At 43.5% G+C, this 288,358-nt stretch overlaps 2 protein-coding genes across 5 annotated transcripts; both read left to right on the top strand.

Annotated features, from left to right (window-relative positions):
* Positions 1 to 10,832: 10,832 nt before the first annotated feature.
* On the top strand, positions 10,833 to 92,366 carry LOC142200573 (uncharacterized). 3 transcript variants are annotated; one of them, XM_075271017.1, is made up of 16 exons: positions 10,833 to 10,919; positions 16,632 to 16,701; positions 17,574 to 17,586; positions 17,713 to 17,769; positions 24,543 to 24,679; positions 42,622 to 42,747; positions 44,562 to 44,601; positions 66,323 to 66,356; positions 72,999 to 73,020; positions 76,544 to 76,585; positions 76,679 to 76,786; positions 82,760 to 82,816; positions 83,732 to 83,786; positions 84,268 to 84,456; positions 89,902 to 90,441; positions 91,602 to 92,366. In XM_075271017.1, exons 2-16 carry the CDS (start codon positions 16,648 to 16,650, stop codon positions 91,655 to 91,657), a joined length of 1,530 nt encoding a protein of 509 aa, XP_075127118.1. In that variant the 5' UTR covers positions 10,833 to 10,919; positions 16,632 to 16,647; the 3' UTR covers positions 91,658 to 92,366. The 3 variants fall into 3 exon arrangements, with proteins under 3 accessions (XP_075127118.1, XP_075127119.1, XP_075127120.1); XM_075271018.1 differs by lacking the exon at positions 82,760 to 82,816; XM_075271019.1 differs by lacking the exon at positions 17,574 to 17,586 and having other exon boundaries at positions 10,913 to 10,978; positions 16,632 to 16,714.
* Positions 92,367 to 130,870: 38,504 nt separating this feature from the next.
* Positions 130,871 to 254,409, top strand: LOC142200567 (uncharacterized). Of its 2 annotated transcripts, XM_075271010.1 has the most exons (17): positions 130,871 to 130,957; positions 132,664 to 132,729; positions 142,139 to 142,207; positions 145,132 to 145,150; positions 146,631 to 146,708; positions 157,492 to 157,628; positions 159,705 to 159,827; positions 169,584 to 169,623; positions 184,455 to 184,488; positions 189,797 to 189,818; positions 193,806 to 193,850; positions 195,111 to 195,218; positions 204,053 to 204,113; positions 212,664 to 212,849; positions 218,373 to 218,570; positions 236,057 to 236,821; positions 253,086 to 254,409. In XM_075271010.1, exons 2-17 carry the CDS (start codon positions 132,679 to 132,681, stop codon positions 253,142 to 253,144), a joined length of 1,995 nt encoding a protein of 664 aa, XP_075127111.1. In that variant the 5' UTR covers positions 130,871 to 130,957; positions 132,664 to 132,678; the 3' UTR covers positions 253,145 to 254,409. The 2 variants fall into 2 exon arrangements, with proteins under 2 accessions (XP_075127111.1, XP_075127112.1); XM_075271011.1 differs by lacking the exons at positions 130,871 to 130,957; positions 132,664 to 132,729 and adding an exon at positions 134,304 to 134,366.
* The last annotated feature ends 33,949 nt before the right edge of the window (positions 254,410 to 288,358 follow it).

Genomic DNA, 288,358 nt, shown 5'->3' with positions numbered 1-288,358 from the left:
GTGCACTCTGTTCTCCTAATTCCATCCAGGAGAGTAGATTTGCATATTTTTTACCCATAATCCCTAGCGGAGCAGGAATGACTTGTAAGTCTCCGTACTGCCTATGTAGGCACACGCTCTCCCTAATATGGACGAGTGTCCCCATACCCTATATACAGTCTACAGAGCCTTCTAGGTTCCAGTACTGGAGACTGGCTGGAAGTGCTGAGTGCTGGGCCCTACTGATCGAATATTGGTGACCTTTTCCTAAAGGGGGGGGGGGGGGGGGGAGAACCATCAAAATGAAAACAGGACAATGAATATATTTAGTTAAAAATTTGATTTTAATTTCATATTTAGTATCAAAAAAGTATTCATTAAAATACAAAGAAAACATTATATATGTACAAAATATAGAAAACCCCGTGCAGGGGTCATACAAATAAAGATCACATATAAAAACCCATAATGTATAGCATAATTTAAGGTAAAAAACCTACAAAAGAAAGACCGAGGAGGAGGGGAAGACCCAAATAAACAAGGAATGGGAATAGGAAGGGGAGAGGCGGGGGAAGGGAATTCTAGACCACATCACGTTAAAAGATTATATAGTATATACTTACAGTGTTGGCCAAAAGTATTGGCACCCCTGCAATTCTGTCAGATAATACTCAGTTTCTTCCAGAAAATGATTGCAATCACAAATTCTTTGGAATTATTATCTTCATTTAATTTGTCTTCAATGGAAAACCACAAAAAGAATTGTTAAAAAGCCAAATTGGATATAATTCCACACCAAACATAAAAAAGGGGGTGGACAGAAATATTGGGACTGTTTGAAAAATCATGTGATGCTTCTCTAATTTGTGTAATTAACAGCACCTGTTACTGACCTGAGGCACCTAACAGGTGATGGCAATAACTAAATCACACTTGCAGCCAGTTGAAATGGATTAAAGTTGACTCCACCTCTGTCCTGTGTCCTTGTGTGTACCACATTGAGCATGGAGAAAAGAAAGAAGACCAAAGAACTGTCTGAGGACTTGAGAAGCAAAATTGTGAGGAAGCATGAGCAATCTCAAGGCTACAAGTCCATCTCCAAAGACCTGAATGTTCCTGTGTCTACCGTGCGCAGTGTCATCAAGAAGTGTAAAGCCCATGGCACTGTGGCTAACCTCCCTAGATGTGGACGCAAAAGAAAAATTGACGAGAGATTTCAACGCAAGATTGTGCGGATGGTGGATAAAGAACCTCGACTAACATCCAAACAAGTTCAAGCTGCCCTGCAGTCCGAGGGTACAACAGTGTCACCCCGTACTATCCGTCAGCGTCTGAATGAGAAGGGACTGTATGGTAGGAGACCCAGGAAGACCCCACTTCTTACCCAGAGACATAAAAAAGCCAGGCTGGAGTTTGCCAAAACTTACCTGAGGAAGCCAAAAACGTTCTGGAAGAATGTTCTCTGGTCAGATGAGACAAAAGTAGGAAAAGGCATCAACATAGAGTTTACAGGAAAAAAAAGAGGCCTTCAAAGAAAAGAACATGGTCCCTACAGTCAAACATGGCAGAGGTTCCCTGATGTTTTGGGGCTGCTTTGTTGCCTCTGGCACTGGACTGCTTGACTGTGTGCATGGCATTATGAAGTCTGAAGACTACCAACACATTGTGCAGCATAATGTAGGGCCCAGTGTGAGAAAGCTGGGTCTCCCTCAGAGGACATGGGTCTTCCAGCAGGACAATGACCCAAAACACACTTCAGGTCAGCACTAGAAAATGGTTTGCGAGAAAGCGCTGGAGACTTGTAAAGTGGCCAGCAATGAGTCCAGCCCTGAATCCCATAGAACACCTGTGGGGGAGAGATCTCTTGATGGCAGTTTGGAGAAGGCCCCCTTCACATCTCAGGGGGGACCTGGAGTAGTTTGCCAAAGAAGAATGGTCTAAGATTCCAGCAGAGCCTTGTAAGAAACTCATTGCTGGTTACCGGAAGCGGTTGTGCTACCAAGTATTAGGCTGAGGGTGCCAATACTTTTGACCGGCCCATTTTTGGAGATCTGTGTAAAATGATGAATGATTTGACTTTTTTTTTCATTCTCTTTTGTGTTTTTTTCATTGCAAGCAAAATAAATGAAGATATTACCAAAGAGTTTGTGCTTGTAATCATTTTCTGGAAGAACACGAGTATTATCTGACAGAATTGCAGGGGTGCCAATACTTTTGGCCAACACTGTAATAATAATGGACATCTCATGTGGCCGGGGTAACAGCTAGTGTCAGATCCTGGCACCTACACTGCAATCGGATTGGTTGTTACTAGCAATAGGTGGATTCACACCTGCAATATTTCCTTTGGGGGTCTCTGTCCCCTATTCCGCTTGAAAAATGTGGAGAGAAAAATCCTACAAGCAGCACTTTTCTCTCCACATGATTCGTGTGGAAAATACACAGACCCCATTATAGCCCATGGGGTCCACGTGGTTTCATTGCTTATTGCTTTTTAATGCGTTCAATATTACGTTCAGAGGGCATCCCCAAGCGGACTCCCTGAATGGAATACCGAACACAGATGTGAACCAGGCCTTAGCAAATGCATCATGGTACGTGTAGGCTGACGTGTAGGTACCTCAACCTTCGTTTCTCTAGCTATCCCGCCCACTACTAGACCTTCCCAACTAACTTAGCCCCCGCCCCATCATACTTGCCGCTCTCTTACTTCCAGACTTCCTCCGGCGAGACAGCTCCTCCCTCTTTTCTGACTCTGCTGGAGAACGCAATAGTCCCGCCGCTGCTCTTTGCTCTGCAGTCGGCAATCCACCTCTACAAAGCAGGCATGAGAGGCCATTGCTCCCACACCTGCATAGTAGAGGTGGATTGACAGCAAAGAGGGAGGAGACATCCCACAGGAGGAAGTCTAGAAGGAAGAGAGGTAAGTATGATGGGGTGGAGGGAGTAGTACTAACGTTCTGCTTCCGGAAACGGAACGTCACCAGTTAATGTCCCTGCGGCGGTCACATGATCGCCACAGGGATATGGGTGAATATATATTTTTGATAAATTATGTAATTTAGAAAGTACTCGGGGGAAGGGGGGTTTATATTAGAATAGGAATTACATTTTATCCTGGACCACTCCTTTAAAGAGGACCTTTCATCAGTACGGGCACAGGCAGTATTATATACTGCTGGAAAGCTGACAGTGCGCTGAATTCAGCGCACTGTCGGCTTTCCCGATCTGTGCCCGGTGTAAAGCGCTATCGGTCCCGGTACGTAGCGCTTTAGTGTCAGAAGGGCGTTTCTGACAGTTAGCCAGGGACGCCCTTCTGCCCAGCAGCGCCTATCGCACTGTACTGTGTGAGCCGGGAGGAACGCCCCCTCCCTCTGCTCACACAGCTCGTCCATAGACGAGTATTATCAGGAGAGGGAGGGGGTGTTCCTCCACAGTCTTAGAGCACAGCCCGATAGGCGCTGCTGGGCAGAAGGGCTTCCCTGGCTAAGTGTCAGAAACGCCCTTCTGACTGTAAAGCGCTACTTTACTGGGACCGTTAGCGCTTTACACCGGGCACAGATCGGGAAAGCCGATAGCGCGCTGAATTCAGCGCACTGTCAGCTATCCAGCAGTATATAGAACTGCATGTGCCCGATCTGATGAAAGGTCCTCTTTAATTTTTGCCTGAACCCCTTTATCATGCTCGCATAGAGCCTGAACTGAACCCTTCTATGATGCTCACACACAGCCTGAACCCCTCTATCATGCTCACACACAGCCTGAACCCCACAATCACGCTCACACACAGCCTGAACCCCACTATTATGCTCACACACAGCCTGAACCCCACTATTATGCTCACGCACAGCCTGAACCCCTTTATCATGCTCACGCACAGCCTGAACCCCACTATCATGCTCACACACAGCCTGAACCCCACTATCATGCTCACACACAGCCTGAACCTCACTATCACGCTCACACACAGCCTGGACCCCACTATCACGCTCACACACAGCCTGGACCCCACTATCACGCTCACACACAGCCTGAACCCCACTATCACGCTCACACACAGCCTGAACCCCACAATTACGCTCACACACAGCCTGAACCCCACAATTACGCTCACACACAGCCTGAACCCCACAATCACGCTCACACACAGCCTGAACCCCACAATCACGCTCACACACAGCCTGAACCCCACAATCACGCTCACACACAGCCTGAACCCCACAATCACGCTCACACACAGCCTGAACCCCACTATCATGCTCACACACAGCCTGAACCCCACTATCATGCTCACACACAGCCTGGACCCCACTATCATGCTCACACACAGCCTGAACCCCCACTATCATGCTCACACACAGCCTGAACCCCACTATCATGCTCACACACAGCCTGAACCTCACTATCATGCTCACACACAGCCTGGACCCCACTATCACGCTCACACACAGCCTGAACCCCACAATCACGCTCACACACAGCCTAAACCCCACTATTATGCTCACACACAGCCTGAACCCCACTATCATGCTCACACACAGCCTGAACCCCACTATCATGCTCACACACGGCCTGGACCCCACTATCATGCTCACACACGGCCTGGACCCCACTATCATGCTCACACACAGCCTGAACCCCCACTATCATGCTCACACACAGCCTGAACCCCCACTATCATGCTCACACACAGCCTGCTTACGGTCAAGACTAGAGTGGAGTTGCTCCTGGTAGGTATGATGTCACATGAAGGGACATGGCCTCTCCGAGGAGGGTGGAGTCTCGGCCATCACTGCTCTGTGCTGTATAGAGGAAGTCGGAGCCGAGCACATGGAGCTGGAGAACAGAAAGCAGAGGGGATTGTCTTGTGGTAATGGAGGATGGAAGGGGAGAGACAAAAGACAGGTTTGTTTTACATGAGACGGCATGTTGTATGAGGCTGAGGGGAACGAGTGATGTTATTACATGGGACTGCATGTTGGCTGAGGGGAGAGAGAGTGATGTAGTTACATGGGACTACATGTTGGATGAGGCTGAGGAGAGCAAATGATGTTGTTACATGGGACTGCATGTTGGATGAGGCTGAGAGGAGCGAGTGATGTTGTTACATGGGACTGCAGGTTGGGTGAGGTTGAGGGGAGAGAGTGATGAAGTTACATGGGACTGCATGTTGGATGATGCTGAGAGGAGCGAGTGATGGAGTTACATGGGACTGCATGTTGGATGAGGCTGAGGGGAGAGAGAGCGTGATGTAGTTACATGGGACTGCATGTTGGATAAGGCTGAGGAGAGAGAGTGATGTAGTTACATGGGACTGCATGTTGGGTAAGGCATAGGGGAGCGAGCGGTGTTGTTACATGGGACTGCACGTTGGGTGAGGTTGAGGGGAGAGAGTGATGTAGTTACATGGGACTGCATGTTCAATGAGGCTGAAGGGAGCGAGTGCTGTTATTACATGGGACTGCTGGTTGGGTGAGGTTGAGGGGAGAGAGTGGGAGTTACATGGGACTGCATGTTGGATGAGGCTGAGGAGAGAGAGTGATGTAGTTACATGGGACTGCATGTTGGGTAAGGCATAGGGGAGCGAGCGGTGTTGTTACATGGGACTGCACGTTGGGTGAGGTTGAGGGGAGAGAGTGATGTAGTTACATGGGACTGCATGTTCAATGAGACTGAAGGGAGCGAGTGATGTTATTACATGGGACTGTATGTTGGATGAGGCTGAGGGTAGAGAGTGATGTAGTTACATGGGACTGCATGTTGGGTGAGGTTGAGGGGAGAGTGTGATGTTGTTACATGGGACTGCATGTTGGATGAGGCTGAGGGGAGCGAGTGATGTAGTTACATGGGACTGCATGTTGGATGAGGCTGAAAAGAGTGATGTTTTACATGTGACTGTATCCCAGAGGGTCTAGATTGGACTGATGCTTAGGGTGGTATAGGAGTCATTGTCATGAAGGGAGACTGGGTCCTTTGTGTGTTTCTGGCATTTAAGGGGGTGCAGGAGAACATTGGGGGTGCTGCTGCATCTATGGGGGGGGGGGGAGGCAGTGGCGTGCACAGTATTTCATGCCCAGCCGTGCCCCCCCCCCCCCCCCACACACACACAGTATTACAAGCCCAGCAGTGTAACCCCACAGTATTATATGCCAAGCAGTTCCTCTCCCCCTACACAGTATTACATGCTCAGGTATTCCCCCATATACAGTATTACATGCCCAGCAGTGTCCCATCCCACCCCCCTGTATTATATGCTCCCAACAGCCCCCCTCCGGTGATATTATTCTACACTGTGAGGGATGCTGCTGGCATCTGAAGATAGGTAGGGGTCCTCGAGGTGCTACTGGCATAAAGGGGGAGGTCCTTGGGGTGCTATTGGCATCTAAGGGGGATGCTGTTGGCATGGATAGGGGGAAGATGTCCCTGGCGTGCTTCTGGCAACTAAAAGGGGCGGAGACCCTGGGGTGCCATCGACATCTAATTATGTAGGCATGCATCCTTGGTGTGCTTGGGCATCTATGGGGGGTGGGGTGGGCAGAGTCCTTGGGGTGCTGCTGGCATCTAATGGAGGAGCAAATGTCCCTGGGGTGCTGCTTGCATGTAATGGTGGGCAGGGTCCCGGGGGGGATGCTACCACCTGTGTGTGTTTGGGGATGCCGCCTGTGTGTTGGAGGGGTCCGGCACCTGGGGTGTTGCCACCTATGTGTTAGGGTGCTCCTGCTGTATACTGGGGAGGGGGGGGGGGCTGCCATCTGTAGCCTCAGAGGGGCATGGGGGCTGCCGTCTGTATGCTAGGGGAGATCCAGGACCTGGGGGCTGCCTCCTGTGTGAACTGTATGCATAAATATTCTGCACTGCTCACTCTCCAACCCTGCAGTGATCACTAGTAGAGATGAGAAAACACTGTTCGGATCAGCCGATCCAAACAGCACGCACCCATTCATTTCTATGGCTGCGTGCTGTTCGGATCGGCTGATCCGAACAGTATTCGCTCATCTCTAATCACCAGCACCAAACTGATGCTCATTGCTGTATAAAGAGGTTACCCACAATGCAGGGACTCATTCAGAGCAGGAGGAGTCCCTGCACTAGATAGAGGCGAATCTTAAGACATTACTTTTCTGTGTGTCATAACCGAGAGTAAAGCCTTGACTGTGACTCTTGCCATTGGGTTTAGTTGTGGTCAGGTTATGACAGCAATTAACTCTTTCTAGTGCATGAGTTAGCTATTCTAACAAATGTCAGGGTCACTTTACTCTCCTCGTATAGCAGGTGCAACCCTAAGGAAGATTAGGGCAGCTATACTTTATTTCAGGGGTCAGCAACCTTCAGCACTCCAGCTGCTGTTAAACTACAACTCCCAACATGCTCCATTCACTTCGATGGGAGTTCCAAGAACAACAGAGCAAGTATGCATGCTGGGAGTTGTAGTTTTACAACAGCTGGTGTACTGAAGCTTGCCTACCCCTGCTTTATTTGTATAGCAGGCGGTCTGTGTCCCCCCCCCCATATATTCATTAATACAACGTGCCCCCCGAAGACCACCAAGTGTGCCTGGTGAGCTGTATTCACCACTGACTCCCCCAACCTCCTGCAGTCAGTGATTCCATCTAAGTGATTGAATTGCTGATTACCCAAGAAGGGGTTAATCACAAGCTTGACATGACTGTGGTTAAGGCCCCACGTAGCACAAGTAGCAAAAAAAAAAAACACTTGTTGGAAAAACAGCAACACATCGGGGTTCTTCCTGTAGCGCTTTGTACAGGTTTCCTCTGTGGACTTTCTGCTTTAATTATGCCAATAGGGAAGCCGCCGCCGGTGTGTCCTGGGGTATAACTGGCATGCTCAGATTTCCAAAACCATGACAGTGCAGCGTATCTGCTGTATGTATTTTACCGTAAAATGGGGATGGGATTGGGTTTTTTTTTTCTGCCACATTTCTTCCTCGATGTTTAAGTGATGTGGGGAGCCAGCCTCAAGGAGTTATCCACTTTCTCAGGATAGGCCATCAATATTAGACCTCCAGGGGAAACCCCAACACAAGAAACCCCTGTATATCTCCAATACAGAGATTGTAATGGTGCATCGCTGTGGTACCTACACTCACCACTACAGTTTGTACAGCACCAGAGATCTGTTGGGGCCCCTGCAAATCTAATACTGATGGCCTATCCTGAGGTACTATCCTTTCAGTAGGAGAAGTCCTCACATTCTGGTTCTCCATTAAATAAAAAAGAAGGTCACTGGACTAAATTTGTGGTTAAGATTCACACTGGCCGTAGAAATCGACAGGGAGAAAAGTCCTGGACGGAGGATTGTTCTCTCTGCCTGTTTCAGTATGGAAACCACTGACCCCATTAAGCCAATGGGGTCCATGAGTAACTGATGTTTTAGCGATCTGGGTTTTTATCATTCAGGTCACATGACAGATTTAAAGAGGACCTTTCACCTCCTGGGGCACATGCAGTGTAATACACCGCTAGAAAGCCAGTGCTCTGAATTCACGTTCTGTGCCCCAGTGAAAAGCCATCGGTGCCGGTACCGTAGCTCTTAACTGTCAGAAGGGTGTTTCTGACAGTCAGGGACGCCCTTCCTCAAAGTAGCGCCTATAGCGCTGTACTGTGAGAGCGGTGAGGAACGCCCCCTCCCCACCCCCCCCCTCCTGATAGTACTCGTCCATAGACATCATCGCTAGGCGGTAAGCAATGCCCCCCAGTCTCACAGTACAGTGCAATAGATGCTACTGTGAAGAAAGGTGATCCTGATGTTAGAAACGCCCCTCTGACAGTGAAGAGCTACGGTACCGGCACAGCAAGGGAAAGCCGATAGTGCACTTAATTCAGCACAATGTTGGTTTTCTAGTGGTATATTACACTGCATGTGCCCCAGGAGGTGAAAGGTCCTCTTTAAACAACGTAGAACCTGGCACACACGTGATCATGTCTTTCCTCTAGTAACCCCATCACATGGGACGACAGTGGCTGGTTTATTCCATGAAAGCAGGTAATACTAGTCCAGGACAGGTAAGTTGGTAGAAGGGAAGGGGTTGATACGTTGGCTACGTTGGTAACTAGTGGAGGTGGTTTTTTTGTTTTGTTAAATATGGATAATGAGGATTGTGCGGATGGTTTTATTTCAATAAAATACATATTTTTTTAAATGTATGTTTATTTTATTAATATTAATGTAGGTGGAGCTTATCATAAGATATAGGTCCTATACTGAATAACCTATAGAGAATATACCGAGACCATGAGCCTACCAGCAGCAACTCCATTCTATTCAGTTCTGTAGTGAGACAGCTAGAATGGAGTTCCTGTAAGGAGGACCTACCTAGAGCAACTACAGAATATACTGATACCATGAACCTACCTGCAGCAACTCCATTCTATTCAGTTCTGTAGTGAGACAGCTAGAATGGAGTTGCTGTAAGAAGGACCTAACTATAGCAACTATGGAATACACGGAGACCATGAACCTACCTGCAGAAACTCCATTCTAGTCAGTTCTGTAGTGAGACAGCTAGAATGGAGTTGCTGTAGGGAGGACCTACCTATAGCAACTACGGAATACACTGAGACCATGAACCTACCTGCAGCAACTCCATTCTAGTCAGTTCTGTAGTGAGACAGCTAGAATGGAGTTGCTGTAAGAAGGACCTACCTATAGCAACTACAGAATATACTGATACCATGAACCTACCTGCAGCAACTCCATTCTAGCCAGTTCTGTAGTGAGACAGCTAGAATGGAGTTGCTGTAAGGAGGACCTACCTATAGCAACTACAGAATATACCCAGACCATGAACCTACCAGCAGCAACTCCATTCTAGTCAGTTCTGTAATGAGACAGCTAGAATGGAGTTGCTATAAGGAGGACCTACCTATAGCAACTACAGAATATACCCAGACCATGAACCTACCTGCAGCAACTCCATTCTAGTCAGTTCTGTAGTGAGACAGCTAGAATGGAGTTGCTGTAAGGAGGACCTACCTATAGCAACTACAGAATATACCCTGAGACCATGAACCTACCTGCAGCAACTCCATTCTAGTCAGTTCTGTAGTGAGACAGCTAGAATGGAGTTGCTGTAAGGAGGACCTACCTATAGCAACTACAGAATATACCTAGACCATCATGAGCCTACCTGCAGTAACTATATACTGATAAATCAGGCGCACAGCGATACGTCAGAATTTAGCTCTATATGAGTTATTAATTACCATATATTTCCATTATCACTTACAACAAGAAAGTGGCGCAAGTTCTAATAAACACGTAAGGCTGCGGCGTCACCACCCTGTTCAGACCATAAGGCAAATATATATTTATAAACTATACATATGTAATATATATAGGTATATCTATCTATCTATCTATAATGCAATGTAATTTTATATATATATATTTTTTTTTTTTTTTTTTTCCTATAATCTTATTGATAACTATACATATACAATGTCTCTCTTGGCCAGTTATGGCTCCTTCCTATAGACACTCCACTCTAGCTGCTCCTGTAGTGAGGTGACTAGATTGGAGTTTCTGGCGGTAGCTCCTCTAAGCAACTCCATTCTAGTCACTTCAGCACTGAACAGTCTACATTGCAGCTGATTCTAGCAGATCCTCCCTCCAGCAACTCCAATCTAGACGGTTCACTAGTGAGGTGACTAGATTGGAGTTGTTGGAGGGAGGACCTACCAGGAGCAACTCCATTCTAGACGCAACCGCCTGCTTACACATGCTGTCTTTCTCTCCATCTTACCTTCCAGCCTCCATTCACTGCAGCCTTCTCTTCCTGTGTAACCCGGCACTGTCTTGAATAGCTCCGCCCACACCAGAGGCTGATCACATGGTCACGACATCACCGGAAGTCCTTTAGCTCACTAGGATTTAGCAGCTACCCTAAATTTTACGCTTCAGCAAGCTCCACAGAGAAGGAGGTGAGTGGTCCTCGGTGACAATACGGAGAAGGGCAGCGCCCGAAGCTGGTTCTGTATAGGTAAAGTCGGTAGTCTGTATCGGTAATATACTCTGTATTATAGAGTGTAATACCCTCTGGGGTTTGTGCACCTGGGTCGGTATGAATGCTGTCTGGCATTCAGACTATTCACGTTTGCTCTGAATCTCTTTCCCGCTTTCCGGTAGTTACATGGTTAACGACACACTTCTCAAGTGCAGGAAGGACACCAACATGATACAGTACAGTCCCATAGATTCAAAGGCACAGTACTGTAGAGTCAACATGGCGCAGTACGGAGTCTGCCAAGTCCTCAGAGGTGCATACTCTGTATGTATAAGTGTACTGTATATGGAAAAACAAGAAAGCTCTCCATGTTAGCCATTTTGTGGGGCTTTGTGCTCGTGAACGTCACTCTGTGTATAATGAAAAGTTATACTATTACTTAGTTTTCAAGAGCTCTTACTGTCAGGGGCGGATCCAGAGCCGGGCAACCGCGCGGGGCACCGCGGCCCGGACCTAACAAAACGGTCCCGGTCAGTGGGAGGTATTCAACTTTCAACTCATCGGCGCCCATTTACATAGGCGTTTAAAGCTGGAGCTGTCACAGCTCAGCTCCTGCTTTATTGCTGCGCTCCGGCATTTGTAGCCGTGATGTGATGACGTCACATCGCGCCTACAACATGTGTATGAGTGAGACTCCGGAGAGAGCGGCGGGGGAGCAAGGGAAGGTGAGTGTGTTTTTTTTTTTTTTTTTTTTTTTTTTTTTTTTTTTTGTGTGTGTGTGTTAAACATTAAGATGGAACATAATGTAGGGGGCCCATGAAACTGGGGGCAGATGGAGGGGGAGAACGGCATGACATGGGGCAGATGAAGGGAGGGGGGAGAACGGCATGACACCGGGGCAGATGATGGGGGGGGGGGGGGAGAACGGCATGACACTGGGGCAGATGAAGGGGGGGGGGAAGAACGGCATGACACTGGGGCAGATGAAGGGGGGGGGAAGAACGGCATGACACTGGGGCAGATGAAGGGGGGGGGGAAGAACGGCATGACACTGGGGCAGATGAAGGGGGGGGGGGAAGAAACGGCATGACACTGGGGCAGATGAAGGGGGGGAAGAACGGCATGACACTGGGGCAGATGAAGGGGGGGGGGAAGAACGGCATGACACTGGGGCAGATGAAGGGGGGGAAGAACGGCATGACACTGGGGCAGATGAAGGGGGGGAAGAACGGCATGACACTGGGGCAGATGAAGGGGGGGGGGAAGAACGGCATGACACTGGGGCAGATGAAGGGGGGGGGGGAGAACGGCATGACACTGGGGCAGATGAAGGGGGGGGGGGAAGAACGGCATGACACTGGGGCAGATGAAGGGGGGGGGGAAGAACGGCATGACACTGGGGCAGATGAAGGGGGGGGGAAGAACGGCATGACACTGGGGCAGATGAAGGGGGGGGGGGAAGAACGGCATGACACTGGGGCAGATGAAGGGGGGGAAGAACGGCATGACACTGGGGCAGATGAAGGGGGGGAAGAACGGCATGACACTGGGGCAGATGAAGGGGGGGAAGAACGGCATGACACTGGGGCAGATGAAGGGGGGGAAGAACGGCATGACACTGGGGCAGATGAGGGGGGGGAAGAACGGCATGACACTGGGGCAGATGAAGGGGGGGAAGAACGGCATGACACTGGGGCAGATGAAGGGGGGGAAGAACGGCATGACACTGGGGCAGATGAAGGGGGGGAAGAACGGCATGACACTGGGGCAGATGAAGGGGGGGAAGAACGGCATGACACTGGGGCAGATGAAGGGGGGGAAGAACGGCATGACACTGGGGCAGATGAAGGGGGGGAAGAACGGCATGACACTGGGGCAGATGAAGGGGGGGAAGAACGGCATGACACTGGGGCAGATGAAGGGGGGGAAGAACGGCATGACACTGGGGCAGATGAAGGGGGGGAAGAACGGCATGACACTGGGGCAGATGAAGGGGGGGAAGAACGGCATGACACTGGGGCAGATGAAGGGGGGGAAGAACGGCATGACACTGGGGCAGATGAAGGGGGGGAAGAACGGCATGACACTGGGGCAGATGAAGGGGGGGAAGAACGGCATGACACTGGGGCAGATGAAGGGGGGGAAGAACGGCATGACACTGGGGCAGATGAAGGGGGGGAAGAACGGCATGACACTGGGGCAGATGAAGGGGGGGAAGAACGGCATGACACTGGGGCAGATGAAGGGGGGGAAGAACGGCATGACACTGGGGCAGATGAAGGGGGGGAAGAACGGCATGACACTGGGGCAGATGAAGGGGGGGAAGAACGGCATGACACTGGGGCAGATGAAGGGGGGGAAGAACGGCATGACACTGGGGCAGATGAAGGGGGGGAAGAACGGCATGACACTGGGGCAGATGAAGGGGGGGAAGAACGGCATGACACTGGGGCAGATGAAGGGGGGGAAGAACGGCATGACACTGGGGCAGATGAAGGGGGGGAAGAACGGCATGACACTGGGGCAGATGAAGGGGGGGAAGAACGGCATGACACTGGGGCAGATGAAGGGGGGGAAGAACGGCATGACACTGGGGCAGATGAAGGGGGGGAAGAACGGCATGACACTGGGGCAGATGAAGGGGGGGAAGAACGGCATGACACTGGGGCAGATGAAGGGGGGGAAGAACGGCATGACACTGGGGCAGATGAAGGGGGGGAAGAACGGCATGACACTGGGGCAGATGAAGGGGGGGAAGAACGGCATGACACTGGGGCAGATGAAGGGGGGGAAGAACGGCATGACACTGGGGCAGATGAAGGGGGGGAAGAACGGCATGACACTGGGGCAGATGAAGGGGGGGAAGAACGGCATGACACTGGGGCAGATGAAGGGGGGGAAGAACGGCATGACACTGGGGCAGATGAAGGGGGGGAAGAACGGCATGACACTGGGGCAGATGAAGGGGGGGAAGAACGGCATGACACTGGGGCAGATGAAGGGGGGGAAGAACGGCATGACACTGGGGCAGATGAAGGGGGGGAAGAACGGCATGACACTGGGGCAGATGAAGGGGGGGAAGAACGGCATGACACTGGGGCAGATGAAGGGGGGGAAGAACGGCATGACACTGGGGCAGATGAAGGGGGGGAAGAACGGCATGACACTGGGGCAGATGAAGGGGGGGAAGAACGGCATGACACTGGGGCAGATGAAGGGGGGGAAGAACGGCATGACACTGGGGCAGATGAAGGGGGGGAAGAACGGCATGACACTGGGGCAGATGAAGGGGGGGAAGAACGGCATGACACTGGGGCAGATGAAGGGGGGGAAGAACGGCATGACACTGGGGCAGATGAAGGGGGGGAAGAACGGCATGACACTGGGGCAGATGAAGGGGGGGAAGAACGGCATGACACTGGGGCAGATGAAGGGGGGGAAGAACGGCATGACACTGGGGCAGATGAAGGGGGGGAAGAACGGCATGACACTGGGGCAGATGAAGGGGGGGAAGAACGGCATGACACTGGGGCAGATGAAGGGGGGGAAGAACGGCATGACACTGGGGCAGATGAAGGGGGGGAAGAACGGCATGACACTGGGGCAGATGAAGGGGGGGAAGAACGGCATGACACTGGGGCAGATGAAGGGGGGGAAGAACGGCATGACACTGGGGCAGATGAAGGGGGGGAAGAACGGCATGACACTGGGGCAGATGAAGGGGGGGAAGAACGGCATGACACTGGGGCAGATGAAGGGGGGGAAGAACGGCATGACACTGGGGCAGATGAAGGGGGGGAAGAACGGCATGACACTGGGGCAGATGAAGGGGGGGAAGAACGGCATGACACTGGGGCAGATGAAGGGGGGGAGAACGGCATGACAGTGGGGCAGATGAAGGGGGAGGACGGCATGACAGTGGGGCAGATGAAGGGGGAGGACGGCATGACAGTGGGGCAGATGAAGGGGGAGGACGGCATGACAGTGGGGCAGATGAAGGGGGAGGACGGCATGACACTGGGGCAGATGAAGGGGGAGGACGGCATGACACTGGGGCAGATGAAGGGGGGAATGGCATGAAACTGGGCAGAAACGGGGGGGGGGACATGAAACTGGGGACAGAGATGGAGGGGGGGGGACATTAAACTGGGGGAGAGATGCAGGGGGGACATATAAATTACGGGTGACTGTAGGAGGATTATACTGTGTGGGAGCACATGAAAAATGAATGAGAATGGGCGGAGTCAATATTAAAGTGGGCGGAGCCAAGTTTGCCGTGGCGCACGTTGCACATTTTGTCCCTCTTTATAATCTTCAAAAGTTGGGAGGTATGGGTTAGAAGCGCGAGGCCCTTAAAGGGGTATTTCCATGTCCCTTACTCACCAGTCTTCACTGCTGTAAACTCTTCTTTCTTCTTGGTTTTCTTGCGTCAATTGCTGGGCTTGGTTTCATATGCAACGCCAGCAGGGAGATGACGTTGCTTCTATGCCGCTGGTCTTGCGTGCGTGCTCCCAATGCAGCTAATAGTACACAAATAAGGTCAGTTTTATAAGTTGGTAAAACAAAGTTAACTAGTTAAAAAAAACTCCTCAAAACGCATTTCTTTTGGGCTAATTTTTTTCTAAAAATCCTGGGGGGTATTCAATACCTCCCAGACTGCCTGGTAAGTAGGGCCCCGCCAAAGTTAATTGCCCAGGGCCCCGCAAAGCCTGGATGCTACACAAGGAGTTCAGCTATAACCAAATATTCCTGCCAGCTAGCGGCTTCTTTACAGATGTAAGCAATTGGAATTGTATTGCAACCAAGAATCCAGTCAGTGCTTGATAGGACCCAGGACAATTATTTGCCACATCTAAAGTACAACTGCAGTGCTGTTCACTTGCAGAAATAAGGGAGATCTGGGGTAAACATGCATGAAACAAATAGGTGTGGCATTACCCTTACCATGCAAGATGAAACGATATAAGCCATGTGATCCAGTCATTCCAAGGCATCTCAGATAATCTATTGTAGATGTGTAAAGAAGAGTACATCACTAAACTCAGCCCTTTGCTTTCCATAGGAAGCCCCTTCCCCTGTCCTCCATCTATAGCTTGAATTAATGGATTTTCTTTGCACACATCCACCAGGTTGTTGCTGGATGGAACAGCCACAGACGATCCTGTACCACTAATATGCGTATTTCCATGACATTGGCGTAGTTTGATTGGCTTCTCCCTATGGCTCTATCTTCCATTTTATTGTAACTGAACTATATTATGTGAATGTTTTCTGTGTTTCATGGGCGGGATTTGAGGCATAATTAGACTTACTAAATCAGAGTTGTAATAAAGGCGCCATGGACCTCTAAGAAAAATCTATTACAGCCACGAATAAAATAGAGCCACAATACGATATGTATGACTTTCATGAGTCCTACCTCCTGTATGTAATCTTATGCTTCCAAAGCTACAGTAGGGGCCTGTATAGTTGTCATACTTTTTGTGCATAATATGTTGCATTTTCTATGTTTATTACATAACTTTATTTATTTTTATAGTCCAAGACTTCTCATACTTTTTTGTGGATTCCAAATTATATGACTTTAGTCTTTCTTTCTGGAAATAGGAATTAGGGCAATAACATTAGAATACAATGACTTGATTAAAGGTGCTAAGACTTATCAATTTATATTTGTTTTTTTTTGTAGGCCTGCAATTTTTAAAATGAGTCACTTGGAAGACCAGCAATTCGATCCGCAAGTAAAAAACCTGTCCAAGGTATTTAACACTTGTTTCTGGAAATGTACATTCACATGGTATTTCTTTTTATTGCTGCTTCTATGTCAAATGAATTTCAGAAACTAATGGCACCAATATCTCCAGCTCTGGGGCACATAACATGAAATTAGACAGCGTGCTGAATTCAGCGCACTATCAGCTTTCTAGAGGTATATAAAACCCGCATGTGCCTGAGGACATGAAAGGTCCTCTTTAAAGTATTAGCGCAACTAAATTAATAATGCCCTCTAATGCATACTGCCCTCGTGCCACCTTAAATTAGTACTGTCCAATTCCTCAGTGGTCATTTGATCTCTTATATTATGTTCCAGATGCCTTTGTGAATACATACTACCATACTGGCTTTCTGGTGCCGCATTGGTCATTATAAAGCCTGCAAGTTAAAGAGGACCTTTCACCTCCTGGGGCACATGTGTTGTCAGCTTTCTATATAAAACCGCATGTGCCCCAGGAGGTGAAAGGTCCTCTCTAAGTGTTGTGGAGAAGGAAGCCATAGGCTTCCTCCTCTACCTCGTATTTCAACTGCATTGGCGTGTTACTCTCTCTTCCCTCCACCCTTGATAGCTACTCCTCTGTGTGGTATGTATAAATTCCTCAGCTTGACGTTTTTTAGAAAGTACATTTTATTTGCAGAAAGTGGTTGCTTGACCATGCACTTTAGTAGTAAAATATTGCTTGTCTTCTGTATCAATGTTTTTGAGAGTATGAGCTCTTGTAGTTGATGTTTGTGGTATATATACATTGTGTACACCTTGATCTATAACGGTATTTTAGATTTTGGGTTTTTATTAAACTGTTTGTTTTTTTTTCTCTTCCCCATGCTAATCATTTTCTTGGAATGTATCATACAGAAAAAAAATCAAAGTAAGTATATCTGTATAACACACTTTACATAAAGAATAAGTGAGTATTCCACTATATATTATAATTCAGTATAGGATCTATGGAGTATATCACTTAAGGTAATTGACACCTTTGTTTGTTTTTCAGAGACAATGTCATTGCTCGATTACGTGTCTGATCCTAAGCGGGAGGAATCACTTATTGGTATACTAAGTCAATATTAAGTTTTTGCCATTTTATGGTTTGTTTTTTGTTTTTTAATCTGTTTCATAATAAAATGTTAGCGTTATTTCCATAAGATATTTCTAGAAAATGGAGAAAATATCAAGCCAAACAATTGTTTGTGTAGCTACTGTCATATAGTTGACAGTCATTTTGTGTATCTACTGTATGTAGTTGACATTAATCCTAAAACTATATGCACACACTGTATTGGAATCTTCTGTCCACAAAAATGGAAAAATTCGCAAGGTTCTCTTTTGTTAGCTTTGGGGTTAGACCCTCTAGATCTTTCCTAATGGAGTTCCCTCATGGACTCTCCTATTCAACTGTGACCTGGAGTTGATTGTAGTCAGACACCTGAAAAACATCTTGATGCCTTGAAAAGACTTATGCAGCGAAATTGCAGGAGCTGTCTGTTGTGTTTGAAAGTCCCAAGACTTGTGAAGGCTCCCATGCCTGTCATCGGAATATAATTATTGAGGCTTGCTTGTGGCAGACCTCAATAGTTATTCCAGAAAAAAATGTAGTACTACCTCTGTAGCCTTGTTAGATAGATCTACATTTGTATCTAAAAAGGAGTGACCTACCGTTGGTGTACAATGCTTTGTTTGCTCTTCATATTATTCATCTGTCTTCATTTCGTTCCAGCTGCAATTCACATGTTTGATTATATCTTTGCTTGGAAACCAATAAAATAGAGTTTAAGAAAGAACTGCAGTAGCTGAATATGACACCCAGTTCTATACCATTTAGAAACACTTTTTTTGCCATTTAAAATACAATGAACTAGATAGTTACTTAGCAAATACTGTGTATAATCAAATACTGACCTCTTAATTGCATTACAAAATTGTTATTGATGTAGGGGGGTTTGCAGTTCACGACCTTATGCAACTATGACTGTTGTTTTTTTTTTTGCAAGTTGCATGCAACAGATTTATGATTTGATTGGTACTTGATAGCCAAATTGCACCCCAAAACAGTTGTGCTAGACGCAGACAAGCTGCACATATGTCTAACCCTGCTTGCACAGGTAATGAACCCATTTGCTGTAGAAACTGGAAGTCAACTATTTACCCAACCAATTGTTTTTCAATAGGTATTTACCTGTGGAGCATTAACACTTTCACTACCAGGGATTTTCAGACATTTTACACCACTGGTAGCCAGAACAATTTGAGAAAATTATATTAACTCCCTACCCCACCCCATACCTATATATTTTCTGAAAGTAGTCTCCTGCTAAATTGATAACATGCCACCAAACTGCACACTTCAACAGAATTTTAGGTGTGGTGTACAGAGTTGATGTATATCACTTAGGTGTTAACCTGCATGCAAGTCATCGTAAAATCACCAGAACTGGAAGAAACAAAAATCTGCTCCTATGCTGGAAATGTTAAAGGGAGTCTATCACTGGCAATAGTGATTTTTAACTAGGCATTTGCATAGCCTTTGCAAAGGCTGTTCTAGACACACCTTTTATTCATTAATAGAGATGAGCGAACAGCATTCGATCGAATTGGTATTCGATTGAATATCAGGCTGTTCAAGGTATTCGATTCCAATTGAATACCACACGGCAAACGCAGTAAAAATTTGTATTTCCTCCCACCTTCCCTGTCACTTTTTTTTTGCACCAATAACTGTGCAGGGGGGTGGGACAGGAATTACGACAACGTAGGCATTGAAATAAATCTGAAAAAGCCATTGGATGCCGAAATCAGGTGACCTCGGATTTATAAAAATTGTCAGCGCCATCTTCGTCTCATTTTGCAGCTTGGAGACATAGGGACAGAGATCTTCAGAGGGCTAGATAGGGATTAGCTTCTGCTAGGCAGGAAAAAACTGAAGAACAACAACAGCTCTTTTCAGAGCTATACTGCAGGGCGAGGAATCGATGTATGCTCAATCCAGATATCCACGGTGTGCCCCCAAACCCCAAAGTGGGATACACAGCAATTGTCAGGTTATATAGGTTCAACCCAGCTTTCCATGGTGCGTACCCCCTAAACCTAACTGGGATACACAATTGTCAGGCTGTATATGCTCAATCCAGTTTTTAAAGGTGTGTACCCCCCCAAACCTAAGGGGGATACACAGCAATTGTCAGGCTATATGTGTACAAAAAGAGAAAAACATAGCCCGCACGTCGCAACCTTATACATTAATCTAGTGCTTCTCAGTAAATTTTACAATACCGAACATGAGGTTCTTAGTATACATATTGATCAATGTACATAAGCCCACTAGCCACTTCATGGGGACCTCTTTATAGTGGTTCCCTACTCTACTGGGTGCGGTGCGGCACAGCGACCGCAACATAGTGCCTGCAGGGCGAGTGACCCAGTGGTCTGGCAACACCCCTGCCACCAGACCAAGCCCCCAGGCTCTGGGCCGCGCCGCCCCATGGGCACAGTACTACAGGAGCAGCAGACACCACGCAGCACCGCAGTGTGTGAACAGATCTCAAAAATTCACCTTACCATATTGCCCCAGTCAGAGGACTGAGAGCTAGTAGGTGGGTCCCTTCTTGCAGACTCCTGCTAATTAAAAACACCTGGGCAAAATGAGGAGTGCTGGTACCAAGGCAAAAAAAAAAAAATGGTGAAGGAAGAAACTTACCATGTATGTACAAAAAGAGAAAAACATGGCCCGCACATCCCAACCTTATACATTGATCTAGTGCTTCTTAGCAAATTTTAAAATACCGAACGTGAGGTTCTTAGTATACATATTGATCAATGTGCATAAGCTCACTAGCCACTACACTACACAATTGTCAGGCTATATACGCTCAATCCAGCTTTCCTTGGTGTACCCCCCAAAAAACTAAATGCTGCTGTGGCAAGTCAGAAGTAGAAAAAAGGGGTTAAAGAATGCCTACTGGGGCGTGGCTAGCACGCGAAGCTGGACGGTCGCATGTAGCGAGAGCTCCGTCCTGAGCCGACCAGTTTATCCTGATTGCATCCTGGATTCCCAGTACCCTGGGTCCTCTAGCCTGTGGGACTTACCTCCTGCTCCGGTCTGTCTGTTGCGGGTCTCCGAGGCAGCGCTCCTGCCGCACGGTGCACCGGTGAAGTCCGCGGCCTTACATTAGATACATTACAAAGAAAATCATTTCACACAATGGGACTGAGGGCCCTGCTCGCAAGAGCTTACAATCTATGATGTAGAGGGGGTGACACAAGAGGTAGCAGGGGCGGTATTGCTTATGCAGAGGTCAGACCCATTTGTAATAGAGGTGACTGTCATTGCATAAACATAAGACTTTATGAGCCGTCGACAGTCGTGTCCTTTAACATGTGGATGGAGCTTGGACCTATGAAGTTAGCCAGAGATGACATCATATCATGTGGGGAAATGTGGGAGCGGGGACAGAGGAGGGTTAAGGGTTTACGTTAGACATTGTGATAGGCTTGTCTGAAAAGATGCATCTTTAGTTTGCGTTTGAAACTGTAGAAATTGGGAGTTAATCTCATTGTCTGGGGTAGAGCATTCCAGAGAAGTGGTGCAACTTGGGAGAAGTCTTGTATATGAGTGTGGGAGGTTCTGATAATAGAGGATGTAAGTGTTAGGTCATTGAGTGAGTGGAGAGCACGGGTTGGGCGGTAGACAGAGATGAGGGAGGAAATGTAGGGAGGTGCGGCATTATGGAGAGCCTTGTGGATAAATGTGATAACTTTATACACTCACCGGCCACTTTATTAGGTACACCTGTCCAACTGCTCGTTAACACTTAATTTCTAATCAGCCAATCACATGGCGGCAACTCAGTGCATTTAGGCATGTAGACATGGTCAAGACAATCTCCTGCAGTTCAAACCGAGCATCAGTATGGGGAAGAAAGGTGATTTGTGTGCCTTTGAACGTGGCATGGTTGTTGGTGCCAGAAGGGCTGGTCTGAGTATTTCAGAAACTGCTGATCTACTGGGATTTTCACGCACAACCATCTCTAGGGTTTACAGAGAATGGTCCCAAAAAGAAAAAACATCCAGTGAGCGGCAGTTCTGTGGGCGGAAATGCGTTGTTGATGCCAGAGGTCAGAGGAGAATGGCCAGACTGGTTCAAGCTGATAGAAAGGCAACAGTGACTCAAATAGCCACCCGTTACAACCAAGATAGCCAGAAGAGCATCTCTGAACGCACAGTACGTCGAACAGTTTCATGTCTCCCCCAGTTTCATGTCCTCCCCCCTCCATCTGCCATCTCTGCCCTAGTATAACATTCCCCTTCCATGTAACATTTACTTCATAATAATTAAAATCAACAAAATCTCCTTAGAGCATGGATCCAGAATAAAATCAACAGCCTGGCTGTTGATTTTATTCTGGATCCATGCTCTAAGGAGCTTTTGTTGTTTTTAATTATTATGAAGTAAAAGTTACATTTTATTTTCAATCATTGGGCGTGCTGGATATTTTACATCATTTTTCACAATTGGTTTCCATCCTAACGGTCGGATGTTCTGTGCACCCCGCATCATATGATACCATCTGAACAACGTTCAAGGTAGAGCGATTTCCGGTTTTTGTATAATTCCCCTTCCATCTCTGCCCCTAGGTTACTTACACACACACACACACATAGACAGACTCATATAGACACACACACTCTCCACCCTGCATCTCACCTTACATCTCTCAGTACCTTATGACACACACCACATGTCTCCATCTTCTGCCGGCACTAAGACACGCCCCCTAGACACGCCTCCCTAGTCAAGCTGTGCGGGCCGGTCTGAATCAGTCAGAGGGCTGGATATGGCCCGCGGGTCGGGCTTTGCCCAGGTCTGAGCTAAGATCTGCTCCAATTACGTCAGCACTGACAGGGAATCCTTCCCTGACTGCCCGATGTAATTTTACTATAGGGCAGTCAGGAAGGACCTGTCAGTGCCAACGTAATTTTACTATGGGCCAGTCGTTAAGAGGTTAAACATGCTGGGAAAACGAAAATTTGTCGAAATTCTCAAAAAACGAGAGCTATGAAGGTAGCCAGAAGTCAACAGACTTCTCCTCAAGCGTAGCTGAGGAGGATTGCGCAAGCTAGGCATTAAGCTCTTAAAGCAGCCGAAACACCGGAGCAGGCAAATCATCAACGCCAAGAACATGCTCATTATATGGCATCCCAGTGAGCTGTTGAGATTCCGGAACAATCACAGACATGGCGCATGGAACAAGTTAAGTGGCAGGCCAGCATTAGAGCTGCCAGAGCAGGTGGATCATCGACGCCAACAACATGCAGGCGAAGTTGCAGGCAGAAGCTAGTATTATATAAACTTATTTGGGTATGTTTTTGCAAGCTGATTTTGATGCAGAATCCACCTCAATAAATGGTTCTCATTCATTTCAATGGGAGTCAGTAGCAGTTTTTTCCCACTAGATAATTTTTTTTTCAGCCGGAGGTGGTGGGGGGGGGGAACATTCCCTATCTTAAGGCTGATTACGCCTTGAAAAACACATTGAAGTCAAGAGGCAGAAAAAAACACAACTTTTTTTTTTTTTAACGCAGTAGGGCTAGTTCACACGGGGACATGGACGCTGATTTTGACAGCTGATTTCGCGGCCAAATCAGCCTCCATAAAATGGAGCCCTATGTGAATTGCTAGCTTTTTTTTTTTTCTGCTAGCTTTTTTTATTGCTAGCTTTTTTTGCTAGCAGAAAAAGAAGCGACATGACCTTTCTTCAGGCGTTTTCCGCCTGAAAAAATGAATTGGAGTCTATTGGGCGCTGAAAAAACAGCTAGCGGTTTTTGGTCGCTTTTTTTTGCAGCTGTTTTGGCAAAAACAGCGACTGAAACAGCTAGCTGTTTTTTATCAAACTTTTGGAAGTGACATCCCAGAGGAGTGGCCATGGGTGTTGGCTGCTTCCTGCAGCCATTTTGTGACAGTACTCATCACAGCACAGCACATCTGGATACAGCAGCATTCATTGGGCTCCCTTCTCTCCAGGAAATTTTATTTTTTGATATCAAAGATAGCAGCTTGCTATGAAGTAGCAGTGAGCTCTGCTCAGTTGGAGATGTGTGCTAAAATGGCGCCTACAGACAAAAAGGGGTTGGTTTTGGCCATGCCCAGTGGGCTGGCTAGTTAAAAAATGGTCTGGGGAAAAAAAAAGCTTAAAAAAAACAGCGACCGAAAAAGCGTCAAAAACAGCGTCCAATGCAAAAAACAGCGTCCAAAAAAAGCGAGGCTTAAAAATCAGTGACAAAATCAGCTAGCTTTTTTCACGTGTGAACTTAGTTTGAATGCTTTTATCCTTGAGGAAGTTCGCAAGCCCATGCAGTGTGCTGGATTAAAAACGTGCATCGAAAAAACACAACAAAAACCGCCTTGTGAAAAAAAGTGTGTAAAGCAGATTTTTCAGCCTGTGTGAACATACCCTAATTGTAACAACGCATAGAATACATTCTTAAATTAAAAAAAAAAAAAAAAAATCATTCTACCTGTCTCTTAACTTCCCCAAATCTAAATATTTAACTTTTTTGCAGTTTCCCAGAGTATGGAATATTAATTGGTACCACCAATGTGCGATCTGTCCCTCAAAAAATTAGCACTCATTCAACTTTGTGGATGCAAAAATTAAAAAGTAAAGGCCTTTGGAAGGTGGGGTTAAAAAAATGGCTGTGATCAGAAAGGGTTAAATGTTCACATGTTTTTTTTTCATGTTACATTCACTGAAAATTGTGGGCACAGGATTAAAAAAGTGTTATGGGTTTGTTTTTTTTTAAATTTAATAGTTTTCTTATTTATTTCAGGTCTGCAGTATGTAGTGGAAATTAAAATGCTGGAATCTGAGAAGAGTGTTGTAAAGTGTAACTTGTGCAATGTGAAGGGTCAAATGGCAACTATGAGGGAACACCTTGTTGGAACAAATCACGTTAAAGTCTATATGGTTAGTGTTCTTTACATTTATTTGTAAATTTATTATTTTGCATCATTTAATACTCTGCATGCTTAGGTTTATGTAGCCCAAATGCTAGATTTTCTTCAAATAGTAAAAGGATTGCATTATACAAGAGGGGACCACTGCCTAGCTCTACAGCCTATGATATTTAATCATGATCCGCCATCCCACTGAAATCTTTAGGGTCAGCTCACACAGTGGAAAGTGAAGAGGAAATCCGCCGCCGTCTTTTTTTTTTGCCTGGTAAGCCATCTCTGGATGCCTCGGGACACCTCAGCATTTCATTTTGTCATCGCATTCCTGATTAGGCCCTGCTTCCCTTTCTGTGATTTATATGTTCTTTCTCTATTGAGAAGATGTTACTTTTAAACGTGTATCTTTGGGCAACTATATATACGTTGTTCAAATGTTTTTGTTGTGCTTTAACACCTTTCCGACGTCCACCGTAATAGGATGGCAGAAGTGGGGTATTTAAATATGGCGGCTATTCAGAAGCTGGGTGACTGCCATAGCCGTTGGGTCTTTCTGGTATTATACGGCAGAGGTCCGGTCCTAATGCCTGAAATCGATGGCATTAACCCCTCCACCACCTTGGTCAATACTGACCAAGGCGCTATTTTGTGGAGGATTGTTGGCACCTGAAGCGAGTCCTGTGGCGGCATCCCGTGGCTCCCAGGCTTCTTTGCCATTAACTTCTATTACGCAGGCTGCTATATGCAGCTTGCAATAGAAATACCAATATTTTACAATGCATTAGCATTTTCATTGTATCAGTGACCAGACCTATTGGAGTTCAAGATAAAATAAAAAATAGATATATATCTCTATCTCAATACAGGTAGCGTGTCATTTTGACTGCAGAGTGAACGCTGTTAAAAGAAATCTGGGTCAGGGGATAATCATACACTTTAGGGAGTGTGTGTGTCTACATAGGTAGTACAGAGACTTACAAATCATAACTGCTCCGCTAGGGATTCTGGGTAAAAAATATGCAAATCTATTCTCCAGGATGTAATTAGGAGAACAGTGCCTCTGTATGCTGTCCTCTAGAGGGCAGCCTCCTTAACCTCATGCATGACTCAGTTAATAAGCCTATCATCATGATGCAGATTTAATTGCCAAATTAGTATTTCTAGGAGTTCCTTTTGAAATAGAAATACTAGTTTGGCAATTAAATCCGCATCATGATAGTAGGCTCATTAACTGAGTCATGCATGATGTTAAGGAGACTGCCCTCTAGAGGACAGCATACAGAGGCACTGTTCTCCTAATTACACCCTGGAGAATAGATTTGCATATTTTAAAAAGAAATCTGTGCAAAGTCACACGCATGCTTTTTTTTTTTTCTCCAATTCCACCCAATTCAGAATTTTTTTCCAGCTTACCAGTACATTGTACAGAATAATAAATTGTTCCATTACGAAGAACAATTTTTTTTCTGCAAAGATTAAGCCCTAATATGACTCTGTAAATGGAAACATAAAAAAGTTAAGGGGTATGAGAAGCGGGGAGTCAAAAACGAAAATTTTAGGTGGGTAGAGGTGAGTATTTTTCTCGCATTTTTCCCTAGGGGACACAGCACCTTGGGTATAGACCTGGTCACTAAGGAAGTGGACACTAGGAAAAAGAAGGCCGTTTGCTCTGCCCACACAGGCTGTACCCTCACTGACAGTGCACTCAGGTAGTTTTTAACCTAGTGTCGTTGGAGGCAGTTACGACCTGAGTCAGTTTCTGTCTTACACAGTTTTTATTTTTTCTTTTCTTTCAGGACCAGGGGGTTGTACGTGTGTATGCCACACTAGTCGTTCCCCCTGTGGGTGCAAGCGCTTGCAGTCACCCAGTCCCCCTCTTTACTTGCTGCATCGGCGCCTGGATATTCTGGAGATACCACTATTACGTGCGAGGTATCACCGAAGGGGTGAGTCTGTGGCGCCTGAAGACATCGGACTGGTAAGTATGAGCAGGTGGACATAGACTGGGTATGTTGGGTTCCCCTTATCCCCCCTCTTACCCTCTCTTTTCCCCTACTTTCTTCCCCTCTCTCCTTTCTTACCCTGGATCCAGCATTGGGGGTTTTTGCTTTTTGTTTTGCCTTCTTCCTTGGCGCTTTGGGTGCCATCGTCGGGGGGGAAGGTGTTTTTAGTGGAGGGGGGGGGGGGCTTTTGGCCTTCCCTCCCTTTCTGGGCAGGCAGCGTGCTCCACGCGGCCGGCGGCAGGCTCCACTTTCCGAGTCATGCGGCCAGCCGCGCGGCGGCCGTAGCTTCTACTTGAGGAGGCGACTTCGCCTGCGTGTAGGCCACACTAGGCTCCGCCTCATCCTCGGGCTTTCCTGAGTTCTGGATCTTCTTGTGCAGCTATCCGCAGAGGTCGGGGATGGTCTCCTTCCAGTGATCTGGTAGGCTACCCCTTGGGGGTTGTTGTTTTTTTTTCTTTTTTGCCGCCATGCTTTTTCTTCAGTCTCCCTGGGTCCATGCGCTCCCCGCTGTTATCACGTTTATGCGTGCTCCAGCTGCAAGCTAAAATGTCCTTGTGGACAGGCTGTATCTATATGTTCATTATGTAGCTCCACTCTGGAGTCCCTGACCCTTCTCCCCCTCACCAGTTTTGGGCAGTTTTTTCCCCAGGTTTGGGTAACTTAACCAGACTTAGTCAGTCTATGGCGGTATCTTGTAGCGGCTACTCTCCCAGATTTGGGGATGCCACTGTCTGCATAATCAGCAGCTGTGGTTAAAGGCCCTAAAAGGGTTTTCCAGTTTAAGTCCTAGGGGCTGCTCTTGCAAGAGGGCTTGGAAATCCTCCTTTAGGTCAACACAGAGGATCTGCACACAGCTCTTTCAGGACAGGTGGGTCTAGGTCTTCTCTTGCTTACTCTGTTTATTCTGGGGACGCCTCAGACTCTGAATCAGAGTTCCTGTCAGGCACATTGGTAGCAGCTGCTACGCAGGAGCATGTCTGTGCAGTGTGTGGTACTCTTCAAGTAATGGAGGACTCTAGGGTTGTTGCTCTTTTTCTGGGGCTGCCCCTGACTCCGAACCGGAGTTCCAGCAGGCACATTGGTAGCATCTGTTACGCAGGAGCTTGTTCATGCAGTTTCTGATACTTTTCAGATAACAGGGAGTTCTAGGGCTGTTGCTCAGAAGGATATCTCCTTCAGCAGAGCCGCCATATGCCTAGCCCTGGGGCGTTTTGACCATATTCGGCAGGATCAGTGGCTTCATCCGGTCCCGCCCCCGTTTGTTTCCAGGATGTCAGATGTCCTGTTTCCTTTCCTGGAGTTATGCATTTGTAGGTGGACCGAGTCCTTTGCGGTGGTCCAGCCATTGCCAGGTTTTCTAGGGCTACCATTTCGCCTCTAAGTAACTCTGCCTCTCTCAGTGATTTTTCTGTTAGAAGGCTGGACTCTTTGGCTGGTCGGCCTTTTGTTTGCAGCTGGTTCTGTGTGTCTCTCTTTTTGCTGCATCCTGAGTTAATAGGGTCAGCTGGGGCAAACAGGTGAAGACTGGACTTGCTGATGAGTCAGCTCGGCAGGACTACCAGCTTCTGGTGCAGAAGTTTCTATACGCTTCTAAATGCCTATGTGATGTTTCCCTTGAAGCAGCTCGTCGGTCTGCCAAGACCGCTACTGATGTGGCTATGTGTCACGTTTGTTCCGTTCCTGGAACATTGAACCTGCTTTTAAGATGATTGTGGTTGCTCCTCCCCTTTTTTCTCATGGTGAGCAGAGCCGTCCCTTTGGGAAGGGCTTGGAGTAGCGACTGGAGTTTGAAGTTCCCTGCTTTCTCAGAGATGTTCAGAGTGTTAGCTCTTCTTCCCTCTTCAGGGAGCAATCTCCTCGGGATTCGCGCTCCAAGAAGCCCTCCATCAAGCCTAGACCTGCTGGACATCCCCGCTCTAGCCTGGTTTGGTGCTGACAAACCCCAATTTGCATTAAGGTCTTCCCCTGCCCAGGAGTCCTCGGGTGGGGGATCATCGACTCGCCTTCAGGGAGATTTGGCTTGCCTGGGTTCGGGAGGTGATCTCGATCGGCTATTCCATAGAATTTTCCAGGAGGAAGGCCTTTTTAATCACCCCCTGCTGCTGAAGCATGGAGACTGCCTCGAGAAAAAAGGCCGCTCGAGCGGTTCTTCTCGAGATCACCTCCCGAACCCAGGCAAGCCAAATCTCCCTGAAGGCGAGTCGATGAGCGGGAGAAGAACCACTCGAGCGGCCTTTTTTTCTCGAGGCAGTCTCCATGCTTCAGCAGCAGGAGGTGATTGTGCCCATGCCTGCTTCACATAGTTTCCATGGATTCTGTTCCAGCCTGTTTACTATTCCAAAGAAGGGACGGTTCTCTGTTCCATTCTGGACCTGAAGTCTCTCAACAGGTTTGTTCAAGTTCAAATCTTTTGCATGGAGCCTCTGCTATTCGTGGTTGCTTTTATGGAACTGGGTGTATTCCATTTGTCTATCGTTATCCTGGACGCTTACTCCACATTCCTATTGTGCTGGCCCTTCAGCGGGTTTCTGTTTTTTACGGTAGGGTCGCGGATTCCAATTTGTCGCGCTCCCCTTGGGTTAGTCTTCACCCACCGGGTTTTCTTTAGGGTGCTGGCCTCTCTCATGGCTATTCTCCTCCCCAGAGGTGTGGCTGTTGTCCCGTACCTGGAAGATCTACTGGTCAAGGGTCACTCCAGGACAGACCACCTCTCCAAGTTACAGATCACTCTGGATCTTCTTTGGTGGTTCACCTGGCTCTTCTATGAGGGGAAGTTCTGTCTTGTCCTTTGGAGGATTTGCGCATGGAGGTTTCTGGATATGATTTTGAATACCCGTCTGGGCAAGATTATCCCTCCAAAATTCAAGGTTCAAACTCTTCAGTCCAGTTCCAATTGCTGTTTTTCAACTGGCAATCTTGGTACGTTGAGGCCAGTGCCAGTCCAGCCTGGATCGCCTAACTTCTTCTTTTCCTCGAGTTTGTCTCAAACTTCCTGGATGGCGTCTTCCCTGGGTTTTTTCCTGGGGAAGTCTTGTCTTCCATTCACTGGCAGGTGTCATTGCCGACTCCAGCCTTTTGGGGGGATGCAGGGTTCCGAGTCCAGGATGTTCTGGAACGGTGGTCTGGAAGAAATCCTGCCTCCAATTCAATCTGTTGAAATTGAGGGTCTTCTTATGCGCTCTGGACCCCCTTTCTCCGGGGTTGGCCGGCTTTCTTTCAGTCCAACAGTTCCACCACTGTCACCTTCTTGTCTCTCCAGGGCTGAATCAAGAGCCAGGCAGTTTTTCTGAGGCCTCCTGTTTTATCCACATAGTATTTCTGTAGATGGCCAGGTGCAGGGATCCTCAGGCGTTTGTGTCCGACACTCTTTTAATTCCCTGGTCGGGGTTTTCAGTTCTGTATCTGTTTCTCCCTCTTCCCTTTCTTCCTCAGGTTTTCAAGGAACTTAGGGTCAAGGGGGTTCCTGCCATCCTGATAGCTCCAGACTGGCCTCGTCTGGCTATTACGCAGACCTCATGGTTCTGTTGGCAGACACCCTGGCTTGCTCCTCTGCGTGAGGTTTTGCTCTCTCAAGGACCTATTCCACCCCACCTTATGTTAGCTACATTTATCGACGAGGTGGCTGAGGCAGAGTTTTTTTCTGAGCCTGTTTTTTTTAGTCTATGATCAAGGCCAGGGAGCCTCAATCAGCTAGAATTTTCCATCGCACTTGGTAGTCTTATGTCCGCTGGTGCAGGACTGTAGATTGTCGTCTTTTTCCTTTTCTTTGCCCAGGTTCCTGGCGTTCTTCAGTCTGGGTTGGATCAGGGTCTTGGCTTCTCCCTGAAAGGTCAGATATGTGCGCTTCCTTTCTTTTCCAGTAGGCCCAGTTTTCCTTGCTTAAGTGGAGACCTGTTTTCCAGGGTAGGGCTTATTGTGTCCCTCCATCCGGCTTCCAGATGATCCTTGATAGCTTTACCTCGTTCTTAAGGTACTTCAGGCTCCTCCTTTGAGCCTCTAAAGCAAAGCTCGCTCCGTTTTCTTCTTGGAAGATGGTTTTTTACTTGTTGCAATCACTATTTGTAGGGCTCTGAGCTGGCAGCTTGCTGCGCCAGTCTCCCTTCTTGGTTCTTCACAGATAATGGACCGGACAAATAGAGGATCACCGCGCTCAATCCATCGTCTTTAAAAATTTCTCTTTATTTTGGGAATGTAAACACAACGCGTTTCGGGCTTATCGCCCTTTTTCAAGTGTATAAACTAAATGAAAATAAGAACAACAACCCCAAAGGGGGAAATGGCAACAATGAGCAAAAAAAAATTATAAAATTAAAAATATATATAAATACCTAAAAAAGCATCCAAAAATTTCTTGACAATTTAAAAAGTGTATTTCACAATATATTACTGCTACATGGAACCAACATCCTATTTCTATGAAAAGAATTTCCTCCACATGTCCTACATCAATCAGCATATTAACAAACCCAGTTTGTCTGTGTATAGAATTAATATTAAAGATGGTGATTGTGATAAAACTAAAATAACAGGTCCACTGAATTACCCAGGCTAGATCCAACCATGGGCTAAGTCCAATTATGGGGAAATAAAGCCCATGCATATTAAAAATATATTAAAAAAGGTCTTACCTTAGAACTCACGTCGAGCTGGATGCTTCGTCCAGCCGACGAGGACTAGACCTTTAAATAACATTGGTGGCAGTGAATGTTTGTGCGCCTTTTTCGCACAAACATTCACGGTCCGCCGCGCGCATGTGCACTAGGGTTGCAAATGACCGCGCGCCCTTTCAATAGCGCGTGTATGAGCCGCCGACAACAACAGTTGCCAGTGCGCATGCGCCGGCTGTCATCGCACCGCGCACGTGCACTCCCACCGATATAGAGAGGGGATTAACATCGTGTTACGGACTTCAAGTCAGCGCATGTATGTGAATACAGGCTGTGGGATGTTGGCCTCAATACATGCTCTATCCAAGTAACTGCTGCACAATAAGTAAGCAGCATTCATAATCCACCTGTAGATGGTACATATATAGGATATAAACAGTTGGCAAAGTGAAATAGTGTAATAAAATAAACAATATATAAATAGATATGCAATATCCATTGAAGTTAAATAAACATACCCATAAAAAAAAAAACTATTAAGAAGCTTAAAATATCCGTGATACATATGCATATATTTGAAACAGAAGCATTTTTTTGTATATAAAATCTGAAAACACAAGTCCCTAAAAAATGGAAGTGAGACCATGACCTAAAGGACAATAATCCGCAAGGGATTGGAGGAAGACTAACCAATCACCAAGGGACCATCATCTCACCCAAGCCGGCAACATGTAGAATCTTTGGGTCTCCTATCCTGAGATGTCTTCTAGGGCTTCATTTAAACCTGCCGGTACTAGGGAGTTCATTTTATATATCCAATACATCTCTTTCCTGCGCAATGTGCTGAATCTATTGGCGGAGGAGATTGGAATGTGATCTATCGGTACCACTGAAAAGTTCGAAAAAGAGCCATCATGTGCTGCTGCTGCGTGTCTAGACACGCTATGTTTAAGAAACCGGTTATTCACATTAAACCGGTGTTTTGTAAGCCTTTCCCTTACACAGGGAACTTGTACAGTTCCGTCTAACCTTAATTAACTTAATTGATGGGGCATGGCTTGGCCATGGAGGAGTGAGGACGTGTGTTGACTCTGCTCCGTCTCTGGCCCTCGGTGAAAAGCCGTTTTGCAGCTGACCAGCACGACTTTCACTCACCTAGAGATGGGGAAGAACCGTAGGCCTTCCCAGCGGTCCTCTTCTACCCCTCCTGGACCTTCTGGACCGTCGTCTATTACCCGCTTCCTCCGGGTACCGCGCTGTGAAGAGGTCTCCTCCCCGGCCGGATCCAAGATGGCGCCCGTCACTGCAGCTGCTCCACGCGGCCGGCCTGCCGCATCGCCGACTCGCTATCCGGCTGCCTCCGATGACGCTGGCTGCTGTTCTCCTGCCTCCCATGATGGTCCGGTCGTCTCGCCTTCGGATGAATCCCGTCCACCGGCGCATCTCTCCTGCGGCTCTGCTCTCCTCTCCCCTGGAGTGACTGATGTAGGTCAGGTAGGCCGCGACTCTCCCCTGCCCTCCCTCCTGCCTGCACATGGTGCGGATAGCTCCTGGCCGTCTCTGCCGCCCTCTCCTGCAGCCCCACTGCTGTCCCCCACTCTGGAGCCTATGCAGGTCGCCCCTGGGGCCCCTGCTTGGGGTGAGAACAGGCCTGCCTGGCTCTCTACTATGTCCCCCCCTCACAGCTGGACCCTGCATCCCCTCCAGGCTCTACTGGTCTGTCCCTGGATCCTGGGACTGTACCCCTGTGTCACTCGGCCCTGGACTGTGCCCCTCCTGAGGACTATGGCCTATCCCCCTCGCCTGCTGATCCCAGGGGTTCTGGCTCCCCTCCTGTTGCTCCTTCCCGGCCTCCCCAAAGTCATCTTGCTTCTACTGCTTCCTTGCCGGTCCCTCCTGGATTATCTTCTGTTGTTGTGGATTGTGGGCCGCGTTCTTGTATTGCTAATGGGCCTGCTAGTGCTTCCCCTGCCTCCATTGCTGATACTCTTGTAGAGTTACGCCGCCTTAGTGCCCACTTGGCGGCTGTCCCCACTAAGTCAGATATGGAGGACTATGTGGTACGACTCGAGCAGTCTTACAAATCGGAACTCTCCGCTGTCCGTTCTTCTGTACAACAACTGGAGACCAAAGTGGATTCCCTTGAGGCGGCCTCTGCTTCCCACGATTCTCGACTCTCCACCCATGAAGCGACCATTGCTTCTCACACTCAACAGCTGCGGTTTCTGTCCGATATGTTGGATGACCTGGAGAATCGCAACCGGCGTAATAACATTAGAGTGCGGGGTCTTCCTGAATCCGTTGAGTCGCAACATCTGGATACTACCCTGCGCACCATCTTCAATTCCATTCTGGGGGCCCCCCTTGATTCGCCCATTGAACTTGACCGCACGCACCGCTCTCTTGGTGCACGCCCTCCTGATGACAATAGGCCTCGAGATGTTATTTGCAGGGTTCACCGCTACCAGCTGAAGGAGGCAATTATGCGCAAAGTCCGGGAAGCCCCGAAGGTTCTGTTCCAGGACGCGGAGATACAGTTACTTCCGGACTTGTCTCGCCTTACCCTTGCTAAGCGGAGGGCACTGAAGCCTCTCTTGGAAGTTCTCAACCAGCACCAAGTACCGTATACCTGGGGCTTCCCCTTCCGTCTGCAGGTCCGTCATGGTGGTCGTGTTGTCTCCATGTCCCATCCGGATGAACTTTACAATTTTGCCTCTACCTTGGGCCTCCCATCGGTCCCTGCCCTTTCTTGGCCTCCGTTCCCTGGTGATCTCCTGTCGGCTCCACCTGCTCGCCCCCAGAGGCGCTCTAGGAGGCATCGTAAGACCCGCTCCCCGGAGGGGGCGGATCTGTCCCTGGCTGCTTCTGGTGCTCCCACCTGATTGCTATTGTTGCTGGAGCCGTTCCTGTTTGTTTGCAGTGGACTCTCTTTCTGTTTTTGGGACATTTATGGGAGGGTACTGGGATGTGTCTTGTTTGTGATTTTTCTTTTGCAGGGTTCCCACCCTCTCCACGGAACAGTTCTTTTGTATGGTCTGCTCTCTCCATTTTCTCTGTTTTTGTTTTTGCAGAGACGCCTTGGGGAGCGTCATGCGGACCTCTGAGGTTCTAATTTGTTGGTCAGCATTTTATACTGTGTTAGTTTATCCATGGTTTTGGTGTTTTCGCCTGGGGGCCTGGGATGGGGTGCCGGCTCCTTTATTTGGAAAAGCCCGTTTCCCACCGGGGTCTCCACGCTTTCTGTTTGCGTGGTCTTTGGCAACTTCTCTCTTTGCCGTCTCCCCACCTATTTCTGTGGAGTTCTTCCCTCCACCCCACTTAGTTGGTCTTGTTTTTGTTTGTGTCTCCTCTCTGTTTGTTCGTCTCCCCCTTTTTCTCCTCCCCTTTGTCCTCTTTGATTGTTTTTTGTTTGTCTTCTAGTTGCTTCGTCCTTCTCTTCTTTTCCCTTTTTTTCTTTCTTTTTCCTTGGCCATGTCCTCTGTCAATTTTTGCACCCTCAATGCTAGGGGCCTCAACGTTCCTCAAAAGCGTAATCAGATTTTGTATCAGTTGCATAAACAGCGCTCACATATCCTTATTTTGCAGGAAACCCATTTCAAGAAGGACCGCGTTCCGGATATTCGCAGTCGTCACTTCCCTAAGTGGTTCCACAGCGTCAATCCAGTTGCTAAGTCCAAGGGAGTCTCGATTGCTATCCACCGTTCCTTACAGCATGAGGTTCTGGACACCTGTATAGACCCCGAGGGTAGGTTTCTCTTCTTGAAATTGCGCACGGGCGGTACGGTCCTTACCGTGGCCGGTTGTTACCTCCCGAATCAGGGTCAATTGGTGTACTGTAGGTCCCTTATCCGCAGACTGGCAGACTTCAGTGAGGGGGTTGTAGTTTTGGGTGGTGATTTTAATTTCGTTCTGGACCCTCACGTTGACTCCTCCCCCCCACGCCCCTCCCACGCTCCCTCGCAATTGCGCCGTTTGTTGTCGGCCCTTCATAATTCCCAATTGGTTGATGTTTGGCGTATTCTGCATCCTCAGGGTCGAGATTATACTTATTTCTCCCCGGCTCATAACTCGCATAGTCGCATTGACTTTTTTTTTGACTAGCCACCACGCTCTGTCTTGGTCCCCGGTAGTTCGTATCGACTCGGTTCTTTGGTCAGACCACGCTCCTGTCCATTTGTCCCTGGATATTCCTGGCTTATCGCGTCGTCCCTTTAACTGGCGCTTGAATGAGAGCCTCCTGAAGGACATCCCTTGTAGGGAGGCTGTCGGGGAGACCATTCGGAATTTTTGGCTTGATCATTCTCTTGATCCTACTTCCCTCCCTATGCAATGGGAAGCCATGAAATGCGTGGTAAGGGGGGTTCTTATCCAACATGGCGCTCGTCTTAAGAGGGAGCGGGCCGTTGGGGTTACTGCCCTTTTGGATCGGATCCATGTCCTGGAGCTGTCTCATAAACGGACCGGCTCCCGTTCAACCTTCACGGAGCTTATTAATGCTAGGGAGGAACTTCGTACCCTTTTGGACGGGAAATATCTGCGCTTCCGGGACCGCGTTAAAAAGCATTACTATGAGTTTGCTGATAAATGTGGTCGTTCGCTGGCTCGTCGTCTCCATCCGCGAGATTCCCCGGCGTATGTTCCGCGTCTGCGTACTGGGTCGGGTGGTCTTGTTCATAATCCCACTGACATTGCCGCTGAGTTCCGCTCGTTTTATTCGAACTTGTACGATATCCGCGGTCATTACGCGGATTTGGATCCGTCGGTGCTCAGAGACAAGATCCGTCATTATGTCTCGGATACTGCTCTTCCCTCCCTTTCGTGTTCTGATGCGGAAGCCCTTGAGATGCCATTTTCGTTAGAGGAAGTCGCCGCGGTGATTCAGTCTACACCTGCGGGTAAGGCGCCGGGACCGGACGGGTTCTCTGCTCGTTTTTATAAATGCTTCAGCGCTCTCCTTTCCCCGGATCTGGCGTGGGTGTTTAATAGTGTGGGGGATTCGTCTCCGTTCTCTGCGCAATCCTTGTCTGCTCTGATCACTGTGATTCCTAAGCCGGGTAAGGATCCTGTGTGCCCGGGAAGTTACCGACCTATTTCCTTAATTAATATAGATGTGAAATTATATGCGAAATTATTGGCGAATCGCCTTTCTCCCTTCATGCCCGCTTTGGTTCATAGTGATCAGGTCGGCTTTATCCCAGGTCGGGAAGCGCGGGATAATATTTGTAAAACTGTTCTTGCCATCTCCGTAGCCCGTTCTACTAGGGTTCCTCTTTGCTTGCTTTCAATTGATGCCGAAAAGGCGTTCGATCGCATCCATTGGGGATTTCTTCGGGAGACTCTGGCACAGATTGGTGTTGGCTCAGGTTTTCTGGGCAAGATCCTAGCTCTCTATGGGAATGCGTCGGCGCGTGTTCGGGCGAACGGCGTGTTCGGGCGAACGGAGTGATCTCGGATTCCTTTCCGGTCCATAATGGTACCCGCCAAGGTTGCCCCCTCTCGCCGTTGCTCTTTGCTTTGGTGATGGAGCATCTGGCGGTGGCGTTACGCCGTTGTCCAGATATCCACGGTATTCAGTTAGGGTCCCGGGTGGTTAAAGCGGCGATATATGCGGACGACCTTCTACTATATGTCTCCGAACCGCGGGTTTCGTTTCCGGCTGTTTTACGCGAGTTTTCCCGTTTTGGTGCCCTTAGTAATTTTAAAGTCAATCTATCTAAGAGTGAGGCTCTTAATGTCTCGCTCCCCCCTTCTGAAGCCGCATTCTTGGCGCAATCTTTTCCTTTTAGGTGGCAACCTTCCTCCTTTAAATACTTAGGGATCCACATTTCCCCTGATCCTGCTTCCCTTTTCCAACTTAATTACCTCCCACTTCTGGAAACCATTACTACTGACCTACGTTCTTATGGTGCTCGTCTCCCCTCCTGGTTTGGCCGAATTCATGCCCATGATAAGCAGTGGGTCTCCATTGAATTCGATCTGATATCATCTTCGCTATCCGCTTGGCCGTGGATTCCGCCGCACTTTCGTCCCAAATCCCCTGGCCTTTACGTTCTCCCTTCGCACTTCCTGAAGGTGTGGGATCTGGTCTGCTCTTCTGGCCGCTTGGCCCGTGTCCCGGGCCCTTTGACCCCCCTTTTTGACAACCCTATGTTCCCCCCTGGACACTCTGTTGACCGGTTCCTCTGTTGGGACAGAGGGAGTGGTACTCGTCTTCAGGAGGTGGCGGGTGATTCTCCGCTTCTTCCTTTTGCCCAGCTCTGTAGCTCTCACCCTGATCTGCGCCTGTCGTGGTTGGAGTATGCCCAACTCCAGTCCTTTTTGAAGCGGTTCTCGCTCGCCTCTCATCTCTCTTCTCCATCCTTAGCCTTAGAATCTTATATTGGGCGACAGACTCCCCCCCCCTCGTGCTCTTTCCCTACTGTATGATGTTCTCCTTTCGGATGTCGCTACGGAATTCCCTCCCTACGTTGCTGCCTGGAATGCCGATCTTCCTGTGGGTCTGTCATCTGCGGATTGGGATCGGTCTTTCCTGCTTTCCCACAAGTTGGCCCTCCCGTGTAGTGCTCAGGAGAGAAATTATAAGATTCTGTCCCGGTGGTATAGGTGTCCAGTGCTTCTTCATAGGATTTTTCCAGCAGTTTCAGACTTATGTTGGCGCTGTGGCTCCGCTAGGGGCACTATGCTGCACATTTGGTGGGATTGTGACGTTCTGCGCCCCTTCTGGGACGCGGTGTTTTCCTTGTATTCCAGGGTCAGCGGGCGCTCGGTGGCTATTTCTTCCCAGCTGGCACTTCTGTCGGTCATCCCTGGCAGGTTGTCGGAGATTAAGAAGGACCTCCTGGGGCACTTTCTCATGGCCGCCAGGGCTGTTATTCCAAGACATTGGCGCAGCCCCACCCCTCCCTCTCTGCTCGAGTTCCTTCAGGAGTTCCTTCTTATTCAGCGGATGGAGACCTTGGTGGCGGAAGACTCTCCCGCTTATTCCAAATTTGAACTTCGGTGGCGTCCCTGGGTCCTGTTCCAGGAATCGTCTGCCTTCTCTACTGCTTTTGCATGAGTGTAACATGGCCGTCTGTTTTCTTCTCCTTTCTCTTTCTTGCTTCTTTCTTCTTGCTTGTGGTTTCTTTGTCTTCGTCTTGTGTTTGTTGGTCTGTTTCTTGTCTACTCCTTATTCCCTTTCCTCTTTTTGTTGGGCTGTATTTGATTCGTGCGGAGGGGGGTCTTTTTGGCTTCCCAGCTCGCTGATTTCTGTAGTGTTTCATTGTTGCTCGACTTTTCCTTTTTGATTGTTTTGTATTTTATTGAAAAATCTTTAAGCATAACTTAATTGATGATGGAGTAATGAGACAAAGGCGACCGTGCCGGACGCCGCTCACACGTGCGGCAGTCTGCGCGTGCGCCCGAAAAAGGCGCACAAACATTCACTGCCACCAATGTTATTTAAAGGTCTAGTCCTCGTCGGCTGGACGAAGCATCCAGCTCGACGTGAGTTCTAAGGTAAGACCTTTTTTAATATATTTTTAATATATTTTTAATATGCATGGGCTTTATTTCCCCATAATTGGACTTAGCCCATGGTTGGATCTAGACTGGGTAATTCGGTGGACCTGTTATTTTAGTTTTATCACAATCACCATCTTTAATATTAATTCTATACACAGACAAACTGGGTTTGTTAATATGCTGATTGATGTAGGACATATGTGGAGGAAATTCTTTTCATAGAAGTAGGATGTTGGTTCCATGTAGCAGTAATATATTGTGAAATACACTTTTTAAATTGTCAAGAAATTTTTGGATGCTTTTTTAGGTATTTATATATATTTTTTATTTTATAAATTTTTTTTGCTCATTGTTGCCATTTCCCCCTTTGGGGTTGTTGTTCTTATTTTCATTTAGTTTATACACTTGAAAAAGGGCGATAAGCCCGAAACGCGTTGTGTTTACATTCCCAAAATAAAGAGAAATTTTTAAAGACGATGGATTGAGCGCGGTGATCACCCGATGCCCATTCAAGTGAATGACAGGTGTCACGGACACATCTAGTGTCCGCTCCTAGTGTCCGTGACAGATTTTGAGCGGACACTACATGTCGGACACCGACGGTAGTGTGAACGCTCCCTAAGTTAACACATTCCAATGAGTGTACAGCCTCTGCAGCAGTTGTTATCTGTAACTTAAAACCAACACAAAACACCTAAATTAATTTAAAAAAAAATAGATTGAAAAAATACCCACACATTTCACCTCCGTGTTGTTTTAATTCCAGTGAAATGCTTAAATGGTTAACAGACTTCCCAAATGTGGTTTTGAATTATTTCAGGGGTGCAGTTTTGAAAATGGGATGACTTGTAGCGAGTTTCTAATGTATAGGCTTTTAAAATCCCCGTCAGAACTGAAATGGTCCCTAACATATCGATTTAAGAAATATTTTTGTAATTCTGAGATTCGCTGTAAATCTTTGAAGATCCAAAATAAATTAAAGAGTGATTGAAAGGTGATGCCAATGTATAGCAGAGATATGGTAGATAATATTTATTTATTGTATTTTTGTAGTATGACTGTCTGAAAAGCGGAGCGTTTCACATTTTAAAAATTGCTAAATTTTTTTAAAATTTTCATCAGATTTCCTATTCCTTTTATTTCACTTATTTTTTAAATGCAATACTAAATTAAGTAAATGCCATACAACTATATAAACTTGGTATCTTTGAAATTGTACCGACCCAGAATAGAGGCGACGTGTCATTTAGGCTGTACAATTAACGCTGTAAAACTGAAGCCTGAAGAAATTTGCACAAATGCACTTTTTCTACCACATACTGAATTTTTTTCCAGCTTCCCAGTACATTGTACGAAGTAATAAATGGTACCATAACAAAGTACAATTTGTTCCGGAACATTAAGCCCCCACATAAAAATTAAGTTATGGAGTTTGTAAGACGAGAAATCAAATAGAAAATTGAGAAATGCCAGTGGCAAGATGGGGTTAAAAACCAATTATGTGCAGACTGGCCAAAAGATAGGAGTAGTCCAAACCCTATATACAGATCTGATAAGTATCAAAGTTAAATAAATACATTCAAACAATAATAAATACATGGATGAGGAAATTGTTCTATCATCACATTACATAGAAACAATGCATCACCTATAAATAGCACAACATATTAAAAAAATTCACCTATAAATAGCACAACATATTAAAAAATTTCACCTATAAATTGCACAATAAATACCCACACTTATAATTAATAGCACGAATATGTCATAAACATATAAAAATTTAGCAGTGAATATTTTAGTAATGTGGAGTATGGCATGTCAATGAAGATACTTGGGCTGAACAGGTAACATGAAACCCCATTTACTACAGCACATATTACTTTTTGTCCCTGAGATTTGGGGGTGTTTATAGTGCAGTCTGACCCCCTCCTCAGTCCATTGCTACTACTGCTGCTGGTTTCTTTACATGTAATTCTGACAGGAGTAACTAAAATAATAAACAGTTGAAAAAGCCCAAGTGAAGATAATATAGGATATCCTAGAAATATGGACAGCAAATACAAGGCGTGATGCAGCCAAAAAAAATTAATCTGAGTACAGTGAGGAAAGGCTGTTATTACTGATGGGATGTTGTCAGACAGTATTCACAAGTACATAGTAAACTGTAAACTCTGAAAAGTCCTCTTGGTGCCTACAGTGTACAGGCATGGAAAGCTGTGTGCGAACGTGCGAACATGTAATGGCTGTGAGGATAACCAGCCTCTCCCATTTCCATTTACTGTGTGAGAGCTCTGCCCCTTATGCCTCCTCTCACCGTCTTGAACCCTTCTTGATTTTGAAGTTAACAAAAGGATGGAACTTCACTAGTAACATGGAGTGAATAGCAAATTAGCTTGAAGGAAGACTCCTAGAGGCAGGAACTTTTTCCCCAGTCATTTTTCATGACAGCACCACAGGAGGATGATCTAATATGGACAGGGAACAATTAGGTTTTAAAAGGAATGCCTCCCCCTCAATACTCAATGATTTTTATTTATTTTTATACCTAAATCTGTAGTATTCTGTAAGGGGATCCCTAAGCACCTTAGGAATTTTCCCTTTGATAAAGAATTCAACAAACTATGGAAGGATCCTCTCAAGGTAGATGTTCTGGTGACAAGAGTTATGGAAAAAGCTATTTTTCAAGACTCTTCCCAGTTGAAGGATCTGGTAGAGAATCGAGTCCACTCAGTTTCTTCATGGCTTCCTCCTTATTTCCTGGACCAAGAAACTTGCTAAACAAAACTGTTAGTGTGCCTCCTAAAAGTAAAGGATTCTCTGAACTGGTGGATGGTTGGGTGAAACCTGCAAAGAGGTATGCAGTTGAGACCACAACCTTATCTAGTCATTTCCACAGTAGAAGAGAAGGATAGTGAGCTTGTTCTCCTTGCTCCATGGTTCAGGGAGTTTTGAAATTACTTAATGATGTCATCCTCCTCAAATCTGAAGGAACTTTCTGTAGTTTCAGAGCCACGAGCCCAGCAGTAGAAAAGAGACATGTAAATATTCTATTAGACGATACCATCACTATGGTATACCTAAACAAAAGGAGGAATCAGAAGTCAGTCTAGTGCAGGTGGCATAAAAGTTATTTTACTGGGCTTAAAATCTAGCACCCTTAAAGTCTTCTGTCAGTGTATTTTGAGACCTCAAATTGGCCAATCTTTCTTTGATTAAAAGATTCATCATGGAGCCTCAAGACTTCACACTTCTTTCCACTCTATGGTTCATCCTTGGGATTTAAAACCTGTTAATTCAGTACAGTCATGCTCTACCTTTTGAACGTCTCCTGAATATTCACTTTAAAACTTCTTACTTTTAAAACAACTTTTTTTTCTTAGCTATCAGTACCGCAAGACTGTTTGGAGGGATCCAGGCTTTCTCAAACAGAGCTCTAAACCTGACTATTTCAAAATTTCACTGACAAAAAGAGATTTGTCCTCATTAATCCAGAAACCTGCCAACAAGAGGAATTCAACATGCTGGATGTTTGGAGCTGGATCCTGACACTTCATCTGAGATCAAAGTTAAAATTTGTATGCAAAATCCTTTCCGCAGTTGCCCCCCCCCCCATAATGGTTTCTCTGCTATTCCTCCTACTGATGCTGCCATGAAAGTGTGAGGGACAGATGATAATAACTGGAGCTACACTTTTAATTGTATATAAGTGTTTTGTGTTTGCTTTTTTTTTTTTTTTTTAGATTTGATGTTACAGTTTATGCTCATATCTTTGTTGCTCTTCATTCTTCGTACCGTGTTGGCGTTAATTTTTTTTTTTCTTTTGCTTGTCACTTTACTTTCAGGAAAAGCATTATTTTTCTGTGCTTCAAAGTTTAAAACGTTCAAGTCATCACAAGGCCCAGCTAGCCAAGCTACTTAAGGATTATGCAAAGGAGATTGAACGTGCAGAAGGAACACAGAGTATTAAAGTAAGACTTATTTTGCAGCATTACCTTTTAAAATAGTTTCATATACTAGTTAATTTTAATATTTCCTATTATTTCAGTACAAAGTTGGAACTTATAACTTTTTGATCAGTGGGGATCCATCATCTTATTTTATTTTCTATATTAAATTTTATGGAAATAAATAAAACTCCTTTGAAATGTTATTAATGTCTTACAGCAGTTGTCCAGGAAATGTGTGTGTGTGTGTGTGTGTGTTTTTCCCTATAGGCCGCGAAAGGTTAGAAAAAAAAGAAAAAAAGAAAATAAACCCAAACCTACTCTGCTGTCCCCGGCACTCTTTTGACATCCTGGAAAGGTCCAAGGATTTTACTCACATGTGACATTCGGGGGTCCTTTCCTTAGGACTTTTGCCGGAGCAAGCGTCAGGGACAAGGAGTATTGGTTTTTGTTTTGTTTGTTTTTTTTCTTTCCCTGGCTTTTTTTTTTTTTTTTTTTAATAAAAATAAATAAATAATTGCATTTCCTGGACAAACCATTTTAAGGTTTGTAAATGCGGAACCTTCCGAGTGGGCTTGTTACCATGTTATTCAAGCACATGGAGACGTAGTTAGCAGTTCACATGTGACGCCAACAGTTCATTCATACAAATCCGACTCAAAGACTGCTTACTTCAGCATATATGAACAAATCAAGAAAAACATAAAACGTCCTTATTCTCAGGTACAAAATAGTTCAACAGAGTTCACCAATGCAATAGTTTATGCTATTCAAAGCTGCACCCAGCAAGACCTGGACTGGAGTATAGGCTCGGGTCTGTAACTACTTCCAAAACCTGGACCCAGACTCCTGCCAGTAATCTCACAGATACCAGCCACCTCAGTGGTAGGTACCTGCCATCTACTATCTTACTTGCTTGCAGCGCTTTCTAGACTGATCATAAAATAATCAAACTTCTTACCTTTTTGTATTGTTGATTTTTGTACTAGTTCCCGTCCTACGATGTAGTGTTACATCAACTGTGGAACCATTTCCTGTGAACTGACATAGTAGTTTATCATGATGATGACTCAGGAGCTCTCATGTTTCCTTCAGGTGGATTCTGCCCTGTAATGCCCGTTGAGAGGAATGGGAGGCATTAAAAAATGTACACATCTGTCTGTTGCTGTCTTCCTTTGAAATTAAGTTAGGAGACTTTGGTTTTCTTTTAGACTGCCTACAAAAATTTGTCTGTGAACATACTCCAAATTTACTATTGATTTAACATGCTTCACCCTGGTGACATACTCCCTTTAATAACACAGTGTTTTGCCCCTCTTCTCAACAGAGTCTGGGTACAATTCAGAATACCATTCTTTTTAGTATTTCTAAATTACACAATGCTTCAATATGATTGATGCTGAATCGAGAGTATTTGAATTGTTTCATTATACCTAGTCATGTATTCTTAATGTAGAGGTGTAACATCAAACAGGGTTATCAGGGGGCAACACGGTGGCTCAGGGATGGAGTCCTGGGTTCAAAATCCCACCAGGAACAACATCTGCAAGGCGTTTGTATGTTATCCCCGTGTTTGTGTGGATTTCCTCCCATTCTACAAAGACATAATGATAGGAAAAAAAAAATTGTACATTGTGATCCCTATATGGAACTCACAATCTACATAAAACGAAAAAAAAAACAAAAAAACACCAAGGTTATCATGCATGTTTTGATCCAGCTTGAACTACGGTATACAGATAAAATGGTTTTACAACCTATTAAGCCTGATATTTCTTAAGGGAGTGGGTCCCTACTAATCAATATTATTTTAACACATTGATTTTTAATGTTTTTAGATTGAATATGTGTCAGCAGCAGATATGAAGAAAGAACAAGGTTAGTTAAAATCATAAACATATAGTTCATAGACATATAATTGTATATATAAAAAATGGGGTTTGGAAGTTGGGAGTCAAAAACGAAAATCGGAAAATGTCACCAGCAGACAGTTGACTATAAAAGGGCATTACTTAACCCCCTAACAGACATATTAAAATTGCAAAATCCCTCCCGAAATTGTCACTTTTTTTTTTTTTATTGTAGATTTGTGTCTGAAATAAATATTATTGGTATTATTGGTACATAATTTCAGTTCCTTATGTGCATTTAAACCATTTAGCAATCTAACATATTTAGCCTAAAAACACTAACCATTTATCCCAATTTGCATTCCCATGTTCATAACTTTTTACATTTTATTTCAATGTAGCTTTAAGAGACCTTGTATTTTGGGGGTACATAAGATTTTTGATTTTTACTACTTTTTTTTTACTTTGTGTGGTGAGATAAGAAAATATTTCTAGCATCTGAATTTTAATGTTTATGGTGTTTATCACACAGAATAAATAACAGACTTATTTTATTTTAGGGGTTGTTACCGATGTTGTAGTGCTCTGTTTTTGGAGGGTTTTTTCGAACGACTTCGGTCAATTACGGTACTTCTGCTAGCAGGCCCGGAATACAGACCCCCCCCTCCCACGGGTAACGCAGCCACGTAAGCTCAGGCCCACACCTGGCGTGTATCTACGTTCCGGGCCTGCTAGCAGAAGTACTTCTGCAGCTTGAAATTGACAGCATTGCGACACTCCTTCTATGAGCATGGTAATGCTGCGGCCCGGCACCTGCCCCGGTGTTTGTATGCCGGGTCCGGATGTCGGGTCTGTAACTATAATGGCGCCGCTCTGATTCAGAGCGGTCACCATACCAACCTACACCTCTGCTGTAACTTTTACAGCGGTAATGTCGGAGCTCCCTGCAATCATGCCTGCAATCGGAGATTGCAGGCATGGGGAGCTAGGACATCTCCGCTGTAAGTGTTACAGTGGAGATGCTCTACGATGTCCCGGTATGAGGGGTCCGGGCAGGTGCCGCCATGCTGCTGGAGGGAGCGGGCGCGACCGCTCTCTCAAGTGCGATCCTTTAGATAGGAACTGCGGCCAGCCGCCGGCAGAAGCGCTTCTGCCGGAAATTCCCCTCAACGCTCCTGCCGGGGATTCCCCTCAGAGCTCCTGCCGGGGATTCCCCTCAGAGCTCCTGCCGGGGATTCCCCTCAGAGCTCCTGTAAAGGCTCCCCGGCCGGCAGTGCTTCTCTTTTGCAGGCTGCTCTATGCAGCCTGCAAAAGAAATTACAATTTTTGCAATGTATTGCAATGCATTGCATTAATGTTCAAGACCCCTAGGGGGTCTAATAAATGCAAAAAAAAGTAAAAAAATAAATAAATAAAAATAAAGTATTAGTAAATAAAAAGTATCAAAAATTCAAATCCTCCCCCTTTCCCTAGAACACATATAAAACTAAGGGAGCCTTCACACGGAGTTACGGTGCGCTCATTCTGATTTCAATGGGGAGCGCACGTATGCCGACTCCCATTCAAGTCAATGGGAGCTGCTTTTTACGCGCTCATTCTGAATGTGTTTTTACGATCAGAATGAGCGCACAGTAACTCCGTGTGAAGGCTCCCTTATACTGATAATACTGTGAAACACATACACGTTAGTTATCCCTGTGTCCAAAAATGCCCACTCTACAAATCTATAAATATATTTTTCCTGTACGGTAAATGCCGTAGCAGGAAAAAAACATTGTCTAACTGCCCCTTCCCCGAGGCTGAGCCCCCCCATCCCCACTTGGAATTCAGCCTTACTACATCCAGGCTAAGTATAGGGTATCTGCACTGCTCATATTCCGTCGGGAAGGGGTTAATAGGAGCACTGCAGATATGCTATATTCAGCCAGGCTGAATTCCAATTGGGGGAAAAAAAAAACAGTCCTCAAGCTGAGGGAAGGGGCAGACAGACAACCAAAACACCCCATCCCCTTCCTCAGCGTCTACTGCACCCCCAAAGCAGCCGGCCATTTTAATTTTTGAAATTTTCCCGTAGCTGCTGCATTTCCCCCCTAGGCTTAATAAGTTTTCCCAGTTTTTTGTGGTAAAATTTGGGGGGTCGGCTTATACTCGAGTATATACGGTATCTTGGTCTCTTCTGTCCACAAAACATTTTCCCAGAAGGATTTTGGCTCACTTGTGTACATTACATCTAGCTTTTTTGTCAGCAGTGGGGTCCTCCTAGGTCTTCTGCCACAGTGTGTAATTTTGTTTTAAGGCTGATAGTTCGCACTAACTCCAGGGAGATTAGTTGGCATGGGTTGTAAAATTCTTGATTATGCTGCACACTGTGGTCAAAAGAACATCAAGATCTCTGGAGATGAACTTGTAGCCTTGAGATTGTTGGTTTTTCCACAATTTTGGTTCACAACTCCTCAGACACTTCTCTTCTCTACATGCTCCATCTCCAGGTTATACCCTCCTCACAAACATTGATAGTCAGTTTGTACAGCAGCAATAGGAGAGAGTCACAAATAACCAAGAAAAAGTACTGAACCAACAACCGCCAACATTTCCTGAACCTGAAATGAACCAATAAAGCCCCAGGGTAGGAACGACCAGTAAACAAGGGTGGACCTGTGTCCCATCTAATCACACAAGGGTACTCCATTTTAGACACAAAAATAATAAAACCTAACTTTTATTGGCTATAGTTAAAAATCTACACCCAGTGATCATTCCAAAATAAATAAAGTGAATAAGGTGGCTAAAAACAAATGACTGATACTGTTTTATAGTTGGTACAATCACCATGTATTGCTAGGTGGTACCGTCCGTATCTTTCTGTGTCACTCCCTTCCAATATATTGTTTGTTAGGAAGCCAACTATCATGTTAATTTATCGCTGCAGTAATAGGCAGGGCACCAGAGTATAGAAATTACTATACAGCTGAGTACATAGTGTGGTTACTTGGGGGAGTCATAAGATTAGCTATAGGTTGACCTGACTTATTATCTAACCCTAGTTTCCACTACTCACTATACACAATTGTATATACATATATACCTGCCTATTTACAATAAGAATCATTATTTAGTTGCTAGATAAGAGTTTTGCTGGGAAGCTATCTGTTTTTATGCCGTTCATTAAAACTCCCCTAACAAACAATATATTGGAAGGGAGTGACACAGAAAGATACGGACGGTACCACCTAGCAATACATGGTGATTGTACCAACTATAAAACAGTATCAGTCATTTGTTTTTAGCCACCTTATTCACTTTATTTATTTTGGAATGATCACTGGGTGTAGATTTTTAACTATAGCCAATAAAAGTTAGGTTTTATTATTTTTGTGTCTAAAATGGAGTACCCTTGTGTGATTAGATGTTGAAATAGGACTCTAAACCCTGTGTATGGACCTGTGTCCCCCAATGAATACAACAAGAAAAGGATTTTACTGGGAGTACAAAAATCCAGTTTTCCATTACGTCCACCATGACGGCTACACAAGAAGGTTGACCTCTGACTCTGTAGGGACAGGAACTGAGAGATTCGTTAAATACACCACACCCACCACCATTCATCTGTGTTTCCTGTCCCTACACAGGGTCGGGATGAGAGGCTCTCCTCCGTCTGGGGGATAAGTAAAGAATTACCACCGTCCGGTGTAATTTGGGCTTCCTTTCTCCAATTTTAAGTGGAGACGGAAGATTCCCATAGGAGCAAGGGTGTATCAAAAAGTCCCAGGAAATGTCCACTTTGTAGGAAAGAGTTGGCGGATTTCCATTCTAAAAAGCCCTATGCTCAGGAAGTACGGTGAAGGCCCTTAAGGAGGGAACGCCAACTTTGGAGTACTTTTGCTTTTTCATTAAAAAAGAAGTCCAGTCCTCCAGTTCTAGCCTCATGCCCTGTCGGGTGTAGCAGAGCTCAGCGCACACTCAGCTCTGCTACATCTCTGGATGTAGTAGAGCTCAGCGCACACTCAGCTCTGTTACATTTCGGGTGTAGCAGAGCTGTGCGCTCAACACTGCTACATCTGAGATCAAACTGTGGACCGATCTTAGACTCCGCCTCCTCTGGCACTCAGCTCTGCTACATCTCTGGTGTAGCAGAGCTCAGCGCACACTCATGCCTGCTACATCCAAAGATCGGATCAGAATGCAGACTGCTGTGGACTGATCTTAGACTCCGCCTCCTCCAGCAGAACCAGCGTTGATTGGCCGAATGCTGTACTCTGCATGGCATTCGGCCAATCAACGCTGGTCAATGCATTCCTATGGGAAAAAGTCAGCTCCCACATATCACAAGCTGACAGGGATCCCGACGAGAGAGATCCCCAAAGAGCTATTTGAGTAACATTTCCACTAAATAAAGGTAATCCCTAGCTAACCCTGCCAGTACGTCTATCCCTGTCTCACAGTCACATAGTTCACAGTCTCATATGACCCGGATAATAAATCCACTATTCGTATAAATTGGAGGTCACCTGATTTAGCCAGCCAATTACTTTTTCCGATTTTTTTTTTTTCCGATGCCTCCGTTCCTGTCCCACCTACCTTGCGCAGTTATTGGTGCAAAAAAAGCACCAGGGAAGGTGGGAGGGGATACGAATTTTTAGTGTGTTTGCCTTGTGGTATTCAATTGTAATCAAATACCTTGATCGGGCTGATATTCGATCGAATATCAATTCGATCGAACGCTGTTTACTCATCTCTATTACTAATATGTGAGGCACATGAGGGTACTAATGAAGGACCTTAATTATGAAGATACCTAATTATTACCTCCATATGTCCCACATATCAGTAACTCTTATGTGAGGCACACAGGGGGTTAATGTGAGGGACATGATGGGGTTAACTGCTATTCCTATGATCCCCATGGAGTTACTAAGCTGCAATGCACATGACCAGACTTTTTATCTGTAATGGTGGATGATCCTTGTAGAGAAAAATGTGCTCTTTCCAATGATATCAGAATTAATAGATTTTAGGGGTACCCTTTTTGAGAAATTTGACCTAAAAATAGGTCAAATTTGAATTTTATACATTTTTCATCATATGTGGGTGTGAATATCTCCACAAATACATATGCTTTGATCATGATATTGCAGCACTGCAAAGTCATGTAGATGTTTGGTGTACAGGGCAAAGCACCAGTTACTATTGGTTTTTGGTCTTGAGTTATATTTGGGCAAAGTTTGGCATAAATGTCATGCGGCGTGATTTTCAAACTACTTTGAAACAAAATTGTGGCCGATATATTGTTTTGTGATAGCCGGTAATAATTTTATCGTGTTTAGCAGCAAAAGTTGAGCTAGTATGTCAAATTTCAGCATCATAGCCAGTATAGAACTCTAATGGCTATGTGCCAAAGTTTGCAAAATCCTCTTAGCTGAAGCCGCGGTCCTGGTGGAACCTCCAGTGAAAGGTCAACAGTGCCCCAGGTATTTGATATCCGGCCCTAAAAATTTACAGAACCTCGTTTTAAACATACATGTACATCCTTATAAATTTTCAGCAAAATCGGAGACGGTTGAGTGGGGATGATTTTAAAAACTGGTCCACTTGATGTGGAATGACCCAGATATAGCATGCTTAACACCATCATTAGATCGCATAGAATGATGGGTATGTGTGTGTATGTGTGTATATATATATATATATATATATATATATATATATATATATATATATATATATATGTGTACATGGCATGCATAGCGCCATTGTGGAATGGTTGATATTGATCAATGCGTGTGAATATATATAATTGGCATAACACCATTGTTGAATGGTATATGGGGGATGCATTGTGCCAATACTGAATGGTATATACGTATAGGTATAGCATGCATAATGCCTTTATTGAATGGTATATAGTGATGGATATAGATATACAGTGTTGGCCAAAAGTATTGGCGCCCCTGCAATTCTGTCAGATAATACTCATTTTCTTCCAGAAAATGATTGCAATCACAAATTGTTTGGTATTATTATCTTCATTTAATTCGTCTTCAATGGAAAACCACAAAAAGAATTGTCAAAAAGCCAAATTGGATATAATTCAACACCAAACATAAAAAAGGGGGTGGACAAAAGTATTGCCACTGTTTGAATAATCATGTGATGCTTCTCTAATTTGTATAATTAACAGCACCTGTTACTTACCTGAGGCACCTAACAGGTGGTGGCAATAACTAAATCACACTTGCAGCCAGTTGAAATGGATTAAAGTTGACTCAACCTCTGTCCTGTGTCCTTGTGTGTACCACATTGAGCATGGAGAAAAGAAAGAAGACCAAAGAACTGTCTGAGGACTTGAGAAGCAAAATTGTGAGGAAGCATGAGCAACTTCAAAGCTACAAGTCCATCTCCAAAGACCTGAATGTTCCTGTGTCTACTGTGCATGGTGAGCATGGTCATCCTATGCAGAACGTGCTCGGCGCTTGCGTGTAACGTCTCTGGTGAGATGCTGCGCACTTCCAACGTGATGCGGTCTTTGAGGTCAAGCAGGGTTTCGACATGCCCCCGATAAACACCCTCCTTCAAGTGTCCCCACAACTAGAAGTCACAAGGAGTGAGATCTGGAGAGCGCGGTGGCCATGCTGTAGGGAATGAGCGGCTCAAAATCCTGTCATCGGGAAAATGTGCACGAAGAGCGTTCTTCACAGGATTTGCAATGTGAGGAGGGGCTCCATCCTGCATGAAGGTGATCATCTGCAGACACTGCCGCTGTTGGAGTTGGGAAACGACCACTGTTTCCAGCATTGTCTGGTACCTCGCTGCTGTGACGGATTTTTTTATATTTTTTTTCATGACGCCTGTTTCCCCATGCCTTGATTAGCACACATACAAATTTTCAGGTAATGCCGTCCATTGGGTCAGCCTGCATACGACTCCAAACACCTGAGGTTATATTATGGCCACCCTGTATATGTGTGTATGTGTGTGTGTATATATATATATATATATATATATATATATATAACGCTTTTGCTGTGCGGGTTAACCCCTTTGTGGGGTTATATATACTGTGTTCCAAATTATTCTGCAAATAATATTTTCTCATATTTTCAAAAATTACATATATGTCATTGTAATTTTCCAGTCATCAACTATTAGAGTACAATTGAAAGGTTTTTGAACGAACTGCCTATGATAACAATTATATCATAAGTTATATAAGCATTAGCAGGTTATTACAAACTGAAATCAAACAGTTTTCAAGTCAAAACTTTATTCTAGATTATGTTACATTTGCACATAGGACCCCTTGTTCAAAAGGAGCTTCTGAACTCTCTTGTCCATTGAATTTGTCAGGTTTGGGATGGTTTCTGCTTCAATTGTTTTGCATGAGGACTGAATTCCCTCCCAGAGCTGTTGCTTAGATGTGAACTGCCTCCGCCATTATAGACACTCCTTTTGATGATGCTCCAGAGGTTCTCAATGGGGTTGAGGTCAGGGGAGCATGGGGGCCACACCGTAAGTTTGTGTCCTTTTATGCCCATAGCAGCCAGAGATGCAGATGTGTGCGTTATCATGCATGAAAATGATCTTGCTGCGGAATGCACGGTTCTTCTTGAATCATGACAGGAAGTGCTGTTTGCTCCACATACATTATGGAGCTCATCTTTACCCCTTCAGGGATCCTAAAGGGGCCGACAATCTCTCTCCCCATGATTCCAGCCCAAAACATTACTCTACCTCCTCTTTGGTGGCGCCGTAGCCGTTTTTGCATGGGGTGTCCATCAACCAGCCATCCTCCACTCCATCCATCTGGACCATCGAGTGTTGTACAGCGCTCATCGGTGAACAAAACAGTTTTGAAGTCCGTCTTCATGTATTGTTTGGCCCACTGGAGCCGTGTCTGCTTGTGTGCAGTGGATAGAGGAGGTCGACAGGATGGCTTACGCACAGCTGCAAACCTCTGAAGGACCCTGCATCTTGTTGTTTGGGTCACGTTGGAGGCACCAGCAGCTTCAAAAACGTGTCTGCTGCTATGACGAGGCATTTTTGCAGTTGCTCTTTTAACCTGACGTAATTGTCTGTTGGAAAGAGTCCTCAATTTTCCCTTATCAGCACACACACGTGTGTGCTGTGAATCAGCTACATATTTCTTGATTGTGCGATGATCACGAAGTGTCTTGGCAATGTTGATTGTAGTCATTCCTTGACCTAAATACTCCACAATTTGTTGCTTCTCAGCAGCCGATACATCCTTTTTCTTTCCCATTTTGGCAGAAAATGTAGGCTGCTTAATAATGTGGGACAGCCTTCTTAAGCCTTCTTCTTGCCTTTAATTGGACACACCTGCCAAACTAATTAGCACAGGGGTCTGCAATTGCTTTCAGTGATATAAAGAGCCCTGGCACACATCACCATCAATGAGTTTAACTGACCAAAAAAAAAAAATTCTTTTTGCATAATAATGTGGAACACAGTGTATATCAGGTCAGATATCTAGTGGTTGAAAAATAAAACCCTTTTCTGACAATAGTGCAACGGCCACAGTCTTCTGTGGTTTATAATAGATCCTCCTGTTCTGATAACAGTGTAGGTTATTACACAGGCGGCCCGTTCTGATAAGGGTGTATGTTATTACACATTCCACCTTTTCTGATAAAGGTGTAAGTTATTATACAGGCAGCCTGTTCTGACATTAGTGTATGTTATTACACTTTATGCCTTTTCTGTTAAAGGGGTATGTTATTATACAGTCTACCTGTTCTGATAATGGTCTGTTATTATTCAGTTTACCTGTTCTGATAATAGAGTGGTATTACACATTTTGCCTGTTCTGATAAAGGTATATATATATATATATATATATATATATATATATATATATATATATATACATTCTGCCTATTCTGCAGTTGGGACAGTGTCCAGATCTTTTCTCGAGAGAAGAAGGTTCTCATTCTATCCTTCCTGGATTCTGAGCAAAGGGTTATCAGTTCAAAAAGAACATTGAAGAGGTAGCTTTTTTGGATCGCTTTCTCCACTGCTAGGCACTTAGGGGAGATTCAGGCCCCTCTATTAGGGAACCTTATCTTAGAATCAAGAGTGACAGGATTCTTTAAGGCTAGATCCAAATTTTATGCCGAAAGCAGTGTCAGAGTTCCTCAGAGAGCAGGTGATAGTCCTCCCTCCTTTCGCTCAAATCCCTCTTCTCCAAAAGAGAGGGAGTGGCAGGCTATGGACGTCAGAAGGGCAGTGGTCGCCTACTTAAAAACTACCTCCTCCTGGAGGAAGGACGTCCATTTACTAATTAAAATTTATGGGCAGAAAATAAGGGTCATAATGCTTCCAAAACTACCATCGCAAAGTGGATTAAGGTGACAATCCCACAGGATTTCCTTTTAAGGAATCTACCAGAGCCGGGGAACATCAAAGCTTACTCAACTAGGGCAGCTTCCTCTTCTTGGACTGAGAGAGGGAAGCTTCCCAGAGGCTGCCACATGGGCTACTTCGTGGACCTTTGCTAAACGCTCCAGGTTAGATTTGGGTTCGGTAAGTGTTTTATCCTTTGGACGTAAGGTCCTTTCGGTGGTAATCCCGCCCTAGAGTTTGTAATCTGGTATATCTCCTTGTGTAGCCGTCATGGTGGATGTAATGGAAAACCAGAGTTAAACTTACCAGTAACTTTGTTTCCAAGTAGTCCATCATGACGGCGTCTAATTACCCTCCCTAGTTAAATATGTTTATGTAAAACGGCATACTGTAGTTTATATTTCGTACCTTTCCTTTGTAATTTGGTAAACACTGGTGAATAGTGGTGGGAGTGGTGTATTTAACAAGTCTCTCAGTTCCTGTCCCTACAGTTACCAGTAAGTCTAACTTCTTTCATTGGGGCAAACAGTCCTACAGGGTAGGAATTATACAGCCATGAGAGCATCCTAGCGCGTAGCTGCTACAGAACCTACAACCTAAGGTGGCATTGGCAAAGGCCACAGAGTAGATCTAGTAGAAGCTAGAGAAGGTGTGAACAGAGGCCCAGGTTGTAGCTTAGTGGACTTCGGTGGTAGAAGCCTGATGCTGAAATGCTCAGGAGTTGCCTACAAGTCTCAACGTAGAGCCATCACACGGAGAAGCAGCCGCCGATACCTAATAACAGACTGAAACCATAAACAGGTGAAAATCTAGGAAACAGCCAAGCCCAATCAAGTGCCCTCTAGGAGAATGGCAAGGCATCTGACCGACCGGAAGGAGTCAGAGAGAGATAAATGGACAATCAAAGAAATCAGTTATACACCCAGATGAATTTAGGCTCTAAATGACACTATCCTCTAAATCTCATATATAAATTTTACTTGTTAGATAGGTCTCAAATGGATGAAAGTAAAATAACTTTTATTTACCAAAATATAAAAACACATAATGGACGAAAACAAAAATGCACATGTGAGATGCCTGCCTAGACCATGTTATTCTACTCACTAATTTTGTATTTACAGCCAACCCCTATGGGTAATAATTAAAGGGGAATGATAGAGAAAAAGAAAATGAATTCATCTATCCGTCTCAGCATTTAGTGAGGCACACTCGGTCCCTGACAGCTAATATCCTCATTCTGTGCTATTAGCCTACACAGTTTACCTAGAAACTACTAATCTGTCATATCATACTGCTATTCTCCTCCCTATATGTTTTCCCAGAATATCATCACTGGTTCTTCAGGGGAAATGGAGTAAACCAAAAAACGAAGCAGACTCATGTGCTGAAAATCATATGATGAACCTGCTGCTTTTTTGTTTTACTCCATTTCCCCTTAAGAATCAGCTATATCATGCTGGGGAAACATGTAGGGAGGAAAATCTCCTGGATGATCTGGCCTCTGAGGGGCAAAAAAAGGTGTTGGACGAAAGACAACCCTGTCCTCATGGAGAGCCAGAAAGGGAGGCTTCCCAGAAAGGGAAGCCAGATAGGAGATCTTATGGGGGCTAGTGGTTCAGACGGGAGGTGAAGAGGTCTATGTCAGGATCGCCCAAACTGGGGCACAACTGTAGACCGATCTTCTAGAGAAGCTACTACGCACCTTGGACAAACTTTCCTTGGCTCAGCCTGCCATCTGGAATGAAGACCTCCAACAGCACCATCCAAAGAAGAGAGCGGGAGGCTAGTAACAAGAATGCACAGCTTCTGGTGCCCCCCTGAAGGTTCAAGCAGGTGACGGCGGTGGAGTTGGCTTTTTGGACACTGACCACACACCCTAGGAGTGGAGAGCTCTAATGAGAAAATGGTCCCCAGTTCTAGTAGGTAGATCTGTAGAAGGTCTCTGCATTGACCACAGGTCAAAACAGTCAAGGTGCTAAAGACTGCTCCCCAGCCGGAAGACTAGCATCTGAGAAATCGCCTACCAAAGGAAGAGTTCTCTTGAGAGATTCCTGGGGAAGAGAGAAAGAAAAAGACTCTGTGATCTCAGGGAGGCAGAATGAGCTGGACTTCTGTGGGAGCTTCTGTGGGTTGTAGACTACCTCATGCTACCTCTAGGGGTTAGGGCAATGACGAAATGCAAAAGTGACCAAAACAAGAGCCAAAAAGAATGAGAATATGAAAAGGTTACCACCTGCAGAACCACTCCTTTATAGGGGGTAGTCTTGCTATTGCCTATCATTTTTATCTGTTGTCTGTTCCTTTTGCTCAACAGCAGGAGAAATTGAGTCACTTGAAAACTGGACAGGTTGATTTCACATTGTCATTGACTTGAAGTTACATTGTGTTGTTTAAGTGTCCTCTTTATATTTTTAAACACGTCGGAATAGCCGTAAGGCTATTCTTCCCCTAGCTTTAGATGTCTTCCTCCCCCCGCCGTTTGGTTAAAAATCAGTTTTCTGTCGGTATGCAAATGAGTTCTCTCGCAGCACTAGGGGCAGGCTCCAGCGCTCAAACAACACTGGGGGCGGTCCCAATGCTGCCAGAGAACTCTCCAGCGCCGCCTCCATCATCGTCAGCAACAGCCTCTTCATCATCATCTTCCGGCGCTATGGGTCAAATTGTGCGCCTGCGCAGTCGGCTCATGACCACCGGCATGTGCACTCGGCTCTGCCTGCGACCTGATGGCAGAGCCTACTGCGCAGGCGCACAAGTGTGAGCCCTAGCGCTGGAAGAAGAATTTGAAGATGGAGGTGGCGCTGGAGAGAGTTCTCCTGCAGCATTGGGGACGCCCCCAGTGGTGCGAGAGTACTCTTTGCATACCGGTGAAAACCGGGATTTCTATGGAACGGCGGCGCTGAGAACACATCTAAAGGTAGGAGACGAATAGCCTTTGTTAAGGCTATTCCTACGTGTTGGGGACAAAAAAAATTGATCTGAATGATAGGATCCCTTTAAGCTATGTGTGTGTGTATGTATGTGTGTGTGTTTGTATATATTGTAACTGCGGGACCTTGGGGCTGGTTATCAGGCAAGTAAAAACACGTGGAGAGTGCTCTTCAAATTCACACTGATGCTTTTTATTGAGTGCAGTTCTCAAAGTTCAACACAAATAGCTTTCGTCAGCAAAAGGCAACATAAAACAAACGGCTTACTTCAGCCACAGGGCAGTAAAGTCCATAAGCTCAGCAGGCTGGCACTTGTAGTTCTCCACACAAAACAGAGTGGTTGGGTCCTCACAGGGTCGGACTGGGGTGTTTAGGGCCCACCAGTGGAATTGTTTCTAGGGGCCTACTGCCAAGACCCAGCAGATCAGCGGTACCGAGACAGGGCGGTTAAAGGTAATAACATGTTGGGAGACATGCTGCTCACGCACTATACCATATGCACTACATATACCTACTGCTACAGCCTGTATGGCAAGTGAACAGCATGGCTCCTAGAAATGTTACCATAACCCATAGTTGAAGTGTCCTGGAAAAGCTGATCTGCAGAGGTCCTGGCTGTTGTATCATCGCAGATGTAATATTGATGGCCTATCCTAAAGACAGGCCATCAATATTAGAAAGATGGATAAATCCTTTAAAGTGGTTGTCCAGGAATTGGAGCAACGCATGTGGTGGGCGGGAGGTAAAATAAAAAAACAAATAAATAAAAAAGAATACTCATCTGTCCTTGGCGCTCCATTGTCCCCCTGGTAGTGTCCATTCGGTCTCGTGCTGGCACTCCTTGATGGGAGTCCTGCACCTCATGTGACTGCTGAGACCAATTGGGTACAGGATTTCCAGAAGTGAAGCCATGAGACCGAACAGACACAGGTAGGGGACTGGAGTGCTGGAGACAGGTAAGAAGGCTTTTTTAAAAAAAAAAAAAATATATATATATATATATATATATATATATATATATATATATATATATATATATATAATTTTTTTTTTTTTTTTTTTTTTTTTTTTTTTACACCTCCCTGGTGGCCACCACAGTGATCACTCCAGTTTATAGACAACCTGTTTTAATGGGTTGTCTGGGCCAAATATTTTATGGCCACTTCACTGGTCCCCCATAATGTATGGGGAATAGTGATGGGTCCATTATATTGTGTGGAGCAGTAATGGGGTAACCTCCTGTTCAGGGGGGACGTTAAAATGTGTGGGGCATATTAAAGAGGTTGTCCAGGGTTAAACTTTTTTATGGCCTATACTCAGGATAGGCCATAAATACCTGAAACCTCACATTGCAGAAACAGGTCTTTGGCTACTACAGAAAAAAAAAATTGTGTTTTACAGAACCAGCAAAGTGAATGAAATTAATCAAATTTAACTCATCCACACATTGCAGGAAAAAAAGATGTGGAACAGCCACAAACTCTAAAATGCATGCGCGTCTAAAAACATGGCCGTTTACTTTCAGCTGCGCAATTGGGAGAAAGTGCGGGGAAAATGCATCAAAAGCTCAATGAAAAAAACACTGTGGAAAAAATACATTGAGATTCGCTACTATTTTTTTTTAGCTGCGTCTCGCTGTTGGGCCTCAGCCTTATTATCTCAATATACTGGGAATCACACTATAAGGCTGAGTTTTTGGTCAGGAATTTGGTTCTATTGGGAGGGTTAGAGTTCTATCGGGTTAGAGTTCTATTGGGAGGCTGATTTTGAGGTGGATTCCTGACCAAATAACTCCATGGGAACTCAGCCTTAGGCTTAGTTCACACGTAAATAACGTGTGGCTTATTTTGGCACCGGAAAAAAACGCTTCCTAATTAGGAGGCGCTTTTTTTTTTTTTTTTTACCTTGGCATGCTTTTTGTGGAGCATTTTTTTTTTTTTTTTTTTAAACTGCTTCCAGGCGGTTTTCCCATCCTTTAAGAGAACAGGCCACAAAAAACGCATTGCCTTTCTTACCACATGTTTGTTTTTTTTTGTAAAGAGGGAGGAAGTGTGGGCAGCAGGGATGAGACCTCATAGGAAAGCAGCATAGCAACTGCAGGTAAGTGAAGGAAGAGGCCATTAGCTGACGCTGAAGCTGCACATGCTGTCCTCCGATATGTATAGCTTCAACATCAACTAATGGGGGCCCCTGTGTGTTGAGGCAAATGCATTGGTCAAGTGCCGATCGGGCCCCGACCAATGCATCTGCATTGGTAAAATGAAACCTTTCAGTCAGGGCTCGGGGCCCACCGGGGGATTCACTGGTTCCTCGGTGGGCCAGTCCGACCCTGGGTCCTCAGTTCTCAACAGCAGCAGCAGGAAGGAGAGTGAGCCACACCCAACTGTCTGGACAAGGTTTAAGGCTACCACTGCTGCTGTTACAAAACCCCGGAATAGGACTTTGGGCCAGGTCTACAATTAAACCCCAAAACCTGGATATGGAGTGGATAATGGGATATATCTTCCCTCCACAACCTTTCCCACTGCCTGCCTATATATCCTCCCCATCTGCCCAAAGCCGTAGGGCTGAGCACCTTTGGAAAAAAGACAGAGTCCTAGACAAGGCATCCGCATTTGTGTGAGCCCTCCCAGGTCTATGCTCAACTATAAAGTCGAAGTCTTGCAACAACAAAAACCAATGTGTCACACACGCATTATTCTCCTTAGTTTTACTCATCCACTTTAGTGGGGCATGATCAGAGATAAGCCCAAATCTTCTGCCTAAGAGATAATATCTCAGAGAGTCCAGGGCCCATTTACTGCTAGGCACTCTTTTTCCACAATGGAATAATTCCTCTCTGCAGAACTTAATTTCCAGCTTAAATACATCACTGGATATTCCTCTCCATTGACCTCTTGTGACAATACAGCTCCTAAGCCGACCTCTGAGACATCAGTTTACCTTAAAAAATTCTTTTGAAAAGTCTGGCGCTGTTAATACTGGTTGTCTACGAAGGGCTGTTTTAACACTTTGGAAAGCCCTCTCTGCCTCAGGTGACCACTGTACCATCACCAATTTTCTTCCCTTAGTGAGGTCGGATAAGGGTGCTGTCATACTAGCAAAATTGGGCACAAATTGCCGGTAATACCCCATAGTTCCAAGAAAAAAATAAAAAATTCTCATCTGTTTTTTTGTGAGTGGGCGAGGCCAGCTTTGTATGGTGTTCACTTTATTGTTTTGGGGCTTAATCAAGCCCCTCCCAAATACCTAGCCTGTTCCATGCCAATGGCACATTTTTCTGGGTTGGCTTTAAACCCTGCCTTCTTAAGTGAATCCAAAACTGCCTGAACCTTGTTCAAATGTCTGCTGCAGTCTAGACTGAAAATAACAATTTCGTCCAGATAGACTGCCGCATATTCTTTGTGTGGGGCAAGGATGGTGTCCATTGCCATTTGGCAGGTGGCAGGAGCTCCCTTCAGACCAAACTGCATCCTAACATACTGGAAACAACCGTCAGGGGTGGAAAACGCAGTATTCTCCCTGGCATCTTTAGTCAGTGATATCTGCCAATACTCCTTTGTCAGATCTAGGGTAGTTGGACCCAACCTTTCAATGAGCTCGTCTACCCGTGGCATAGGGTAGGCATCTATTTTTGAAATCTCATTAAGCTTTCTGAAATCGTTACAAAAACGCCAAGTCCCATTAGGTTTGGGAACTAGTACAATCGGACTACACCAGTCACTCTTGGACACTACAATTACTCCCAGGAACAACATCCTCTGCACCTCTTCTGAAACAATCTTCCTATGGGCCTCAGGTATTCTATAGGGTTTAATTTTCACTTTTACGTGTGGTTCTGTAATGATCTCACGTTCATTAACAGTGGTACACCGTGGTAAACCAGAAAATATCTCAGTTGTGTTGCAAGAATTCTTTTGTTTCTGGTTTTTGGAAGATGCACAGAGTCCCTGCTATTCTTACTTTATGGTGTTCTGACTCTACAGTACATGGGCAGGTTAGAGCGGTCAAAGACTCCCTTTCTCTCCAGGGTTTGATCATATTTACATGGTAAATCTGTATGTGTTTCCTGGTTGGTGTACATTATTTGCCTCTCCAACCCTTTCCAGGATCTCAAAAGAGCCTTGCCACTTGCCAGGAATTTGCTTTCTACAGTGGGTACAAGTTTTAAGACCTGGTCCCTAGAACTCAACTCTCTAACTCTGGCAGAGCAATTGTACACACTCGTTTGCATTTCCTGCGCCTTCTGTAAATGCTCTTTTACTATTGGCATTATTTCGGAGATTCTCTCCTGTATGTGTGCCACATGTTCAATAACACTGAGGTATGGTGTGGACTCAGATTCCCATGTTTCCTTAGCAAGGTCTAAGAGACCACGGGGATGTCTACCGTATAATAACTCAAATGGGGAGAACTCTGTAGTGGCCTGAGGAACTTCCCTAATAGAAAATAGCAAATACTTTAACAGCCCAATCCCAATCTTTCCCATCTTTTTTTCAACAGCCTTTTTTAGCATTGCCTTTAGGGTTTTATTGAATCTCTCTACCAGTCCGTCAGTTTGGGGATGATACATAGAGGTTCTCACCTTTCTGATGTTTAAAGACCTTACGCAGTTCCTTCATCACCTTAGACATAAAAGGTGTACCTTGGTCTGTCAAGATTTCCTTGGGAATTCCCACCTTTGTGCACATATGAAACAGCTGCTTGGCTATGCACTTGGTTGTGGGTTTTCTCAAAGGGACCGCCTCTGGATACCTGAGCATAGTCCAGTATCTCCAAAATGTATTGATGCCCTCTGCCTGACTTCACCAAGGGCCCTACAATATCCAAAGCAATCCGTTCAAATGGAACCTCAATGACAGGCAAGGGTATCAAGGGACTCATGAAATGTGCAACAGGAGCATTTACCTGGCGGGTTGGGCAAGACCTACAATAGTTTTCTATTTCTTTATAATAGCCTGGCCAGTAAAACCTTTGAAAAATTTGTTCCCTGGTCTTGTCTGACGCGAAGTGACCTCCTAATACATGTGAGTGGGCCATATCCAACACCATTTTCCTGTATGGTTTATGAATGAGTAGCTGTTCCAGAGTTTCATCATTAACCCTTGTCACACGGTATAACAAGTTGTTTTGCACCTCAAAATAAGGATATCGTAGTTCAGCCCCTGGCTACTGTGGTACACCTTTTAGGACTGTCACATTTTCAAAGGCGGGTTTTAGGGTGGGATCTTGTAGTTGTGCAGTCCCAAAGTTAACTCTTGATACTTCAAGGTCTAGGAGTACTGACACGGTATCTGTGGACTCCTCCTCATCCCCTAACAACACCGCCAGAGGAAAATTATCTGTCCCTTGAGCATTTTCTTCACATCCTGAAGACACCCTGTTATCTGCAACAGACATTTTTACATCAGAAGTTGACAGCTTATCCCATAATTCCCAAAATAAAGGAAAATCCAGCCCTAATAACATACAGCAGGTTTTTAACCACACCCATTTTATGGGTGACACTCCCACACACAGTCTCTATATGTACTTGGGCCACCGGATAGTTTTTTGTGTCCCCATGTATGCACACGACTCCCATGGTTTGCCCTGGGTCACACAAAACAGGGAACAGTTCATCTCTGACCAGAGTTACCAGACTCCCTGAGTCAAGTAGTGCAATGACTTTGGTGCCATTAATTGTAAGCTGACACCTTTGGGGTCTGTCCAGGTCAGTGGTTATTGTGCTGCATACTGGGTGGGCAAACATAGAGCAGTGTCGCCCCAGGTTAGTCTATAGGTTCCTGCTCTGCAGGACAGTGTGCAGTAATATGTCCAGGAGCGTGACACCTCCAGCATACTAAGGGGGCAAGGCTGTGCTTTGGAACTGGCTCCCAGCTTCTCGTACACAGGGGGTTGCCTCTGTTCCTTGGTCGGCTGACACCACCTTTTACCAGCCCGGGGGACAGCCCTGGGTGTCATCAGGGGAGTTTTCTCCCTAGTTAGATGTAAGGCAAAATTTTAAGCGGTAATGTACCTCTCCACCAACTCAGCAAGGCTGTCTGCGTTGTCTGGACTTTCCCGAATAACCCAGCGCTGTAAAGGAGCAAGGAGAGCACTTACATAGCGATCCATTGCAACTCTTTCCACCATCTGTTCTGAGGTAAGCATCTCAGGACGTAACCATTTTCGGACCAGATAGAACAGGTCGTACATCTGGGACCGTGGCGGTTTTTCCAGAGAAAAGGACCACTGCTGCACCTGGACTGCCACACTGACTCCTAAACAAGCAAGTATCTCCGCTTTCAACTTGCTGTAGTCCTTAGAATCTTGTATAGTTAAATCAAAATATGCCTTTTGCAGGTTGCCAGTCAGGTACCAGTACCTCCGCCCACTGCTCCCTAGGCAGCATTTTTTCTGTCTGCAATGTGTTCAAATATAGTCAAGTACGCCTCCACATTGTCTTCAGCACTCATTTTCTGTAGTGAGGCATGTACCTTTTCCCGGACATCACTGACAGGATGTTAAATATCTCTGATGTTACAGGTGAGACTTACTATTACATAATTTCTTCTCTGTTACCACATTATTAAAAATCTTTACCAAAGAAGCAATATTCCTAAATATTTGCTTCTCTTTTTTAGCACAAATTCTATTTCCAATTTTAGAATTTGCCTGTTCACATCGTGTATACAAATCTTGTCAAATACTCACTAAATTGTCACTAGACACAACCTTAAATTCAAAGTTAATTTCTTATACATTGACTCTAATTTCTCCATACATTAAAAGTAAAAACTTTACTCACCACTGTAGAAAGCTTTAGCTTTTCCTTGGAACAGTTGGTCCCTGTCATCAGAACGGTTCAGTACGTCTGGCACTTGTGGTCCTTCTGTATTTCCTCACAGGCTTCCATATCATAACACATGTGCAACAGTCATCTGTATAAGTTCTTTTTTGAAGTTTTCCTGAAGCTTGCAATTCATACAACTTGCAAAATACTCTGCTATTCCCCCTTAATTGCAAGTGAACGGAACAAGAAAAACAGGAAAAAAAACGACCGTCCTGGCTGGCTCGCCACTGTTAAATATCTCTGATATTACGGGTGAGACTTGTGTCACGTGTTGTAGGCCTCATACACGATCGGAAGAAGTCAGCTTGTTATAAATCCGTGTAGGGGTTTATTAATATCTTGAAGGAAAACACAGGAACAGGGAAAATGTCCAATAGAACACAAATATCAGTCAATGTCAATATAGCTTACATCTTCAGAGAAGTTAAAGTTCTTCATCTGGATATCATAAGAAAACAGAAGAGAGAGCACCGCGCGGCACCTTGTGCATTACCCTTTTAAAGTGATTCCACAAAGTATTATTCAACATATAATCACCTTTAAGCGCTGTGAAGTGATCACAGCACTCAAATATCACTTCATAGACAAAATGGCTAGTAGCTGGCAGATCTTAACCGTGAAAACACGTATGCATGGTACTATACAGAAAAGGACCTATCCAACCAACTTCTACAGAAGTATCAAATGGATAAAAGGATCCGCGCTTACCAACCGTAGTTCTTGTTGCATTCGTTTATTAAAGCCTCACACACAACGCGTTTCGAAACCGGAAGCTGGTTTCTTCTTCAGGTGAACAAAGGACATAGATACTGAGAGCATAGAACATGCGCCCCCATAGTGACCTCATCATTTTACAATTGTAGCAAAAAAAACATCAAATGGACAAATGACAACCAATAAATAGTTAAGAAACAGAATAAGACTAACATTATGTCAGCAATACAATAAAAAACTACAAACATTTATGCAGTATATTGAAAATCTCTCCAGCATCCAGGCATATCTACCTGCGCATGTATTCATAAAAAGCCCGCCCTAAAGTATAATTATGCGTCATAGCCCATTGCTTGGGACGCATATGTGTCTCACATGCCGGAACTACTCTTGGAGCGCACATGCGTTCCATATACCGGATGAAGTTAGAAATAGTAAACCGCATAGACTACATGTTAAAAACCCAATTCGGGGTCACGTGTGCATGTGTGTCGACGGACTCTCAGCGATTCATAAAGGCGGTGTCAAAGCAGCCGAGACCCAGAACACGCATGTGCACGGAACATACCGGCTCCTATAAATCTGAACCCATAACAAGCAAAAAAACAGATGTTATGGAGCACTACAAATATAGACACATCTAGTCCTCTATTAAACAATAATACATAAAATAATGATACATGAAATTTACCACTCATTAAAATGATTGTATATGTATAAAAACACTTTATGTTAATAACCAATAAAAATATATTCAACTCAATATTTTTATTGGTTATTAACATGACGCATAATTATACTTTAGGGCGGGCTTTTTATGAATACATGCGCAGGTAGATATGCCTGGATGCTGGAGAGATTTTCAATATACTGCATAAATGTTTGTAGTTTTTTATTGTATTGCTGACATAATGTTAGTCTTATTCTGTTTCTTAACTATTTATTGGTTGTCATTTGTCCATTTGATGTTTTTTTTGCTACAATTGTAAAATGATGAGGTCACTATGGGGGCGCATGTTCTATGCTCTCAGTATCTATGTCCTTTGTGCACCTGAAGAAGAAACCAGCTTCCGGTTTCGAAACGCGTTGTGTGTGAGGCTTTAATAAACGAATGCAACAAGAACTACGGTTGGTAAGCGCGGATCCTTTTATCCATTTGATACTTCTGTAGAAGTTGGTTGGATAGGTCCTTTTCTGTATAGTATCATCTGGATATCATGTCGTTACAGCTTGATTCATGCTTGTCATCTGGTTGGTGGACTTGGGCTGGTTATGGTGTCCATGGATGTTCATCTGCCTGGACCACCCACCCTGGTCTTACCAAAGACAGACCTCCTGGTCTTCCCCAAAGACAGACCTAGACATGTGTATTTCTTACTCATTTATATTCATGAGAGGGGGTGTTACCTTCCATCTTGCTGCTATGTAAGGAAGTTTCTACAATGGTGTACTTTAACCGCACCCATGTTCCCAAAATATAGCAGTATATGATGTCAGTAGGGTATTAACCCTTATTGTGCTAGAGAATATTGTAACTTTCATACTATTTAACACAGGAGCAGCTACAGGTACACTTGTCTGTGCTGCCACCATTTTCAGGAGAGCTGCATTTGCTCCTTCAGCAAGCGATTGGTCTTTTGCTGTTGCACAGTAGAGCACACCAACTGCTGGACCAACTCCTGGTATTGTCCTTTGGCGCTGTGGATATAAAGGGATATATCTTCCCTCTACAACCATTTACACTGTCTGCCTACAAAATATATATATATATATATATATATATATATATATATATATATATATATATATATATATATATATATGAAACCACACATGGTGCCATGTGGATTGAATACTTCTTACTTTTGACTGCAACAATCTTGCTGAATATATATCTTTTTTTTTTTTTGTAGAGAACTGGATGGCGGAACAAGAAGAAAGATTAGAGTAAGTGTGTTTAATCAGTTTTCTGTATGATATGGTATATTGCGCATACTAAATAATTTTATTTAACTTGTGTGTGTTTGTGGGGTGTGTGTTTTTGTTTTGGATTTTTTTGCTAACAGAATTACCAGATTTTTGCCAGATATTTCAGCATTTTTTCCACAAAATTACTTTTATAGGCCATAGTTTGCTTTGTTTGACCTCAGTTTATACTGACCTGTATGAGTTGACCTGTGTGCTCTGGTCAAGCATTCTTGGTAAATTACTCTTCTGTGCAACAAGCCCGGCAAACACCAGGATGTCAGAGTTGCTGGGGATGTCAGTGAATGGAGGATTATATACTGTAGATAATCTGTTTTCCCTTAGTCTGAAACTGCAGCACAACACGTGGGGTATTCCTGCCCCTGTGTGCTGTCAGGACAGGTGGAACTTTTAATCACTCAAGCTTCCCCTATTAGAGGTTAGGGAGACCCCTCCCCCCTTGTGTTAATTATTTTAAACAAAATATGTCCATTCAGAGGAAGATATAACGGGAGGGTAGCTTGTGCTGCTGTTTCAGACTAAGGGAAAACAGTTTATTTATATAATCTTCCATTCCCCTTACGTCCAAACATCAGCAGAACACATGGGGATGTAGCAAGAAAACCCCCTTATAGAGTGGGACCTCTTGGCATGCAGATGACAAAATTGATTGCCCAAAGGCGACAGCCTCTGAAGTACGCCAATCTATTCTGTAATGTCTAATTACATAATTACTTAATAAATGTCAACAATTACATAATAAAATACATAATGTATGGTAATACATACAAAATGTAAGGTGAGAACTCTAGGTAGTAGCAGCACACATGTGCTCCAGCGACAAAGAATGCCTCTCGGCATAGGAAGTAGCGACTGCTCTGGTTGAATGAGCACGCAGAACATCAGGAGCAGCTAAACCCTGCAAATGAAAAGAGCAAAGAATTGCTTTCTTTAACCACCTGGATTCGGTGGTCTTGGAGACTTTAGACCCTTTTTTATGTCCAGAGAAATTAACTAGTAAGCTCTCAGACTTCCTGAAGGTTTTGGTATGCTTCAGATAAACACGTAGGCCTCTTAGAAAGTCTAAGGTATACGATCTCACCTCTTCCTTGGAAGAGGGAGAGGGAAAAAAAAATGATGGTAAAGAAATCACCTGGTTTTATGTTATGCCGGGAGGCACCTTCACCAGAAATCCTGGCAAAAATCTGAGCTCAGAGGTTGCTAAGGCCTGGAGCTCCCCAACCCTCTTAGCAGAGGTTATGGCTGGGAGTAAAGATACCTTATAGGTTAGGTACTTCAGGGACTACCTCCTGAAGGGGTTCAAATGGGGCACCACAAAGCCCCTGAAGAACTTTAGCTAACTCCCATTGCGGAACAGAAATCTGAATAAAAGGTCGAAGCCTAGAAGCTCGTTCCAACAATTGTGAGATTAGATGATTCTGGGATAACCAAATACCCAATGAAGTAGACAGAGCGGCAACATGTACCTTTAACCCTTTCACTGCCAAGGGTCTCTGGAAATTTTGCAGCTCCAGTAGCCAGAGCAATTTTTACAGTTTTAAGATGGACAAATCAAACCTAAATTGCAACATACCTATATATTTTCTTAACCACTTCCGGACCACCCATAGACTATATACGTCCGGGAAGTGGTTGCCTAGTTCTGACAGGACGTACCTGTAAGTCCAGTCAGAACACACTTTCACTAGTAGCCGGCTGTAACTTCAGCCGGAGCTCCCAGAGAGAAGACAGGGAAGATTTATTACCTCCCCTGCCTTCTCAATCGCTGTGTATACAGCGCTCAATGAGTCAATCCTCAATATCCGCATAGGGAGTGGTCAACCTGCAGGCTGTCAGGTTGAACCGTTTCAGGTCCTGGCAGAGCTGGTCTCTTTGGGTTACCAGGCTCTGAATTAGTGGAGGCCACCAGTATGTCCCTCGACTCATCAGAATGAGGTGGGAAACCATGTCCTTTTTGGCCAAAATGGTATGATGGCCATTGAATTTGGTGGCCATCAGATCCACCTTGGGGAGATCCCATATCCGGGTAAGTTGAAAGAACACCTCCTGGTTGAGGGACCATTCACCTGACACCGTAAGGCCTCTGCTGAGCTGATCCGCCAGTTCATTAGATGACCTTTGATGTGGACCGTCTGAGGCGAGTCAGATTGTCTTCTGCCCACGCAAAGATGAGGTTTGTTGCTCTGAGCAGGGAAAGAGATCTGGTTCCTCTCTGCTTGTTCAAATAAAGGAAAGTTGTTGTTATTGTCTGATCGGACCTTCGCCGCTTTGCCGCAGAGTAGAGGGGCAAAATGTTGTAGCGCTTCATGAACTGCAGTGAGCTTGCGCAAATTTGAAGGCTGGGTTCTCTCCAGTTGATTCCAGGTCCCTCTCATAGGGGTCTCCCCCAGATGCACTCCCCATCCTTGGAGGGAGGCATCTGTTGTCAACAGGGAGCAAACTGGCTGGACTGCAGACATCCCGTCTTTGAGATGAGACCACCACTCGAGTGATTGAGTTCTGATGGATAGCCGGATCGGCTCGTCTAGCGCTCCCCATTCATGGAGGGAGGCATCTGTTGTCAACAGGGATCAGACCAGCTGGACCGTGGACATCCCGTCTTTGAGATGAGACCAGCAATCGAGTGATCGATTGGTTCTGATGGATAACTGGATCTGCTTATCTAGCCCCTGAGGTGTGTGGTTCCAAACTCTCAGGATTTCGTTCTGTAAAGGGCGCATGTGCCACAAGGCCCAGGGAAATGTCTCTACGGCCGCAGACATCAGTCCAGCTCTTGCATCGCGGTCCCGAAGGTTACCCACTGAACCGCAGACTGCCCGACTGAACTTCTCCTTGCAAGGAGGGGGCAGGGAGACTTCCATCCTGAGAGAGTTCAGAATAAGCCCCTGAAATTGAATGCAGGTAGATGGAACCACCACTGACTTTGCCAGTTTATCAGCCAGCCCAACTCCTGAAGAAAGGCCACCGATAACCGTAGATGGGTGGAGATAACTTCGTCTGACTGGGCTTTTAGAAGCCAGTGATTCAGATAAGGGACGATAAACAGTCCTTGGAGTTGAAGGGCTGCGATGACCGGGCTACTCCCTCAGTGAAGGTATGGGGGTGCCGAAGAAATGCCTAACGGGAGTGCCGAAAACCGGAAGTGGCACAGAGTTCCGTTCCTAAATACGGCTAATCTTAAAAATTTCCCGTGGAGAGGAAATATTGGGGCGTGACGATAGGGGTCTCTTAGATGTAAGGTGACAAACCTGTCGCCAACCTGCAGAAAGGAAAGTACTTACCTGATTGTCTCCATCCGGAACCAGACCCTGTGGATAAAACAACTTAGGAACCTGAGGTCGATGACCATCCTTCAGCCCCCCCCCCCCCCCCCCCGATGCATTTGGCACCAGGAAGACTGGAGAATACACACCGAGCCTCTGCTCTGCCATGGAAACTGGCTCCAGGGCCGCATTGTCCAGGTACTCCTGAAAGGACCTTCACAAACATGTCTGGAGGAAGGGAAACAAATTTATTTTGTAACCTGTCTAAATGAAATGAAGGACCCAAGGATCCTGAATAGCATGACACCAAGCGGGAAGAAAATAGGAAAGGCAACCTCCAACCGCTGGAGAAACCGCGGGAGGTGAAGGTATCGGTGTCGCGTGCAAATGGCGACTGGAGCCTCTACCTTGACCCCCAGGATACCTCTGATAGATTCCCTTAGAAGGAAACTGCCTTGGAAACCCTCTCCCACGAAAGGAGAGACCAACCCTGCCTCTCAGGGACTGTTGGCAAACCTCTCTATCTATACATAAAAATCTGTTTCCCAACAGACTGAGCCAGAAAAAAACTTGCCTTTTTAAGGAAACTTGCTCACTATCAAGAGCAGACTTGGTGCACATTCAGCTTACCTCACCTGGATATATGAGAGTTGTTGGGAATCCAGTGATCCTCAGACTCACTGCATAAGACAGGCTGCTGCTCACATTAGCTGTAATTTAAGGCAGCGAGAGAAGCCCAGCCCGTCAGCTGAGTGAGATCATGGAGTCTGATAAGGGAAGAGAAGACTCCCAAACAGCAGGCAGGAAGATGGGCACCATTAAGGGCTTGTTCACATCTGCGCCCAGGTGTCCGTTCTGCAGGTTTCCGTTTCCTGCATAAAACAGAGCAGGAGACGGAAACCTGCAGGAGTCTTTCTCACCCATTCATTTCAATGGGTGAGAAAGCTGTCCGGCCGTGAGCGGCGGTGAGCGTTTTATAATCCGGACACAGAGTCGGACATGCAGTACTCTGTGTCCGGATTTAAAAAATCCGGTTTCGCAGCGAAGAGCATAAAACACTCACCGCCGCTCATGGCCGGACCCGGTCTGTGCTTTCCGTCTTCTGGCATGCAGAAGATGGAAAGCACAGAACGGAGACCAGAACGCAGGTGTGAACCTAGCGTAACTATAACTTAGATCATACACCATGATGTGAGCAATAAACAAATATGCACCTATTAAGCAATGATAATACACAGGTATATGTGAACCCCTATTTTTAGGTCCACAGCATATGGTCTCCACTTAGGAACTAAATGCACCTTGAAAAACCACAAAACATGTTTTAAAAAGTTTGCTTGGATCTTACCATAATGGTGATGAATCGACCTCCATGGCTGTGATGCAGCACAGATAAGTGCACACGGGCGCTGACAAAAAAAATAACAGGAAGTTGACAGAGTGCTCATAGCAAAAGAAAATAGTGCTTTTAGTTCTGCACTGAACACAGAGGGAAAGCTGAAAGAGGACTCCGCTTAACGTACTGCTGGCAGTGAAAGAGCTGCAACACAGCTGAAGAAATGGGAAAGCAGGAAAGACAAAAGACTGCAATATAAACCCAGATCGTTCTGTTCGAAAGAAAGAAAAGGAAAAGAAGAAGGTTTTAAAACACCTTCTTTCAAAACCATACAGGAGGCCACAGAGCCTCCACCACCTGTCCAACACACAGGACAAAAAAGAACGAAGGGGGAGGTGTCTCTCTGAACTCTTATAGGGGAAGCTTGATTGATTGATTGATTAAAAGTTCCACCTGTCCTGACAGCACACGGGTAGGAATACCCCATGTGTTGTGCTGCTGTTTGGACGTAAGGGGAATTGTTTGGCCTCTCTACTCCCAGCTAGTGAGTAAGCAGAGAATGCACAGATTGACTGAGCTGTAGGGCATGAAATCATGAGGAATATAGATGAAAGCATTCAGAGGAGCTCATAAGATTTCAGCAGTGACGCTGTAATAAGTGCCTTTCAATAGAATTGCTATGGGAAACAAAAAGAAGGTACCCAGAACTCCAGGAATTCTTGCATGGGACTACATAGCTCATAGACCAAGAAGCAGATTGATGTGCTTTCTGGAAAAAAAGAAAATTATCTGGTAGCTAAAATACCCCTATAAAGAGGACCTTTTACATCCTCAGGGCACATGTGGTGTAATACACCGCTAGAAAGCCAACAGTGAGCTGAATTCAGTTCACGATCAGCTTTCCCGTTCTGAGCCCACACTGAAGATCTATCGGTGCCGATACCGTAACTCTTCAGTGTCAGAAGGGCTTTTCTGACAGTCTTTCAGAAATACCCTTCCTCACAGTAGTGTCTATGTTGTTGTACTGTGAGAGGGGATGTTCCTTACCGCCTAGCCATGACACTGAGCGAAGAACGCCTCCCCTACTCCTGACAGTACACATCCATAGACCAGTACTGGGAGGGCGTTCTTCACCATCAGCGTCATGGCTGGGCGGTAAGAAACACCCCCTCTTACAGTCCAGTGCAATAGACGCTATTGTGAGGAAGGGCGTTTCTGAAAGACTGTCAGAAATGCCCTTCTGACACTGAAGAGCTATGGTAGCTGCACCGATAGCTCTTCAGCGGGGGCTCAGAATGGGAAACCTGCTGAATTCAGTGCACTGTCAGATTTCTAGCGGTGTATTATACCACATGTGCCCTGAGGTTCTTTAAAGAGGACCGTTCATGGTTTGGGGCACAGGCAGTTCTATATACTGCTGGAAAGCCGCTGAATTCAGCGCTCTGTCGGCTTTCCCGATCTGTGCCAAGGGTAAAGAGCTTTCAATCCCCGTACCGTAGCTCTTTACAGTCAGAAGGACATTCCTGACAGTCTGTCAAGAACATCCTTCTGCACAGCAGCGCCTATCGCGCTGTACTGTGAAAGCGGGGAGGAACACCCCCTCTCTCTGCTCACAGTGCTTGTCCATAGACTAGTATTATCAGGAGGGGAGGAGGCATTCCTCCCCGCTCACATTGTACAGCGCGATAGGCGCTGCTGTGGAGAAGGATGTTCTTGACAGACTGTCAGGAACGCCCTTCTGACTGTAAAGAGCTACGGTACCGGGACCGAAAGCTCTTTACCCGGGGCACAGATTGTGAAAGCCGACAGTGCGCTGAATTCAGCGCACTGTCAGCTTTACAGCAGTATACAACACCGCATGTGCCCCAAACCATAAAAGGTCCTCTTTAAGTTAGAACACCAATGATGAGTTTTTTCTGCATTATAGATTTTAAAATTTTATTTCCAAACTCGTTATTTGCATTTTGTTAAGTTTTATTTATTTTCCCCCCCCTTTTGCACTAGGTTTCGTGTTGAGCAGAAAAAAGTAAGTATGTTTTGCTTAGATGATTTTGTGATCTTCAATCCAAAGCTAATCCAAAGCACTGGCAGTATGGTGTGGGAAACATAAAGACACACATACCCATATGCTATATATCTAAGCGTTCTGACATTTATTATATTTTACTTAGCTTTTATAACTAAAATAAAATGTCGCACAAGTGTTTTTGGTCACACAATTTTTCTGAGATTTGCTGATACGCAACACACATTTTAATTATTTTTATGCTTCCACCCACATAGCAGTAATAGGCCTTTTGCTTTGTGGGATAAGTTCAATTGTACCATTTTGGGGGTACATATACATATATTTTGGGATATTGTTAAATAGTTAAACCATGTATATTTTTGTTCTTTTTGGGCCTCTATATAGAAATGCAGTTTTTACTGCGCTTTCCTGTACAAATGTCAATGCATATTGGCAAGATGAAGTCCAGGAAGACACTATGAAATTGTTATCCTGTGTGCTGGGAGATTTTTGTTGGTATATACACATACAATGTGCATTTAGCTTTAAGGGGGGTTCTACCATCTCAGTCTTTCAGCCAGGCTGCATGTAGTGTCTGCTTCTCTGTATTTCTCTCTCTCTCTCCCTCCTTCATTCTTCTGAACAGGACACACAACACTTATTCAGGTCAAATAATGGTCAGATGCTTGTACAGAACAGGCTCCGTGTTATCTATGTAAATACATAGAGGTATAACAGACTCTGTTTTATCAGCAAACTGCAATTAGCTGAATGATTCTCCTGACGGCAAGAGCACTGAGTGAGCGATGTCACTTGTCCTATCATGGTTATAGCAACACTGTGTAAACAATGGAAGGAATAAAGTCACATTGCAGGCAAGGAAAGCAGATATTCTAAAGCAATATATTTAGGAAAAGGCTCCAATATACAAAAGTTACCAGTATAGATAGAATCCTTGAGATGGGATAACCCCTTTAAATCAACTTTCTCGACTTGAAGAACTGTATCTAAGCCATTGATAATGTAAGCTCCAAGCTAAAAGCACTTTGCTGTCAATTGCCATAAATTAGGTTGATGATTTCTGACTGGAATAACTGCGTAGTCTGCTATTCAAGTCTACCCATGAATATAAATAGAAGAAACTAAATTCAAACTTTATTCACGCTCTCTGTGCCCTTATGTTTTAAAAGAGAGAGGGAAAAAAAAGCAAACGGGGTTAAAAGCAAAAAATTACCCAATGAACATGTGGTAGAACCCTAAGATGTTTAATCCCTTCTGCGCCCACACCAAGATATATGCTTCCTAGTGCAGACAATACAGACCATACACAATGTATCTGTTTGTTGAAATGAATAACACATTTTAGTAGAGATACAGTTCTGTTAACTATTTGAAAAAAAAATTCTTTTGTACTATTAAAAATAAATAAAAATGTGAAAAACTTTTTTTTACATTTTGTAAAAAATAATACATAAATTATGCTCTATTTATGACTAGGAAAATGCTAAATTTATTTGACCAGATTTCTGAATTTAATTTTTTTAAATGTGCCAGGTTCTGAAATGGTTAACGTATGTTGTAACAGTATGTGTAGCAAGTTCTGTTTCTGCACTGCTCCTTTCATCACTCCCAGACATTAAATTGTGGTACAGAGATATGAAACATTGTACCACCATCTGTCTAGAGAGTATGATTAGGTTCACACCTGCTCTGGGCTATCTGTCATTCAGGTCCTCTGGGGAACCAAAGCACAGCCTGACCCCTAAAACAGCAGTTACCTGTGGACCCCATAGACTATAATGGTGTCAGCTTGGTGTCCTGTGTTTTTACTGGTGGAAAGAAAAGTCCTCTATACAGGAGACTCCAGCACAGATGTGAACCTTGACTTGGCAAGTTCCCTGATTCAGTGGAGCTGTGTATTTTTAGCTCCTTTCTCTTAAAATTAAAGGGAAGAACTTAATCCTAGTATAACCTATTTAGTGATGCAGTGTTAGTAAGAGCAGATGCCTATATACAACACTAAATACAGTAGTTTACATTAGGCTGCAGATTACAGAATATGTAAATAAATCAGTTTAACATATTGTCTCAGAAAAGTTAACAGAGTGAGGATTAAACTAGATTTGTTGAGGAAAGTGGGGGCAGGGGAATGAGAACCTGTACAGTAGATGACTGTGCTGACATTTTGCCAAGGCAAGGGTCTTCAAGCACTCATAAAAGACTTGTTTTTATGGCTATTTTGATCTCAGTTCTCTCTGTATATATTTAACCAAAATCAGATTTTGGCAAAAAATATATCTGGAGGAAATACAGATCCCAAATATGACCATGTAAAAAGACAATCTCTATATGTGAGCATATGCTTTCACATATTTTCAAACTCAAGCTTAATGTGATATGCAGCCTTCTGATGCAGTTGTAGAGTGCACTTTAGGCTCCTTGTTATGTGGCTTAGAAGAAACGAACGATTTAAAAAATAACTACAGTACCAACATTTAAAGGGGCTCTATCAGCAAAATTATGCTGTATGAGCCTCACATATGCGTGATCTTATTTTAAACCCCCCTCCCATTTTACATATATGTTTTTATAGTTTTATTTTAAACCATACCTTAGCGTGGACGCTGGGTGGTCGTGCACGATCCGACGTCATCTTCTGGCATGCCTTCCTCTTCTTTCTTTCTTCTTTCGGCGATGCCCTCTGGTCCTGGCTCTTCCCCGACTTCATCGTCGTCTTCTTCAGACGGTTCAAATCCAATTGGATCAAATGCGACGCATGCGCATTGCCATTGAGAAGATAGGCGCTGGGGCGTTTTCAGTAGCTCTAGAGGGAGCGCTACTGCGCACGCGCCGGATTTGAACCAATCGGATTTGAACTGCCGGAAGAAGACGACATTGAAGCCGGGGAAGAGCCAGGACCGGAGGGCGTCGCCAGAAGATGACGTCGGATCATGCACGACCGCCCAGCTTGCACGCTAAAGTATGATTTACATATATGTTTTTATAGTTTTATTTTAAAACAGAAGGGGGTTTAAAATAAAATTACCGGTGCCTGCATGGTCTTTTAAAAGGCTATTCACGCATATGTGGGGCTCATACAGCATGATTTTGCTGATAGAGCCCCTTTAATCTTAAAAACTCATAGCAATAATTAACATAATTTTGGGCTTTTATCGAGACCTGAAAAAAAATGTTTCTTTTCAAAGGAAACTTTCTGAATGCAAATGGAATCACTTGCGCTCAGTTAGCCTCCATGCAATTAGGTTTCAGTTGTTCCTTTTTTTTAGTGAGTAGAATAGCGTAGTCTGCTATACTATTCTACGCAGTAAAAATGAAAAACTGAAACCTGACAGTTAACATTACAATCAATGGTGTCCAATCTGTTATGATTGTTAAAAATAAGCAGCATAGAAAAGCGCTGACTCTAGTGTGAAGAGCTGTAGTTTGCTGATAACTTTAAGGACTACTACACAAAATGATACTCACAAAGGTATCTTAAATATTAAATTAATAATTGCTGATCATCTTGTTTTATTTATAGTTTCAGGTTTTAGATAGAAGACAAATGGCTTTAAATTATTCGGTATGTTTTCAGCAATTTTTACATGTCTTATTACGTTATATTTCTTATTTCTTAATATAAATTTTTAATTCTAATCAAAATTTACATTTTCAGGAAAAATTCAAAATATCTTCCCGAGAAGAAGCAACTATAGTGCTGAACTTAACACAGCAGCTGAGTGACCAACTTGAGCAATATTTTTTGAAATATAAAGGACTACATGTAAGAGTATTAAACCTTAAAAAACGCATTGTAGCTTTATATACCATTTCTGGGGGAGGGGGGAGTACATAATCACTTATTTACAAGGTCGTGTCAACCATTAGTTCATGCTTGCTTAAAGGGATTCTATTATTAAAACTGCATTTTTTTCTTGCAAACACGTAGGAACAGCCTTAAGAAAGGCTATTCTTCTCCTACCTTTAGATGTCTTCTCTGCGCCTCTGTTCCATAGATATCCCAGAACAGCGGCGTTGTACAGTGCAGGCAAAGTGGAAGGGATTCATGCGAATCCCATTCCCACTTTGCGGAAAAGTGGCAGCTTTGTAAATCGCAACATGTCAATTATATCTACGGAAACGCCGGCGGCTTTCCCGTAGATATAAAATAAGAGAAAGTCCGCAGAGGAAAACTCTGTGAACTTTCTCTTAAGAGTTGCGGAAAGAACCGCAATTCGATCACGCAGCAGTTCTTCCCGCAGTGCTTTAGTGCTGCGGATACGGCCCGTGGAGCCTTAGCCTAAAGCAGAGTTAGGTTATACAGTGTTGGCCAAAAGTATTGGCATCCCTGCAATTCTGTCAGATAACACTCAGTTTCTTCCAGAAAATGATTGCAAGCACAAACTCTTTGGTATTAATATCTTCATTTATTTTGCTTGCAATGAAAAACACAAAACAGAATGGAAAAAAAAGTCAAATCATTGATCATTTTTCACAAAACTCCAAAAATGGGCCGGACAAAAGTATTGGCACCCTCAGCCAAGTAGTAATTGGTTGCACAACCTTTAGACAAAATAACTGCGAACAACCGCTTCCGGTAACCATCAATGAGTTTCTTACAATGCTCTCTTGGAATTTTAATCCATTCTTCTTTGGCAAACTGCTCCAGGTCCCTGAGATTTGAAGTGTGCCTTCTCCAAACTGCCATTTTGAGATCTCTCCACAGGTGTTCTATGGGATTCAGGTCTGGACTCATTGCTGGCCACTTTAGAAGTCTCCAGTGCTTTCTCTCAAACCATTTTCTAGTGCTTTTTGAAGTGTGTTTTGGGTCATTATCCTGCTGGAAGACCCATGACCTCTGAGGGAGACCCAGCTTTCTCACACTGGGCCCTACATTATGCTGCAGGATTTGTTGGTAGTCTTCAGACTTCATAATGCCATGCACACGGTCAAGCAGTCCAGTGCCAGAGGCAGCAAAGCAACCCCAAAACATCAGGGAACCTCCGCCATGTTTGAATGGCGTTCAAGTGTTCTTTTCTTTGAAGGCCTCTTTTTTTTTTTTTTTTTTTTTTTTTTTTTCCCTGTAAACTCTATGTTGATGCCTTTTCCCAAAAAGCTCTACTTTTGTCTCATCTGACCAGAGAGCATTCTTCCAAAACCAATTTTATTTTTTTTGCAATTAGTTATTTAGTACATTATGACGTATCAATCTTTGTTAGTGAGCAGTGATTGTCGGCAACCACAGGCTAAACCGGTGCTCCGCAGATGAACGGAACAGCTCTTTAACATATGGATTATATTTTTGTCATCACCCAAGATTGCACATTCTCACAAGAATACGAAATTAACGTATTTTCCCCCTGACGAAGCCACATAGTGGCGAAATGCGCGTCGGGGTGCGTTAATTACATGGAGGTCCTCCCATAGGTAAACAACATTCTTACATTATGTTAATTTTGTTTTGTATATGCACTCTAAATCTATGAAATCATGAGTATTATATATGCTGTTATATGTATAAAATGAGAGTGACATCTACTTACTATTATACAGTATCATTTTAATTGGGCCTCCATGTTTTTGTATGGTTGTACCATCCCATTTATTACTTTTTTTCTTATATATCTTTTAACATCTATTTAAATAAAGTTTGATATATTTTTGTGAAACATTTGTTGTGGCAGTTCGCTTTTTTCTGGCACAGTGTTATACCCAATTAACAATATAGTGCAACCTTTCCCAACCCCTCCCTCCAGTGTAATTTATAAGTAGTTAATGGACAAAAGAGTAAAATTGGTTTCCAGTTACACAACTATCCAATAATGACAATCTTACTATGAGGCAGTTTTCACCTGACAAATATTGCTACTCAGTAAGGCTGTTTGCACACTACAGTAACACTACAGTCTCCAGGCCGTGGATACTACATCTCCATAGACTTCTAAGGAGCCTGCAAAATTCACAGCTTTGTGAACAAAGAAGTCTATGGAACCACCAAATCCATGGCCTGGGGGCCTGTGAAAAATACCGCAGTGTGCAAGCAGTCACTAAGGATACCAGACATGTTTTGTCAGTGCATGCGTGCGTGTACGTGTGTGATCCATGTGTATGTATGCTTGTGCGCATGCACGTGTGTGGTGTGCGTGTATTGGTGTCTGTGCATGCGTGTGATCCATGTGTATGTATGCATGTGTGTGTGGTCCGTGTATATGTATGCATGTTTGTGCACGTGCGTCTGTGTACTTGTGTGTATGTGCATGCACGTGTCTGGTCCGAGTGTGTGTGTGTGTGTGTGTGTGTGTGTGTGTGTGTGTGTGTGTGTGTGTGTGTGTGTGTGTGTGTGTGTGTGTGTGTGTGTGTGCGCGCGCGTGAGTATGATCCGTATGTATGTATGCGTGTGTGCATGCACGTGTGTGCAGAGGACGCAGATCTGAGTTGAACACATACACGGCTGAAGCAAGGAGCTGTCACAGTTAAGCTCCTTGCTTCGCTGCTGCACTCCGCCTACTGGCTGTGTAGACGCAATGTGATGATGTCACATCGCATCTACAACTGTGTGCGAGAGAGAGAGGCACGGAGAGAGCGGCGGGGGAGCGAGGAGAAGGTAAGTGTAATGTGTAGACTGAGGTGGAATGTGAAAATGGGGGCAGATGAAGGAGAGGACAGAATGACACTGGGGCAGAGATGGAGGGACATGAATCTGGGGGCAGAGATGTGGAGACATGAATCTGGGGGCAGAGATGTGGGGACATGAATCTGGAGGCAGAGATGTGGAGACATGAATCTGGGGGCAGAGATGTGGAGACATGAATCTGGGGGCAGAGATGGAGGGACATGAATCTGGGGGCAGAGATGGAGGGGACATGAATCTGGGGGCAGAGATGGAGGGGACATGACTCGGGGCAGAGATGGAGGGGACATGACTCGGGGCAGAGATGAAGGGGACATGAATCTGGGGGCAGAGATGGAGGGGACATGAATCTGGGAGCAGAGATGTGGGGACATGAATCTGGGGACAGAGATGGAGGGGGACACACGAAACGGGGCAGAGATGGAGGGGGGACATATACAGTTAGGGCCAGAAATATTTGGACAGTGACACAATTTTCGCGAGTTGGGCTCTGCATGCCACCACATTGGTTTTGAAATGAAACCTCTACAACAGAATTCAAGTGCAGATTGTAACGTTTAATTTGAAGGGTTGAACAAAAATATCTGATAGAAAATGTAGGAATTGTACACATTTCTTTACAAACACTCCACATTTTAGGAGCTCAAAAGTAATTGGACAAATAAACATAACCCAAACAAAATATTTTTGTTTTTAATATTTTGTTGTGAATCCTTTGGAGGCAATCACTGCCTTAAGTCTGGAACCCATGGACATCACCAAACGCTGGGTTTCCTCCTTCTTAATTCTTTGCCAGGCCTTTACAGCCGCAGCCTTCAGGTCTTGCTTGTTTGTGGGTCTTTCCGCCTTAAGTCTGGATTTGAGCAAGTGAAATGCATGCTCAATTGGGTTAAGATCTGGTGATTGACTTGGCCATTGCAGAATGTTCCACTTTTTTGCACTCATGAACTCCTGGGTAGCTTTGGCTGTATGCTTGGGGTCATTGTCCATCTGTACTATGAAGCGCCGTCGGATCAACTTGGCAGCATTTGGCTGAATCTGGGCTGAAAGTATATCCCGGTACACTTCAGAATTCATCCGGCTACTCTTGTCTGCTGTTATGTCATCAACAAACACAAGTGACCCAGTGCCATTGAAAGCCATGCATGCCCATGCCATCACGTTGACTCCACCATGTTTTACAGAGGATGTGGTGTGCCTTGGATCATGTGCCGTTCCCTTTCTTCTCCAAACTTTTTTCTTCCCATCATTCTGGTACAGGTTGATCTTTGTCTCATCTGTCCATAGAATACTTTTCCAGAACTGAGCTGGCTTCTTGAGGTGTTTTTCAGCAAATTTAACTCTGGCCTGTCTATTTTTGGAATTGATGAATGGTTTGCATCTAGATGTGAACCCTTTTGTATTTACTTTCATGGAGTCTTCTCTTTACTGTTGACTTAGAGACAGATACACCTACTTCACTGAGAGTGTTCTGGACTTCAGTTGATGTTGTGAACGGGTTCTTCTTGACCAAAGAAAGTATGCGGCGATCATCCACCACTGTTGTCATCCGTGGACGCCCAGGCCTTTTTGAGTTCCCAAGCTCACCAGTCAATTCCTTTTTTCTTAGAATGTACCCAACTGTTGATTTTGCTACTCCAAGCATGTCTGCTATCTCTCTGATGGATTTTTTCTTTTTTTTCAGCCTCAGGATGTTCTGCTTCACCTCAATTGAGAGTTCCTTTGACCGCATGTTGTCTGGTCACAGCAACAGCTTTCAAATGCAAAACCACACACCTGGAATCAACCCCAGACCTTTTAACTACTTCATTGATTACAGGTTTACGAGGGAGACACCTTCAGAGTTAATTGCAGCCCTTAGAGTCCATTGTCCAATTACTTTTGGTCCCTTGAAAAAGAGGAGGCTATGCATTACAGAGCTATGATTCCTAAACCCTTTCTCCAATTTGGATGTGGAAACTCTCATATTGCAGCTGGGAGTGTGCACTTTCAGCCCATATTATATATATATAATTGTATTTCTGAACATGTTTTAGTAAACAGCTAAAATAGCAAAACTTGTGTCACTGTCCAAATATTTCTGGCCCTAACTGTAATTTATGGATGACTATAGGAGGATTGTACTGTGTGCGGGCACATTAAAAATTAATGAGAATGGGCGGAGTTAACACAAAAGTGGGCGGGGCTAAATTTGCTGCGGCACACTACGCTCCGTGTGTGTAGTGTGCATCTATCTGAGTGTCTTTGCGTGAATGTGTGGTCCGTGCGTGTGTTTGGTATTTTGTGGGGTTGTGTTGTATTTATGGGGTGGTGTTTGTGTTGTGGCATTTGTGTGGTGTTGTGCTTGTGGGTTGTTGTATGTGTGATGTCTGTCTGTGTGATGTTTATATGGTGTTTGTGAAATGTTTGTGTGTGGTGGTGCGGCCCCTTTAGCAGCGACTCTTCGGCGCCGTCACTATAATCTGTCCCTGTCAGTCACAACTGTTGTTTTCCCCCCAGCGCTTTCACTTTCACTTTTCCCCCTTATATGTATAGGGCCTAAATTTAGGGGCCCCAATCTCATGACGGGGGGACGCTAGCAAGATGTGACGTGCACAGTATTCTGCTCCTGTGGGTGGAGAGGGGGCGTGCCAAATTTCAGCCAAATCGGGCGAGAAATGTGGATTTGTATAGAGCAGACTACTACAGATTTTGAGTTTTATAGATAGATAGATTGATTTGATTGATTTTGGAAATTTGGTGTTTTACAGTACCTGCAAAGTGGATGGGATTCTGGCTAATCCCATTCACACGTTGCAGAGAAATATCTGAAGCAGAAATGCTGTGATTTCAAAGACCGTCACGTTTTTGTAAATCACAGAATGTCAATTATATACAGAAACACTGATGTTTACCATATAGGTATAATAGGGACAGAAAGTCTGCAGAGGAGAAAACTGGAAAAATTTACGATGCGTTTCTGTGGGGCCTTAGCCTAACATTTAGTCAATACGAAATAAGAATAAGAAAATGATTTTCTTTAAGTCACAATAGCTAAAAATTGAATGTTACATATTCTATTTTATTTACTTTGGCTGTTGAATTCTCGCAATACATGTTTCACTGACTGGTAACTTAAATTTACAGATTCTGGATTCCACCATACCAGACAGCATCTCCAAAATAACCCCACCAGCACCAATAGTAGGTATCTAAATGAAAAACTTATTTTAGAGTTTAAAGCTACATAAAATGTAGCTATAGAACTACAGGAGCGTACTGCGCATGCTCCAAAAAAAATATCTGCTGGCATTGTGCACTCGACTCTGCCTGTGGCCCGCTGGCAGAGCCCACTGCGCAGGCGCACAAGTCTGACCCCAGCCAGAAGAAGATGAGTGAAGAGGTGGTTGCTGAAGAAGATGGAGGCGTCGCTGGAGAGAGTTCTCTCACAGTATTGGAGACGCCCCCAGTGTTGTTTGAGCGCTGGGGCCCGCTCCTAGTGCTGCGAGAGAACTAATTTGCGTACCAACGAAAAACGGATTTTTAACCAAACGGCGGGGCGAGGTAAAGGTAGAAGAAGAATAGCCTTTCTTAAGGCTATTCCGACATGTCAGTTAGAAAAAGCAAAGTATTTAATGATAGAATTCCCTGTTGTATCCTGCGCTGGTTTTATGTTACATTGTGCTTTAAATTCAGTGAAGTCTTAAAGCTGGCCATATGCTTTAATAGCTGCTAGCTGAATTCTCATTCATCCACCTGCTATTTTTCCTGATTCTCCCTCCACCCCTTCATTCCTGCATATCATGCTCAGCGTGCTAAGCCACGCTGAGCATGATATGTAGCAACACCTTCTGAATGTGGATAGGAGAGGCCAGATACCTCTGGCTGCAGTTCATCTACACTGTGATCAAAAGAATCAGACAAGTTGAAAGTAGAACTGATAGAGCCAATTTTTTTTTTTTATCAATGGGTACGTTGGTCCCGTTAAAATCGCTGGGAGTGGCTGAGGTTATAAGGAGAGACAAGATGCCTAATTAGTCAGCTTTATGCTAAGTATTCACATTAAGGAAATATTAACAATATAATCTACACTGCAAGGCACTTTTTTTTTTTTTCCAGAACTATCCCCAAGATGGTCATGAAAACCTACCTCCTAAAACTACTGCAAACCAAGGTATTGAGATATATCTTTTTAAAGAGGATCTTTCACCATCTCCACTGACACTTTGGATCACAGTTTTGTTCCACTGACTCCAACATAGTTGTAATTGTTTTCACTAGCTCCTTCCATTCCTGAGTAATTGGCAAACCAATATGCAAATTAGCCTTTGTCAGGTTGGTCCTAAGCCCACTGGATATTAGATAACTAGTTTAGCATATTGGGTGCTGAAACTAAAAGCACAGATTTCTTGTGACTGGAAGGAGCTAGAGAAAACATTCCAATCAGTTCAGCGGCATCTGTTGAATGCTAAGAGTTCGTGAGTTGGTGAAGGTGGTGAAAGATCCTCTTTAGTTGCCAGTCTGAATTTTTAATGGCCTTTATTTTTGTAATATATGATGGATATAATTTGAGAAAAACAAACAAAGAAGTGGGAAGGTTATTCTTTTGTAATGTGTTTTTTTTTTTTTTTTTAAATTTATTTATTTATTTTAAGGTTCGAATAAGGAGATGCAGTGGCACACAGAAGGCCTATCAACTTCTGTGTGTACGCCACCAAGTGTTGCTTTGTTTGATAGCATGCCTGCAAAACTGGGGGATACCAGAGGGGTTAAACGTAAGCCTGAGGTGTCTGAAGACTCTTCTCATAAGTGTGATATATTCTCAGAAAGCAGAACAGCCTCTGGTATGTTTTTTTTTGTTTTCTATGTATGTGTGTGTGTCTATTTTTTTTTCCGCATATGCTAAATGTTATTTGGCCTTAATTAACCTAATATTTATGGACATGGACACAGTCATGTCTTTTTCACTTAAAAAGAAGATTGCTGGCTACTTAAAGAGGACCTTTCATGAGTTGGGGCACATGCGGTTTTATATACCGCTGGAAAGCCGACAGCTTTCATGATCTGTGCCCCAGGTGTAGCTCTTCACAGTCAGAAGGACGTTCCAGACAGACCATCAGGAACACCTTTCTGACTGTGAAGAGCTACAGTACCGGTACCGATAGCTCTTCACCTGGGGCACAGATCGTGAAAGCTGACAGTGCGCTGAATTCAGCTTTCCAGCGGTATATAAAACCGCATGTGCCCCAACTCATGGAAAATCCTATTTAACCATTTCACTGCCAAGCACGTAGCTCTACGTCCTCCCAAGGTGGCACCTCAGTAGCGGAGGACTTAGCTACTACGTCCTCCCTACTAATGCTGATATCTCTGGACTGCATCAATATATCTTGATGATCTTAAAGAGGAGAATCTCATCTTTAAATTGATACCAAGAACTTGATGATAGAACTTACAGTTTTGGAGCGATTCACTGTTGAAAATGCTATTTGGCATTGAGATCCAACTGCAGATCTCAATTCCCGACAGCGTTTCAACCGTGAATCAATACAAAACTACGAGATCCATCATCAAGTTCTTGGTATCATTTTAAAGATGAGATTCTCCTCTTTAAAATGCATTTTAAAGCATCAAGATATGTTGATGCAGTCCAAAGATATAGGGCTCTAAAATGACCCCCCTCCTGTCTAAGCAAGCAATTTGCGAATTGTAACAGGAAAGGGAGGGGGACATGAGCAGCCCAGCAGCAGCATGCACAGAGACAGAGAAACAATCTGACTCTTTGCATAACTTGTATGTGACACCCTATTAACCCTTCTCCTGCCAATCAGAACGCATACTATACACTTACGCTCTGATTGTCACATACAGGTATAATGTAATTTCCCCCGAGCCTTACTAGTGGGGTATTCTAAACATAACCAGGAAGTTTATTGGCGCTGTGGTCCAGACGTTTACCATTGTCCAGATCGCAGCGCCAAAAAAAAAAGTTGCACCAAACACTTACATATATACACATATACACAAAGTCTTGAATAAAGTTTACATTTTACCCAATCCCTGTCCTGTCCATTCCTGAGCTTTCTACAGTAAAATACATCTCTAGTGATGTCCGTTATATGCTAAAATAATAGTAATAACGATTATCACTAGAGATGAATGTATAGATTGCTAAAATTTTTATAGGGGGATAGAAAATAACATTTTTATGTAACGTCCTATTTAATTTGCATGCACAAAATGGGATGGCGCATTTCTGCGATTTTGCGATTCTTTAACACCCGCCCCTGTAAATATATACATGTGTGGTATGTGTGAACTCCTCACATATTGCAGTTTTTTGGAAAGTACATTTTGTTTGCAGAAAGGGATTGCTTGATCCGCACTTTAGTGGCAAATTTGAATTTTTGTGCAATTTTTGCTTGCAATCTCTGTTTGCTGCAACGTTGCATAAAGGTGGTTGTTTATATGAACTATTAAATTGTGTTTTTGTATACGGTCTGCTGTGTAATCTGAAAAAAGTTAGATTTTGGTGTCACAGTTTGGTAGGTGCAGTATAGATTTTTAACATATTAGTGAATAACAGCAAAATCCTGCCTGTCTTCTGTATTAGCGTTTTTGGGAGTCTCAGCTCTTGTTGTAGTTCATGCTTGCGGTACATATTGTATATATACACTTTGTCTACACCTTAAGTTATTCTTTTAAATGTATTTTGTATATAAATGTGAGATTGAACATGAGTTTTAGGTGCAAATATGTGTTTTGGCGCATTTTTTCAAAAAATTATGTGTTTGTCACAAAGTTGCATGAAGGTGGATGTGGCTATTAATGACTCATTAAGACATTTGTAATATTCAGATTGTCTACTTTCAAAAAATATATAGAGTTTAGGGATTCACTTACTTTTCGTGGTGTGTAATCACTACATTTTATAGGATGATACTTTTTTTAACATTTCCAGCTTCAAAGCAGATTTTTGTTCCTTCCAGTTCTGGTTATTTTCTGAAGATATGTGCGTGCAAGTATAGGCCATAGTGATATGAATGAACTCTGCACATTTTGAACTCTTTATTTTTAGGAGGTTTGGTGCATTTAATTTCTTGTTTGGTTTCTGCTTTTAGCAACTAATATACATTTATTTGCATTTTTTCATAAAACATTCACTTTAAATCAAAATTGCATGAAGATGCCTGTTCGTATACAGTACCAAGTGGCATTCTGACAATGCTGCAGGTGTCTACTTTAAGAAAATAGGTATGGGGGGGTTGGATGCTTTTTTAAAGGGATTCTACCATTAAACTACCTTTTTTTCTAATTACCACGTCGGAATAGCCTTAAGAAAGGCTATTCGTCTCCTACCTTTAGACGTGGTCTCCGCTGCACCGTTCCGTAGAAATACCGGTTTTAACTGGTATGCAAATTAGCTCTCTGCAGCAATGAGGGTGGGCCCCAGCGCTGAAACACCGATGAGCGCGTCCCCATTGCTGCCCAGAGCTCTTTCCTGCGCCGCCTCCTTCTTCTGCAGCAACTCCGCCTCTTCTGGCTTCTCTTGCTCTTGTAGTTCGATACAGGAGCATAGAGAGGCCACCCCAAAATGGTCGCTGGCTCCTGTATTAAACTGCAAGAGCGGCCACCCCAAAATTGCCGCCGGCCGGCTCCTGTATTGAACTGCAAGAGTGGCTACCCAAAAATGGCCGCCGGCCAGCGGGCGGCCATTTTTGGGTAGCCGCTCTTGCAGTTCAATACAGGAGCTGGCCGGCGGCCATTTTGGGGTGGCCTCTCTATGCTCCTGTATCGAACTACAAGAGCAAGAGAAGCCAGAAGAGGCGGAGTTGCTGCAGAAGAAGGAGGCGGCGCTGGAAACATCTCTCGGGCAGCAATGGGGATGCGTTCATCGGCCTTTCAGCGCTGGGGCCCGCCCTCATTGCTGCGGAGAGCTCATTTGCATACCGGTTAAAACCGGTATTTCTACGGAACGGCGTGGCAGAGACCACGTCTAAAGGTAGTAGACAAATAGCCTTTCTTAAGGCTATTCCAACGTGTTCATTAGAAAAAAAAAGTTTAATGGTAGAATCCCTTTAATGTTGCAATTTAGGTTTGATTTGTCCATCGCAAAACTGGAAATTTTGCAGCTCCAGTAGCCAGAGCAATTTTCACAGAGACCCTTGGCAGTGAATGGGTTAAATGACAAGAGGCTGCTTAATGTCTCATGATAGCACCTGAGATTAGCTACAATGAGCTGTGATGATGACAGGAGAAGCTGTAGGATAAAATCTGCTTACTTTTTTTCCTGCATTGGTTCAGTTCTACACCTTATAAGTTTATATTTCAAGCATTTTCAGAAAATGGGATGCCAAATATTTTTGTTTTGTATTTGATGTTATTCCAGATGGAGGGAATGGGGCTTAAACGTATAACACATTGCTTGTATCATACACTGCATTACTGTAGTTGGATATTTATGGCATATCCTATGGATATGCCATTTAAATCTAAGGGCCTATTCACACGGAGTAACGTGCCGCGTGACCTGGCACGTGTGAGATTTTGCGGGCCATATGTGCTCCCAATGATTTCAATGGGAGCGTGGATCGTAAACGCCACATTATTTTGCGGCCTCAAAATCACGGCCGCAAAATAACGCGGCGTTTACGATCCACGCTCCCATTGAAATCAATGGGAGCGTATACGGCCCGCAAAATCTCGCACGGCGTATACGTGCCAGATCACGCAGCACCCTTACTCCATGTGAATGCACCCTAAGGCTGCATTCACACTGAGTAACGCTGGCGTTTTTTGTGCTTATTTTTGCACATAGCACCGCGTTAACGCCAGTCAACGCCACCGCAAAATAGCGCAGCATTAACGCGGCGCTATGTGCAAAAAAAAGCACAAAAAACGCCAGCGTTACTCAGTGTGAATGCAGCCTAAGGGCTAGCTCACACGGGGACATGGACGCTGATTTTGACAGCAGATTTTGCGGCCAAATCAGCGTCCATACAATGTCCACACTATGTGAACTGCTCCCGCCGCGACCATCGCGGTCGCGGCTTTCACCTCCGCTGTCGGCTCAAATGAATGAGCCGACATGGAGGGCGCTAGCGAGCTAGCAGAAAAAAAAAAGCGAGTAGTTCACATAGGGATACATTGTATGGACGCTGATTTGGCCGCGAAATCCGCTGTCAAAATCAGCGTCCATGTCCCCGTGTGAACTAGCCCTAAGAGATGTGTGTGTGTGTGTGTGTGTGTGTGTGTGTGTGTGTGTGTGTTCAAAGATTCACAGCTATCCGCTCAGCTTCCGCTCTACCAGGTGTGTTTGACTTGATTGGTGAAACAAATCTCAAAGGAAGCCCTCACCTGTCAGGTTTGTATGGCATATCCTGTGGAAATGCCATAAGTGTCTAAATTTAAAGGGAGTGTATCGTGAGCAAATGACCTATTGTTAAAATCACATTTATATGTTAAAGATATTTTTAAGGTGTTTGTTTTGTTTTGTGTTTTTTTTTTAATATTAAATATTATCCATATTTAAAAATAAATAAATAAATAAAAAAATCTTGTAATTCAGGGTGCTGTCATTAAGCCGAAAAAAAACAAACAAACGGACTTTCTCCTTCATGGAGTATTGACTATGGGTCATAGATACAATGGTCTCGAGAAGGCCCTATTGGCTTATATGGGAGCGTTTTCTAGACATGCTCTGTGACATGTGCAGACAGGGCAGGCTGTGAGATTACCTATTGTAACTGATGGATTTTGTGCTTTATCAACATGCATGTAATCGCGGTCATCATCAGTGTGTTGATGAGTAAAGTGGTTGCTGCAAAGAGATTTTCTATAGAACATAGGAAGTGTCAGCATATTATTTGACTTGGTGGCTGAGTCATAACTGCAGGATCTTTTTGGTTATTTTTTTTTCCTTTTTTTTTTTTAATTATAAATTCCAAACGTACCAAAACTTTTTATGTTTAACATAAAACTTGACTTTAAAAATAAATTCTGTTTTGGAGATGCATTCCCTTTTAAGAACCACAATGTCTAAAATCCACAGAGAAACAGGTGCTAGTAACCTTGATATGACTCGGAGAAAAAAAGGGAAGAAGTTTTTAAAAAGGCTCTTCTATTGCATTAAAATATCCAAATGCAGGAAAGGAACCAAAAATATTTAAATGGATAAAAGGATAAACTGGAGATCTGGATTTGCTGGTAATTTAGGGTAAACAGGGAATGTTTGCAAACATAAATTTATGCACAAATTAATTTTTCTTACATGCATTTCTTTCTTTTAGACTTTCAGAGCAGAGAAAAGAGACCGCACAAAGAGTTTAATTATTGTTCAACCATGCATTCATCTTCTTTTTCTTGCATAAATGACACAAGATCCCCCACACCTAGTTCAGTCGACCTGTCGTCTTCACGTTCCTCTTCCAATACAGCTACTTACACACACATTAATATCCCGAAAGACAGTTCATGTGGTGGAGAGATGTCGTTCAAAAAACATACACCACAGGATCGTGTTTCTCAGAATAATTTGAATAACCTTTCAGAAACTGAGGCTGTTCTAGAAAAAGAGTCTGTAAATGACACTGACACAGCAGAAACGTCTGATGTAGGCACTGAGAGAAATACTGCTGTTCCTGGACCATCATCTTCCTCTAGCAACTGCCCATATGAACCTAATTTTGAGAGACCTTCATCAAGCCATTTACAAGGAAAAACATCCAAAACTCTGAGCCCAGATATACTTCAACTTCTGAAAGGAAAAGATGCACATACTGTGATGAATATCCTCCGAACCCTTTCTCCCTTTTATCCTGCTCTTCAGGGTAAGTGTAACAAGAATCAATATCTAAACTGCAAACAAAAAAGTTAAAAACTGGTGAACAAAGTAAGTGATAGAGATATGTATCTCTATAAGCACATATCTCTAGGGTGCATCAAAACCACTTAGCTGCTATTTTTCATATCCACCATTATATGCATAGTGAATTTGCTATGAAATGGCTCCATCTTGGTTAAGAGAAATATCCAACAGAACATCCATGTAGCAATATCTTTTATACATAAAGGATATTATTCCTTACATTTAAAAGGACTGGCAGCAACATTTATGGGTGCTCACTGAAAGAATTCTTCAATCCACTTAAAACATATAGTATCCACAGCACACTAAAACTTGCTGCAAGTTAAAAGGGTTTTCCGGGTAAACAAAAAACACATTTTTCAAAAAAAAGTTAGTGCTATTAGCCGGCTGCCCAGAAGAAATGACATTCTGTGCCCAGAAGGGTTAGTATAGGTGACTTTTCGTTTCCAGAAATATGGAAACTGAACATCACTGGAAAATGTGTGCGATCTAAGTAAATAGACATTTTTGGAAAGTAATTTAGAAGCTGGGGTGGGTGTTTAGCTAAGATTAGGGAGATCAATTTATCACAGACAACCCCTTTAAGTTCAGTTTTATTAATCACAGTGTATAACTAGAAAGCGTGGCATCATATGTAATATGTGCTTAGATTTTTGATAGACACTTTCTGCACTATACTGTGATTTAATATACTTATCTGCCTTTTAGTAGGCCATAGAAACTCCTTTGATGTCAAGAGGACCACATCTTTTGAAGGGATTTTCCTTCCTTTACATATAAATAAGTGTCTTAGATATATGTTATAAATTTTTCACTGTTGTGAGCCCCAATAGTGTTTTGCATAGAGGAGTGGTAGAGCCATATAAACAAGTAAGCATTGCCTACAAGCTCATATTAAGCCATGTGCACCACTTCTGTTCACTGAAGTAGTCAATGGATTTGGCAGTGACAGATGAAGAGGGTCTGATTTAAACATGCATATCTAGGTTATTTTTCTGTGCATTCTCAAACAGTAAAGTAAATGAAGCATGTAGTTATGTAAATACTGGATACTTGACATGTCTTGATTTTTTTTTTTCTAATGCAGTTTTTTTTCCCTCTTTTTTAACCTTTCTCTTTCAGAAGTAAACCTTGAGATTCTTGCCCAGGTGCTTGTTAACACTGGGGCTCTCGACTGATGTCCAGGGATATCAGCTTATTAAATGGTGTAATATTAGATAATTTCAAATCCAGTTCGTTTTATGTTTAATTACTAAATGTAACTACTGCAGTTATTTTCTATCTATACATATGTTTTGTCTTTGTGTTCTTGTTTATTTACATTCACAATTGATTGTTTATTTGTAAAATACTTTTTTTTGACTTGTCGTTCTCCGGCTACTTTAAAGGATTAATCCAGCGGAAAAACTGTTTTTTGGGGTTTTTTTTTCTTTTTTTTATAATTGTTATCCCACACCTGATTGTGTATCACTCTATCCACTTTTTTATGTATACTGTACTGACATTCCTCTGTGCTCCTGAACAGACACCATCTGAAGTTTTATATTTCTCTTTCTCTGTGCTATGCTTACAATTCCATGATCTCAGTACAACATCACACTGGCAGATGGAGACAGTATTCTCTCTCTCTGCTGGTTTCATGGAAGTGAACAGCAGCATTCAAATATAGAGATGCTGGGATAGGTTCCCAACCCTGTCTTTAAGTAAACAAAATCTTGCATACTCACAGTAGGTTAGACAGGTACTAAGTAATTTAATTAGATCTATAGCAAAAATGTGACGTTTCAGTCAAAGGCCTCTCTCAAACCTAAGAGCTGCTACCTGCTCTCCTGTTATCCTTCTCTCTGTAGTCTCCTAAAAAATATTGAATAAATCGTTTTAACATAATAGTATGTGTCTGTATCTTCTGTGTACATATCATATACATATATATTTCCAAAGATATACTACTAGGGAGTTTGGTTTGAGAGTCCTACTTGGGACAGTGTTGACAATATCTCTGTAAAACGTTGTAACATATGATGGTGCTAAATAATTAAAGGGATCCTATCATTGGATACCCTTTTTTATTACACCAGCTTACTGTGTAAGCGGCCATTTTCTTGTGGCCGAGGGCATGCCTAGAAGATTGAAACCCAGGACGGGAGAGGGCGTTCTAGAAAAAGATGGAGGAGTCACTGGAGATTTCTCTCAAAGCATTGGGGGTGCCCCCAGTGCTGCAAGAGAACTCATTTGCATACCAAAGAAAACCCAGGATCGGAGAAGACAGCTAAAGGTAGGAGAAGAATAGCCTTTCTAAAGCTATTCCTACATGTTAGTCAGAAAAAAAGGGTATCCAATAATAGGATCCCTTTAAATAGAGAGTACTGTGCAAAGCTTTTAGGTATGTGTAGTGGAAAAAACCTGCAGAGTCCGAATGCTTTCAAAAATAGTAATGTTTATTTTTATCAATTAACAAAAATAATTAAAAGAGATTTAAATAAAATTTGGTGTTTTCACTCTTGGAGAAGAAGTACTGGAAATGATGATCTAGCCGCAATAGAGCCGTAAGCTCCACATCATCCAGTCTATCTGAAAAGACAGAAGAATATGAGAAACCGTACATCCTGCAGAACACTGGCGTTTTCTGTATACATATAATAGTTACAGAGGGTCTGCAGAGAAAAACTCTGAGATCACAAAACCGCTGCAGAAAAATATGCAATGTGTTTCCGCAGCATAGGGTCTTAGCCGAAAGGGTTTGTTTGAAATGTATGTAGATTTTTTTTGCATAGCTAAACTAGTTGCTTGTGACCCTTTCAGGTCACAAGCAACAAGGCATAGGTCTATCCCTACACTCAATAAAATATTCATATTCACACAGAATTATCAAGTAGGACTGCTATATCAGAACTAAGTACTGTCACATCAGCCACTTGCTTCCAGATTCCCCTTTGACCTCATAGTATAGTCCACAAATAGCGGCAATGTTCCCATCATAGCAGTAAACCACTTCACTACTATCCATTTCCTCCATTCCCCATATGGAGAACACAACTAGCCCCCTTTTAATTGCAGATGCTCCCTTGATAATGCTAGCAAGCAATTAACCTCTTCCTGACCTGCACTGTATGATGTTGCAAGTGGGTTGTTCCTAGGAGCCATGTACTACTCACTTGTGAGAGCCAGCGCCTTTAATCCCTTCCCGACATCCGCCGTTAAAAGCTCCCGGCCAGTCTGCAATTTCTTTCTTTTGCAGGCTGGTCTATGCAGCCTGCAAAAGAAATAATTATTTTTTTTGCAGTGCATTAGCATTGTACTGCATTGCATTAGTGATCAGACCCCCTGGGGTTCAGCACCCTTAGGGGGGTCTAATAAATGCAAAAAAAAAAAAAATTAAAGTAAAAAAAAATATATAAAATTTTTTAAAAAGTATTAAAGATTCAAATCACCCCCCTTTCCTTAGAACACATATAAAAGTAGTCAAATACTGTGAAACACACACGTTAAGTATCCCAGTGTCCGAAATCGCCGCTCTGAAAATCTTTAAAAATATTTTTCCTGTTCGGTAAACGCTGTAGCGGGAAAAATAGTGCAAAGTGCCAAACCGCCGTTTTTTCACTGTTTTGATTCTGATAAAAATTTGAATAAAAAGTGATTAAAGCAATAGCATTTCCCGAAAATGGTAGAATTAAAAAGTACACCCGGCCCCGCAAAAACAGACGCCCTATGCATTTCCATACACGGACGTATAAAAAAGTTACGGCTGTCAGAATATGGTGACTTTTAGAAAAAATATTTTCTTAAAACAGTTTTGGATTTTTTTTTAAGGGATCAAAATGTAAATAAAAACATATAAATTTCTTATCCCTGGAATCGTATCGAAACACAGAATACAGGGGATATGTCATTTTGGCTGCACAGTGAACCCCGTAAAACCGAAGCCTGTAAGAATGACGCAGAAATGCATTTTTTTCTTCAAATCCACCCCATTCTGAATTTTTTTCCAGCTTCCCAGTACATTATACAGAATAATTAATGGTGGCATCAGGAAGAAAAATTTGTCCCGCAAAGATTAAGACCTCATATGGCTCTGGGAGCGGAGAAATAAAAATGTTATGGGGTTTAGAAGGAGGGGAGTCAAAAACAAAAATCAAAAAATGCCATCGGCGGGAAGGGGTTAAATGACATATACTGCACCTCTGCAGGCTCCTAGCTGGACTATGATCCTGGAGTACCATGAGACTGATTGCAGGTGACATGCATGATATAGTATGTGGTGGTGGAAACTGCAGCATCATATGACCCTTTGTTAACCCCTTCCTGCCCCAGGCATTTTTCAATTTTCGTTTTTGACCCCCTTCCAAACTCCATAACTTTTCTATTTTTCCGCTCTCAGAGCCATATGAGGTATTAGTGTTTGTGGGACAAATTTTTCTTCATGATACTATAATTTATTTTTCTGTATAATGTACTGGGAAGCTGGGAAAAAAAAATCAGAATGGGGTGCATTTGAAAAAAGTGCATTTAGGGGCAACACGGTAAGCTCAGTGGTTAGCACTGCAGCCTTGCCATGCTGAGTCCTGGGTTTGAATCCCGCCAGGAACAACATCTGCAAGGAGTTTGTAGAATGGGAGGAAATCCACGCAAACACGGGGAGAACATACAAAGACATACTGATAGGAGGAAAAAAAAGTATATCGTGATCTACATTTAAAAAAACAAACAAACTGCATTTGTGCAATTTTCTTACAGGATTCGTTTTTATAGCGTTCACTGTGTAGCCAAAATAACATATCACCTGCATTCTATGTTTCAGTACGATTCCAGTGATACCAAAGTTATATGGTTTGATTTACATTTTAAACCCATTAACAAAAATCCAAAACTGTGCCAAATTTATTTTATTTTTTTTCTAAAAGTCACCATATTCTGACACCCGTAACTTTTTTTTTTTTATACTGTACTTCCATGTATGGGGATGCACAGGTAGTCTCTTTTTTGTGGGGCTGGGTGTACTTTTCAGCTATACTATTTTGGGGAATTGCTATTGCTTTGATTACTTTTTGTTCAAATTCTTATCAGAGGCAAAACAATGAAAAAAGGGTGGTTTGGCACTTTTGACTTTATTTCCTGTTATGACATTTACCGTATGGGAAAAAAATTTATAGATTTGTAGACCAGGCATTTTCAGACATAGGGATACCTAATGTGTAGGTGTTTCACAGTATTAAAGTACTTTTATATGTGTTCTAGGGAAAGGGAGGATGATCTGAACTGGCTGTCATGCCAACGTGATGTCAGTCCCAGATCTTGCTCCAGATGTCCGCAATCACCGGCAAAATGGCGGCGCGTGGCGCCTGAGTCAGCTTTTGTCAGGTGCCAGGAGGATTAATGCCTGTGATCGGTGCGGGCACCAATCGTGGGCATTAGTGCCAGGTGTCTGCTAAATAAAACAACAGACGCCAGGAGGCTATGGTGGCCACCCGACTTCCGATCGGCCGCCATAGTTAAGTACCTGGCATCCGCTGTACTAGAAGAGTGGATGTTGGGAAGGGGTTAATTGCCATTTTCAGGCTACCAAGGCTTGGTGTTTCACAGTGACATTCAACAAGACAACTTGTAGAGAAAATATATGAGTAAACTGCAGACATGCCCGTACCTAGTCTGTATAGATTGCAGATTCTTCCATATCGGATGTGTCCAATGCTAAAATGCCATTGCAGGAAACCAGCAGATGATTTTTCTGATCTATTCCCCAGCAAACAATGCTCTGAATGACTTGCAGCATAAGTGGACATGAGGCTGATGGAAGACATTCTGCACCTCAATTCAGATTATGCCGCAGGATTTATTTGGATCTCATCCATTTTGCTGCTACTGTACAAAGCGGCAAATAAGCAACTGACACATCTGCAGTGTTTCTGCATGTACATCCTGTGTTGGCCTGCTCTAAAAGTGACTTTCCTATAACATATAGCTTGTTATCTGTCTACAGAATTAGTGATGTGTCTGATCAGTGGGGTCCTATGACTTAGATCAGTCTTTCTCAAAGTGGGCCATAACGCCCCCTTGTGGGCGCTGGAGGCCTATAGGGGGGCAGTAAAGGGCACAGAGAAGATTGGGGGGCGTTGAAGCAGTTTAGGGGGGCGATGGCTAATTTAAAGGGGTGGTATCATAACAATGATTCTATCTATACTGCTTGTTAATGTGAATGTAAGACTTTTCCTAAATACACTGCTTCAGCAAAACTGCTTTGTTTGTCCACTATCTTACTTTATTCACTTCATTATGGACACTAGCACCTGGCCCCCTGCTCATTGCTGAGGGAGCCACATGACATAGCTCCCTGCTGTGTGGGGGGAGAGAGGGGGGGGCTGAGTGTATGGAGCCAGCCTGTGTCTGCACCACACATACACATCACCTAGCTCCCTGCTGTGAGATGGGGGGTGGGGGGGGTGGAATAAGTGCTGCTTTCTTAAATAAAGCAGTCTAAATCCTACTGGGCTAAAGGACCTGGTCTCTCTGTTCACTAGGATAAAGCTTTATTATATAGAGCAGGCTGCTAGTGGGCAGAGGAGCCAGGTCCTTTAGGAAACTCCGTACAAGGTAAATCCAAGTCTATAGGACCTTTTGATGACATCACAGGCCCTTCAGTCATCCCATAGGATCATACTATGCGGTGGGCGGAGCTACACGCTAATGTGGGGGCGGGGCTAATTGACGCGAGCAAACGGGAAGAAAGAAGATTTTTAGGCAGCTTGGAAGGCAGATCAAGCTTCATGAGGCTACCCCTTTAAAATAGTTTTTTTTGCTTTTAACACAAACTTTACCGCTCCTTTACGTTTAACGCGCGTTTCCTCGTGTAACGCCATCTAGGGGACTAGACAGTAACTATTTCCTGTCCAAAAGTTGTCAAACTGTACCATAGATTGCGGTAAGCTCCAATGCGAAGCGAGAAGTTTCTAGTCCATTCTCGAAAGTACTAGGCCCGCCCGCTGCCTCATATAAAAGCGCACGCGCCATCATGTCACAGCCAGTCATGTCATTCGACGATATTACGAAAACAAGTGAATTTAGCCGCTAAAAAAATTTGGGGGGGCGCTAGAAAATAATTAATTCTCGAAGTGGGCGGTAGACAAAATAAGTTTGAGAACCTCTGACTTAGATAAATCATACACGCACAGGTCCCATGTTCTCCTGTCTCAGTGGATTGGAGTTCATGCGCATTGTTGTTCCATTCAAAGTCTGAGGGATAGATGACAATAGCTGGCCTATGATCTGTGCTTCCTTCATTAGTTCTATACACTTTGTACAGAGCGGCAGTGCACTCACTCACCTAATAAAATATCGACAGGACACCTGACCTTGGGCACTTATCACCTGTTTTTGGTGATAAATTTTGATTATTATAAAAACCCTTTAAAGAGGACCTTTCATGAGTTTGGGCACAGGCAGTTTTATATACTGCTGGAAAGCAGACAGTGCGTTGAATTCAGCGCACTGTCTGCTTTCACAATCTGTGCCCTGGGTGAAGACCTATCGGTAATGGTACCGTAGCTCTTCAGAGTCAGAAGGGCGTTCCTGACAGTCTACCAGGAACGTCCTTCTCCACAGCAGCGTCTATGGCGCTGTACTGTGTGAGCGGGGAGGAATGGCCCATCGAACCTGAGCGCTGATTTGGGGTTTTAACCTGTTGATTGCCACGATCAAACATGATCGCGGCAACCAACGGGTTGCGCGATCTTGTCGGGGTCCCCGACACCCCCTGTGGCGAGATCGGGGGGTTACGGTATGTAAAACATGCAGCCTGAGGTCTGGCCAGTGACCCCAGGCTGCTACTTGCCCCCAGTTACCTGATTGATCCTGCCGTGTGAGCAGGAAGCCAGGCTGTGTCTGCACAGCCTCACTTCCTGCTATGCACTATGAGACACTAAATGCTGTGTCTCGTAGTGTATAATACAGGATCAATGAGGAAAACATCAGTGATCCAAGTGTCACATATCACATATATGTCACATATCAACATGTGAAAAAGTAAAAAAAAAGTTAAAATTAAATAGTGTTTGAAAAAATTAATAAAGTTAAAGCCCTAAAATTTCCCTTTTATCTAAAGAAAATGAATTATATAAAAAAAAAACCTAAAAATTATTGTCACGTCCGTAACTATCTATCTATCACTATACTATACTCAAATTCTGTAGTAGTCTGCTCTATACAAATCCACAGTTCTCGCCCAATTTGGGTGAAATATGGCACGCCCCCCCCCCCCCCTCCACCCACAGGAGCAGAATACTGCGCACGTTACATCTCGCTAGCTTCCCCTCGTCATGAGATTGGTCCCCTAAATTTAGGCCCTATACATATAATGGAGAAAAGTGAAAGCACTGAGGGGAAAACAACAGTTGTGACTGACAGGGACGGATTATAGCGACGGTGCCAAAGAGTCGCTGCTAAAGGGGCCGCACCATCACACACAACACACAAACATTTCACAAACACCATATAAACATCACACAGACAGTACACATACACCAACCCACAAGCACACCACCACACATACAGTATGCCACAACACACCACACAAACACCACCCCACAAATACCACACACACTGATGACGCACGCAAAGACACTCAGATGGATACACACAAGGACGAACAGAGCACGTGTACTCACACAACTACCACACGCATGGACACTTGCTCTGTGCACGCAGAAACACATGGATCACAAGCGCACATACATGCATGTACATACACAGGCCACACACATGCATGCACACACACATACATACACATAGATCACATGCATGTTCGCGCACGCATGCAATGATAAAACATGTCTAGTATCCTTAGTGGCTGCTTGCACACTGCAGTATTTTTCACGGGCCTCTAGGCCTTGCATTTGGCAGTTCCATAGACTTCTTTGTGCACAAAACTGTGAATCCACGTCCCATAGACTGTAGTGTTACTGTAGTGTGCAAGCAGCCTTACTGAGCAGCAATATTGGTCAGGCGAAAACTGCCCCATAGTAAGGTTGTCAGTATTGCTTACTGTACAGGGAGCTTTCATCACTGAAGCACTACAATAGATAGTTGTCTAACTGTAAACCAATTTTACTCTTTTGTCTGTGAACTACACTGGAGGGGGGGGGGGGGTTGCATTATGTTGTTAATTGGGTGTAAATATTTTAGATGTTTGTGTAAGGGGCATAAATTAAAATTTTTGATTAAAAAAAATAGTTTAAAATATAGTTGTAATAGTTTATACTACATAATATGTATTGAATATGTAAAATCAATAAAAATGTTGAAATGAAAAAAAATTGTTAAAATTAGTAAAATGCCAAAATAAGTAAAAATTTTAAGCATGCCTCCCAACAGTCCAAGATTCTGCGGGATATTCCCGCAGTCCCGGTCAACGGGAGGTATGTCCCGGTTTTAACTCCTCTGCGTCCGGAGTTGAATACATAGGCGAGTAAAGCAGGAGCTGTCACAACTCAGCCCCTGCATTAACGTTGCGATCTGGCTCCTGAATGTGTAAGCGCGGGTAGCGAAGGAAAGGTGAGTATCAGTGTTGTGATGTGTTAAACAATGAAGGGGAAAATAATGAAGGGTCCCATGAAACTAGGGGCAGATGAAGGAGTGGGAAGAATGACATGAAACTGGGGCAGAGATGGAGGGGGGGGGGACATGAAATTGGGGGCAGAGATGGAGGGGGGGACATGAAATTGGGGGCAGAGATGGAGGGGGGAACATGAAACTGGGGGCAGAGATGGAGGGGGGAACATGAAACTGGGGGCAGAGATGGAGGGGGGACATGAAACTGGGGGCAGAGATGGAGGGGGGGACATGAAACTGGGGGCAGAGATGGAGGGGGGGACATGAAACTGGGGGCAGAGATGGAGGGGGGGACATGAAACTGGGGCAGAGATGGAGGGGGGACATGAAACTGGGGGGCAGAGATGGAGGGGGGGACATGAAACTGGGGGCAGAGATGGAGGGGGGGACATGAAACTGGGGGCAGAGATGGAGGGGGGGACATGAAACTGGGGCAGAGATGGAGGGGGGGACATGAAACTGGGGGCAGAGATGGAGGGGGGGACATGAAACTGGGGCAGAGATGGAGGGGGGGACATGAAACTGGGGCAGAGATGGAGGGGGGGACATGAAACTGGGGCAGAGATGGAGGGGGGGACATGAAACTGGGGCAGAGATGGAGGGGGGGACATGAAACTGGGGCAGAGATGGAGGGGGGACATGAAACTGGGGCAGAGATGGAGGGGGACATGAAACGGGCAAAGATGGAGGGAGACATGAAACTGTGGGAAGAGATGAAAGCGGGGCATGAAACTGGGGGCAGAGATGTAGGGGGAACATGAAACTGGGGGCAGAGATGGAGGGGGGACATGAAACTGGGGGCAGAGATGGAGGGGGGACATGAAACTGGGGGCAGAGATGGAGGGGGGGACATGAAACTGGGGCAGAGATGGAGGGTGGGACATGAAACTGGGGCAGAGATGGAGGGGGGATGAAACTGGGGCAGAGATGGAGGGGGGATGAAACTGGGGCAAAGATGGAGGGGGACATGAAACGGGCAAAGATGGAGGGAGACATGAAACTGTGGGAAGAGATGAAAGCGGGGCATGAAACTGGGGACAGAGATGGAGGGGGACATGAAACGGGTAGATGGAGTGGGGGGCATGAAACTAGGGGGCAGATGAAGGGAGCGACATGAAATTAGGTGATGGAGGGGGGCATATAATTTACAAGTGACTGTAGGAGGATTATACTGTGTGGGGGCACATGAAAAATTAATGGGAGAATGGGCGGAGTCAACAAAAGTGGGAGGAGCTAAATTTGCCACGTCATTTTATCCCTCTTACTGTACTTCAAAAGTTGGGAGGTATGTTTAAGTGGAAAAAAAGATCTACTGTAGCACTCTGAAAATGTCAATTACAGTGTGACACTGAAAATTTTACTTTAGCCAGCATAACCAACAATTTAACATATTTTCTGCGAGCAAAGCCGCGGGTATTCTACTAGTGTATATATAAAATTCAAAATCTGTAGTGGTCTGCTTCATACAAATCCACAGTTCCCTCTCCACGCACAGGAGCAGAATACTGCACACATTACATCTTGCTAGCGTCCCCCCGTCATGAGATTGGGGCCCCCAAAGTTAGGCCCTATACATATAATGGGGAAAAGTGAAAGCGAAAGTGCTGAGAGAAAAACAACAGTTGTGACTGACAGAGACTGATTATAGTGACGGCGCCAAAGACTTGCTGCTGAAGGGACCGCACCACCACACACAACACAAAAACATTTCACAAACACCATATGAACATCACACAGACAGCACACATGCACCAATCCACAAGTACACCACACAAATATCACAACACACCACTCTAGACACACAGAACACAAACACCAACCCATAAATACCACAGGCACACTACACACACACATACACGCGCACATGTAAGGACCACACATGCACGCCAACACACTCAGATGAATGCACACTACGCATACAGTCGAACAGAGCACATGCGTACTCACACACAGCTACCGCATGGATGGACACTTGCACTGCACACAAACAAACACATGGATCACATGCGCATATACATGGACCACACACGTGCATGCACACACACATACATACACATAGATCACACGCGTACACACACACATACACATGATTCGCACTGACAAAACACGGATCCGGATTATGACACGGAATTCGTGTCAACATCTGGCTAAAAAAAAAAAACACCTCCCATTGGTTTCAATGGGTTCCTTTTTCCACGAGCAGTTTGTTCCTGTGACGACATGCCCCCCTTTTTTTTTATTTTAAATGTAGATTGTGAGCCCCATATAGGGATCACAATATATATTTTTTTTCCTATTAGTATGTCTTTTGTAGAATGGGAGGAAATCCACACAAACACAGGAAGAACATACAAACTCCTTGCAGATGTTGTTCCTGGCTGGATTCGAACCCAGGACTCCAGTGCTGCAAGGCTGCAGTGCTAACCACTGAGCCATCATGTTCCCCCCTACTAAGACACCATGTTCCCCCCTACTAAGACACCATGTTACCCCCCACTAAGACACCATGTTCCCCCAACATGCCCTTTCTTGACATGTATTCTGCAGCTGAAGCATTCGCGGATGTCCGCAGCGCAACACTCCCTCCCGACTAGGCCCATTCATTGGGGCCTAATCCAGAGCAGAATGGCGCGACTGGATGCTGATGCACTCTATGCACGCACAGACATCCAGTCGCAGCTACCTGTTTTTTGGACCGAACTCTGAGGGTAAGTTCACACTGAGTTTTTTGACGATACAGATACGGCCTCAAAATCCTGACCAAAAAGACAGCTCCCATTGAAATCAATGGGAGCCGGTCAGGTCTTTTTGACCTGACTGGTTGAGGTGCTCATTCTTCAAGCCGATTCGCCTCACGATTCGGCCTGATGATACTCCCTCCTCCTGACTAGGTCCATTCGTTGGGCCTAATTCAGAGCAGAGTGCGCAGCTGGATGCCGATGTAGTGCATCGGCATTCAGTCGCGGCTACCCGTTTTTTGGTCTGGAACCTGAGGCGGCCTCCGCCTCAAGTTCCAGGTTAAAAAACCCCATGTGAACTTACCCTGAGGCGGCCTCTGCGTCAAAATCCAGTTAGAAAAATCTTCTCTGAACCCAGCCTAAGGGCTCTGGGAAAGCTAAGGTATTGCAAAGTAATTGTTTGGGATGAATGTACCATGGCACCTTGAAAGATCTGCAGGGAACCAATTGTTTAATGGGGGGAATTGTTGTAATTTTTGCAGGTGACTTCGGCCTAACGTTACCTGTACCGGCTGATAAGCTGAATGCCTGTCCAAAATCTTCTTATCTGTGGATACATGTTCAGAAGCAAACTCTTACTAGTAATATGCGGGTTCATTTGATGGGAAATACAACTGCGGACAAATTTACATACCAACTACTATGTCTTGGAAATGACAGTTTCCCTACTGATTCCACTACTGGTCTCATTTCCTTTCCGGAAGATTTTTGTGAAATGACAACTTCGGTAATGGAGCTTATTGACCAAGTTTTTCCTGATATTTTAACAAGCATCAGTGGCTTAGTGAATGTGCAATCCTTGCGCCTAAAAATGATAGTGTCAGTTCCATAAATGTACTAATTCAGGGAAGGCTGCCTGGTCTAGCAACCACGTACATGTCCATTGATTCAGTCATGGAGAGCAAACAAGCCGTAATGTATCCATTGGAGTTCCTGAAATCTTTGAAGCCTCCTGGAATGCCACCGCATAAGCTCACTTTAAAAATAGGAGCCACAATAATTTTGCTTCGGAACCTTAACCCATTAAAAATGTGTTACGCCACAAGATGCATGCATTGAGTCTCATGCCCAATGTTATTGAAGCCACTATTCTTATGGAAAACTCTAAGGTAGCAAATGTTTTTATTCTGCGTATTTCTTTGCTACCAAGTGACATGCTCTTCAATTTTAAGCGTCTGTTGTTCCCAATCCGACTTGCATTGCTATAGCTATAAACAAAGCACAAGGTCAATCACATAAAGTAGCCGGAACTATTTTGCAGAGCCCGTGTTTTTCACATGGACAGTTGTACGTTGCTTGCATTAGAGTGGGTAACCCCAAAAATCTTTTCATATACAGGTATGCACCTAAAGGTAAAACCGGAAACATTGTTTACCAAAAAGCACTACAATAAATAGTTGAATAACTGTAAATTAATTTACTCTTTGGTCCGTGAACTACTTATATAGATTACACTGGAGACTTTAGCATAACCAACAATTTAACATATTTTCCGCGAGCAAAGCCGCGGGTATTCTAGTAGTCTGTGCAATAAAACTGAAACCACATTTAATGTACACGGTGAACGACGGAAAAAAAATGGAAAAAACCCACCGGAAGTAGTGATTTTTCACATTTTACCTTACAAAATATGCTATAAAAAGTGATCAAAAAGTCATATGCACCCCACAACAGTACTAATAAAAAACACAGGTTGTCTCGCAAAAAATAAGCCCTCAACCAATACTGTCAACTGAAAAATAAAAATGTTACGCGCCTCAGGACATGGCGTAGCAAAAATCACTGATTTATGTCCCCAAATGTGTTTTTGCTCTGTAGAATTAGTATTACATAAAAAAATAATATAAATGAGGTATCACCGTACCGAACCGCAGAATAAAGGTCACGTTACTTATACTGTACACTGCATGGCGAAAAATGTAAAAGGTAAAATGCGATAAAAAAAATAAAAATTTTAAAAAGGCACCCAAAAATGGTGTCATTACAAAATGCATTGCATCCCACAAACAACAAGCCCTTATATGGCCACGTCACCAGAAAAATAAAGAAAATATAACATTTAGCAATATGAAGACAAAAAAAAAACAAAATCACCAAATTATTATTATTAGAATTCAACTGGCTGCAGCTGTGTGAGCGTATATCAGCGGACACCCCCAGATTTACAGCTTATGAGCGAAGATATACCAGAAGTGACACTCAGTGACCCCCAGAGTGTCACCCCCAATCATAGGAGCTACTTGGGATATAGTAGGGAATTTGATGTTTGCAATGTACTCCGCACGGTTTACATATTCACTCTTCGCCATCCGCTGTGTAGTGACTTTTGGGATACTATTACTCACTACACCCCCTGATAAATTCTTTGAGGGGTGCAGTTTTCAAAATGAGTTCACTTAATAGTTTTAGGAGTCTCTGACAACACAAAGTGGGTGCAACGTATTGGGCACTGACATGGCATTTTTCTTTAAAAAATTTCAATTTTGTACATTCATTTTTGGGAAGCATTTTTAGTCTCAAAATGATAATACCCCTTGATACATTCATTGATGGGTGTAGTTTCTATAATGGGCTCACTTTTGAGGGGTTGCCATTGTATTATGGCCACATATGGGGTATTGCCGTGTTCAGGAGAAATTGTGTAACAAACTGGTGTGTTTTTAATTCTTTAACTACTTGCAACAATTAAAAATATGGCGCTAAAAGGACGATTTATTGGAGAAAAAGTAATTTTTCATTTTTACGTCCCAATGCTAATAAAATCTATGAAAAAGCTGTGAGGTCAAAATGCTCACTCTACCCCAAGATAAATTCTGTTAGGGGTGTAGTTTACAAAATGGAGTCACTTTTAGGGGGGTTTCCACTGTATTGGTACTCTGGGGGCTCTGCAAATCAGACATGGCGCATTAAAACTATTCCAGCAAAATCTACCGTTCAAACACCCTGTGTCGCTCCTTCCCTTCTATGGCTGCTGTGTACCCAAAAATCAGTTTACACCCACATGTGGGGTATTTCTTGGAAGAAATTGCACGATAAACTGTCAGATGCATTTTCTTCTATAACACTTTGTGAATGTGTTAATTTTAGGTCTAAATGAATGTATTAATGAAAAAAAATGAAATGCCTAAATTTCACCTCCATGTTATTTTTATTCTTATGAAATGCTTAAAGGGTTAACAAACATCCCAAATGCTGTTTTGAATTATTTGAGGGGTGCATTTATGAGGGTTTCTATTATATAGGCCTGTACAATTCCTTTCAGAACTGAAGTCGTCCCTAAAAAATTAGTTTGGGGAATTTTCTTGTAAATCTGGAAAATCGGTGTTACACTTGTAAGTCTTGTAACGTCCAAAATAAATTAAAATACAATAAAAAAAGATGCCAATATAAAGCAGAGATATGGCAGATAATATTTATTTATTTATGTATTTGAGTAGTATGAAAAGCAGAGAATCACATTTTGAAAATCGCTATTTTTTTCCAAATTTCCATCAAATTTTCTATTTTTATTTTTTTTTTAGAAATACAAAAATATTGATTAATGTTTACCACCAACATGTAGTATAATGTGTTACAAAAAACAAACTGAAAATCACTTGTGTAAGTTAAAGCGTCTCAAAGTTATTGCCATTTAAAGTTACATGTCAGTTTTGAATAAAAGAGGCCTGGTCCTTAACGCAGGAGCATAATGTTAGGCCCGTTTTCTGAGTTGAGCCTTTAAGGAGCAGTATGTTAGACCCTTTTTTGTGAGTTGAGCCTTTAACCAGCAGAATGTTAGGCCCTTTGGGTAAAATGAGCCTAGTAGGAGCAGAATTTTTCAACGTTGATGGTGAAGGAGTAGGAGGAGGAACTGGAGAGGTTGAGCACACACATGTAACTTGATGTTGGGGTGCTTGACACTGGTGGACATGTAAATGATGGGTCAATCCAGTGGCTGTTCATTTTGATGAGTCAGCCGGTCAGCTGACAGACGGCTGCACTTATCGGTGATGATGCCACCGGCTGCGCTGAAGACCCTTTCCGACAGCATGCTGGCGGCAGGGCAGGAAAGCACCTCCAAGGCGTAAAGCGCAACTTCCAGCCACAAATCCAACTTCGTGACCCAATAAGTGTAAGGCACAGAGGGATCGGAGAGGACAGGGCTGTGGTCGGCCAGGTACTCCCGCAACATAATAATAATAATAATAATATAATACATTTTATTTATATAGCGCCAACATATTCCGCAGCACTGCACTGTGCAACATGCCCCTATACTTGTCCCTCCTGGTGACACTAGGCCCCTCAGTGGTGGTAGTTTGGTGAAGGGGTGCCATTAACGTGTCCCAGACCTTGGAGAGTGTGCCCCTGGTGGGTGTGGACCAGATGGCAGTTGTTAGCCTCTTAGAGGAACTCTCCTCTCTGCCACCAGTGAAAGCTGATGGAAACATTTCCATCATATTCTGCACCAGTTGCTTGTGGCAATCATTAATGCAATCGGCCCTCCTCTCTACCAGAATGAAAGACGAGATGTTATTTTTATACCGGGGGTCGAGGATTGCAAAAATCCAATATTGGTTGCTCTCCATGATTTTGACAATGCGTTTGTCACTGGAAAAGCAGCCCAACATGAAGTCAGCCATGTGTGCCAGAGTGTTACTTGGCATGACTTCGCTGCTCCCACCGGAAGGGTCACTCTCCATTTCCTCCTCTTCCTCCTCCTTTTTCGCCCCATCCGCACTGAAGCAATGGGATGCAATGAAATTCCCCTCTAGCCTCCTGTGTAACAATGATATCATCTGCCACTTCATCATCCTCCTTCTCCTCTTCCTCCGTCATTATACGCCGAGACACTGACAGGAGTGTGCACTGACTATCCTGCTAGGATGGGTCTGCTCCTATCCCCGACTCCTCAGCGTGCAATGCGTTATCCCTGATGGTGATGAGGGATTCTTGCATCACACACAGGAGCAGGACGGTTACACTCACTATGGTCAGCTGTCACAGCTGACCCTCTTGGTGGACTCCTCAAAGAGGCGTAGTATCTCACATAAGTCTGCCATCCATGGCCACTCATGGTGCAGAAACTACGGGAGTGGACTTTGAGGAACCCTTGGGTTTTGGAGATGGTACTCCATCAAGGGTCTCTGCTGCTCAAACACCCTGCTCAACATATGGTACATCGAGCGTGTTGGGACGTCGCACAACAGCCGGTGTTCGGGCAGATGTAGGCGTTGCTAGAGGGTTGGAGGCTGGCAACCTCAAGAGCCACTATCAGGTTCCAACCGTTATCACACATGACCATGCCTGGGCCCAGGTGTAGCTGCGCAAACCACATTGCCGTCTCATCGAGGATGGCATCCCTAACTTCGGTGCAATGTGCTGTCTGTCACCCAAGCTGATGAGCTTCAGCACGGCCTGCTGACGTCTCCCCATGCCAGTGCTGCAGCTTTTCCAGCTCATAGCTGGGGTCGATGTAATGGTGGAGGAAGAGGGTGGTGGTCCAGAACTCCTGCCAGGAATCTTGGGCATGGAGAGAAGGTAGGCTGCCCCAGTTTGCGACCCAGTCCCAGCCTCCACTACATTCACCCAGTGTGCTGTGAGTGAGATGTAGCGTCCCTGTCCGCATGCACTTGTCCACGCGTCGGTGGTCAAGTGGACCTTTGTGCAAAGCGCAGAACTTAGGGCCCGCCTTATGTTACAGGACACATGCTGGTGCAAGGCGGGGACAGCACACCGAAAGAAGTAGTGACAGCTAGGGACGGCATAGCTAGGTGCCACAGTTGCCATCAGGTCATGGAAGGACTGAGTCTCCACAAGCCTGAATTGCAACATCTCTTGGGCCAGGAGATTGGAGATGTGCCCGTTTAAGGCTTGGGCATGTGGGTGGCTTGCACTATACTTCTGCCTGTGCTCAAACGCCTGGGAGATGGTGGGTTGCTGGGAAGAGGTGCATGATGGTGCAGGAGAATGAGAAGCAGCAGGAAAAGGGAGGATGAGGGTGAAGTCCCCAAAGTGGCAGAGGCAGATGTGGAGGTGTCCTGGCTGGTGGTCTGGACTGCAGCGCCAGCACTGGCAACAGTGGGAGAGGCAGTGGCAGCAACGCCGGAAGACTATTGTCCTGCGTTTGCTCTCTCCCACTGAGCCCACTGCTTGCCTTCCAAATAACGGTGCATGCATGACGTGGTAAGGTTGCTCTTTTCAGAGCCCCTACTCAGTTTAGAGTTGCAAAGTGTGCAAACCGCACTAAATTTGTCCTCTGCGCATACATTGAAAAATCTCCACGCCATTGAGGAACGTGACCTCGATGGGGGAGTTTTTCTTGAGTGGCTAGAACAGGGAACATCTTGGGCCTTGCTGGCTCTGGCCTGACTTCTGTGAAGCAGCTGTCCTCTGCCTCTGGACATGCCTCTGCCTCTAGCCACCTTCTTCAGTGCTGCGCTTGCCTCCTGATCTACACTGCTTTCCCTGCTAGACATCACCCCTGTCCACCCCTGTCCTCTTCCAATTTCTCACTCTGCTCCTCCTCCTGCACACCGCATATGACAACCACCTGCCCTAATGGCAACTGTGTCTCGTCATCGTCACTGAAGAGGGGTTCCTGGTCTACAACCACAAAATCGGCAGGAGATGGCGGATACTCCAGTGTTTGGGCATCAGGTCACACAAAGTTGTCTGGTAGCTCCTGGGATTCGGGAAGTGGTTGGACAGAGTGAGAGACAGTTAAAGGACCCGAAAACAGCTCCTGGGAGGTGGCCATTGGTGGGATGACTCTGCTGGGAACATTGGGCATGTTGGGAGGAAGGAAGGGCAGACTCTTGGCTAGGAAGAGGACTTGAGGTAGTGACTGACTGGCTGGTGGAAAAGGTGCTCGAAGCATTATCCGCTAGCCATTGTAACACCTGTTCCTGGTGCTCTGGTCTGCTCAGTGTGGTACCCTGCACCCTGCTTAATGTAGCCATCAAGCCAGGGATTATGGAGAAGCGCAATGCTGGCTGCCCCTCACAAGTAGGCACTGGAAACGCTGTAGCTTGATCGCAACTTTGCTCCCCAGCTGCATTTCCAGGCCCCTGTCCATGTCCCTTTGCACTAGACTTGCGCATTTTGAGTGTATACAAGTGTATTTTTTTTGGATACACGCAGGATAGATATATTGATGTTTCTTCTCACCCCTATGGGACAGTGATATACTGTATATGAGTGGTAGGGAATTTGAGCCCTAAAAAGGGCTTTTGTGAAATTTTGGCAGGTTGAGTCTATATATTGGAGGTATATATATATATACTCTTCCTGCAGTTTAGCTCTGAAAAGAGCTGTTGAGTCAAGTTTTCATTCCTTGCAGTAGCTAAATTCTCTCTCTGACCCTCAGCACAATGTCTCTCCCTATCTCACCAAACCGCATCTGACACGAATATGGCTGACACTATTCTTATAAATCCAAGGTCACCTGATTTAGCCAGCCAATGACTTTTTCCTATTTTTTTTTCAATGCCTACGGTTTCCTGCCTCCTGCCCCACCTTGCCTGTTATTGGTGCAAAAAAAGTGCCAGGGAAGGTGGGAGGGGATACAAATTTTTACTGTGTTTACCGCGTGGTATTCGATCAGAATCGAATATGTCGAATACCTTAATATTCGATCGAATACCTACTCGATTGAACGTTATTCGCTCATCTCTGGTTTCCACTGCTTTTTTTTTTTTTTCGCTCTGTAGAGCCTAACCCTCAAAAGTGTTGTCTACTAGGAATTATAGATTTCTGCAAGGAGGCCAGGTAAGGTGAAAAATAAAACCCACACTCAAAGGTCCTAGGTCCTTCCATCCCTGACTGGTCCAGTGGTGCTCCGGGCTTGTTCCAGCTGCATTCCTTGCCACACTTAATCGCTGAGGCCAATCAGTAGCCTCAGCAACCTAAGGAAAGCAACTGGGATGTCACTTGCATAAATCACCTGTGATGTCCTCTGAGTGATATTCCAATTTTTTTCCTTAGGCCGCTGATTGGCCTCAGCAGTCACATGCGGCTAGAACTTCCAGTAAGATAAGTCCCCAGGCACCACTAGATCGAACAGCCATGGAAGACACCGAGGCATTGGGGGTAGGTGAGTACAGGTTTTTTGTTTTTTTCTTATTTATCTCAATATACTGTGGTTTACACTATAAAATACAATACTAGTATTCATAATGGTACACATGTACATAAGAAAACACAGATATAGACATTAGTATGCTGTATATTCATATACCATATATTTACACCACATACATTCATATACAATATATATACAGTTAGGGCCAGAAATATTTGGACAGTGACACAATTTTCGCGAGTTGGGCTCTGCATGCCACCACATTGGTTTTGAAATGAAACCTCTACAACAGAATTCAAGTGCAGATTGTAACGTTTAATTTGAAGGGTTGAACAAAAATATCTGATAGAAAATGTAGGAATTGTACACATTTCTTTACAAACACTCCACATTTTAGGAGCTCAAAAGTAATTGGACAAATAAACATAACCCAAACAAAATATTTTTATTTTCAATATTTTGTTGCGAATCCTTTGGAGGCAATCACTGCCTTAAGTCTGGAACCCATGGACATCACCAAACGCTGGGTTTCCTCCTTCTTAATGCTTTGCCAGGCCTTTACAGCCGCAGCCTTCAGGTCTTGCTTGTTTGTGGGTCTTTCCGCCTTAAGTCTGGATTTGAGCAAGTGAAATGCATGCTCAATTGGGTTAAGATTTGGTGATTGATTTGGCCATTGCAGAATGTTCCACTTTTTTGCACTCATGAACTCCTGGGTAGCTTTGGCTGTATGCTTGGGGTCATTGTCCATCTGTACTATGAAGCGCCGTCCGATCAACTTGGCAGCATTTGGCTGAATCTGGGCTGAAAGTATATCCTGGTACACTTCAGAATTCATCCGGCTACTCTTGTCTGCTGTTATGTCATCAATAAACACAAGTGACCCAGTGCCATTGAAAGCCATGCATGCCCATGCCATCACGTTGCCTCCACCATGTTTTACAGAGGATGTGGTGTGCCTTGGATCATGTGCCGTTCCCTTTCTTCTCCAAACTTTTTTCTTCCCATCATTCTGGTACAGGTTGATCTTTGTCTCATCTGTCCAAAGAATACTTTTCCAGGACTGAGCTGGCTTCTTGAGGTGTTTTTCAGCAAATTTAACTCTGGCCTGTCTATTTTTGGAATTGATGAATGGTTTGCATCTAGATGTGAACCCTTTGTATTTACTTTCATGGAGTCTTCTCTTTACTGTTGACTTAGAGACAGATACACCTACTTCACTGAGAGTGTTCTGGACTTCAGTTGATGTTGTGAACGGGTTCTTCTTGACCAAAGAAAGTATGCGGCGATCATCCACCACTGTTGTCATCCGTGGACGCCCAGGCCTTTTTGAGTTCCCAAGCTCACCAGTCAATTCCTTTTTTCTTAGAATGTACCCAACTGTTGATTTTGCTACTCCAAGCATGTCTGCTATCTCTCTGATGGATTTTTTCTTTTTTTTCAGCCTCAGGATGTTCTGCTTCACCTCAAATGAGAGTTCCTTTGACCGCATGTTGTCTGGTCACAGCAACAGCTTCCAAATGCAAAACCACACACCTGGAATCAACCCCAGACCTTTTAACTACTTCATTGATTACAGGTTTATGAGGGAGACGCCTTCAGAGTTAATTGCAGCCCTTAGAGTCCATTGTCCAATTACTTTTGGTCCCTTGAAAAAGAGGAGGCTATGCATTACAGAGCTATGATTCCTAAACCCTTTCTCCAATTTGGATGTGGAAACTCTCATATTGCAGCTGGGAGTGTGCACTTTCAGCCCATATTATATATATATATATATATATATATATATATATATATATATATATATATATATATATATAAAATTGTATTTCTGAACATGTTTTAGTAAACAGCTAAAATAACAAAACTTGTGTCACTGTCCAAATATTTCTGGCCCTAACTGTATATATATATATATATATATATATATATATATATATATATACACACACACTCACCGGCCATTTTATTAGGTACACCATGCTAGTAATGGGTTGGACCCCCTTTTGCCTTCAGAACTGCCTCAATTCTTCGTGGCATAGATTCAACAAGGTGCTGGAAGCATTCCTCAGAGATTTTGGTCCATATTGACATGATGGCATCACACAGTTGCCGCAGATTTGTTGGCTGCACATCCATAATGCGAATCTCCCGTTCCACCACATCCCAAAGATGCTCTATTGGATTGAGATCTGGTGACTGTGGAGGCCATTGGAGTACAGTGAACTCATTGTCATGTTCAAGAAACCAGTCTGAGATGATTCCAGCTTTATGACATGGCGCATTATCCTGCTGAAAGTAGCCATCAGATGTTGGGTACATTGTGGTCATAAAGGGATGGACATGGTCAGCAACAATACTCAGGTAGGCTTTGGCGTTGCAACGATGCTCAATTGGTACCAAGGGGCCCAAAGAGTGCCAAGAAAATATTCCCCACACCATGACACCACCACCACCAGCCTGAACCGTTGATACAAGGCAGGATGGATCCATGCTTTCATGTTGTTGACGCCAAATTTTGACCCTACCATCTGACTGTCGCAGCAGAAATCGAGACTCATCAGACCAGGCAACGTTTTTCCAATCTTCAATTGTCCAATTTCGATGAGCTTCTGCAAATTGTAGCCTCAGTTTCCTGTTCTTAGCTGAAAGGAGTGGCACCCGGTGTGGTCTTCTGCTGCTGTAGCCCATCTGCCTCAAAGTTCGACGTACTGTGCGTTCAGAGATGCTCTTCTGGCTATCTTGGTTGTAACGGGTGGCTATTTGAGTCACTGTTGCCTTTCTATCAGCTCGAACCAGTCTGGCCATTCTCCTCTGACCTCTGGCATCAACAACGCATTTCTGCCCACAGAACTGCCGCTCACTGGATGTTTTTTCTTTTTCGGACCATTCTCTGTAAACCCTAGAGATGGTTGTGCGTGAAAATCCCAGTAGATCAGCAGTTTCTGAAATACTCAGACCAGCCCTTCTGGCACCAACAACCATGCCACGTTCAAAGGCACTCAAATCACCTTTCTTCCCCATACTGATGCTCGGTTTGAACTGCAGGAGATTGTCTTGACCATGTCTACATGCCTAAATGCACTGAGTTGCCGCCATGTGATTGGCTGATTAGAAATTAAGTGTTAACGAGCAGTTGGACAGGTGTACCTAATAAAGTGGCCGGTGAGTGTATATATATATATATATATATATATATATATATATATATATATATATATACAAACATACATATATATCTACAAACATACAATACTCTCACAGTATGACACATACTGTAGACAAAGATATATTAGAAATACATATTCTACCCAAAAATACACTTACATTTGGCTGAATTGCTGGGTGCACTTGACATGAAGGAAATCATGTACAGCTCTGTCTGGCAGTAGTGAAAGCTCTTACATCACATAGGATTTCTCCCCTCACACATACTCCGATAAGATGGATGAGTCACTGCTTGTACTAGGAGGGGGAGGAGCAGTATAGGATGTTGCTAAGTGCTGGAAACCTTTACAAGCTGCGATCAGCAGACTCTGCATTTGCCAATGGTTTCTCTACTGACGATCGTTAGCCCTAATAGTAGGGAAAGAATGGGGCCCCTATGAGTGTGGCAGCCCTGGGCAATTGACCATTTGTCCTCCACCTCCAAAAATAAGTGTTCATTTTGAGTCATACAGTTGACTACCTATTGCTCCATTTGACACATTTTAACACGTCAGATTTAGAGTCAAACACCTTGAAATTATTCAATCTATCAAACTCATCAACAATACTAGAAAAATGGAAGCAACACGGTGGCTCAGTGGTTAGCACTGCAGCGCTGGAGCCCTGGGTTCAAATCTCACCAGGAACAACATCTGCAGGGAGTTTGTATTTTCACCCTGTGCTTGTGTGAATTTCCTCCCATTCTACAGTCATGGCCAAAAGTTTTGAGAATGACACAAATATTATATTTTCACATGATCTGCTGCCCTCTGGTTTTTATGTGTGTTTGTCAGATGTTTTTATCACATACAGAAATATAATTGCAATCATATTATGAGTAACAAAAGTTTATATTGACAGTTAGAATGAGTTAATGCAGCAAGTCAATATTTGCAGTGTTGACCCTTCTTCTTCAGGACCTCTGCAATTCTCCCTGGCATGCTCTCAATCAACTTCTGGACCAAATCCTGACTGATAGCAGTCCATTCTTGAACAATCAATGCTTGCATTTTGTCAGAATTTGTAGGTTTTTGTTTGTCCACCCGTCTCTTGATGATTGACCACAAGTTCTCAATGGGATTAAGATCTGGGGAGTTTCCAGGCCATGGACCCAAAATCTCAATGTTTTGTTCCCTGAGCCATTTAGATATCACCTTTGCTTTATGGCAAGGTGCTCCATCATGCTGGAAAATATATTGTTGATCGTCAAACTGCTCTTGGACGGTTGGGAGAAGTTGATCTTGGAGGACATTCTGGTACCATTCTTTATTCATGGCTGTGTTTTTAGGCAAGACTGTGAGAGAGCCGATTCCCTTGGCTGAGAAACAACCCCACACATGAATGGTTTCAGGATGCTTTACAGTTGGCATGAGACAAGACTGGTGGTAGCGCTCACCTCGTCTTCTCCGAATAAGCTGTTTTCCAGATGTCCCAAACAATTGAAAAGGGGATTCATCAGAGAAAATGACTTTACCCCAGTCCTCAGCAGTCCACTCCCTGTACATTTTGCAGAATATCAGTCTGTCCCTGATGTTTTTTCTGGAGAGAAGTGGCTTCTTTGCTGCCCTCCTTGAGACCAGGCCTTGCTCCAAGAGTCTCCACCTCACAGTGCGTGCAGATGCACTCACACCTGCCTGCTGCCATTCCTCAGCAAGCTCTGCACTGCTGTTAGCCCGATCCTGCAGCTGAAACACTTTTAAGAGACGGTCCTAGCGCTTGCTGGTCTTTCTTGTACGCCCTGGAGCCTTTTTGCCAACAATGGAACCTCTCTCCTTGAAGTTCTTGATAATGCGATAGATTGTTGACTGAGGTGCAATCTTTCTAGCAGCGATACTCTTCCCTGTTAGGCCATTTTTGTGCAGTGCAATGATCACGTGTTTCTTTAGAGATAACCATGGTTAACAGAAGAGAAACAATGATGCCAAGCACCAGCCTCCTTTTAAAGTGTCCAGTGGTGTCATTCTTACTTAATCATGACAGATTGATCTCCAGCCCTGTCCTCATCAACACCCACACCTGTGTTAATGGAGCAATCACTGAAACAATGTTAGCTGGTCCTTTTAAGGCAGGGCTGCAATGATGTTGAAATGTGTTTTGGGGGATAAAGTTCATTTCCTAGGCAAATATTGACTTTGCAAGTAATTGCTGTTAAGCTGATCACTCTTTATAACATTCTGGAGTATATGCAAATCGCCATTAGAACAACTGAAGCAGTAGACTTTGTAAAAACTAATATTTGTATAATTCTGAAAACTTTTGGCCATGACTGTACATAGACATACTGATATGGAAAAATGTACATTGTGAGCCCTATATGGGGCTCACAATCTACATTAAAAGAAAAAAAACCCAAAAACTAGAAAAATGACTTTATGGGACCTGTAAGGCTGTACGCACGTATCACACTGAAAGCAATAGGTAAAAAAAGCCTCCCATTGAGTTCAATGGGTAGCGCGCATAAGACCGAACCCATTGAAGTCAAAGGTGATGAGAATCCCAAATTTATATGCTACAGGAACAAGAGTCAGCTTGCAATAAACTCAGGTTTAGGTCTGTGTTTACATACAGAGGTAACAGTCTCCTTGTCTCAGCCCTTATTAGCAAAAATCAATTAGAAGACCTGATAACTGGAAGAGGGAGATAAACAGCTCAGAAATACAAGCACTCAGCTCCCCCTTCCTCCTGAGAGCAGTGAGCTATGTCACTTGTCCTGGGCGGAGAGATAAGATCATCCCCAGGTCCGTGTTTATGGAAACCCTGTGTGAACAATGAAGTGAATAATCTCACATAGTAGCCAAACAAAGCAGTTTTGCTGAAGCAATGTATTTAGGAAAAGTCTTAAATCCTCATAAGCTAGCAGTATATATAGGACAGCCCCTTTAAAAAGGCCATTCTACTGCTGCCTTTACGTTTTCAATTGACCCCGCCGTTTCATTATAAATTGCTATAATCGTTTATGGCTCCTTGGAGTTCATTAGCATAAACGATTATAGCGATTTATAGTGAAACTGCTGGGTTTCTTAAAAATGTAAAGGCAGCAGTGGAATAGCCTTTTAAAAGGCTATTCAGACATGTGTTTAGTGAAAAATGAGTTTTCCCAATGAGAGACTCCCTTTAACCCCTTAGCGACCCATGACGTACTATTACTTCATGGGCGCTAGGTACTTAATGACCCATGAAGTAATAGTACGTCATGGGTATAAACATTCCCCGCAGTGCCGTGCGGGCATAAATGGAGCTCATGTTAGCTGTATATGACAGCTAACATGCTGCTCCCTAACCCCGCATTGGACCCGAGCGCCGATGCGGGGTTTTAACCCATTGATTGCCGCGATCGAACATGATAGCGGCAATCAACGGGTTGCGCGATCTTGTGGGGGTTACCGGCACCCCCACGGCGAGATCGGGGTGTGCCGGTGTATAAAACATGTAGCCTGGGGTCTGGCCAGTGACCCCAGGCTACTACATGCCCCCGTTACCTGGTTGATCCTGCCGTCTCCACAGGAAGCAAGGCTGTGACTGCTCACAGCCTCACTTCCTGTTAATGCTGTACGAGACTGAAAGCTGTATCTCGTACTGCATTATAAAGGATCAGTGATGAAATCATCATTGATCCATGTGTCCCATACATGTGCAAAAGTAAAAAAAAAAAAGTGAAAAATCAATAAAGTGTTAGAAAAAATTAATAAAGTTATAAAGCCCCAAAATTCCCTTTTATCTAAAGAAAATGGATTATATAAAAAAAAACCTAAAAATTAATAAAAACAATGCATGTTTGGTATCGCCGCGTCCATTACAATCTGTACAATTAAACTGAAACAATATTTAATGCACACGGTTAATTACGGAGAAAAAAAACGGAAAAAAAACGCTGGAAGTAATGATTTTTCGCCATCTTACCTTACAAAATATGCTATAAAAAGTGATCAAAAAGTCATATGCACCCCACAACAGTACCAATAGAAAGCACAGGTTGTCCCGCAAAAAATAAGCCCTCAACCAACTCTGTCAACCAAAAAATAAAAACGTTACGCCTCTCAGAAGATGGCGATGCAAAAATCACTGATTTATGTCTCCAAATGTGTTTTTGTTCTGCAGAATTAGTTACGTATAAAAAAAAATAATATAAATGAGGTATTGCCGTAACCGTACCGACCAGCAGAATAAAGATCACGTTACTTATACTGTACACTGCATGGCGAAAAATTTAAAAGGTAAAATGCAATGCCAGAATTGATTTTATTTTTTAAAATCCAGCAAAAAAAGAGTTAATAAAATGTATTCAATAAATTGTAGACACCCAAAAATGGTGTCATTACAAAATACATCGCATCCCGCAAATAACAAGCCCTTATATGGCCACGTCACTGGAAAAGTAAAGAAAATATAGCATCTAGTAATGCGAGGACAAAAAAAACCAAAAAACGCCAAATCATTAGAACACGACTGGCTGCGGCAGGAAGGGAATATATAAGCTGTGCGAGCGGATATCAGGGGACACCCCAGATTTACAGCTTATGAGGGAACAGACGCCAGAAGTGACTCCCGAAGTGACCCCCAGAGTGACTCCCCCAATCATAGGAGCTTCTGGAACCTAGTAGGGAATTTGGTGTTTGCAATGTCCTCCGCACAGCTTATATATTCCCTCTTCACCATCCGCTGTGCAGTCACGTCTGGGATACTAATACTCACTACACCCCCTGATAAATTCTTAAGAGGGGTGCAGTTTTCAAAATGAGGTTATTCCTTTGGGGAATCCACTTTTCTGGTACCTTACAGGCTCTACAAACATGAAATGATGTCCAGATACCAAACATCCAAATCTACACTCCAAAAACCGCATTGCGCTCCTTCCCTTCTGTGCCCTGCCGTGTGCCCTTACAAAATGGGGTCACTTCTTGGGGAATTCCAGTTCACTGGCACCTCCAGAGCTCTGCAAAAACAACATGGCGCCCAGAAAGTCCCTCTAAATCTGTACCCCAAAAGCAGTTTATACCCACATATATAATTTTTTGCCCCTCGGGATGGCCCCTTAATAGTTTTAGGAGTGCAGGTCTCTGACAACACAAAGTGGGTGCAACGTACTGGGCACAGAAATGGCATATTTCTTTAAAAATTTAAATTTTCATTTTGTACATTAATTTTTGGGAAGCATTTTTAGGCTCAAAATGATAATACCCCTTGATTCATTCCTTGACGGGTGTAGTTTCTAAAATGGGGTCACTTTTGAGGGGTTTCCATTGTATTGGTACTTTAGGGGCTCTGCAAATGCGACATGGCATCAGAAAACTATTCCAGCCACATCTGCCCTCCAAAAGCCAAATAGCGCTCTTCCGATTCCGAGCCCCGCCATGTACCTATACAGCAGATTATGGCCACATATGGGGTATTGCCATGTTCAGGAGAAATTGTGTAACAAACTGGGGGGGCTTTTAATTCTCTAACTACTTGCAAAAATTAAAAATATGGCGCTAAATGGACGATTTATTGGAAAAAATTTAATTTTTCATTTTCACATCTCAATGGTAAAAAAAATCTGTGAAACACCTTTGGGTCCAAGTGCTCACTAAACCCCTTGATAAATTCCTTGAGGGGTCTTTCAAAATGGGGTCATATTGGGGGGGGGGGGGGGGGTTCCACTGTTCTAGCACTTCAGGGGCTCTCCAAATGCAACATGGTGCCTGAAACAGATTTCAGCTAAATTTGCCCTCCAAAATCCCAATAGCAATCCTTCAGCTCTGGACCTTACAGTTTGCCCATACATCACTTTACATCCACATGTGGGGCATTTCTGTAGTTGGGAGAAAATGCTTGACAATTTTTGGGGTGCATTTTCTCTTTTAACCCCTTGTGGAAATGCAAAATTTGGGGTTAAAGCAACATTTTATAGCAAAAAATGTCACTTTTCCTTTTGTTGGGCCAATTCTGTTACACTCCTGTAGGGTCAAAGGGCTCACTATACCCCTTGGTAAATGCCTTGAGGGGTATAGTTTCCAAAATGGGGTGACATTTTGGGGGTTTCCACTGTTTTGGCACCTTGGGGGCTTTGCAAATGGGACATGGCGCCTGAAAAGTATTCTAACAAAATATGGCCTACAAAATCCAATTAGCGCTCCATCCGTTCTGAGAGCGACCATGTGCCCGTACATTAGGGTACCAGCACATATGGGGTATTGTCGTGTTCAGGAGAAATTTTGTAACAAAATGTGGGGTGCAATTTTTCCTTTAACCCCTTGTGAAGATGAAAAATTTGGGGCTATAGTGACATTTTATTATAAAAAAAAGTAATTTTTCATTTTCACATCTCAATGGTAAAAAAATCTGTGAAACACCTATAGGGTCTAAGGGCTCACTATACCCCTTGATAAATTCCTTGAGGGGTCTAGTTTCCAAAATGGGGTGACATTTTGGGGTTTTCCACTGTTTTGGCACCTTGGGGGCTTTGCAAACAGGACATGGCGCCTGAAAAGTATTCTAGCAAAATCTGGCCTACAAAATCCAATTAGTGCTCCATCCGTTCTGAGAGCGACCGTGTGCCCGTACATTAGGGTACCAGCACATATGGGGTATTGTCGTGTTCGGGAGAAATTGTGTAACAAAATGTGTGGTGCAGTTTCTCCTTTAACCCTTAGTAAATGTGTAAATTCTACGGCTAAATGAATTTATTAGTGACAGAAATTGAAAAATGTAAATATGACCTCCATTTTGTTTTAATTGCTGTCAAAAGCTGAAAGGGTTAAGAAACTTTCTAACTGCTGTTTTGGATTCTTTCAGGAGTGCAGTTTTTAGAATGGGGTGACTTATGGTTTTTTTGTTTTTTTTTTATTAGGGAGGCCTTTCAAGTTTCCTTCAGAACTGAACTGGTCCCTTGAAAAATGTGTTTTGGAAATTTTCTAGAAAATTTGGAAAATTACTGCTTGACTTGTAAGCCTTATAGTATCTGAAAAAAATAAAAGGATGATTAAAATTTGATTGCTACATAAATCAGAGACATGGTTAATTATATTTATGAAAAAATTTTGGCAGTATGGATTTCCATTTGAAAGACTGGCAATTTCAAAGTTTGAAAACTGCATTTTTTTTCAAAATTTTCGCCAAATTTCCTATTTTTTCCATAATTAAAGACAAAACATATCGACGAAAATTTACTACTGACATGAAGTACAATGTGTTACGAAAAAACAATCTCAGAATCGCTTGTGTAAGTTAAAGCGTCTCAAAGTTATTGCCATTTAAAGTGACACATATCAGTTTTGAAAAAAAGAGTCCTTAAGTCATTTTTGGGCTGTGTCTCTAAGGGGTTATGCTTCTAAATAGTTTAACCGTGTTATGATTACATTGTTTTGGGTTGAACACCCTCTGATAGTCAGTAAAAAAACAGTTAGAAATTTGCGGATAACAACATAATCATAGACGTAATACATGAAGGAATGGACTATTTGGTTCAAGCCCGATTTTCGTGGCGTGAAGTACTTGTTGGCACACCAAGGGAATTACATCCAAGTAAGGACTTGTTCAGGCAAAATCCTGTGTTATTCAGCTCATTAGTCACTTGCGTAGATACAGGAAAAATGACCAGTCAGGGTGGTGCTGGTGGCATATGTATGGCCTGGGTCCAGGCATACTGTTGGCCAGGCACAGAAGGGAAGGAGCACTATTTTGGTTTTTGGAGCACAGTTTGGTTTTTTAACGTCATGTCACTTTTTGCAGAGTCACTGAATTGCCAGTAAAGTTGAATCTGCGGACACATGACCCAATTTTAGAAACTACACTTTTCAAGGGATCTAGAAGCATATTAAATCTTTGACTGATGCATTAATATCTTGCCCAGAAATGAATGCTCAGCTGATAATGAAAATTTCAAATTTTCTACAGATATGCCATTTCAGTGCCTAATATGATGTGCCCAGCTAGTGTCAGCAGAGACACACACTCCAAACACTGTTAAGGTATCTGAGGCACAAAAGCTTTTGGAGCATTCATCTCTCATGCAAGTTGGGCACAACATATTGTGCACTGAAATTACATATTCTGGAAAAAAAAATGCAAAAAGCTGCACTTTCATTAATGCAACATTTCAGGGTTGCAAATGTTTACTGTACCCCTGGATGAATTGCTTCAGTGCTGTATTTTTCCGGAATGAGCACTATCCAATAGCTTATAGGAGTAATAAGGAGATGTGGAGGGACAACATGACATTAAATGTAAAGGATTGTAAAGGATCTTAAAGTTACATGTCATCCCTCTACACTTATGCATATAGCGTGTCTTGCCGACTTCCTCTGATGAACTGTTGTAGAGAAGCTCTACAGCCGTATAATACATGAACGTGATGTACCTGAAGATCCCACTAGGGTTGCAATGTTGACATAGTGTTAATTACTATACACACTCAGCAATATTGTTTCAAAGCTGAAAGTATATGCTCAACAAATTAACAAGTTAGAGCCAGTGACCCCAAAGTCCAAAACAGCACTCAGGACCGGTGATCGGAGGGGGGAAACTGGAAAATCGCCAAGGACCCCAACAACTTAAAGGGCTCCCTGACTTTAGCGTCATCAGGTTAAAATTAGCACCCTAAGGGGGGCTACTGGGTCCTGACTGCTTCTCTCCATTCTCTCACTTAGCAAGTGTCCATGCAGGCTGACAACTCCTTCCTCCCGGAGTATTGCTGTGCAGGGGATGATCGATTACATTGGGCTGCTGCAGACAAGTATAATCAATCCATGACTCGGCTCCAGGTATGTGCTGTGTCTGTGTGTGTGTGTGTGTGTGTGTGCGCGCGCATGCACAGTTGTAACTACCGTTGTTTGAGTCTGCTGGGGAACAGACAGACAAGACAGCGGTGGACCCCACTGACTAAAATATAGTCCACCATTTCAAATGTAAAAAAGGAACTTTTTTGTCTTCTGGCAACCATGGTATTATATACTGCTAGTAGGCTGACAGTGTGCTGAATTCAGCACACTGCCAGCTTCCCGGTATGTGCCCAGGTGCTGGAGAAATTGGTGGCGTTAGTTTCGGCACAGATATCTCTCCACTGTCAGAAGGGTGGGCCTTACTGCTCAGTGTCATTGCTGGGAGGTAAGTAAGGCCCCCCAACAGTACTCTTCCATAGCCTTGTATTGTCAGAGGAGGCGTTCCTTATTGCACAGTAAGGATGCTGAGCAGTAAGGCTTGCCCTTCTGACAGTGAAGAGACATTGGTGCCGAAATTAACAACGCCAATATATCCAGCAACCGAGCATGTACCGTCAAAGTTGACAGTGCACTGAATTCATCTTTCCTGCGGTATATAAAACCATGTGTGCCAGAGGATGTGAAAGGTCCTTTTGAAATTGGAGGAGAGTAAATTTCTCCAAGGAGGACTTTTGTCTCCACCAATTTTCAGCGGTTTCTGGAGACTCTGGTGCAGATGTGAACTTGGCCTTAGTTATACATGGCTGCAACATATGCGGGACTACATGACCTGATTCTGCTGTGGTTGGACAGGCTGGACTTCTTCTAACCAATCATATCCTTTCTTCAAATGTCTCATCTATATACCCACTGACATATTTCACTGATTTTATATATATGTATATGTATATTATACACAAATATAGACATAGACACAAATTATTTAGAATATAACAAGAAAATAAATAAACCTTAACTTCAGGCACAAAATGAGCAAAATCAAATACAGCCTTACCTTCAGACAAAAACTAAACAAAATCCTGCTTGTCTGAGCAACTAACTAAACAGAAATGATAACCTAACTATACATGTGGCTTACTACCAGCCACACAAACTAAATAAGCACAATATTGTCTCACCGGACTCGAGGTTACAGGGCAGACCCAGACGCCTCCTCTCACTCCCTGGATCTGCACAGGAATGCAGGATCTGCAACCTTTTTATGGCCCAGTAATGAGCCAAGAACTCACACCTGGAGCTGAGGCCTACTCAAGACCCGCACTGGACCACACATAAGATAAAAACCTGGAGGAGATATAGCATGATTCCAGCATTCCTCTTACGCCCAAATGGGCCTGGAAAAAAGTATTGGCACCCTCAGCCTAATACTTGGTAGCACAACCTTTAGACAAAATAATTGCAAACAACCACTTCTGGTAACCATCAATGAGTTTCTTACAATGCTCTCTTGGAATTTTAGACCATTCTTCTTTGGCAAACTGCTCCAGGTCCCTGAGATTTGAAGGGTGCCTTCTCCAAACTGCCATTTTGAGATCTCTCCACAGGTGTTCTATGGGATTCAGGTCTGGACTCATTGCTGGCCACTTTAGAAGTCTCCAGTGCTTTCTCTCAAACCATTTTCTAGTGCTTTTTGAAGTGTGTTTTGGGTCATTGGAAGACCCATGACCTCTGAGGGAGACCCAGCTTTCTCACACTGGGCCCTACATTACACTGTGAAAATTTATTGACTCGAGTACAAGCCTGGGGGAGGGGGGGGGATGCAGCAGCTGATGGAAAATTTCAAAAATTAAAATGGTCGGAGTTTTTGGGTGCAGTAGTTGCTGGGTGCTGGGAAAGGGGAGGGGTGTTTTGGTTGTCTGTCTGCCCCTTTCCTGAGCTTGAGGACTGTTTTTTTTTTTCCCCCACTTGGAATTCAGCCTGTCTGAATATAGCGTATCTGCAGTGCTCCGATTAACCCCTTCCCGATGGAACAGGAGCACTGCAGATACCGTACATTCAGTAGACCGGGCACTTTCAGAAACAGGGATACCTAATGTGTTCCACAATCATTTTCTACTTTTACATGTATTCTAGGTAAAGGAGTGATTTAGAACTCATATTTACTTTATTTTTTTATTACTTTTTTTTTTTTTTAAAGCTTCTTTTTTTTTTTTTCACTATTTTATGGGAGATTCTATACATTACTATTGCGGATGGTCACAGACCCCCCCCCCCTTTTTTTTATTTTTTTTTGCTTGACTCAACTGTGCTGAAAAATTTGGCTTATACGCAAGTATATACGGTACTGAATGTAAGGACAAAAAGTGAACCTTTGAATTTAACCTTATAACTTATTTATTTATTGGTTCACAAAGTCATATGAACACTTTATGTTTGCGTGACAAAATTGTTATTTTATATAAAATTATATATATAATAATAATAATAATAATAATAATAATATTGTATACAATGTACTGGGAAGCTGGAAAAAAAAATCTGAATGAGGAGGATTTGGAGAAAAATTGTGTTTGTGCAACTTTGTTTTTACATCGTTCATTGTGAAGCGAATTGTTACAGTGTTGGCCAAAAGTATTGGCACCCTTGCAATTCTGTCAGATAATTCTCATTTTCTTTCAGAAAATGATTGCAAGCACAAACGATGTGGTATTAATATCTTCATTTATTTTGCTTGCAGTGAAAAAACACAAAAGAGAATGAAAAAAAAAGTCAAATCATTGATCATTTTACACAAAACTCCAAAAATGGATCGGACCGGACAAAAGTATTGGCACCATCAGCTTAATACTTGGTAGCACAACCTTTAGACAAAATAAATGCGAACAACCGCTTCCGCTAACCATCCATGAGTTTCTTACAATGCTCTGCTGGAATTTTAGACCATTCTTCTTTGGCAAACTGCTCCAGGTCCCTGAGATTTGAAGGGTGCCTTCTCCAAACTGCTATTTTGAGATCTCTCCACAGGTGTTCTATGGGATTCAGGTCTGGACTAATTGCTGGCCACTTTAGAAGTCTCCAATGCTTTCTCTCAAACCATTTTCTAGTGCTTTTTGAAGTGTGTTTTGGGTCATTGCCCTGCTGGAAGACCCATGACCTCTGAGGGAGACCCAGCTTTCTCACACTGGGCCCTATATTATGCTGCAAAATTTGTTGGTAGTCTTCAGACATCATAATGCCATGCACACGGTCAAGCAGTCCAGTGCCAGAGGCAGCAAAACATCAGGGAACCTCCGCCATGTTTGATTATAGGGACCGTGTTCTTTTCTTTGAAGGCCTCTTTTTTTCCTGTAAACTCTATGTTGATGCCTTTTCCCAAAAAGTTCTACTTTTGTCTCATCTGACCAGAGAACATTCTTCCAAAACGTTTTTGGCTTTCTCAGGTAAGTTTTGGCAAACTACAGCCTGGCTTTTTTATGTCTCTGGGTAAGAAGTGGGGTCGAGGTTCTTTATCCACCATCCGCACAATCTTGCGTTGAAATCTCTCGTCAATTTTTCTTTTCCGTCTACATCTAGGAAGGTTAGGCACAGTGCCATGGGCTTTAAACTTCTTGATGACACTGCACACAGTAGACACAGGAACATTCAGGTCTTTGGAGATGGACTTGTAGCCTTGAGATTGCTCATGCTTCCTCACAATTTTGCTTCTCAAGTCCTCAGACAGTTCTTTAGTCTTCTTTCCTTTCTCCATGCTCAATGTGGTACAAGGACACAGGACAAAGGTTGAGTCAACTTTAATCCATTTCAACTGGCTGCAAGTGTGATTTAGTTATTGTCACCTCCTGTTAGGTGCCTCAGGTAAGTAACAGGTGCTGTTAATTACACAAATTAGAGAAGCATCACATGATTTTTCAAACAGTGCCAATACTTTTGTCCACCCCCTTTTTATGTTTGGTGTGGAATTATATCCAATTTGGCTTTTTGACAATTCTTTTTGTGGTTTTCCATTGAAGACAAATTAAATGAAGATAATAATACCAAAGAATTTGTGATTGCAATCATTTTCTGAAAGAAAATGAGTATTATCTGTCTGAATTGCAGGGGTGCCAATACTTTTGGCCAACAGTGCATATTTGTTTATTGCTCACTTGATGGTGTGATCTAAGTTATATTTAATGGTGCCTATCTTCCAGCCTGCTGTTGTGGAGTCTTTCCTTATAAGACTCTTTAGTCTCACTCGGCTGAAGGGCTGGGTTTCTCCTGCTGCCTTAAATCACAGCTAATGTGAACAGCAGCCTATTATATGCAGTGAGTTTGAGGATCACTGGATTCCCAGCAGCTCGCATATATCCAGGTGAGGCTAAGCTCAAGCCTATTCTTGATAGTGAGCAAGTTTCCTTAAAAAGGCAAGTTATTTTGTGGTTCAGTCTGTGGGAAACAGATTTTTATTTTTAAATGCTCCGGGTCTAGAGTTCAAGTCTGTTTGCACTTTACCAGTGTTGGCTACCTGCCTGTTACTTGATTGTCAAGTTCTGCCTGCTGCCACCTATGGTAGCAGTACATTATCTTGCCTTTCACCGGAGATGTCTGCTTTTGCTTTTATTTGGGGGAAAATCCCAGAAGGAAGTCCACCTCTAACGCGGACTCTGGGCATGTAGGGCTGCTGAGGAAACATGAGTCCGAGATGTTGTCCTGGGTAAAGGAGGAGGAGTCAATGCAAGTAATTAAAGAATATGTTTCGAATATGTTTCTCAACTCGCCAAAAGACCACGGTTAGAACCGCTTTCCCGCCCTTTGCCTCCGGAGGAGGAATTCAGATGCTGGATGAGATTTCTTCGGATGAAGAATCTTGAGGACATAGGGGGACCTATTTTCTCCCTGGATAAGATGTCCAAACTCCTCAAGCTAGTCTGTGTTTCGGACCATGATGATGAATTGGGAGGTTCTGTATCTCCTCAGAGAGGAGGCCGTCCAGGAATATCTGTACAGAGGCACTCTAGAGCCGGTGCCTCTGTTGGAGCAACAGTCCGGCATTTACAATCCAGTGTTCCTGGTTCCTGGTGATTCCTGGTGGAGAATGGTGATCGACTTAAGATTTCTCAATCGCTACATCCTCAAGGTCAGTTTCCGGATGGGAACTATCAAGTCTATACTTTCCTTCCTGCAGGCCGGCGACAGTTTTGTCACTCTGGATTTAAGGGATGCTTATCTCAACGTCCCAGTTTTTCCGCCTCACAGAAAATTCCTGAGGATATCGATTCACAGCTCTTCCGTTCGGAATATCCTCGGCCCCCACACCTTCACAAAGGTTATGCCTCTGGTCGTTTCAGCTCTACGGCTCCAAGGTATCTTCATTGTACCGTACCTAGATGATTGGCTGCTAAAGGTCCAGTCAGCAGAGTTTCTCGCTGCCCACTTAAGGACCACTGTCTCCTTCCTTGAGGAATTAGGATGGATAATAAGCTGGCAGAAGTCTGTGGTCATCCGTTCCACCCGAGTCCAAATTCTGGGATTCTTATTGGATTCTCGCAAGATGGAGATATCTCTTCCTCCCAGTCGGAAGGAGAAGATTTGTGAGGCGGTTCATCATCTGGTGGTGACTCGGAAGGTCTCTATAAGAACCGCAATGAAGGTTCTAGGACTAATGTCTGCTGCCATAAAGGCAGTCCCATTGGCATTGTGGCATATGCGACCATTGCAGAGCGAGATCCTCAAAGTATGGAGCCACAGCCCTCTGGGGCTAGAGAAGCCTATCCAGTTAACCATCAGTACCCGTTGATCACTCCAATGGTGGTCTCAGCTCAAAGACGGGATGTCCATGGTCCAGCCCGTTGGACCCTGTTCACTACAGATGCCTCCCTTCATGGATGGGGAGCACATCTGGGGGAGACCCTAGTGAAGGAATCTGGAACCAACAGTAGAGATCCCAATCATCAACTGGCACAAGCTCAGTGCGATTCATCGGGCTAATACTTTTCGCCTATCTACTCCGCGGCAAAGCACTGAAAACCCAGTCAAACAATATCACCTCTGTTCTTTATCTGAACAAGCAGGGAGGCACTCGATCGCTGTCCCTTCTCAAGGTGATGAATTTGATTTTTGCCTGGGCAGAAGTGAATTTGACCCATCACAAGGTAGACCATATAAAGGGACATTTGAACATGCTGGCGGACCAGCTCAGCAGAGGCCTGACAGCATCAGGTGAGAGGGCAATCAGGACATATTTTTCCAACTAACTCGGATGTGGGGTCTCCCCGAGGTGGATCTGATGGTCATCCAATACAATGCCAAGGTGAAGAGGTTCTGCTCCCTCTACCAGGAGGATAACCCCTTGGCAGTAGATGCTCTGTCATTACTTAGGAGGTTCAGGCTGGCCTACATCTTCCCTCCAGTTCCTATGGTATCAAAGGTATGGACAAAAATCAAACAGGACCCGGTATCTGTGATTGTGATCATACCGTTCTGGCCAAAAAGGGCATGGTTTACCCACCTCATACAGATGAGTTGAGGGACATACTGGAGGCTTCCACTTCTTCACAACCTGGTAACCAGCCAAAAATGAAAGCTTTTTCTCTGCTATATATGAAGTTGTATCTATTGTGTATCCCTGTTTTCCACCGTCCGGGGAAAGCTGGACTGATGTCCCTACAGTGTATAGCTCTGAGAAGAGCTTTTGGTTTTCTTCATTACTTCTTCCCTGCCTATCTGAAGCTAATCGCTATCTAGCCCTCAGCAGATATGTTTCTCTCCCTATGTCTGACGGCAAATTTGGCGAATAGGGCGGCGGCCGTTCTTATGAATGGGAGGTCACATGTTTTCGGCAGCAAATGGGTTTTTTCAATTTTTTTTCACTGCCTACGTTGTCGTAGTTCCCGTCCCACCTCCCCTGCACAGTTATTGGTGCATAAATCGCGCCAGGGATGGTGGGAGGGGATACGAATTTTTACTGCGTATGCGGCCTGGTATTCGATTGTAAACGTCGAATGCCATGATATTCGATCAATACCTATTCGATCGAACAGCGTTTGCTCATCTCTATAAACTACTAATAGTGTGTGAAGGCCCCTTTAGGTTACATAATATTTGCTTCACAATGTCTGCCAAAAATCTTGCATGTCGAGCTTTTTCATCTGACGCTAGGTTCACACCTGCGTTCTGGTTTCCGTTCTGTAGTTTCCGTCTTCTGCATGCCAGAAGACAGAAAGCACAGACCGGGTCCGGCCGTGAGCGGCGGTGAGCGTTTTATGCTCTCCGCCGCGAAACCGGATTTTTTTTATCCGGACAGAGTACTGCATGTCCGACTCGGTGTCCGGATTATAAAACCCGGTTTCGCGGCGGAGAGCGCAAAACACTCACCGCCGCTCACGGCCGGACATCTCTCTCACCCATTCAAATGAATGGGTGAGAGAGACTCCTGCAGGTTTCCGTCTCCTGCTCTGTTTTATGCAGGAAACTGAAACCTGAACTACGTAGAGGAGAACGCAGATGTGAACGAGCCCTGACTCAGTTTAAAAAAAACAAACAACAACAGATGCCTGATGGACCTCATTATATTCAACAGGGAAGCCAACACTAGTGGGATCTTAGGGAGCATTCACACGGTGTAACGTGCCGCGAGATTTGGCACGTGTACGCCGCATGACCCTTTGCGTGACCCTTTATTCACGGCCGCAAACTAGCGCGGCGCATACTATCCCGGCTCCCATTGAACTCGATGGGAGCGTGTACGGCACGCAAAGGGTCACGCGGCGTACACGTGCCAAATCTCGCGGCACGTTACACCGTGTGAACGAGCCCTTAGACTTAAACAGTGCTATTAGAAAAAAGTCTTCACATAAAAAAAAAAATCTCTCTTATAGGTAAATAGATATATTATGGCTCTTCGATAGCGAATCCTTTTACAAGGCCCAGCCTAGAAAGTCTTTAAATAAGAAATGGTTATGCAGTTATTATATTGCCATCTAGTGGCCTATAATAGGTACTGACCTTAAACTGTTAAAGCGCGTAATCCTATCAGCAGCTCCAATTCACATTACAGTAATACACGCCCTCCAGTTTTATCATCGCCACTGCAAGTCGCGGCGGCGTAATTCAGGAACAATAGTCACGTGTGAGGACGTCGGCGCAGGGCTGGTCACGTGATGGTGATGACGTTAGGCATAGACTGTAGCGTTCGATTTCATGGGAATCGAGAATCTTTGAGAGCGTCAGGCCTGTGTGTTCATTTGTACTGCTAACGTGAGTATGTGGGAGGACGGACGACGTAGTAAATGTGGGCTTGTGTCTGTGCAATGTACTGTCCGCTGAAGCTCTTATCGTGCGGCAGTGCACGGGATATTAGCCACGGTTAGGATTTAGCGATTAGCATGGAGCCATTATATGGCTAGAAACCGCTGTAGTGTGTGGCCACATGACGACTCATTGGTGAATGGTGCTTTGCCAATAAATAGTGTAGGCCCTGTACCTCTATCTGTAAGTCAGCAACATACAGTAAGTCTGGAGCAGATTTGTCTGCATGAAGTCCTTCCAGAACAGTGTTTCCTCAGTGTCACGCTGTTTGGTTAGGCAGCTTTCTCATGGTCGAGTCTTGGGCTGGGTGAGACTTGGTTGTGTGAAAGTAGCCATACAAAGGGTAACATTTGCACTGTAGCTCCACTAATAGAATTGACGTGCTGCAGATCTCAAATCCTGTGTAGCAGCTCCCAATCTGTCTGTGTGTTTTTAAAATATCCTTGAAGGGGCTCTATCAGCAAAATCACGCTGATAGAGCCCCACATATGCGTGAAAAGCCTTTAAAAAGGCTACTCAGGCACCGCTAAAGTTATATTAAACTGCCCCCCCCCCCCCCCGTTTTAAAATAATACCCTAAAAAAGAATATGTTAAACTTATCTATCGTGCACGGTGGGCGGGCATTCAGGGTCTGACGTCCTCTTCAGCCGCACCACCTCTTCCAGCATTATCTTCGGGTCCCGTCTTCCTCCGGCGCTCGCAAACTGCCATTGATAAAAAAAAATGGCATGGGTGCATGCGTAGTAGCCTTTTTAAAGGCTATTCCCGTGGGGCTCTATCAGCATAATTTTGCTGATAGAGCTCCTTTAAAATCATTCATACTGCCCTTTTTGTGAGAAATGGACAGTACGATAGTTGCAGACAGAGTTCCCATCTCTGTAATGTTAGAATAAAGACTTCTGCTTTTTTCCATCTTGTTTGTTATTGTTTTATACATAAGAGAAAGTTATGCATTCAGGGAAAAATAGACATAATGGAAAAAAATCTTCTGTCTATCTTTTAACATAGCAATGAATGATGATTGATACAGGAGTAGATTAAAGGGGTATTCCCTTTGCTAGGTCTCTTCATAGTACTACATGTTTGCACTCAGTAATGAGGGATGGTTGTAAATAAATTGGCACAGTATCACTGGAAGATGCACAATATCAGACCTGGGTAATGTACGGCCCGTGGGCCACAATCGGCCCTCTGCCTGCTTCTGTCCGGCCCACATAGCTTGTGGAAGTTCATTCAAGGACCTGTGATGACGTCATCACAGCCTATCACCAGGATAGGCTATGACTCGTTAGTGGGCGGAACTGTTTCAATTTCTCATGTGGCCCCATGAGAAAATTAATTTCCAATCCCTGCACAATATGAGGCTGATGTAGCAGAGCTGAATTAGATAGGTGATGAGAATCCCAAATTTACATGCTACAGGACCAAGAGTTGGCTTGCAATAAATCCGTTTTCGGTCTGTTACATACAGAGGTAACAGACTCCCTGTCTCAGCCCTTATCAGCAAAGTTCAAATAGCAGACCTGAAAGCTGGGAGATAAACAACTCAGAAATACAAGCTTGCTCCGGAGCACTTAGCTCCCCCTCCCCTCCTGAGAACATTTGGAAGAATGTATTGTTTGACTATTTTTTTTTTCTTTTAATGGTTTTTCAGGTTTATTTTGGCACAATGAGTATTGACAAAGAAGTCCCATCTGAGAAAAAGTCATTCTTTTGTGAGGTAATAATATAAAGTAATTTGAGGAATACTTATTTTTTTTTTACTTTTTGCAGCCTTTTGCAAAAGTGGTATCTAGAAGTGCAGACTCGATTTGTAAATCTGTATAGATTTATGTATTGCAGCATTCATTAGTTTGTATCACATGTACTCCAAAAACTCTTTTCCTGTTAATTTTGAAAACATTGTCAAAATGATTAAAAAATAATTGAAAACATTGTCAATACTTTTAGATTACATTCACATACTGCAATCCTTCAGTGCCAATAAATTACAGTAGCAGGCAGATTTTAAACTGTTGGTGATTTTTAAATATCTTTGGGATTGTTGGAATTTCTAAAACCCATTAAGAATGTCACTATACAATTTTAAATTGGTTGTACAGGACCTGAAGGTAATTAATATTGATTAACAAGGTAGGTCATTAGCATCAGTTTGGTCTGCTTCCGACACCCGTACCCCATCCTGAGTATGTATTTCGACCGTGAGAAGCCGCATACCGTATATACTGAAGTATAAGCCGACTTTTTCAGCACAGTTTTTATACTGAGTCAGGCAGCACAGGACTGCAAGGACTTGCATACATTAAGTGAAGGGGGAGTGTCCTTCAGTGGTTGCTACAGTAATGATATAGGACACTCCACCCTTCACTAGCAAGAGAGATGAAAGCCTGGGAGGCGGCAGGTCCCTGCTCCTGTCACCAAGCCTATATACCAATAGGGAAAATAGAGGAACGGATACCTGGTTACACCTTACCGGCTTTTTCAAGTGAGGACTTAGCCGTTGTCAGGTGTGCAAATTTGCAATAAAAAGTTCTAATTTCACTGATGCTAACAGATCTTGTACTTACATAATTAAAGAATTTAGTAACTGCACTACTGAACATGTAGTGTATATGATTACATGCAATAGTTGTAACCTTAATTATGTGGGCAGTACAGCTAGGTCCGTCAAAATTAGGATATCAGAACACCTCCAGGGTATCAGGAATCCAAAGTCAGTCAAACAAACAGGAGCCTCAAAACATTTTATTGAGATACACCATAGTGATTTATCCTCATTCGAATTCAAGGTTATCGAAAGGGTCAGGAGACCACCCAGGGGTGGAAATTGGGATCACAAGCTCAGGTTGCGAGAAGCTTTTTGGATCTTAAAACTGAAAGCCCGATACCCTATGGGTCTCAATCGCAGAAATGACCTTTCATATATTTATTAAATGCAGTTTATTCGGTGCATTTAATATAAATATTGGTGTTTTAGAACATTCTAACACCATGTTTAATTTGTTAGTCAGCTTCAGATATCCTTCCTTATTTAGTCAATACATAATAGGTTTAATCGGATTATATTAGTCTTTTTCCAGCATACATTATTTTCTGGGTTTCACCTATATACTTACCGGATACTTTGCATTCAGGACGGATCTGAGTTGATAGATGTTTTCATTTATTCCTTTTGGTTATAGTGTCAATACGTTCATGTTTTTTATTGGTTAGGTCGCTTTATGTGACTTCTGTTGGAGCGCATGCGTGCGGTGGTCATGGTAACTGTTGTTCCCGTCAGTGATTTCCGCCGTAGTGTGGCCCGGTGGGTGAATTGAAGCCTCTGGCGGTTTAATCTTGGGGGAAAATGTACCCCAGGTAGGTGGAATGTTTTTGTAAAGCATCTTTTGTATTTCAGTCATATTCAATAAGGTTTGTTGCAGGTTCGTTGTTTACATAATGGTATCATTTGTTGAATCTTTACTAGGATTATGTGGATCGTTATCCTCATATCATTGAGGAACTTTCCATATTTTGAGCAGTTGCACACTCTAGTTGGTATACATTACGAATGAGTTAGTGCAAGGTCTTTTAAACTTGCAACCATAATAGGGTACTTATAGGGGTTGTATCGTATATATTTTCTCCCGGAATAACAGTTGTGCACATAAACAAATTCCTGAACTTCATAGTGCAGTGATCAACATTAACAGCTATTAATGCTTATTTAAGGTATTTACATTTATATGATTTATATACATGTCCATTCAATTTGTATGTTTTTAATTGGTTTTACATGCTATTGTGTTGTTAGTATGTGTGTTCTTTGTTGTCGATTTTTGTTGTGGGTCTGATTGCATTCACATATGGCTGTAATTGGATGTTGCACCAGGTGCATGCAGTCAAACCCATTATATATATGGATGTCAGAACTAAGGAAATCAAGCTACGACTAAGAGGTCCTTTTCTCTACCTTGAAACGCGTCAGCTCTTTTCCTTATTGCCATGGATTTACTGTGACATGAATTGTGATTTGCATCCTCCATGGATTTTTTAAGTTGATGCACTAAAAGTTATATTTTATGGAATTGGAGTAGGAGCCGGATTCCTTTCTATGTATCCCCTGCTCCTATGTCTGCATTCAGGAGAGCTCATACAGTTAAGTGAAAGTAAAGCACACAGCTACATACTGGGGTTACAATTCCTAATAATGTAAGGCTTCTGTCAGTTAATGTCATGGCAATTGGGGTTATTAATTTAGTTTAAAGGGATATTCCCATAACCCTTGTTCACCAACCTGCAGGCTCTGTGCTCTGTTCACTTCCTGGTTTTCTCGGCACATTGGTGGGCGGGGTTTCACGTGCTCTGCTATCTGATATGTTTGCAGTCAGTAATGAGGGATTGGTTGTAAATGCATTACCACAGTATGAAGCTGATGTAGCAGAGCTGGATTTGAGTCAGCTTGCATTACATACAGAGGTAATGGACTCCTTATCTCAGCCCTTATTAGCTAAATTCAATTAAACCAGAATCAGAAATGTCAGAGCTCTCACCTCCCCCCTCCTCTGTCTGAGGAGCTCCATTACTTTTCAGACATAAACAGTTCAGAGCTGCTGCAGAGCACTCAGCCCCTCCCTCTCCCCTGAGAGCAGGGAGCTAGTCATTTGGGAACTGAGCAGATAAGCCCAGTGGCCATAGAAACTGTGTAAACAATGAAGTGAATAAATTAAGATAGCGGCCAAACAAAGCAGTTTTGATAAAGCAATGTATTTAGGAAAAAACTTCAATCCACATAAACTAGCAATATAGATAGGATGCTTTTCATGGGACAACCCCTTTAAGTAACTCCATGTGCCTCACATTAACCCCCTCACATTAAAGGGGCTCTATCAGCAAAATTATGCTTGAATATGCGTGAATAGCCTTTAAAAATGCTATTCAGGCACCGTAAATGTTATATTAAACCCCCGTCCCGTTTTTAAATAAAAGCATTAAAACATATGCAAATCTTACCGAACGTGCACCATGGGCGGGGATGCACGATGCGAGGTCAGCTTCGGGCACGCCTGCCTCTTCTGTCTTCTTGTAGTAACGCCCTCTGGTTCCGTGTCTTCTTCCGGCTTCTTCTCTTCATATCCCGCACCTGCGTAGTAGCGCTTCCCTCCGGAGCGCTACTGTGCAGGCTCACTCGCCATTTTACTTAATTATCAGTGAATAATTCTGTAACAGTATTAGGCATCCAAGCGATTCTGATGTTTTTTTTTGTGACATGTTGTACTTTACTGAGAAGGTAAAATTAGACTGATATAATTTGTGTAAATTTATTAAAAAACTCGCAAAAATTTTGACTTTTTTTTTCAATGTTTTCCATTTTCAGCTGCGATATCTCACATATGCACAATAATACAGGGCAAAAAAGTTAGTTATATACTTCCAAATGTTCCTTTTGTGTTTCAAGCATATTTGAAATAATTTTAACATATTTGAGTAAGGGTGCATGCACACTGAGTAACGCCGGGCGTGTATGAGAGCCGTATACGCCGGCCTTACAGCAGGGCTGCCGAACACTTCCCATTCACTTCAATGGGAGCGCTCGTAAACGCCGCTGTTACGAGCGCTCCCATTGAAGTGAATGGGAAGTGTTCGGCAGCCCTGCTGTAACGCCGGCGTGTACGGCTCTCATACACGCCCGGCGTTACGTAGTGTGCATGCACCCTAACTTAGACAATTTACAAGTTTATCAAGTTTATAAGCAAGTTTTGGAAATTTGGATTGTGATTTTTTTTTTTTTTTTTTTTTTTTTTTCTGTACCAAGCTATGTTTGCAGACAGGAATAGGTGGCATAATGACAGAAACTCCCATTAAATGACCCAATTTGTAAAACTAGACTCCTTCAGGTATTCTTTGAGGGGTATAGTGAGCATTTTGATCAAACAAATATTGTTTTGCAAGAATTATTACTAGAGATGAGCGAGTACTGTTCGGATCAGCCGATCCGAACAGCACGCTCGCATAGAAATGAATGGATGTAGCCGGCACACAAGGGGTTAATCGGCCGGCGTCAAAGCGGAAGTACCAGGTGCATCCATTTATTTCTATTGTGCGTGCTGTTCGGATCGGCTGATCCGAACAGTACTCGCTCATCTCTAATTATTACAAATGATGAAAAAAAATTAAATTTTCATTTTCTTCAAATATGTGTCATTTTAAAGCCAGTTTTTTTTTTGCACACAACACATCAAAAAGAAGAAACACCCCCCAAAATTTATCACCCCACTTCTCGCGTGTTAAAAAATGTACACTTTGTGGCCTAAGTCCTATGTACGCACGTACAGTAGGGCCCAAGAGGTATGGAGGGCCAAATGGATTTCAAAACACAAATTTTGCTTTCAGATATTTTAGGCCCATTGCACATTTGAACAAAATTTCAGTTACCAAAGCAATTGAAACCCCCCATAAATGACACCATTTTATAAACTAGACCCCTAAAGGTATTTATTGAGGGGTATAGTGAGTACTTTGACCCCATAAGTTTTTAGAAAATTTGCGACAAACAAAAAAAATTTCATATTTTTTTTTTACACAAATGTCATTTTATAGGCAGTTTTTTGCACATAACACATGAAAATGAATAAAAGCACCCTAAAATAAATGACCCCATTTCTCCTGTGTTCAAAAATGTACACTTTGTGGTCTTAATTCTATGTCCAGAAGCATGGTAGGGCCCAAAAAGAAGGGAGCACCAACTGGATTTCAAGACACAATTTTTGCTTCTAAATGTTTCAGGCCCATTGCACATTCAAACAAGATTTGAGTTACCAAAACAATTTAAAACCTCAATAAATGACACCATTTTATAAACTAGACTCCTTGGGGTATTCATTGAAGGGTATAGTGAGTATTTTGACCCCATAGGTCTTAAAAGAATTTGTGTCAAACAAAAAATTCTCATATTTTTTACACGAGTCATTTTAAAGGCAGTTTTTTTGCACACAAGGCATGAAAATAAAGAAAAACACCCCAAAATAGATGACCCCCATTTCTCGCGTATTCAAAAATGTACACTTTGTGGCCTTAATCCTATGTACGGACGCACGGTAGGGCCCAAAAAGATGGGAGCACCAACTGGATTTCAAGACACAAATTTTGCTTGCAGATATTTTAGGCCATTGCACATTCAAACAAGATTTGAGTTACCAAAACAATTGAAACCCCCCCATAAATTAACCCATTTTATAAACTAGACCGCTTAAGGTATTCATTGAGGGGTATAGTGAGTATTTTGACCCTATAGCCGTTTCACAGATTTTACTAACCTTGGGATGTGTAGGTTAAAAATTACTAAAATGTCCCTTTATCCCCAAAGTTTTTAGTTTCACAAGGAGTTAAAAGAGAAAAAGCCCCCCACAGTTTGTTACACAATTTCTCTTGAACACGGCAATACCCCATATGTGGCCATAATCTGCTGTATGGGTACATGGTGGGGGTCAGAATGGAAAGAGCGCTATTTGGGTTTTGGAGAGCAGATTTTGCTGGAATAGTTTTCAGGTGCCATGTCGCATTTGCTGAGCCCCTAAAGTATCAATACAATGTGACCCCATTTTAAAAACTACACCCATCAAAGAATGTATCAAGGCGTATTATCATTTTGAGCCTAAAAATGCTTCCCAAAAATTAATATACAAAATGAAAATTGAAATTTTGAAAGAAATCTGCCATTTTGGTGCCCAATACGTTGCACACATTTTGTGTTGTCAGAGACCTGCACTCCTAAAACTATTAAGGGGCCATCCCGAGGGGAAAAAAATTATATATGTGGGTGTAAACTGCCTCTTGGGCACACAGCAGGGCTCAGAAAGGAAGGAGCACTGCACTTTTTAGCTTTTGGGGTACAGATTTAGAGGGACCCTCTGGGCGCCATGATGTTTTTGCAGAGCCCTGGAGGTGACAGTAAACTGGAATTCCCCAAGAAGTGACCCCATTTTGTAGGGGCAATTTTAGGGTCTCTGCAAATGTGACATGGTGTCCAAACACCAACAATCTAAATCTGCATTCCAAAAGCACATATCGCTCCTTCACATCTGCGCCCTGCTGTGTACCCAAATGGCGGTGTATGCCGTCATGTATGACACTGGTGTACCCCGGATAACGGACTTATGTGGGTAGAATAGGCTGTTTGGGCACAGAAGGGAAGGAGCACTATATTGGTTTTTGGAGCACAGATTGGTTTTTGGACGTCACTTTTGCAAAGCCCCTGAATTGCCAATAATGTGGAATCCGCAGACATGTCACCCCATTTTGGACACTAGCCCACTGATGGGATTTATCAAGTGGCGTAGCGAGTGTTTTTAACCCTTGAGTGTTGCATTTATTTAGTTTCCAGAAATGAAATCGCAACTGATAATGAGAAGTTAAAAATTAAATTTTTCCAGATATTCGCCATTTTAGTGCCAGATATGTTGTGCCCAACTTATGTCAGCAGAGATACACACTCCAAAAACTGGTAAGCGGGTATCCCGGGCACAACACCTTTTAGAGCGTTCATCTCTGATACAAGCCGGGCACAACATATTATACACAGAAATGATGTATTCCTGGAAAAATGGTCATTTTCACCTGATAAATCCTTCAGGGGTTTAGTTTCAAAAATAAGGTCACATATCAGGGGATTCCACTTTACTGGCGTTTCAGCTCTGCAAAAGTGTCATGGCATCCAAAAACCAAACAATCTGTGCTCCAAAAACCCAATAACCTTTCTTCCCTTCTGTGTCCGGCTGTGCCCTAATATCAGTTAATACCCACATATGACATTACGTGCGTTATCCTGAGTACACCAGTGTCATACATGTGGCATAAACTACAGTTTAGGCACACAGCAGGGCGCAAATGGGAAGGAACGCGATGCAGCTTTTGGAGTAAAGATTCAGATGTTTGGTATCTGGACGCCATGTCATGTTTGTAGAGCCTGTAAGGTACCAGAAAAGTGGATTCCCCAAAGGAGTGACCCCATTTTGAAAACTGCACCCCTCAAAGAATTTATCATGGGGTGTAGTGAGTATTAGTACCCTGGACGTGACTGCACAGTGGATGGCGAAGAGGGAATATATAAGCTGTGCGGAGGACATTGCAGACACCAAATTCCCTACTATGTTCCAGTAGCTCCTATGATTGGGGGAGTCACTCTGGGGGTCCTTTCTGGTGTCTGTTCCCTCATAAGCTGTAAATCTGGGGTGTCCCCTGATATACGCTCGCACAGCTTATATATTCCCTTCCTGCCATACCCAGTGGTATTCTAATGATTTGGTGATTTTTGCGGGGTTTTGTCTTCACATTGTTAGATGCTATATTTTCTTTATTTTTCTGGTGACGTGGCCATATAAGGGCTTGCTGTTTGCAGGATGCAATGTATTTTGTAATGACCCCATTTTTGGGTGCCTACAATCTAATGAATACATTTTATTAACTCTTTTTTTGCTGGATTTTAATAAAATCAATTCTGGCATTGCATTTTACCTTTTAAATTTTGCGCCATGCAGCGTACAGTATAAGTAACATGTGGCCTTTATTCTGCGGGTCAGTACGGTTACGGCGATACCTCATTTATAGTATTTTTTTATGCGATACTAATTCTGCAGAACAAAAACACATTTGGGGACATAAATCAGTGATTTTTGCATCGCCATCTTCTGAGAGGCGTAACATTTCTATTTTTCGGTTGACAGTGTTGGTTGGGGGTTTATTTTTTGTGGGACAACCTGCGCTTTTTATTGGTACTCTTGTGGGGTGTATATGACTTTTTGATCACTTTTTATAGTGATCTAAGGTGAGATGGCGAAAAATCACTACTTCCGGTGGTTTTTTCCCGTTTTTGTTTTCCTACGTTTATCGTATACATTAAATATTATTTCAGTTTTATTATACAGATTTACGGACGCGATGATACCAAATATGCATTGTTTTTATTAATTTTTAGTTTTTTTTTTTTTTTACATAACTCATTTTTTATAGAAAAAAGGGGATTTTTGGGGCTTTATAACTTCATTTTTTTCAAAAGCTGTATTTTTCACTCTTTATTTCACTTTTTATGTGTCCCTTTTAGGACACTTGATTCAGCAGTGATTTCACTGCTGAATCAATGTTACAGGCTGGAGACACAGAATGCACGTGTCTCCAGTCTGTAACAGGAAGCCAAGCGATGCAGAGGCATTGCTTAGCTTCCTTTAGTACCGGGCAGGATCAACCAGGTAACGGGGGGCTCAGGCAGCCTGGGGTCACTGGCTAGACCCCAGGCTGCATGTTTTACATATCGGCACCCCCCGATCTCGCCGGGTTAACCCCCCCCCCCCCTCATTGGAGCCCCCTCCGATGGGGGGTTATGGAGCAGGTCTTAGCTGTCAGATACAGCTAAGATCTGCTCCCATTACATTGGCACTGACTGGGAATCCTTCCCTGACTGCCTGACGTAGTTTTCCTATAGGGCAGTCAGGAAGGACCTGTCAGTGCTGACGTAGATTTCCTATGGGCCGGTCGTTAAGGGGTTAATGTAATAATTATTACCTCCATGTCTCACAAATCAGTAACTCACTCGGTTAATGTAATTTTATTGATGTCTATTTTAATTTTTGAAATTTTCCAATAGCTGCTGTATTTCCCCCTAGGCTTATACTCGAGTCAATAAGTTTTCCCAGTTTTTTGTGGCAAAATTAGGGGCCTCGGCTTATATTCTGGTCGGCTTATACGCTAGTATATAAGGTACTTGGTAAATGTCCGGGACTGCTGATCCAGGCACTGCATACCTGAAGCAGTATACACTACACAGGGTGCTGTATACTGTAGTGGTGGAGCTATCTAGAGTACACTTCAGGCATCATTGACACCAATTTTTTGGTATAAAGGGTGATAGATTTGTCGGGGAAACACATCCTCAGAAGGAGCATGGAGTACCGGAAGGCTAAGCAGTCCTAATATGAATCCTACACTGAAGTGTCTCTCTAGTTCTTCTCCCCTCTCCGTATACCTCTGGGCAATATGTAATCTGATTATATCACATGCATGCATAAATCATCATATGTTTTTACTACAAATAAGCCACTGGACATTGTGAGAAAAACTTGGTAAGGCTCTCTAATTTTATTTTTATTCTTTAATAGGTTTGTGAAGTTGCATGCTTAAATATAGAGTGTCTTTATTCTCACTACAAAGATGAAGAGCATCTTGAGGTAATGTTATGTGTGGAATTAGCAGTGGGTATTCTGGGGACCTTTTCTTTTATACATATTTTTTGTCACTTTATAGTTATTTTGCAATGTATACTTATAGTTAAATGTAACTACCGTATTTTGCGGACTATAAGGCGCACCGGACTATAAGGCGCATTACCCATGAGCGCCTTATAGTCCTGCCTAGGTCCATATATAAGGCGCACCGGACTACAAGGCGCAGCGCTGTCCGGTGCGCCTTATATGATTGAAAGCGGCGGCCGCTTAACCCCCTGCGTGCCAGCCGCTTCTATTCATTTCAATGGCACGCTTCCATTGAAATGAATGGAAGCGCTTGGCACACGAGGAGTTAAAGGGATTCTACCTTTAAAAGAACTTCCTTCTTGATCACGTCGGAATAGCCTTAAAAGACTATTCGTCTCTTACCTTTTTACCATAGCCAGTGCCGCCTTCTTCCGCAGCTCCGTCTCTGTCTTCTTTGGGCCTCATGGATGACGCATGCGCAGTCGGCTCTAACAGGCTCTCGCAGCCAGAGCCGACTGCGCATGCGTCATCCATGAGGCCCAAAGAAGACGACACGGAAGGCGCGAACACAGCTCAGGGAGAAGGCGGCGCTGGCTATGGGAAAGGTAAGAGACGAATAGCCTTTTTAAGGCTATTCCGACGTGGTTAGGGGGAAGAAGTTCTTTTAATGGTAGAATCTAGAGTTGAGCGAGTACTGTTCGGATCGGCTGATCCGAACAGTACTCGCTCATCTCTAGTAGAATCTCTTTAAGCAGCGGCCGCCGGCAAAGTCTGCATGCCGCTTCCATACATTACAATGAGAGCGCGCTGTTCAAATAGTTAGAGATGAACGAATACTATTTGAATAGCGTGCTCCCATTGCAATGTATGGAAGCGGCATGGAGACTTTGCCGGCGGCCGCCGCTTAACTCCTCGTGTGCCGCCGCTTCAAGCCTTATATAAGGCGCACCGGACTATAAGGCGCACTTTCGATTTCTGAGGAAATCGAAGTATTTTATGTGCGCCTTATAGTCCGGAAAATACGGTATATTTGATTTGTGCTAGTTGTTGAATAAGTTATAATCCAATACTTCGTAACTTAGTATGCACTGTTTAATAACAATTACATTGTCTTTTCTTTTGTACTGATATTTGATCTTGTTGGTATTTAATAATGCTTTTTTTTTCCAGTACATGCTGTGAAGAGGAGTCTAGTGTTGCTAGATCTCATGGCTAACTGATATGCAGTATTCTGAATTCATTAAATTTTGCTAGCTAAGAGTATAACTTGAAGATACTACATTGCTACAAAATATTCCATACAGCATTAAGGAGCCATATTTTGTTCTGTGGCTTACATATACTTACTGAATAGTTACACTATAGACTTATAAAGAAGCTTAATCACAGCACAAGTGTGTTTTGTGCCTTAGACTAATCAATATTGGTGTGCACTTTATAATATAGCCAGCTTTGAGACGTGCAGTGTCAAACATTTTGCATCTTCACTTTATATAATATTGGCTACATGTGACAATCATTGGCATGTCAGTATATATTGACATGACTTCTTAAAGTGCAAGACGAATGTGTGTTTCGTAGTTCTCATCTGGCAAGAAGAACTGACCTCAAGGCACGTACAATAAAACTGAACTTTGGATGCAGACCTCATTGACATTTTCCATGACTTCAGCGACTTGTCAGTCTTTTGGGTATTTTTTTCAAATTAAATATGTCTAAAACATCAAAAACCGTGTACAATGTTTCATGTAGAATCATTAGTACAACTGTGCATGTTCACACTAGCATTAAAGGGGTATTCCCATGTACATAATCATATCTATATTTGTAGATAATTAAACATTTTTGCAAATATAAGTAATTAAAAATTCTGCAGAGTTTTAAAGATTTTCTCTAACTTTCTTAGTGGTGACAGTCTTTTATCTTGATTGGTTGCCAATGGATACGACCACTGACTTTCTATGGTCTGGGACTTGTCAGGAACCCAGCTATGATTTTCTTATTGTACCTGGGTTATCAGGCAGGAACATTACATGTATCAGAAGATATCCCGGCCACAATAAAGACATCATGGCTGATTTTCTGACCTTAGAAAGTTTCTGCATTGGTGGTCGTATCCATGGCAACCAATCAAGATAACAGACTGACACCACTAAGAAAGTTAGGGAAAATCTTTAAAACTCAGCAGAATTTTTAATTACTTATATTTGCAAAAATGTTTAACTTTTAATTATCTACAAATTTAAAAATAATTATGTAGATGGGAATACCCCTTTAAGTCTTTTCCTTCAGGTTTCCGTTGCTCTTTGTTGGCCAAGATAATATGACTGCTGCGCTATTTTGACCACTATAAGAGACAAACCTGACAAATCCATTATTGGGATGTTTAGGAGTCATCAAATTTCTTATGCCTTAAGTATAAGTGGAAGCCAGTACACTCCAGTGTGAACGGAGTCTAAAAAATGTATCAGTAAGGATGCAAATTTTTTTTTTTTTTTACAAAACCTAAAATACACTGCACATCCATTCTAAGAAGCGGAAGATGTCCACTTGAATGGACTTTTCTACTGTAGACTCTTATGAGTGTCCCCTAGGGGTCTCTTTGACTATAGTTTAGAGTCCCCATGCAAGTACATCTACCTCTTTACTGAAAAGGAGAAATAAGATCCGCATGTTCTTTACGTGGCTTTAACTGCTGGACCTTTGGTAATCTGACTTTTATGACCCATTTGGTATGTCATAAGTTCCTTGTCAGAAAACCTTTAATACTGAAAAGAAGAATATTTCACTGTGAAGATTGCTGCATCAATAGTGTTAGTAGTGATGTGTACAATCACTGTCGTTTTTCATTGTAAATATTAATATTCTGTTTCATTTTCGGTGTGAACTGACCCTTGCAGATGCAAGATGCTTTCTATGGTAAGTAAACTATGACTTTTTAAGATCTTAGAAGGTTCATACATTAATTTGAGTGTCCTGCATGTTTGGTAAATTATTCTTTTTTATAGGCAGGACAACTTATTAAGGGTTAATCACAACAATATTGTGATACCTGCTAATAGGAACATACACATGTCAACAGAATGGGTTGGTTGTGAAGCAGGCCTATGAAAAATTTATAATGCAAGCTAGATATTTGACTTTTGAAAGAAGATGAAATTTAAAAAAAAAACAAAAAACAATCTAGGTTCCCATAAAATACCTAATAACTTCATTATTCTAGGTTGATGATGATTCTTTTCTCCAAATGTTCAAGAATTCCACATTTTCAGTTATTACTGATCGGTTTAGTCACTCTTTCAGAGACTCTTTCGTTAAGCTGTATGTTCATTAATTTATTATTTCCACCAATATGGAAAAGAAGAAAAATTGATGTGGAGTATTCTTCATCGATGCATGTGACAGTAACCATCCATTTTAATTTTGATTTGTTGAATGTCAGAATTTTAAAAAATTTTTCCCACTAGAGGAAACGTGGAAGCATTCGTGCTAGAAACAACAGTCATGACTTTCAAAGTTTTGTTGTCATATTCAATTTAGTAAATATCAGCAAAAGCTGTGGATCTGAAGGTGTTTTAGCACACAGAGCCCTAGAATGCAGAAGAAATACTTGAACAGCAGTTTGAAGAAGTTAGTTGTGTAGACTGCATTGGAGGAGATGAAACTTTATATGCTGACATACAATACTGATGTGCTCCAAAGCATTGCCAGTTCTTAATGTTGCACATTAAAGGTATTCTACCATTAAAAAACTTTTTTCTGTGGCCAACACGTCTGAATAGCCTTTAGAAAGGCTATTCGTCTCCTACCTTTAGATGGGATCTCCGCTGTGCCGTTCCTTAGTAATACCGGTTTTTACCGGTATGTAAATTAGTTCTCTGGCAGCGATGGGGGCGGGCCCCAGGGCTGAAAATGCGATGAGGGCGTCCCCACCGCTGCCCGAGAACAGGATCCTGCGCCGCCTCTATCTTCTGCTGGACCCTCCCCTTCTTTCTTCAGCAGCGTCACCTCTGTCGGCTCTTACACTAGTAGAGCTGACTGCGCATGCTCGCAATTGCGGCCTCGGAACTATGGCCACGCATGCGCAGTCGGCTCTACTAGTGTAAGAGAAGTAAACGAAACATCAGTGCTATGGTCAATGAGCTGAAAATAAATCAGGTAAATGGTGCTAAATTTACCCCGGATATACATTATATAAAAAAAATAATAATAAAAAAAAATATATATATATATATATATATATATATATATATATATATTATATATATATATATATATATATATATAAACCTCTTTAATGACTTAGTGCTAGACAATGCACAAAATGACAATGTATTATATTTAATTGCAAAAAATATGCATTTTTATCAAATCTTAATTTTCAACTGCTGTGTTTTAGGCCGGAAGTATGGAAAATATTTTTATAGCTGCTTGCAAGATTACATTTTATGCCCCTTGCGCAAAGAGCCACTGATTGGTAAGTTTAATAGGTTTGAATTCATTACATTATTTATTTATTATGCTTACTTATATAGCGCCATCATATTCCACAGCGCTTTACAGATATTGTCAGTCACTGTCCCATATAGGGCTCACAATCTACATTCCCTAGTATCAGTATGTCTTTGGTGTGTGGGAGGAAACCGGAGTACCCGGAGGAAACTCATACAAACACGGGGAGAGCATACAAACTCCTTGCAGATGTTTCCCATCACAGGATTTGAACCTAGGACTCAGTGCTGCAAGGCTGCAGTGCTAACCACTGAGCCACTGTGCTGCCCTGCCATTATCATTAAAAACTGCATCTGTCCAGGAGTGAAAGGAGATGTTGTTCACATAGTTCCACCATGTGAGTTGTTGAAAGAAATAGTTTTTGTGTGAAAGGGGCTCTATCATTGGGAAAAGTCATTTTTAACTAATCACATCCTTGCATAGCCTTTAGAAAGGAAAGAAAAGCTTAGTCCAGTTGGGCTATATCAGTAGTGTTCAACCTGTGGAATTGTTATTGAGACCAAAGGGTGGTCCAGTCCTGCAGCTCAGCTGCCTTCTTGCGGTTGAATTTCTCGCTGAATGTGATGTCCCGGCTCCTTTCTCGAGGCTGCTGATTGATGTCAGCTATCTCATGTGGTGGGTACTTCTGTAAGAATACAACGGAGCAGCAATACCGAACCCTGCGGGGAGGTCAGTTTTCTCCCCAGCCTAATTAATAAAAAGCCTGGACTACACCTTTAAAGGGATTCTACCACAAAAACACATTTTTTTCTAGTTAACACGTCTGAATAGCCTTTAGAAAGGCTATTCGTCTCCTACCTTTGGATGGGCTCTCCGCCGCGTCGTTCGTTCAAAATACCGGTTTGTACCGGTATGCTAATGAGTTCTCTCGCAGCGATGGGGGCGTCCCCATCGCAGGAGCAGCTATGGGGGCGTCCCCATTGCAGCTCGAAAACCGACCGCAGCGCCGCCTCTATGGTCTTCTGTATCCTCCCCTTGCTTCTTCAGCGTCCTGTCGGAGGCCTGCGCAGTACGCTCTGTTCGGCGAAGATTGCCGAACGTACTGCGTATGCGCGAAATTGCGGTCCCAGCCATAGTGCGGGCACTGCAATTTCACGCATGTGCAGTACGTTCGGCAATCTTCGCTGAACAGAGCGTACTTCGCAGGCCTCCGACAGGACGCTGAAGAAGCAAGGGGAGGATACAGAAGACCATAGAGGCGGCGCTGCGGTCGGTTTTCGAGCTGCAATGGGGACGCCCCCATCGCTGCGAGAGAACTCAGCATACTGGTACAAACCGGTATTTTGAACGAACGGCGCGGCGGAGAGCCCATCCAAAGGTAGGAGACGAATAGCCTTTCTAAAGGCTATTCCGACGTGTTAACTAGAAAAAAATGTGTTTTAGTGGTAGAATCCCTTTAAAGGCTACCGCCAACTTGGAGAATCATATTTAGTTTACATTTAATCTTTCAGGGGTCCTATCTTTGGAGTGGGTGAACAGATTTTAAAAAGAGAAACACCAACAGCAGGAATCAGATGATGTATATTATTAAAGGTATTCTGTCACTAGAATCCCTTTTTCTACAAAAACCACATCGGAATAACCTTTTTAAAGGCTATTCTTCTAGCTTTATTATTCTGTTCTGCACTGCTGTTTTTATGAATTTTCTTTTTTCTTCTGTATGTATAAGAGTCTTCAGAAAGCACAGGAAGCGTTCCCACTTTGTTAAAAAAGCACAGGTAGCGTCCCCTTTGCTCTCCGAAGACAGGTAGCGTGAGATTAAGTTGGAGATATATGGAGGGGACAGGTTGTGGATGGCTTTGTATGTTAACATTAGTAGCTTGAATTCTATTCGCTGGACAGTAGGTAGCCAGTGAAGGGATTTGCAGAGGGGAGCTGCCGATGAAGAACGGGGGGTGAGGTGAATTAAACGAGCAGTGCGGTTTAGGGTGGACTGGAGGAGGGTGAGGATGTTAGCTGGGAGTCTATGGAGAAGGGTGTACCAGTAATCGATCGGGGGGGGGGGGGGGGGGGAATTATGAGGGCATGGACGAGCGTCTTAGTAGTTTCAGGGGTGAAGAAGGAGCGGATTCGGTGGATTTTCTTGAGTTGGAGGCAGCAGGAAGTGTTGAGGGTTTGAACGTGCGACCCGAAGGATAGGTCGAAGTTCAGGGTTATCCCAGGATATCAGACCCGTTGATAAGGTCAGGTAGAGGGGCTGTGCGAGGTGGGGCGAAGATGATTAACTCTGTTTTTTCCATGTTGAGTTTGAGAAAGCGGGAGGAGAGGGAGGCTACAGAGAGATATATTTGGGTGTCATCAGCATAGCAGTGGTATTGAAAGCCATGAGATTCTATGAGTTGGCCTAGGTTGAGGGTGTAGATGGAGAACAGGAGGACTCCTAGGATGGAGCCTTGGGGGACAACTACGGAGAGAGGGCGCGGTGAGGAAGTGGTGTGCAAGTGGGAGACGCTGAATGTTCGGTCGGTGAGGTATGAGGAGATCCAGGAAAGGGCCAGGTCTGAGATACCAAGGGATGAGAGAGTTTCTAGTAAGAGGGAGTGGCCGACTTTGTCATAAGCAGAGGAGAGGTCAAGGAGGAGGAGGACAGAGTAATGATGCTTGGCTTTGGCGGTTAGAAGGTCATTAGTGACTATGGTTAGGGCGTTTTCAGGGGAGTGACGGGGTCTGAAGCCTGACTAGTCTGTCAAAGAGCAGAATAGATGAGAGTTAGGAGGATAGTTCTGAGTGGACGTGTTGCTCAAGCAGTTTTGAGGCGTACAGGAGCACTGAGATGGGACAATAGTTGAAAGGGGGGAACGGGTCAAGGGATGGTTTTTTGATTATAGGAGTGACAGTGGCATGTTTGAAGGCAGAAGGGAAGGATCCATTGGCTAGGGATAGGTTGAAGAGATGGGTTAGGGCTGGGGTGATTACTTCAGTGAGTTTGGAGGTGAGGTGGGATTTAGAGATTAGGGAGGAGAGCTTTTCATCAGTGATGGTGGAGAAAAAGGTTAAGGATGAGGAGCTCCAATTCATATGGGATGGCAAACGCCACTGTATCTGCCGCTCGGTTATGCTTGCAGGTAAGGAGGGAAGGGATTAGCGGTCCCACATTTGTTGTGCTACTATTGGGCCTCCCATTTACGTTGTATTCCGTTTTGGGCTGCCTCCCGAGCATATACGAAATGGGTAGAAATTGAGAAACTTTGGTTGGCCCTAGTCCACCCTAATGCCCTCTTGTGGTCCCGCTCTCCTCCACTTCTCTCGGTTCCTCTCCTTGGCCCTATCCGCTTCACGGGATCTATTTGGGCTACCTGTTGGAAGCTTTTCCCTCTGGCGGCCCCCTGCTTGTCTGGTTTCCTTTCTCTATAATCCTCCCGGAGGGCCTCTGTGGGAATGGTGCGCCCATGGAGTAATTTGGGTCTTTTTCATATCGCGGATTTGATAGATCCCTTGACTTTGGAGCTCAGGCGCTTTGACCATTTTACATCCGTACTGCACTTGCCTCCCTCGGAATGGTTACACTACAGGCAGATTACCCATTTTGTGGTTTCTCAGTTTGGTTGCCTGAAGGTCTCCCTACCCACAGCTTTTGAGTGGGTTTATAGGGCGGGCACATCAACAGCTGGATTGATTTCAGGTATAGATCGGCTTCTTGTTTCCTCGGGTACAAGTGGCCCTCCCTCCCGTAAGTATATGGACGGGTGGTCCAGGGCATTGAATAGGAACATCTCACCTGGCCAGTGGCAGGTTATCTGGTAACGTGCTGCCAAGTCCTCCACATGCATTACCCGATACAAATTGTTAATGCATTGGTATCTCACTCCCGCTCTGCTTCACTCTCTTAATCCTAGTATCCCACCTTCCTGCTGGCGTTGTGGGGCGGGACTGGGTACCTTATGTCATATTTTTTGGGATTGTCCGGGTATTTGCCCCTTTTGGCGAAAAGTACAGTCTCTCACGGAAGCTCTTTGTTCAAGGTGTTCTGTTGGACTCTCTCACATACCTGCTCAATCTCCCTCCTCCCTTTTGGGTAAGCATACCTCTAAACTGTTTTTATACCTGTGTACGGCAGCCAAAACCCTCATTGCCTTGCACTGGAAATGCACTCTGCTCCCTACTGGCCCTGACTTAGTAGTATGCCTGAAAGATGTGCGTTGCATGGAATTTTTGACGGCCTCTCTGAACCAAACCCTAGAGGCATTTCAGGCGGTTTGGTCAACCTGGGACTATTATTGTGCTTTGAACGGCCTATAACTCCCTTCCCCCTTTGTCCTTCCATTTGTGGTCTGTCTCTCCCATCTTTTTTGTATACTTTGTGCTTTGTTTCATGGTTATTTTGTTCCTTTGTTGTATGAGTGCATTATTTCTTTTTCCTTAGGCCTTTGTATTATTTACTGTTTGTTGAAAAATTATCAATAAAAATTACAGTTGAGGGAAAAAAAAAAAAAAAAAAAAAAAAAAAATATATATATATATATATATATATATATATATATATTTATATATGAGGAGCAGCGAGTAGTTGTGTAGAGGGGTTGTCGAGGGTGTACGGTGAGACTGTCTCTGGTGTCAGTTTTACTTTTGAAATAAGAGGCAAAGTCGTCAGCTGAGATAAGTGATGTCGGGAGGGGCACAGGAGGAGGGAGTTGAAGGTGGTGAATAGCTGTTTGGGGTTGCGGGATAGGTTAGATATGAGTGTGTTGAAATAGATCTGCTTTGCAGAGGTGAGCGCGTTCTTGAATACGAGAACTGCCTCTGTGTAATTGAGGAAGTCTTCCTGGTGGGAAGCCTGGTGGTCTTTCTTCCAGAGACATTCTGCAGGCCGCGAGGCACGTCTCAGTTTTTTAGTCAGGTCAGTGTGCCACGGTTGTTTATTGATTGGTTGGGCTCTAATGGTTGTGAAGGGGGGCCAGAGAGTCAAGGGCTGAGGTAATGGTGTTATTATAGTAGACAGCAGCGGCATCTGTGTCCTGGAGTGAGGATATGTCAGCGACTGGTAGGAGAGAGTCTGAGAGCGTGTTGATGTCAAGGCGGTTGAGGTTCCTGCGGAAGTGTGTTGGTTTAGAGGTTGGGGGGGTCTATTGCATGGGAGAGGGCAGAGAATGTCTGTAGGTTGTGGTCAGAGAATGTGGATGGGGAGTTAGAGAGGCTGCATATGGAACAGAGGCTGGTGAATATGAGGTCTAGGGTGTGTCCCTTTATGTGGGTGGCAGATGAGGACCAATGGGAGAGACCAAAGGAGGCGGTAAGGGACAGGAGACTGGAAGGGGGGTGGTCTGTGTTAATGGGGATGTTGAAATCGCCCATGATGATGGTGGTGGTGTCTGTGGATAGGAAGTGTGTGAGCCAGGTGGTGAATTGGTCGATTAAGGCGGCGATAGGTCCTGGCAGTCGGTATATGACGGCCAGTTGGAGGTTGGAGGATGAGTAGATACGAATAGAGTGCACTTTAAAGGAGGGGGAGTGAGGGCAGGGGGGGGGGGTGTTGTGTGTGTCTGGGGCGGAAAGCCTGCACGTTTGTGAGTAGCTGTGCAGAGAAAGTCAGATGGTGGGGTAGGAGTGATGGAGAGATAAAGATTTCTTTGCTGAGATGGCTGGTTTGGGGTTGAAAGGTGGTTTTTACAAGTATAGGAAGAACAACAGTGATTTATAATGAAAAGCATTTCTGTTAGCTAATAGCTAAGTTTGTAGTAGTTGGTTTGTGTTACCTTGAGATATTCCTTGAGGGGTATAGTTTCTAAAATAGGGTCACTTTTTGGGGGTTTCCATAATATTGGTACTCTAGGGGTAAAGTGATGTTTTAGTAATGTTTCATTTACACATCCCAATGTTAATAAAAATCTGTGAAATGGAGTCAAAATGCTCAGTATACCCCTTGATAAATTCAGTCAGGGATTTAGGTTCCAAAATGGGATCTCTTTGGGATCTGAAAATTATATGAAATTTGCTTAAAATATTGGTCAATGTTTTCCACTAACATGAAGCACATGTGTTATGAAAAACAGTCTCAAAACCACTTGTGTAAGTTAAAGTGTCTGAAAGTTATTGCCATATAAAGTGAGACATGTCAGTTTTGAAAAATGAGGTCTGGTCATTCTGTACTTTTATGCCCCTTCCTTAAGCGGTTAAACGGTGTAATTTTACTCATGTTAAGGCGTGTACTATATATATGATTTTTTTTATATATATACTGTATATACTCGAGTATAAGCCGACTTTTTCAGCACATTTTTCATGCTGAAAAAGCTCTCCTCGGCTTATACACGAGTCAGGGTCCACGGAGCAAAGAAAACTGGAAGGATCTGGAAGGGGGAGGTCCTTTAGTGCTACTGCTCTGACTGTGATGTCAACAAAGGTCCTGTAGCCACTGCTATGTAACATCTGCAGATAAGGTTGAGTCTAAATCCTAGTAGCTCCGCCCACACCAGAGTCTGATCACATGGTCACGACATCATCAGAGGTCCTTTAGCCAACTAGGATTTAGCATCTACCCTGCAGATGAGTGGCCAGGATTCATTGTGTCTTATAGAAGATGTCTGTCACACGGAGGAGAGGAAGCTTCAGGAAAATGAAACACACAGGGATTTAGTTTACTTTAGTTACTCTGCCTTGTAATGTCAGGCATTTGGGGTTATTAATTTAGTTTCAGTAACTCCATTTGCCTCACATTAATAGCAGTTAACCCCATCATGTCTCTGCATATAAGGTTTACTAATATGAGACACATGGGGTACTAGTAAAGGAGCTTAATTATGCAGATACCTAATTATTACCTACATATGTCCCACATATCAGTAACGCTTATGTGAGGCACACAAGACGTTAATGTGAGGGACATGATGGGGGGTTAACTGCTATTACTATGAAGCACACGGAGTTACTAAGCTGTAATGCACATGACCATACTTTTTATCTGCAATGGTGGATTCCCCCCACCTCTAGGCTTATACTCGAGTCAATAAGTTTTCCCAGTTTGTGGTAAAATTAGGGACCTCAGCCAGGGCCGCCGATAGGGCAGTACTACTGGTACTGGCGTCAGGGGCCCGGCCAAATTGAAAAATGGGGGGGGGCCCGGTTTTGGCCCGCCACCGTGTGCCGGCGCCCGTAGCAGTCATTGTGTATGTCCTATTTCAACTCAGATCTGCATCCAGAGGATGCAGATCTGAGTTGAAGACATACGCGGCTGAAGCAAGGAGCTGTGTCAGCTCCTCGCTTCACCGCTGCGTGCCTCTCTCGCTGACACATATGCGGCTGAAGCGAGGAGCTGACCTGTGTCAGCGCTTCGCTGCCGCCGCTGCTACTGGCTTGTAGACGCGATGGCTGAAGCGAGGAGCTGACCTGTGTCAGCTCCTCGCTTCGCTGCTGCTACTGGCTTGTAGACGCGATGTGATCACATCGCGTCTAAAAGCCAGTAGCCGGCGGTAGCAGCGAAGCGAGGAGCTGACACAGGTCAGCTCCTCGCTTCAGCCATCGCGTCTACAAGCCAGTAGCCGGCGGCGAAGCGAGGAGCTGACACAGGTCAGCTCCTTGCTTCGCCGCTGTGCGCCTCTCTCGCTGTCACATATGCGGCTGAAGCGAGGAGCTGACCTGTGTCAGCTCCTCGCTTCGCCGCCTCCGCTACTGGCTTGTAGACGCGATGTGATGACGTCACATCGCGTCTATAACTGTGCGCCAGTGAGAGACAGGTGCGCAGAGAGCTGCGAGGGAACGAAGGAGTAGGTAAGTCAGTCAGTGTAATGTGGAACGTGAAACTGGGGGCAGAGAGAGGACGGCATGACAATGGGGGCAGAGATGGAGGGACATGAATATGGGGGCAGAGATGGAGAGGACGGCATGACAATGGGGGCAGAGATGGAGGGACATGAATATGGGGGCAGAGATGGAGGGGACATGAATATGGGGGCAGAGATGGAGAGGACGGCATGACAATGGGGGCAGAGATGGAGGGACATGAATATGGGAGCAGAGATGGAGGGGACATGAATCTGGGGGCAGAGATGGAGGGCATGAATCTGGGGGTAGAGATGGGGGGCATGAAACAGGACAGAGATGGAGGGGACATGAAACTGGGGGCAGAGATGGAGGGGGGGACATGAAACTGGTGGCAGAAATGGATGGGCGGACATGAATCTGGGGGCAGAGATTGGGTGGGAGAAATGAAACTGGGGGCAGATGAAGGGTGTATATGAAGCTGGGGGAGAGATAGAGGGGGGACATATAATGTACGGGTGACTGTAGGAGGATTATACTGTGTGCGGGCACATGAAAAATTAATGAGAATGGGTGGAGTCAACATAACAGTGGGTGGGGCTAAATTTCGCGCCGCACATTTTGTCCCTCTTTTGGTTCTTCAAAAGTTGGGAGGTATGGGTACAGGGGGCAGTGGAAAAATGTTAGAAGGTGGAGGGGGGGGGATTGTTGGGACATCAGGTGTGCGGCACTGCGGAGAGGGAACGTCTGGGGCAATAATATATAAGTTTTTAGCTGGAGAACTACAAAGCACACAATAGCTCCAAAGGTCTGTGTGCTTTGTATTAATAATGATGTAGGCTGCTATGTTACTAGCATAGCAGCCTGTTTGGGGGTGGGACTTTCAATATAAAGGAGTGTTCACATTGCGTTTTTGGCCTCCCTTGCCGGGATACGTTGGTAACCAGTCACAATCAGCTCCCCACTTATCCCTGCACGGAGAACTGCAGGCCCCCCTTTTTTTTAATGGCCAGTACTTCGTGCAGGGATAAGTTGACAGCTGATTCTGACTGGTTACCAACGTATCCCGGCAAGGGAGGCCAAAAACGCAATGTGAAAAAGCCCTGAGGATTTATTAAGAGGGCTCTTATAAATGGTGTTGGCTCTCTATAGGCGCGGTCACACGTAGCTGATTATACCTGCAAATAGAATCTGATGGAAGGGAAATGTAATACAGAATTGGTATGTCGCAAATTAAAGTAGTTTTAAAATGGCGGCGGGGGGGGGGGGGGGGGGCAGACACTTAGGCTGTATGGGGCCCCAAAATTCCTGATGGCGGCCCTGACCTCAGCTTATATTCGGGTCGGCTTATACTCAAGTATATACGGTGTATGTGTATAATATACAGTACAGACCAAAAGTTTGGACACATCTCATTCAAAGAGTTTTCTGTATTTTCATGACTATGCAAATAGTAGATTCACACTGAAGGCATCAAAACTATGAATTAACACGTGGAATTATATACTTAACAAAAAAGTGTGAAACAACTGAAAATATGTCTTATATTCTAGGTTTTTCAAAGTAGCCACCTTTTGCTTTGATTACTGCTTTGCACACTCTTGGCATTCTCTTGATGAGCTTCAAGAGGTAGTCACCGGAAATGTTTTTCACTTCACAGGTGTGCCCTGTCAGGTTTAATAATTGGTATTTCTTGCCTTATAAATGGGGTTGGGACCATCAGTTGTGTTGTGCAGAAGTCAGGTGGATACACAGCTAATAGTCCTACTGAATAACTGTTAGAATTTGTATTATGGCAAGAAAAAAGCAGCTAAGTAAAGAAAAACGAGTGGCCATCATTACTTTAAGAAATGAAGGTCATTCAGTCCGAAATTTTGGGAAAACGTTGAAAGTGTCCAATTGTGCAGTTGCAAAAACCATCAAGTGCTACAAAGAAACTGGCTTTCATTCGGACCACCCCAGGAAAGGAGGACCAAGAGTCACCTCTGCTGCGGAGGATAAGTTCATCTGAGTCACCAGCCTCAGAAATCGCTGGTTAACAGCAGCTCAGATTAGAGACCAGGTCAATACCACACAGAGTTCCAGCAGCAGACACTTCTCTACAATAACTGTTAAGAGGAGACTTTGTGCAGCAGGCTTTCATGGTAAAATAGCTGCTAGAAAACCACTGCTAAGGACAGGCAACAAGCAGAAGAGACTTGTTTGGGCTAAAGAACACAAGGAATGGACATTAGACCAGTGGAAATCTGTGTTTTGGTCTGATGAGTCCAAATTTTAGCTCTTTGGTTCCAACCACCGTGTCTTTGTGTGACGCAGAAAAGGTGAACAGATGGACTCTAAATGCCTGGTTCCCACCGTGAAACATGGAGGAGGAGGTGTGATGGTGTGGGTGTGCTTTGCTGGTGACACTGTTAGGGATTTGTTCAAAATTGAAAGCATACTGAACCAGCATGGCTACCACAGCATCTTGCAGTGGCATACTATTCCATCCGGTTTGCGTTTAGTTGGACCATCATTTATTTTTCAACAGTGCAATGACCCCAAACACACCTCTAGGCTGTGTAAGGGCTATTTGACCAAGAAGGAGAGTGATGAGGTGCTACGCCAGATGACCTGGCCTCCAGTCACCAGACCTGAACCCAATGTAGATGGTTTGGGGTGAGCTGAACCACAGAGTAAAGGCAAAAGGGCCAATTATATAATTTTTTTTTTCTACACCACTAAAAATGACAGCAATAGCCCCATCCAGGTACATCGTCTGATACAACCCAAAGGGTAATAAATTCAAAATTTGCATTATGATTATGTCCTTGCCCTGTTTTGGTTTTTTTCCAGAAACTTCTGCACTTCTAATTGAAATGTGTAAACCAGGCTAGAGGTTTTTTTTGGGTTTTTTTTAACACATAGTTGTAAGAATCCATCTTAGTTTAAACATTGACCTGAATCTCCTACTTGTAAGAAGATAATTTTGTCTTGTAGCATTAAACTATTAGTAAACTACAATCACTACCCTCTTTAAAGCGAAAGCTTTGCTGATTTTTTTTTTTTTTCAGGTTTACAATACATAGTTCAGCTGTATCCTGAAGTTGATAGTGAGGATGCTTTCGAATGCACTCTCTGCAAAATGATAGGACCCTTATATTTTATTATGAAACACATTGAAAGCTATAAACACAGAATGAATTACTTGGTGAGTACGATTTAGTTTTATTTCATATTGTTTTATTTCATAAATTCTAAAGTAGAATTTGTGACAGTGGGTCCCATCACAACAACAGAGGTCACATGTCCAATTGACCTCTAATACATGATCGTGGTGTGGACGTGTTTGAACGGAGAGGCAGTTGCGCATGCATGCTGCTGTTCCATTCAAACTCCTCCTCACTTTGTATGTACAGTGAATAGGGTTGGGAACAAGGTACTTATGTGTAAATAATTCAGTGATCACAACTCCTTTTATGTAAGGTAAGATAAAAACAACCATGCCATAACCATTGGGTTGTTGGAATTTCAACTGCTGGAAGTCCCATACATAGCTCCATTTAACAACCACACATGGTCCCTTTTAAAGATCACTGACCTAACAAATGGGCCTCTTCTTCATCAGAACACCACATCCACTTAATTAATGGGGTGCCAATCACATTATTATGTTATATCCACTGTATATACAGTATAAAAGAAACTTCAAAGACTTAGAGATCATCATTTAAACAAATCTGGGACATTTACCTTAGATAGCCAGTACTATTGGCACAAATAGCTGTCCCACCTAATAGTGTTATGAATTATCTTTATAATGGTTTGCAACCTGATTTTTTTTTTTTTTTTTTTTTTTTTTTTTACACTTCTGTCCATTAGCTTAACTAGCACTATTGCTTCTTCATGTTCAAGATTGATGAGGATCCCTATAGTGAAGGGATAGAATGGCATCAGGATGTCAGTCTGTCCCCAAACATCTCTGGCGCTTATGTATTTGAAACTCCTGCATGTTCAATATACCAGAGAGGAAAAGATAGTTGTATATTGATATGGCTCACATTGTATTAAAGGGGGTGACCACTCTCAGAGCAATATTAAGAGACAAATCTTATAGTTTGTATAATAAAACTTGTACAGTTTTCCAATATACTTTCTGTATCAATTCTTCACAACCATCCTATATTTTTACTTGCGTTTATTCATTCTGCTTACTCTCATTGGAGAAAAATTTGTCCATGGTCATGTGATGGACTCACAAGGTGCAAAGCTCGTTGTATTCACAGAACCATAATCAGAACTCTTTCTGTTAATGAGTTGTGCACTTGAGTGCTCATCACATGACTATGGACTGATCTTTAATAGAGATGAGCGAACACTGTTCGGATCAGCCGATCCGAACAGCACGCACCCATAGAAATGAATGGAAGCATCTGTGACGCTGACTTTGCCGGTGGCCGGCCGGTGTCACAGGTGCTTCCATTAATTTCTATGGGTGCGTGCTGTTCGGATCGGCTGATCCGAACAGTGTTCGCTCATCTCTAATCTTTAACCATTGGCAGTAAGCAGAATAATTGACAGCAAGCAGAGATCTAGAAAACCGTGAGGAATTGATGCAGAAAGTATATTTAAAAACTTGTACAACTTTTTATTATACAAACAATAATGTTGGTCTCTCAATACTGGTCTGAAAGTGTCCAAGCATTTTAATGTAGAAAGCCCTGATCATGCATACTCTCCTCAATTCCTTTTCTCTGAATTGACAAATCGTTATTCTCTTGATTAGTGTAATTTCTAGAAATATCAAATATTCATGGGACATACTATCAATATGTCTCATGCGAATAACCTAGTTAAATTTTACTTAGGGTCTTGGGTGTATCAGATAATTGTGTGTCGCCAAGTAACAATGTGGCCCTTGGACTGGAAAAGGTTGTGCACGGCTGCTATAGTGAAAATTTATTGCACTCGGAGAACCTGCTGTATAATCATATGTCATTGGAATGGAATTGATTGGAAATCACCATAGACTTGAATTTATCATAGAAATACACTTGAATGATATGTAGATGTCACTCGAAGTGTTATCCAAATACATTCCATTTCCAAATTGGAAATCCTGTATCGGAAGCATACTCAGTCATGTGCATGAGTCCTAAGAGATGGCATAGTTTAGTGATATGACTTCATAAATTTAGTGTAAAATACTTTAAGTATATGAATTAATATCTTGCTGTTTTAAGGTAAATACTGAATAATTTAACAGTATATTTCATTTATGTTTTAGAGCATTACATACAAACAGCTACTTCCTTTATTTAGTAAACAAAAGTCATATTATGAAAGAACTTTGGCTGTCAGGGAACATGCTATTAAAGTGGAGCAACAAGAAAAAACATTCTCCGTAAAAGTAAGTCCATTATTTACTGATGAAATGTTAAGTTAAAACTTGAAATTATTATTATTTTTTTTATTCTTTTTTTAATTTGAAGCGGGGGTGTTACAGGGAAGATAAAGTAAGTTCTCAAACTTCACTTATTGTTACATTTAACAAAAAATTCCTAATAATGCATTAAATGTGTGAACAGTTAAAACATAACTTTTAATAAATATGGTTATGGTTTAAAACCTACAAATTGTACAATGCTGTGGCATATGTTGGCACTATATAAATAAAATGTATTTTATTATTATTATTAATAATAATAATAATAATACCTAGTCCACAACGGTGAATATGTATATCATACAGAAAAGGACCAAAAATATATTGACTTTTTTGGGGGAAAGAACCTCAAATATCCATTCTCAAGTAATAATTACTGAAACCAAGGCAGGTTTTGGTGATTATTATTTGAGAATGGATGTTGGAGAAGAATTCTTCTTTGTATTTCTTGCTTATTTCATTGCAGGACATAGCACCAGCTGTATAGCTGTGGCTACTATTAGGCTGACACTAGGAGTAGTAAAAGATGTTGACTCTGCCTCTGGGCCTTACCCTCTCCATAGAATGTATGCTAGTTCCAGAAACTCGCCAAGCTTTTATGCACATACAGGTCACAGGTGAAGATTTTACCTTTCGTAGCCATTCAAACCCCTTTGTGTAAACTTTTTTTCTGTATCTACATATGTATATTATGTGCTTTTCTTTTATTTGATTATCCCTTACTATTACTATTTTATAACCTGTTATATGGAGACATTTATTCATGTTTATATTTATAATGAGCATTTTCATTGTTACCACCATCAGGAGGATATATTACAAAGTATGATGTTTAGCCTTTGTCCCCCCCCCTTTTTTTTCTCTTCTTTAAACCTTATTCATGTATTTTCTTTTCTTTAACTTTTTTTTGACCGGTGGGTGGGGTTACCACTTGCTGTAAATAAAGACTACTTCTACGGACCAGCGCCTGTGACCTCCTTTATTCACCTTGGAATTCTTCTCCTTTGTTTTTTTTGGATCTACTTCTTATGAGGACATCACTTTCCACCACATTCACTGCCCTCCTCTGGTCTTCGCTAACTGTGGAGCATTTGACCTTATCTTGAAGCAACAATGGCTTCATCCGGAGCATCCCCTGCCTTCCACCCACAAGTCGGACGTCATCTTTCCTTTTCCTGACCGGTATGTGTCTCCAAGTGGTCAGAGCCTGCTGTGGTGAATCCTGCGACAGCTAGCCTCTCCTAGGCTAATATTCTGCCTATAGCGGACTCTGCCTCCTTCATTGATGCTTTGGACAAGAGGTTGGACTCTCTTGCCAAGGGAGCCTTAATAGCTGAAGGCTCCTCCCTCCCTCCTTTGCTGCTTCTTAATTTAGCAAGGCCTGCATTTCCTGGGCTAAACGGCTCCATAGGGGCTTCTCCAATGAAGCCTCTTTCCAGGACAAGCAGCTGCTCATCTCGCAAATTCTGAACACTTCAAAGTCCCTGGAAGCAGCTCGCTGTTCTGATAAAGCGGCAGTCAAAGCACTCTGCTGTACTATTTGGATCTGTTTGTGGAAATCTGAATCTGCCTCTAAGAAGGCAGCTGTATCTCTTTCCTTCTCTCGGGACTAACAGAGCTGGCTTTATGGCATAGACCTACAAAAGCTCATCTCTGATGCTATGGGAATAAGAAAAAGCTCTCTCCTCCCCCAGAGGCATCCTAAGTGCCAGCCACTCTCCTCCAGAACCTCTCATTCTGGAGGACATTTTTTCTGGGACTCGAGCTGCAAGAAAACCTCTTTCCAACATAGACCTGCCTGGCAGTCTTACAGCAAGCCTTCCTCTTCCAAGTCTTCCTCTGCATGAAGGGCTTTCACCCCTTCCCCCTCTTGGGTCTCCAGGGGGGTGTCCTTGGCTACTCTCCTTCCAGGAAGTCTGACTTGCCAGCATCGACATCACCTGAGTCTGAGAGGGGTTGACGACTGGCTACTCCAAGTTCTTCTCCCATCCAAATGGAAGATATTTTCCGTCCACTTTGCCATCTTTCCTACTGGAACAGCTGCCTTTCTTTAGACCATCTCCACTCATCGGTGGCAGGGCGTCATTATCCCAGTCCCGCTTCAGAGTGTTTCTGGCATTTTTATTCCAACCAAGGTGATGGTGTCCCTCATGGCCATCCTCCATTCCAGGGTAGTTTCTGTTGTTCCATACTTGTGGATCCCCTTGGATCCCCTTCGCCGGTTCAGCTGCTCCTCAACAAGGAAAAGTTGTGTTTTGTACCTTCTCAGTGCATGGGATTCCTGGGCCTGATCCTCCATAAGCATCAAGGCAAGATTATGTTTCCACATTGTTTGGCAGGGTAAGCGTGCCAGATTGGCGCGCTCTACCTTGACTCTCCCGAAACAGTTGGGTGGCTTGGGTCTTCCCGATCCTCGCCGCTATTATGAGGCTGCCCTTTTACAACGGGTGATAGATTAGTTCCGCCCCTCCCCCTTCAATCAGCGGATCTCCCTGGAGGGCTCTTTTACTAGTCTTCCGCTCCACCTGCTACCCTGGTTGGACTCGGTCACCCCCTCCTTTCTTAACTCCCATCCCACGATTGGGCCCACCCTTAAGGTGTGCAGGTCGCTTCTTTGAAAGGACTGCCTCTGCCCCTCTCCGTCCCCTCTTTTTCCCATCCTAGGGAATCCGGCTTTCCCGGCTGGGCTCTCCAGGGGCCCGTTCCGAGCTTGGCTAGATGCGGGTTTACAGAGGGTCCTCCACTTCCGCTTCGGTGGTTCCTGGCGCTCTCTTTGGGACCTGCAACTGGACATGGACCTTCCGCCTCTTGGTCCCTGGAGAGGGTTACAGCTTTCTCTCCTCCTTCCCTGACCTGGGTGATTTTGACAGGCCCCTTACGGGTTTTGAGAAGGCCTGTACTGGTTCTGGCCTCCTGCATCACTCCCTGTCGGAGTTTTACACGGCGTGGGTTTCCCCTTCTATGGACCACAGACCCTCTTTTTTATCCAGATGGGAGGCTGATCTCCATCTATCCTTTTCAGATGCGGATTGCTCTAGGATCTTGGAACTTGCCCATAAAAGCTCTGTTGCCTGTAAGTACCAGGAGACTGGTTATAAGATCCTAACTAGATGGTACCCTGTCCCTTCCCTCTTGCACAAGTTCTTTCCTTCGGCCTCCCCTCTCTGCTGGCGCTGTGGTTCGGAGGAGGGGACCCTCCTCCATGTGTTCTGGTCATGTTCGGCTCTGAGGGAATTCTGGGATGGAGTCCATCGTTTGACGTTCCAAATGTTTCAAACTACTCTTCCTAATACACCAGCTTGTTTTCTGCTTCACCTTTCTGGTATTCCCCACTGGCCCTATCGTAAATCTGCAATTCGCTTTGTGACGCCCACGAGGCTTTCCTGGGGGCCTGGACCCACTGGATCCTTTTCCAGGGGTCCCAGTCATTCAGGGATATCATGGGCTAAGCTGGGGTTCTGACTAGTGGTTGGGTACTGCCCCCCCCTCCTGCTTTTCTTCTCTTTTCCTTCCATCTTCCCGCTTGTCTCTTCTCACTCCCCCCCCCCCTCTTTCTTTTTCCAACCCCCCATTTTTGTCCTCTCTTGATCCTTCCTCTACTCCCCTATTTCCCCTGACCCTCTTTGTTGGCGACGGCACCTCTCTCGGGTTGTTTGTTGTAGAGAGGTCCTGCCACCTTGTTCTGTATCTGGTTTTGAGTTCTTGGGTCCTTGCTGTTGTGTTTTTTTTTTTTTTTTTTTTTTTTTTGGGCCCGTCTGTTTCTGCTATTCGCATGCTCAATGTTATGATTTGTTTTTCCCTTCTGTTTATTTGTGTGTTTATAAATAAAGAATTTATAAAAAAGAATAAATAAAAAGATTGTTTCCACAGTTCAAGATCCTGGCCATCCGATCTGGTGTCCCAATTTCGGAGGAACTCTCCGTGTTCTCTTCGGTTCTGCATGAGGGTCCTGGGCGCAATAATCTTAACATTCGAGGCCATTTTTTTCCCCTTAGTCCTACTCGCATCTACTGCAGATGGTGATTCTGGCCTGCTGGGACAATTCCCTGTCCAGCCTCAACTGCCTGATTCTCCCATGTCTCCGGTTTTGTTGACAGATTCCTGGCAAGGACAGCGAAAGAAGTTATCAGTGGAATTCCTTTCTTCCCCTCTGCGATGTCAGTCTTTCTGGCTTGAGGGTGGTATTCAGCGCCTTGACTGTTCAGGGCCTGTCAGCCAAAGATACGACCTCCCTCCAGATCCATCTAATGGAAATGAGTCATGTTCTTTGTCCTGTCTCATTGGACCTCTCTTCTCCAAGGGTGTCCAGTCAGAATCCAGACTGACAACTCCACTGTGGTCGCTTATTTCAACTATCAGAGGGGCACCAGGAGCCATGTGGACTTGCAAGAAGCCTCCCTGTCGGCGGTCCACATTCCAGGCGTGGACAATTTGGTTGGACATTGGTGAGGCACGTCAGACATAAACCTCTTCTCCTCCCTCCTGAACGACAAACTCCCCCTCACTACATGGTCAGATCCCTGGACACTCAGACCATCACCACCAATGTTGTCATGATCTCCTAGTCAAACTTCCGCCTTCTGTACCTGTTCCCTCCTTGTCTCCCTTGTATTCTCAAGACCGAGGGGATTTGTGCCATCCTGGAGTTGGCTCCAGATTAGCCCTGCTGGGCCTGATAGGTGAGTCTCATGTTCTTGCTGGCGGGGGCGCTCCTAGGACTCTTCCTTTGCAAGTTGACCTTCTGTCAAAATTATCACTTTTCCACCTCACCTTTACCTCAGCTGTGTTTAACAGTGTGGCTGTTGAAGACGAGTTCCTGAGGCATTGCGGTTTTTAGGAATCTGTTATCCAGACTTATACTCAAGGCCTGATTAAACCCAATCTGCAAAAATCTATCATCGCACATGGAAGGCCTATGTTTGGTGCGAGAATATTAGCTTTCAGCCACTCTCCTTCTATCTTTACAGGATCCTCGCTTTTCTCCAGTCTGCTCTGGACCAAGAATATTGCCTTTCTTCTCTTAAGAAGCAGGTTTCTGCCCTTTTCTTTTTCAGAAGACCTTACGGCTTCAGGTGAAGACCTTTCTGCAGGGAGTACCACATTGTTCTCCTACCTGCCGTCCTCCTTTGGAATTGTAAGACCTTAATCTCGTTCTTGAGGTGCTTCAGGCTCTCCTTTTTGAGCCTTTGTGTGATAACGCTCTTCGCCTTCTGTTTTGAAAGGTTGCTTTCCTAGTGGCCACTACTTTAATCTCCAAACTGGCTGCCCTTTACCTGAAGCTTCCTTTTTGGTTCTCCACAGACTCTCGTTCGTCCCCCACAGTCTTTTCTGCTTTAGGCTTTTTTTTTTTTTTCCACACAGAATGGGTTTTTAAAGCAAACCACCGGTGTCCGTATACAGCCTCTTCGCCTGGAAACAGTGTTTTTGTTTTTGTTTATTTAATTTTTTTTTTTTTTTTACGGACACAATGTCCTGCTTGTGTCATGCACGACGTGTCCATGCAAAAAACAAAACAAACAAACAAAAAAAAAACACGGTTTCCATGTTGCATGGCGGTTTGCTTTATAAACCCATCCAAATGAATAGGTTTTAAAGCTGACTGCCGGTAAGCTGTCCCGTGTCCAGTTTCTAAGTGTTCTTTTTTTTGTTTTTTTCTGTCTCCAACTGCTGCATTATAAACAGGTTAGCATAGTGTCTATGTCTGGGTATAGCCCAGAGGTGGAGCCGACATCTTTTATTATTATTCCTAGAGTCCGCCTCTTAGTGGCCAAGTCTATACTTAGGATGCTGTGACCCCCAATGAGACAATGAGAAAAGGATTTTACAGTGAGTACAAAAATCTGTTTTACTGTTTGCCTGCGAACGTTGGTTTTCTTCAGTTTTCATCAGAGCCCTCTTGCTGCTTTTTTTCCTTGTTTATCCTTTTGAGAGTCCTTGCTAGTGTTTAGAAGTATCCAGAACAACAGCATCCTAATAAGTATAACAAGAAAGGATAAGTAAATTTTCCCCATACCTTTGTAACTTCAACATTGCTTCACAAGTCACATGGTTCCACATAACTATATTGTGGATTAGCAAGGTAGTATAAAGGAGGAGAGTTCCTCCTAGATCAGGGGTAGGCAACCTTTTTTGTTCGGCGTGCCGATTTAAATTAAAAAATCAAAGATGAGGTCCTCGGAGTGCCGAGCAATAATTGTAAAGCTGACGACACCTACACTAAAGTCATATAGCACAAACCACAACATAGGGGTGCTGTCATACTGCGCTCCCAGCCACATGCGCTTACCACTATTTGCCTGGGTACACATGTGCTTTTCCTTTAGAAGCAATGTAAGTACATGCGTAACCCACAATTAGTGGTAATGTATGTGACTGGGAGCAGTGTAAGGTCATACCTGTAAAGAGCTGACACACAATGTACCTGTATGCTCCATCCAGTCCTTGGCCATTAGTAACTTCAGTTTTCTGTAAGGGAGCGTTCACACTACCGTCGGTGTCCGACAGCTAGTGTCCGCTGCTAATGTCCGTTCAAAATCTTGCACGGACATTAGCATCGGACACTAGCTGTGTCCGTGACATTTTGCATTGATTTAAATGGACATCGGGTGCGTTCTTTTACTGTCTGTGGGTGTCCTTAACTGTCCGTTCTCAAAGATGTCCGACTTTTCAAGCGGACAGCAAAACCCGACATGTAGGTTTTTCTGTCCGCTTGAAAAGTCGGACATCTTTGAGAACGGACAGTTAAGAACAGACACAGACAGTAAAAGAACGCACCCGATGTCCATTTAAATCAATGCAAAATGTCACGGACACAGCTAGTGTCCGCTGCTAATGTCCACACAAGATTTTGAACAGACATTAGCAGCGGACATTGTCTGACGGACACAGACGGTAGTGTGAACGCTCCCTAAGTGAAACGCAGATTAATTTGTCACTTTTAGTTCCTGGCGGTGCAGTAACAGCAAAACCCCAGCCAGGAATTAAGTGGCCGCACTGGTGCCCAGGAACTGGATTTGGCTATAATTGCATCTAGTTACAGTGTCACCACCTAATAGAATCCCACTAAGGCTGAGGCCCCACATTACAAAAATGCAGCTTTTTTATTGCAGATTTAGCTGCGTTTTTTTTTTTACGTCAAAGCCAAGAATGGCTAGAAAACGAATGGGAAATATATAGGAAGCTTCTTATATGTCTCCCTCCTGCTCAATCTACTCCTGGCTTCGGCTAAAAAAAAAACCCCCTGCAAAATCTGCAACGAAAAAAAGCTGTTTCTGCAACGTGGGGCTTTAGCCTAAGGCCCCCGCGTTGTTGGAACACAGCTTTTTTTGTTACATATTTTGCTGCGTTTTTCTGAGCCTGAGCCAGGAGTAGATTAAGCAGAAGGGAAACGTATAAGAAGCTTCCTATATATTTCCCATTCCTTCTGTAGCCATTTTTAGCTTTGGTTGAAATAAACCGCATGAAAATCTGCAACAAAAATGCTGCATTTCTGCAATGTGGGGCCTCAGTCTTACGCCTCCTGCATACAAATGGCATGGATGTGGTTTTCACTGACCTATATGTTAAAAATGAATTGACAGGGCTGCAAATGCAGACAGATATAGGGGATGTATAGGACAGATATAGGGTACGTATAGGACAGATATAGGGTACGTATAGGGCAGATATAGGGGATGTATAGGGCAGATATAGGGGATGTATAGGGCAGATATAGGGGATGTATAGGACAGATATAGGGGATGTATAGGACAGATATAGGGGATGTATAGGACAGATATAGGGGATGTATAGGGCAGATATAGGGGACGTATAGGACAGATATAGGGGATGTATAGGACACATATAGGGGATGTATAGGACACATATAGGGGATGTATAGGACACATATAGGACCTGCTCAATAGTTTTCAGCTCTTCAATTTGGCCCAGATACACAGCCACAAAAATAATGGCTGTATATATGGGTCAATTGAAATATATAGGTCTGTACTTTTATCCACAGTTGTAGAGTCTGGTCATGTGCATTACAGGTTAACTCAATGTGCCTCATATTAATAGCAGTTAACCCCATCATGTCCCTCACATTAACCCCGTGTGCTTTACATAAGGGACACTGATATGTGAGACATATGGAGGTAATAAGTGAATATCTTCATTATATAGGTCCTTTATTAGTACCCCCATATGTCTCACACATCAGTAACCCTTATGTGAGCCACACAGGGTTAATGTGAGGGACATGATGGGGTTAACTGCTATTAATGTGAGGCACATGGGGTTACTAACACTAAAGTAATAACCCCAAATGCCTGACATTAATGAGAATAGTTAGTAACACACGTACCTGGTGTTTTTACTTTCACTTTGCTCCCGGAGCTTCCTCTCTCTCCTCAGGGCTGCAGACGGCAGGAGCTCCTCCTCACATGTAGCAGCAGGTCCAGGGAGCCCTTAGCCCGTGCAGTGAGAGGCTCACCTCTGATTGGTGGGCAGTGAGAGAAGGGGGCGTGTCCTCAGCTCTATAGCAGAGCACTGAAGGGACGCTCTCTCTCTCTCAATTTGTATGAAAGTTGCAGGCTGGCTGCCGTGCCAGCAAAATATGCCTCGCGTGCCAGTCTTGGCACGCGTGCCAGGGGTTGCCGACCCCTGTCCTAGATGAACATGCCTGTGCAACATCAATACATCTCAGGCTGCCTATGACTCTGAAAGAGTTTCCATTGGGAGTTACCAATAGTTTAAACACAAAAGATTCATTACAATGGGATGCATGAGACTGGATTTCTGTAAGAAGATTCACAACAAATTGTTTTTTTTTTTTTTTTTTTTATTGCCAGTAGTAGAGAGTATAAGTTTTATTTGTTGTCCCTTTTCATGTGACCTATTATACACTGTCTACCAATAAGTATTTGGGCACCCATGTGTGATGTTGTTATAAGTAAGTTCTGTATGTTCTGTTCTGCTTACTTATTCTGCTTTGTCTGCCTAGCAACAGTGAGGTAGTAAGGGAGGAGGAGCTGAGCTTAGGGGGAGGAGTTAGACAGGGAGCGATGATGGAGCATGGAATAAAGTGTTCTGATCTACAAGAGTAACCATCTCATAGTGGACTTATTCCAGAAGACCTCCATCCTCACTACAACACTACACCATGCAAATAAAGATATCTGTGGTTGTGATGTAAGTAATGCCTTGGTCCCAGTGCAAGATAAACTCAATGCCGACTCCTATTGCACTATTTTAGATAAGTGTGATTCCTACATTATGGCGGGTCTATGGATTGGACTTCCAGGATGACAAAGCCAGCTGTCATGTAGCGAGATTTACCATGGCTTGATAAGGTGACAATAAGGTTAACCGACTGGACTGCCCTGCCCTGCCCAGACTTGAACCCTATCGAGTTGGATTGCCAAACTAAGGGATGCAGTAGCCGTCCAAAATCAGTGAAAGAACTTACCTGGCTTCTCCAAGCCGAATGGAATAAAATACCACTAGCTGTCATACAAGGACTTTTGGAAAGCATGCCCTGGAGGATTGGGGCTGTAATTGCTGCTCGTGGAGGCTCTACCAACTATTGAATATGAATAAATGTTGTTTTTCTATTCTATCACAGGTGTCCAAATACTTATTGGTAGACCGTGTATGTACTGCCTGTATCGTTCATTGAGCTTGGCTAGCAAGGGTTTATGAATTGACAGCTGGTTTTAATTTCCATTTTCTTCCTCATAGGATTCGAAGAGCTGTGCCTCTCAAATTGGTGTTAAAAGTGGTATGTAATTCAAAATAATTTTCTAGTAAAATATTAATTTAGCATAATCAGGACTAACTTGATGTTTATGGGTATTCCGAAATCATTAGATTTATTTTTAAATTCCAGTAATTATATAGTACCTTTTTTTGTATAGTGTTCATTTGTATATACCTTTTCACTTTACTAGACTTTATTCACATTATTAATATGGGTAGTTCAGTATATGATAGCAGCAGTTAGATAACTGCTCTGATACTCATGAATGCGTGGTTTTGCTGAGTGGCCAGCTTAACCCCTTTCTGACATCCGCTGTAATAGTACGGAAACTGTGTGAGCACCATACCCTGCGGGTGTCAGCCGTAACATACGGCTGACAATGCCCTGTAACACCTGCGGTCGGAACCGGGTCCGATCGCGGGTGTTAACCCCTGAGATGTCATGTTTGACCACCGGCATCTCAGGGGTTTCGGGATATTATGGTGCCGATTGGCACCCCCACGACGGATTCGGGGGGTGCCGATGTTCGTAGGGGGCAGCCTGGGGTCTGATCAGTGACCCTGGGTCTGCCCCGTCACTTACCCCCTCCACGTACCTGGTTGATCCTGCCCAAAAGGAAGCTGTCAGTCCTGTGCGTCTACACAGGCTGACAGCTTCCTCTACACTGCAATACACGTGTAACACGTGTATTGCAACGTATATCTAGTGAAGCAGTGATCAGCAGATCACTGCTTTAATCCCCCATGGGGACAGAAAAAAAAAAGTGATAAAGTAAAAATAAAAAAGTTTAAGTTTAACCCCTTAAGGACCCGGCCATTTTTTGGTTTCGCATTTTCGTTTTTCCCTCCTCACATTTCAAGAGCCATAACTTTTTCATTTTTCAGTTCACAGAGTCACATGATGGCTTATTGTTTGCGGGACAAATTGTACTTTGTAATGGCATCATTCAGTATGCTGTGCAATGTACTGGGAAGCTGGAAAAAAATTCAGAATGAGGCGCAATTGGAGAAAAAATGCATTTGCGCCATTTTCTTATGGGTTTAATTTTTACAGCGTTCACTGTTTGGTACAAATGACATGTTACCTGTGTTCTACGTGTCAGTACGAACGCGGTGATACCAAATTTATATAGTATTTGAAATGTTTTGATACTTTTAAAAAAATGATAAACTTTGCAAAATAGAAAAAAAATTTTGTGTCATCATGTTCTAACACCTGTAACTTTTTCATATTTCCATGTATGGAGCTGGTTGTGGTGTCTTTTTATGCGGGACAAGATGACGTTTCTATTGATACCATTTGGGGAAAGATCTGATGGTTTGATCACTTTTTATTCAATTTTTTATAGGAGGCAAAGTGTTGAAAAAAACGCTTTTTGGCGGTTTTTATTTTTTTTTGCCGCTACGCCGTTCGCAGTACGGGATAAATGTTTTAATATTCTAATAGTTCGGGCATTTTGGAGCGCAGGGATACCTAATATGTTTATGTTTAATGTTCTTTAATTACTTTTATAGCTAATCTAGGGAAAGGGGGGTGATTTGAACTTTTATATTTTTTTTATTTTTTTAATACTTTTAAAAACTTTTTTTTTTTCTTATTATACATTTATGATCAGACCCCTTAGGTACCTTGAAACCTAGGGAGTCTGATCGCTCATACTATTCACTGCAATACTACAGTACTGCAGTGAATAGCAGAATCCCAGCACTTCTATTAGACGATGCCTCTGGCATCGTCTAATAGATCTAGTGCAGAGACAAGCCTGGAAGCCTTCAATAGGCTTCCGGCTGTCATAGCAACCGATCACCGCCCTCATGTGACGTTCAGGAGGGCGGCGATCGGCGAAACATGGCGGCGCCCATGCCGCCGGCGCCGTTTACACACTGTGGTCACGTTTGACCGCAGTGTGTAAAGGGTTAACAGCAGCGATCGGCTCGGGCACCGACCGCTGCTGTTATTGGCAGGTCCTGGCTGTATTATACAGCCGGCATCTGCCGTGTATGGAGCGAGCTCAGCGTGTGAGCTCGCTCCATACATCCCCATGCGACCCATGACGTACAGTTACGTCAAGGGTCGCTAAGGGGTTAAAATAAATTAGAAATAAATAAAGCCCCAAAAATCCTTTTTCCCCATATAAAATGTTTTATTATGTAAAATAAAGAAAAATAGAAAAAAACATTACATATTTGGTATCACCGCGTCCGTAATAACCTAAACAATAAAATTAAAACATTATTTAACTCGATCGGTGAACGTCATAAAAAATAAAAAAAAAAAGTAGAAAACCGCACAAAACAATGATTCACCACCTTTCCCTTACAAAATGTTCAATAAAAAGTAATCAAATGGTCAGATGAAAACCAAAATGATACCAATAAAAAGCAGAGGTCATCCCGCAAAAAAATAAGCCCTCAACCAGCTCTGTCTACTGAAATAAAAATGTTATGCCTTTCAGAAGATGTCGATGCAAAAATAATTTATTTTTTTCCCCCTAAATTGAATTTTATTCTGCACAAATAGCAACGCTTTAAAAAATCATATAAATGAGGTATCACCGTAACCGTACCGACCCGCAGAATAAAGGTAACATGTTAATTATGCTGCACGGAAAAAAAAAATGCTAAAAAGCAGTGCCAGAATTGATGTTTCCTTTTACATGCCACCCAGAAGCAGTTAATAAAATGTAGTCAATAAGTTACAGGCACGCCAAAATGGTGGCATTGAGAAGTACATCTAATACCACAAACACCAAGCCCTCATATGGCCACATTGCCAGAAAATAAAAATAAAAATCTAGCTTGTACCATGTGAAGACAAAAACCCCAAAAGTCGTCAAATCATTAGGACATAAGTGGCTGCGACAAGAAGGAAATGTGTTAGCTGTGCGAGTGTTTTCAGGGGACACCCCATATTTAGAGCTTATGAGGGATAATACACCAGCGCTGATCCCCCAGAATGCCCCTCTTCCCCATCCGTGTCATAGGAGCTAGTGCGAAAATAGAATGGGATTTGGTGTACCCAATTTACTCTGCACAGCTTACATATTCACTTTGGGGTTACTAATGCTCACTACATCACTTGATAAATTCTTTGAGAGGTGTGGTTTTCAAAACGGGGTCACTTTCTAGAGGTTTTCACTGTTTTGACACCTCAAGGGCTTTGTAAATGCGACATGGTTCCTGAAACTGATCACAACCAGATCTGCCCTCTAAAAGCTCCTTGGCGCGCCTTCACTTCTACGTCTCGCTGTGCGTCCATATATTAGTTTACACTCACAAGTGGGGTACTATGTCAGGAGAACTTGCATAACAAATTGTGGGATGCGTTTTCTCCTTTATCCCCTTGTGAATGTGCAAATTCTAGGGCTAAACGAAAATATTAGTAAAATAAAATCAAATTTGAAAATTTCACCTCCATTTTGTATTAATTCCTGTTAAGCACTTATAGGATTAAAATACTAGGGATATGTTGTTTTGGCTTATTTAAGGGGTGCAGTTTTGAAAGTGGGGTGATTTATGGGGGGGTTTAATACAAGGGTCTTTCAAAACCCCTTCATAACTGTTTTAGTCCCTTAAAAAATTGGTTTTGGAAATCTCTTGACAATTTTGAATATTGTTGTTTCACTTGTAAACCTTCTAATGTCCATAAAAAATAAAAGGGTGACTAAAGTTTGATGCCGACATAAAGCAGAGATCTGGGACATGAGATTTATGTTATAATTTTGGCATTCTGACTATCTGTATGCAATGCACATAATTTCAAACTTTATAAAATGCATATTTTTCAAAATTTCCACCAAATTTCCTATTTTTTCATAATTAAACACAAAACATATCAACCAAAATTACTACTAACATGAAGTATAATGTGTTACGAAAAAACAATCTCAAAATCACTTTGGTAAGCTAAAGCATTCCAAAGTTATTGCCACATAAAGTGACACGTCAGTTTTGAAAAATCTAGCTTGGTCAGGAAGTCAAAAAGTGCCATCGGCGGCAAGGGGTTAAAGAGGTTGTCCAGGCAAAAATGGACAACCCATTTGAGTAGTGTTACAGACCCACTTCTCGTCAAACTAAAAAGTGACCGGTGCTCCGCCCCTTTTATGACATCACCAAGCCCCCTTTTATTATATGACCGCGCCCCCTTTTATATGATTATTTTGACATCACGTCCCAATTATTATGATAACCCACCTTTTATATGATTATTCTGCTTTCTCCACGCCCCCCTTTTATTATGATACCACGCCCCCTTTTATATACGATTTCTCCATTCCTCCTGATTCATGTTCTATCAGGAGTATATTAATAGCCATTCTTTCGCTGTTGTAATATACACTCACCGGCCACTTTATTAGGTACACCATGCTAGTAACGGGTTGGACCCCCTTTTGCCTTCAGAACTGCCTCAATTCTTCGTGGCATAGATTCAACAAGGTGCTGGAAGCATTCCTCAGAGATTTTGGTCCATATTGACATGATGGCATCACACAGTTGCCGCAGATTTGTCGGCTGCACATCCATGATGCGAATCTCCCGTTCCACCACAACCCAAAGATGCTCTATTGGATTGAGATCTGGTGACTGCAGAGGCCATTGGAGTACAGTGAACTCATTGTCATGTTCAAGAAACCAGTCTGAGATGATTCCAGCTTTATGACATGGCGCATTATCCTGCTGAAAGTAGCCATCAGATGTTGGGTACATTGTGGTCATAAAGGGATGGACATGGTCAGCAACAATACTCAGGTAGGCTTTGGCGTTGCAACGATGCTCAATTGGTACCAAGGGGCCCAAAGAGTGCCAAGAAAATATTCCCCACACCATGACACCACCACCTGAACCGTTGATACAAGGCAGGATGGATCCATGCTTTCATGTTGTTGACGCCAAATTCTGACCCTACCATCCGAATGTCGCAGCAGAAATCGAGACTCATCAGACCAGGCAACGTTTTTCCAATCTTCAATTGTCCAATTTCGATGAGCTTGTGCAAATTGTAGCCTCAGTTTCCTGTTCTTAGCTGAAAGGAGTGGCACCCGGTGTGGTCTTCTGCTGCTGTAGCCCATCTGCCTCAAAGTTCGACGTACTGTGCGTTCAGAGATGCTCTTCTGGCTACCTTGGTTGTAACGGGTGGCTATTTGAGTCACTGTTGCCTTTCTATCAGCTCGAACCAGTCTGACCATTCTCCTCTGACCTCTGGCAACAACGCATTTCCGCCCACAGAACTGCCGCTCACTGGATGTTTTTTCTTTTTCGGACCATTCTCTGTAAACCCTAGAGATGGTTGTGCGTGAAAATCCCAGTAGATCAGCAGTTTCTGAAATACTCAGACCAGCCCTTCTGGCACCAACAACCATGCCACGTTCAAAGGCACTCAAATCACCTTTCTTCCCCATACTGATGCTCGGTTTGAACTGCAGGAGATTGTCTTGACCATGTCTACCTGCCTAAATGCACTGAGTTGCCGCCATGTGATTGGCTGATTAGAAATTAAGTGTTAACGAGCAGTTGGACAGGTGTACCTAATAAAGTGGCCGGTGAGTGTAGGTTAACCTGATTTTTTTTTTTTTTTTGCGCTGGCATAAATGATATTTCTTTGATAGAAAGGAATATCATTCATTTCAGCGCAAAGTGTCTATAGGTTATTTAAGATAAAATAATATACCTTTTTTTATTTTTTATTGCTGGTGTGAACAATCCATGCTCTTCAGCGTGGTGTCGTGAGTCATGATTGTACACAGCCCTGAAGATAACAAAACATGTTGTGACGTCCATACAAAACTCTAAGACAACTACGTACCATGCTTCTGCGCAGGCGTACAGCGCAAAACATGTTTTGACATGTAGGGACATGTCCGAACACATGTAGGGGCATGCCCCGAACATGTCTTTTCAGCATAACGTACGGTATGGCCTGCGTACAAGCAAAACCACACACACTGCAAATAACCTTATTATTGAGAATAAATTTTAATAGGATCGGTTGTTATATAAAACATAATGATGAATAAAAGTTGACGTTTCTAGTATAAAAATGTATAAAAACTTTCTCACTCGTTAAAACGGGTAACCTACTCGCTGAAATAAGACTCAGTTCCTACGCCTCATACGCTAAACATGATTGTATACGCTGTGAACTCTGATATACTTCAAATTTCTCATAAACTTGAAGTGATTTTTTTTCCTGACATTAGATTATTAAATTAAATAAAATCTTGTGCGGACATTAACAGCGGACACTAGCTTTGTCCGTGACATTTTGCATGGATTTAAATCAGAGGTTCTCAAACTTATTTTGTCTACCGCCCACTTCGAGAATTAATTATTTTCTAGCGCCCACCCAAATTTTTTTACTTTACTACATCTTAAATATCACAATCGCAGTCATTATGTTGATAATTAAATTGTGTGTCATGTGAAAATAAGACTTTCTGATGAGGGTAATGTAAAACACCATTTTGTAATATTAGGAAAACTTTTTTATTATTATTATTATTATTATTATTATTATTATTATTATTATTATTATTATTATTATTATTAATAATTAATTTATTTATATAGTACCATTAATTCCATGGTGCTTTACATTTGGGGGTTGCATAATTTGGGGGTTACATACAATACACAGAATATACAGGTAGATATAATACTAACAATGACTGACTGGCACAGTGAGGCAGAGGTCCCTGCCCGCGAGGGCTTACAATCTATGAGGGAAGGGGGTAGAGACAGAAGGAGAGGGGTAGACTGTACAGATGGTGGTTCGGTGATAGTGTTATTGGAGGTTGTAGGCCTTCCTGAATAGGTGAGTCTTCAGGGCCTTCTTGAAGCCTGTGATTGTGGGGGTCAGTCTTATGTGTCGTTGTAAGGAGTTCCAGAGTATGGGGGATACACGGGAGAAATCTTGGAGACTGTTGTGTGAGGAGCGGATGAGAGAAGAGCGGAGCAGGAGGTCATTGGAGGATCTGAGGTTACGTGTGGGCAGGTAGCGGGAGATTAGGTCAGAGATATATGGAGGGGACAGGTTGTGGATGGCTTTGTATATTAGCGTTAGTAGCTTGAACTCAATTCGCTGGGCTATAGGTAGCCAGTGGAGGGACTGGCAGAGGGGAGCAGCCGATGAAGATCGGGGGGGGGGGGGGTTGAGGTGGATTAAGCGAGCAGCACAGTTTAAGGTGGACTGGAGGGGGGCGAGGGTGTTTGCTGGGAGTCCATGGAGAAGGGTGTTGCAGTAGTCTAGGCGGGAGATTGTGAGGGCCTGGACGAGCATCTTGGTAGTTTCCTGGGTGAGGAAGGGGCGAATTTGGTGGATGTTCTTGAGCTGGAGGCGGCAGGAAGTGTTGAGGGCTTCAATATGTGGCTTGAAGGATAGGTCAGAGTCCAAGGTTACCCCAAGGCATCGGGCCTGTGGGACAGGGGTAATTGTGGTTCCATTAACTTTGATAGATGGGTCAGGTGGAGGGGCCATACAGGATGAGCTGAAGATGATAAAATCTGTTTTCTCCATGTTGAGTTTGAGAAAGCGGGAGGAGAGGAAGGAGGCTACGGCCGCTAAACAATCTGGAATTCTGGCCAGCAGGGAGGTCATGTCTGGTCCAGAGATGTAGATTTAGGTGTCATCGGCATAGCAGTGGTACTGGAAGCCATGAGATTTTATGAGTTGGCCCAGGCCAAGGGTGTAGATGGAGAACAGGAGGGGTCCTAGGACGGAGCCCTGGGGGACACCTACAGAGAGAGGGTGAGGTGAGGAGGTGGTGTGCGAGTGGGAGACGCTGAATGTGCAGTCGGTGAGGTATGAGGAGATCCAGGAATGGGCCAGGTCTGAGATACCAAGGGATGAGAGAATTTCTAACAGGAGGGAGTGGTCAACTGTCAAAGGCAGAGGAGAGGTCGAGGAGGAGGAGGACAGAGTAATGGCGCTTGGCTTTGGCGGTTAGCAGGTCATTAGTGACTTTTGTTAGGGCAGTTTCAGTGGAGTGCCGGGGTCTGAAGCCTGACTGTAGTCTGTCAAAGAGCAGGTTGGATGAGAAATAGGAGGAGAGTTCGGAGTGGACATGCTGCTCAAGAAGTTTTGAGGCATACAGGAGCAGAGAGATGGGACGATAGTTGGCAGGAGAGGATGGGTCGAGGGACGGTTTCTTAAGTATAGGAGTGACAGTGGCGTGTTTGAAGGCTGAGGGGAAGGATCCATTGGTTAGGGATAGATTGAAGAGATGAGTTAGGGCCGGAGTAATGACTTCAGCGAGTTTGGGGATGAGATGTGACTGGATCGGGTCGAGCACGCAGGAGGTGAGGTGGGATTTGGAGATTAGGGAGGAGAGTTTTTCGTCAGTTATGGAGGAGAAACAGGTCAGGGATGAGGAGCAGCAAGTAGTTGGGTAGAGGGGTTGTCGGGGGAGTAGGGTGAGACTGTCTCTGATGGTGTCAATTTTAGTAGAAAACTTTTATTCATGTTATTAAAACAAACATTTCAATTTTAATTTTAAAACTAATCTAATGTGAAGGATGAATTTGATGATTTTTAACAAGTTTGTTAATATCAGGCTCGAATTTACTCAAAAACAGCCGTAAGTCACCGCGTTCGGTAATCTGCAACCGATTTCTCTTTTTAGTTAGCAACGTTGCCACAGCACTAAATCCACGTTCACACAAATACGATGATGGGAATGCTATCAAAAATCGTTGAACGATGGACCACAATCCAGGGTACCATTGCGGGATTGGCTTTTGTAGTGAACAGAGAGACCAGGTCCTTTAGCCCAGTAGGATTTAGACTGTTTTATATAAGAAAGCAGCACTTATTCCAATCCCCCTCTCTATCTCACAGCAGGGAGCTAGGTGATGTGTATGTGATGTGTATGTGTGGTGCAGACACAGGCTGACTCCGTACACTCACCCCCCCCCTCTCTCCCCCCACACAGCAGGGAGCTATGTCATGCGGCTCCCTCAGCAATGAGCAGGGGGCCAGGTGCTAGTGTCCATAATGAAGTGAATAAAGTAAGATAGTGGACAAACAAAGCAGTTTTGCTGAAGCAGTGTATTTAGGAAAAGTCTTAAATCCACATTAACAAGCAGTATAGTTAGAATCATTGTTATGATACCACCCCTTTAAATTAGACATCGCCCCCCTAAACCGCTTCAACGCCCCCCAATCTTCTCTGTGCCCTTTACTGCCCCCCTATAGGCCTCCAGCGCCCACAAGGGGGCGTTTTCGCCCACTTTGAGAAAGACTGATTTAAATGGATATCGAGTTCTTTTACAGTCCGTGCCTGTCCTTAACTGTCCGTTCCCAAAGATGTCCAACTTTTCAAATGGACAGCAAAACCCGACGTGTAGATTTTTTTCTGTCCGTTTGAAAAGTCGGACATCTTTGGGAACAGACAATTAAGGACACCCACGGACAGTAAATGAACGCACCCAATGTCCATTTAAATCAATGCAAAATGTCACGGACGCAGCTAGTGTCCGATGCTAATGTCCGCACAAGATTTTGAACGGACATTAGCAGCGGACACTAGCTGTCGGACACCGACGGTAGTGTGAACGCTCCTTAACCTATATTACAACAGCTAAAGAATGGCTATTAACCGGATAAGGACCGCCGTACGTAAATTTCTGGCCAGCGGTCCGGGTACCTAAAGACTGGACTATTGTAAAAATACGTCCTGTCTTTACCCTTTTTGCGGGGGGAGGGGTGCAGGGGGGTCAGGGGTTAAGTGTTACTAACACCTAACTCCCCCCTCAACAACGTTCAGTCGGAACTGAGTCCGACTGGGTATTTTAACCCTTTCGATCGCGCCGTGAAACATCACAGCGCAATCGAAAGGAATCCGCCGACAGTCCGGTGATATCGGCACCCCCCGCGGTGAGATTGGGGGGTGCCGATATCCGTAAAAGGCAGCCAGGGGTCTGGCCAGTAACCCCAGGCTGCCCGGAGCCCCCACATACCTGGTGATCCTTCCAGGACCTTCTGACATCAGGCTGTGCGTCTGTACAGCCTGACATCCTGCTACGGTATGCAATGTGGGACACAATGCTGTGTCTCACATTGCATACTATATCAGCAATCAAAGTATTGCTGATTGAAGTGTCCTAAAGGGACACCTGGAAAAGTGAAAAAATTAAAATAAAGTGTATGAAAAAAAATAAATAAAGTTATAAAGCCCCCAAATCCCTTTTTCTCTATAGAGAATGAATTCTATCAAAAAAGCACTAAAAATTAATAAACAATGCATATTTGGTATCGTCGCATCCATAACAATCTGTACAATAAAACTGAAATAATATTTAATGTACACGGTGAACGCCGAAAACCCCCCCCGGAAAAAACCTTATAAAATGTTATAAAAAGTGATCAAAAATTAATATGCAACCCAAACAGTACCAGTAAAAAGCACACATTGTCCCGCAAAAAATAAGCCCTCAACCAACAGTCACCCGAAAAATAAAAATGTTATGCCTCTCAGAAGATGGCGATGCAAAAAACATTGATTTATGTCCCCAAATGTGTTTTTCCTCTGCAGAATTAGTATCGCATAAAAAAATAATATAAATGAGGTATCGCCTAAAACGTACCGACCCGCAGAATAAAGGTCACATGTTACTTATACTGTACACTGCATGGCATAAAATTAAAAAGGTAAAACGCAATGCCAGAATTAATTTTTTATTTTTATTTTTTTTAAATCCAGTAAGAAAGAGTTAATAAAGTGTTTTCAATAAGTTGTAGGCACCCAAAAATGGTGTCATTACAAAATGCATCTCATCCCGCAAACAACAAGCCCTTATATGGCCGTGTCACCAGAAAAATAAAGAAAATATAGCATCTAGCAATTTGAAGACAAAAACCCGCAAAATCGCCAAATCATTAGAACACAACTGGCTGCGTCAGGAAGGGAATATATAATTTGTTCTAGCGAATATCAGCAGACACCCCAGATTTACAGCTTATGAGGGAAAATATACCAGAAGTGACCCCCCAGAGTGACTCCCCCAATCATAGGAGCTACTGGGACATAGTAGGGAATTTGGTGTCCCCAATGTTCTCCGCACCGCTTATATATTCCCTCTTCACCATCTGCTGTGCAGTCACGTCTGGTATTCTAATACTCACTAAACCCCCTGATAAATTCTTTGAGGGGTGCAGTTTTCAAAATGTGGTCACTTCTTTGGTGAATCCACTTTTCTGGTACCTTACAGGCTCTACAAACATGACATGGCGTCCAGATACCAAATCTGAACCTGAATCTGTACTCCAAAAGCCGCATAGCGCTCCTTCCCTTCTGCGCCCTGCTGTGCGCCCAAACTGCAGTTGATGCCACATGTATGACATATATATGACACTGGTGTACCCGGGATACTGTATGTAATGTCATATGTGGGTATTAACCCCTTCCCGCCGATGGCACTATTTGACTTCCTGACCGAGCTCGATTTTTCAAAACTGACATGCAATAACTTTGGAACGCTTTAACTTACCAAAGTGATTTTGAGATTGTTTTCTCGTAACACATTGTACTTCATGTTAGTGGTAAATTTTGGTAGATATATTTTGTGTTTAATTATGAAAAAATAGGAAATTTGGTGGAAATTTTGAAAAATATGCATTTTATGAAGTCTGAAATGATGTGCATTACATACAGATAGTCAGACCTCCAAAATTATATCATAAATCTCATGTCCCAGATCTCTGCTTTATGTCGGCATCAAACTTTAGTCACCCTTTTATTTTTTATGGACATTAGAAGGTTTACAAGTGAATCAACAATATTCAAAATTTTCAAGAAATTTCCAAAACCTATTTTTTAAGGGACTAATCCAGTTCTGAAGGGGTTTTGAAAGACCCTTGTATTAAAGCCCCCCATAAATCACCCCATTTTCAAAACTGCACCCCTTAAATAAGCCAAGTCAACATATACCTAGTAATTAAACCCTATAAGTGCTTAACAGGAATTAATACAAAATGGAGGTGAAATTTTCAAATTTGATTTTATTTTACTAATATATTCGTTTAGCCCTAGAATTTGCACATTCACAAGGGGTTAAAGGAGAAAACACATCCCACAATTTGTTATGCACGTTCTCCCGACTACCATAGTACCCCACTTGTGGGTGTAAACTAATATATGGATGCACAGCGAGACGCAGAAGGGAAGGTGCGCCAAGGAGCTTTTAGAGGGCAGACCTGGCTGTGATCAGTTTCAGGAACCATGTCGCATTTACAAAGCCCTTGAGGAGTCAAAACAGTGGAAACCTCTAGAAAGTGACCCCATTTTGAAAACCGCACCCCTCAAAGAATTTATCAAGTGATGTAGTGAGCATTAGTAACCCCGAAGTGAATATGTAAGCTGTGCAGAGTAAATTGGGTACACCAAATCCCAATCTATTTTTCCACCAGCTCCTATGACACGGATGGGGAAGCGGGGCATTCTGAGGGATCAGCGCTGGTGTATTATCTCTCATAAGCTCTAAATATGGGGTGTCCCCTGAAAACGCTCGCACAGCTAACACATTTCCTTCTTGTCGCAGCCACTTATGTCCTAATGATTTGACGACTTTTGGGGTTTTTGTCTTCACATGGTACAAGCTAGATTTTTATTTTTATTTTCTGGCAATGTGGCCATATGAGGGCTTGGTGTTTGTGGTATTAGATGTACTTCTCAATGCCACCATTTTGGCGTGCCTGTAACTTATTGACTACATTTTATTAACTGCTTCTGGGTGGGATGTAAAAGGAAACCTCAATTCTGACATTGCTTTTTAGCATTTATTTTTTTCCCCCGTGCAGAGTACAGTATAAGTAACATGTTACCTTTATTCTGCGGGTCGGTACGGTTACGGCGATACCTCATTTATATATTTTTTTTAATGTGTTGCTATTTGTGCAGAATAAAATTCAATTTAGGAAAAAAAACCAATTATTTTTGCATCGTCATCTTCTGAAAGGCATAACATTTTTATTTTTCGCTAGACAGAGCTGGTTGAGGGCTTATTTTTTGTGGGATGACCTCTGCTTTTTATTGGTACCATTTTGGTTTTCATCTGACCATTTGATTACTTTTTATTGAACATTTTGTAAGGGAAAGGTGGTGAATCATTATTTTGTGCGGTTTTCTACGTTTTTTTTTTTTTTGTTTACGTCGTTCGCTGTTCGGATTAAATAATGTTTTAATTTTATTGTTCAGGTTATTACGGACACAGCGATACCAAATATGTAATGTTTTTTTCTTTATTTTACATAATAAAACATTTTATATGGGGAAAATGGGATTTTTGGGGCTTTATTTCTAATTTATTTTAAACTTATTTAAACTTTTTTTATTTTTACTTTTTCAAACTTTTTATTTTTTACACTTGTCCTTATGCAGAGCTAACTACATCCACTCCCATATGAAAGCTGTCACTATGACTTCACTACATATAAACACTCACTTATGTTGATTTCTCTGCTAAAGGCTATTGTTTATCACCATACTTTTTTGCTGGACTACATTTTTGTTATATATTTACACATTTTTTCAACTACCACGTATGTTCTTTGACAGGTAGCATTGGTCCCCTTATATGCATATGTTTGTCTTTTGTACTGTGTTGTATCAATGTTTTTTAATATTTTCAAATAAATCATTCTTTTACATATGATGATTCCATTGTCCATGTTCTCGATTATATTTTTTTGGATTATCATCTAAAATTTGTTTGCCTTTAGTTGTTTTTTCGTATTTTTCCTATGTCCCCTATATGGCGTGGCAAACTGCAAACAGCACTTCTTATGTCTTTCTTTGAACAATGCTTGTCTTCTTGCCACTCTTCCATAAAGGCCAGATTTGTAGAGTGCATGACTTATAGTTGTGTTGTGGATATTTCCAACTTCTCTAGGGTGACCATGGGTCTCTTGGCTGCTTTGCTGTCCAGTGCTTTCCTTGCTCGATCTGCTAGTTTAGGTGTATTACCATGTATTGGTAGGTTTGCAGCTGTAGAATCTTTTTTCAATTTTTAAATGATGGATTGAACAGTGCTCCTTGAGATGCTCAGAGCTTGTGATATATTTTTATAACCCGACACTGCTTTAAACTTCTCCAAAAATTTATCTCTGTTTTGTTTGGTGAGTTCATTGGTCTTCATGATGCTGTTTGTTCACTAGTGTTCTCTAACAAACCACTGAGTCCTTCACAGAACTGGTGTATTTATACTGAGATTAAATTATACAAAGCTGGACTCTATTAACTAACTAAGTGACTTATGAAGGCAATTGTGCGCACTGGATTTTATTTTGGGGTATCAGAGTACAGGGAACTGAATACTTTTACACATCACCCTTTTCAGATTATTATTTGATTAATATGTATCATTTTTGTTCCACTTCACAATTATCTGCTACTTTGTGTTGGTCTATCATTTAAAATCTCAATAAAATGCATTTACATTTGTGGTTGTAAAGTGACAAAATGTGAAAAAGTTCAAGGAGTACAAATTCTTTGGAAGCCACTATACCCATGAAACCTGGCAGATCCCATAGTCTGTAATGCAGTCTGTTGGGTGTCAATTGTTTGGGCCTGAGAGCCCCTGAAAGAAGACTTTCTTGTAAATATGCATATCCAATAGAATGCATCAGTGTTGAATGTGAGTCCTGTCTGTTGTAAACTTGAGTAGAACTCACAAAAAAAAGTGATCATGTGGAAGAGTTCCATAGCCTCGTTCCCATACGTTTGCATGGCCAAGACTAATATCATCCAACTGTATTCCACTGCAATCTCAGATGTGGATCAGAGGCAAACTTTGTCATGCATGGGGTCTTCATAAGACAGTGTTCTGAGTGTTGTTTCCTCACAGCTTTTTCTTTTTTAGATTTTTGGGAATATAATCTAAGACGACAAGAAAAGTAAGTTGCTTTTATGAATACTCTTGCTTATTCACTCCGGTATCTTTTTTTTTTTTTTTTTTTTCAATAAACAAATGAATAGATCATAGATGAATAGATTTTCTGCAGGCCAGTATGATTTATGCGCATTTTAATACTGCTTCAAAAATCCTAAACTTTGGAAAATAAAGTATATATTTTAGTTATGATAATCTATCACATGACTCTATACATGTATGGCACTGCGTGTCCTATTTTTTGCAGGGAAATTTGTACTTTTATATTACTTTGGGATTTTTCTGATGATTGCTGTTTTTTTGCTTTTTGATTACTTTTTGGGGAGGTAAAACAACGGTTTGGCCATTTCTTAATCCCCCCCCCCACACACACACTATGGATTTTACCATATGAAATTCAAATATTTTAATATCTTTATAGTTCTAGCTTTTACAGATGGGATAGACAATGTGTGTGTTCAATTTTTTTTTTTACTTTTATGTTTACATAGAGTAGGAGACTTGAAACCTAGGAGATCTGGTCACTCACACAATATGCTGCAAAACTAATGTATTGCAGTTTTGCAGTGTATTGTAAAATTCATTGATCGATGGCAGCCTATAAATAAAAACAAAAAAACTTGAGTTTTCAGTAGATGATACCTTTTTTAATGGCTAACTCATAATGATGACAGAATATAACGTTTCAAGGTTATTTGGCTTCTTCTTCAGATATAACTAAAAGCAATTTCTGATGGATGCACAACTGGACACATAGGGATAGGATTTCAGGAGGGAGGGGAGAAAAGGCTTATTAGTATATACATGTAAACAATTCGCAGTTCCCAGGTTCTTATCTTTATGGCTGTCTTAGTTCAGTGATCTCTATAGAATGACGTGAACCCATGTGAGACATTCATTCCATTCTCCAGAGTGTTAAATAGGGTCATGCTCTTGTACTCATAAATCCATCTCTGTTTCCTTGATTTAAAATTCCCTCTTAAAACCAAAATTTTCATGTCATTGGTGATATTATGATCCTCATTGCAGAAATGTTTTGGCTTGGGAAGGTCCATCCTTTGTTCTCTTAATTGTATGGCGATGTGAATTAATTCTCATTCTGAGCTTCTAACCGGTTTCTCCAACATATAGATTTTCAGTGGAACATTTGGTGCACATTATTAAATACACTACATTAGGTATGTTACAGGTGTGGTATCTCTATCCTGTTAGTGGTCAGTATGTGAGGGCAGGTTTTACACCTTTTCTGTTCGCATGGGAATGTTCCTGTGTTAGTTGGAGGTGACAGTGAGCTGCTAATAACCATATTCCTGAGGTTTGGTAGCTGTCTATAGCACAGGAGAGGGGGGTCTGGAAATATGGATTTTAGACTGTTGTCTTTTTGCAGTAGTGGATGTAATTTGCGTGTGATTCCTCTCAGCGTCTCCAGGTGTGGGTTATATGTGACGACCAGAGGCACCCGGTTGTTTTCCTGTTTGGTATTGTATTTTATTAAATCTGATCTTGGTATTCTGGTGGCCCTGGTGATTTGGTTTTCAACTGTACATAAATATGCATCCTTCAGAAATTACTTTGTTATATCTGAAGAAGAAGCCAAAGAGCTTCGAAACGTTATATTCTGTCATCATTATGAGTTAGCCATTAAAAAAGGTATCATCTACTGAAGACTCTCAAGTTTTTAGGTTTTTTTATATTTCATACCCACTGGCTAACACGGTACAAAAACAAACTTTTTCTTCTGTATACCGATGGCAACCTGTGATAGAAGCACATTATTGATAGGCCTGGGCTCTTGGTTGCCATGGTAAAAGATTTGTTACCCCTTGATCTCAATCAAGTGGACCGCAGTCTGGGTCAGCACAGCAGCACTTTTGCATTGCCATGATTCAGATGTCCCAAAAGCCATGCGTAAAGTCCTGATCTCAGGTGTTACTAATAATATTTCACAGTGTTACTCTTTTAAAGAGGATGGAGGATAGTTTTACAGCTCCAACTTTTTTTTTTTCATATTTTCCAACTCTGCTTTATTTTTTGCTGGTCTACATATGTATATGTAATGTATATTTTTAGTTGCTGCAGTTTGGGGGTACATAAGTTCTAAGTTTTAGTAAAAAAATTTTGTGGGTTCATGTGAAAACCCACCAAAAAAATTCTATCTTTTTTTTTTTTCCATTTTGTTATCATGGTGTTTACTCTGCATCAAGCAATTCACAAACGGAATATCGAATGCAGATGTGAACCAAGCCTTAAAGGGATTCTACCATTAAAAATCTTTTTTCTGTGGTTAACACGTCGGAATAGCCTTTAGAAAGGCTATTCGTCTCTTACCTTTAGATGGGATCTCCGCCGCGCCATTCCTTAGTAATACCGGTTTTTACTGGTATGTAAATTAGTTCTCTGGCAGCGATGGGGGCACGCCCCAGCACTGAAAATGCGATGAGGACGTCCCCACCGCTGCCCGAGAACAGGATCCTGTGCCGCCTCTATCTTCTGCTGGATCCTCCCCTTCTTTCGTCTTTCTTCTGACGCCTGCGCAGTTGGCTCTGCCACTGAGACACTAGTAGAGCCGACTGCGGTGCCGCAGTCGGCTCTACTAGTGTCAGAGCCGACAGAGGTGAAGCCGCCGAAGAAAATGAGATCCCATCTAAAGGTAAGAGACGACCACAGCTATAGCCACAGAAAAAAAGATTTTTAATGGTAGAATCCCTTTAACAAATTTAGATTATATTTTTTACTGCTTTTACTAAATAAACGCACAGTAGGGAGTAACCGAAGAAATAAAATATCAAACTTAACTTTTAATAAATAATATATGAACCATTGAAAAGAAAATAGCCCCTCACTCAAATAGATGAAACAATACAGTCACTAGTGAGGCAGGAAAAGGGCAGGGTTAAGTAATCTATTCCCAAAGCAAAGCACCCTCTTTAGTATCCACGCCACAACATAGCCTTGTCTCTGAGCAGGCAGAATACTCCTATCTGGGGTCCCCCAGATTAATGTAGGTGAATCCCTCCACAATAAGCAATAAGTAGGACTGGAGTATCAATAGAAGTCTCTTTTAGTCCCCATTATTAAATAACTAGCAGTTACCCGTGACTTCGTCTGCGGGTTGGCGGTGCCGTTGAACCGCTTATATGTGTTGTCCCCCCATCTCTGCCTCCAGTTCCTTGTCCCCCCATCTCTTCCCCCTAGTTTTGTGTCCCCCCCATCTCTTCCCCCTAGTTTTGTGTCCCCCCCATCTCTGCCCCCCAGTTTCTTGTCCCCCCCATCTCTGCCCCCCAGTTTCTTGTCCCCCCCATCTCTGCCCCCAGTTTCTTGTCCCCCCATCTCTGCCCCCAGCTTCATGTCCCCCCATCTCTGGCCCTAGTATCTCGTCCCTCCATCTCTGCCTCCAGTTTCTTGCCCCCCCCATCTCTGCCCCCAGCATCATGTTCCCCCATCTCTGGTCCCAGTTTCTTGTCCCTCCATCTCTGCCTCCAGTTTTTTGTCCCCCCCCCCATCTCTGCCCCCAGCTTCATGTCCCCCCCCCCCCCCCCACATCAGCCCCAGTTTCGGAGCACTTACCTTGGCCACGCTCCCTCGCCGCTGCTTTCTCCGCTCGCTTAGTGCATATAGTTTTCTGGCTGCTGCCTGTGTGTGGCGTCAGGTTGCTATGACGCCGGGCCGCGCTCTGCTGCATCTACGACACACACAGAAGCAGCAGCGCGCGAACTATGTGCACTGAGTGAGCGGAGACAGCGGTGGGTGGGAGCATGGCCTAGGTGAGTGCTACTACACCGGGGGCGATGTAAGAGGGGGCATGAAGCTGGGGATCCCTGGGGACACCCCCCTCCCCCCCGCTGCACTGACCTGTATGTGGAGTGTCTGGTGCAGCAGCCTCCTCCGTCTGCGATGCGTGCAGGTGGCCTAGGATAGCCCTGGCTCTATAGCTCGCCCACAGCCTGCCATGCACCAATAGGAGGTGCGTGGACAGACCAGCGCTGGCGGAATGCCAGCTTCTACAGCCGAGCCCGGAGGTGTCTTTGGAGGGTCACGGTGGCGATTTGGGGTGAGTGACCCACATTTTAAGTAGCCTACTACCTTTTCCTGGCCAATATGTGTGTGTGTGTGAAATTTCCCCAAAATCCATTCAGCCGTTTGGCTGTGATTGAGGAACAAACATCCAAACACACAAACTCACAAACTTTCACCTTTATAATATTAATAGGATAGAGGAGATAATAAATCTATCCCCATGCATTTACTCAAACAGACTGGAAAATCAATAAAGAGTCCCACGCATTAAATTAAATCAAAGGGACTTTCCTTTGTTCCCACATCAAAATATGATGAGTTTTTATAGGTTAAAGATGTTGCCTTTTTACTCTTAAGTTAAAGGTAAAAAAACAAAACAGATGCCAATAAAGTGTGTGTGGGAGGACCACAGTATCCACACGCTTAAATACTAAAACATGAAAATTCTGTATTAATATCCAGATAAAAAGGATACAAATGTAGACAAAAAGTCATAAATTACATGTAAACATGGGGACTAAAAGTGGTTCAAGTACCAGTATTGCCAAGACCATGTGTGGAAGGTGTAAACAGCCGATACTAAATATAGAGTAATCCTACATATATAGTGTTAGAGCTTCACTATAAAGGTATGCATGCCTAAAAGTAGATAGTAAAGCTGCTACCATAAACCCATATGCATAAATTCAGTAGCCAACACCTACTCACAGTCAGGATAGCCCGACGCTCGTTTCGCCCACGTACATGGCTTTCGTCAAGGGACCACGCATCTTGGTAATACTGGTACTTGAACCACTTTTAGTCCCCATGTCTACATGTAATTTATGACTTTTTGTCTAAATTTGTATCCTTTTTATTTGGATATTGATAAAAAAATTTTCATGTTTAAGTGTGTGGATGTCTCTTTACTTGTTCATAAGTTAAAGGGTGTCTTTAATTGGGATTTTACATTTCAAACTAAGCCTATTTGCATGTTGCTTTTAGAAAGGCTGTTGTAGACATACCTTTTGTTTCCTGATCATTGTAGCGGTTTTCACGAAAAAAAAAAAAAGTTTTCTTGCAAATCAAGCTACTGGGAGCACAGCCATGTCATCAGATAGACCTGAATCGACGCCCTTCAAAACTAAATCACATTGTATTGTATTGTAAATTCTCATGTAGTACTATGCAGAATACACACCAACTGCGTCATGTCTGATCATGGCTTGATGTTTTTCTTTTAACTGTTGTCCTTGATATCTGTAGACAATGTTTAAAATGTTTGTATTGTGTGTTTTGTTTTTTTTTTTTTTTAGGTTGGAGAAATACAAGGAGAAGGTAGGATGGTGTTTATTTTTGCACTACTGAGCAGAATCATGAAAAATAATTGTGCATGATTATAGAGTTTGTCCACCTGGATAAAGCTACTTTTTTTCTGTGTGTTTAAAATGAGCAGTAACATTTACTAATATATTAACAAAGGTGCTCAATATACTTTTCTCTGGCTGACTTCTGGCTTGTTTAGCACTAGTCTTCTGAGGCAGCATGTATAGTTAATATGAATGTCAATTGCGGTAAAGGCCTTCTAAAGACATTGTACTGAAACGCTGAAGATATTCTGTGGTGCACAAGTCTACAGCATGCAAATTTTTGCTGCAGAATCATTCTGCACAATTTTATTATTTGCGTTGTAGAGGTGAAGTATGTAGTATTTTTGGTGTGAAATCCACAAGAGAAATTCCACCGCTTGTTGCATTTTTTGACACTGCAGAAATTATTCAGAAATACTTCTTATTCTCTACAACAGAAATCTGTTGCATTTCAGTCCCATGTATCCATTTCCAAAGGCCTTTTATTCACATGTTATTGTTTAGGTGAGTGTTTGTAAGTAGATATCAGCGAATAGTGAAATATTTGATATTCAATTTGAATAGACCCTCAATATTCAACCGAATATCGAATCCCATTATAGTCTATGGGGAAAAAATGCTCGTTTCAGGGGAAACCAATATTCGACTAAGGAGAGTCACCAAGTCCACAATGACACCTCAGGAAATGATGCCAACACCTCTGGAATGCAACTGGGACAGCAGGTGAAGCATGCCTGGGTGCATCTAACACCCCAAGTCCCAGTTTTACGCCGCTATCACCACCTATCAACTAGACTCTTTCCAAACTCAATAGAACCTCTACGGAAAGTGGAAAAATACTCGGAAACCTTTGCTCTACATTAATATGGACAGAGAGACACATTTTAAGTTAAATAAAATCTTACCATGCACCGTTTTAAATCATGTTGCCCATGACAACCACAGATGGCATAGGCAATAGGAAATCCAACAGCCCCCACCCTTAACTGTCATTGTGTGTGTTATGTGGTGAGACCTCCAAAAATTACTTTTCTGGCCCTTGAGGTGAGCCCTTCCAAATTAAGTTAGAAGCCCTTAAGCTGAGCCATACAAAAATGTACTTTTCAGGCCATTGGGGTGAGCCCTCCCAAACTTAGCTTCAGGCCCTTGGGGTGAGGGCAGCCTTGTACCAGCAGAGTATTAGGCCTTTAACGTGGGTTGAGCCTTGCACCGGCGGAGTATTAGGCCCTTAAAGTGCATTGAGCCTTGCATCGGCAGAGTTTTTGGCGAGGGGGTGCCAGTACTCCCACAAGTTAGCCTTTTTGGTGGGACAGAGTGTACACAAAGAACCACATCTGTCACTTGCTGAGCGACTCTTCTACTTGTACCTTCATAATAGAACCTGCGTGTGTATCTTTTTTCTTTTGCTTTCAAGTTTGATTTCTGTTTCCTATCTTGTCACATTTTTTGAAAATGAAAACTTGTAAACGATTTACTGTAGTTATGTTTTCTCATAGTATGTTAGATTATCAATAGAATATAAATAGATTAGTTAGAGTTAGAATATCAATAGATTTGTATTTGATTTATTGAGAGTTGCTGAAGAATGACATGTAGAAAAGGTTTTCTTCAAAGATAATTTTGGAATTTTTAAGGATTAGTGTTTTATAGTAAGTCTTCTCTTCTCCGAGCCCTTTGGCCCTTGAGGTGAGTTGAGCCTTGTAGGAGCAGAGTTTTTGGCCCTTTAAGTGAGTTTAGCCTCGTACCAGCCGAGTGTTAGGCCCTTTAAGTGAATTCAGCCTTACATCAGCAGAGTGTTAGGCCCTTTAAGTGAGTTGAGCCTTGCACCAGCAGAGTTTTTGGCCCTTGGGGTGAGTTGAGCCTTGGAGTAGCAGAGTATTAGGCTCTTGGGATGATTTTAGGATTGTAGGAGCATAATATTATGTTCTTAAAGGATGAATTGAGCCTTTTAGAAGTGTAATATTAGGCCCTTGAGGTGAGCCTTAATAGGGTGGTTAGAAATGTGGTTTTTAACGGTGATGTGGTGGAGGACTATGAACTTGTCAGCTGGAACAGAAACATGGGACTATGTCTTGTCGGCATCACTGAGGATGGGAACTGCTGGTTGTGGGTCCACAAACACTAAATTGCCAGGAGAGGCAGACTCTTGGTTAGGAACACGACTGGAGGTAGTGACGGACTGTCTGGTGAAAATGCTGTTACTTACCTCTCCACGATCCGTGCAGGCCTCAGGCCTACGGTAGTTGTCTGAAGTCACATGATCCCAGCCTGCGTCCTGGGTCATGTGAGGTCCGACATCATTAAAGGAGGATGAGAGCGGCGGCCGACAGGGGACAGGTATGCAACAGTGTTTTTATTCCCCCAGGTCAAAAGTTCGCCACAGGGCCCCGCCATTCCTAGTTACGCCACTGGGATGAGTGTATATACTGGAGGTGTATATACACTCTTCGAGCAGTGTAGATCTTAAAAGAGCTGTTGGTTTGTTTTTCCTGCCTAACATAAGATAGGAATTTGAGCCCTAAAAAGGGCTTTTGTGCAATTTTCTGCAGGATGAGTGTATATGCTGGAGGTGCAGTGTAGCTCTTAAAAGAGCTGTTGGTTTGTTTTTCCTGTCTAACAGAAGCTAACCGCTGTCTAACCCTGAGCAGAATGTCTCTCCCTCTCTCAATCCAAGCCGCATCTAACACGAATATGGCTGTGTTAGAGTTGTCATTTAGCTGACACTATTCATATAAATCCGAGGTCACCTGATTTAGCCAGCTAATGACTTTTCCTATTTTTTTCCGATGCCTACGTTTTCCTGCTTCCTGTCCCACCTCCCCTGCACAATTATTGGTGCAAAAAAAGCGCCAGGGAAGGTGGGAGGGGAATAGAATTTTTATTGTGTTTACCGCGTGGTATTCAATTTCATTCGAATATCTCGAATACCTTAGTATTCAATCGAATACCTATTCGATCGAACGGTGTTCGCTCATCTCTATTTGTAAGCCAACACCTGGAGTGGATAAAGCACAATAGAAATTATGAAAAATTCTGATGTGTAAAAACCAGACTGAAATACTACAGACTTTGCACATTATCAGCTTTTCAAACCATCAAAGGAAAATAATTCACAGAATTTGACCTGCGGTTGAGATTTTAACTCTGTATCATGTCAAATTTTAGCTTTTGCAATGTAAACTGAGAAATGTGCAGTAAATTTACATTTTTTACAGATTAGTCTTGTGGGAACATACCAGAAGTCAACAGATTTTCTGTACTGATATGTAGGGCTGGGCAATTAATCTAAAAATAAATAATTGAAAGTTGCTCAGTTAATGGATGTGAAATAGCTCAGATCAATTATTTCATTTATTTTGCATCCATGCCATCCTGTCTCACACTGCCATTGTCTAAAAGGATATGTCATTAACTGTACATTATTCAATTGTAATGATTTGTGAATAACTAAAATTCATTGGCATGGCATATAAATAGGGGGCATGGCTTGTAAAAATGATAGTTTCCTAAAATAATTCTTCATTAATCATAACCAAGCTTCAATTAAAGCTATCTATAGTGGTAGCTTATGTAAATTAAACACTTTTTCTATATTGCTTTAGAAATTCTGCAGGGATTTGGGAGATAGGTCAAGTGATGTCACCTACTCAGATAATTGCACTTTGCTGATAAATCCTAGTCTGTTATCTCTCTAAGTAAACACACAAATGTGTGAATATTCTGTACAAGAATTTGCATATTATCTGATCTGCAGAAGGATTGTGTGTCCTGTTCAGTAGGAGGGAGGGAGAGAAATACAGGAGATGAGAAGCAGACACTGCATACAGCCTGGCTGAGATGGGAGAACCCCTTTAATCCTGATTTTGATTTAGGTCCTAATTGTCCGCCCTACTGGTATGTATATATTTTATTTAAAATGTTTATTAGGCTGTTCATTTTTTTTTTTTTCTTTTAGCATTCTGCATATGAAACACAGAAAAAAAACATTTTACAATACATGGTAAGAGATTTTAGAATTATTACTTTAGAGCAGGGGTGCCCAATACATCGATCGCGATCTGCCCTATAGAAGTGTTCTCAGAGGCTACTGTTGGGTAGTGTACTTCTTGATGACAGGTTGATGACTTGCTAGACTTATCTCTAAGATCTACTCCTACTCATTTTTTTGCCCAGTTGATAGACTTTGTGAGGGGATGCATGGCTGAATGAAAGGAGGAGGAAGGTTCTGTCATAGCTGTTCGGAGGTGATGAGAAGAGGGGTTTGAAGTGATGTACTCATAGCGAACGTTCTCCAGACAGACAAGTAGTAGAGGGAAACATTTGATCCACTGACTAGCACAAGTTGTTCCCACCGTTTCCTTGTCCTCCATTGACACAGGTGGTCCATTCACTACACACCCCTTACTCTGTCTAGCCATTTTCAGGCACCTAACAGAAGGAAATCTGTTATCTTGGCGCACATTAAGGCCCGCAACGATAAAGCACTGTAGAAAAAACTGCGACGGCAACGCATTGCGGCTCTTCCCACTGCGCTTTAAAGAGAGAGTTCACAGGGTTTTCCTCTGCAAGACTTTCTATTTCAATTATATCTAAGGGGAAACAACCGACGTTTCTGTAGATATAATTGACGTGCTGTGATTTCCAAAACTGCACCAGGTTTGGAAATCACAGTGTGTCCGCACCATGGTTTTTACTGCAAAGTGGGCATGGGATTCGCAAGAACCCAGCGTTATTGTTTTGTGGTTTGTGTTTTTTTTTTTTTTTTTTCAACAATGTATTATTTTCTCCCTTCCATTAACATAACATTTACAAGCAGATAGTTATTATGGGAATTGCTTAGCCTGTTTTATTTTTTTTTGTGGCAAAATCTAATGTAAAATAGCGATACCTCATCGATCCCCTCCGCTTCTCTCATGCTGCTACTTTCCATGTTCCCTGCTAGACCCTTATACTGTCTTCAGATGATGATTCAGTGTGGACATGTGACTGCTGCGGAAAGTGATAGACTGCAGAGACCACTTATTGACATTGAAATGTCATCACTGTAGACCAGGATACAGGGAACCTGTGAGGGACTTCTGAAGTGGTGGCTTGGATTCTATGAGGCAACTTTTATTAAGTTTGTTATTGTATGCCATTCTAAGGTTTGATGAAAACAGAACTCAAGAAACTGTACAATCCATTTACGCTAGCCATAGACATTTGAGGTTTGTTTTTTATTACATAAGTATTTTAATTGGTTGCAATTTTTATTTTAAAGGAAACCCTTGTCATTACATCCCCCGAAGAGGCGGCACTTGTACAGAATCTGACTGAGGAGTTGGAGGCAGCACTGAATGTTTACAGTCTGAAAGTCAAGCCAAAATGTGTATGTTTTATTTTGTGACCATTTTGATAGTTTTTTTTTTTTTTTTTAAGAAAACAAACAAAAAACATAAAACACCCAGCTGTATCTTGTAGCAGTTGGGACTGTGCATACAGACACGGTATTAGTAAGAGAGGTTTCCTTTCTTAACCTCTTCCCGACATCCGCCGTAATAGTACGGCGCTGCCGGGAAGGACTTCCCGCAAACCGCCGTACTACTACGGCGGCTGCATGGCGCACACACAGTTTCTGTGTGCGCACCATGCCCTGCGGGTGTCAGCCGTAACATACCGCTGACAATGCCCTGTAACACCCGCGGTCGGAACCGGGTCCGATTGCGGGTGGTAACCCCTGAGATGCTGCCGGCATCTCCAGGGATCACGACATAATGGTGCCAGTCGGCACCCCCTGCGCCGGTTTCGGGGGGTGCCGGTGTTCGTAGTGGGCAGCTCGGGGTCTGATCAGTGACCCCGGGTCTGCCCCATGCCGTCCCCTGCACCTACCTGGTTGATCCTGCCAGGGATGGAAACAGTCATCCTGTGCATCTGCACAGGATGACTGCTTCCTGTGCTCTGCAATACACATGTAACGTGTATTGCAGATACATCTAGTGAAGCAGTGATCAGCAGATCACTGCTTCAATCCCCCATGGGGACAGAAAAAAAAAGTGATAAAAATAAAAAAAAAGTTTAAATAAGTTTAAAATAAATTAGAAATAAAGTCCCAAAAATCCCTTTTTCCCCATATAAAATGTTTTATTATGTAAAATAAAGAAAAATAGAAAAAAACATTACATATTTGGTATCACTGTGTCCGTAATAACCTGAACAATAAAATTAAAACATTATTTAACCCGAACGGCTAACGTCATTAAAAAAAACGTTGAAAACCGCACAAAATAATGATTATTCACCACCTTTCCCTTACAAAATGTACAATAAAAAGTACCGTATTTTTCGGACTATAAGACGCACTTTTTTTCCCCAAAATTTCGGAGGAAAATGAGGGTGCGTCTTATAGTCTGAATGTGGGATGGCCGCGCTACTGCCACCGCTGGTTTTCTTCAGCGGCAGTAGCACGGCAATCTGCAGGCCCCGGCAGCTAAGACAGTCCCCGGCATCTGCTGTAATAGACCGGCGGATGCCGGGGAGTGTCTTAGCTGCCGGGGCCTGCAGATTGCCGCGCTACTGCCACCGCTGGTTTTCTTCAGCGGCAGGAGTGTGACAATCTTCCAGGCCCCGGCAGCTAAGACACTCCCCGGCATCCGCCGGTCTATTACAGCAGATGCCGGGGACTGTTTTAGCTGCCGGGGCCTGCAGATTGCCGCGCTACTGCCGCTGAAGAAAACCAGCGGTGGAAGCGCGGCCATGCTGCAAATCCACTCCTCCCCCACAGGTCCCGGCAGTCAGTTAGCCCCCCCCCCCCCCCCATACCTTTAGTGATGCAGGCCGGCTCCTGCACGGCGAGGCCGCAGGAGCCGACCTGCTCCGATGACAGCCGGGAGCCTAATGAAGGCTCCCAGGCCTGTCATAGATATATATTACTATCGCTGCTGGTCTATGACACTCCGCGATAGTAATGTATAGAATCTCCCATAGACGGCAATACACTTGTATTGCCGTCTATGGGACTTGCAATCAAATGATTGCAGGTTCAAGTCCCCTAGGCGGGGGATAATAAAATATTTAAAAAAAAAAAAAAAAAACACAAAAAAAATATAATAAAAAATAAAATAAATAAAAGTTCACCTCCTTTCCCTAGAATACATATAAAAGTATAACATTACTGTGAAACATACACATTAGGTATCCCTGTGTCTGAAAATGCCCGGTCTACTAATATTTTTATGTACAGTGAACGTCAAAATCAAAAGTGCTAAACCACCGGGTTTTTCTCTCTGTTTTGCCTCTGAATTAAATAAAAGGTGATCTAAGCAATAAACATTTCCCAAAATGGTATATCTAAAAAGTACACCTGGCCCCACAAAAAAACGCCCTATACATCCCCATACAGCTGCAGGGTCACCTGTCAATGTGGTCTTGCAGCTGTTCCAAAACTACAACTCCCATATATTAAATATTTTACCATTTTTTGCCTGAAAATTTTTTTTCCCTATTTTTCTCCTCTAAAACCTGGGTGCGTCTTATAGTCCAGTGCGTCTTATAGTCCGAAAAATACGGTAATCAAATGGTCAGATGAAAACCAAAATGGTACCAATAAAAAGCAGAGGTGATCCCGCAAAAAATAAGCCCTCAACCAGCTCTGTCTAGCGAAAATAAAAATGTTATGCCTTTCAGAAGATAGCAATGCAAAAATAATTTATTTTTTTCCCTACATTGAATTTTATTCTGCACAAATAGCAACGCATTAAAAAATAATATAAATGAGATATCGCCGTAACCGTACCGACCTGCAGAGTAAAGGTAACATGTTACTTATGCTGTACTCTGCACGGGAAAAAAAAAAAATGCTAAAAAGCAATGCCAGAATTGATGTTTCGTTTTACATCCCACCCAGAAAGAGTTAATAAAATGTAGTCAATAAGTTACAGGCACCCCAAAATGGTGGCATTGAAAAGTACATCTGATTCCGCAAACACCAAGCCCTCATATGGCCACATTGCCAAAAAATAAAAGTAAAAATCTAGCTTGTACAATGTGAAGACAAAACCCCCAAAAGTCGCCAAATCATTAGGACATGAGTGGCTGTGACTAGAAGGAAATACATAAGCTGTGCGAGCGTTTTCAGGGGACACCCCATATTTAGAGCTTATGAGAGATAATACACCAGCACTGATCCCCCAGAATGCCCCTCTTCCCCATCCGTGTCATAGGAGCTAGTGGGAAAATAGAATGGGATTTGGTGTACCCAATTTACTCCGCACAGCTTAGATATTCACTTCGGGGTTACTAATGCTCACTACATCACTTGATAAATTCTTTGAGGGGTGCGGTTTTCAAAATGGGGTCACTTTCTAGAGGTTTCCACTGTTTTGACTCCTCAAGGGCTTTGTAAATGCGGCATGGTTCCTGAAACTGATCACAGCCAGATCTGCCCTCTAAAAGCTCCTTGGCGCGCCTTCCCTTCTGGATCTCGCTGTGCGTCCATATATTAGTTTACACCCACAAGAGGGGTACTATGGTAGTCAGGAGAACTTGCATAACAAATTGTGGGATGTGTTTTCTACTTTAACCCCTTGTGAATGTTCAAATTCTAGGGCTAAATGAAAATATTAGTAAAATAAAATCAAATTTGAAAATTTCACATCCATTTTGTATTAATTCCTGTTAAGCACTTATAGGGTTAAAATACTAGGTATATGTTGTTTTGGCTTATTTAAGGGGTGCAGTTTTGAAAATGGGGTGATTTATGGGGGGTTTTAATACAAGGGTCTTTCAAAACCCCTTCATAACTGGTTTAGTCCCTTTAAAAAATGGGTTTTGGAAATTTCTTGAAAATTTTGAATATTTCACATGTAACCCTTCTAATGTCCATAAAAAATAAAAGGGTAACTAAAGTCTGATGCCGACATAAAACAGAGATCTGGGACATGAGATTTATGATATAATTTTGGCAGTCTGACTATCTGTATGCAATGCACATCATTTAAAACTTTATAAAATGCATATTTTTCAAAATTTCCACCAAATTTCCTATTTTTTTATAATTAGACACAAAACATATCAACCAAAATTTACTACTAATATGAAGTATAATGTGTTACGAAAAAACAATCTCAAAATCACTTTGGTAAGCTAAAGCATTCCAAAGTTATTGCCACATAAAGTGACACACGTCAGTTTTGAAAAATCTAGCTTGGTCAGGAAGTCAAAAAGTGCCATAGGCGGGAAGGGGTTAAAAGGATTCTATCATTAAAATGCAATTTTTTTTTTCTGAGTACCACATCGGAATAGCCTTAAGAAAGGCTATTCTTCTCCTACCTTTTAGATGTCCTCTCCAGTTTTCGGCGGTATGCAAATGAGTTCTCTCGCAGCACTGAGGGCGAAACCAATGTTGCGAGAGAACTCTCCAGCGCCGCCTCCATCTTCTTCTGAAATGGCCTCTCTTCTCATCTTCTTCCACTGCTGTCTTCAAACTTCTAGGCCTAGTGCAAAGCTGACTACGCATGCCTGCTGGCCACAAGAAGATGGCCGCTTACACAGTATTGTGTAAGCTGAAATTCATACATTTGAGTGAAACAAAAACTCTTCTTGCATTCAGAAAGAAGCAACAGCATTATGTAGTATATCATACATTAGTAATCGAGCTGCAAATAGAAAGCTGGGATGAAACAGTAGAACACCTATCTGAACCAGCTGCATTTTATTGTGTCCTTCTGCTACTCTTTAACCCCTTCCCGCCGATGGCACTTTTTGACTTCCTGACCAAGCTCGATTTTTCAAAACTGACGTGTGTCACTTTATGTGGCAATAGCTTTGGAACGCTTTAACTTACCAAAGTGATTGAGTTTGTTTTTTCATAACACATTGTACTTCATATTAGTAGTAAATTTTGGTTGATATGTTTTGTGTTTAATTATGAAAAAATAGGAAATTTGGTGGAAATTTTGAAAAATATGCATTTTATAAAGTTTGAAATGATGTGCATTGCATACAGATAGACTGCCAAAATTATATCCTAAATCTCATGTCCCAGATCTCTGCTTTATGTCTGCATCAAACTTTAGTCTTCCTTTTATTTTTTATGGACATTATAAGATTTACAAGTGAAACAATAAAATTCAAAATTTTCAAGAAATTTCCAAAACCCACTTTTTATGAAGGGGTTTTGAAAGACCCTTGTATTAAACCCCCCCATAAATCACCCCATTTTCAAAACTGCACCCCTTAAATAAGCCAAAACAACATATACCTAGTAATTTAACCCTATAAGTGCTTAACAGGAATTAATACAAAATTGAGGTGAAATTTTCAAATTTGATTTTATTTTACTAATATTTTCGTTTAGCCCTAGAATTTGCACATTCACAAGGGGTTAAAGGAGAAAACGCATCCCACAATTTGTTATGCAACTTCTCCCGACTACCATAGTACCCCACTTGTGGGTGTAAACTAATATATGGACGCACAACGAGACGCAGAAGGGAAGGCGCCCTAAGGAGTTTTTAGAGGGCAGATCTGGCTGTGATCAGTTTCAGGAACCATGCCGCATTTACAAAGCCCTTGAGGAGTCAAAACAGTGGAAACCTCTAGAAAGTGACCCCATTTTGAAAACCGCACCCCTCAAAGAATTTATCAAGTGATGTAGTGAGCATTAGTAACCCCGAAGTGAATATCTAAGCTGTGCGGAGTAAATTGGGTACACCAAATTCCATTCTATTTTCCCACTAGCTCCTATGACACGGATGGGGAAGAGGGGCATTCTGGGGGATCAGCGCTGGTGTATTCTCTCTCATAATCTCTAAATATGGGGTGTCCCCTGAAAACGCTCACACAGCTTACACATTCCTTTTAGTCGCAGCCACTTATGTCCTAATGATTTGGCGACTTTTGGGGATTTTGTCTTCACATTGTACAAGCTAGATTTTTATTTTTATCTTTGGCAATGTGGCCATATGAGGGCTTGGTGTTTGTGGTATTAGATGTGCTTTTCAATGCCACCATTTTGGGGTGCCTGTAACTTATTGACTACATTTTATTAACTCTTTCTGGGTGGGATGTAAAAGGAAACATCAATTCTGGCATTGCTTTTTAGCCTTTTTTTTTTTTTTTTCCCTGTGCAGAGTACAGCATAAGTAACATGTTACCTTTATTCTGCGGGTCGGTACGGTTACGGCGATACCTCATTTATATGATTTTTTAAATGCGTTGCTATTTGTGCAGAATAAAATTCAATTTAGGGAAAAAAATCTATTATTTTTGCATCGCCATCTTCTGAAAGGCATAACATTTTTATTTTTCGCTAGACAGAGCTGGTTGAAAGCTTATTTTTTGCGAGAAGACCTTCTTTTTATTGGTACCATTTTGGTTTTCATCTGACCATTTGATTACTTTTTATTGAACATTTTGTAAGGGAAAGGTGGTGAATAATCATTATTTTGTGTGGTTTTCTACACAAAGCGAAACCCCGGAGATGCTGGCGGTCATATTGACCGCTGGCATATCAGGGGTTAACACCCACAATCGGACCCGGTTCGACCGCGGGTGTTACGGGACATTGTCAGCCGTAACGTACAGCTGACACCCGCAGGGCATGGTGCGCACACAGGTTCTGTGTGCGCACCATGCAGCCGCCGTACTAGTACGGCGATTTGCGGGAAGTCCTTCCTGGCAGTGCCGTACTATTACGGCGGATGTCGGGAAGGGGTTAAAACAGCTCCATCTGCCTCCTTACCCTATGGTCCAGCAAATGTAACTTAATCTTTTAAGTGAAGCTGAAAATCAATTTTATTTTTTTGCTTTCTGAAGACAGACTTTACTACATGATGTGGTAAAGTCTTTCCATAGAGCGTGATCTGTGTAGGAGGAATAGGGGAAGGCGAAGAGCTGTTTCTTTTTGTACTACTATTGATTCTTGGAAAAAAGTACTATTTAAGAAAGACCTGTCAAGCTCTATTGACCTATTTTAGTAAATACTTTTATTCCTTGTGAAATAAGTTTTGGATGATTTTTATAATTTTGTTGTGTTACTCTTATGTTATTTTGGATTAATTGGCAATTGATTGTTAACCTTTCCCTTGTCAAGGAGATATGTCCCAACCATTTAGCACTGTGAGTACTGATTGAGCAAAGAGAATGGTTGTAGGGTAGCACCGACTGGCACAACACCGTTGCATGCACAATCACTGTAGCAACTGACCAAACTCTGCTAAATGTGCAAGGAAGTATAAGTGACGTCACTCCAAAAAATTATCTGCAGATGATTTATTCTAAGTAGTCACATCATAGGAAAACTGTATACAAATCCATTATGTATAAATGCTGCAACACTTCGGGAGCAAGCCCCTTCATCAGTCTTCGGCAGGAAAATTGCAGGCAATGCGATGTCTTAAAAAACAGAGGCAAGCAATTTTCTCTCACCACCCATCAATGGTTCACCTACCTCTGTCTTTTTAGATGTCACATAACCTTCAACTTCCATGCCTAACTCTAATGAAGGGACTTTCTCCTGAAGCATTGCAACATTTATTTTTTTAAATCAGTTTTTATTAATACATTTTTCTGTGCATTAATGCAAACAATCAACAAAATAACAGCAACACAACAACAATTCAAAGTAAATATGGAGACACAATACGACATATAAAGGGGGAAGTCCATTACGGCCACCACTAAATCTCTCGAACATCTTTCAATTCATAGCAAATTCTTTCTTTTGAAGGCTGGTCTATGCAGCCTGCAAAAGAAAGGATGATTTTTTGCAATACATTGCAATGCATTAGCATTGTAATGCATTGCATTAGTGATCAGAACCCCTGGGGTTCAACACCCCTAGGGGGTCTAATAAATGCAAAAAATAAAAAAAAAAGTTTTAAAACAATATAAAAAAAAATATAAAAAGTATTAAAAATTAAAATCATCCCCCTTTCCCTAGAACACATATAAAAGTAGTTAAAAACTGTGAAACACATGCATATTAGGTATCCCTGTGTCCGAAATCGCCCGCTCTACAAATCTATTAAAATACTTTTTCCTGTTCGGTAAACGCCGTAGCGGAAAAAATAGTCAAAAGTGCCAAACCGCCGTTTTTTCACTGTTTTGATTCTGATAAAAATTTGAATAAAAAGTGATCAAAGCAATAACATTTCCCGAAAATGATAGAACTAAAAAGTACACCCGGCCCCGCAAAAAAAAGACGCCCTATGCATCCCCGTACACACACTGACGTATAAAAAAAGTTACGGCTGTCAGAATATGGCGACTTTTAGAAAAAAAATTTTTTTAACACAGTTTTGGATTTTTTTTAAGGGGTCAAAATGTAAATAAAACCATATAAATTTGGTATCCCTGGAACCGTACCGAAACACAGAATACAGGGGACATGTCATTTTGGCTGCACAGTGAACGCCATAAAACCAAAGCCCGTAAGAAAGTCGCAGAAATGCATTTTTACTTCAAATTCACCCCATTCTGAATTTTTTTCCTGCTTCCCAGTACATTATATAGCATCATTAATGGTGGCATCATGAAGAAAAATTTGTCCTGTAAAAATTAAGACCTCATATGGCTCTGGGAGCAGAGAAATAAAAAAGTTATGGGGTTTAGCAGGAGGGGAGTCAAAAACGAAAATCAAAAAATGCCATCGGCAGGAAAGGGTTAATTATCATCTGCAGATAGTTTTTGGGAGTGCCGTCACACATCCTTTTGTCTCAGTACTGATTGCACAGTGTATTAGCATGCACACACTCGGGTGTCAGGTTTTTCATAGGAGTAATCTCTGGAACTGTTCACAGCTCAGACCCTCAGTTATGGTGTAAATTAACACTGGTAATAAATTCCCATAAGAGAGCTCATACACATGTTGGCGTGTTTTTTTTTGTTTTTGTTGTTTACATGTGCACTTTTTGTACACCATTGAAAAATAACTAACTGATCATTATGAAAAACGCCTATGTGGTTTAAAGAAACTTGTTAATACAAGTAAAACTGCACATGTAATAGTACCGTTTGGGTGCTATTACATGTGTTAATGTAAGTAAAAACAACAGTTTTCTTTTTGCTACACAAATGAAAATGGTTAACAATGATTGAAAATGCAAAACGTGTAGTTTATATATTAAACAAAAAATGTAGGCCATGCACGAAGTAAAACTAGCACTTCTAATAGCACCTTTATAGAGGTAATCTTGCCACTTAATGAGATTTTTTCATTTGTAGGAAAAATATTATAAAAGTGGACATGGGCGAAGTCCTGAAGGAGAGCATTCAAGACATTCAGGTATTTCAATGTGTAAATGTGCAAAGTGCAGCTACTCTTTTTAGTACTGGATAGAAAATAAAGGTTTTGAATTTATTTAATTTTTTCATTTGTTTATTTTTTCTTGGGTAAATAATATTCAGTAGATAAGTCTGAAAAGTATTAAAGAAAATAGTTCAGATAAAGGAGTTGTAGGTGTGTGATAGCTACCGTATATACTTTTGAGTATAAGCCGACTTTTTTCTGCACAGTTTTTATGCTGAAAAAGCCCCTCTCGGCTTATTCTCTTATGCACTGCAAGGACCTGTGTAAATTAAGTGAAGGGGGAGTGTCCTTCAGTGGTTTCTACAGTAATGATATAGGTACATACTGAGGTTACAAATCCTATTAATGTCAGGCTTTTGGGGTTATTAATTTAGTTTTAGTACCTCCATGTGCCTCACATTAATAGCAGTTAACCCCATTATGTCCCTCACATTACCTGTGTGCTCTGTATAAGGGTTACTAATATGTGAGACATATGGAGGTAATAATAAAGTGTCTTAATAATGTTTAATGTAATAATTATTACCTCCATGTCTCTCACATATTAGTAACCCTTATGTGAGGCACACAGGGGGTTAATGTGAGGGACATGATGGGGTTAACTGCTATTTACCTGAGGCACATGGAGTTACTAAACTGTCATACACATGTCCAGACTTTTTATATGCAATGGTGGATAAAATTATGGACTACTACATTTCAATGGGCCCGTACACGTAGATGCCGTTGCTTTTGTGGCTGTGTGTCCAGGCCAAATTGAAGAACTGCAACTTATGGAGCAGGTCCTATATGTGTCCTATACCTGTCCTGTATGTGTCTGCATTTGCAGCCCTATCAATTGATTTTTAATGTAAACATCGGCGCTCAGTTAATGTAGTAATATTGGTATGTTTTTAATTTTTGAAATTTTACAGTAGCTGCTGCATATTCCCCTCTAGACTCAAGTCAATAAGTTTTGCCAGGTTTTTTTTTTTTTTTTTTTTTTTTTTGGGGGGGGGGGGGGATTAGGGCCTCGGCTTCTATTCGGGTCGGCTTACTCGAGTATATATTATCTTTAGTTTTGCTTGGAGTATGCTTTGTATTCCCCCCCCCCGCTCGATGTTCATGTGGATAAGGGATAAGTTGCAAGGGGTGGGAAACCCCCTTAAGGCTAAGGCCCCATGTGACGTCACACAGCAAAAAAGCGCTGCAGGAAGAATCACGGTGGTAACACATCGTGGTTCTTCTCACAGCGCTTTAGACAGAAAGTTTGCAGAGTTTTCCTCACGGGCTTTCTGTTAGTTATATCTATGGGGAAACCAGTGGTGTTTCCGTAGATATAATTGACATGCTGCGATTTCCAAAACCACGCTGTCTTTTACTGATTTGCAGTTACTGTAAAATAACGTGATTTTCCCCATGGCATTTCCACCGCTGGAAAATCATGGAGTTTCTAACCAGTTGATGCCCGGCCTAAGTCTTGCTAAGTAGAGATGAGTAGTATATCAGCATTAGCTCAAGACCTCCCAGCTGTAATAACAACTAAAGTGTTCCAGTGATCTTCCTGTAGGAAGGGGGTGCTTGCTTTCTGGGAAAGATTGCTATGAATTAATTAAGATTCAGCAAACATAAGATAAACATGTACAGAACAGCAAAAAGGGTAAAACATAGAAATAGAACAATACAGAGAAACAGTCAAGGAACTGCCACGCCACCATCCCACTCCCGCCCCTCCACCACGAGCAGAGAAAATTGCAAAAGCAAAAGGCATTACAGGGTCAGCAAGTATACAATTTTACCAACAAGTAAGGGGCAACGGATCCACCTGGCAGACGTTACACCTCAGGGTATGTAAGCGCCAAGCGCATGGAGGGGGCAGAATATTGGGTGACGGGGGAGGCGCACCATGCTCCCCCGACCTTAGTAAATTTGTGGGGGCAGCCCCTACCTTTTGTATATAATTTGGTTAAAGGGGAGGATCGAATTAACCAGTTTGCGTCATTGAGACACCGACGGAGACCGAGGGGCCATCCACTGAAGGGCAGTAGCCTTCCTGGCATAGAATAGACTTTCCCGAAGAAAGACCCGGACGTGATGGTGCCAAGCCTCATCGTCCAGGACGCCAAATAAGCAAATTTCAGGAGAAAATGGGATAGGACGGCCCAGGACGTCTGCCAGGAGATCCACCACCCCCTTCAGAAAGCCTGTACAATCGGGCCGTTCCATATCATATGCCAGAAGTCCGCACGAGGGTGCGGGCACCTGAGGCAATTCGGGGCAGGCAAACGACCCATCTTGTGAAGGCGGGTCGGGGTCAGGTAACATTGATGCAAGATAAACAATTGGATCAACTTATTGTTAGCCGAGGGAGAAAGGTAGAGAGGAGATTCCAAAATAACCTGGAATGTCTCGTCCGTCAGCTCTGGGATGTTGGTGCGCCAGCACGTCAGGGCCGGGGTCTCAGCCAAGGACACTTTAGCATAAATCAGGTATTCATGAAGGGCAGAAAGCAGACCCCGCGGACCCTGAGAGCGTAGCACACCAATCAAAGGGTATTCAGAAATGGCACTCGACTGGGTAGGAAACAGAGAGGATAGAGCGTGACGAATTTGAAGAAATCGAAAAAACTGGTGGCGGGGAATCTCGCTTGAGGAAGATAGGGAGTCAAAAGAAACAAAGACCCCCTGCACATACACGTCCGAAAGGAAGAGTACACCATACCGGGACCAAGACCGGGCATCAGGTCAGGCAGATCAGGATTGTCCCACAGGGGGGTTTCTTCAGGGGTGTCAGAATAGGAGGACACTTTACAGGCCTACCTCCAGACCTGTTCCGCCAGAGCATGAAGAGGCAAAAATTTGCCCCTAAACAGGTGGGGAGTCTCTAACACCGGCCACAGGGAACGCAAGTCCAGGTGATGGGCTAGATGCGCCTTCGGGCCCCGGAGCTGCTCCGGGAAGAGCCAGGGCTTAACAAAACGAAGCTGACCAGCCAAGTAGTAAAGGAACAGGTCGGGGAGAGATGCACCTCCCATTTGTTTTGGTCTCTGAAGAGCGGACAGCCTCAACTTAGATCTAGAGTGACCCCACACAAAAGAAGTAACCAGGGAATCCAACTGTTTAAAGAAGTGGAGGGCCACGGGCACGGCCAAGTGGCTCAATACATATAGGCACTTAGGCAGGACAATCATTTTAATGAGATTAATCCGACTCGCCACAGATAGGGGTAACACAGCCCAGGTTTGAAACTTAGTCTTAAAATGGGAGAGGAAAGGGAATATGTTCAAATCAAGGAACCACCTATGGTCCCTGGGAAGTATAATACCGAGATATTTACAGGTCGAGACTACCGGCAGTCCACACATCATTTCCCCCCCACCACTGCTGAAGCATGACCGATATGCATATAGGAAGATTTGCACAGGCCCGAATAATTACCAAATACATCTATCAGTTGCATGGGCAGCGACACAGTAGGGTCAGACAGGAAGAGGAGGAGGTCGTCGGCATAGAGCGTAACTCTCTCCTCCCGGGAGCCAATAACTATACCCCGGTAGACCGGGTCCTGTCGAAGAAGCATGGCCAAGGGTTCTATGGCTAAGGCAAACAGCAGCGGTGAGAGTGGACAGCCCTGACGCGTACCCCTACCCAACAAAAAATAAGAGGACCGTGAACCATTAATGGACAATGCCGCTCTGGGGGATCAGTACAGGAGCGACACCCAAGTAATAAAAGCCTCCCCAAATCCATATTTACGTAGGGATTGTAAGAGGAATGGCCACTCGACCGAATCAAAGGCCTTGGTTGCATTTAAGGAGGCTATTGCCCAATCACCAGAGGAGACCGACCCAATCTGGGCCACCACCTGGACGCGTCTAAGATTATCAGACGTGGATTTACCTGGCATAAAACCTGTTTGGCCTGAGTGAACTAAGTCCAGAATCACCGAATTGAGCCTGTTAGCCAGCATTTTAGCCAAAAGTTTATAATCAATATTTAACAAGCTTATAGGTCTATAAGAGCCACAGTCTAGCGGGTCCTTGTCTGGCTTAAGCAGCAGGATAATGGTAGAGTCATAAAAGGATGCCGGAAGACTGCGGCCCTCAAAAGCAGATTTGTAACACTCCAGCAGCAGAGGAAGAAGCACATCCTTATACTGAACGTACACCTCCACAGGGATGTCATCGGGGCCCGGAGATTTCCCATTTGCCATCCCAGAAAACGCCTCCTTCGACTCCTCCAGAGTAAAAGGGGAGTCCAAAAAGCACGTTGGTCGACAGACAGTGGGAAAGGGGATCGAATCAAGATAGTCAGACATCTCCCATTCAGAAACCCCGAGGTTGGAGCTATATAACCTACTATAATACTGGTGGAACCTATCGCGAATGCCCTGGCTATGAGATATTGTGGCACCCATTTCCGAGCGCACACGAAGAATGGCAGGGGAAGCAGTATTCTGGTGTACCAAGTGGGCCAACAAACTACTCGATTGGTTACCCAGCTCATAAAATCTTTGCTTATTAAAAAAGAGGGACCTACGGGCCTTATTATGCAGGCAGTGTAAGTATTGTCTGCCAGCCAGCAACCACTGGGATCTAGTATCGTCTGTTGGGTTGGTGACATAGGCTGCGTCCAAGGAGGTACACTGAGCTGCCAGACTGGTCTCCAGCAGCGAAGATTCCCGCTTGACAAACAAAATGGAGGACTTAATGCAACCCCTAAGGTATTCCTTAGTGGTCTCCCATGAGAGAGAAGGGGAAGTATCGGGGGAGTTAACCGTCAAAAAAGACGTGCAGCTGGTCAGGTATCCTGTCATTGGGTAAAAATAATTTGAGCCAGAAGGGATGTATACGGCTCAATCTAGCAGTATCACCGTAGGTTAGTTCTATCAGTAGGGGGGAGTGGTCAGAAAGCGCCCTGGGTAAGTAAGAGGCTGAATGCAAAACGGAACATGCCTTAACATTCCCAAAGGCATAATCAATACGGGACAGGGCATGTCTATGGGCAGTGTGACAGGAGAAGACCCTAGAATTGGGAAACAAAAGCCTCCAAAGGTCCTGCCACCCCAGCTCCAGAACCAGCCTGGCCATGGAGGTGGGGAGGGAGGAAGGCGGGGAGTCCGAACCAGTATAAAACCGGTCCAGAGCATTGTTCATTACTTTATTAAAGTCCCCCATACAAAGAACCACTGCCTCAGGAAATCTAGATACAAACTGTGCTACCTTCTGGAGTATAGAAAGGTCAGACACAGGGGGCAAGTACACATCCAGAATCACATATAAGATTGAATCAATCCACGCCTGCACATACACATAGCGCCCCTCAGGGTCCGTCTCAACCACCCCTGGTTCCCACCTAAGGCTACGATGTATTAGAACAGATACCCCTTTAGAGAAGGTTGTATGAGTAGAATGGACAGCCCACTGAACCCACGGTTTCTGTAACCACTTCAGAATTTCAGACACCCAAGTGGGTCTCCTGGAGACACACAATAGAAGGATTCACTTGTCTAATGTGGGAAAAAATGGAGGAACGCTTGCGCAGATTACCCATACCCCTCACATTCCGGGAAAGGACTTTAAGTAACGCCATAGCGGTCTATGACCCAATAAATACAAGCCTGAAGTATCGGGGCATAGAGGCATGATGACGCGCGGCAGATCAGAGAACAATCAAAAACAGAAACAGAACAAAACCATACACCTGCAAGAGGTGTAAAAGACAGTGTAAACTGTCCTAGAATACTAGGCATGCCAGTACCGTGGCTACTAACAATGGGGGAGAAAGCGCACCTAAAACCGATCTTGATCTGGGCACTCTCTCAAAAAGTTAGCACAGAGAAACTAAGCACAGGCAAACAGTAGAGCCAAAATTACAGAGCCCCAACAAATAAACGTCCCAGGCCTCTGGGCCTAAGAAGGCAGCAGAGCGTCCACCCGGTCAAGGAAAATAAAGAAAAACGTAACGGACATAGCAACATAACAGTATCAAAATAAGTAAAAAATCCGAGGTCCGCAGGTATGGTCCAGGTGGACCTCTCTCCACCAAGATGGAAGGTCAGCGCCTTGGGGATCCAGGTAGTAGAGACAGCCAGTCCTCAGCGTCCTTAGGGGTAGTGAAAAATAAAGAGCAGTCGCCATGAATGATCCGTAGCCTGGCAGGATAGACCATTGAATACTGTATAGCTCTTTCACGGAGCCGTCTTTTAACCGCCACAAAGGAAGCTATTGGAAGGCAGCCGAGAAATCAGGAAAAATTGCCACAGCAGTACCATTATACTTGATCTCCCCGGCCTGGTGTGCAGCCCGAAGAGGAGCATCCCGGTCAGTACTGTTGATCAGACGGGCCAGCAAAGGATGTGGAGGAGCCCCTTGAGGAGGGGGGTTTAGCAGGGACCCTGTGAGCCCGTTCAACTGCAAATATCGAAGAGAAGGGCACCTCCGGGAGGGTGTCACAAAGCCACTGTTCAACAAAGGAGCGAGGGTCGGCACCCTCGGCTTGCTCCAGGAGGCCTATGATCCGTAAATTGTTGCAGCGTAATCTGTTCTCCAGGTCATCAGCTCTTTGCGTCCAGGCTTGCCATTTGCTCCAACTCTCGGATTTTGGCAAGAAGTAGTTGAACGGAGTCCTCCACTTGTGAAATGCGGTCCTCTACTTCGCCCACTCTGCCCCGCAAAGTTTGAAAGTCCTGAAAAGCCACGGTCAATCTTAACCTCCTCAATTTTACCAGTTAAAGAGGAAGTGCCAGCCTGGATCGCTTCCAGCAATTGAGCCGTAACTTGTTTCAGAGTAGGTTCAGCCTCCGCCATAGATGGGCCAGGAGGAGAGGCAGCAGGCGAGATATGAGCAGGAGGGGTAACAGACCAGGCAAACTGCGGGCGACTCATCTGAGAGAGTCTGCTACTGCCCTTTTTACGGGCTGTGGAGGTAGTTATGGTGGCGTATTCAGGAGGCTCTGGCCACGAGGGCAAATTTCAACAGTTCCAGCAGTATAAACAGGGAGCACAAAATGGGGACCACAACGTGTATACGTATATGCAAGTGGAGAACCACAGAAACACGCCACATTAAGTCCAATGCCAGGAGAAGATGAGACAAACTGAAGAAGACAGACAGTGCAGAGCGGGAAGGAGGACCCCCATATCTTGCCCGGTTGCCAGGAGGGGCCGCAGAGGCACACAACAAACGCTGGAAGAGGATGGGCGGCAAGGAGATGTTTAAGACCCCACGATATAGCAGATATAAGGAGGCAGCAGAGGGTTCAGTCATACACAAATTACAGACCGCCAATAAATTGCCAGGAACTAGCTGAGGACTCCAGTATAGATAACCCAAAGACACCAACTCAGTCCGGGCACTCCACTATGAGGGTGACAAGGATGTAGACTCAGGCAGAGGGGGTTAAGAAGACTGCTCCTGGCCAGGGAGGCACTCACCAGCAGGTGTAGGCAGCGAAGCAGCCACAGAGGCTAGAAGAAACAGCATAGCAGACCCAGCTACAGGAAAAGTAAGTGGCCACCGCAGCTCCATCTGTGCAGGATGTGAGGAAGGTAGCAGCCGGGACAAAGCGCTGCGCAGCCACACCGGAAGGGAAGCAGGAAGAAGATGGCCGACATCCGCGTGGAGAGGGAGCAGGCCGGAATCTATCGGCACGTCAGGCAGCAGGAGCAAGACTTCGGGGATCCACTACTGGCAGACCAGGGCAGGAGGTGTCTCTCTCCAGAAGGGTCCAGGACACCCGGGAGCAGGATAATATCAGGATTTAAGTTCGGCTCAGTACGGAGCTCTCACAGCGTGCGACCGTCCAGCTTCGCGCGCTAGCCACGCCCCCACCCAGACAGCTTTTAGACAGAGTACATTATTGGCACCCAGAGTTTATAAGGCCAGTCGTGGAAAAAACTAAAACACATGCATGGACTTCTATGTAATAGTTTTTTCTGCAGTCAGATTTGCCTTCCCATCCACCCAAATAAAGCGTCAAAAGTGGCTTTTCATCATAGACCAGAATGTAGCAGGGATAGGGGAAAGAGTGGTCTGCAAGAGGTATAGTAGTCTGGGGAGGACATACATTTTAAAAATGCTAATGTGACCCAACCAGGAGTAGGTCCCAGTTTTCTGTGATTGAAGGACTTTACCAACTCGTAAAAGCACGATGAAAAGCCACAAAAATTTAGATCATGTAACTTGCTCAGATCTCTATGGCCTTTCACCCCCAAGTAATATATATCTTGAGAGGGCCATTGAAAGTTCTTCTGTTTTCTTGGTTATTATTTCTCTTTGTCTTCATCATAACACCAGTGCTGTGGCTTGCAATTATGTTTAGGATTGGATATACGATCTTTTAATTAGAAGTATGAAAAGTTTATGCCTTTTTAATACATTGGCAAATTGCCATGGTTCAGTTATCTAGAGCAAGATGATCATGTTTTCTGATCTTCTTGTAGACCTTAGTTGCAGTAAACGGTGGTCTATATGGTATGCAAAGAAATATAAATCGTTGGTTCAGTCATCTAGGGAAATATGGTCATGTTTTCTGATCTTCTTGTAGACCTTAGTTGCAGTAAACAGCGGTCTATATGGTACGAAAAGAAAATTAAATCGTTGAGTTCTTCAGCATGTAAAGGTGAAGTGCAGTCTACATCAGATGAATACTCTGTCACAGAGCAAGATAGCACAAGGAAGCGATCAAGGAGTGCCTCCGAAGATATGTTGCTCAAAGTTACATTTTCCACAGGTAAATCTCACAGATAAATGATGTGCTGCACCTTTCTTGTTTTCACTTTAAAATATGTTTTTGCTACTTCAGTATAATCATTTTCTGACAAGTTCATATACTTGTGAGTATTAGCACTTTTGTTATATTTAAAAAAAAAAAAAAAAAAAAAATTATAAAATGCTATTTACGCTAGGTTCACACTAGTGCCCGGAGTCCGTTCTGAGCTTTCCATCTTCTGCATGCAGATGTTTTAAGATAAGATAATCCTTTAATAGTCCCACATTGGGGAAACCGTTTTTTTTTTTTTTTTTTTTTTTTTTTTAAACCGGACACAGAGTACTGCATGTCCGACTCTGTGTCTGGTTTTAAAAAAACCGGTTTTGCGGCGGAGAGCATAAAACGCTCACCGGCGCTCACGGCCAGACATCTTTCAAACCCATTCAAATGAATGGGTTTGAAAGAGTTCTGCAGCTTTCTGTCTCCTGCTCTGTTTTGTGCAGGAAACGGAAACCTGTATGAACGGAGAGCGGGCGCAGATGTGAACGGCTATTCTCCCAAGCGGCCGCTGATGCAGTGTCAAACTAACATATTATCTGAAAATGTTCATCAAACGCTGAATCCGCCTCTAAAAAGGTGGTTGTAGCTCTTTCCTTCCCTACAGTTCTACTATATATTATATTTTTTCATTTATTTCTTTATTTTTTTGTATTGTGATCTTAAGTCATTCACTCTGTATTGCATATGACATGACATGGAAATTTTGCAAGCAGGTCATTATGAAACAGTGATACCTTATTTATGAATGTTTTATGTTTTGCTTTGTTTTTCTAAGTTACTGTATATACTCGAATATAAGCCAATTTTTTCAGCACATTTTTCATGCTGAAAAAGCTCTCCTTGGCTTATACACGAGTCAGGGTCCATGAAGCAAAGAAACCTGGAAGGGGGAGGTCCTTTAGTGCTACTGCTCTGTGATTGGCTTGTCATGAGGTCACGTGACTGTGACTGTCCTTTAGCCACTGGTATGTAACATCTGCAGATAATGTTGAGTCTAAATCCTAGTAGCTCCTCCCACACCAGAGTCTGATCACATGGTCATGACATCATCAGAGGTCCTTTAGCACACTAGGATTTAGCATCTACACTGCAGATGAGTGGCCAGGATTCATTGTGTCTTATGGAAGATGTCTGTTGTATGGAGGAGAGGAATCTCCAGGAAAGTCAAACACACAGGTACCTTCCTTTGGTTGCTATTCTTATTAATGTCAGGCATTTGGGGTTATTAATTTAGTTTCAGTAACTCAATGTGCCTCACATTAATAACATTTAACCCCATCATATCCCTCATATTAACCCCTGTGTGCCCCATATAAGGGTTACTAATATGTGAGACACATGAGGGTACTAATGAAGGACCTTAATTATGAAGATACCTAATTATTACTTCCATATGTCCCACATATCAGTAACTCTTATGTGAGGCACACAGGGGGTTAATGTGAGGGACATGATGGGGGTTAACTGCTATTACTCTGATCCCCATGGAGTTACTAAGCTGTAATGCACATGACCAGACTTTTTATCTGCAATAGTGGATTTTCCCCCCTCGGTTTATAAGCGAGTCCATAAGTTTTCCCAGTTTTTTTGTGGTAAAATTAGGGGTCTCTGCTTATATTCGGGTCGGCTTATACTTGAGTATATACGGTAAGTTTTATTTTTTAAAAAGTTAACGATTTGTCTGGGTTCCCTGTATTCTGATCTGATTTCCTCCTGGCTGCTATGGCAACTGTTTAGATTTGAAGGGGGGGGGGCGATCTTGCTCCCAAGCCACCTAGATGGTGTTATGGCATCTGAGGGGTTTAATCCACTGTAGCCAGAGTATTTTCCAACTCCGAGTGCTAGTCCAGGCTGTACAGTCTCGACTCAGAAGTCATGCTGCATGCATAGCTCTTGCGGTATAAAAACATTAATCAATGTAAGAGTACAGTGCTGGATCTTAAGGGGTTAATCAAAACAAATCTATGGAATTTCATTTAGTTTGAGAATCTGAAGAATAGTGTAGTTGTGAAACAATAGAACAAAAACAAAAGATAGAAATCCAGAGACTAGTGCTAAATCTTAACTCTGGTTAAAAGCAGTTAATGGTTCATTCAAAATCTGAAAAATAAGCAGAAAACCACTGCCAAAGCCAACAATGTTGTCTAATCAATACCAATCACAACATCACCCCTCCATTTTTGGCCCACCAGTACTGCTAAAAAAAAAAAAAAGCATGAGTGAATATAGTCTTACCATATCAGATGCTCATGTCTTATGTATAAAGACCTAAAATATACATGTTAGTTGTGATTTTTGATTTAGGTCATAATCGCCCATTCCTTGCTCTGGACTATTTCATCGTTCCAGATGGAACACAGTTCCTCACTCCTATAGGGTTAGTTTCCCGTTTGTTTGTTTTTTTTCTTTTAGCCAAGACACTTCCTTTCTTTCCGTCTGCGGTTTCTCTTGGGAAAAAGGTTGGTCAGTTTTTCTTTATTAGGTGGTAATGATCCTTGAATCTGTAGTTCTTCATGAAGATAACTTCAATGAGGGTGCAGTGCAATCTTATACTCCTCTCCTGCTGTCTACATTTTATGCTGTTTTTTTTTTTTTTTTTTTTCTTTTGGTTTTTTAAATCACAGGCAACCCTTTTGATAATGCCTTCTAATGCCCCCTTGTATAAAAGATGCTCCTTTAAATATTCTCTCCAATATAATGGCTAACTCCTGTCACCTATTCTTGTTAGGCCATAAGTGTATTTATCTGCCCCTTTTTGTAATAGTCACAATGGCATGATATGAAGGAGCTGCACCAATCTAGAAATAACTCCTGCTTAATCTCTCTATCTTATAAAAATAAATTCTTGTCTGTCTGTCTGTCTGTTCTTTATGCGCGACCAAAAGACTGGACCAATCTTCACCAAATTTGGTACAGAGATACTTTAGGTATCCGGGAAGGTTTAAGAGGAGACTCCAACTCGCTCAGAAGTACCGATGCTGAGATACAGCATTCCCAACACAATACCCCCCCCCCCCCCCTTAGCCATTACAAACCTGCAATATTCCAACTGCAATACACACGGTCACTCCACATGCACAATCCAATACTGATATCCAAACTGAGATACACGCATCAGAGGATTAGATACACAAATCAGCACACAGTATCACACGCCAAAGGATTAGATACACATGTCTGCACACAGTTGCACACACTGAAGGATTAGATACATGCGTCTGCACACAGTTCCACATGCCGAAGGATTAGATACACGCGACTGCACATAGTACCACATGCCGGGGGATTGGATATGCACATCTGCGCACAGTTCCACATACCAGAGGATTAAATAGGTGTGTCTGCACACAGTTCCACACGCCAGAGGATTAGATACGCTCCTCTTCACACAATACCACACAGGGGAGGATTAGATATGTGCGTCTGCACACAGTTCTACACGCCAGAAGATTATATATACGCGTCTGCACACAGTACCACATGCCGTAGGATTAGATACGCACCTCTTCACACAATACCACACGGGGAGGATTAGATACGTGCGTCTGTACACTGTTCCACACGCTGAAGGATTAGATATATGTGTCTGTACAAAGTACCACACAGGGGAGGATTAGATACGCACCTCTTCACACAATACCACACAGGGGAGAATCAGATACGCACATCTGCACACAGTTCAAAACGCCGGAGGATTAAGTACGCATGTCTTCACACAGTACCACATGCCGTAGGATTAGATACGCGCCTCTTCACACAATACCACACGGGGAGGATTACATACGTACGTATGTCTGACACAGTACCCCACTTTGGAGGATTAGATATAGGCACACAGTACCACATGCCAAAGAATTAGATGCGCGTCTCAGCACACAGTACCACACGGGGAGGATTAGATGTGTGTGTCTACACACAGTACCACACGCCAGAGGATTAGATATATGCGTCTGCACACAGTTCTACACGCCATAGGATTAGAAACACACGTCTGCACACAGTCCCACATGCCGGGGGATTGGATACATGCGTCTGCACACAGTACCACATGCCAGAGGATTGGTTACGCGCATCTGCACACAGTTCCACACACCAGAGGATTAGATATGCATGTCTGCACACAATACCACATGCCTTAGGATTAGATACGCGTGCCTGCACACATTTCCACACGCCAGAGGATTAAATACATGTCTGTACACAGTTGTACACGCCATAGGATTAGATACACGCGTCTTCACTCAGTACCACATGCCATAGGATTAGATACGCGCATCTACACACAGTTCCACACGCTGTAGGATTAGATACGCGCCCATTCACACAATACCATACGGGAGGATTCGATATGTGCGTCTGCACACAGTTCCACACGCTGAAGGATTAGATACGTGTGTCTGCACAAAGTACCACACGTGAGAGGATTTGATACGCACCTCTTCACACAATACCACACGGGAGGATTAGATACGCACATCTGCACACAGTACCACATGCCGTAGGATTAGATGCTCGCGTCGGCACACCTCTCCACAGGCCAGAGGATTAGGTACGTGCGTCTGCACACAGTTGTACACACCATAGGATTAGATACACGCGTCTGCACACAGTACCACATGCCGCAGGATTAGATATGCACGTCTTTACACAATACCAAACAATGGAGTATTAGATACGCGCCACTGCACATAATACCACACGGCGGAGGGTTAGATACACACTACTGCACACAATAGCACATGAGGAGGGTTAGATACACGCGTCTACATACAGTACCACACGTCAGAGGATTAGATATGCACATTTGCACACAGTTCCACACGCTGGAAGATTAGATACGCACCACTCCACACAGTACCACATGCCAGTGGAATAGATACGTGCGTCAGCACATAATACCACACGCTGGAGTATTAGATACATGGCTCTTAACAGAGTACCACATATTAGAGTTTTACTCCAGGTTTCCATAGCAACCCAGCCATTTTTCTTCACTACTTTATGTCAGCCTTAAAGGGGCAGGGTGCTGTGAATGACACTGTTAGACAAGATCACATACACGCTAATGGACACACACAAACGATATGCAAAATACACCAGTTCAAAATTGGACAATTCTTATGGGGCCACTACACAAACAAAAAATTAAATATACCCGTGCGAAGCCGGATCCTCCTGCTAGTAATAAATAATAATCTTTTTGTTATTTGGTTGGGGTACTGTAAGTTCTACATATAACATATGTGAGGGATAGACCATCAATTTTGCATCCTATAAAAAAAACAAACAAACAAAACTCACTGTACAAACATTTTACAAATCTGAAGAGAAGTTTAAAAACTTTCTCCTGTAATTTTTTTGGTTCATTTCATGGTGTGTGACCTGAATCCACAGAAACTTAACTGTAATCTTTTTTCGTTTTTTTTTTTTTGATCCGTCACTGTAAGAAGCTGTTACTTAGTAAGCATTGTTTGTTTTGATAAGGTTCTGAAAACAAAGCAAATACTGCAAATATAGAACAAGACCAGCAAAGATTGCCTGGTGCCGATCCAGTCAAGGACCAATCAGCAGAGTCCAATGACAAACGAAGCTGGACCTCACAAACAATGAATCACAATCTGAATGCCAGTAGTGACCTTATCCAAAAGATCCAAGCAAAACGTTTTAGGAAGCAAAGCACAGGTAAGCATGAAAATATTGACCATATTTATGTTTTTTTTTTTTTTTTTAATGAAAATCATCCTTCAGTGCAATACATAGCCACCTGAGTATGATAATAGTGTTTGTGGGGCACATGGCGTCACTTAAAGATCCCGGTCCCTGCCAGGATCAGTAAGTAAATAGGGCCCATTACTCCAGCCGGTAACGGCCTATTAAGAAAAAACACAGCGGTAGCGGCTGTCACCAGGACCCTAATGTCCCGGGCACTGTGGCGGCCGCTACCCCTGCTACCAAGGTAGTTATGCCCCTGCCCAGCAATGCACTTTTTGCTGTTTACATACACAGCTTTGCTGTGTAATGTGCTTAAAGGGGTTGGCCACTTTAAGACCAATATTGAGAGGCAAATGTTATTGTTTGTATAATGAAAATTTGTCCAGTTTTCCAATATACTTTCTGTATCAATTCCTCACAGTTTTCTAGATCTCTTCTTGCTGTCATTCATTCTGTTACTTCTAGTGGATAAAAGTCTGACCATGGTCATGTGATTTACGGTCCATGGTCATGTGATGAGCACACAGGTGCTGCTCATTATAGTCACAAAAGAAAAACATAGCACACATGAAGGGATAGCAAGGAGAATCCTAATGCAAACTTACCAGTGTATTCCCTTACAACACATGAAACGGCCTTATCATAGTAACGCTAGGTTCACACTAGCACCCGGAGTCCATTCTCAGCTTTCCGTCTTCTCCATGCAGGAAGACGGAAAGCTGTCAGACCTTGTCCAGCCGTGAGTGCCGGTGAGCGTTTTATGCTCTCCGCCGCGAAACCGTTTTTTAAAAAATCTGACACAGAATACTGCATGTCCAACTCTGTGTCCGATTTTAAAAAACGGTTTCGCGGCGGTGAGCATAAAGCGCTCACGGCCGGACATCTTTCAAACCCATTCAAATGAATGGGTTTGAAAGAGACCTGCAGGTTTCCGTCTCCTACTCCGTTTTGTGCAGGAAACGGAAACCTGCATGAACGGAGACCGGGCGCAGATGTGAACGAGCCGTAATGTATGCTTACCAACACAACTGAAGAAAAACTTGGACCCACTGAGGGTCAGGTAAGTATATACCCAAGATCAACTGAATAATTAGCAAGATAGTTATTTATATCCAAAATACAAAAGTTTATTATTCAGCATTAACCCCTTCCCGCCGATGGCATTTTTTGATTTTCGTTTTTCGTTTTTGACTCCCCTCCTTCTAAACCCCATAATTTTTTATTTCTCCGCTCCCAGAGCCATATGAGGTCTTAATTTTTGCGGGACAAATTTTTCTTCATGATGCTACCATTAATTATTCTATATAATGTACTGGGAAGCAGGAAAAAAATTCAGAATGGGGTGGATTTGAAGAAAAAATGCATTTCTGCGACTTTCTTACGGGCTTTGGTTTTACGGCGTTCACTGTGCAGCCAAAATGACATGTCCTCTATATTCTGTGTTTCGGTACGGTTCCAGGGATACCAAATTTATATGGTTTTATTTACATTTTGACCCCTTAAAAAAATTCCAAAACTGTGTTAAAAATTTTTTTTTCTAAAAGTCGCCATATTCCGACGGCCGTAACTTTTTTATACGTAAGTGTGCGGGGATGCATAGGGCGTCTTTTTTTGCGGGGCCGGGTGTACTTTTTAGTTCTACCATTTTCGGGAAATGTTATTGCTTTGATCACTTTTTATTCAAATTTTTATCAGAATCAAAACAGTGAAAAAACGGCGGTTTGGCACTTTTGACTATTTTTCCCGCTACGGCGTTTACCGAACAGGAAAAATATTTTTATAGATTTGTAGAGCGGGCGATTTTGGACGCCGGGATACCTAACATGTATATGTTTCACAGTTTTTAACTACTTTTATATGTGTTCTAGGGAAAGGGGGGTGATTTGAACTTTTAATTCAAAAAAGCATCCTTTCTTTTGCAGGCTGCTTAGACCAGCCTGCAAAAGAAAGGATTTGCAGACAAGCCTGGGAGCCTGTACAAGGCTCCCGGCTGTCATGGCAACAGGACGTCAGCCCTGAAGCATGCTCCAGGAGCCGGCGATCCCGGCCAAAATGGCGGCGCCCATGCGCCGCCGGGAAAATGGCGCTTCCGGCACCTTTGACCGCGGCACCGGAGGGGTTAATGCCTCCGATCGGTCCGGGGACCGATCAGAGGCATTAGAGCCGGTTGTCTACTGCTTAAAGCCATAGTTACAGACCCGACATGCGCCGTACTATTATGGCGCATGTCGGGAAGGGGTTAAAAACACCAAGAACAATGTACAAAAATGAACAACAGCCATATAATAAATGGGCGCTGCATTGAATCACCACCAAGTATGACAATTTAAACAGTTCATACATCCTATTAATATTATAAAGGTGAAAGTTTGTGAGTTTGGGTGTTTGTGGGTTTGTGTGTTTGGATGTTTGTTCCTCAATCACAGCCAAACGTCTAAATGGATTTTGTTGAGATTTCACACACATATTGCCCAGGAAAAGGTACTAGGCTACTTTAAATCTGGGTCACTCACCCTAAATCGCCACAGTCACCCTCCAAAGAACCCTCCGGCTCGGCTGTAGCAGCTGGCATTCCGCCAGCGCTGGTCTGTCCACGCACCTCCTATTGGTGCATGGCTGGGTGTGGGCGGGCTATGGAGCCAGGACTGCGGCACCATACGTTGGGGGCTGCATGTGGGCCTGCCGATTGAGCAGGGACACATGGTCCTGGCGCCACAGCTATCCCACACCGCCTACACACTCACTTTGCGGATGGGTAAAGAGGGGGCTGCTGCACCCGACACACCACATAACAGGTCAGTGCAGCGGGTTTCGAGTTTCCTGGGGGGGGGGAAGGTTCCCAGTCGGTGTCCACCACATTCCCCCTGAACACATATCATCCGTCGGTGCAGCCATGTCCCCTCTCCATGCCGGCACCTGGACGAGTCTCCGGGGCCGGCGTCAGGTTGATATGTAATCCGGAAGCCTTGCGCTGGCTCCCAGGCCTGTCAGTCTTTCGCTTCTATTGCAGCCTTGGGTGCGTAGCCTGCATTAGAGGCGCCGGTATTATGCAGTGCATTGCATTAAACCGGCGCTTCAGTTGCAGTCTACCTGCCATAGGCTGCAATCGAAACAAAACACTGACAGACCAGGGAGCAGCGTAAGGCTTCTGGCTGTGATAGCAACCTGACAACGGCCCCGGAGATGACTCCGGGTGCTGGCGTCAGTGGAGTGAGAGAACGGCGAGGGAGCGTGGGAAGGGGAGTACAACTATTTATTTGTGTTACACATCCAAGGGGGACATAATTTAAGGGCTTATGAAACTGGGGGGCAGATAAAGAGCAGGAAAGAGAACAGCATGACACTGGGGCACAAAACTGGAGGCAGAGATGGGGGGACATGAAACTGTAAGCAGAGATGGGGGGACATGAAACTGGAAGAAGACATGGGGACATGAAACTGGGAGCAGACATGGGGGGACATGAAACTGTAGGCAGAGATGGGGGGGACAAGAAACTGGAAGCAGACATGGGGGGACATGAAACTGGGGCAGCAATTGCGTGCATATAAGCGGTTCAGCGCCACCACCAACCCACAGACGAAGTCGCGGGTAACTGCTAGTATGTATATAAAATGTTAACAAAGTATGTGGTATCATCATAATCCATCCATACATGCAACCAACAGTAGCAGTATAACATCCAAAAACTGAAGAGTAAAAATAGCGGTTGCAAACCTCCCTATATGTCTATGTATAGCATTGTAGATGGTATGGGGATATCTATTATCCCCATATAGGCTACCAAACAAGGGAGAGGCGACATTTTTCAATTTCTGTCAATAATATATTCATTTAGCCCTAGAATTTACACATTTACTAAGGGTTAAAAGAGAAAATGCACCCCACAAATTGTCAAGCATGTTCTCCCAACTAAAGAAATGCCCCATGCCCCACATGTGGATGTAAAATGATCTATGGGCACACTGTAAGGTCCAGAGCGGACGGAGCGCTAATGGGATTTTGGAGGGCAAATTTAGCTTTAATCTGTTTCAGGCACCATGTTGCATTTGGAGAGCCCCTGAAGTGCCAGAACAGTAGAAAAAAAACCCAAAATGACCCCATTTTGGAAACTAGACCCCTCAAGGAATTTATCAAGGGGGGGGGGCTGAGCACTTGGACCCTACAGTTGTTTCACAGATTTTTTTTACCATTGAGATGTGAAAATGAAAAATTACTTTTTTAAAAAAAAATAAAATGTCACTGTAGCACCAAATATTTCATTTTCACAATGGGTTAAAGGAGAAATTGCACCCCACATTTTGTTACACAATTTCTCCCAAATGCGACAATACCCTATATGTACTGGTACCCTAATGTACGGGCACACGGTCGCTCTCAGAACAGATGGAGTGCTAATTGGAGTTTGTAGGCCAGATTTTGCTAGAATACTTTTCAGGCGCCCCCCAAGGTGCCAATATAGTGGAAAACCCCAAAATGTCACCCCATTTTGGAAACTAAACCCCGCAAGGAAATTATCAAGGGGTATAGTGAGCACTTGGACCCTACAGGAGTGTAGCAGAATTGGCCCAGCAAATGTTGCTTTAACCCCAAATTTTGCATTTCCACAAGGGGTTAAAAGAGAAAATGCACCCCAGAAATTGTCAAGCATTTCTCCCAACTACAGAAATGCCCCACATTTGGACGTAGAGTGATGTATGGTCACACAGTGGGAGAGAACAATAGTTGGAAATCAATTACAGCCAATCTATCCTCCAACTATTGTTCTAGTTATAGTTACAACTATTGTTATAGTTACCATGTCACATTTGCAGAGGCCTTGAAGTGCCAAAACAGTGAAAGCCCCCAAAAATGTGACCCCATTTTGGAAACTAGACCCCTTGACTTCAGTGACTTTAGTGTTAAATTACACCCCTTAAAGAATTTATCAAGTAGTATAGAAAACATTTGGATGCTACTTGTATGACAATTTATTTTCCAGAAATTACTGCATAACCGGATGAAAGTAAATCTGTGCAGAGTACGTTTTGGTTTAAGGAGGCGATATTCCATGGAAAATACATTCTAAAATTAATATTCCATTGAAGTGTGGTACAATCTAAAGCACTCCTTTATGCACAGGCCAGGTTTATCAGGGCAGGTGTCACACTGATAAGTGGTGTCTTTCCTTATTCCTCTTTTGTGACACACTCTGCATCTTTTTTGGCTTCTCCCTTTTTTTTTTTTGCAGTTTGGGGGAAAATTTTGCCCTGGTACAATACGGGAACCATGAGTTTCAGAAGTACTAGGGTACTAGGTCCCCAAATATCATGGTCTTGATAATTGTCTCCTGAAACTGAGGGAAAATTCCTGTGTGGCTTGCACATTGTGATAACACGTAAGCGTTATACATTGCCATCTGAACCATGTGCACGACCAGCTTTTTGTACCACTTTCTTGTTTTTCGCATGGCACTGTAGGGCTTTAGGACTTGATCAGATAGATCAGCCCCTCCCATGTATATATTGTATGCCAGGATGCAGTCTGGCTTGGACACAGTGGTACTGGTGCAACGCAGAGGGACAGAGTTGCTGCCGCTGCCATGAATTGTGGTCAGTACAAGGTCCTCCCTCTTGTCCCTATACTTGACCATCAGCATATCTTCATTGCAGACGGCACTACACTCACCATTTCTGAGGCGCTGCGCAATATGTGCCCTAGGGAGGCATCTTTGATTTTTGCACATTGTCCCACAAACTGCAGTTCCTCTGGAACTCAGGGACCTAAAGAGTGGGATGCTGGTGTAAAAGTTATCCACATAAAGGACATAGCCATTTGATAGATTGGAGTGTTTTGCAAGACATCTTACTCCAATACTGATGAATTATAGGTTTTTTTTTACTATGCCCATATGCAAAATAAGACCCCAGAAAATCTTCATTTCTGCTGCATTTACTGGAGTCCAGTTCTCGGGCCTGGCATAGGAAGAGGTGGCGTTTTGTTCTATGAATTGTTCGGTGTACAAATTAGTGTGAGCCACCATAAAATCTACAAACTCATTAGAGTTTGGGGCAACTAACTCAGCAATTGCTCTGGGGCGCCTCCTTTGGGGTTGCTCATCACTGGAGGAGGAGGAAAAATAAAGGAATGGGGCATGTTCCTCTTCTCCCTCGTTGGCGGTATCAGTGTCAGAGGCCAGTATGGCGTACGCCTGTTCTACTGAAAACCTTCTTTGGGATGATTGGGACTGTTGGGACATTTTTGTGTGTGTGCTGTTTTACTTGAGTATATAAAACTTTATTTCTTGAAACTTTATTGAAAATTCAAAAAAAAAAAAACAACCTTCCCCTCTAGCTAAAATTGAGCTATATATAAAGATAGAAAAAAAAACTGCGCCAGTAAACAGAAATAAGATCAGTAACTTTTTTTTTTTTTTTTTTATTTTTTTTTTACTGATCAGTGCTGGCAAGCTTTGCACAAAACAACAAAAAGGCTTGTGCAAAAAAAAATTCTTTCTTCTACCTAAAAAACAAAAACAAAACTGCGCCAAGCAGAAATAAGATCAGTAACGTGTATTTTTTTTCATGCCATGACTAAGAGGTGAGATAACTTCGAAATGTGTCGGCGTTTTTTAATCTTTTGCACGTTTCTTCCTATTTTTCACCATGTGTGTTTTGTATCATGAAAATGGATATCGTTTTTAAGGATCATTAAAGGTTAATTTTTACTGAGCCTGAAGGACTGCGGACCATTTGTTTCTTCAATTTGTCTATATATTTTTTTTACTGATCAGTGTGCAGCGGCGAGTTTTGCACAAAAAACAAAAATGCCTGTGCAAAAATAAAAATTACCTTCTACTACCTAAAATTGATATAGATAGTAAACTTCTATATTATTATAGGCAACTAACTAAACTAAAAAATAAAAAAAAAAGAGGAATGCCGAAAAGGGGAGGGGAGTATCTTCTCTGCACAGATGCAGATTTGAGGAGCCAGACAGTCAGAGGTGGTCAGGAAAGAGGGGAGGGAAGAGGGAGAGATGAGAGGGAAGATGGGCTTGGAGACAGTTGAGGGCTGCCTGGGAGAGGTGGAATCAGGGCTGGGAGACAGTTGGGACGTCTGGCAGTGACAATGGAGGTCTGATGAAGGTAACGCAGCGATCACAGTAAAGCGCTCACAGGGCAGCACGGGGTCTGCTCTGCTCACAATTCCCAAAGGAATTGTGTAGAGCAGTGACCCGATCTTTACATTGCCCTGCACACCATTAATTGGTCAGTCTGCCATGACGCAGCCAGAGTGACCAATTAAACATCTGGAGGGGGTGCCACCACTGTACGCCCCCCCCCAAACACTCAACAGGGATTGGTGATAGGTATAGCACCAATCCCTGTCACTTTCACTTTCATCTGTCGGCCCAGATCATTGGATCTGCGCCGGCAAGCTGTAATTGGTCGATGTGAAACAATCGGCCAATTGCAGGGATCTATGTGGCGGGGAAAGGGATAAACCACCCAATTCACATAAAGAAAGTTGTCTGCTGTCATGGACAGCAGCAACCTTCTTACAGCTTCTGTGTCTTGAGACACGGAGACTGTTTATAACCATGACATAGTATTACTTCATGGTGCGCTAAGTACCTAGCGCCCATTAAGTAATAGTATGTTCTTCTTCTTGAAGCCTGTGATTGTGGGAGACAGTCTTATGTGTCTTGGTAATGAGTTCCAAATTATGGAAGATGCACAGGAGAACTCTTGGAGATGGTTGTGCGAAGAGCAGATAAGTGCAGAGCGGAGTAGGAGGTCTTTGGAGTATTTTGAAGTCTTTGCTGGGCAACGGGTAACTAGTGAAGGGTTTGGCAAAGGGGAGTGGCCGATGAAGAAAGGGGGGGAGCAGCACAGTTTAAATTGGACTGGAGACGGGCAAGAGTATTTGTAGGGAGTGCATGGAGAAGGGAGTAGGTTCACACTACTGTTAGAAAATCCGTATAATTTCTGGTCCAGGACCAGACACATTTTCAGGGTTTTTTGTATGTGAGGTTTATGAGTGCTGTAACATCATTTGCGTTATTCAATTTATTTGTTATTATTTATTTTTGCATATTTTTTAATATTTTGATATATGGAAAAGCATGTCCTTATATTATTTTATTTACTTTATTCTTCCTCATAAGGTCATTATAGACCTTTGGAGACATCTAATCACTTCTTTTTTCTTTTTTTTTTGTGAGGGAGGCTGATTTTCCCTGTAACTAGGGCAGGTACATTTTGCTCCATTTTGATCTGGGTCGTGTAGGACCCAGCAGCTCTAAAAGACTCCGATCACAGCGGATCACATGACTGCCAGGTCAGAGGGGAGCCGCATCATGGCGGCGCCCATAGCTGTGTGTGTATATGTGTGTGTGTATATATAGATAGATAGATATAGATATAAAAGGGGTTCTACAAAGGGAATCTGCCCAGTTCCAGTCCCAAGGCAGAGTGCTGATCTGCGGTGACCTAAACGCCAGGACTGGCACAGAGATAGACTACCTCTCCTCTGATGGAAACCTGCACATCCCGGTAGGCGAGGTCCACCACCTGCAGTCTGCACAGAGAAGAAGAAATAGCTATGACATAGTCGTCAACAAGAGCGGGAGACAGCTGCTGAACCTGTGCCGGAGTCTGGGACTGTACATAATGAACAGGCGTACCAGAGGGGACTCTCAGGGACGCTTCACACTAAACTCCCACGTGGGCAACAGCGTGGTGGACTATATCATCACAGACGCAGACCCAGCAGACATAGATGCTCTCATAGTCACCCCTGAAACACACCTGTCAGACCACAATCAGATCCTGCTGTACATGAGATCCACTGACAAGCCACTCACACAGCAGCCCCACCAGATTGGTCTCTACAACCTACCACCATCCTTTAAATGGGCCAGTCACCGGGCCACCGAATACACCAATGCGGCTAACCGACCCGAAATCAAGGAACTGCTCACAAACTTCTATATGAGTTCCTACCAGTCAGACCAACAAGGTGTCACTCGAGCAGTGAAGGACTTCAATAACATCCTGTACACCACGGCAGAACTAGCAGGCCTGAAACAGACAAAGCCCAAGAGACCGACTAACAAACAGTCTCACAAATGGTTTGACAGCGACTGCAAGGCTCTACGCCGTTCTCTAAGGGCAGTCTCCAACCAGAAACACAGAGACCCCAACAACAGAGAGTCGAGGGAAGCCTACAACAATCTGCAAGCAATACAAAGGCACCCTCAGAGAGAAGAAACAGAGGTACCTCTCCCACAAAATAGAGCAACTAGAGGACAGCTCATTCTGGGAGACCTGGCACCAGTGCAGTGTGAAGGTGAATGGGAAAAGGACAGCATACTTCCAACAGGCCCGAGGGGTCAGACAAGGCTGTAGCCTGAGCCCAACGCTCTTCAACATCTATATCAATGAACTGGCTACAGCCCTGGAGGCCTCACCAACCCCAGGCCTCACCCTGAAGTTCCTGCTATACGCTGACGACCTCCTACTCCTGGCCCCCACTGAGAAAGACCTCCAAGAAAGCCTGTCAGTGCTGGAAAAATTCAGCACCACATGGGCCCTACCCATCAACCAGAAGAAGACCAAAGTCATGGTATTTCAGAAGAAGGGCCAGAATAAAGCCTCCACCACCCCACAATTCACACTGAACGGCTCCACACTGGAGAAAAACAACAGCTACACCTACCTGGGGCTGGAGCTCAGCCAATCAGGAAGCTTCAAAGCAGCAATAGAAACCCTGAAAGCAAAAGCCTGCATAACCTTCTACGCCATCAGAAGGCAACTGTACCACCTCAAACCACCGGTGAGGGTCTGGCTGAAGATATTTGACGCAGTCATCTCCCCGATCCTTCTCTATGGCAGCGAGGTTTGGGGCCCAGCCACCTACCCAGACCAGTCAAAGTGGGATTCCAGCCCAACAGAGAACTTCCACCTGGAGTTCTTCAAATACCTGCTCCATGTCCATCGCAACACCTCCAACATGGCCTGCAGGGCAGAGCTAGGCAGACTCCCCCTATGGCTCACCATACAGAAGAGGGCGCTATCTTTCAAGGCACACATCCAGGGGAGCAACCCCGACTCCTACCACCACCAAGCTTGGCTAAGCCACCGGAGCAAATCAGACACTCACCAACCAAACAGCCAACCACCAAACCAAAAACACCAACAGATGATAACCAAGGCCGAAATAAAAGCGACCACAGAGGCAAACAGAGAGCGGTACATTGAAGAATGGAGAAACGAAATAAATAACTCCAAGAAACTCACTGTGTACCAATCCCTACAAAGAGACTACACCATGGCCACCTACCTGAAGAGAATACGCCACCCCAAGCACAGACAGACCCTGAGCCGGTACAGACTGAGCACCCGCAACCTAGAGATAGAGACAGGGCGATACAGGCAGACGTACAAGCCACGGGAGAACAGACTGTGCCAGCACTGTGACCAGGGGGCCCTAGAAGATGAGACCCACTTCCTGCTACACTGCACCAAATACTCAGCTGTGAGGGCCGTCTACTACCAAAGACTCTCTGCCCACATCCCAGACTTCATATCTGCAGACGAGAAGAGGAAACTCTACATCCTACTGGGAGAAGAAGAGGCCACTGTGGAGATCGCTGCCCAATACGTGTCCAGCTGTCACCAAATAAGAGGAAGATGACACTCCACGGACTATTATATTTATCCCAATACACCCACCCCACCCCCACCTCCCCATATAGCAGTCACCAACGAAGAGGAAGATGAGACTCCACGGACTGTTATACCCCAAACCAACTGCCCCGCCCACCCCACCTCCCCATATAGCGGTCACTAACTAAGAAGAAGACGAGACTCCATGGACTGTTATACCCCAAACCACTACCCCCCCATACCCACCAGTCACCCACCCGAATCCATCCCCCCCCCCCCCCCCCCCCCCCCCCCACACACACACACACTCACTCACTCTACTAGCTTTGGCAATGCCAAATATCTATTCGGACGTGCCAATAAAGCTTTTTCGATTTGATTTGATATATAAATTATATATATATAGTGCTCATTGAACGCATTGTACACAGCTATTTGGGAAGGCAGGGATGTTAATAAACCAGCCCTGCTTTCTATAGGGGAGCTTTGGCATGATTTCGTGCAGCTGCTGCAGAGAGGGACCGCCTGGATATGTATAGTTTATGGGCGGTCCGGAAGAGGCCTTTCAGACAAATATTGAGAGACAAATGAAATTCTGACCATGGTCATGTGATAAGCACACAGATGCACAGCTTGTTATAGTCACAGCACAGTAATAAGACATCTGCCTAGTAACAAGTGGTGCATCTGTGTGCTCATCAAATAACCATGGACCATAAATACCATGACCATGGCCAGATTTTTATCCACTAGAAGTAACAGCAAGCATAGATCTAGAAAACCGTGAGGAATTAATACAGAAGGTATATATGAAAATTGTCAAACACTTTATTATACAAAAAATTTGTTTCTCAATATGGGTCTGAAAGTGGCCAACCTCTTTAACCCCTTCCTGCTGATGGCACTTTTTGACTTCCTGACCAAGCTCGATTTTTCAAAACTGACATGTCACTTTATGTGGCAATAACTTTGGAACGCTTTAACTTACCAAAGTGATTTTGAGATTGAAATTTTGGTTGATATGTTTTGTGTTTAATTATGAAAAAATAGGAAATTTGGTGACAATTTTGAAAAATATGCATTTTATAAAGTTTGAAATGATGTGCATTGCATACAGATAGTCAGACCGCCAAAATTATATCATAAATCTCATGTTCCAGATCTCTGCTTTATGTCGGCATCAAACTTTAGTCACCCTTTTATTTTTTACGGACATTATAAGGTTTACAAGTGAAACAACAATATTCAAAATTTTCAAGAGATTTCCAAAACCCATTTTTTAAGGGACTAATCCAGTTATGAAGGGGTTTTAAAAGACCCTTGTATTAAACCCCCCATAAATCACCCCATTTTCAAAACTGCACCCCTTAAATAAGCCAAGTCAACATATACCTAGTAATTTAACCCTATAAGTGCTTAACAGGAATTAATACAAAATGGAGGTGAAATTTTCAAATTTGATTTTATTTTACTAATATTTTCGTTTAGCCCTAGAATTTGTACATTCACAAGGGGTTAAAGGAGAAAATGCATCCCACAATTTATGCAACTTCCCCGACTACCATAGTACCCCGCTTGTGGGTGTAAACTAATATATGGACGCTTAGCAAGACACAGAAGGGAAGGCGCGCCAAGGAGCTTTTAGAGGGCAGATCTGGCTGTAATTAGTTTCGGGAACCATGTCGCATTTACAAAGCCCTTAAGGTGTCAAAACAGTGGAAACCTCTAGAAAGTAACCCCATTTTGAAAACCGCACCCCTCAAAGAATTTATCAAGTGATGTAGTGAGCATTAGTAACCCCGAAGTGAATATGTAAGCTGTGCAGAGTAAATTGGGTACACCAAATCCCATTCTATTTTCCCACTAGCTCCTATGACACGGACGGGGAAGAGGGGCATTCTGGGGGATCAGTGCTGGTGTATTATCTCTCATAAGCTCTAAATATGGGGTGTCCCCTGAAAACGCCCACATAGCTTATACATTTCCTTCTAGTCGCAGCCACTTATGCCCTAATGATTTGGCGACTTTTGGGGTTTTTGTCTTCACATTGCACAAGCTAGATTTTTATTTTCTGGCAATGTGGCCATATGTCAATTCAACATCAACATCAATTCTGGCATTGCTTTTTAACCTAGACTATGACTAAGAACGCCTAGTTCGAAACGCATCAGTCTGTAACCATCACGTTTCATGTCTGAACTTTTTCCCTGGTGCACACTCGTATTTTAATCATGGTTATTCAATAAAGCAAAAAGCAAAAAAAAATTATTTGGAAAAATAGTCTGCTGGATCGTCCTTCATTTTTTCGTTGGATATTCTCTCAGAGGTGTGTTTTCCTAGGTCGGAGGAAATTTGGAGATCCGAGCAGCTTTTTCTCCCAAGGAACCATGAGTGTGTCCTGTTTTCAAATTTTTTAGTGCTAAGCTGTGGGCTGTGTTTCCCTTCCCTCACCCCTTTTCATGGACGATATTACCATTGCGGCTGGGTCTATGACCAGCCGTAACAGTAATATACAGAATATCCCATAGACGGCAATACAGTTGTATTGCCGTCTATGGGACTTGCAATCAAGCAGGTTCAAGCAGGGGCAATAAAATCGTTAAAAAAAAAAAAAATTAAAAATGTATAATAAAAAAAAATGAAATAAATAAAAACTCTAAATCACCTCCTTTCCCTAGAATACATATAAAAGTAGAAAATCATATGTCAAACACATGCACATTACGGTAGGTATCCCTGTTTCCGAAAATGCCCTGTCTACTAATAGTTTTCCTGTACGGTGAACGTCAAAATTAAAAGTGCCAAACCGCCGGGTTTTCTTTTCAATAAAAGGTGATCTGAGCAACAGACATTCCCCAAAATAGTATAACTAAAAAGTACATCTGGCCCTGCAAAAAAACGCGCTATGGATCTCTGTACAACTGCAGGGTCACCTGTCAATGTTGCCTTGCAGCTGTTGCAAAACTACAACTCCCATATATTAAATATTTTACAATTTTTTGCTTCAAAATTTTTTTTCCCTATTTTCCGCCTCTAAAACCTAGGTGCATCTTATAGTCCAGTGCGTCTTATAGTCCGAAAAATACGGTAGTTATGCACAGGAATTGTCTTGTTGGCCTTTGTGGTTGTGTTTATTAGGTGGACAGCCATAGGCACTATTAGTAACCACCCCTCTTACGCTTGTGTTAATTCCCGAATGGTGGGGAATATTACTAGCAAAATACAGCGGAATATAGGGGGTAGGGTTCTTTATTATTGATAGTGCCTCGTTTCACACTCTCACTGGGTTTTTATGCACAAAACTTTTAATTATTTAACAACAAAAGTTATATTTTAGTCCTTACCATTATAATTGGGCAATTTTTAATATATACCGTATTTTTCGGACTATAAGACGCACTTTTTTCCCCCCAAATTTCGGAGGAAAATGAGGGTGCGTCTTATAGTCTGAATGTGGGTGGAGGAGTGGGTTTGCAGCATGGCCGCGCTACTGCCACCGCTGGTTTTCTTCAGCGGCAGTAGCGCGGCAATCTGCAGGCCCTGGCAGCTAAGACAGTCCCCGGCATCTGCTGTAATAGACCGGCGGATGCCGGGGAGTGTCTTAGCTGCCGGGGCCTGCAGATTGCCGCGCTACTGCCACCGCTGGTTTTCTTCAGCGGCAGGAGCGTGACAATACTGCAGGCCCCGGCAGCTAAGACACTCCCCGGCATCCGCCGGTCTATTACAGCAGATGCCAGGGACTGTCTTAGCTGCCGGGGCCTGCAGATTGCCGCGCTACTGCCGCTGAAGAAAACCAGCGGTGGCAGTAGCGCGGCCATGCTGCAAATCCACTCCTCCTCCACAGGTCCCGGCAGTCAGTTAGCCCCCCCCAGCGGCCCCATACCTTTAGTGATGCAGGCCGGCTCCTGCACGGCGAGGCCGCAGGAGCCGACCTGTTCCGATGACAGCCGGGAGCCTAATGAAGGCTCCCAGGCCTGTCATAGCTATATATTACTATCGCGGCTGGTCTATGACCCTCCGCGATAGTAATGTATAGAATCTCCCATAGACGGCAATACACTTGTATTGCCGTCTATGGGACTTGCAATCAAATGATTGCAGGTTCAAGCCCCCTAGGCGGGGGATATTAAAATAGTAAAAAAAAAAAAAAAAAAACTTAAAAAAAATATAAAATAAAATAAATAAAAGTTCACCTCCTTTCCCTAGAATACATATAAAAGTATAACATTACTGTGAAACATACACATTAGGTATCCCTGTGTCTGAAAATGCCCGGTCTACTAATATTTTTATGTACAGTGAACGTCAAAATCAAAAGTGCTAAACCACCGGGTTTTTCTCTCTGTTTTGCCTCTGAATTAAATAAAAGGTGATCTAAGCAATAAACATTTCCCAAAATGGTATATCTAAAAAGTACACCTGGCCCCACAAAAAAAACTCCCTATACATCCCCGTACAGCTGCAGGGTCACCTGTCAATGTGGCCTTGCAGCTGTTCCAAAACTACAACTCCCATATATTAAATATTTTACCATTTTTTGCCTGAAAATTTTTTTTCCCTATTTTTCTCCTCTAAAACCTGGGTGCGTCTTATAGTCCGAAAAATACGGTAGGCCTTTATAATCCTATAGTCGTCCCTGAAAAAAAAAAAAGAGTTTGGGAAATTTTCTTGTAAATCTGGAAAATTGATTTTACACTTCTAAGCCTTCTAACATCCAAAATAAATTAAAGGACTATTAAAAGGTGATGCCAATATAAAGCAGAAATATGGTAGATAATATTTATTCATGTATTTGGGAGGTATGACTATTTAAATACAAAAATTTTGATCTATGTTTACCACTAACATGAAGTACAATGTGTTATTAAAAAAAAAAAAAAAAAAAAATTCTGAGAATCACTTGTGTACGTTATAGCGTCTCAAAGTTATTGCCATTTAAAGTGACACATGTCAGTTTTGAAAATTGAGGCCTGGTACATAAGGTACTTTCAGACCTGGTCCTTAACCGGTTAATGATGAAACCACACAGTCTGTTACATGGTTCTCCCAATCAATATAAATAAAAACAATTATATCTAGTTGATATAAAGTATTCAGACAGCAAAAGCCCAACTAAAAAGATTCAGTTTATGATGTCCTGAGGATAGGCCTTGTAGCTTTTGTCTTAAGTGGTGTAGTATAAGTTCTATATCAAATCTTGAAGTGATTGATGTAAATGCACTGTACTGATGTTATTAATATGCAGGCCTAACATAACAGTTGTTATATGGTTTATTGTTCATATTTGCAGAGTTTGCAAGTTTGTTTTTTCCCTGTATGGGCTAGTTCACACAGGGCTCCGCGTGAACACATTTCGTTGCGGCTTTCCAATCTAGATTAGGCCCAAATGAATGAGCCTAGTCCGGAGAGTGGTGTCTCGAGGTGGACACCGTGACTGAATCAGCCGCGGAATCCACCTGTTGAAAGGGGAGCTCGCGTCTTTTTTCCGTGAGCGGGAACAAACCACTTAAGGAAAAAAGAACGCTAGCAGTCTACATAGACCTCTATTTTGAGGGGGTGGATTTTGAGGAGGATTTGGTGTCAAAATCCGCCCCCCTCTTGCCCTGTGTGAACTAACGCTCAGCGTGTATATTTTCACACATACAGATAGATATAGGCTACATAGGCTCTGTATATGTAGGACCTATATATATACATATACATACACATATATATGTAAGTAGGTAGAAAACCTTTGTGGCGCACACCTCAGGACACAAAAATAAGAAAAAACATGTATTGGTTAGGATAACGAGTTTCGGGGATATACCCCTTCGTCAGATCTAATCCGAAAACATAAAACCAGAATACTTGTATTCAATCATAAAGATGCAAAATAAATCATAAACAATTATTCAAAATTTCAATATCTATTAAATACCAAATATTGGATAACGATTTTTTTCAAAATCGCATATGGTCATGCTAGAAGATATGCGCGTCTATAAATATAAACAGCCAAATATAAATAGATGATGTAAATTTTATATGACAAATATTAAATCTACTGTGAGAATGCTTATACTCCATGTGAGCTTAGAGTACAAATGTAATCATACTAATAACTTTAATAATGGTATGAAGGTGCTTAAATATAGCTTCATTATACAAAAAGGCTTCTTATAAAAATATATACATACATGAATAGCACTAAGGTGCATAAAACAAGACTAAACGTTTTTAATAAAGATAGACCTAGGGGCTAGAGTAAATACATGTACTCATCTAAGAATATTAGTAGTCTAGTGCTAGATGTACTCCTTTTGAAGAAAAACATATCATATATTGCCATTATGTATTGTAATGGCAATATATGGTATGTTTTTCTTTCTTATTTTGTAATTTGTGTATCTTTATGATTGAATACAAGTATTCTGGTTTTATGTTTTTGGATTAGATCTGACGAAGGGGTATATCCCCGAAACGCGTTATCCTAACCAATAAAAAAAAATTTCTTCTGATTTTTGTGTCCTGAGGTGTTCGCCACAAGGGTTTTTTACCTACTTACCTATATTTTTGCACCGATCCACGGCTGCATCAGCCAATCGGTCCACCAGGGTGTGCTGCAACCTACATTTCACCATTGTGGTGCGGATTCATTTTGTGTTTCAGAACTTATAATAGTGAAAAATATAAAGCCAAGGAGAGCGCACGAGTCTGGAGGTTTTTTTCTATATATATATCTATACATATAGGAACACCAAATATTTACATACAAAATAATTCTAAAATTTAAAAATTGTTTGAATAATTTCCAATATCTTCCAGATGTGGCAAAATGGGAGTCGCTTTTTGCAAATAATCGTCCAGAAACTCGTCGCTCCATATTCTCATGGAGTCCGAAATCATCATCATTAGATACTTCAGAAGCATCCCCATCAAATGAAATAAGTCAGACCAGGAGAGCATCTTTAGATGCATTGGCTACATTCACCTTGTTCTCTCAAGAGGGACATGAATATGCATCTGCTAGCTCTCAGCCGCATTCAGATATTTTTTCATCACTTCGAAAACCAGATTTCAAACAAAGCGATGTGCCTCAAAACAGAGGTCTTCAACATGAACGTAAGCAAATGGAGAACACCGATCAAGAATTGCCTTGTACATCAAATACAGTTTGCAATGAAGTATGGACTATAGATAATATAAATACTGGACCAAAACAACAGTGTGATGACTATAACCTGATTCCCCAGGTAACTAAAGTTAATTTGAATTCAGAAGCTGAAACCAGTTGTGACCAGTTATCTGATGTCAACCTTAATGTGGCTCAAGCACCCGAATTGAGTCACATTTGTGATGCAAGCTCGGAATATTTTGATTTAAAAGCTTATGGAAATGGCAACGTGGACACCAAAAATGATAGCCATGATGCAGATTCCAGTCATTTGGATGATACGTTGACATCAGGAATGTTGCATGTATCTGGGAGACAACTTAGTCCAGAGGTACTTCAGCTTTTCAAGGGAAAGGATACTACCAGTATTGTTAATATCCTGAAGACACTTTCTCCTTTTTACCCAGCTCTTCAAGGTATGCTGCTTTCAATGTTCTAGATGAATTTATAATTGCACATTTAACTCTTAAAGAGGACCTTTCACCATTTTGCCCATAGGCAGTTCTATATACTGCCGGAAAGCTGACAGTGTGCTGAGTTCAGCGCACTGTCGGCTTTCCCGATGTGGGCCCAGTGTGAATAGCTTACGGTCCCGGTACCGTAGCTCTTCTATGGTCAGAAGGGCGTTTCTGATACTCAGTCAGAGACGTCCTTCTTCACAGCACAGCCAATCTCGCTGTGCTGTGAGAGCCGAGAGGAACGCCCCCTCCCTCCCTGATAATGCTCGTCTATGGACGAGTACTGCGAGCAGATGGAGGGGGCGTTCCTCCCGGCTCACACTGTACAGCGCGATTGGCTGTGCTGTGAAGAAGGACGTCTCTGACTGAGTGTCAGAAACGCCCTTCTGACCATAGAAGAGCTACGGTACCGGACCGTAAGCTCTTCACACTGGGCCCACAGTTCTATATACTGCCGGAAAGCCGACAGTGTGCTGAATTCAGCGCACTGTCAGCTTTCCGGCAGTATATAGAACTGCCTATGGGCAAAATGGTGAAAGGTCCTCTTTAACAGTGTATGAGGGGTTTTTTGTTTGTTTTTTTCAGGAAAAGTTGTATATTTATTTTTAATGTCATTTTGAGATACATATAACATATTGAAGACTGCTTTTCTCGCATATTTCACTGGGGAACACAGCACCTTGGGGTATAGACCTGGTCACTAGGAGGCGGACACTAGGAAAATTAAGGCAGTTGGCAGTCACGACCTGAGTCGTTCTTTCTGTAATAAATTTTTATTTTTTATTTTCTTTCAGGGGCAGGGGGTTGTCTGTGTATTTGCCCAACTAGTCGTACCCCCTACGGGCTTAAGTGCTCTATTATAGAGCACCTCGCAGTCACGCAGTTCCCCCCTTTACTTGCTGCATTGGCGGCTGGATATTCCGGCGACCCCACTTTTATGTGCGCAGTATCACTGAAGGGGTGAGTCTGTGGCGCCTGAAGACATCGGACTAGTAAGTATAAGCAGGTGGACATAGGTGAGTATGTTTGCGTTCCCTTTTTCCCCCTCTTTACCTCCTTCCTACCCCTCTCTCCCCTCTTACCCTGGGTCCAGCAGTGGGGGGGGGGAGTGTTTTGGGTTTTTTTTGCCTTTTTGTCTTCTTGCCTTTCTCCTTGGCGCTTTGGGTGCCATCTTGTGAGTGAAGGTGTTTTTTGTGGAGGGAGGGGGCTTTTTTGCCTCCCCTCCCTTTCTAGGCAGGCAGAGTGTTCCACGCGACGGCCGCGACTTCTACTCGAGTTCATGGCTTCGTTGGCGTGTAGGCCTTACTAGGCACTGCCTCGTCCCTGGGTTTTCCTGGGTCCTGGATGACGTGGGCCTGGGTGTTCCCTCCTGCATTTTTGTGCGGGAATCTTGTAGGGAGGGACTTGTTTAAAGTTTCTCTAACTGTTCTGAGGCCTGTTCTTCTTTTTGCAGTATCAGCTCTTGTCCAGGCCTTATGAGTCCTCTTGTGCAGCTTCTCCGCAGCAGTTGGTGATGGTCTCTTTCCAGTAGTCTGGTAGGCCATGCCTTTTCCCAGCGCCCCTGCTGTTTTATGCGTGCTCCAGCTGCAATCTTCATGTCCTTGTGGACAGGCTGTATCTATATGTTCGTTCTGTAACTCCTCTCAGCCCGCTCTGGAGTCCCCTGGACCTCCCCCCGCCCCCACCGGATTGGGCGGTTTTTCCCTGTCCCAAGCTTGGGTAACTTTGCCAGACTTAATCAGTCTATGGCGGTATTTTGGAGCTGCTGCCCGCCCAGATTGGGGGACGCCTCTGCACAGTCAGCAGCTGTGGTTGAGGCCCTAAGAGGGTTTTCCAGTTTTAGTCCTAGGGGCCGCTCTTGCAAGCGGACTAGGAAATCCTCCTTTGTATCAGGACGGAGGATCTGCGTACAGCTCCTCCTGCTTACTCCATTTATTCTGGGGACGCCTCTGATTACAAACCGGGTTTCCAGCCAGGCACATAGGTAGCAACTGCTAAGCAGGAGCTTGTCTGTGCAGTTTGTGTTACTCTTCAGAAAACGGAGGGCTCTAGGGCTGTTGCTCAGAAGGATATTTCCTTCCGCATAGTCGCCGTATGCCTTAGTTTTTTCTTAACCATGGGGCGTTTTGACCATATTTGCCAGGAACAGTGGCTTCATTCAGTCCGTTCCCTGTTGTTTCCAGGAGGTCAGATGTTCTGTTTCCTTTCTGGAGCTATGTATTTCTAGGTGGACCGAGTCCTTTGCGGTTGGTCCGACTATTTCCAGGTTTTCTAGGGCTACTATTTTGCCTCTAGTTAACTCTGCCTCTCTGTTATTCCTCTGATAGAAGGCTGGACTCTTTGGCTAAGTCGGCCCTTTGTTTGCAGCTGGTTCTGCATTGCATCCCTTCTTTGCTGCGTCCTGGTTAATAGTATCGCCTGGGTCAAACAGCTGGTCGTGCTGCAGGGCTACCAGTTTCTGGTGGAGCAGATCATAAACGCTTCTAAATTCTTATGTGATGCTTCCCTTGAAGCAGCTCGCTTTTCTGCCAAGGCTGCTGATGTTGTGGCTATGCGTCACACTGTTTGTTCTGTTCCTGGAACGTTGAACCTGCTTCTAAGAAGATTGGCTGCTCTACTTTTTTTCTCATGGTGAGCAGAGCCGTCCCTTGGAAAGGGCTTGGAGTAGCTACTGGGAGGGTTAAAGTTCCCTACTTCCTCAGAGACGTTCAGGCGTCAGATCTTCTTCCCTCTTCAGAGGGCAATCTCCTTGGTATTCGCGTTCCAAGAAGCCCTCCTTCAAGCCCAGACTGGCATCCCCGCTCTAGCCTTCCTGATCTGGTGCTGACTAGCCCCATCTGCATTAAGATGTTCCACCACCTGGGGGGCCACAGGTGGGGGATCGTCTGCTCGCCTTTCAGGAGATTTGGCTTGCCTGTGTTCAGTAGGTGATCTTGATCGGCTATTCCGTTGAGTTTTCCAGGAGGAAGGTCTTTCCCTACTTCTCCCGCTCGGGCGGCCGCCTTTTTCGAGGCGGTCTCCAGGCTTCAGCAGCAGGGAGTGATTGGGCCTGTGCCTGCTTCCAGGGATTCTATTCCAGCCCTGTTTACTGTTCCAAAGAAGGGACTTTCTCTCTGTCCCATTATGGACCTGAAGTCTCTCAACAGGTTTGTTCAAATTCGAATCTTTTCGTATGGAGTATCTGCTATTCATTGTTGCCTCTATGGAACTGGGTGAATTCCTTTAGTCCATCAATATCTGGGACTCTAACTCCACATTCCCATTGTGCTGGCCCATCAGCGGTTTTTTGTGGTAGGGTCGCGACATTTCCAATTTGTCACGCTCCCCTTGAGTTGGTCTTCACCCCTCTGTTTTTTTCCAGGGTGCTGACCTCTCTCTCATGGCTATTCTCCGCTCCAGAGATGGGGCTGTTGTCCCGTACCTGGAAGATCTTCTGGTCAGGGCTTCCTCCAGGATGGACTATATCCCCAGTTTACAGATCACTCTGGATCGTCTTTGAAGGTTCAGCCAGCTTATCGACGAGGAAAAGTCCTGTCTTGTGACATCTTAGCGCATGGAGGTTCTGGATATGATTTTGGATACCCATCAGGCCGAGATTCTCCCTCCAAGATTCGGACTCTTTGTCCAGTGTGTTGCATTTGCGGAAGAGGCCTCGCTGTTCCCTCCAGTTCTGCATGCGAGTCCTAGGTTTGATGGTCTCTTCTTTGGTAGCTGTCTCCTTTTCCCTGTTCCACTTGTGGTCTTTTGCCGGCAATCTTGGCACGATTGGGGCCAGTGCCAGTCCAGCCTGGATCGCCTAATTCTCCTGTCCCCTCGAGTTCTTTTGAACTTTGTTGTTGGCGCTCCTCCCTGGGGTTTTTTTTTTCCTTGGAAGTCTTGTCTTCCATCCACTGGCAGGTGTCACCACCAACGCCTGCCTTCTGGGGGGATGCCGTGTTCGGGGTCCATAATGTTCAGGGATAGTGGTCCAGAGGGAACCTCCCTCTGATTCAGTCTGTTGGAACTGAGGGCCATCATTCGAGCTCTGTGCACTGGACCCCCCTTCTCCGGGGTCGGCTAGTTCACTATTCAGTCCGACAACTCCACCACCATCACCTTCTTGAACCTCCAGGGTGGAACGAAGAGCCAGGTGGCTTTGCTGGAGGTCTACCGCTCCCTGAGGTGTGCTCAAGGCCAGGAAGCCTCAGTCAGCGAAAATTATCTTCACACTTGGTAGTTTTATGTCTGCTGTTGCGGAGCTGTAGATTGCCGTCCTTTTCCTTGCCCAGAATCCTGGCGTTCTTCGGTCTGGGTTGGATCAGGGTCTTGGCTTTTCTCTGAAGGGCGACCGGATTTATTAGCTCTCACGGAACCTTTTTCGATGCTGTGACGCTCTCTCTGTTCTTCCAGAGGGCTCTAGGAAGGGCTTGCCACTTCCAGGGTGTCCATCTCTAGATGGATTCGGTCTGTCATTAGGAAGCTTTTCGGCAGAAGAGTAGGGATTCACCCTCCCGTGTAACGGCTCACACTACCAGAGCTGTCGGTGCCTCCGGGGCTGTTCAGCATCAGGCTTCTGGTTGCTGGTCTGCAAGGCTGTTTCCTGGGTTTCGGTACACAGTTTCACAAAATTTTTACCAGATCCTTTCTGTGTCTTTTGCGGATGCCAATTGGTCGGAGGCTTCTGCAAGCGGCAGTGCGCCGATTGTTCGCAAGACTGTCTGTTTTTGCCTCCCTCGGGACTGCTTTTGGATGTCCCAAGGTGCGGTGTCCCCCAGTCAGATATGCAAGAGAGAGGGATTTTTGTACCGTAAAATCCTTTTCTCGTAGTTTCACTGGGGGAATACAGGTCCTGCCCATTGATATTTTTTGTATGGGGATTTTTTTGTTTTGTTTCTTCATAAGTTTAGGTTTGTTGGTGGTTGTTGGTTCCATATTCGTTTTTTTTTTGTTTTGGACTCTCTCCTACTGCTACAAAACTGATACAAAACTGCCTGAGTGCCCTGTCAGTGAGAGGGTATAGCCTGTGTGGGCAGAGCCAACTGCCTTCATTTTGCTAGTGTCCGCCTTCTAGTGACCAGGTCTATACCCCAAGGGGCTGTGTCCCCCAGTGAAACAACGAGAAAAGGATTTTACAGTAAGTACAAAAATCCCTCTTTTGGTAGGCTAAAATGGGGAAAAAGGTGTGGTTAAATTTCTAGCGATTCCAAGTTGTTGTTTTTTTGCATTGCCATGCTCTGAAAGCCATAATTTGTTTATCCATTTCCAGAGCCATAAAAGGGCTTGAATTTTGTGAGATGAATTAACATTTATATTGCACCATTTTTGGTTAACTAAACCTTTTGTTCTCCTTGTAGGCCATTGTATGTGAGGCAGGATTAATCATTTATAGCGTGTGTGCATGTGTTAGATAGATGGATGGATGGATACATAGATAGATACATAGATAAATAGATGTGTTATAGGCAATGTATGAAAAGCAGGCATTGTATAGAATGCCGGCGTTTTTAGGCAATGTATGAAATGGGAGAATCATTACATACTTTGCCTAGGCATTGTATAGAATACCTAGGCATTCGAAAGAATAGAATAGAGTGCCTAGGCAATGTGTGCAATGGCAAATCGTTTCATACATTGCCGGCTAGTTTTAGGCATGCTATACAATGCATTCTATAGAATGCCGGATTTCAAACATTGCCGGTAACATATATATTTTATTAGCAGGAGGACCCGGCCTCGCATTTGTGTATTTTCTGTTTGTGTAGTGGCTCTATAAGAATTGCCCAGTTTTGCACTTGTGTATTTTGTATGTCGTTTGGGTGTGTGTCTCTGCCCGCAACTTCATCTGAGTGTTGTTGGCGTCGATGATCCGCCTACATTCAGCAAATTGCTACCGACAAAGGTTTGCTTGCTTCAGCGTTTCGGCAGTTGTTAAGCTATCCTGCTGTTGAACTTGTTCCTCACACTGTGCCTGTGATTATGCAGGCATCTCAGCAGCTCACTGGGGCACCATATAATAAGTGTGTTGTTGGTGTTGATAATCCGCCTGCTACGGCATTCCGGCAGCTGTCAAGCTGGCCTGCCGCTAAACTCGTTCCTTGCGCTGTGCCTGTGATTGTTCCGACAGCTCGCTGGGACACCATATAATGAGCGTGTTGTTGGCGCTGATGATCCCCATCAGCTCCGCTTGAGGATCACTCTGTTGAATTCTGGCTACGTTCATAGCTGTCGTCGTTTTAGAATTTTGCAACAAATTAGATTTTCTTTTTACATGTATAAAAGTAGCAAACTGATAATTTGGATTAAAGGTGTTTTACCATCCAGTTTGACAGTATGTTGCCTGGAGCTGATTAGATAATATGCAAATGCATGTACGGAATGGACTGAGGGTTATCTGAGTGTTTATATAGAGAGATAACAGATCTGGCTTTATCAGAAGCTGAGATAAGCTGCTGACGAGCAGTTTAACATAGTATGTGAACATAAATTCATTACAGTCGTGAAGCCATGTCATTTACCGGGACAAAAGTAGCCTATGTTTTAATCGAGATTACAAACTATCTATGTGCCAAATTTCATTTAGATCCGTTTAACGGTTTTTACGTGATTGAGGAACAAATATCCAAATACACAAACATCAAAACACACAAATATTAGTGTGTGTGTGTCTGTATCTGTATATATAGATAGATAGATATTCTATTATGTAACTTATTTAAAAGTTTTGTGGTGCCTAACCTGGCAACAGCAGCAGCACAGTAATACCTTTTGGCCCCATGGTGTACTGTTAGCAGGGAACGTTATGTTTTGGCATCAAGCCATCATGTTATAGTGTATGGTACAGTCTCGTTCCATGCTGCTAAAAGAAAATTAAAATTTTTTAAAAACCTTCACACACATTCACACACTTTTTTTTTTAATTAAAAGCTATTTACCGTATATACTAGAGTATAAGTCGAGTTTTTCAGCAGTTTTTGTGCTGAAAAAGCCCCCCTCGGCTTATACTCGAGTCAAGAAAAAATAATGCCGCAAAAGTAATGTATAGAATCAAAAAGTAGAAAATTACTGTGAAACACATACACATTAGGTATCCCTGTGTGTGAAAGCGCCCGGTCTACTGAATATAGAGTATCTCCAGTGCTCCTGTTCCTTCGGGAAGGGGTTAATAGGAGCACTGAAGATACGCTATATTCAGCCAGGCTGAATTCCAAGTTGGGGGGAAAAAAAACAGTCCTCAAGCTCAGGGAAGAGGCAGAGAGTCAACCAAAACACCCCCTCCCCTTCCCCAGCACCCAGTATCTACTGCACCCAAAACTCTGACCATTTTTAATTTTTGAAATTTTCTAGTAGCTGCTGCATTCCCCTCCTCAGCTTATACTCGAGTCAATAAGTTTTCCCAGTTTTTTTGTGGTAAAATTAGGGGCCTCGGCTTATATTCGGGTCGGCTTATACTCGAGTATATACAGTAACTGATGTGTTATTTACTCTGCGTGTATGTGTGTAATAATAAATAAAAGTGTCAATTACAGTTTTTACATCCCTACTAAAAATGTAATCAAGTATGGTCAAGGAGTCATATATACCCCAAAAATGGTTAAAATTAGAGATGAGCGAACAGTGTTCTATCGAACACGTTTGATCGGATATCACGCTGTTCGCCATGTTCGAATCGAATCGAACACCGCGTGGTAAACTGACTAACAACTCGATTCCCCTCCCACCTTCCCTGGCACTTTTTTTGCACCAATAACAGCGCAGGGGAGGTGGGACAGGAACTACGACAACAGGGACATTGAAAAAATTAGGAAAAACCCATTGGCTGCCGAAAACATGTGACCTCTGATTCATAAGAACAGCGCCGCCTAGCTTCGCGTCATTCTGAGCTTTCACTTGGTCACAGACGGAGGTCTCCGTCAATTTAGATAGAGATTAGATTCTGCTAGGCAGGGATAGGAGAGGAGAAGAGAACCAACAGCTCTTTTAAGAGCTACATTGAAGGGAGAATCAAAAAAAGAATGTCACAGTGTTTACCCACTAACGCTAATGTGGGATTCACAGGCTGCATCAGCGCTACACAGCTTTCCGCGGTGGGGATAATACTAAGTGGGATACACTGAAAGTGTATTCCCACATACTCTATATACCCTTAATCCACGTCCTAACAGTGTACCCCCCGGAACTAACTGGCATACACTGAAATGCTCAGCCCATATACCCTCAATCCACGTTCTAACAGTGTGCCCCCCCACCCCCTCCCCGTAGCTAACTGGTATACACTGAAATGCTCAGCCCATAGAATGTGGATTAAGGGTATATAGGGTATGACATTCACCTGGATTGTCAGTGTGAAATCCCCACATTATTTGGGGAAAGATACATGGAAAATTTCTGGGTATTGGCATATTCACCTGAGTTGTCAGTGTTAAATCCCCAAATTATTTGGGGCCTTCATACCACCCTCAATTCTTGCTATTGGCATATAGTGCCAGTTTCTGAGTGTTAATTCCTAAAATATATTGGGGCCTTCATACCACCCTCAATTGTTGCTATTGCCATATAGTGCCAGGTGCTGACTGTTAATTCCCCAAATAATTTGGGGATACATACACCCTACATCTCAGGCTATTGCTATATTCACCCAGGTTGTCAGTGCTAATTCCCCACATAACTTGGGGATACATACACCCTACATCTCAGGCTCCTGCCATATTCACCCAGGTTGTCAGTGCTAATTCCCCAAATAATTTGGGGATACATACACCATAAATTTCAGGCTATTGCTATATTCACCCAGGTTGTCAGTGTTAATTCTCCAAATAATTTGGGGATACATACACCCTACATCTCAGGCTCTTGCTATATTCACCCAGGTTGTCAGTGCTAATTCCCCAAATAATTTGGGGATACATACACCCTACATCTCAGGCTCTTGCCATATTCACCCAGGTTGTCAGTGCTAATTCCCCAAATAATTTGGGGATACATACACCCTACATCTCAGGCTCTTGCCATATTCACCCAGGTTGTCAGTGTTCATTCCTCAAATAATTTGGGGATACATACACCCTACATCTCAGGCTCTTGCCATATTCACCCAGGTTGTCAGTGCTAATTCCCCAAATAATTTGGGGATACATACACCATAAATCTCAGGCTATTGCTATATTCACCCAGGTTGTCAGTGTTAATTCTCCAAATAATTTGGGGATACATACACCCTACATCTCAGGCTCTTGCCATATTCACCCAGGTTGTCAGTGCTAATTCCCCAAATAATTTGGGGATACATACACCCTACATCTCAAGCTCTTGCCATATTCACCCAGGTTGTCAGTGCTAATTCCCCAAATAATTTTGGGGATACATACACCATAAATCTCAGGCTATTGCTATATTCAACCAGGTTGTTAGTGCTAATTCCCCAAATAATTTGGGATACATACATACATTTTAATTCTCAGGCTAATGAAGCTTCACTAAGGTTGTGACAGTGTGTAACCCCTCCCCCCCAAAAAAACAAACAAAAAAAAAAAAACCTTGGCATACATACATTCTAATTGTCAGGCTATAGAAGCTTTAGCCAGGTTGTGACAATGTGTAACCCCACCAACACTAAGTGGGATACACACCAATTGTCAGGCTATGTACGCTCAACCCAAGGGATACAGGTCCAAATTATACACCCAATTATTGTAATTCGTAGAGGAATCGGAGAGGACAGGTCTGTGGTTGGCCAGGTACTCACGCAACATGTGCCTATACTTTTCCCTCATGATGAGAGTAGGCCCCTAACTGGCAGTAGTTTGGGCAGGGAAGGGGGCAAAACATTAACGTGTACCAGACCTTGTACAGTGTTCCCCTGGTGGTTGTGCAGCGGATGGAAGTTGTTAGCCTCATGGAGGAAATATCCTCTCTGACACCCAAGAGGGTTTACGGAAACATTCCCATCATATTCTGCACCAGTTGCTTGTGCCTATTATTTTTGCAATTTTTTTTCCCCTCTCCTCTAATATAACATTGGAACAGACATTAGACCTATACCGGGGGTCGAGGCTTGCAAAAATCCAGTATTATTTGCTCTCCATGATGTGAACTATGCCTTTATCTCTTGAAAAGCAACCCAACATGAAGTCAGCCATGTGTGCGGTGTGTTACTTGGCATGACTTTGCTGCCCCCAACTGTAAGGGTCCCTCTCCATTTCCTCCATTTTCCACTCCCCTTCACACCATCTGTGGTGAAGCAATGGGATGCACTGAAGTGCACCCTGAAGCCTCGTGTGGGACAGTGAATCGAATGCCACTCCATTCCCCTCGTCTTCCTCCGCCAGCCAACGGTGCGAAGATGAGAGGAGTGTGCTCTGAATGTTTTCAGCCTAGCTGAGGCTACTTCTCACTTACGAAATTGGCCACACTTTGACCAGTATATCAGGCACAATGGTGTAGGTTTCAAAGAACCATTGCACCAACAAGTTGAAAACGTGGGCCATGTGTGGACCGTGTTTGAGTCTGGCAAGCTCCAGATCTGCTACCAGGTTCCGGCCATTATCACAGGCGCAAAAATGCCAGGCCCCAGGTAGCAGGGAAAAACACATTGCCACCTCAGCCAGGATGGCATCCCTGACCTCGGAGGCAGTGTGCTGTCTGTCCCCCAAGCTGATGAGCTTCAGTACGTCCTGCTGACATCTCCCCATGCCAGTGTTACACCATTTCCAGCTTGTAGCTGGGGTGGAGGTTGCAGCGTAGTAGGCTTTCAGTGAACTCCTGCCATGAATTTTGGGCTGGGAGAGGAGATAGGCCACCCCAGTTTGCACCCCGGGCCCAGACTTCACTACATTCACCCTGCCTGTCATTAAAGATAAGCAGCACCCCTGACCACAGGCGCTTGTCCATGTGTCGGTGGTCAAGTCGAACTTGCAGCAAAGCACGGAGCTCTGGGCCCGACTGATGTTATGGGACACATGCAGGTGCAAGGCAGGGACAGCACACCAAGAGACGTAGTAACGGCTAGGCCCAGCATAGGGAGGTGCCCCAGCTGCTATCTGGTGACGGAAGGCCTGGGTATCCAGAAGCATAAACGCCAACATCTAGAGGGCCAGCAGTTTTGAGATGAGGCTATTAAAGGCTTGGGCATGTGGGTGGGTTGTGCTGTACTTGAAAAGCCTGGGAGACGTGGAGTAGCTAGGAAGAGGCGCATGATGGTGCAGGTCAAAAGGGTGGATGAGGGTGATCTCCCCAATGTGTCAGAGACAGATGTGTAGGTGTCCTTGCATTATATCCTTGCACCATACTTGGCTTTGGACTTTCATTTTGTGCCAAAAAGTGGTTAAGACAACGATCCCTCAGCTAATCCCGTTACACCGTCCATTGCAAACTGCAGCACTGAAGTTACCATCTCTGGAAGTGGTACAAATTGTTTCGCTGCATTTGACCATGCTGGATGCTATGCTAACTTAATACAGCTCCAGGGTTCTCTTACAGCACATTGCCAAGGGAACTCGTATGTGTTTTTCAGCACTGAGGCCACATCCTCTGAGATCCCAAGGGAACTTGACCGGAGTTGTGTATTGCCGAAAAACTTATGAGAAAATAAGTGTAGGTGACACTAGGCCCCTCAGTGACGGTAATTTGGCCAAGGGGGGACATTAACGTGTCCCTCCTGGTGACAGTAGGCCCCTGAGTGGCGGTAATTTGGCCAGGGGGGCCATTAACGTGTCCCAGACCTAGGAATAAGTCTTCCAACAGGGTAGAGTTGTGCAAGCCTTTGCCTCTACCCACTGTTTTTGCTGCTTAGCTTCCCTCCACATCTACACTGCTTTCACCCCTAAACATCACCCCAGTTTATGCCTCTGCTTTTACCCAGCTTTTTTTTTTTTTTTTTAAATGTAGATTGTAAGCCCCACATAGGGCTCACAATGTACATTTTTCCCTATCAGTATGTCTTTGGAATATGGGTTGGAAATCCTTGCAAACACGGGGAGATGGTTTTATGCCCTTGGCGGGATTTGAACACCAGGACTCCAGCGCTGCAAGGCTGCAGTGCTAACCACTGAGCCACCGTGTGGCCCCCTTTACCCAGCTTTTTTGTTGATTTAGCTTCCCTCCACATCTAGACTGCTTTAGCCCCTAAACATCACCCCTGTCCATGTGGGGTCGGTGGCCTCGTCGTCCACCAACTCCTCTTCCAATTGCGCAATTGAATACCCTAAAGGGGAACTAAAGGATGGGAGCGCAAGTCTCCAAGCAGCCCCGCACTGCAGGGCCCAAACTATGTGGTAACTAGGAAGGCAAACCGTGAGCTAGAGGATAGTAACAAAAAAAAAAGGGGGGGGGGGGGTGAAGAACAGAGAAAAAAAAAAAACAGAACAGAGCTGCTCCAGCTCCAACAAATGAAAAGATAGTGACACAAACAATCACAATGTCGGGACATGACAAGAACTGAAAACTTACGACTATGGGCATGCAAAAACACAACGAATAAACACAGCATGAAGTGAACTCACAAAGTCCAACTGGAGGCGATCAACAGCTGGAGAACAGTTGACGCAGGGGGGTTCCCGGTCCAGAGCAGGCCTATGCCTGTGTTGCAGCTTTTGCGAGTGTGATCACAATCAGCGCTGCACCTCCCATGAGGCGACCCGAAGCGACCGCTTCAGGTGGTGCTATGCCAGGGCCCCAGGGAGGGCGGCATTTTTGCTTACCTAAGCCAATCCAGGAAAAGCTGTCCTGGACTGGCTTAGCACCGAGCGGTGGATTGGGGAGGCCACTGGAGCAGCGCTGCTCAGGCAGAGAGCAGGTCTTCTCTGTGCCTGCTCTCTGCCTGCGAACGCCACTAAGCCCTGCCCCTTTCGCTTAACCCCACCCCTCCGCCACACCCCCTCTTTCCAGGGGTGGGGGGGCGGCTTTCTGTTGTTCGCCTCGGGCGGCGAAAGGGGCAGGTTCACCCCTGATCACAATTATCTGCGGAATCCCACTACAAACAAATGGCCCAGAGCAGTTAGGGTCTGCCAGCAAGGAAATCCAATCTGGGAGCTGGAGGGGGGGGGGGGGGGAGACCCAAGGAGTGGAGAAAGTTCGGGAGGTCATCTGGGTGAGCAGCCAATTCCACTGGCGAACTTGAAGGAAGAATGGGAAGCCACAGCGGTAGGCAATCTTGGAGAAGAGACAGGAGAGGCTTTAGGGCCGCCCGTTGGTGGAGGGTACGTGGAGAGATCCGGGAAGATAGATAGTAGAGAGCCCTCAAAGTCCACTGATTTACTGTCCCTGACCTTTGAACATGATCTCCTCCTTAACAGCATAAAAATGAATTCTGCATATCACAGCACGAGGCTTGGAGGGATTAGCACTGTGGGGTCTGCATGCACTATGTGAGACTCCAGAGGGAAGCCCAGAAGCGAGTTGAAAATGCTGTTGAGAGTAGGTATGAGGTCAGCCATTTGGATGGATTCCAGGAGACCGTGGATACATATGTTATTGCGCCGGTTACAATTTTGTATATCGTGAGGTGACGAACCTGAGAGGTGTGAACTGTGGACTTCTGGTGCCGGGTATCAAGAAAGGTAGTAGCGGAGTCCTGGAATCTCTCGAGAGCCGTCACCTGTTACTGCAGTTTAGAGATATCATGCTTCACTACTTGCAGGTCCTGGCGCCATGCGCACTTCAGATCAATTACAAGACTGTCCATGTTCCTTCTACTCAGGGTGAGGATGGCCTGTAGTTCCGGATGTTTCTGCAGAGTGAGCACAGCTTCCTCCAGTGGCAGGAGAAGAGATACAAACGGAGATGGCTCAGCATGGAGAGCCACAGGGGACGCACTGGGCCTCTTAGATTTCCTGCAGTTAACCAGGGGTACCAGGTCTTCATCTGAAGACAAATCTGACACCCCGGATAATGAAACAGTGATCTTTTGGAGGGTGGGCTGATGCCCCAGTCAGGGCCCATACTGGGGACTGCCTACTGCCTTGTTTGCCTTCCAGCCTAAGATGTGATAATGGAGAGCCGCGGCGCCCCTGCCGCCGCTGATCTCCATTGAGCAGTATCCAAGGGCTGAGTAGGGGTCAGTGCAGGGACATGGGTTAATGCAGCTGCTGCTGCTGTAGTATTTAACTGTGAGCAGGTTAGAGTGTCCATAGAGGTTGCAGAGGAGACGAATGGATCCATCTGCCTCAGGTCAGGCAGGGAAGCCGAAGCATTGCAGTGCTTATCTCCCAATTGCACATGCGAAGAAGAGAGAGGCTACTCCCGCCGCTCCCCGCAGGCCTCTTCTACAGCCGGCCCACGACGATCTCCCAGTGGGGTGAAGAAAGTAGATATGGGGCCCTCCGTGGGTAAGGAGGTGGAGGGGTGCCTCAGATGTCGACTGCTACGTGTTTTGCCCATAATTAGGCACTGAGCACTGAAGCGGTGCTCTTAGAGGAAACATCCGCTCGTGTGCATGCCAAGCCACACCCCCAGTATGTGTTTTAAAAGGTTTTTTTTTTTTTTAACCTTTTAGAACGAACAAAAAAGGATTTTCTGTCCCCAAATACTTTTCATATTGATGACATATCCGTCAGGATGCAATCTTTGAAGGTCTGACACCAAACCCCATACAAATGTGTTGTTGTTGCAGCCATCAGATGTCAGAAGCTGGTGCAGTGGATGGGGAGTAGCCCACTGCACAGCTTTTTTTTCTTTTTTCTTTTTTTTTTAAATAAAATACTGATCCTGGCGGTGGGCCCCTAGAAACAATTCCACTGGTGAGCTGTAGACACCCCAATCTAACCTTGACTTTATGGATCTTAAATTGATGATGTATTCATTTTATTTTTTTCAAATTTGATTTCTATTGATATAAAACCAGATTTTACAACATAAGGGTGCATTCACACTGAGTATACGCTGACTGATTCTGAACGTTAAAACAAGTTCAGAATCAGCGCATACAAAGAAGATCCCATTCATTTCAATGGGAGTCGGCATACGTGTGCTCCCCATTGAAATGAATGGGCTGCTTTTTTCCCTATTGGTTTCAATGTGATACAGACCATTCATTTCAATGGGGAGCGCGCGTATGCCGACTCCCATTGAAATGAATGGGATCTGCTTTGTACGCGCTGATTCTAAACGTGTTTTAACGTTCAGAATCAGTCAGCGTATACTCAGTGTGAATGCACCCTTAGATAAGAAAAAAGAAAACATGAGCAGTAAGAGTCAAAATATAAATCAAAGTATATAAAGACACTCCATGTAGGCGCACAACAAAATTATTATCAACAGCTGCTCTCAGGATTTTATGATGTATTCATTTTAAAAGTTCTGGAAAACCATTTTGGACTCCTCCAATTATTGGCACACCAGTGTCTCACTCTCACTGAAGTTGCAGGTTGCTTTCTTGCTAATTTTTTTTTTTTGTTTCTATTTTTTTTCTTTGTTTTATTCGCTCTACTTCTTTTTTCTACTTCACAAATGCATGAGAAACACCACACTCTAAAATAAAATGGATATGCTTGGAAATGCACAACATAAAGTAAAAGGTTCTGATCATCTGTATTTAACAAAGGAGATTTATTCCTTCCTGGCCTTTGACACGGATTGATATGGTGCATGCTGGATGGCGCATGCTGGATCTTTAACTATCGCGGACGTCCGTAGCCATCGGGTGTCTACTGTCTTACACAGTAGACAACCATTGCTAATGCCTCCAGTCGGTGCCCACACCATTTGGAGGCATTAACCCCTCTGGTGCCGCCATCTTGCCAGTGATCGCTGGCGCCTGGAGTAAGCTCCAGGGCCGACGTCACATTGACTTGACAGCCAGGAACCTTGTCTGCAGTGATTTTCTTTTGCAGGCTGCTCTATGCTCTATAACCAGCCAGAAACTGTGTGCGCACCATGCCCTGTAACACCCGCGGTTGGAACTGGGTCCGATCGCGGGTGTTAACCCCTGAGATGCCGGCGGTCTGATCGGTGAACCCGCGTCTGCCCCATGGTCAGAGTTTTATCCTCTAGAAGTAACAGAATGCATGACAGCAAGCCGAAATCTAGAAAACCATGAGGAATTGATACAGAAATTATATTGGAAAATTGTATATCTTTTTATTGTACATTTGTTTGTCAATATTGGTCTGAAAGTGGCCAACCCCTTTAAATACAGCAGTACAGTATGATATCAGGTCTGCCTTAATTTAAGGCATTTGCCAGTCTGACTTTATTAAAAAGCCACATTTACACTACGTTTTACTCATCATTTTTCTTTCCTCCCTTTTAGAGCTGGATCTTGAAGTATTTGCAAAAGGACTGAGCAAGAATGGAGCCATTACTGAATGAGCTCAACTGGTATTCTGGAGAGCAAACAAATGTTTTTTCAAAATGATTTTGTTTAGTTAACATTTTCTTTAACATAAAACTAGTTTTTTTCCGGGTTATATTTGTCTATTTTTTTGTATTTTCTGTATTTGTATCCATAATTCCCCCTTAGTATTTGGCATGTTGTGCCAAATAAGAATTTCCCTACCACATAGTGTAAAACTATGAAGGTACTTCATGCCATTCTGAAAAGTTATGCTGTGATTTTTGATAACAAGAAATTTGTTACTTTATGTAAACTTTACTTAGAGGTCCACGTTCAGTTTGTTCTTGTGTTTTTTATTTTATTTTATTTTTTTTATTCATTTGTTGAAACCAAAACCAGGAGTGGATTGAAAAAAAGTGCTACCTATCATTTGTACGTTCTCACCATTTATTATCCACATGTGGTTATGATTTCAACAATTGCATCAACAAATCCTTAACATGTTTCCTTATGATTAGTATGGTCCTGTTTCAGTAACAGACGGGTATTGGTAACAAAATTCCTTGGAAAGTTTCTTCTTGGGCTGTGGAAAAGGGCTGGAGGATTGGTCTGACTGATCATAAATCTGTGTTTAGTTCTATACTATCTTTTAAGATTGTGTCTTTGGAAAGGGTAGGACCCCTAATGTGGTGATATGTTGCTATGCCTTTAATTTTATCTATTATTACTGTTAGAGTTTTTATGGGTTTTTTGTTTTGACTCTCAGTACAAAAAAATGCAAATTATAAATGGCCCTAATTTATTATATCCTGCTTTATTGTACACAATGTTGACCGTTTAATTTTCTATAGCTAGTGAATATATGCTAGGATATGTCTGGTGTGGATAAAGAGAAAAATTAAATTGAAAACTGACCACATATTGAATAAAATTGTTTTAATGTAGCAAATTCTTAACTGCATCAAATTAAAGGTAAGTTGCAAATTCAAACAGCAGGTCATAGTAAGACAAGTACAATTTAGCCATAAAGAGTATACTCTGTGTATTTTATGTGCCAATTTTTTTTTTTTACAAGATAAAATATAATCCTTGCTTGCCTTTGTTTTCTCACAAAAAAAGTAATCTCCAGACTTCGAGAGAGTAAGAAGCTGTACAATTTCTCACAAGAGGCACTGTATTGCATCAAAGGGGTGCTGCTTTTTTTTTTTTTTTTTTTTTATGGTGTCCCTTTAGGTTTTTCTACTGTTGCTATGAAGTTTTCAGATATTATCATTTCTCATCATGTAATAAAAAATTTGATTTGTTGTGGTGGTCAACAATTGTTTTATAATGTCAGTTATTGTCACAATTGTCTCTATGCCCAAGCAACCGAATGCAGCGTGCACCTCTGTGGGAATGGGGTAGGTAACTCTCCCTGGAGCTACAACAGCTGACGAAGCCCTGCCTGAAGGTGTTGGTCAGCTGTTCCCAAGCTAAGCCTAGCCCTGACAACTTCTAGCTCTCTAAACACAAAGACCTAATGGATAGGTAGGGAGAGAGCTGAAAGAGGCTAGGGAATGGGGATACTAAAGGCGGTTACCCCTAGTGAAGAACAGGTGCAGCTGCAAACAGAAACAACTAGGGCGGGACGTGCTGGAAAACAAACACGCAGCACAACATGAACACAAAGCAGGAGAGGAATAGCAAGGAAAGGGAAAACACAGGACAGGAGCAAAATAAACCTGAGACTGTGCAACTTCCACAAGTAACTCCTCCTAACTGGGCCAAGAATTCAGGTTGGTAACAATGAAAACTAGAGAAGACTGAAGCCAGCCCTCTGCCTTATACAGACCCCAGAACAATTTGATAGGTTGATGAGTATGTCAAACACCTGAAGCTTGTATCAAAGAAACCTCAAGTGTACACTTAAGGCAGATGCTTAACATCCAAATGAATAGCTCAATGGTAAGAAAACAACCAGAGAGCCACAGAACACTGGCTCAAATCACCCAGCCTAACTGTAACAGAAAACACACACACATTTTTGCAAAGTACTCAGGTCCTGACAGTTATTTTAAGCTACAAAAACAAAGGAAAAGTAATCTGTAGTATAAGGCTATGTTCAGACACAGCAAGGAATGTTCACAATGCAATGGTGTAATCTGGTGTAATCTACATCAAACATTTTAGACATTACGTAAAAAGCATGGAGAATTTGCCACCAAAAGTCTGCAACAATTTGCACCATTTACAAACCCAGCCTAAAACCTGCAGAAGTTAAAAACAGCAGCATGAACTTAAAGGAAAACTTAGATGGGAGTTGGGCTGTAGTTAAATCATGCCTCCAATTACAAAACCAATTTTCATAAAAGAATAATACAGGGGAATATAATTTTAGAATAAAAAAAAAAATCCTTACTCCACTTCTCAGGCTTCTTTCCTCTACTTGTAACACTCATATATGTATCCAGCCTCTCACACAGAAGTCGGGGCGAGGCTGCTAGTTAAAGGGATTTCCTCCACACCTTCTCAATGACACCTGTTGGAGGATTTCTACGCCCCCAGGAACAGGAAACAACTGGAAATCTTTAAAAGGTTCTTCCTCCATCATTTCTCCAGTTGTTTCCGGTCTCTTCAGGAATGGAAGTTGTCCTTGTGGAAGGAGTCTTTGTACAGCCTGCTTTTTCCCTAGCAACCTAGGAGGGATGTACAGGGAGCAGGCACCCTGGACTCAGTGTGGGCCTTACCTGCTCCTGTGGCTTAAGTCTGCAGATTGTGGCTGCCCTAGGCTTTTCTTCCCTTTGGGGGGGGGGATCCTAAGATTTGTATGTAGGCTTTGGAGGGGTTCCCTGGGGCTTGGGGGCCCCTTCTCCTGAAGTATTGATCAGCAGCTGAATATTGCCGCCATCATGTGTGTGAAGGGGGGAAGAGCTTGCAGCAGTGTGCTTCCAGAGGCACACTAATTTTGGTGCAAAATTCAAATTTGGAAAATAAAGTGGTTGTTGTTGTCTGTGGAAGCATTGTAGTTGGGTTTTTTTTTCTCCTGTGATGGATGTATCTGAGCCTTGCATGCACATTGATGTTGCCTGTAGCCCAATAGGTCCTTTTCCATTTTCTTTCTTTTTTTTTTTTTTTTTTTTTCTTTTTTTTTTTTTTAAGGGGACCCTTCTTGTTAATACGGCATATGTCATTAGACAAGAAGGTAAATGTTCCCTAGGCTATGAGGGACACTCTTTTCTGATCAATGGACAGGAGAAGCCTTGAGAGGTGTTCTTTGGTATCTTCTCCCCCTTCACAATACTCTTTACAGACACCAGCCGTCGTGGTTGGCAATCCCACAGCCTGGGGACAAGGCGTATGGAACCAGGCTATGGCTAATGCTTCCTCAAATCTACAAGATTATTAAAGGAAGTTCTACTCCGACAACGACACCATTCATTTATATCCAAAGTGTCCTCCAGGATATTCGACTGAGTGGAATAGAATGTAGCCTATCTAACTGCTGTCAATCTAAAAGGAAGTGACATTGTGATAGCTTACTTTCTCAGCAGGCGGACCCTGAAGGAGGGAGAATAAAGAATATGCACTTACAGTTAGGGCCAGAAATATTTGGACAGTGACACAAGTTTTGCTATTTTAGCTGTTTACTAAAACATGTTCAGAAATACAATTATATATATATAATATGGGCTGAAAGTGCACACTCCCAGCTGCAATATGAGAGTTTCCACATCCAAATCGGAGAAAGGGTTTAGGAATCATAGCTCTGTAATGCATAGCCTCCTCTTTTTCAAGGGACCAAAAGTAATTGGACAATGGACTCTAAGGGCTGCAATTAACTCTGAAGGCGTCTCCCTCGTAAACCTGTAATCAATGAAGTAGTTAAAAGGTCTGGGGTTGATTCCAGGTGTGTGGTTTTGCATTTGGAAGCTGTTGCTGTGACCAGACAACATGCGGTCAAAGGAACTCTCAATTGAGGTGAAGCAGAACATCCTGAGGCTGAAAAAAAAGAAAAAAATCCATCAGAGAGATAGCAGACATGCTTGGAGTAGCAAAATCAACAGTCGGGTACATTCTAAGAAAAAAGGAATTGACTGGTGAGCTTGGGAACTCAAAAAGGCCTGGGCGTCCACGGATGACAACAGTGGTGGATGATCGCCGCATACTTTCTTTGGTCAAGAAGAACCCGTTCACAATATCAACTGAAGTCCAGAACACTCTCAGTGAAGTAGGTGTATCTGTCTCTAAGTCAACAGTAAAGAGAAGACTCCATGAAAGTAAATACAAAGGGTTCACATCTAGATGCAAACCGCTCATCAATTCCAAAAATAGACAGGCCAGAGTTAAATTTGCTGAAAAACACCTCAAGAAGCCAGCTTAGTTCTGGAAAAGTATTCTATGGACAGATGAGACAAAGATCAACCTGTACCAGAATGATGGGAAGAAAAAAGTTTGGAGAAGAAAGGGAACGGCACATGATCCAAGGCACCCCACATCCTCTGTAAAACATGGTGGAGGCAACGTGATGGCATGGGCAAGCCTGGCTTTCAATGGCACTGGGTCACTTGTGTTTATTGATGACATAACAGCAGACAAGAGTAGCCGGATGAATTCTGAAGTGTACCAGGATATACTTTCAGCCCAGATTCAGCCAAATGCTGCCAAGTTGATCGGACGGCGCTTCATAGTACAGATGGACAATGACCCCAAGCATACAGCCAAAGCTACCCAGGAGTTCATGAGTGCAAAAAAGTGGAACATTCTGCAATGGCCAAGTCAATCACCAGATCTTAACCCAATTGAACATGCATTTCACTTGCTCAAATCCAGACTTAAGGCGGAAAGACCCACAAACAAGCAAGACCTGAAGGCTGCGGCTGTAAAGGCCTGGCAAAGCATTAAGAAGGAGGAAACCCAGCGTTTGGTGATGTCCATGGGTTCCAGACTTAAGGCAGTGATTTCCTCCAAAGGATTCGCAACAAAATATTGAAAATAAAAATATTTTGTTTGGGTTATGTTTATTTGTCCAATTACTTTTGAGCTCCTAAAATGTGGAGTGTTTGTAAAGAAATGTGTACAATTCCTACATTTTCTATCAGATATTTTTGTTCAACCCTTCAAATTAAACGTTACAATCTGCACTTGAATTCTGTTGTAGAGGTTTCATTTCAAAACCAATGTGATGGCATGCAGAGCCCAACTCGCGAAAATTGTGTCACTGTCCAAATATTTCTGGCCCTAACTGTACATCTTCCGTGCCTAGTGGACAGGTGGGGTCTTCCTTGCATGGACCTATTTGCCTCCTGCCACAACAGCCAACTTCCAGATTCTAAACTTCTATATGCTAGTATACCTGCTAGTACCAAGAACCCTGGCAAAGATTTGGGAAGAAAGAACACAACTTATCCTGATCGCTCCCTTCTTACCCAGGAGAGCCTAGTTTCTGTTCCTTCATCTTAGAGTCTGTACTTTAAACGCATATTGATTGGATATGTTTTGTTAAGCCACTAAAAATTGCCAAAATATGCATTACTGTCAAAGTGTTTTTGGACCTAACTGTATAGGACAAATATATGCAGGTATGATGCAGCTAATCCTTGCCACAGGCAAAGAGCAAACTGTTAGTCTGCTGTCAGACTAACATCACATCAGAAATAACACAAACAGCCAAAGTAGATGTTATATTATAATCCATGCAATGTGCTAAATGTTCAGTCCAGGGTAAAGAGAAAGCTGTTTGTGAGGAAAAGCGGCCACTTCCCATTCACTATGTAAAGATAGATCCTCATTTTCCATTAACTATGAAGCCATCTTTCTATTTTTTATTTTTTAAATCTATGGACTAGCTTTCCCTACTAATAGAAAGTGAACTACAAATTAGCTAGTGACATCTAGTGACAGAAACTTTCTGTCCAAGAGGTTATCCAAACTGAAAGCAGGAACATTTTTAAATAGTGCATTACACTTTGATCTAGAATCACATGCTAAATTAAGTGAGACTAAGTTGTTTGAAAAATTATTGAACTTTGCATCCTTTAGTAGGTTCTTCTCCACTGATTCCAGCACAGTTAAGAGATTTTTTTTCTCTAGCTCCCACCATTAGAGATTTTTTTCTCTAGCTCCCACCATTCCACCATTAGAGATTTTTTTTTCTCTAGCTCCCACCATTCCTGAGAAATAAGTGCTGTTGTATTCAGTTCTTGATATGCCAATTAGGTTTCTCAATTGTCTTGGGGTCCTTTGAAGGAGCAGATAGCCTGGAACCAACCATCTGACAGTTTCAGCACTATTAAGCTCTTCTAACATAACTAGGGGGGTGGCACCTACTGAAAGTTGCAAAGAGTTGAAAGTGGTGGAAGGATCTCATTCATGTCACTGCTACATATACAGTGCCTACAAGTAGTATTCAACCCCCTGCAGATTTAGCAGGTTTGATAAGATGCAAATAAGTTAGAGACTTCAAACAAGAGCAGGATTTATTAACAGATGCATAAATCTTACAAACCAAAAAGTTATGTTGCTCAGTTAAATTTTAATAAATTCTAAACATAAAAGTGTGGGTCAATTATTATTCAACCCCTAGGTTTAATATTTTGTGGAATAACCCTTGTTTGCAATTACAGCTAATAATCGTCTTTTATAAGACCTGATCAGGCCGGCACAGGTCTCTAGAGTTATCTTGGCCCACTCCTCCATGCAGATCTTCTCCAAGTTATCTAGGTTCTTTGGGTGTCTCATGTGGACTTTAATCTTGAGCTCCTTCCACAAGTTTTCAATTGGGTTAAGGTCAGGAGACTGACTAGGCCACTGCAACACCTTGATTTTTTCCCTCTTGAACCAGGCCTTGTTTTTCTTGGCTGTGTGCTTTGGGTCGTTGTCTTGTTGGAAGATGAAATGACGACCCATCTTAAGATCCTTGATGGAGGAGCGGAGGTTCTTGGCCAAAATCTCCAGGTAGGCCGTGCTATCCATCTTCCCATGGATGCGGACCAGATGGTCAGGCCCCTTGGCTGAGAAGCAGCCCCACAGCATGATGCTGCCACCACCATGCTTGACTGTAGGGATGGTATTCTTGGGGTCGTATGCAGTGCCATCCAGTCTCCAAACGTCACGTGTGTGGTTGGCACCAAAGATCTCGATCTTGGTCTCATCAGACCAGAGAACCTTGAACCAGTCTGTCTCAGAGTCCTCCAAGTGATCATGAGCAAACTGTAGACGAGCCTTGACATGACGCTTTTAAAGTAAAGGTACCTTACGGGCTCGTCTGGAACGGAGACCATTGCGGTGGAGTACGTTACTTATGGTATTGACTGAAACCAATGTCCCCACTGCCATGAGATCTTCCCGGAGCTCCTTCCGTGTTGTCCTTGGGTTAGCCTTGACTCTTCGGACAAGCCTGGCCTCAGCACGGGAGGAAACTTTCAAAGGCTGTCCAGGCCGTGGAAGGCTAACAGTAGTTCCATAAGCCTTCCACTTCCGGATGATGCTCCCAACAGTGGAGAGAGGTAGGCCCAACTCCTTGGAAAGGGTTTTGTACCCCTTGCCAGCCTTGTGACCCTCCACGATCTTGTTTCTGATGGCCTTGGAATGCTCCTTTGTCTTTCCCATGTTGACCATGTATGAGTGCTGTTCACAAGTTTGGGGAGGGTCTTATATAGTCAGAAAAGGCTGGGAAAAGAGATAATTAATCCAAACATGTGAAGCTCATTGTTCTTTGTGCCTGAACTACTTCTTAATACTTTAGGGGAACCAAACAGAATTCTGGTGGTTTGAGGGGTTGAATAATAAATGACCCTCTGAATAAACTTTTCACAATTTAAAAAAAAATTAAACAAAGAAATAACATTCTTTTTTGCTGCAGTGCATTTCACACTTCCAGGCTGATCTACAGTCCAAATGTCACAATGCCAAGTTAATTCCGAAAGTGTAAACCTGCTAAATCTGCAGGGGGTTGAATACTACTTGTAGGCAAAAAGCTAAAATGTGATCAAATTGAAATATGAAAGAAAATATATAGTGAGCACTTAATCTTCCTTCCTCACAACTTTTGTAACTTTTCTTGGTCATTCTAAGGATCCATTTAGACCCTCCAGGAGTTACCACTGTGGAGTTCACCGCCTCCCCAGAAAAGTGTGTTGTAGTTACCGTATATACTCGAGTATAAGCTGACCCGACTATAAGCCGAGGCCCCTAATTTTACCACAAAAAAAACTGGGAAAACTTATTGACTCGAGTATAAGCCTAGGGGGGAAATGCAGAAGCTACTGGAAAATTTAAAAAATTAAAATGGTTGGAGTTTTTGGGTGCAGTAGTTGCTGGGAAAGGGGAGGGGGTGTTTTGGTTGTCTGTCTGCCCCTTCCCTGAGCTTGAGGACTGTGTTTTTCCCCCCATTTGGAATTCAGCCTGGCTGAACATAGGGTATCTCTAGTGCTCCTATTGACCCGTTCCCGACAGAATAGGAGCACTGCAGATACCCTATATTCAGCCTGGCTATAGTCAGACTGAATTCCAAGTTGGGGGGGGGGGGAAACAGTCTCAGGGAAGGGGCAGTTAGACAACTTTTTTTTTCCAGCTATGACATTTACCGTACATATTTTTATAGATTTGCAGAGCGGGCGTTTTCAGCCCCGGTACTTCTGCCAGGAGCGTGGCGATGCTGCGGCCCAGCACCCGCCCCCATGTCTGTATGCCAGGGCTGTAACTACAATATTACCGTAATGAAATATTACCGAGGCGAACTTTTTCAGCACAAAAATTGCTGGAAAAACTCGACTTATTCTCGAGTATATACAGTAATGGTTTCTATATATGGAAAATTGTGACCCTCACAGTGCTCCCCACATATAATAAAATGGCCCCAGGGCTCAGTGATGTTTAAGAAGCAAGTGGTAGACTACATTCATTACTTACCACCCACTTAACACAGATTAAGGGTTCCATGGGACTCAGGCTGTTAAGGAAGTACCCGCTTCCCAAATGCTAAAGATCTCTGTGAAAGAATAATGTCCCCTATCATTCCTCCACACACTATAATGTCCTAAAGCAGCCCTCCGTGTCGTATAATACCCCAAAGTGGCCACTTACATTCCACATACTTTTAGATTTTCTAACAATTTTGGATTTGTTTGAGCCCAAATTTCTGGGGATTTGTCACCAACAAATTAGTATTGAGGTATTTTCAGTTCTTCAGAGTGTAATTTGCTGAGGTGCAGGAAAGGTGAATAAACATAACAAAAAATGTTACTTACCTCCCCTGGGTGCTGGGGTCTTCTCAATGATAGCTCTTGGGCCATATCCATAGGCTGTTATATAGGTCTGATGTGTAGCTGACATTTTGGACACAATATTATTTTGTCAGGTTTACTTAGACCAGTAAGTATGTTGAAGGCTATGATAGGTTTGTGCATTATCTTCTATGGGTATGTCAGCCCTGGAGAAAGTGCTTCCCTCCATCGGGTAAGTTGATGTCTGCTACACTGGGAAAATATTAGGACAGAGTGAATTCCGCAGCCAAGTATACATTAATGAGTTATTGGCTGTGGAATGTGGAGTATGATTGCAGTAACTTGTCTCACATTGCACAATTACTAGCTTGACTATAGCCGAATTCTTGGTCTGAGCAAACTTTTAGAAAATGGGTATAATCTACAGCAGGGGTAGGAACGATTTGTATGGCGTGCTGATTTAAATAAAAAGAATAATAAGATGTTTAGTGTGTCTCAGGTTAAGATAAGATAATCGTTTAATAGTCTCACCATGGGAAAATCCCAGACAAGAACACAATAGTAGATATTTGAATATTCTATATGAAAGTCTTAACTTCTTCTGGATGGCTTTCCAAGCGCTTATGGTGTCTTGTACTAAAAAAGAATGCTTGAGTCACATTGGGACAGTCACCAAGGTGGCATGAAGTAGGGCACATATGCACATAGGGCATAAACTTCCACCTCTCTCCAATGCAGACCATACACAAAAGACAGGAAACAGAATCTACCTTTTCTTTTGTGATGCTAATCCTTTATTATCCTCACATAGCATAATGTTCATTAGTGCCTCACCTCTGGCACTTGCACACATCGAACCAGTCCGATTGGCTGTGGGAAAGGCCATATGACTACTCATCACTCAACCTACACCTTTGTACCTGCAGACTTTGCAGAGTGTGTTTCTATAGAGGAGGCTGAGTGATGAGTACAGTCATATGGTTCTCTATGGTCAATCTGTGGACCAAACCAATATGTGCAGGTGCCAGAGGTTCAAAAAATGGAGGAGGTGCAATCAATAGATGTAAAGCACACTAATGAGACATTAGTGAGGGGAACAAAAGTGGTTAAATACAGAAACATGCCTAACCTCACAAAGTATGATTCTGTATTTACTGTGTCTATGCTTTTTATTTATAACTGTTGATCGCACCTCCAGCATCTGTACGCATTGGTCCAGGCCATAGATTGGCAGTGAGGAAGGATCATTTGACTATACTTGTCATTCAAATACATTGTATTGCCATTCATTGAAATACACTGTGCTTCTGCATTTGTCTCCTTCATTGAGTAGGCTGAGTTACATGGTACTCCTCTGCTGACAATCTACGGATTGAACCATTGTGTGCAGGCGCTGTTTCACAGAATGGAGGTTATCGAGCGCACATAGTGCAGCAGAGGAAGTAGCTATGCCAGGCAGTTGTGTCTCGCATTCCATGATCTACAGTATACTTCTGTATTGCTTCATCTCTGTCTAATCAGCAAGTGATGTTTTTGCAACATACCTGGCTCTCGACATAAACGAGAACCCTAGATTGAGCCCACCCTCGGTAAAGCCCAGACACGACCACAACACTAGTAGATATTTGAAGATTCTATATGAAAGTCTTAACTTCTGGATGGCTTTCCAAGTGCCTATGGTGTCTTGTACTAAAAAAGACTGCTTGAATTACATTGGGACAGTCAACAAGGGGGCATGAAGTAGGACATATGTGGACCATAGGGCATAAACTTCCACCTCTAGAGTACAATCTAAGTAATAACTTGTTTCTCTGACCCAGTCATATACAGGGGGTGGACAAAAAAAATGGAAACACCTTGAAAAATCATCAAAACATCTTTTAATACGGTGTTGTTCCACTTTTTGCGGCAAATACAGTCTCAATTCTCCGAGATATTGATTCATACAAATTGTGAATTGTTTCCAAAAGAATTTTAGTCCATTCTTCAGTTAAAGCACCCTCCAGTTGTTTTAGAGACGATGGTGGTGGAAATCGACTTCTTACTTGAATCTCTAAAATCGACCATAAATGCTCAATAATGTTGAGGTCTGGTGATTGTGGTGGCCAGATGAGATGCCGAACTTCATTAGAATGTTCCTCGTGCCATTCTTTAACAATTCTTGCTCTATGGATTGGTGCATTATCATCTTGAAAGATGGCATCCCCCTCTGGAAACGGTTCTTGAACCATAGGATGAATTTGGTCGGCCAAAAGTCCTAAATAGTGATGGCTGTTAATTCTTCCATGAAGGGAAATCATTGACCCAGCGGATTTCCAAGAAATAGCACCCCAGATCATCACTGAACCCCACGCTGTTTGATGGTTGGGAGAAGGCAGTCTGGATGAAATGATTCTTTTGGCTGTCTCCAAACATAAACACGGCCAGAGGTTGGAAAAAGGGTAAACGATGATTCGTCAGAGAAAATCCCATTTTGCCACTGCTCGAGGGACCATTTCTGGTGGTTTCTACACCACTGTAAACGCTTTGAAACATTTGTCTTTGAGAGCAGAGGTTTTCAAATTGCAGCTCTTCCGTGGAATCCGGATTTGTGAAGCTTCATTCGAACAGTTTTTCTGGCAACTCTGCAGTGAGTTGAGCCCTGCAGTGATTTTAGGAGCTGTGGTCTTGCCACCCACTCTAACAATTCGCGTTAGAGTCCGACAGTCTCTCTCAGACAACTTCGACCAGACCTGTGCTTGGCCGAGGACGTTTTCCCTTCTCTTTCAAAAGCAGTCATTACTTTTGAGATATTACCTCTTGAAACGCCAAACATTCAGGCACTTTCTGTTACACTAGCGCCTGCCATTCGAGCACCAACAATTTGGCCTCTTTGAAACTCTGAGAGGTCTGCCATTTCTAGAAGGTTATAACCAATTTCCTTAAATTTAATTTAAAAAAAAAAAAGTAGTTTTGAAAAACATATCAAATAACAGAATTAAAAAAGAATTAAATATGTCAAGTTTTGATTGATTTAAACATGTTCAAACATTATGATGCCAAAAAGTAAAATGTTTCCATTTTTTTTGTCCACCCCCTGTATGTTGGGAGAGGAATGCCAAGTTGTATAGCATTGTTTGGTGTGTACAGTTCTCTCTGTTCCCTGGAAGCCATCAGCCTCTGCAATAAAATTCTAGGGCATTTTTTTCCACAAAAATTGGAATGTGGCTGGGGCAACATGGTGGCTCAGTGGTTAGCACTGTTGCCTTGCAACGCTGGTGTCCTGGGTTCAAATACCACCAGGAACAACATCTGCAAGGAGTTTGTATGTTCTCCCTGTGTTTGCATGGATTTCCTCCCATTCTACAGAGACATACTGATAGGAAAAAAAAATGTACATTGTGATCCCTATATGGCAAATTTCAGGCTTCAAACATAAAGGTATAAAATTTTAAATTTTGGGGGAACACAATTGTGAAGTGGAACAAAATTTATTGGATATTTTTAACTTTTTTAACAAATAAAAAACTGAAAAATCGAGCGTGCAAAATTATTCGGCCCCCTTGAGTTAATACTTTGTAGCGCCACCTTTTGCTGTGATTACAGCTGCAAGTCACTTTGGTTATTTCTCTATCAGTTTTGCACATCGAGATACTGAAATTCTTGCCCATTCTTCCATTATAAAACAGCTCGAGCTCAGTGAGGTTGGATGGATAACATTTTTCAGCTCTTTCCACAGATTCTCGATTGGATTCAGGTCTGAACATTGACTTGGCCATTCTAACACCTGGATACGTTTATTTGTGAACCATTCCATTGTAGATTTTGCTTTATGTTTTGGATCATTGTCTTGTTGGAAGATAAATCTCCGACCCAGTCTCAGGTCTTTTGCAAACTCCAACAGGTTTTCTTCCAGAATGGTCATGTATTTGGCTCCATCCATCTTCCCATCTATTTCAACCATTTTCCCTGTCCTTGCTAAATGAAAGCAGGCCCAAACCATGATGCCACCACGTTTGACAGTGAGGATGGTGTGTTCAGGGTGATGAGCCGTGTTGCTTTTACTCCAAATATATAGCATTGTAGTCAAAAAGTTCAATTTTAGTTTCATTTGACCAGAGGACCTTCTTCCACATGTTTGGTGTGTCTCCCAGGTGACTTGTGGCAAATTTCAAACAAGACTTTTTATGGATATCTTTGAAAATGGCTTTCTCCTTGCCACTCTTCCATAAAGGCCAGATTTGTCCTTGGTCTTCATGATGCTCTCTGCGCTTTAAACAGAACCCTGAGACTATCACAGAGCAGGAGCATTTATACGGAGACTTGATTACACACAGCTGGATTCTGTTTATCATCATCAGTCATTTGGGACAACATTGGATCATTCAGAGATCCTCACTGAACTTCTGGAGTGGGTTTGTTGCACTGAAAGTAAAGGGGCTGAATAATATTGCACGCCCCACTTTTCAGTCTTTTATTTGTAAAAAAAAAAGTTTAAAATATCCAATAAATTTCGTTCCACTTCACAAGTGTGTCCCACTTGTTGATTCTTCCCTAAAAAATAAAAAAATTATATCTTTATGTTTGAAGTCTGAAATATGACAAAAGGTTGAAAAGGTCAAGGGAGCCGAGTACTTTTGCAAGGCACTGTACATCAATGTGATTCAAGGGCCCAACTTAATTCCAAGATATGTTATATGTTTGGTTATAGCAGACCTGGGCAATGTGCGGCCCACGGGCCACATCCGGCCCTCTGACTGCTTCTATGCGGTCCGCATAGCTACTGTAAGATTCTTCAAGGACCTGTGATGATGTCACCAGGCTGCTGGCAATGGGGGCTGCTGAATGATAGAGAGAGGACCTGTGATGATGTCATCACAGCCTATCACCAGGATAGGCTATGACTCGTTAGTGGGCGGAGCCACACAGGACTATGTGCTCCTGTAAGCTGCCGGCAATGGAGGCTGCTGTACAGAGAAGAGTCAGCATGTGAGAGCATGAAGAGAGAAGAGACAGCATGTGTGAGCATGAAGAGAGAAGAGACAGCATGTGTGAGCAAGAGGGGGGAACTAGGGGCAGATGTAGAGGGACAGTTAAACTGAATACACATGGGGGGGACATTAAACTAGGGGACAGATAGAGGGTGACATTAAACTGGGGCAGCTGAAGAAGGATATTAAACCATGGGGGTAGCTGGAGGGGACATGTCTCCCTCCAGCTGCCCCAGTTTAATGTTCCCTCTAGTTTCTGCTGGTTTATACTGGGGCACCAGGAGAAGGACTTAATACTGTGGGACATTTGGAGGGAAACATTATAATGTGGGGGTGTATAATGTTAGGGTGATTGTAGGAGAATTATACTTTGTGGGGCTACATAGAAAAATGATTGAGAATGGGCGGAGTCAACATAGAAGTGGGTGGAGCTAAATTTGCCACGGCGCACATGGCCCTCTAGAACCGTTAAAATTTCTCATGTGGCCCCATGGGAAAATTAATTGCCCACCCCTGGGTTATAGGGATGCCCATGAAACTTCTAGAACTAATCCCCTGAGTCTTCCCTGCTTTTCCCAGAAACAACATCTCTGACCTTGAAAATGTTCTAAAGGCTTCTAAGACAACACCAGGCCTAAGTCCTTCTGTCATCGCAACATAACTTATACCATTCACAAAGAAGTTGTGTGTAGTCTCCTCTCCCCACCAAGCAGAAGACAAGACAGATTGAAAAACGTCAACGACGAAGGGCACTTTCTCGTCCCTCTCAGATAGTGAGGGTGACTATAGAAAGCCCAGGGCATCTCAAAACATCTCTACAGTACTCACTTTTTTCAGTGTGGAACCATCAAGAACTCATTGTCACTCTTTTTTTTCTCTTGTATTAACTATTTCAATTCTCTTCTAAAGTAGGTTCTTTCTTATTAAACTCTCCCTTCTACAATCTGTTATATATATTATGCAGCAGTCAAACTCATCTTTCTGTCAAAGCAGTACACAGATACATTTACCTTGTGCCAGTTGCTGCACTGGTTCCCCACCTACCACAGATTACACTCACCTATAAATCCATACATAGCTCTGTACCTCACCACCTCTCCTCCCTCGCCACTGTCTACCACCCTGCCAATGTCCTGAGACATGTATCTCACTCCCAATCCCAAGACTTTTCTTAAGATGTGCCACCACTCTGGAATGCTTTACCCCATACACTCAGCTGCAGTAGCAGCTTCAAAAATGCTCTAAAGTCAAATCTGTTTAGGCAGGCTTATTACATGACCTTATCACATTGTTCTACATCTCTATGCTCTATGCTAACATTTCTTTCCTGTTGTCCTACAAGCGGCACAATATTTTCTGCCCCTGTGTGCTGGTAGGATAGGTGGAATTTTAATCAGCCAAATCAAATACACATGGCTTGACCCTTTAAAAGGGCACCGAGACGTCCCCCTGGGTGTTTTTTTCTGTCCTGTGGGAACTGGACAGGTGGAAAGAACTCTGTGTCCTCCTAGGGGGTCAGGGCCGGGGTCTTACCTGGTCCCTGGCTTCTTCTTTTTCTTCTTCTTGCTCGCTGCCTCTGTTTTCCTCTTCCTGGGGAGAGGCAGGGGTTAGTAGGAAGCCTTTAAGGTTCCCCCTCCCTTCCTTGTATAAAGCTCTTCCCCTTTGTGGTAGTTTACTTACCCCTGTTGCGACTCCTACGCCATGTCTGCAGGCTGCTGCATCTCCATCTAGGCCGCCGCGCCATGTCGGTTAGGCCAGCGCGGCGAAGCTTTTATTCTCCGGCCGATTTCTGGTTGGAACTCTATTTCAGGCACGCACCTCCGGCACGGCCTAAGGCGCTTCCGGTGGCAGTATGCCTGTGCCTGTATGCTTACATTATGTTTCGCGGTCTATTCTTGTGGGGAAGCAGCTTGGAGAATGGGGAATCAGAGGTTTTTTGTTGCCCTTTTTTTTAAAGGCAAAATATTTTGTGCATAGCCCTGCCCCTTCCGGCATATGTAAAAGGAGGTCGGTCTTAGGGCACTTTGCCCTTTCTAGTGTACACTGGTGGGGTTCCCTTGTTCCTAGGTGTATAACACTGCTGAAGAAGCAAGCCTCTTGGCTACAGCTATCTATCATCTTCAAGCAAGTCCTTGGTAAGGCTTATTGTTATTTATACAAAAACAGTTGTCTCCTTTATACCATGTCTCTTTTGTGCACAGGTGACTTTCACCAGTGTTTTTGCAACCCGGCTCATTATGTCGTCCTCCACTACACCTGCTGGTGTCCAAGGGAGGAAGAGAAGGTCTTCAAAAAGGAGACATCCGTCTTGTATTGACTGTGACATCCCGTTCTCTGATGGTAGGTTGCGGTCTTTTCGTCCCACTATTTCCCTGGTAGTGGGAATACTAATTGCCGGTTCTATCCTAGACTACGACTGGTTGCGTTGCCGTCAGTGTAGAGGCCCCTGAGGAGTCCTCCACTAGAGATGTTGTGGCATGGGTCAATGAGTACATGGTGAGTAAGGTGGCCATTTACATGGAATTGTTTCACTTTTGGCTATTAAGCATCCTCCTTTTCTTTTAGGATGATTCTTTAAAAGATATCTGTACGTCCTTATCTCAGCTCACTAAGAAACAGTGGCTGGAAAGACGATCCTTATCGCTACCTTCCATGGAGAGGCTTCAAGTGGATGACGAGTCCAGATAATCGGACGAACAGTCCTCAAATTCCAGCAGACCTATTTTCCATCGGATAAAACTAGCAGGCTGCTGAAGTCCATCCAGTCGTGGAACAAGGATGTTGATGGGGAAGCCTCCACATCTACCTCTGGAGGGTGGAGGGCCTTTCAAGCGGATGCTTCTATGGCCATTATGATGGAACAAGAATGGAAGCAGCCAGAGAAAGCATACGTAATCACAAGAGCTTTTAAATCTCTCTATCCTATCAATCCGTCCTAACTGGATCGTTGGGTACTGCCCCCTAAGGTGGATCTGGCTGTATCCAATCTGTCCCGGCGGACAGTCGTCCCCCTGGATGATGGCTCAAATCTCCAGGATGAAAACAAGCCAGCCTCAGGTAGCAAACTATCCATAAGTCCCCAACTACTACATAATCTCACAAAAGACACATGATGGGAACCACAATATAAGAATTCACATGCTAAAGAAAAGGAACCAATCCCTCAAAATATAAAAATATCAAATTTATTAATAAATATCATGATATAAAATTCGTGATACATCTGACATGCTTCGCCAACTGGAGGGTCTTCATCTGGAGGACAACATGTTTATGGTCAACTGCGACGTCGAGTCCCTGTACACTTCCATTTGTCATGACCACGGGGTGCTAGCGTCAACATTTTTCCCTGAACATGTCCAATCTTGAACCATCATTGATTGAGTTTATTTTGGAACTATTACTTTTCATTTTAACACATAATTATTTTTTATTTAAGGACCGCCCTTTCCTACAGCTCCAGGGAACAGCCATGGGGGCGTCTTGTTATGCCAACCTGTTCCTGGGGCTGTGGGAGAGGGAGGTAGTTCCTAATGTTCAGGGTTTCGACGCCGTACTCCAGTGGTCAAGATATATTGACAACATTTTCTTCATCTGGCAGGGCTCGGCGTCGCAGCTTGACATGTTCCTCAATGATCTAAACAAAAATGATATGAACATTCACCTTACCTGGAGGTACAGCGCTGTCCAAGTGGAGTTCCTGGATCTGATAATTTCCCGTGATTCTAACGGTGATATTTCAACTAATGTTTTTAGGAAACAGACAGCTGTGAAGACCATATATATATATATATATATATATATATATATATATATATATATATATATATATATATAGATCTATGGTCAATTGTAGTATTGGTCCCGCAGTATAAAGCATCATATATACTCTTATACTACCTGTTGCAATATACTTATTAGGGTTTGGGTATATAATTGTGTATTCTACACTTGGGGGACATTATTGTAATTATTTTTGTCCCTTCATATTGTACTCGTGCATTGTATCCTTCTGTATTCTCTGGCTTTTTGCCATCTTTGCCCTGCTGCTATTTATTTTATATCATGATATTTATTAATACATTTGATATTTTTATATTTTGAGGGATTGGTTCCTTTTCTTTAGCATGTGAATTCTTATATTGTGGTCCCCATGATGTGTCTTTTGTGAGGTCAAATCTCCAGGATCTCTTGGATAGAAGAATGGACTCTACCTTGAAGAAGGAATATGCCTCTGCATCAGCCCAGGCTTCGGTGGCCATCGCCTCTATGGATGTTGCCGACAATCTGCAGGCCCGTCTTGATCGTCTGGAGCAGGATAGCAACGCGGGTGTGAACAGGGACGATATCTTAGCCTATATGAGCGACATCCATCTGGCTGCTGATTACGTTAGGGAGGCTTCAAGACAGCAGCTCAAGTTCGCTTCTAAATCAGTGGTCCTGTCCACCACTGCCAGGAGGCCCCGGTGGCTCAAGCCCTGGAAGGCTGACACCACCTCAAAATTTGCATTATGTTCCCTTCCCTTTGAGCCAGGGAAGGTTTTTGGCTGTGGGCTGGATGACTTTATGGAGGGGCTGGCTGAGGGCAGAGGAAAATCGCTGCCCCAAAGCTTCTAGGGGCAAAAGACCTCCACCTTCTAAGGGTCGAGGTTCTGCGTTTCATTACAGATCACAGCAAGTACAGAGGCATCCCAGGTACCATCCTAGGGGGCTGGGTGAGGGGGCCCCAGAGAGGAGCCCAAGAAGAAAACTAACTTTTGATGGGATGCCGCTCTCTGTGGCCAATCCTCCGGTAGGAGGTTGACTTTCCCTGTTTTCTGCTGTGTCTCAAGAAAGTATAACGCAGATGAAGTCACAGGGAGAAGTTAGTCCTACTTCCTATCCTATCCAACTAATATTATAAATGTGAAAGTTTGGATGTTTGTGTTTTTGTTTCTCAATCACGCAAAAAAGGCTGAATGGATTTGAATTAAATTTGGCACATTTATAGTTTGTAACCTCGATTAAAACATAGGCTACTTTTTATCCCGGTAAATGACATGGATTCACGACTGTTATGAATTTGTGTTCATATACTATATTACCTTGCTCTTATCTCAGCTATAAAACCAGGGCTGTTATCTCTCTGTGTAAACACACGCTAACCCTCAGGGGTTTGTGTGCATGTATTTGCATATTATCTGATCTGCTCCAGGCTGTGCAGAAAAACTGACATGGGCAAACACCTTGAATCCAAATTGGCAGTTTGCCAATTTTCAACATGTCTGGAAAAAGAAAATCTAATTTGTCGCAAACAACAAGAGCTATGAAGGAAGCCAGAAGTCAAAGAGTTCTCCTCAAGCGGAGCTGAAGGGGATCATCGACGCCAACAACATACTCATTATATGGTGTCCCAGTGAGCTGCTGAGATACTGGAACAATCACGGGCACGGTGTGAGGAACAAGATCAGCAACAGGAAAGATTGAGAGCTGCTGAAATGACAGAGCAGCAATTTGCTGAATATAGGCGGAGCATCGACACCAACAACCCACAGACAAAATCATGGGCAGAGGCTAGTCAGCTATAAAATCATCTGAGCAGTCTGGAAAGTGAAGGGACATTTCAATAATCTTGTAGCTATCAAATGAATATAAAAATCATAGTAAATAAAATAAAGATTGTTCCTGCATCGCACAACTTATACACTCAGATTGTTTACTTGTCTCATGTAAAACATAACAGAGTGCACAGTTTTGTGAAGGATATTTTCCTCCAGCTACGTTTGTCCTCCTCCCCCCATATCTACCTTTTTCTTATCCTTCATTGTACTGAAGATTCCAGAAGGCCAAATTAACCATTGATTTCACTTTCTACTACAGCTGACAAAACTATTTCTATTCCCTCCCCCATTGAATATATCTAGCCCATTTATTATAATATAACACCATACAATTACCACCAGCAGTTTTCTTCACTCTATAGACTTTCTTCCACACTCATTGACATACATACACTTCTCACAGGTAGAGGCCCCTGGAATAATCTCTATCCCAATCTTTCTCTGCCTCTACATACTCAAAACTCAGAACAATAGGAAGATGTACACACTATGTTTCTAGTTTTCAACATTAAAGTCACAAGTCTGCAGACACTCAATCCACACACAAAATCCATGGAAGTGCCATCACACTCAAGATAACAAAAAGTTTTCACTGTTCTTTGATCTATATGTACGATACAAATACAGAAAGTTCTGCAGATACTGAAGTCCTTGCCCTGGATCCAACTTTAAACTAGTAATCTATTGTTATACACAACACTTACATCTTGGATAATCAGACAACATACAGACAATACATGTATAGCTATAGTGATACTGCACACATTCATACTTTCATTAAACATACAGGGTTTTTGTTTGTTTTTGTGTCCCCTACGCAGTATAATGTTCCTACAGTCACCCTAATATGACATGCCCCCACATTATAATTTTTTCCTCCAGTTGTTCCTACAGTATTGTTCCACTCCAGTTGCCCTGAGTTTAATATCCCCCTTCTATTGCCCCAAGTTTTAGGTCCCCCTACAGTTTCCCCCACAGTTAATTCCCCTCTACATCTGTCCTCTCAGTTGAATGTCCCCTTTCAGTTGGCTCCAGTTCAATGTCCCCTCCATCTGCCTCCCAGTCCTCCAGATGCAGGTGAGTTGAGGGTGGGATATTCTCACGCTGACCAGGACCAGACCCGGAATCCGGAACTGTCCCGCTGTATATGGGATTTGTTGGGGGGGGGGGGGGGGGGGTTATGCCATTAAAGAAAAGCCACAAATATGCATCCATAGCTTTACTGCAATGTGCACGTGCCCATAGATTATAATGGGCTCATCCTCACTGTAAATGTGGCCCTATTCTACAGCCAAAATACACAGTTGCAAGACCTACGGCCGTGTGCATGGAGAATAGAAATGAAAGTGTCCATGCAATTGTAGATAAAAGCTATGGTTGTGTGCATGGGACCTTAGAAAAATATTATTCTCCTCATTTTGCAGTTTTGACAATTCTGTGCTTTGTGAATCTTGATTCAACACAATTGATGTGACGCTGCTATACCTCATTATTAAACCAGTAAGCCTCCTCACCATTTTATGCTATGTTTAAATGCTTGAAACGTATGAGCTGCTTCGTTTTTCATTTTCTATGTATCCTAAATAGAGCTATTGGATGTTATCCCTGCGATGTGCATGCTCTCCTTTTCTACCTACTGTAGCTAGAGAGCTAGAATAAATTGATGCAAGTACTTAGGTCCCGAGCTGGTATGGCAGTGATAAATACATATTATATCTATATAAGGCTCCTCCTATATAGAGGCTCCTCCTCTTCCTGGCGCCCTTAGTGGCTGCCTCGATACAGGGCTCCAAGCTTGGAGCAACCTTACCTTTCCTTTTTCACTCTTTTTCTCTGTATCTTCAAAAATCCTGTAACCAAGAAACTAGCACTATGAATTAGCAACTATAAATCGAATGGAAGACCCTGTGGAGTTTTTGAGTATAATGATCGGAGGCCCTGGAAAGGTAAAGGTACATAATAAACGTGTTACTTGCCTTTCCACGCTCCTGGCAGGCTTCGGGCCTAGTTGTGTAACGTTCCTGGCGTCACATGACCCGGGCCTGCGTCCTGGGTCATGTGATGTCCTGGACGTCATTGAATATGGCCAAGACCACGGAGGACTGCAGCGGAGCCGCAGATAGGTAAGTGACAGTGTTTTTTATGTTGGTATCCACCCCTGGGTCTCTGATTATTATACTCTGGGGTCTGAAAAGACCCCAGAGTATAATAATTGTACATGGGTGTTCACAGTGGGGCATAGTACTGTGTGCAGGGCCACAATTACGTGTAATACTGTGTACTGGGGCCACTATGGGTCATTATACTGGATGCAGGGTCCACTATGGGGCATAATGTTATGTGCAGTGTCCACTATGTGTGTTTACGTGTCAGAATGTGCGTTGCGTTACTCCATGTGAACGCAGCCTAAGACTGATATTTAGGTTGTGAAAAAGCAATGGTACCACACACTCAAAATATGGTGTGGTGCTAGCAGTAATAGAGTCGTCTGACCCAATAGACCAATGAAAAATATATAAGCTGCTGTACACACTAGTGTTTGAAAGAATGCGACTATTTATTAAAGAGGCCAAAAAATTATTACAGTAATTATGCCATGGACAAAAAGTTATTCAGCATATAGGAAGGAAAAGCACGCTAGCTCAGGAAGTTTGACGTTTTGGTCATGTAACCTTCATCAGAAACTATCTAGAAATAATCATAAGCAAAAATTATAATCAGATAACACGATGGATAGTCGACAAAGTAATGTCCTGGCCGCAAAATATAGGATCAAAGAAGGAGAAAGCAAAATTCGAAATAAAAAATAAAATACCGTATATACTCGAGTATAAGCCGACTTTTTCAGTACATTTTTCATGCTGAAAAAGCTCTCCTCGGCTTATACACAAGTCGTCAGGGTGCACGGAGCACAGAGAACTGGAAGGGGGAGGTCCTTTAGTGCTACTGCTCTGTGATTGGCTTGTCATTAGGTCACGTGACTTGATGTCATCACAGGTCCTGTAGCCACTGCTATGTAACATTTGCAGATAATGTTGAGTCTAAATCCTAGTAATTAGAACAGAATTCCAGCATTCACGGACAAGAAGATAATATAAAATCTTTTTCTTTATTTCTTCATATAAAACATATTATTCCATATTCCTAGAGGTGCTGTATCGGCAGATCCAGCGTATCGCTACTGACAAATGCTACGCGTTTCAGGACATAGTCCCTTCCTCATGGCATGAAACAAACTACTGAAACCTTGGTTAAAAACACTTCTACAGGGTGTGTCCCAATCTATATTAACCCCTAATTAACCTCCTAAAAAACGTGATACTGCTATACCTGCCGTACAGCAACCTCTTTACATATACAATATATAACATTCATTTATCAATAAAAGTTAGTCTGATCATATACATATCGTAATAACATAAATAACTGTAAATCACAACATATCCTATATTTTTGTATATCCACTATAACATTCCTTGTATTTACTTTAAGAATATCAAAATTGAAATATTCCTTTCTATGATCATCCTACACTTATATGGAACATCAAACCTACTTTATTCTACGATCCATATATAAAAGAGCAATTTGTTAGTATGTCTCAACTAGTGCAGTGACCATACATCCATTTTCAAAATAAATTTTTGTACATACCGGTAATAGATGTAAAATACCCGTCTTCCACTTATATTCCCTTCTTTCATTCGGTTATAAGGATATACTATCCCGGAACTAAGTTTCTACCTGGTCATGTGATACCCAGTCACATGACACCTCATCACATGAACTTTACTCTCTCTACTGCTTAGCTATTGACTATCGCGAGATTCTACCTACGCATCATCAGGAATCTATCAAGACACCAATACTCAGTGATCCAACATTCAAAAAAGAGAAAAGAGAGAGAAAGAAAACAAAAACAAAGAAGAAAGAAGAAAAAAACAGAAAAACAAAGAACTCACTACATCTCGGGGTAAGTATTCAAAGTATTATAACCTATAAAAAATCAGTATATACACCTTTGTTTTTTATTTTTTTGTTAATTTATTGACCTCATTAGACAGTTTACTCACAGATGCACTATGTACACTTACTGCCTATCTTATGATCCACCTCAGATCTAAACTACAGATATTCTAATATATATAAGCCAAATCTGAGCGTATGTTAAGGCCTGTAGGAAACCTAGTGTTAAGCTTCATGATCCAAAAAGCTTCTCTACGTAGTAACTTTCTACGCCAATCTCCACCTCTAATCGGTCTTGTAACTTGTTCGATGGCATAGAATTTTAGTGTATCTACTTTGCCTTGATGTACAGTAGAGAAATGGCGAGACAAATTGGACATATTGTCCAATTGTCATTAACATGTTCTGAAATTCGGATCTTAAATTTTCGTTTAGTACATCCTACATATAACATATTACATGTTGTACACTCTCCTACATATACTACGTACTGACTGTTACAGTTCATGAAGCTGTCCACACTATAAACCTTACTGCTATCAGAATCATGAAATTCTTTAGTTTTTTTAATAAACTTACATGAGTTACAGCGTGGTAAGCCACAGCTATAACATCCTTTCACAGACAACCAAGTATCTGAGCTGGGTTTTGTTCGAATATATAGACTAGGGGATATTTTGTTACCTATGGTGCATCCTCTCTTGGCCACTATATGGATACCATCTTGTAAAATACTCTTAGTAACAGCATCCTGATATAAAATAGGTAAATTACGATGTAGAATGTTTTTGATAAACTTAAATTGGTTACTATAAGGGGTGGAAAACACAATATTGTGATCAGGATTCCTAATTTGATCTTTGCTGGAAGTTTTTCTGATATTCTCTTTAAGTAACTCCTGTCTGGGTATCCTACTCACAATATTAGTGGCTCTTTTTAATGCCCATTCAGGATAACCTCTATCCCGAAGTCTTTGTAAGGCTATATGACTTTGTTCCCAATAAATTTCATCAGTTGAACAATTACGTCGGGTACGCATAAGCTCCCCAACCGGAATGGATTTTATAGTGTGACTTGGGTGATGGCTATTAGCTCGGGGGCCCCCTTTTCCCCGTCGATCGCCAATTTGACACTTTCTTGGTGGGAAGAGGAATGCATTTTTACTCCGTCTAATCCCTTTTTTGATTATATATTCTGGTACGGGCGCTATATTGATGATGCCCTCGTGGTTTGGTACCAGAATGAATTGAATACCTTAATTCTAACCCGATAGGATTATCTTTCACTTTTTCACAACACAGTACAGATATTCCGTTTTTGGATGTGTTTCTGAAGGGTGATGAGGTGACAGGAGTAATTAAGACTCAAATTTATAGAAAGGATACTGCGGGCAACACATTGTTACGAGCTAATAGCCATCACCCAAGTCACACTATAAAATCCATTCCGGTTGGGGAGCTTATGCGTACCCGATGTAATTGTTCAACTGATGAAATTTATTGGGAACAAAGTCATATAACCTTACAAAGACTTCGGGATAGAGGTTATCCTGAATGGGCATTAAAAAGAGCCACTAATATTGTGAGTAGGATACCCAGACAGGAGTTACTTAAAGAGAATATCAGAAAAACTTCCAGCAAACATCAAATTAGGAATCCTGATCACAATATTGTGTTTTCCACCCCTTATAGTAACCAATTTAAGTTTATCAAAAACATTCTACATCGTAATTTACCTATTTTATATCAGGATGCTGTTACTAAGAGTATTTTACAAGATGGTATCCATATAGTGGCCAAGAGAGGATGCACCATAGGTAACAAAATATCCCCTAGTCTATATGTTCGAACAAAACCCAGCTCAGATACTTGGTTGTCTGTGAAAGGATGTTATAGCTGTGGCTTACCACGCTGTAACTCATGTAAGTTTATTAAAAAAACTAAAGAATTTCATGATTCTGATAGCAGTAAGGTGTGGACAGCTTCATGAACTGTAACAGTCAGTACGTAGTATATGTAGGAGCGTGTACAACATGTAATATGTTATATGTAGGATGTACTAAACGAAAATTTAAGATCCGAATTTCAGAACATGTTAATGACAGTGCAAAACAATTGGACAATATGTCCAATTTGTCTCGCCATTTCTCTACTGTACATCAAGGCAAAGTAGATACACTAAAATTCTATGCCATCGAACAAGTTACAAGACCGATTAGAGGTGGAGATTGGCGTAGAAAGTTACTACGTAGAGAAGCTTTTTGGATCATGAAGCTTAACACTAGGTTTCCTACAGGCCTTAACATACGCTCAGATTTGGCTTATATATATTAGAATATGTGTAGTTTAGATCTGAGGTGGATCATAAGATAGGCAGTAAGTGTACATAGTGCATCTGTGAGTAAACTGTCTAATGAGGTCAATAAATTAACAAAAAAATAAAAAACAAAGGTGTATATACTGATTTTTTATAGGTTATAATACTTTGAATACTTACCCTGAGATGTAGTGAGTTCTTTGTTTTTCTGTTTTTTTCTTCTTTCTTCTTTGTTTTTGTTTTCTTTCTCTCTCTTTTCTCTTTTTTGAATGTTGGATCACTGAGTATTGGTGTCTTGATAGATTCCGGATGATGCGTAGGTAGAATCTCGCGATAGTCAATAGCTAAGCAGTAGAGAGAGTAAAGTTCATGTGATGAGGTGTCATGTGACTGGGTATCACATGACCAGGTAGAAACTTAGTTCCGGGATAGTATATCCTTATAACCGAATGAAAGAAGGGAATATAAGTGGAAGACGGGTATTTTACATCTATTACCGGTATGTACAAAAATTTATTTTGAAAATGGATGTATGGTCACTGCACTAGTTGAGACATACTAACAAATTGCTCTTTTATATATGGATCGTAGAATAAAGTAGGTTTGATGTTCCATATAAGTGTAGGATGATCATAGAAAGGAATATTTCAATTTTGATATTCTTAAAGTAAATACAAGGAATGTTATAGTGGATATACAAAAATATAGGATATGTTGTGATTTACAGTTATTTATGTTATTACGATATGTATATGATCAGACTGTAACTTTTATTGATAAATGAATGTTATATATTGTATATGTAAAGAGGTTGCTGTACGGCAGGTATAGCAGTATCACGTTTTTTAGGAGGTTAATTAGGGGTTAATATAGATTGGGACACACCCTGTAGAAGTGTTTTTAACCAAGGTTTCAGTAGTTTGTTTCATGCCATGAGGAAGGGACTATGTCCTGAAACGCGTAGCATTTGTCAGTAGCGATACGCTGGATCTGCCAATACAGCACCTCTAGGAATATGGAATAATATGTTTTATATGAAGAAATAAAGAAAAAGATTTTATATTATCTTCTTGTCCGTGAATGCTGGAATTCTGTTCTAATTATCAAAGTCTTCACTGACCGAGGGAGTCCATCGGTGTCCGTGCATCTCGGCTAGAGGTATTAGGAGATTATTCACAAGCTATTGGGTGAGCTGGTATTATTTTTTGATTTTTTTCTAAATCCTAGTAGCTCCTCCCACACCAGAGTCTGATCACATGGCCACGACGTCATCAGAGGTCCTTTAGCCCACTAGGATTTAGCATCTACCCTGCAGATGAGTGGGCAGGATTCATTGCGTCTTATAGAAGATGTCTGTCACATGGAGGAGAGGAAGCTCCAGGAAAGTGAAACACACAGGTATCTTCCTTTAGTTACTATGCCTATTAATGTCAGGCATTTGGGGTTATTAATTTAGTTTCAGTAACTCCATGTGCCTCACATTAATAGCAGTGAACCCCATCATGTCCCTCCGTGTGCCCCATATAAGGGTTACTAATATGTGAGATACGTGGGGGTACTAATAAAGGACCTTAATTATGAAGAGACCTAATTATTACCTCCATATGTGAGGCACACAGGAGACATGAGAGACATTATGTGGTTAACTGCTATTACTATGAGGCACATGGAGTTACTAAGCTGTAATGCACATGACCAGGCATTTTATCTGCAATGATGGATTCCCCCCACCTCTAGGCTTATACTCGAGTCAATTAGTTTTCCCAGTTTTTTGTGGTAAAATTAGGGGCCTCGGCCTATATTCTGGTCGGCTTATACTCGAGTATATGCGATATATAAAAAAATAAAAAAACGCCCATAGGTTTAAATAAAGAGAAATGATAAGGTCCAACTTCGACACCCAATACGTGTAGGGCGCAGAGGGATCGGAGAGGACAGGGCTGTGGTCGGACAGGTATTTCCACAACATGCACCTATACTTTTCCCGCCTGGTGACACTAGACCCCTCAGTGGCGGGAGTTTGGCAAGGGGGTGCCATTAGCGTGTCCCAGAGCTTAGACAGTGGTATCCCTTGTGGGTGTGGACCGGACGGCAATTGTTCGCCTCATGGAGCAACTGTCCTCTCTGCCGCCAACGACACTTGATGGAAACATCTTCATCATGTTCTGCACCAATTTCTTGTGGCAATCATTAATGCGATTGGCCCTCCCCTCTACCGGAATAAAAGACGAGATGTTATTTTTATACCGGGGTCAAGGATTGCAAATATCCAGTATTGGTTGCTCTCCATTATTTTGACTATGCGCTTGTCACTTGAAAAGCACTCCAACATGTCACACATGTTTGGCCATGTGTGCCAAAGTGTTACTTGGCATGACTTCGCTGCCCCCACCGGAAAGAACACTCTCCATTTCCTCCTCCTCCCTTTCGCCCCATTCTTGCAGGGCGGATGGGGCGAAAGGGAGGAGGAGGAAATGGAGAGTGTTCTTTCCGGTGGGGGCAGCGAAGTCGCCCCATCCAAGTCCCCCATCGAAGTCGCCCCATCCGCGCTGCAAGAATGGGACGCATTGAACTTCCCTGGTAGCCTCCTGTGTCACAATCATATCATCGGCCACATCTTCATCCTCCTCTTCCTCCATCATTAAACGCTGTGAAGCGGACAGGTGTGTAGAACTACTCTTCTGCTGTGACGGTTCTGCTGCTATCCCTGACTCCTCAGTGTGATCTGCGTTATCCCTGATGGCAATGAGGGATTCTCGCATCACACACAAGAGCGGGATTGTTGCGCTCACTAGTGCGTCATCACAGCTGACCCTTTTGGTGGACTCCTCAAACACCTGTAGGATTTCACATAGGTCTCCCATCCATGGCCACTCATGGTTGAGAAACTGAGGGAGCTGACTTTGTGCACCCTAGGGTTTTGGAGATGGTACTCCATCAAAGGTCTCTGCTGCTCAACCACTCTGCTCAACATACAGTGGGGCAAAAAAGTATTTAGTCAGTCACCAATAGTGCAAGTTCCACCACTTAAAAAGATGAGAAGCGTCTGTAATTTACATCATAGGTAGACCTCAACTATGAGAGACAAAATGAGAAAACAAATCCAGAAAATCACATTGTCTGATTTTGTAAGAATTTATTTGCAAATTATGGTGGAAAATAAGTATTTGGTCAGTAACAAAATTTCATCTCAATACTTTGTTATATATCCTTTGTTGGCAATGACAGAGGTCAAACGTTTTCTGTAAGTCTTCACAAGGTTGGCACACACTGTTGTTGGTATGTTGGCCCATTCCTCCATGCAGATCTCCTCTAGAGCAGTGATGTTTTGGGGCTGTCGCTTGGCAACACAGACTTTCAACTCCCTCCAAAGGTTTTCTATAGGGTTGAGATCTGGAGACTGGCTAGGCCACTCCAGGACCTTGAAATGCTTCTTAGAAAGCCACTCCTTCGTTGCCCTGGCGGTGTGCTTTGGATCATTGTCATGTTGAAAGACCCAGCCACGTTTCATCTTCAATGCCCTTGCTGATGGAAGGAGGTTTGCACTCAAAATCTCACAATACATGGCCCCATTCATTCTTTCATGTACCCGGATCAGTCGTCCTGGCCCCTTTGCAGAGAAACAGCCCCAAAGCATGATGTTTCGACCCCCATGCTTTACAGTAGGTATGGTGTTTGATGGATGCAACTCAGTATTCTTTTTCCTCCAAACACGAAAAGTTGTGTTTCTACCAAACAGTTCCAGTTTGTTTTCATCAGACCATAGGACATTCTCCCAATACTCTTCTGGATCATCCAAATGCTCTCTAGCAAACTTCAGACGGGCCCGGACATGTACTGGCTTAAGCAGTGGGACACGTCTGGCACTGCAGGATCTGAGTCCCTGGCGGCGTAGTGTGTTACTGATGGTAGGCTTTGTTACATTGGTCCCAGCTCTCTGCAGTTCATTCACTAGGTCCCCCCGCGTGGTTCTGGGATTTTTGCTCACCGTTCTTGTGATCATTTTGACCCCATGGGGTGAGATTTTGCATGGAGCCCCAGATTGAAGGAGATTATCAGTGGTCTTGTATGTCTTCCATTTTCTAATTATTGCTCCCACAGTTGATTTCTTCAATCCAAGCTGGTTGCCTATTGCAGATTCAGTCTTCCCAGCCTGGTGCAGGGCTACAATTTTGTTTCTGGTGTCCTTTGACAGCTCTTTGGTCTTCACCATAGTGGAGTTTGGAGTCTGACTGTTTGAGGGTGTGCACAGGTGTCTTTTTATACTGATAACAAGTTTAAACAGGTGCCATTACTACAGGTTATGAGTGGAGGAAAGAGGAGACTCTTAAAGAAGAAGTTACAGGTCTGTGAGAGCCAGAAATCTTGATTGTTTGTAGGTGACCAAATACTTATTTTCCACCATAATTTGCAAATAAATTCTTACAAAATCAGACAATGTGATTTTCTGGATTTGTTTTCTCATTTTGTCTCTCCTAGTTGAGGTCTACCTATGATGTAAATTACAGACGCCTCTCATCTTTTTAAGTGGTGGAACTTGCACTATTGGTGACTGACTAAATACTTTTTTGCCCCACTGTATGATATATTGAGTTCTAGCGTGTGGGGACGTCGCACAACAGCTGGAGTTCGAGCAGATGTAGGCGTTGCTGGAGTATATTGAGGCTAGCAGCAGCTACTGTAGATTGGCGAAAGTGGGCGCACAAGCGCCGCACTTTCACCAGTAGCGCGTGCACATTTGAGTATGTCTTCAAAAAATGTTGCACCACTAGGTTAAAGACGTGGACCAGGCATGGAACATGTGGGAGACACATGTTATCAGACACGAACCTGGGCCTGGGCCCAGGTGCAGCGGCTCAAACCATATGCTATCTCATCGAGAAGGGCATCCCTCACCTCGGAGTCAGTGTGCTGTCTGTCCCCCAAGCTGATGAGCTTCAGCACGGCCTGCTGACGTCTACCCACGCCAGTACTGCAACGTTTCTAGCTCGTAGCTGGAGTCAATTTAACAGCCCCGGAGGAGGAGGGTGTTGTTTCAGAGCCACTGAACACCAATCCAGTTTGTGACCCAGTCCCAGCCTCAACTACATTCACCCAGTGTGCCGTCAGTGAAATGTAGCATCCCTGTCCGCATGCACTTGTCCATGCCTCGGTGGTCAAGTGGACCTTTGTGCAAAGCGTGGAACTTAGGGCCTGCCTGATGTTGAGTGAAACATGCTGGTGCAAGGCGGGGACGGCACAGCGGGAGAAGTAGTAACGGCTAAGGATGGCATAGCGAGGTGCCACAATTGCCATCAGGTCCCGGAACGCTGGAGTTTCCACAAGCCGGAACGCCAAAATCTCCTGGGCCAGGAGTTTGGAGACATGCGCGTTCAAGGCTTGCGCATGTGGGTGGTTAGCACTGTATTTTTGCCTGCGCTGAAATGTCTGAGAGATGGTGGGTTGCTGGGAGGAGGCGCATGATGGTGCAGGAGAAGGAGCTGAGACAGGAACAGAGGAGGATGAGAGAGAAGTCCCCAAAGTGTTGCGGTGTCCTGGCTGGTGCTCTGGACTGCAGCACCAGCACTGACAACAGTGGGAGTCCAGTGCTTGGATTCCAAATAATGGCGCATGGAAGTGGTCGAAACGTTGCTCTTTTCAGAGCCCCTACTCACTAGCAAATTGTGCAAACCGCACTATATTTGTCCTTCGCGCATTCCTTGAAAAATCTCCACACCATCGAGGAATGTGCCCTTGATGGGGGAGTTTTTCTGGGCTGGTTATGATAGGGAATATCTTGAGCCATTCTGGGTGTGGCCTGGCTTCGGTGAAGCAGCTGACCTTTGCCTCTGGACATGCCTCTTTGGTGCTGCACCTCCCTCAACATCGACACTGCTTTCCCCCGCTTGACATCCCCCCTGTCCTGGTCGGGTCAGTGTCTTCGTCGTCCACCACCTCCTCTGCCAATTCCTCTCTTGCCTCCTCCTTCTGCACACCGCACATGGCAACAAGGCTGCCCTGATGGCAACTGTGTCTCATCATCTAACTGAGGGTGAGTTGCTGGTCAACAACAACAAAATCAACAGGAGATGGAGGAAGCTCCAGTGTTTGGGCATCTGGATGCAGAAAGTCGTCTGGTAGCTCCGTGGAATCGAGAAATGGAGGGACAGGGAGAGGGACAGTTAAAGGACCAAAGAACAGCTCCTGGGAGCAGGGAAAGTTGGGATTACTCTGCTGGGAAGATTGGGCATTTTGGGAGGAAGGCTGACCAGAATGTTGTGTAGTAGGAGGAGTTGAGGTAGAGGCTGACTGGCTGGTGGATAATGTGATGGAAGCATTTTCCGCCAGCCATTGTAACACATGTTCCTGGTGCTCGGGCCTAGTTAGGTTTGTGCCCTGCACCCCACTTAATGTGGCCAGCAAGCCGGGGACTGTGGAGAAGCGCAATGCTTGCTGCCCCTGAGGAGTAGGCACGGAATGCGCTGTGGCTTCACTGCGACCTTGCTCCCCAGCAGCATTCCCACGCCCCCGGCCTCGCCCATGGCCTTGTCCACGTCCCTTACCGGTAGCCTTGCGCAGATGTAAGACTTTTCCTAAATACATTGCTTCAGCAAAACTGCTTTGTTTGTCCACTATATCACATTATTATTATTTTTTTTGACACATCTCTTGACTTATCTGTTCATAAGTCAAGTGATGTATCCGCTGCTCTGAGGGGGGAGGGAGGAGGGGCTAAGTGCACGGGAGCGAGCCTGGAGGGGGGGGGGATAGTTTACCCTTTGGGGGGAAGGGGCCGCCAATACAGACCCGGCATCCGCTGTAATAGAGAGGCGGATGCCGGGGCCGGTTAGACGCCAGCACAGATGCCTGAAACATCACTATGCTCCTGCCCTGCATGAAGCCAGCAGCGGCAGAAGCGATGCTGTTATTCTGCTCCCCAGAATTGGTTGCAATTGGTTCTCTTCTCCACATATGGATACTTTCCTTACTTATACTTGCTCTGTGTGCACTCCTATCTAGTCTCGGCTGCCTCATCATAGTGGTTTATGTCTCTTTTTTCTTTCCTTTTCCTTTTGATTTAGCTTTTACAGAGCTTTCCCACTTAGTCCTTACTATATGTACAAGGGTACCTTTTCTATACAATCTATGTACTTCAAGATATTTATGTTACTCCTATTTCCTCACTATTTGGTCTCCTCACTCTATTATCATTTCTTTTTATTTCAATGGGCGTTTTTTTTATTTTTTATATATTTTATTTTTTATTTCTTAAAGGGATTCTACCACTAAAACACATTTTTTTCTAGTTACCACGTCGGAATAGCCTTTAAAAAGGCTATTCGTCTCTTACCTGTGGAAGTGCTCTCCGCCGCGCCGTTCGTTCAAAATACCGGTTTGTACCGGTATGCTAATTAGTTCTCTCGCAGCGATGGGGGCGTCCCCATCGCAGGAGCAGCGATGGGGGCGTCCCCATTGCAGCTCGAAAACCGACCGCAGCGCCGCCTCTCTGGTCTTCGGTGTCCTCCCCTTGCTTCTTCAGCGTACTGTCGGACGCCTGCGCAGTACGCTCTGTTCGGCGAAGATTGCCGAACGTACTGCGCATGCGCGAAATTGCGGTCCCAGCCATAGTGCGGGCACTGCAATTTCGCGCATGCGCAGTACGTTCGGCAATCTTCGCCGAACAGAGAGCATACTGCGCAGGCGTCCGACAGACGCTGAAAAAGCAAGGGGAGGATACAGAAGACCAGAGAGGCGGCGCTGCGGTCGGTTTTCGAGCTGCAATGGGGACGCCCCCATCGCTGCTCCTGCGATGGGGACGCCCCCATCGCTGCGAGAGAACTCATTAGCATACCGGTACAAACCGGTATTTTGAACGAACGGCGCGGCGGAGAGCACTTCCACAGGTAAGACACGAATAGACTTTTTAAAGGCTATTCCGACGTGGTAACTAGAAAAAAATGTGTTTTAGTGGTAGAATCCCTTTAAGAATTTTGCTTTCTCCTTCTCTGATCCTATATTTTACAGCCAGGACATTGCTTTGTCGACTATCCATCGTGTTATCTGATTATTTTTGCTTATGATTATTTCTAGATCGTTTCTAATGAAGGTCACATGACCGAAACGTCAAAATCCCTGATCTAGCATGCTTTTCCTTCCTATATGCTGAATAACTTTTTGTCCATGGCGTAATTTCTGTAATAATTTTTGGCCTCTTTAATAGTCACATTCTTTCAAACACTAGTGTGTGCAGCAGCTTATATATTTTTTTTCATAAGACTGATATTTAGTTAGCTGTGTTCTCAGGGCTTGGGGTACAGAGTGGTATGAATGGTGAATGGTTGATTATGTAAATAATCTGTTTTCACTTTGTCCCAACACAATACGGGGTATTTCTGCTCCTGTGTGCTGGTAGGACAGGCGGAATTTTAATCAGCCAAATGAACATGTAAGAGGTGCAGGTGACTGGCAACAAACTCACTCAGAAAACGGAATAAAACAGGAATGGCTTTACTTGTTATGATTCTTGAACACAGCAACAGGCTCTTGAACTATTGCAACAGGTAAATCATATACTGGAGGGACATAGTCTCTATAAGAACGTGGGTATGTAAAGGAGGGGTATAGCTACAGCTTTAGTGGCACTGTGTCACTTGTTACAGTCTCTCAATGGGCTTTGCTTACTGATCCTGCTGGAGGGCACTGGATTCCTCTGGGGCTCATGCTCTGTCTCTTTCCAAGGTAGTACCTTTCTCCTTATTGCAGTGGGGAAGCTGGCTGCACACTTCTGTGTCTTTTCTGCACTTCTATCACAAGTGTTCTGCACTACAGTTACTTGCACTGCTCTGTATTGCTCTCCTTCTTCAGTGTTTGCTTCAGCACTTCTGTGCTTCACTGGGCTGTTCTGCTTGGCTCTGGTCACTATATGACAGCACTCTTGCTTTTTGTTGGCAGACACTGCTTCTGCTCTCCAGCACTGTAGTCTTCTTCCCCTGGAAACACTGTGTGACCTCCACTTCCTGTGCCCCCAGCTTCTACTTTCCCAGGTCACTCTATTGTCTCTAGCTGAGAACTGGCTCCCCCTGCTGGATTGGGATGATTGCAGCAAGCCTCCATGTTCTAACAATGCAGCCATACCTCCTGACATTACACCTTCTCTCCCCGATTTGAGGGTGGCCGTCCCGGCAACCTGAGTACCCCGGACATAGTCATTATAA

Source organism: Leptodactylus fuscus, chromosome 4, assembly GCF_031893055.1.
Source record: "Leptodactylus fuscus isolate aLepFus1 chromosome 4, aLepFus1.hap2, whole genome shotgun sequence".
Taxonomy (NCBI): domain Eukaryota; kingdom Metazoa; phylum Chordata; class Amphibia; order Anura; family Leptodactylidae; genus Leptodactylus; species Leptodactylus fuscus.
The sequence above is the reverse complement of the archived record's forward strand: the minus strand, read 5'-3'. Positions and strand labels throughout refer to the sequence as shown.

What these genes read in the sequence shown, in the direction of transcription:
- LOC142200573 (XM_075271017.1), top strand. Translation starts at nt 16,648, where the DNA reads ATGAGTCACTTGGAAGACCAGCAATTCGATCCGCAAGTAAAAAACCTG. An exon ending in TTCGTGTTGAGCAGAAAAAA is followed by an intron (nt 73,021 to 76,543) that starts GTAAGTATGTTT and finishes TTTTATTTATAG; the next exon opens with TTTCAGGTTTTAGATAGAAG. An exon ending in AAATGGCTTTAAATTATTCG is followed by an intron (nt 76,586 to 76,678) that starts GTATGTTTTCAG and finishes TTACATTTTCAG; the next exon opens with GAAAAATTCAAAATATCTTC.
- LOC142200567 (XM_075271010.1), top strand. Translation starts at nt 132,679, where the DNA reads ATGAGTATTGACAAAGAAGTCCCATCTGAGAAAAAGTCATTCTTTTGT. An exon ending in TCAAATTGGTGTTAAAAGTG is followed by an intron (nt 169,624 to 184,454) that starts GTATGTAATTCA and finishes TTTCTTTTTTAG; the next exon opens with ATTTTTGGGAATATAATCTA. An exon ending in TGGAGAAATACAAGGAGAAG is followed by an intron (nt 189,819 to 193,805) that starts GTAGGATGGTGT and finishes TTTTTCTTTTAG; the next exon opens with CATTCTGCATATGAAACACA.